Genomic DNA, 273,442 nt, shown 5'->3' with positions numbered 1-273,442 from the left:
TTAGACGGGATCGATGGAAACGCTTGAAAAGAAAGATTTAGCTACATACCAGAATAATGTACTATTACCGTCAATATTTCCATAGCAGTATCTTACAATTTTCCAAGTTTCAAAATTTTTGTCCCAGAATGTTGGACCTACTCGGAGAAACCCATCCATACAACTGGTACAGTACAACTGCCGAAGAAGTGCACGGGAATTAATAAATTGTGACCCAAGTTAACGCGCTGGGAAAAACGCGGCTACGCTGAAAACTGCAAGAGCGCAGACGCAGTTGTTTCCCAACACATCTGTCCTAGCTGCCCTCGTCTGTAAAGACAGAAGGACAAGGCTTAGATGGGCCCGACGGACGGACGCAATAAGCTAATGCGCTGCTCTCTCCAAGTACACGTCTCGGGAACCGAGTGCTCTTTCAATATTAAAATCACGTGCCGTGCTGTCTCTGCCAATGAATCTGCAGCGCATGCTGCATTTAGGAAATGCGGATATATAACCTTTGTTTAAAAGAATTCTTGCCTTCCACGTGCGCATCTTTGACCCCTGCTCTTTAGGCATAATTAGAGCCTTTCTAATGCCCTTCGGTTTGTCCTCTATTTTTTTTTTCATTTAAAACCTCGAATTACACTCTATATAAGCATTTCAGCGTCTGCACGCTACCGTCATTAAATTCGTCTAACAAATACAGCCGTAAAGCACTGTAGTGACGCGAAACAGTCATCACCATCATCATCAGAGCAAAGGTCTCTCCCATATCTCTTCAATCAACTCGAAATCTTGTGTTAGCCAAGGCCAAGTTATCAACGCAAACTTCCTAAACTCATCTGCCCACCTAACTACCTGACGCCCCGTGCTATGCTTGCCTTCTGCGAGAAAGTACAGTAATAAGCTTAATAGGGTAGAACGTTGGGCCAGTTGGTGTAGCGACGTAATTAAAACTTTGCGCAGAATCACACAAGACGGGAGGGAGAAACACGCACACACGCGTTCGTGTGTGGGTGTGTGCGTGCTTCTCCCTCTCGTCCTGTGGTATTCTAAGCAAAGTTTTTAATTACAGTAATAAGGAATTTAAAATGGCACTAACATTAGCCTCTTTATGCTGTGCGCAAACCTACTTACCTCCCTTTTGGTTTTCGTTCAAACTAATGCGCCGCCGATGTGTCACTGATAATGTATTTATGATACCTAAATCTAATCATATCTGAAGTGCACCCGATTAGAGCTCCTACAGAAAGAAATACATTACTGATCACGCTTATCCGTTTTCCTTCACGATTTAGGGATCTTCTCTTTAACATTAATCACTTATTCAGAAACCAGGATCTAGAGGCGGTCTGGGTATGAAAAGAAAAAGTTTTATAAATCTGAACGAAGCTAATCGCAAAATTTTCCCTACGTAGTCGTATTGCCGGTTTTTATAGCCTCAGTGATTTTTGAAAATGAATCAGTAATCTAAAGTAGATCTCCGAGTTGGAGGTCGCTACCCGGATCTTCGCACTTGCTCCTGAGAAAAGCAAGCGCGTTTTCGAGGCGCGCACATAAATATTACATCTCCGCTGACCAGTGGCCGGGCTTCATGTAAGAGTCTTAAAAACCGAGTTTGAGAAACCTCGTAAAAGACTTCGGAGTTTATGGCGGGTGCTGTGTGCAATTCTCACTTTATGAATTAGGAATGCGGCTCGCCCCTACAGAAAGCCTCTCACCAAAACAAAAAAAAAACAATCAAACATAAAACAAAAAATGATGATGGCTAGGATACAGAAATAAACATAAAGAAATTCCGCCCCGCTATCAAAAATTCGGTGTTAAACAGCGCTGTTCTGTTCCGGAGCATTCAGTGAACTTAGAAAGTCTTCCATGATGGAGAGCATTGGGATAAAAAAGAAATGAAGAAACCGAAGCAGTTTTTTTTATTGTTTCTAGAATGGTGATGCTTCTCGAGCCGTCTCGGTGTCTAAGTGGAGAACGAAATTGTAGATTAATGATACGTATACATAAACAGCACGTCTATTGGTTGCTTCCGCAGAGAAGTACTTTTACGGTCGCATATTTCTTGCATGGGTTCTACGTCCATACAAATTTGCTATTAGATTAAACAAGAGCCTTGTAATGTAGTCTAGTTATTACAAGGAAACAAGCTAGTTCTGTACTGTGCTAAATGACGATTAGTTGCACTTGGAAATCAGGTTGAAGTTTAATGTGTAAGTGTCATCAATGAGACAGAATCGTGGAGGATAAAGAATAGGGTTCAGCTTAAGTTAAGGATGACCAAGTGAGTTATGGAAAGGAAAGTTATATTAGTAATATTAAGAGACAGGAGCAGGGCAGAGTGGGTCAGGGTTAAAATGAGGGTTAATAGCATCATAGTCCAAATCAAGAGAAAGAAATGGGCTTGGACAGAGCATGTAATGTGAAGGCAAGATAAGCGATGGTCCTTAAGGGTAATGGAGTGGATTTCAAGAGACGGCAAGCGTAGCAGGGGCTGCAGAAGGTTAGGTGTGCGGATGAGATTGAGAAGTTTGCAGGCAAAAGGGTGGGCGCAGCTGGCAAAGGACAGGGTTGATTCGAGAGACATGGGAGAGGCCTTTGCCCTGCAATAGACGCAGTCAGGCTAATGATGATGAAGTTTCCGAAGTGTTAATTTGAATGCATCTGCCTGAATATCCCGTCAGATATCTCACGTGCAGCACACAGGGTCCCTTGTGATAGTTCCCTCCAAACGTCGTGATAAAAACAATATCATCAATCTAATGTTTTTCAGATAGATCCAACCCCTGGAATCTTTAGAATTCACTATTTACATCACAATGATCCGATTCAAGAAGAACCCATAGCTGAATTATTACAAGCTTCATGCTTTGGTCTTTGACTAGACTGACGAACACTGCAAGGGAAATTTTTTAGCAGTTGCAAAAAAAATTTACTACGTTCATTTTTAGGACTAAATCTACATTTGGGAAAAAATACATTGAAAGCTCTCCTGCATTTCTATGCGAGCGGCAGCGGAGAGCAGCAGTTGGATAAAGAGCCCAGGAGATTGAGGAAAAATTAATAAAAATAAAAAGGAAGAAAAGAATTCAATTTCTCTAGAGAAAGCCTGCCGACAGGAAACAAGCTTCTGTTTCGCATGAGATTTTTCCTGAATTCGACTACCTTAGTTCCGCGGAGCACGCATATAAGGCTTTCATTCCAGTAAAAGGGCCAAAATATGGGGCGTGTTTTTCCATTGGAAGATAACCCCCCACGCGTCCAAATTGTTCGCCCAAGAGACCACGCAGACTTCCCCTTTCATTTCCAAGAGCAACCCCCACTGATTTCGCGTCCTTTGTGCCAATAGTAAGAAAACGCCAACGCCACGCTACCACACGGAACGACCTTGCGCATGATCCGCAAGCACGACCTTTGTCTGGGGCGTTCCAGCACTGGCGTTAGGAACCGAGAGGGCAGGGGCTGGGGGGGGGGGGGGGGGGAGAGAAGCGAGAAACACGCAGGAACGCATACGAACCGCGCTCTCTACCTCTGCCTCATCTGTCATCGGCCTTGACGACGGAAGGAGGCTTACGTGCCTTCGGCGACCACGGCAGAGAGCTTACCGCGATGCCTTCATCTTTCCAGGCACGGTTCTTTACTCTCGTTACCTTCCCCGCAACCTTAGCCGAGAGCCTGTGTGCGCAAGATCCCCGGGGAAACAGTGCGACACCGGGAACGAGTGCCGACGAAGAGGGTGCTTCCCCGCGGGAGACGCTCCGGAATTTATGAATTCTGAGCAGGCTTCCTTTCTCCTTGGCTTCCGGCTTTGCGCCTCCCTTTTCTTCTGCTTATCCTAGCGACCTTCCGAGATGCCCCTAGTCTCGGAGTCGCTTCGTACCCGAAGAGGGTATGGACAACTTCGTTGGAATTCGACTCGAACGCAGTCGCTCACCTGACAACGAAATGTATGAGGTGACTTTGGAGAAGACACCTGCCACCGAATGGGTTATTGGATTTACTGAATTTTTACCTGTCGTGGGAACTCTGAGCAGAAGGCACAGAGGTCGGGATTCACCTCGGCCACCTGGTGTCCTTTATAAAGGGCAGCGAAAACTAACTCAGAGCAGGGGTGTTTTTACATTTTGTCTTATCACGATACACCTAGTCAGGATCAAACCGGCGAATTCGGCCTCAGTAGCCAAATGTCAGAGCCAATGAATCACATATGTGTTAATACGGGCTAGCTGGTTCGACATGATAGAAATGAACACCGCGGACAGAGGACATTTCTTATGAATTAATATCAAGATTCACACTTGGTTCATATCTTTTACATCTGTTAAAATTGAAAATTAAGTTCTTGAGGAAAGGAACAGGAGCAGTATCTGCCTCACTTCTCAGCGGACACCTGAAACGCGCCGCAGGCGAAGGGTTAATGGAGGACGTTAAAAAGAAAGGAAGAAAGAGATGCCACGGGGTTACATAAGTTACTCATTCCACAGTTTCAAGCCATCGCATTTTATTGAATTTGATCGCTTTTACGGGGACCTATATATCCCCTTTGAGGTTGAGTCAGCTATAAGTTCTCTCAAGACTACGGATAGCGTGTGAATCTTCGGATAAACTTCAGACGGTGAAAGCCGCCGTGCGCATGTCTAATCGGCTTATCGACGCCTGATCTAGCCTACCCAGTTAAAGCACTGCACTGTACGCCATGATGGCGCTCGTCACTTATCGTGCAAGCATGCCATAAAAAAAAAAAAACGGGTCTTCAGATTCATTCTCATCAGCCTAACCACGCCCACAGCAGCACAAAGGTATCGCCCATATTCCTTCATTTAACCATGTCCTATGCCAGCTGCAAATTTCCTAATCTCATCCTACCACCTAACTTTATGACTCCCACTGCTACGCTTGCCCTCTCTTAGAATCCGCTTCGTTACCTTAAAGGAACATCAGCTATTTTCGCTTCGCATCAGATGCCCTGCCCATGCCCATTTCTTCTTTATTTCGCACCCAAAAAGATAAGAGGCTGTTAGTGGTAGCTCTTCTTGTCAGACTGCTACTGCTAACGTCCGTGTGAAGAGTTCACCGTCTTAAACAATGGCGAATGACTCTCCGCCTCGGTTGTCTGCAAAGAGCAGCCGAGCTCAAGCTTGAAGTCTTTGACCAGGAGATGAATACACCTCACCTGTGGGCTCCCGGGCACTGCTACCCCCTCCGGCTCAAAAGGCCTGGGGTTCGACAGGTGGATACCCTGGTGTCGTGAACCGGCGCCTCAAAAAGAAACTCCGCAGGATTTCTGCCGCGCGCAGGCCTGAAGTCACCGACCATCCCAGCACAACCAGTTGCAGTGGGCAAGTAATGTCCTCCGCGATAAACTACGTGCCTCTCAAGGCCGCAAAACGTTTGATTTCTCTAAACAGGCAACTTCTTACAGAATCTCCTGAACAGCTACGTATTTACTCGAATCTAGGCCGGACACAATTCTTAGCCGACACCGAAAGTTGGAGGCCAAATAAAAAAAAAAACTTTCCACGAATGTAGCCGGTCGGAAAACAAATTACGAATGAGAGCAGGGACAGTACGCAAAAGGAATCAGTTTCCACGAACCTGCTCCCGCTCACTCGTCCTCACCATCGCTGACCTCCTTATCACTATCACTCTCGAACCTGAAAAACTTGCACACCATGAAGGGAGTGTCGAATTTCAGCTGTTCTCTGGTGTGCTCATTTTTTGCCTACGGCATTACAAGAGCAGGCATGATTTCTCACGTTGACGAGCACGCTAAAAACGTCGACTTACCAAAGCTGCTGTCATCCGGTATTTGTATCATTGACATTCGGCGCTGTTGACGATCGATGTGTGCCATGGTAGTGTTTTGAAGGGGAAGACTGCCGTCGCGTGTAAACCTAGGCTCTGTCAGGCACTCAGTTCACCCATACGTGCCATGGCTTTTGCAGTACCGCAAACGTCGGCAGCTTGACCATGTCAGCGCTGCTTGCAAAAACAGAGCAACATGTCTGCGTTACGCCGGCACCCACGACGGACGCGTGTGCATAGTGTACAATCCCAAGTGCGCTAACTGTGATGGAGCTCATGAAGCAACCTCAAGGGAATGTCCCAGACTGCGGACCGAAATAGTGAGGGATCGCTCCATGCACAAGAAGGCTGCTGAGGCTGTCCGCCGCGTGCAACACGTGCAGAGGAACTGGTTCGATACTCGGCTCTATAGAAGCCGTCACCTGTGCCTCAAAAGAAGTAGTGTCTGGCATGCACTCAGATGGCATCTGCGGCGTGGTGGCGTATTGTTTACCGTTCTGCAGACATACGAGTTGTATCCGAGGAATACCGAGTGCAAAACCCGTCGAGTACACCTTCCCTACAAAGCCTTGCATGGCACTCAACAATTAACGGCCAGACAGCCAGTGACGTGGCCTTCTTCACCGTTGAGTTCTGTTTATCCTGGTGAGCGTCGGCTAGAAAAGTTAACAAGAGGAAACGATGTTCAAAACAGATGGTTGGTTCCTATCCGTGACTGCTGCTGGAGAAGATGCGGCGGTTTCCAGGGCAGCTATCCTAATTTTAGACGTGGGTGAATCTTTTCTTGTTGCTCTTACGTAGCGACCGCATGCTATTGCTCTCCGGCCAGTGTGACTAAAAGAGGTCAGACCACGTGCGCCACGGCCGACCTCTCCATCCTTCCGCATATTAAAGATGCCCCTGTCTTTTGATTTCGCTTAATATATCATAGCAGCATAATGACTAAGAAAGAGGAAATATTTCTAGACCGCTGGGCCGAGTTTCAAGTAAACATCGTAACTATACTAGCATGACGATACCGCAAAACACTGCATAGTGGATGGAAAAATCGGACTGCTTGGGGATCTTTAATGCACTCTGTCACGCGCACACCTATTTTTAAATAAGTAGTGATTGAAAAAAACTCTGGTCGTTAATGAGCGAGATGCAATCCCGTTTAAGAAATGGCAAAGGAAAATATCAATCTGCAACAACGGGAAAACCGTGACTCATTATCTGCTATTAACGTCCTCCTAATACTTTTGAATAGAACCTCATACAAAATGGAAGCCTCGAAACCGTCAACTATAAATACGGGAGTCGGCAAACCATTTTCATGGCCAGCGTGTCTGTGTAACTCAAGGTTTCAAATAATGTTTTTTTTTTACTTTGTTGAGTGATCTGCACTACTTCTTACTCAAAATGCCATACGAAAGCACTTCGTTAAATACTTCCTTCTTCTGCCACCAGGTGACACGACTGCGAGGGCCTCGCAGCCCCTTTTTCCCTTCTGCGACGTTTTACGAACATTTGTTCGCGGTCTCGCCAATAGGGAAGCTTCCTCAACCGCACGCCTTTCCCCTTCGCATACGGTGGGATGAGGCCGCGGAAGCGTATGCCATGCCGCACACGCGCGCCAGTCGATACACAAACCCACGGTCCGCCGTCCACTGTTGACTCTGCTGACCGGGGAGACTCCATTCGGTCGCGTGCGCTTTGTCTGTTTAGCAACTAGGGATGCACAGGCTCCTTCCTTGTTTTTATGTTTCGTCAGAGCCGCTCTTGCCTCACCACTGCAGGAGGGTCGCGTGGTAGGAAACGCCGCTCGAGTAAACACTCCGCCCCCGCAACCTATCCACCGCGCCGTTGACCTGCGCCCTCTGGTTGCCGTTTCTTCGAACCCGACCACGTGGCTTTGATTGGTTTTGCTTTATTCCACTATAGCCTATGTTTGTGTGTTTGAGGAAGCCTGTGTAAGTGTGTCTGCACGCGTGTCTCTGTGTGTTCTGGTGGGTGTGGAAGCACTGCAAGCAGTCGCTGATACGCACAATGGGTCAGAAAGGGAGAGATTTTGTGCATCGTTTCTGTTTTTTTTTCGCTGTTCACTTGTTCGTGGCGCTGATTATGTATATCCGGCCGGTGGACACTCGATGACGTCGATGCCTCCCACGCCGATTACTGGGTGCTTTCGAGATGTGTGTGTTGTACGAACGTAGAGAGAAAACGAAATGCGGGCAGTGTACCAGAATCTCCGGGTCGTGAAAGGACCCTGATCTTTGCAGCAATGTGGGGTGAGCGCAAGCGGTTGCGGCAGTGTGCTGAAATTTCAACATGTGAAGACAGGAGGCAAAAAAAAATATTTGTATGCAGAATTAAATAAATTATTATTTTTTTGTGTGTTTCTACTGATTTTACGCTTTCAGGACCGTAAACATCCGGTTGAGGGCGCAAAAAGTAACACAAGTGTACTAAGTGAAAAAAATGTATATATGTTTGGGATAAGCGTAGGCAGTAATTGCACATCTAGCTCCAAAAGCGCTCGAAACTGCCAAGACTAACCTGCCTGGGAAAGAGTCAGGGAGGGAGATTGTGGCGAAGGGATGGCGTGGAGGCTAACCGGAACAAAGTTCCGGTTCGATAGACGACATCATAGGAAATGGAAGAGGCAATGTCAGTATGAGTGACAACTTGCCATTGGGGTGGTATTCATTTCGGTTTGTTCACAAAGTACGCTTGCCAAGATTAAGAAATTAGAAAGTATATTTCTATTCAATTATTTTCTTTTTTTATTCCAGCCACACACCCTGCCGCGTGGTCTATCGGAACGTATTGAGTGCATAATTATGCTGGAGTCAAGAAGAAAATAAACGGGAATTGGGATCGACTTGTAAATTTAGCGCCATTCTAATACAGCAGTCAAGGCTTGTTCTCGTACGATCATCGCTAGTATTACGATTTTAAATCCACAGAGAAGTAAATAGAGCCCAGAAACATTGTCATGAATCAGATTAAGACTGATTTGGGTGGGTGTTTAACTGATTTTCGGGTCCGTGTAATGCAAAAATGCATAATCACTGTACAAACAAAAAAGAAAATATGGAAGCCAAACACAATAATAGAAAAAAGCCTGCTCTAACTGGTGGCAGAAAACATTACGTTATACAAACAGAATTGACATCTGAGCTAGTTGGTTGTTCATTTTCAAAAATTATATAAAGCGCACTTAGGACAACAGACAAGGGAGACCAAACAACACAAGCGCTTACTCGCAACTGCGCGTTTATTCGAGAAACACACAAAAGGAAGAACAATCACAAACAAAACAAAAGCCATCGCGCAGGCGTGAATCACAAGAACCGCTATGTCAGATGTTCAAAAGGAGTGGTGTATCACATTCCCTTTTCTTGTGGCCGGACCTATATCGGTCAAACGGGCCGCTGCCTTAATGTGCGCTTGCAAGAGCATTTTTTGTCACTAAATAAGTCGCCTTCATCTAATCTCGCTAAGCACTGTTCAAAAATGCAGCGGCTGCAAGCCTTTGCTTGACCAAACTAAAATCTTGTTCCGACACCCTAATCAGCTAACCAGAGAGATTTCAGAGGCCTATCACATCCGTAAGAATCAGCACACGTGTGTTGCCGACCCTATGGTGGTTTTGCATGAAAGAGAGTTTTGTTATCTTGACGCACCTGTATGAGCACTTTTACTGTCACGCCTGCGCGATGGCTTTTGTTTTGTTTGTGATTGTTCTTCCTTTTGTGTGTTTCTCGAATAAACGCGCAGTTGCGAGTAAGCGCTTGTGTTGTTTGGTCTCCCTTGTCTGTTGCCCTAAGTGCGCTTTATATAAAATTTGGTTATACAAACATATTACATAAAGTAGGCATATTACAATGTTTACTTTAAGCCGCATGTTTATTTTTCGTGGCGTTTCTTGCCGCCAGTTTGGGTGAATTTTTCCAGTGCTGTGTTTCACTTGCACATTTCGCAACAAAAAGTAAAAAAAAAATTCATCGAAAAACTCTGCCTGTTCAGTGCCAGAATAATACAGAATATTTGCATTTAATGGATCAGATTGTACCTCACTAAAGATGCAGGGCCGAAGCACAAAACCCCAAACCCTAGCTGCACTCGGAAATATATAACATGTCGCGCCGTAAATTATCATGAAATTCTTAAGCGCAAGCTTCGCAGCTCAATTTTATGCCTTTTTTGACGCTCGCTCGCTCGTATGGTTCCCTGCCTATTTTGTGGAATGACTGCGAACGCTTTCGAGTAAAGTGAGCAAAGTAACTTTTTTTTATATCTGTGATTGCTTACCGGCCGATCAGTTCTAATCAAAACACACGCAGGCTATTATACGTTTTACTATAATATTAACTGGCTCCTATCCGGCATAGACCTCACTAAACTCACTAATTTAACTAAAAATCTAGACTGGTCGCAACACCTTCACCATGTAAGTAATTCAGCTAATCAAGTTTTAGGGTACCTTTCTTCCTTTCTTTCTTTCTTTCTTTCTTTCTTTCTTTCTTCCTTTCTTTCTTTCTTTCTTTCTTTCTTTCTTTCTTTCTTTCTTTCTTTCTTTCTTTCTTTCTTTCTTTCTTTCTTTCTTTCCTTCTTTCTTTCTTTCTTTCTTTCCTTCTTTCTTTCTTTCTTTCTTCCTTCCTTCATTCTTTTCCTTCCTTCCTTCCTTCCTTCCTTCATTCTTTTCCTTCCTTCCTTCCTTCCTTCCTTCCTTCCTTCCTTCCTTCCTTCCTTCCTTCCTTCCTTCCTTCCTTCCTTCCTTCCTTCCTTCCTTCCTTCCTTTCTTTCTTTCTTTCTTTATTTCTTTCTTCCTTCCTTCCTTTCTTTCTTCCTTTTTTTATTGTTTCCTTAGACACAGTCTAAGAGGGGGTCGAGGCTAAAGGCGTCCACGCACCTGACAAAGGCCTCGGCCCCCTTACCTTAGCACCGCGTTCCATAAAATTGCTTGCTTACTTAACATTTGTACGGTCGAAATTGGAGTTTGCATGTGCCGCCTATGGTCCTAACTTTGCTAACCTCATTGACACGCTCAAATACGTCCAGAATCTCGCTGGAAGATTCAATTGTTCTAATTTTTCATACCACACTGGAGTTTCCGCACTAAAAAGTTTCCACACTGAATATCCCCACAATGGCCTGTCGTCGCAAGATCGCCCGTCTTTCCTTATATCATAAATTTTTCCATACTTTTAATCAAGAAGTTATTCCTATCGCACGCGCTCATCATATTTCTCGTAATTGTCACCCTAATGCTGTCTACCCTGCGAAAGCCTCATCGAAACATATCACCAGTCTTTTTTTCCTGAAAACAGCCCGAGATTGGAATGACCTTCCATCCGAAGTGGCAACCATCATCGACTACAGTAGATTCAAAACCGCCCTCGAACATCATATGTATTCATGCTAATTGTCTTGTAAGCCCACCCCTCATGTAATGTACCTCATGGACCTTTGAGAAACAAATAAATATAATTAAATGAGCATCAATAAACTCACATGTTTTATTTTAGTAAGTCCTACTCCAACGCATTTACTGATGTACATATAAGCGAGGAGTACCGCGAGGAACCTCCTACATATCACTCGGGAGGACAAACGTGAGTTAGAGTTGTCAGTAATTATTCAGTAAAAATGGCGTGGTGGAACTTAAGTACAAACTGGAAAGGACGTATAAAGACCGCGTTCAGAGCAGGAATGCATGTGTATCATTAGCGAGCTAAAGAGTATAGGTTACAGCCTTTGCTAAGCTTCCAGCACATCTGCCTATAGAAGGCACAGGTAAGACATCAAGATTGCGAAACATTGTTCTGTTGTGTTGGGCACGCAATGTGACCTTTAAAGTAGGGCTGTGCCGAAAATCGAGAGCAAACCAAAATAATAGAGGCTGTGTCATTGGTTCTGTCCCGGCATTGTTGCATGGCCATGAAAAATAAGTAAAGAAAAAATTGTTGAACACACTGCATTTGCGTAAAATTTACGTGCGTTCAAAAGGAACCGCAGAATGCAAAAAATGTATGTGTATGTTATACACTAAAATTCAGTCTAGTCTAGGGCAGTTTTCAAAAGCCATGTTTCCTTTTCCGCACGGAGATTTAATTCACGTGAAGGCTTATATATAAAGGTATACCGAAAATTTTATCCCAAGCAAGTGGGACAAGTTACGATAATGAGAACAAAAGCTAAAGTAAAGAGATGGCTGTTCTTGCATGCGAAATTTGCACTTAATGCATACTTTACAACCACAAATCAAGTGAATAAAGACAGAGAAAAAGAGGAAGCATTCCATCCTCAAGGCACTTATTAGGGTCGCTTGTTGCGTACGCGTAGGCACCAAGATTGCATTGAGATCCGAGACCCTAATACAACTAGGAACTGAAAATAGTAAATGAGGTGAAGAGCATTATGCAAAACGAACGCAGCCGGGCGACACAGCAAAAGGGGAAAAAGAAAGTGCGAGAAACCGTCATTTTTTTTTTTTGCACTTCCACGCAAAACTTGCGGTGGATGTGCACGAAAGTCGTTGCAAACTAGAGCTCAGGCCATGTATTATTGAAAACGCAACGTGGATAGCGTCTCTACTATCTCGACATTATTAGCAAGTTATATTTAGGGCTCTCTTGCCAGGGGCCGTACTCTAGCAAGTGTTGTGGCAGACTGAGCTCAGCTGAGCTCGCTGTAGTTCATGAGACACGACTACGTGCTTTATTAAGCAACCTGCTGCTATTTCAAGGATAGTACCTCGTTTCCAAGACAAGCTTTTCTAGCGTGTAAGCCACTGCATACTCGTATTTCCGTGCAATCATGTCGCTGTGTTCCTTCATTTCATACGCTTCCCTCAGGCAAAGTAGACCAAACGACGCGCTAACAACCATGCAAGTAGATTGGGTGAATAGGAGCTCGTATTCAGGAAAAATAACATGGCCGTGATCTTCGCATCGCAGGAGGCAAGCGCACTTTGTGTTGATAAAATGACAAAAAAGAGAGAAAAATGCCATGAAAAAGCCGTCTCTTCCTAGGGTCGTTATCGCTCCGAAACTCTTTGTGCTAAGTTCGGGTTTGTTAGCCCACCTTTGTGCCCGGTCCAGGTTCGTTACGAAGCCCGCCTTTTTGTCTTGGTCCGAGAATACTTCGAGCGGCGAAACAAGGTCTCATTCTTTCTTGGGACGCCTTTCGTCTTTATGCTACTCAGGCGCAAGCTCGGTAGTATGGAGACCTCGTTTCGTTAGTGAAACGAATCAGGGGCATGCCGGGTAATCTGAGACGAACTCAGAGTGAGCAGTGCTAGAGAACCAAGAGAGGAGGTCATACCCCTAGCTCTTAAAGGAGTTTCTATTACTCATAACGAAATGAAAGTGTTAAAACTATGCTACTTATGTTTTCTATTGCGTTTGCTACTTATCGAGGATTCGCGAAAATAACGACACCAAGATGTCCTTACTACGCGGTGAGGTATTAAATTGATGCTTGATATCATTTTTTAAAACTTGCTTTCCTTGCGCATGTATGTCAGGTTTATATTTGATTACAATGGTGACGAAAACAAATAAGCGAGAGTGGGGTCAGACGCAACTATTTGTATTTAACTGCTCCTAAGTTTTAAATGCACCGTTGTATTAACTTGATAATAATTTGATGCGACTTGGAACATATGCACAACAGAGAATATGTGCACTGCAGAGAAAAAAATGGTTACGTGAGCCTTGATCACCAAGAAAGCGGTAGATAAGGCACGTAATTCTGCGGGCCCGATTTTTCAATACTGGGCAGCTCAGTCAGCCTGGCACCCTATATTAACTTTAGTGTTTAGTTATAAATAATGGGTATTAATCTTATCGTAGCAAAGTACAAAAATTTTTACTGCTTTGCTCGAACGTGCAAAAGTGAATAAATGGTTTATGGTTTGTGGGGGTATAACGTCCCAAAGCGACTCAAGCTATGACAGACGCCGCAGTGAAGGGCTTTGGAAATTTCGGCCACCTGGGGTTCTTTAACGTGCACTGACACCGCACTGTACACGGGCCTCTAGAATGTCGCCTCCATCGAAATTCGACCGCCGCGGCCGAAAGTAAATAAATGAATGCTGACTAAGGCGCAGGATACACAAAAGAAGCCCTTGATATAGCTCTGGAAGATGATGGATACGACGACATGCAATTCACGGCGCGAAAAAGTGGCGTTTAAACGCGATGGGTGATCCGTTGCGGTGATAGCATAGCGCGACCGCCGCGGTGGCTGAGTGGTTACAGCGTTCGGCTGCTGACCCGAAATACGCGGGCTCGATCCCGGCCTCGGCGGTCGAATTTAGATGGAGGCGAAATTCTAGAGGCCCGTGTGCTGTGCGATGTGAGTGCACGTTAAAGAGCCCCAGGTGGTCGAAATTTCCGGAGCCCTCCACTACGGCGTCCCTCATAGCCTGAGTCGCTTTGGGACGCTAAACTCTATAAAATATACAAACAAAACACAGTGCTCTCGTGCAGTGGCCAGCGAAGGTGATCAGTTCGCGCCGCCGCGAGTTCGAAACCCATGCGCGGCCGTGTTTATTTTATTTCGGCAAGTCTAGCTGGCTTCAGACAAACAGACAAGTCTCTGCGAAATTGGAAGCCTTAGTACAAGCGCACTAAAACATCGCGTAGCGAATCTACACGCAGATCCCGGCTGCATAACTACGAAGACTCTAGTAGGACATGGAACAAAACATTGTGTGTCAGTCGAATAGGCCCGAAGAGACAGTCCAGATTTTCATAAAGAAAAGTTCCTGTGCATTCACTTGAAGAACGATCAATAGCTTTGTTCTTGAAGGCCGTTTCATTATCTTTCGTGCCCTTTCTCATTTTGGCCCACGGGGCAAAATTTGGAAATTTTAAATATCAGGAAACTTTTACGCGTGTCTCTTCATTCGGCCTTTTAACATTTGGGGGCCGTGAGGGCAGAACGGTGGGAAATAATTAGGAGATATTTTATTTTTGATATCTATGAATAATAATAACAAAACCATGATTTGCGAGTTCGTGTCGCGCTTTGCGCCACTCCCTATTATGTTGTGGGGGGATGGACAAACCCAGACCTGAATACGTTGTGTTTTGTGGGTTGTCCAACTAAGCCATACCTTACCCTTATAGCTCCACAGCTTGCGATGCCCGCGTACTTCCTGGACGATACCATACCGTTATACAGTTCGTTAACAGTACAGCGCTAAGCCTTACAATAAGTTTTTTTACAGAGTCTACTGACTGTCAACACACTTTTCTCTATAAACTCTACATAAATAATCTAGACAGCAGTCTATACGCAATGAAAATCCCATAACCAGTCTATAGACAATATATAGATTTATGGCCATACACTTCTAGTAGACGTCTATAGACAGTCTATGTACTATGAATAGACAGAATGCAATACGTATAGGAAGGCGAAAGAGTCTGTAATAAGTCTATAGGATGTCTATAGACGACTTTCAGAGTAACCGAATGGATGGAGAACAAAAGTTGGGCGCCGCCTTGTTTCCAATATTCCTTCTAGCTGCGTTCATTTTATTTGCTTGGAAAGCGGCGAACGACTGAATTACAGCCACCTCGGGTGAATAAAGCGAGACTTGAGAATTGAAGGACAAGTCTGGGATAGCAGAGTGGGCGAGCTGACATTTATCTATGCAAAAACAGAACCAAGGGTACGAGAGCAGCAAAGAAGAGAGAAATAACTTTTGGCCACAAATCGGACTATTTTTCCGCATAAATTGGTTGCGTGCTTGCTTAGCAAGGTGTTCAGCAGGGTTAGAGTATTGAAAGAACAAAATGACCATCTTTCCGGGAATATAAGCCACTTCCAAGCTGAATAGGAAAATTGAAGCCTGGCTGGCCCATATCTTTTGGTAATGTGCAATCGAACGCGGGGACCTGGAGATTCTGATGGTGGAGACAAAATATTTGCTGAGGCAGAAACTTGGGTAAAGAGCAGGCGTATGTTGTGCTTTGTTTTCTGTTATCAAATATTTGTGCTTTCAAAACTCGGAGTTTAACCACAGTTGCGACATAAGCTGTCATGCGGGTGGAGTGTGTCATCGAGGGAGCGCATGATTCTGCTTTCCAGCAGTGGAGTGCTTTATAATGAGGTTAGGTAAAGCGGGCTATCTTTATGAGCCTGTGGTGTGTCTGCCTTGCTGAGCATGTAGGCATATGCGCCAGGGTCGCTGTGCGGGTATATAAGCATTCTCTTGAACTAGAAGTACCGTTGATAGAAGGCACTATATTGTCTTAGTATTTTTATATTTGCATGCCGCTGCTGCTGCCTTGTTAATAGGTGAGCCGGATGAAATTGGCCAGTTTATATATTCGGGTAATAGTTTCACTAAAATGCAGACGCTTGTTTCATGGTGCTCTCTCTACTGGACGTCATAAAACCGTTCAACGTACCTGCCATGCCCACTAATCACTGTCTTTTTCTTAGGCCTAAAATAAGTTTCAATTAGTATTCATCATCGAAAGCGCTGTGTGTCCTCTAGCACTTCGACAAAATCCGGTAGGCAAACTGTCAAGTGTATTTTTTATGGGTGAACTGCTCGAGATAAAATAGAGATTTTTGCTACATGGCCCTCATGGCTGCATTTAGGCTTACTGTTTCACTCGCCTATGCTTTTATGTGAATTGTTTTTGATACATACCCACCCACGGTGAACTGTCCTAAATTACGAGGGTTCAGTATACCTCGGTTAGCAAACAATACAGACTGGATTCATAAAACCAGCCCTTACGGTGCTAAGGCGGTATACAAAAACATATATATCTAGTCCAGCTTGTTATGGTTTAGTCTTGATAATGTATTTGTTTGCATTGGCATATTTCTACCTCATATCGCACCAGTGGACAAATAAACTTTGTTGGCCGCAATAGATATTTCATGTTAGGATTGCCAGCTACACAATTTCTCGCAGCTAGCAAGAAATTGAATAGTATTAAAATTTACATACTGAATCAAGTCGAGTATGCTCTAAAGTGTACGATGAATATAGTCTAGAATCGCGTCCTTGGTGTTAAAATGCAGCATGCCAATTAGTTCGTCTCATTATAGTTTTATTTCTGCCCCAGACACCACTTGAAAAGAAGCAAAGTTCTCTTCAGCACACATGTTGACGAGGTACAGTCGAGGCTTCTGAATTTACGCGAGTACAACTTAAGGTTACTTGCGCGCACAAACGCACGCATGCAGACACACACGCGCTCTGCGGGTTCTTTGGTCTTTCGAGAGTTTAAAAATAAAGGCCACCTGCTTCTCTAAACTTCGTGTTTACCACCATAGCAGAACTGCATCACTCTGAATTCCATAGCTCATACACTGCGCTGGCCCCGACAGCCATGAGGTCATCTTCAACCTCCGGACTGCCTTTAGTTCAGGTTTTGACTCCTGCGACTCAAAACTCTACTAAACCTTCGATTCAGCGAGTCTCAGGCTCGCTCTCCTAACCATTGAGAGCCCCTAGTGTTTTGCGTTGCGCTTTCCAGCACACCCCCTTTGATCCCCCAATGGTAACGTGAAGTAACTCTTAGCGACCTCAGCTTGCACTGAGTACTCATCGGCATAAATGTTCGGCTGAGCTTCCCTTTTACTCTGCCTTCCTACAAGACTGCTGCTGGAGGTACACACATGATCGGGCGAGTAACTTTGCAAGCGCATAAATGGAACATTACATGGCTCTCAGTATCAAATACCCTCCCTCGTATCGTAGTAAGCGCAAAGATGGCTGTTGAAGATATGAATTCTCCAAAGAAATCAGTTCAATCGAACTTGTTTGATGACGGGTTATTCACTCCACAAAGACATTCATGCGGCGCACATCGAAAGTAGTTAGGTAGGTGCTAACGTGTGCGCTCAATGGATCTTTCAATAATTTAGGTGAAAAGTGCCCGAAAATAGATCCCTCTTAGAAAACGCAGCATGAGTTTAAGTTTCCTAGACAGGGCATATTTACCGTCTTTAATCTCACACTTTAGACATGGCGCCAAAAGGGAGAGAGGTACGAACATAAAAGCAAGCAAATAAAGTGGTACGAAGCTTTCCAAGGTAGGTATGGCATTTTTTGCACGAAGGTACTTGTCTGGGCTAGTTGGTACATTTCACATGAAAAGGTACAGCGCAAAATAGACAGGACTAAAGCAGCGCACAGACACAAGCGCTTGCGTCTCTCCGTTCCTGTATTCCTGCCTATTTTGCGCTGTACCTTTTCCTGTGGCATTTCTTTTTTTGCACTGTTTAACCTAAACAGCGCCGACTCAACCATCCCTGTTCTTGCGCATTATATACGGGTCGTATATTGTGCGTGGCATCTCTTTTACAGTGACATGCTATCACCGCGCTCGCTGCCTTTTATCACTGCCAAAGTCGAAGCCCAGATGCAGGATAAAAATGCGAATGGCACTTAACTAAGGGTACTTCGTTCCACTAAGGCCCGACCATCAATTTCCTCCACCTGCACATTATTGCCCCTTAAGTTAACTACGCTTCTCTGCTATAAAGACCGGACCACCGAGAAGGCCCTTTCATCTCAACATGGCCAAAGGAACCGATCCCCTATTGCATCGCTGCTCTAACATTACTATCCATCTCTGTTAGAAACAACGGAGATCAAGGACGTTAGTCAATTATTCCCTATAAGCCTGAGGTAAGAGAGCATATGAAAGCAGCTCTCTTTGTACTGCTATAGATAACCTGGAGATCGGCGAATATCAAGTAGATTATGTAAGTAGTATGCGCATGACTGCCGACGGTATTTCAAAATCATGGGGTTCAGGAACAGCTGCCGTAGTCGCTCTAAGGAACAGAGTAAGTTAAGTGCTTTATGTTCGACCTTTTGCGAGCTACACAGGCGTAGTTCGTCGCTGGTCGAACGTGCTCTTCTTGCAGTGTTGGGCGTCGTGACGCAGATTTTGCAAGCACTGTGACCTTTAGTACTTGAAGACACCAGCTGCAACAAGGGATTTCGTCAAGCGCCGCCTGACGGGCTAACAATGCGGTCTATGCAGTGGCTCTCTGACAATCCACGCTATGTTCTGACAAGCTCTATGAACTAGCCACGTCTCATATAACTTGAAATGTACATGAAAGCATTTTTCCGGCGAGCAGTCCGTTGCAATAAACATTAGGATGATAGAACTGCTACGGAGCTTACCAGTACAGACGAGTGAAGACTTCTTTACCTACGGCTGAAAGTTCGTTATCTGACTTTTGCTCCTCTCTTGCGGTGGTGGGGAGATAGCCAACTTCTTTGTGAATACCTCGCTTTCAAAGACAAATGTTGTGCGTTGTTCTTGATTACCTGGACCGTTGTCTGATTATTGAGAGTGACATCCGCAGACAGTTACCCCACCGACGGTAAGCCCTGTATTTATAGTTACTGAGACTGTAATTTCGATTTCTCAGTTTCAGCAGAGAAAAAAAGAAAGATAAATTCGGGAAGATAACGGCAAGAAGTAAAAATAATGCATAGAAAGTAAATACACAAACCCAGGATGCATGCCACGTGGTGTTCTGGTTCCTGAGGAGGCTGTGCTTTCAGGCAAGTTATGACTATGCCGCGGGCGCCACTTAAGCTGATGACCCGGATCTTTACGTCATACACTTCTTGCTCCCTTCCCACATCCAGGGCAGCTAACTATAACAGTCCTCTTCTTAATCTTCTCCCCTTTTTTCCTCCTTTCTCTATCACTAACTTTGAATAAGTGGCACACCAAAAGCAATAGGACTGCCACAGATGCGCTGTTGAACGAGTTGTGACCTCACAGTGAGCACCAGCCACCGCCAAAACACGCTTTGAAACAATTTTTTAATAAAAATTTTCCAGTAAAGAAAATCAGAAGCTCACTCGAAAAGTTTGCGTCATGTTTCATGACTAGCAACAATATCTATTCTACACTGAAGAAAATTGAGCCAAAGCTGGAATACTGATATCTTTACTTTCAAACCCTAGTGGAAATGGACTCTCGTCATATCACCTCTTTCGCTATTTAGAAAGACAAGAGAGCGGGTGATTTTCCCGAACCTCTGTACTCACATCAAATACCGAAGGAGCGAGGCGCAATCATTCATTCCATTTTCTCTGCTACATTTTGAATTGCAAAAAAAACACACAAAACTTTCTTTCGACAAGCGTAGTCATGACACAGTGACTGGAAAAAAGCGAGAGTACTTGTGAACATTCAGGAGAAAAAACAGGTACGTCTGCCATCTTCAGCAGCATATCTACGCAAAACGTTTGCAGTATGTGCCTTTTCGTAGCGAATCTGGAAACGAAACCGCCCTCATTTCGGAGTACGGCTACATAATTCATGATTGCCGAGATGTCACGCATACCCTGCGCCGTCTGCTCGGTCGCGGACGAATGCCCTGAAAAAAAAAGTGTATGAGGAATGATACTTTGTGTCCTAGAATGTTTTCCATACTTCTGTACGCGTTCCATCGGTTCTTGTTGTATCCGCGATTACGAACGCGAACGCTAGGGAGGTCGTTTCTGTTGCCGTTGAGACCTTGCTCGCGCATTGTCATTTTCTCTTTTTCTCCGACAGATGGCGCTTCCGGTCGTCCTTGACGCAGACGCCGTTCTCCTTGTATTCGGCCACGGATAAAGACGATGTTTCATCGTTGCATAAAAAACAAAAGGTGGACTCTATAAAGTGCCCCAAGAAGCAGGCCTCGGCCAGTCCTAAATAAATGGAAATCAGAATCATGCACTTATTGCTGGAATAACGCCAGAAATGCAAATAAATATTAAACAGGGTCTGCTGTTTTTGACCACTTTAAGCCCGTTTTACCCAGTGGCATGGCCAGGGACTCTTTTTTTCTTAAAGGTTTTTTTTCTTAGTCCCAAAATAATTTATTTTTAATATTGACCCACAAAAAAACCTTTTCTTTTTTGCTAGAGCACTCTTGTTCTTTAAAGCATGGACACATCTATGGTCCGCGATGTTATCCTTTGCACCTGTTTAGATCGAACACTCCCCTTTGAAGTTGATAAGTGGTTTGGCGCGTAAAAATATTCAGTTTTCTTTATCCCTCAAAACACGACATTCTCCAGAAGCCATGAAAGAACCAACACGCGCGGTTTCCTCCGTACAAGTAGTAAGTAAAAACAGGGAATATCAAAGCGCGCCTCCATGAAATCGCTCTTTATTTTACTCCTGCTGGAGGGTCGACCATCAAATTGATTATCTATCTTGTAGTTCGATTTTTTTTCCTTCTAACTCCTGTTGTGTTCGGCGCTCTATGTGAAAAGCCAAGTGGTCGCTGCCAGCGCCACTGGAGTGGATTAACTTCTTTGCGCAAACGCTGCGGCACTTCCATTAACACAGATTGGCCGGTCTTTTTCATTTTGTCAAGACAGACTTGTTGGGTCTATTTTACGTTTGCTGTTCCACTTTATTTCTGTTATCTCTTTTTCACTTACAGAGACAACGTCTTAGCCGAACAGGCGAGGATAAAAATAAAAAAGGAGAAATTAAAATATTTGACAAACTACATTTCTCAACAGTCTTCCACTTAACAGCCATTGGCGGTGCTCTAGTGTTCTCATCTTGGATTGCTTTGAGCACTGAGTTAGTTTTAGGACCAGCAAAATGGACGAGCAACCATAAATCACAGAGGCGTAAAAAAAAAAAGAAACCATGTAGCGTTAATGCGTTTTACCATGTTCAAGGCTTGAGTAATGTGCGAAACATTTATGCGCCACCTTAGTTGGCCGGGATAAAAAAAACAAAACAAATTTTTTTGCAATTTTTACAAAAAATAATGAAACAAATGCACTTAAAAATCGCCGCACAGAAGCCAAGGTGTGAGACTGTATACGTTGTAGTTGGAATATTTCCAGACGGGCTGGAGGCTGGGTGAGCATTTTCGAGAAGAGTCTTTTCGAGAAGTGCACTGGGATATTTCAGAAGCAATTAAGGAAATAAATTCCTGTACTACTTGTCGTGACGTAATGAACGTTCTGTCCAATCGACTCCAAGACTGACATGCCCAGGACATTGTTCTCAGATTGTCTTTCTTGCCTGTTTTTCGGCCAGGACGTCATATCTACAAGGGCAATCTAATTTAATGTAACGCAATGTTCCCTTATGTAGTGTCCCTAACGGGACCTTTAAGGGAACATTAAGTGATTAATATTATGTTGATGATGATCAACAGTTCGTTTTTAAACCTTATTCACCACTACGCGAACTGTATTCGTCCGATTTCTGCTAGCGGGCTTAGCAATTAATGATGCAGAGGCCATTTCTCAATAACCAATTTGACTTGTTCCGCGCACTTTAAGAGCACTTCTCAAATAATAGTTGTCCAGTGACTGCGCGTCAAAATCACAGCTTTTGCGGCAACACATTATAGACTACGTGCTGGCGAAATGTTATTCCATCATCATCATCATCATCATCATCATCATCATCATCATCATCATCATCATCACCATCTTCATCATCAGCCTGACTACACCCACTGCCGGGCAAAGGCCTCTCCTATGTCTCTCCAATTAACCCTGTCCTTTGCCAGCTGCATCCACCCTATGCCTGCAAACTTCTTAATCTCATCCGCCCACGTAACCATCTACCGCTCCCTGCTACGCTTACTTTCTCTGGCACTAATTATTTGCGGGGTGTAGCCATTTGCTTCCCGGTTTCATTTCTTGCTTTAGGAGTACTATAAATTTTTGTTCATGCGCGGAAACCAACGTCGTTTCTCAATGAACGACATCGAATGCTTGCTTTCAGTATAAAGCTCGGCGTACAATTTTGAGGCTCGCAAACACTGTTTCCCGCACAAGATACTTCTCGGGAATAAAGCTCACCGTAGCGTCTAATTCCCTCTGCTTACGGAAAACATGTATTAGATGGGCAACCACATTTATCTACTCCGCACTCACCGCATTATGCACTGCACCAGCACAACAATACATACGGCAGATAGCCGCCTTCGGTACGAATGCTGCGGAGAGTGCCCAGATATAACTACCACATTCTAAAGCTATACAAACGTGCAAACCACCATGATTTAGCCTCAACCCCAAATTCAAGCTTAAGACCACCCTATCTCGTTGGCGCACGGCCTTCCATCACCACCACTTCCTTCAAATTATCCCTACACACTAGGAAGCGCGTATCTGGAATAGCATATCTCAACTAGTTTGGGCGTCTTACCCGCACTCGCTGTTGCATTAAAAAATATATTTTTGTGCCAGTCTCTCGAAAAAGTAAGCTGCATTAACCCTGTCACACCGTAATTCACGGGACCGTTTTCAATGTCGACCCGTTTTTCCGAGGATTAAAGAAAAACCGATTTGTGGGCACCGCGTCCAAAAAAAAATCGCGATTAGACGCCCATAGCAGTTTGAAAGCAACTGAGAAAAGCCCGTTCCCGAATCACTGCTACTTCACGAGAGGTTATAGAAGCTACAGAACCTTGTCCGGACGACCTAGCATATAATCTACCAGTCACAGTTTAGGATGGGTTGTGCTTCAATATGAATGCCTATAATCGCTCGCAAAAAAAAAAAAAACCAGCAAACTTGGCTGCTCCGCGATTTAGTGTAGAAGGACTCTAGCGAAGGCTACTCGTGTTTAGACGGGCGACTAGAGATACTCAGTGTCTAAATCCACTGAAGTTATCAGATTCGCAAAAGAAGGTTATTTCTACGTATGCAATTGTAGAAGCACCTCTCGCAGGAGCATGGAAATAAGAAAGTGAAAAGTTTGGTACGCTCTAAAATATTGGGTGTATCAACCCGTAATTCACCGAGCCGAACGCTCTACTCGGGTTTTACCAGAAAGAGCTAACATACAACGTCATGTTTTGTGTGTATTCGGGAGAACCCGTCCACATTTCAACTCTGCCTATCCAGATTGTTGACACTTATTTTCCTATACTACCTCACTGCCTCCGTATATATACTTCTTTCGTATGAAGAAGGCGGCGCTCTATGCACGCTTCAAGAAATTTTACCCGACATTCCAGGCAATGCGCGTTTCCATGTTTCCTACTTTTCGCTGTTTTTAATTTTTTAGTTTTGCGTATTAGGCACCAAAATCTCGCTGTTTGCTTCTGTTTCGGTGGATTAGTAGGAAAATCCGCGGTGAAAGGCGGTCACGTGTGCGATGCAAAAAACATGGCGCAGCGCTGCAACTTCCTGTTCGAAAAAAGCAGACTCGAGTTTTGCATTGAATTGGATTACGCTGCCCCGCGTCTAGGGGATTAGCGGCCGGATTATCCAACCCTCCTTCCCCAGCCTTCGGGATTTTTGTGCGTCATAAATTACGTCCAGGATGGGGCATGTTCTGTGTGGTTTGCTTGAAAACATATTTTTTTTTGTTTTCCATCGTGGGAAGGTGAGAACATTCTTGAATACACGAACGTTCGAATGGTGCTCGAACCAATCGAATGTCAAATTTGCTGACAAGGTAGGTTTATGGCTCAAAACTTCGCCCACGAGGTTTCAGTTTTCGTACGGCGTAGCAGAAAATGTAGAACTGGAGTCAGGTACAGCTTTAGTGCAGTCCAGAAAGACTTGAGTTGGCTTTTGCGCGACAGACACTAGCAGTTCTTTTCTTTTCCTGAAAGGGGGCTATCGAAGTCGGAACAGTCGCGGGTATGCTGAGTTGGTTTGTATTTGCTAAATCTCACGTATCGCGCAGGCTGAGAATTCAAGTTAGGCCATGCGTTTGTCAGCGATGACCGCCGTGCGCGAAGCAGCAGTTCGTAAGCTTGTAATCGGCTTTGCGTCGAAGCTTGTGTTAGCGATGGCGGGTGTGAACTTTTCTGCTCTTTTAAACAGAAGTGTGGAATCACAATTTAGAGATCATGTTCTTTGCTCATTATGGAGAGAACAAAGTTAAGACCGGATATTCGCGCTGAAAAAAAAAAGTAAGGGATATTTTTCATTTATTGGTTTCTACTGGTTGCAATGCCTACATCCAAAAAGCAATATGTTATTGATCTGTGTTCATGACGACGACGAAACAGTTAGTGGATTATAAATTTTCTTTGATAAGTGGATTATTTTGCAATGGTATGAAGCTAGTGTTCATGCCATACAGAAAAGCGAAAAGAAATCATGACCACATTTGGCTCCAACTATATGTTTCATTATGAACATTTTCTAAATAATGTACTCAATAATCCTCATACCGAAGCCCAACTTTCTTCACAAATGTGCCTGTTCAGCTAACGATAGGCGCTTTGTTGAAGCCGTCATCATCAGTAGCACCAACTTAACTACTTCTGCTGCGGAACAACTGCTTCTTCAGCTGGTAGCAAATGAACTTTGTGCTACACTAGCGATGACCGCCTTATCACCGCAAACCACATAATCTCCTCCGGCAACCTCACAATCATCATCATCATCATCATCATCATCATCATTTATTAACCCGTAAGGGTCCCGTAGGGACATTACATAAGGGGGGGGGGGATACATAGTGTCCGACGGTCATACATATGAAAAGGCGAACAAAATTGAGAAAACTAGGCAAAGTAAAAGAGAAACAAATTAATATATTCAATCAAAGAAAATGTGAAGAAGCACACAGAAATACACACTACACTAATAGAACGTGTCCAACAAAGTGTTTGGTCGTTTTACAGTGCATCGTAGCTGACACCGGGTATAGGAAAGTTTTATTATTCTTGAAAATGTCCGATGAGTAGCTGTCTAAAGTTGGAAGGATTAGTCTCAACAACAATGTTTTCGGGTAGGTTATTCCAGAATTCAATCGCACAAAGAAGAAACGATTTGCTGAATGCATTGGTGGAGCATGCAAGCGTTGTATGCTAGAGGAATTAAATAAGCGGCGAGATGATCGTACCGGAGTGCGCAGGAGGTTTTTCCCGAAGTGCTGGAAAGTTAAAGTACAGTTTGTAGAAGAGGCAGAGAATTGAAATTTTGCGGCGAAGCGCTAAATATTTCAGACCGAGAGATGATTTCATGACCGTAACACTGAGCCGAGGTTTGTACTGCGAGGTGATGAAACGTGCTGCCCGGTTTTGGATGGCATCTAGTGAGTCAATCAGGTAGGCCTGGTGAGGGTTCCATATTGTTGAGCCGTATTCTAGTTTGCTGCGAATATATGTTACATATGCTAGTTCTCTGATCGCTGGGGGGGGGGGGGGGGGGGGGGCAGGGCAAGTGATCTCCTGGCGCATCTGACGCAAGCTTGCTCAATTTCCTTAATCTTTTGCAGTCCACTTTGTTACCCTAAGGCACATCGGTGGTCGTCTCTTCGCACTGCATGGCAATGTACATGCTGAAAAGCAAGAAAAGCTCATATGGGCACCAGCGCTTCAGTCCGCAGTGGGGAACGAAGGCGCAGACGCCGCAGCCCGAGCACTCTTACCACATGCACCCCAACACATGAATGAGCACTGCTACTGAAACATGCTGACCGCATACTCAGAAATATTACAGCACTATAGGCTATTCAGCAGACAAGAGAATGGAAAGAGATGAGGTGCACGTTATGACATACATGACGGAATATCACGTTATGACATACATGACTCACGGCTTCCGTCGCGTGTAGCACTGTAGGCTAGACAGAAGAGAATATGCGCCATCGGGTGAAGAACTAGACAAAGAACAGGAAGTAATACTGAGAAGAAACGAACACGTAAGCACGCCAAAAAAAAAAAAAACTTCACGTAATCTACGCAGAAGACTATAAGCCACAGATAGATAGATAGAGATAGATAAAGAGGAGGAGGGAAAGGCAGGGATGTTAACCAGAGAGGTGTTCCGGTTGGCTACCCTGCACTGGGGAAGAGGGATTAGGGGACTAAAAGGAGGAAGAGAGAAGGGAAAAAAGGCATAACCCACACACACGCACAACGCTGTCACAATTTGACACTCAATCCAGTCGCTCTCAAGTAGGCAAAGAGTGCCTTGTATGCCTTGAGGGCAGTCAACTGCTGTGGCCACGGACCGAGGATCTTTTCCTCTGTTAATGGGCGAGGATCGAGGCGGTCCAGGGTACAATGCGCACAATATGACATAGAGGCGGGCCTATACCACATGTATGGGCCTGACAAAACAACAGAGGATTAGAGAGGATAAAAGAACCGACGATTAAGCGGCGGGAGGAAATGCTATTCAACTCTGACCGGAATGTTCAGCAGGAGCTGACCGAAAGGGCAAGAGCAGCTGCAAGGTCCAACGGACTCTCGGAATAGGGGGACCGACTATCAGTTTTAGTTCCAATTAAAATATTTTCATAATCATCAAAGCCCGTGCTCATTTCTTTTTATTCTAAGCAAAGATGTCATTAAGTCACTTTCGTCCTCTAACCTGCGTTCAACACTTCACGTCTCGTAGACCATGCTAAGTAATCATGAGCCTCTGCTAACATGTCCAGTTTATTAGTACTGCGCATGCTGCCATAAACATAGCCCACCACTACGGAAACTGCAACCTCTCACGCCACATCGCCCTCGCACCACTCTCCTCTCTTTCCTGAAACAATCCACACTGGGTCCAATGTCAACATCATTAGCTTTTCCTATCTGGGATTACCAAAATTCTGATGATGGCAGTCTCTCATCCTGGCACACTAGCTGTACGGGTTACTGACTAATGAGATTAATGGTTCAGTGTAGACATCAGTCTATTTTTATTAATGTTACAAGCAACTGCAATGTTACTGACATCAGTTAGTGGCGTTTCAGACGTTTGTCAACAAACGTCTGTGGCGCACAACTACTGTTGACGCATACTCTGAGTAACCTCTTCGGTATATCTACCGTTCAAAACATTACTCAACTGACAACCATTCAGCGATTGATCAAAACGTATCGTGTTTTTGTGGTAATGGCGTTACCTTGAGTTGCTGGTCCTTAAGGGTAAGGGAGTGGTTTCCAAGAAAAGGCAAGGGTAGCAGGGGGCGGAAGAAAGTTAGGTGGGCGGATGAGATTAATAAGTTTCCGGGGACAGGGTAGCCGCAGCTGGCACTGGACGCGGTCATTTGGAGAGACATGGGAGAGGCATTTGCCCTGCAACGAGCGTAGTCAGGCTAATGATGATGATGGGTCGCTTCGATATAGAGGAGCTGTTCATCTGTCTGTTTCACGACTTTATTCAAGTAAGTTTCGTCCAATGTCATCCTGAGAGCCGTGGAAAAAAGCTTAACACGCGTCTAATGGGCAATGCTGCTCTGACACCAAGCGTTATAAGGTGAATATGCTGGTATCTAGTCGGACAGGAGGAATGTTTCTAATCAAATCATACCAATGTTTAATGGTTTAACAATTACTACAACACGTGAAGTATAAGGCAAGATTCCAAACAGAGGGGGGACAAAAATTTATACCGGCGTAATAAGACATTAATTCATGCATCCCTCTGACTTCCTCTCTTCCATTACGTTATAAGAACGCAACAATTTCTCAAGATAGCTTGTTGTAGGAAGTATCAAATATAGCGAATTGCTTTGAGCATCCATTAATGCTCGCATACAAGAACATATTGGAAGTATATCTTTTGTTGTTTAGATGTCGGCAAAGCGTCTTAACTTTTAAACAAACCTAGTAGCATGAAAACTTCGCATCGGTGTTTCCGAACATTTTTACTCAAGTTTGAACCTTAACAGCACAGATAACTGCTTTTGTTCGGAGAAAGCCGTGCTTAGAATATTTTTCACATGAAAAGGAAACAGCTGTGTAGTGATAACCAAAGACAGTTACCGAACAAAAGAACCCATATTCGACTCTTTCTAACGTTATCCCCTTTTACTGTTATCCCCAAGGATTTCGAAACACGGTTTCTGATGCATGCCGCTTGAATCACACATCGAAGCGAACAAAGCCAATAAATGTCGAGGCGTAATCAAAAGAGTCATTTACTTTGCTACCCCTGATGATAGTGCTTCGGCATTGTGAACAGAGAACAAAAGATAGCCACGGCATTAGCTTCCCGGAAAATGTCGCGGCACAGAAAAGGAGCCGTGATAAGGAATGATAGCGGTCTTGTTATCTTTTCCTCGAAGGATAAAACCGCGTCTCCTTTTCAAATCTCGGGCAGCTAATTTATCTTCAAGAAAAAGAGAAATGAAAAGAGCAACAAGTTCATCGGCACCGTGGAGCCTCGTTTTCTCGCTTTGAAAAAAAAATGAAAAGCAAAGGCATCTCCCCGCCCAAAGAAGCCGATCAGAAGCGTAGCGCGGTTCAGCGCTTAATGTTGCTGCTTTGCAGCCGCTGTTGGAGCCTTTGAAATAACTAAATAGTTTCTCCTTGCTTGTTGCAGTTCCCCTCAATAATTAAAGAAAGCTTGCATCCACACTTTGATTTTCGGTTCCAGCATGTGAGGTTTCTTTTGTTTTTGCCTCCGCCGGATTTGTTCGCCTTGGGAAATTCACGATTAAAGGAGGCTCCTTTTGTGAGCGAGCAAGAAACGCAGCGGCGAGCGTCTTAATCACGATTGCGATTCAGAACAAGTGGCGGTGTATCGCTGTGGCTAGACAAAAAGACTTGCAGCTTTTCTTGTCGTTGTCCACGGCTGTGCGGCAACTAAGGAGATATTTTTTCTAAGTGTTGTGAAACCTCGAAAGATGCAGCCGCAGACGCTCTCACAGTTCACGGCTTATTACGAAGAACGACGCTCGCTTACATCTTTTTGAAAGTGGTGTGTGTTTTTTTTTAATGCAACAACGCATTCTTCGTCTAAGCTCATGTCAATAATAATGAAAAATGTACGCTGTTTGAGGTTGCCGCTGAAATAACAAAATTCAGCGGCACCTAATAAACCGCTCTCTGTTGTTTTCTAAAATTTCTGGGCCCTTCGTTTCTTTCGCAATTTCCTACGAAACTGGCAGAGTGCTACGGACACGGACACACTGCTAGCCATGAGAGTACGCGACAAACTTCAAGACGTCATCCAAGCTCCTCTCGCCAGCCAATAAGAACGCTTTGCCTTTACTCCCACTGGACGAACAGTACTAACTAACCGGACCTCCAAATACTTACTACAAACCAAGGAATTCCCAAAGTGCTCTAAATCCTTCTAGAGTGAATCCAAGTCATCCACATTCCACGCAATACGCAACCAGGCACCCAAAAAGGCCGCCGAGTCATTCCTGGGGCCTGCGGTCCTGCCTGCGACGATGAAGGGGCGTCTCGTCTGCGCTGTGCTTTGACTATAATCCTTTCCTAACTTTATTTCTACCCCTCTCTCTACCAGTCGGTCAGTACACTACCAAGCGGCTTAGGTAAGTGGGGGATTTATTTCAGTTTCCTCACAGAGCGGCACGTGTGGCATACACAAAGCAGGCGCATGCTAACATAGCCACTGTGTAGGCGTATTCACTGCGACGCGGCAACGCTCACAAATGGGCAAAAGTGGACTAACATTCGTGGCAAAGGCGGATGACGATGATGACGGCTTTGACGCAATGCAGGGATTTCGGAGCGTGAAAAAAGGTGGTGTTGTGATGTATGGACTCTTCAGGACTTGCTTAGACGGCGGAAATAAGTTGCGCTCGATCAGCGTGGGAGCCGCAGGTGGGAGCCCCCCTGTTTTGAGATGGAACCAGTGCTAGTGATTCTGCGTGGGACTGCGTGTGGTTGCTGCTTTGAGGCAGAGGGTTCCGGTCATTACATCAGAGCAGGAGCAGCGGCCACTGTGGCCATCTGGTACGGTTATAGACTTATGGCGTAGGAAGAAGGCTTTCATGTTTCTTCCGGTGGGAGTTGTCAGCTTGGTCTTCGTCTTTGTTCTTTCCGTCCGGCGGTTTTTTGTTTTGTTGGATATATGACACCGACAGGAGTCGTGGGAAGGGGGATTACGACAGGAGCAGGGGTGACAGAAGGAGCAGCAGTAGTCGCAGTAGTCGTAGTAATAGTTTAGTTTAGTTTAGGGGGTTTAACATCCCGAAGCGACTCAGGCTATGAGAGACGCCGTAGTGAAGGGCTCCGGAAATTTCGACCACCTGGGGTTCTTTAACGTGCACTGACATCGCACAGCACACGGGCCTCTAGAATTTCGCCTCCATCGAAATTCGACAGCCGCGGCCGGGATCTAACCCGCGTCTTTCGGGACAGCAGCCGAGCGCCGTAACCACTCAGCCACCGCGGCGGCTAGTCGTAGTAATAGTAGTAATAATAATTGTAGTAATAGTAATAGTAACAGTAGTAGTAGTAGTATCAGTAGCAGTAGCAGTAATTGTAGTAGTAGTAGTAGTAGTAATAGTAGTAGTAGTAGTAGTCGTGGCAGTAGTAGTAGTAAAACAGTAAGATCGTATGGTGAGCAGGGGTTTAACCTTGGAAAGGACACATGGGCTATGAAGGATAGTTTGGTGAAGGGTTCCGGATAACTTTAGACCACCAGTTGTTCTTCTGGTGTGCGTTGACATCGCGCAGCACAAGAATGTGTTTGCATACCGCCCCGATCGAAATGATGCCGCCGTGGCCGGAAATCGGTCCTGTGGCCTTGGAAACAGCAGCCGAACGCCAAAGTAATAACCGCGGCGATTACAGTAGTTGCAGTTATGGCGGTAGTAGTAGTACTTCTACTAGCAGTACTTAGTAGTGATAATGGTAGTGGTAGTGACAATGGCAGTGGTGGTAGTAGTAATAGTAGTATTTGTATTTGTAATTGCAATAGATGCAGTAGTTTGAAAGTTTGAAAGTTTATTGAAAAAGATCCATAGGTAAGATGTACATAAATTGATTATTACAGAAGGAGGTCCCAAAGTGGAAACTGTCAGGGGGACCTCCTGTAATTAATTGCATTTTTGAAGTAGGATAAATATATGGCAGATAGCAATTACATAGAGGAACACAGGCGCAATGAAAAGTAAGATCTGAAATAACAGTTTAGTCATGCTAAATTTTAAAAACACATTTTGCAAACACAAAAAGAGAACATAGAACAAGCACTCAGGCAATAGAAGTCGTACACAGTACTAAGAGGTTTCACTGGCGTGGCAATTGAAGGCAATTATGCAGTACATAGTTTTTCAAGTTTTTATGGAATTGTGCTTCGGTGCGGAATGATTTGATGGTTGCGGGTAGCGAGTTCCAGACAGTGATTGCTGAAAATAAAGCGGACTGTTTGCCATAATTAGTTTTGACATTCGGAAGCAAAAGATTATGTTGTTCAGCGAATCTAGTATTATTAACGTTACACAAACAGGAACCTGTAAATATAGGGAGAGTAGTGCTATTGTGACGGGCGCGATAAATTAATAAACCTAGTTTCAGTTGGAGTGAACAAAGGAGAGGTAAGATATTGAGCCGGCGGTAAGTTACTGTAGCATTATTAGCAGTAGGGGGCAGTAGTAGTGGCAGTGGTAATAGTTGCGGTGGTATTACTTGTGATCATAGCAGTAATAGTTGTAGTTGCAGTAGGGCTAGTTGTAGTAGTAGAGGTTAGTGATAGTTATAGTGGTAGTGGTCGTAGTACTATTTGTGACTGTAGTAATAATAGTTGCAGTCATAGTGGCAAAGCTGGGGTTGTAGGTGGAGTAGCTGTAAAGACTATAAAGGCCCAGACGCACACTACTCGTTGTAGTACTGCTGCTGTCCGTGATGACACCCTAATACTAGGAGCAGCACCAATACGTGTAGAACAGCTATACAGTCAGTAAGCCGTACAATTAGTTCTGGTATTAATACGAGAAGCAGAAGAGTGCAAGCAAATCATTGCCTCTCATCCCCTTAGCAACGGGTATACTGCATTCGGGATCAACTGAATAACAGTAGCAATACCTGTCTTGTTCCTTCTATCCCTCCACCCTCTCCTGGACTGCCTAGCTGTCGTCCGCGCCGCTTGACGAGCAGCTCATCCTGGTTAATGAGGCGCGGGGTATACTTACTGGCTCTTTAATAAAGTGGCACACTCTTTCCATCTCATTCTGGCAGAGAATACGACTCAGTGACGGCTCCCGCTTTCGCGTTTGTGCCAACGTAGCTTTTGGTCGTCAAGCGACGCATAAGAGAGACATGCATGGGCAAATAAACGAAACGCTCGGTTGGTTGGCTGCGACAGGGATGCCGTCCGCAGGGCATTGCTGTCAACCGGTAAATGGTATACGCTGCTCTGTCTGACAGTACGATGCTCGAATGACAACTTTCTGGGGCGTGCATACGGCAAGGATGTGTCTCTGGGGCAATAGAGGGTGGCGCCTGAGTGATGGTGCAAGGGGCACTTAGCCGATCAGAGTCGCGGCTCTCTGGCGCGAAGCACTATGCTCGTACGGATGGTTGCGGGCTGAATATCAACCTCGGAACTCGGCCAGGCAGTGGAACGTGTGACTTGTCCGTTAAGAAGTTTATTTCCTTCGCCCAAAGACATGGCGGCAGTGAGGCGAGTGACAAGAGTAGAAAACACACTCACACCATATCAAGCGGCGGTGTGTACGCTTCTTCTTCTTCCTATTTGTTTTTTTTTGTCTTATACCTCTCCTTGGTGGTGGTTCCTTCACTGCCAGCTCCTGAGAATGTGACACTCGAGGTCACGTGGTTTAGGCCGACCTGAGAGGAAACACAAATAGGAAGTACGTACGGAGGGTGGAAGTCTATGGACAGTTCATAGACTTCTGTCTATAAAGTATATAGACTTTCTATAGACAAACACCGTAGATAGTCTAAATACACTCTATAGATTTATGGCCATATACTTTGACTGCACTTTTTTCTATAGACAGTCTATGGACTGGATAGGTGAAAGAAAATATCTATAGGAAAGCAATAGAGTCCGTAAGAAGCCTATAGAGAGTCTGTAGAGAAATTCATAAGGGTGCGGAGGAAGGGTAAAACTTTCTCTGTTGTGCATAGCGTGCTAAAGGAAACAAGTCGGGAATTTTTTTTTGTTTCCGCCTTGTCCTTCTTCGCTGATATTTTTATTCCGCGTTCCCTGATTACACAATACTCAAGAGTAGCTGACTGCTTTTCGTTGCATCCATGCCCGAGCCATGACTGCAGCAGCATACTCAAGGAAGATTCGTTAAAGTTATAACGGTATGCCTCTGCAGACCCAAAATCCTAAAATAATTTTTACTTCTCCTTTCTTCGTTAGCGTAATTCGGTGGTGGACACAAAAGCAGATGCAGTCGGATACATCTCAAGAACGAAGCGGCTGGTGCCCCTCAACGCAGGCGCTCCAGCTAAAAGCGGCGACCGATTTTCATGACGTTACGGCTAATCCGAGTAATCCGTGGTTTTTCCCGTTTCATCTGCAGCCCCCTTCGACTTCACGCTAGCAGGTCCAAGGGAATCGGTGAAGAAAGAGAATCGGTAGACGCCATTGACTGGAAGGACTCCTTGGGGGTCATTCGCCGCTTCGATCTTGAGTTGTATTTGGCTATAGCTTCTTCCCGTACGGTGCTAAATAAAATTATGATGTAATAACCTGCAGCGCTGCAGAGAATACAAATTGACCTATATAAAATTTGTGACAGATGTGCAGGCAAGAATCGCACGCAAAACTGGAAAATTAGCGACCCAATAAGTGCTACGGCTAGATTACCTCACTGCAGGGATGCATCCGCGCTTTTTAGAGTTTCAGCATACTATATATAGACGCTTTATACACGCGACCAACCAACCATACACACCAAACGTATGACACTCGAACAGAAAACCGCCAACACAAGCACAGGCGAGTGCGGACAAGAGCACGTGCGAGGGAAGTTACAAACTTGTTCTCGAACACAACCGAGAACGCATGACAAAGAAATAAACACTACGCGTTCCAATAGAATAAAAAGCTGCAATGTGTTCAAGGTGGCTCTCTTTTGTCACCTCGTGAGCATATTGTTCTTTCATAAGCGCGCACTATTTACCTCGTCCGGTGTCTTTTATATGAATCTCTGCTTCCCTCCGCGTTATTCCTTTGCCCGAGATTAGAGCCAGTTTTTAGCAACTTTGTTGCGGTTTTTGTCGCATTTCTGCCAGGCTAACGAGTGCTTGAAAAGTGCCCTTTAAATAAGCTTCTATTACTTGCATGAAGCGACCTCGGAATAGGGGGAAAGGAGGGTGGCGAACCCCCCCCCCTCCCCCCCAATACTTTTCTGCGGAGGGGGCAGACACTCCCCAGACACCAAATGTTGGTGCTCAGATCATATTTCTGAAATATGCTTGAATTCTAGGACGTTAGTAATCTAAAGAACATTTGGGCAGAGCCAGTTGGCTTCGTGGCCAATTGTAGAACAGTTCGTCTTATTAAACCAAACCAATCATGTCCTAAAAAAAGTCTTTGATTGTCAGATCCCTGTTCATGAACATGATTAGAAGAATTGATGAGAGACTATGCGCAAACTTTTTCAATGCAGAGTCGGTCACTCCTTGTTTGGTCATATTTATAAAGCTGCCCACTTTAAATTCATATGCATTTAAGAATCCATCCTTCAACAGTTAAAAATAAAAAAAATATAATCAAGGAATATATAATTTAGTCTGTAAATAAAACACTGAATAAATAATTACGTAGTAAAACAAACTCAAAGTCTTGTTCCCCAGTAAAAAAAAACAATTCCGGAGTCCTTGCGTACATGTGAGATGACAGCGAGTTATAGCGGGTATCTATTGCTGTAGCAATTGGTTGGGCGGACGTGGTTACAGCGACTCACCTCTTTAATTTTTTTTTTTGGTTGGAGCAGGGGGAATGGGGAGCTATTTAAGGGTATCTGTTGCTGCAGAATTCACCTAGGTGGCTGCTGCAACGCGAATATTTATTGCACCTTCCTGTTAGAAATCTATTCCTATCAACTCTTTATCTATCAACCCTATCAACGGCCGGTGATTGGGGTGCAGTTGGAGACCCACATTTTCTATAAATGTGCACAGACACCGGAAGCACGGACAAAATTCGGCGGACAAGCAGATGCGAAAATGCAACCGTGAAATGCATTTCTTAATTACAACATCTGCCCGTAGGCAAAGTGGTGTGGTTTACAGTGTTAACTGCTCACTAGTTACGGCTCTTGGCGATCCCGGGGTCTCTAGCCAGCCGTATGAGCATTCAGCAAAAATAAGTAGAAGTGAGCCCAACACTCGCTTTTATAACCACACCATTCCTGTTAGTCATGCTGCGCTTAAACTTCCTGCGTGATTGCGTTCTCCATGGCCACGTCAGCCTGGAAGGGGAAAGGCCTTGAGAGGGGAATCGCACTGTCTTGCGCAAAGGCGCCCGGCGGTTTGTAGCAGTTTCTACATTTCTACGGCGCCGTCGAAGTTTCCACGATAGAGAGAAGTTGGGGGGGGGGGGGGGGGGGGGATAAAGCGTCACTTTAGCCTTCGCAGGGCAGCGGCCATCTGGTAGCGTATCCCAGTTCTTTTCAGAATCATTTTTTTCTTCAAAGAGCTTGTCGAAAACGCGATATATTGAGTTGAGCGATCTAACAAACCGCGCGATGTAAAGGTTTTATTGATTATATTGAGAATATTCTGAGAGAAAGGAGGATATTGTAAAATACTAAAAAGGTTTTCTCCTTTAGAACAAATAGCGTGTTCGGTATCTTTTTTTTTTTTTTTTGGGATGCTCAAGGCCTCCTAGGCGGTGCCGGAATGCAATTGAGTCGTACAGTCGTATATAAGTGAAAGTTCCGCTCAAATATTTATTCACGAACTCAAAAAACCACATCCTGCAAAAAGAAAACTGCGGTTTTTACATGAGCAATCGAAGCTCTGAAAGGCTTGGACAGGGTTGAATAAAGGTTTTCGGCACTTGTGCCAATCACTTTTTTTATGCACTCATTGAGAGCGCTTTCATTTCTTTAGTGGACCCGCCAGAAAATGTTCTGCCGCATCGAGTTCTTGCCTTCAAAGTCCTTGCGCCACCTAAATCATTTGGCAGTACCATCTTACTTCTGTCAGGTCAAAGCCTACTGTTCCTGCCTTGTGCCTGTATCTGTGTATGCGGCTGTAAAGAATTTAACGTTGATTGCGCTGTAAAGATCGAGCCGAAACTGTTCGCACCTGAATATATGAAAGCGTAAAATGAACGCTAGGAAACGGGAAGTAACAGAACACGATAACAATGGCAGCACGTGCAGAATAGCAATCTCTCACCGCTGACTAGCTTGTAGACCAACTGATCTTTGTGGCTAAGGCACCAAATCTATATACTCGACGCCTAACGCTGCGTTTGTTTAAAAAAAAATGTTATCTGAAACTCTCAATATCTCTTGCTAATCATCCACAAGGGGCCATATGTGTCGGAAACAAGAGAAAAATTGACGACTGGACGACTGGCCAGCGGTGATGGCCTTATACGACTCCCAGTCCAGACGACCTTCCTTTTTTATGTCTTGCACCGTCAAGAAACCGCAAGCACAGACAAAAATTTCAGAGATACCTAATTACATTATCTGTTGGTAATGTCATAGCATTAGCAGCTGTTGGTGCCTCTAGTGGAAGTGACGTCACATCCAGTCTGGTGACGTAACTCTCATCCAGCCAATAAAAATTCTGCGACTGACGCACGGCGCTTTTTTCCCCGATGGGGCTTCTAATGCTACCGCATTTTTAGTGTACTTTATAATATGTAATATAATAATATTAATTATAATATGTAAAATTTTAATGAAGTTTATGAAAATTTATTTCTAATGCCACCGAATTTGTATAGTACCAGGCTCACTCACACAATTTTACCGCCTACGGAGGGAAAGTATTCTGGCTAAAAAGGGGGAAAAAAAAAGCTCTACACAGAAAATGCAGGGTAATCCCTTCAACCTCACTGTCCTGAGCTGTGTGCTGTTCGTGGAGCAAGAATACTTGTTCTAACCATGTTTCCACAATCTCAACCCGGTAACCTCTTCCTGCTATAACATGTGAAGACGGCGAGAATAAACACAATTTTTCTATTTTCTCGCGTAGCAGTCGGCTTCTATTTGAGAACAACCACGCGATCTTGTATAAGGCAAGTGAGCCCGCTCTACGAAAATAGGATTCCCTTCGTCGCTTCCTTTGATGTCGACGTGAGAAGGTGCCAAGTGGAATCCAAGATGGAAGCCGCATTCTTGTAAAGGAAGGAATTTCCGGAGAACGGGACCAGGAACGCCGATTTGAACGCAGAATGGATGGGTGTGACGATGGATGGCCAGTTGGGCTACTAGAATCGATGGCACCTTCTTTTTCTGAGTTTGCTTTGTAGATATTTCGCTGCGGTAAAACTGAAGCCAGTATCGCTACGTAGGAGTTTCGTCTGTTCAACGAGAAACGAGTTGTATCCCATGTATTTGCGCTATTTGTGTCCGGTGAAGCCCCTCTCTGCTTCAAGCATTTTCTTAGAATGCCATCTTTTTCCCTGCTCGTTTTTCAAGTGAATTTAAATGTTACCACAGAGCAAAGTAACCTCCTGGTTTCAGACCAACTCTATGCTGATGCGAAATTTAACGTGAAAATTAGTTTGTAATAGCTTAAAGGAGTATAGCCGCCTAACTTTTGGTGCGTGTTTTTTTGTTTGTAATGATGCGTAAGGCATTACTATACATGGATTACCACCTGGTATTCTCCTCCAAAATAATTTTCTAAATAATTCTCGTAAAGTAATTTAAAATCGCATTTCGTTCTCTTGCTGTTGCGGTTTCGGTTTCAACAGCCGAATGAGAACTCTGACGTCAACGTGGGCTTACAGGTCACGTGAGACATGAAAAAGCTGCAATATAATCGCTGCTTCCACATTCGTTGTCATTCCGGCTTTTGAGAAAGACTGGCTTCGGCACTGCAGTAAATTATAACGATGAAGCAGCGATTATAAGGATGTTTTCTCATGCCTCACATGACACAGAAGTACTCTTTAACGTCACAACCATCGTTCGGCTGTTGAAACCGAAACCGAAACATTGTGACAGAAAAAAATTCGATTATAAATTATTAAGCGGTCGTAGACGAATATCACATGGTGATTCATGCGTTGTAGAGTCCTCCCCATCATTGTAGAGAAAAAAAACATGTCACCAAAATTAGGAGTCTACACTCCTTTAACACCACCTTCTCATCCCTGTAATGCTGCCAATCTGGGGCATTGGGTATCGTAATGTTTAAATCAATGCACAGGGTATTTGACCTAAGACTTTACACAATCTTTAAAACTAGGCTTTTTGAGCTAGAAGTGCGGTTTTCCCGGCATATAATCGTTACAGGTGTAATACATCAGAATAAAGTTAAGACGTGTAACTAGCAGCATAGTTAACTAATATTGATTACTTAAGTTTCTAACTACAACTGTTAGGTTTCTTACTGAAACGCGTGTGGCCCACCGTAAGTCACGCTCATATCAATGTTTAGAATTATGAAAAACCGGTCACCCCCAGCGCTGTGACCCAAAAAATATCAGCTTCTTCGACGAGTTTCGTGAACTGGAGAGATTGCTTTGCCTGCAAGCTTCTCTAAACCGCATGTAATGCATAGTTTGGCAAGATGTAGCCAAAATTTGTTGGGCCAAAACGCTGAGGGTAAGCGCGTTTTCAAGGTTCAAAAAACTGATATGGATATGACTTACGGTGGGCTACAGGCCTTCCAATAATTAAGGCGCCTAACAGTAATAGTTACAAAGTTAACAATTCAATATTAGTTGATCAGCCCGCTAGTTAGCAAATCTTAGCTGCATTCTGGTGGACTACACCGCTGACAATGCTATGCCGAAAAAAGCGTTCTAACTCAAAAAGCCTATTTCTAATGCTATGTAATGTCTTAGTTGAAACACCCTGTATAATAGGCACAAGTATGTGGGAGATTCGGAAGAAAAAGTCAGCAAATTGCTGGGGGAAGAAAAAAATTAAGGCCCAGGAAACAAAATAGCTTTGCACAAGACGTAATTACTGCGCACTTAGGGGGCCAGCGAGAAAAAGGTGAACTTCGCATTAATGTGAAGTTCCACGCCATTGATCGCGCAGATATATACAACAGACACGGTTTGAAGTGACTTGAAATTATGTGCCACATTTCTTGCATTGGCAGTGTTCATATTCCAAAATTTTTCTATCTTCAACACAATTAGATAGCTTTCTGAAACTTCGTTCGCTTTGTTCATGAATTTTTCCTCACAAACATCTCTCTTTTAACCTTTTGAAGTGCAATTTACTAATGTGCTTGTTGTAATCATTTTTGTTTAACTCACTCCCCCTCTATGTAAAGACCGAAAGGGCCCGTTGAGCACAGAAGTAAATAAATACTCACCCGCCTGTACCATCCGCAGTAATGAGCAGTGTGCCAGCAACTATCTATCGAGAAACTAACCAAACATTATAAAATTATAGACGATCAAGTGATTGGTGCGGCATAGTATGCGTTAGCACTAGAGTGCATCCCGGACTGAACAGCAGTGGCATTTGACGGGTTCCGACAGTGCGAGCGGGTGGCGTGATCTAGTCCGTCAATTAACATATGACACGCCGCACCACCGCTTCACTCTCCCCATACAGTCCAGCAATCACACGACGACAAGTCATGCCTATAACCCTCTCCCACCCTCTCTTCATCTGTCCTCTCTTACTTTCTCTCTCCCTACTCTCCCCTGAAAGAAAAGAGGGGATTTCATCTCTCCACTTTGTATTCTCTAACGGAGGCAGGCCTCTGACGGACAGACGGACGGACGAACAGATTTTCAAAGATAGGAGTTCTAATGCTAACGCATTGAAGTAAGCTCCTCTGTTTTCTCGATAACGCAAGCGATGCCACGCTTACACACGGTTCCCTGCACATTTTATGTCTTTGCCGCCTCGACGATTTCTTGAAATTTCCGGAGTTTCTCATAACATGAAAAGAATAACAAACTGGACGGATGTTCGCACTCATACCAGGTTCGTAGTATGTCAAGGTAAGTTTTTGGGCTAGTTGGTGACGATATTACATGTCTATAGCGCGACGAACGAGACATAGAAGGAGGAAGAAGGTTGTGTCCGTGCGTGTTTCTTCTATGGCGCGTTCGTCGCACTGTAGGCATGGAATAATATTAAGTGGTGATAAAAGAACGGTACTTCGCGTCGCTGGAGTGATTGCACACTGGTAGAGTATAGTATTTGTTCCGGTGTCAAATAACATCCTTACTGACAGCATAGCTTGCATTCTTGTGCTCTTACCGTCGTGGGGTAGATATGTAACATGTGTATGAGAAAGACCTATAAGGCCTTCAATATGACTATTTATTCTAAAAAATGTGGTCCCAAAAGAATGCGCTGCAGTTGTATGTCAGATGGACTTCTAGAGAAGCAATATTTATAAGAAATATTATAAGTAATCTGAGTAGAAACACGATGTACTGTAGCATTGAATGTGTCTAAAAAAGAAACCTTTATCATTGCTGAGGTTTATGTATTCTCTCGAATGCTACTCATGATAAAAGGGAGAGTATTGGGAAGTTGATGCTTAGCACGGTGAAAGCATATCTGGCTAATTTTAGTTTGATTAAACACAACCGTGATCGAACTTCCTTCGGTACCAGAATTTCGCTCAGATTTATCGGTGACATATAAGTTCATGGCATTTACCTTAACCCCAAATACTCGCACGTAGTCTTCTGACATGGATAGCAAAAGAGCACTTGGTCCTCGACCTCCGGATACGTATAATCAGGATTACCTGCTTATTCAAGTTCCTTTCGGCTTTGCTTCACCCACTCGTCAGATGCGTACTCGAAAATGCGCATGACTCGTAAGCCTATCCCATCGTCGCACGTTGTTGTGTCGCGCCTTCTTAAAGGAGGTTAGCGTTGGACGGAAGACAACGCCCAAGGCGCTGCCTGATTTCCAGACGCTGCCTTGACGCCAGAAATGGCAACACTGGCACCAAAACATCAACCGGAACAAGGCTGGAAGGAAGGTCTCTACATCTCGCCGCCTTCAGCTTTTCGCAGGACACGTGTGATCAGTCTTCATTTTCAGCCCATATACTCGACGATGTCTACGCCTCTGCAAGAGCAAAACAAAGGCGTGCTCGAGAGAGCTCCGAAAAAAAAAACACACTCTCCGTATCCATGCTCTCCACGTCGGATGTGCCAAACTTCTCCGTCTCACGCCAGTTTTTTTTTTCTTCCCCAGTCCCGAGGGTGACGTCACGGTCTGGAAAGCGTCACCCAAAAACGTCACACCTACACTCCCACACACACACTAGAGCGCATGTGTGTTGTTTCAGGCCCTCTGCTACACGAAACTGTCGTGGGAAAGAAGTAGATCCACTGCGCCGAATGCAAACCCGCGGCTCGGCCGAAGGCTGGAATAGAGAGGGAGAGGGTGAGGACAACAGGTTACAACCCGTTCCGGCGACGGCCAGTGAGAGGGAAGAGATCGTTCAGAGCTAGACAGGGACGCACAAGAAACAACGCAACAAGAGGCTCCCGCCCCGCTTCGGAAAGGCCCGGTATCGAACAGACTTTTCGCGCTCGTTTCATGCATGCGGCGCCAGTTGCAGCTCTCCCCCACCCCCCTCTCCACCGCTCAAACCGGCGCGCCGCCATGTTGCGCCTTCGCGCCATGCAGCGAGCGCGCTGATTGGTCGCCTCGGAGCACCGCGCATGCGCGCCTCCTCTAGGCGCGGGCGTTTTCCTCGCCCAAAAAGCGCCCGCGCGAACGCGTGCGTCAGCGAGACCCGTCCCGGGGAGTTGGACTCTGCCGCAGACCGCCGACGCACCGCAGAGAAGCGCGCCCTCTTTCCCGGCGATCGAAAAGCAGCGCGGGCTGTCCCGACCGCCACTTTCTCCGCGAAGGTCTCTCTCCGTGGCTCGTCGAAGCATCCGCGCGCGGGCAGCACAAAAAAAAGGCGCAGAGAAGCTGGCTAGGAGAAGCGCAAGCGGCTGTAATAAAAGCTTGACGTCCGCAACAGCATCGGTGTCGTCTTCTACAGGTAACGGACAAACAGGAAGCCCCGACTACGCAACTTAGCCTGTAGAGTCCCATAGGACTGGCCGTCATCTCCTGCGTAGTGGTGCATACAGCGCTCCGGACTTTCCACTACTTGTTGAAGTCGCGGTCTCGCTGTTACTGAGTGCGCCAGTCTCGAGGTGAAGGTATTCTCTTGTGGAAGAGAGACAGTCGTCTTCGAGAGAGCCGGCTCTTCCAACAAGGTCGGGTATCCAAGGTGATGATGCTGATGAGGGCGACGCAGCATTTCATCCTGTGGGGAGTGGTTCTTGTCGGACTGGCGCAGGGAGCCTACTTGATCAACTTTTCACACGTGCTCAACAGGAACCTCGGAAACGTCAAGCGGGAAGGTAAGGGTAAAGGAAAATTAAATGTACTGCATGCACCATCATAACTTGTAACTTTTGTGGCGGCTTACAGGCAAGCGAACCGACTGTTGCCTAATTATTGAAAATCTGTGCTTGCCTACCTGCCTTTTCCTGGCGACATAGAAGTTGGTAGGGCATCGTTACTCATTTGTACGGTGTATTTCAGCGTTTCAAGATGTTCATCGTCATGGATTGGGTGCTCGCGGCTAGAGTTTCAATGCATGTTGACCGCATTGCGGTAACGGCCCGTACGTTCAAGAGCGACTCTGATAGGGTTTCATTGTGCAATGCAAGGTATTTGTTAACTTGTGCGTGGTGAGGAGCAAGGCTTTTGCCGGAGAGATAGACAATTTGATCATTTAATTCTAAAATAGTTATAACAATAACTTAGTTCGTTTCTACTATAACGCGACCTGCTTCGGTACGCATGCACCATGGTTGCTTCTGATTAGGTAGTTGTTAGCTACTCTCTGGGCAAGATTTGCATTGTCTATCTGAGAACTGCTCTGGAGTAGCGACACTTATGACAAAAAATGCAGTCAGACCTGCCACTCGTGGGAAAGTTCTGTGTCTTAGAATAAATTAAAGCAGCGACGTAGAAAAAAAGCTTGAAAACTGATTTGTGGTACCCGGTCTGAGTGTTAACAGTGCCACCTAGGGCATTCTACTGCTGCAGAGTTATCAGATGCAGCAATAGTGATCGTGTTAAAAATAATTCGCAAAATTCACCGGTGAAGACGTGGCTTCCACTTAATTATATTCTATTTGTGAAAAAAAAAACGCATGTGGCTGTTCGATAAACGGTCGTTTGCGACACATGAGTGAACGCATGTTGTTCATTCATATGAATATTCAAAGAAAATAGAACAAACGGAACTCCTACTCGGTTTTTCCTCTTGCAGTTGAAGAAATTCCATCTTTGCGCAACGCCCTAAGAGGATTATTCAATCAGCTTGCTCACTGATTGCTGCTTTGGAATACTCCAATTTGATTCCTTCCCTGCGTCTCGAGGCTGGTGTGTAAATTCCCATTCATCGCCAACAAATACAACGTTATCCCCACTGTTCATCTGCTAAGGGATGCAAAATAGACAGGAGCACTGTCATTTCGGATGTAACCTAGGCGCATTATTCACCGGAAAGCCTCCGGATATCGCACGGAGAAGATCCCAGAACTATCACGCATGGCGCATACGCTCCGTTGTGTTCCTATTTAACCATCTGTGGGCCAGCGTGAACTTTGGGACTCAGCGACGTAGAGAGGCACATTGAAACACGCAACGCAACTCAATGTGCCTCTCGACGTCCCTGCGTCCCAAAGTTCACGCTGGCCCTCAGAGGGAATCATAGCAACTAGCCCAGAAGAATGTCATTTTCCTATTTAAATGTGCGTGGTAGTAAATGTTGACATATCTAAGCGGTTCAACAAGTTGCTTCACTGGCATCAGCTCTGTGAACACAAGGAACAAACAGGTCTTACGTGCCACACTCTTGTGGAGAGATTACAGTTGAATTGTACCACTGAGCGGCCGGGTGAACATCGAATTGCTATTTCTCGCTAATGTTGGAGCTTGAAGACAGGCTTCCGTAATGAGAGAAGGTTGATGTGCTGGTGTTATCGCGAAAGAATGCATGAATCACAAATCGTCAAGAGATATATTTTCGACAAGAAGCACCGAAAAAAAATATCTACTCACGGTATGTTGGCTTCAAGCATCTATTTTCTTATTCGTGCAGCTTACGTGAGTGGCCCTTATCGCATAAATGGCTACATGTTATGATTCTGTTTCTGTGTCTTTTAGTAACCATTACCAGTAGAAAGGTAGAAATATGCGAAACCTGCACTAAAAAAAAAGAGAATTTGTCATGCGAGGAATCGGCCAGATAAGGTGCTACACAGGCACGGAGGCAACATATAATCAGTTGTTTTCAGTTATTGTGGAGAATCGGGCAGATAAGGTGCTACACAAGCACGGAGGCAACATTTAATCAGTTATTTTCAGTTATTGTAAATTCCTTTAATACCGGAATCTTGACAAACGTAATTTTAGGCTGTATAGTTTACGCGGAATATATGTACTCTTATGTTCCATAACAGGAATTTTTAGCATGAAGCTTCGTTGAAGACGCACTAGTCTGGAGATAACAATAGCAGATTATTAGGGAAATAGTTGTAAAACTTATCATCACAGGTATCATTGGACATGGATTTCCAGGCCAATTATTTAGAGGCCTCAAACTTGCATTTGCAGATTCTTTTCAGGCATCGAATGTTGGTGACCAGCGCTACAGGCACGAAGCTTGTGCAGCAGAATTTACTAGGAGTGTATCGTACAAAAAAAAATTCTCTTACGAGGAGTCTTTTAAATCACACTATACGGGTGTCCAACTGCAATTGATAAAAAAAAAGAGATGTTCTTCTGTGGAGATATGCCTCAATGAGGCATCCATAGTACTTATTATCCAGACAGATTGTGAGATCTGAAAGGTATTTTTCTTGTTATTTTTGTGACGGCGCACTTCGTTGTAAATTCTGTTAGTACCTCTCAGCTTTTGTCACAACAAATCCACTATGGTGCAAATGGTCGTCATTCACAAAAGCAGCAGGACGGATTTTCTGCACCGTCAAGAGAAATGTTCGCACAGACAACCTGGCCCAGCTGGTTGCCTGCCGAAAGACCATTACGCATTTCAGAAGATTCTATTCAGGATGCGTACAGTAAACGTTGTGCAGAACGAAAATAGAGTTCCCAGTATAGTACAAAATTGAAAGCAGCGTCGTAACGTCACTCTTGCTAAATTTTACGTCGCAAAAAAAAAATTGTTAAGAAACACTGCAAAAGTAGTGGCATTATGGAAAGGAAGCCGAATGAACACAAGAAATATCGGTGGTAATATTATTAAGAAATAAATTAAGTTTCCGCGTCTTGGGTGAAAGGCCACATAACAAAATGAGAACGCCACGCATGCTTGGTCACATGCTGCTTTAAAAAAAAAGACCGGGAGAACATCGCACAACAGACGATGGCCCAGTGATGCTATTCTTTAGGTGCGAACGCGATGAAGCTCGAATTGTCCCCTACTTTCTGTCGGTTACAAACGCAAAGGGTAGACGCGAAGAGCGTAAATTTCGAAGAACAAAACTGACTCGGAATCGTTCTTTTGCTGCGGTGGTTGTCTTTCACACTTCGCGTCAAGAAATCCCAGCTATAAAGAACAGCACAATTGTGGACGTTTGAAGAAAAGCTCGGAATTAGACAGATGCCACATTTCCTTTCACCACGCGGAAGCAGTTTACTGGATAACATCAGATGCATTAAACTTGTCTAATGTTTTGACCTGACGTTTCAACGGCCTATCTGCTTCTGACAAACTGTACAGTGCTTTGTTTGTAGCCATTAGTAGTGTACACTGTGACATTGCCAGCACTATCGGTGACAGTATGTCCCGCAGTGGCTATCCTAAGGCGGTATATTTTGCATCTTTTTCATATGTCTAACATTCTCGGAGAAAAATTTTGAAAATTAGAAAATTGTAAGGTACTCTTGTCGAAATATTGAAGGTGATGGTCCATTGTTCCCATATATAGCGAAATCTTCCTTTCAAAGTGTTCCCACCGATTACATCGAACAGTTAAGACTGCCCTTAAAACCAATGGGGAAGGCTTTGAACGATAGAAAAAATTTGAATAGAAAAAAATCAAGACTGCCGTCCAGTGATCTGCGGATATATTGATTGTTATAGTGAATTCTCACATTATATGAAAAAATTGCTTTCATAAACATTTTCACGTTCAAAAATGACTTCGTCCAGAATTGGCGGGTGCGTAAAATCGGCTACAAGCATTTGCAATTCACCTCCAGGGATTCCCCTGTCCCCTCTCCCTGAGCTTTTTTTTAAAGATTGTAGCCCCTTTTTAAGAAGCTAAAGGCTCATTTTCTCTCTGGAACTTTTGCCGTCCATGAGTGCACATAACGGCGCTGCACATGGTCGACAGTGGCGCGTGGTATTCAGGATTGTTGTTGCAATAGGAAGAAAAAAGAAACAAAACAGGATGGTTTGATCATGTAGATACAAACAGGGATGTTTTAGGGACGAGTTTATTGCTTATGACGTAACAGGTGCATAGTATCTTACTGTGCTGCTACTCACTTCACAGCGATTTTAATAGTAAAAAAAGGGGGAATAAATGATAGAAGATTGAAGACCTGCAAAAAGGATTTGCCATCTATTTATTTATAGCATGCAGTACCATGAGACAAGGTCATAAGCCAATGTGGACATAATCATCAGCCCGACTGCACCCACTGCAGGACAAAGGCATCTCCCATATTTCTCCAATATAACCTGTCCTGTGAGAGGTGCGGCCACCATATCCCCGCAAACTTTTTAATCTCATCCGCCGACACCACAGGAAGAGAAATGTACTAAAGAATTACAGAGGTCCCCGTGGAGTGCGGGAGACTTGAGATTTTAATTGATTATTCACCTCAGGCTGGTGCAAGACACACGTAATTTGATATCACTACTGGAAAGGCCTTTTTAGTGCTTTAGGACCGAGCTCTCTCTTGAAGAACATCATGAGGCGAGATTACTCATACCGTGATTAATGGTTTGTTTAGTTTGGTCTACGGGGTTTAACGTCCCAATGCAACTCAGGCTATGAGGAACACCGTAGTGAAGTGCTTCAGAAAATTTCGACTACTTACGATTCTTTAACGTGCACTGACGTCACACAGTGCACGGGGCCTCTAAAATTTCGCCTCCATCGAAAATGCGACCCTCGCGACCGGCATTGAACCCGCGTCATTTGGGTCAGCTGCCGAGCTCCATAGCCAATGAGCCACCGCCGCGGTTTGTGATTAATGAAATACCGGTTAATTGATATATAAAAAGTCTTCATTGCATTTTTAGTCGATTCCTGCAGTGAGTCATGCTATTAATTAATTAATGAAAGCGAGGCATATTTGCCGCTTCTTGCATACGTTTTGAGTAAGTGGCCGACACCGTAGGTAGCCCTTTGTTTAAGTGGCGCGGCTGATATGGGACCCAAATTCGCCGGCCTCTTGATAACTGCGACCTTCTCATCTGGTAGAAAAGTTCAAAATTTTTTTTCTTCTAAGGCGAGCCCAAAGTATCCAATCCACTCTATATGCTGCTCTTGCGCTAACCTTCGAGGAAAATATCACTTGTGCTTCACACATCAGCTCAGAAACATACTTAGAAACATATGGTTTACTCAGCTGATAACGCGACGGCCCTACTATGACTGCTGTAAGTGTTTAGAGCAATGACCAGATCGTGTCATTTCTAAACTACGAAGACTAGAGAACACTGTACACATCTCTTCTTTATGGTGATACTGCCACGTTATTACGCGAGCACGTCTTAAAATATTCCCTTCTGAGGACAGTCTGTGCTTGCACCAGACTCTGTACAGGTTACGCTTACTAGTTTTACCATCATCTGACGCTCCCAGTGCCTTGCGTACTGTGTGCAGTCAGTGTTTTCTTCGACAATGCGCGCTAATAATTCCTTCTAAAGAACAAAGCGGATTTTTACGGCTACGCGGCTCGAGGTTCAGAAAGCTAGCCATTCCCGAGCCGAAGTAACCTGAAGCAGCGTATATTATTCACCATAATCCGAAACAGCACGGAACATCTAAGTGCGCTGGCTCTGTCGCATGTTTCGAAGCCGTTTTTGGCAGCGGATTAGGGCAGCGCGGCGGATTTTCGCCACCTTGTTAAGCCCATTGTTCGAGGAGACGAACTTCATAGGACCGGTGTTAAGTGGCGCCTGTTCAGGAGGCTTCTTTAGTTGAAAGGCGTAGATGTGGGAAAACCATTCGGCGAAAGAAAGATGAAAAGAAGCTTTCAAAATCTGTGTAGATCTTTGCAGCACCCTGCTCCGTATTATCAAAAAGGAATACTCAACCATCCGTGTACACATTCATGCTGGCTATTTCTACCGAGGTTAGTTGTCATTGCGGTAAATGAAAACATTTGGGCTGGCAGCCTCATATTGGCGACTGCTGACAACAGAGACAGTATGTGCGTTTAAGGATGAGTCGTGTATAACTACAGCTCTAAAGGAAGAAGTAACGGTTAAATTAATGAATAAGCAACGAGCAAAATTATGGAATAAAGAAAAATACGGCAGTAAATTCTCAGTGCCTTCACCACTTCCCGAGAAAATTGCTAACGGTAACTTGGATCGACTTCTGTTTGGCGTATAATATCATCAGTTGCGCAGCACCTCTGAACAATAATGAATACAAGTCGTAGTCAATGACCGCAGTGACTACTGCAAATGCTACTGCTATTACTATTACTAATACTATCGCCCGTGAGAGTGACAGGTGTATAGCAGTCCTTACGACAGCTACAACCCCACAATCACACGAAAATAGGTGGCATATATTGCAGAGTACACTCTCCTAAAAAAAAAAAACAGATGCCTGTAATGGCTGAGGCCACCACTGATAACGCTTCATCACATCCATAGGTGAATGCTTGAATTTTGAGCTACGACAGCCACATGCTGATTCCGCCCTTTAAAAAATCGTCTATAGAGAGCCTATATACTTCTTATAGACTATATTGCCTTCCTGTATATATTTCTTTTTGTCTACTCATAGCTGATAGACTGTCTATCGACAAAAGTCTACTAAAAGATTATGGCCAGAAATCAATATATTCTCTGGACTGTCTATAGGATTTGTATTGCCTCTAGAGTGTTCTATAGGGTTCGTCTATAGAGAGTCTATAGACTTTATCAACAGAAGTGTATGGACAGTCTACAGGCTGTCTAAAGAAATTTTTGTAGGGGCGTATGCACCATAAAAAAACTCAGGGGGGCACTTTGTTGACGTAAAGTGCGGTGAGGCGAAAGCCTTTAACGCGATGTTGCTTCTTGGGTCACTGATGTGTGGTTAAGGTGTTAAGTACAAACTGTTTGTGAATCTTGAATGCTGCAGCCACTGGAGGGCGTTTAGGAGGCACCCGTCTGATTCGACACCTTTCCGCAAACACTCTCCTGCGTCCTAGCCAAGGAGAACTACATATGCGTTGGCAGGAAGTAGCGTAGTCGTTAGCAGGCTCGGCAGCGGAACGTAAGGATGACAATTCGAATCCAAGTGTGCTCAAAGATTGTTTCTTATCGAGTTGCTGGATCTAACGGACGCCGGACAGATCCATGGCCGTGAGTATGAGCCATTACAGGCTTTCGCCTTGAAATCTCTTTTGTGGCTGCTAACTTTAAAAACGAGAACGGCACAATGAAAGCTCCTTTCTAGCCGGTTATTCAGCTGAAGCGCCACAGCAGAGGCCAGTGCTCGGCGTGTGTATACCGTGTTCGAAAGAAACGAGCGTCTAGAATTACCTCCGCCAGTGCAGCAGGTTAGCAACACGACACGCGTGCTGCAGCAGGCGCTCTTATGGCGCAGGGCTAAAGGGACATGGCGGCGTAATTTGTAGCCGGGTACGCCATGCAGCGGCAGCCCGTTAGGCAAAGTAGCGCCGCCTTTGAACGAACGCCGGAACGATGGGCGGGTTTTGCCGCCTCCTCTTCTCCATTCACCTGGCACGGTCGTAAACGAGGCGCCCAGACAATGAAGATAAGTGACCGGCGGCTGCCGCGGCGGGAAAAGGCGCGCAATAAGAGGCAATACGCGGAGGACAGCTAAACGAACGATGCGCACTTGTTCGAGGGCGTTCCGAACACACTTTGTGCATCGAGCAGTTATGGACACATGTCGGTGCCGGTATACATCCGGCGGGTTCAGAGAGGTTAACTAAAACTACAACGACCTCTCAGTGGCTAACGTGTATGTGAAGGTGGAGAAGGCATTCGGTGCGAAAGCAGCATAGCGCTCTTTCGTGGACATGTCCGACATTCTCCAAAAAAAATTTTGAAAGTTGCGAAATTTTAATATAAGATAATATAAATATTGACGGTAATGGTCCATTTTTCTTATATGTAGCTAAATCTTTCTCTTAAAGCGTTTCGATCGATCGCATTGAACAGTCAAGACTACCAGAGGAAACCAGTGGGGAACTCCTTTGGCGGTAGCAAAAACGTTAATAGAAAAAAATGCATTACGGCCGTTGGGTGACCTGCGGATATATCGATAGTTGTAGCGAAATCTTACACTGGATGAAAAAAACTGCGTTCATAAAGGTTTCCCGCTCAAAAATGCCTTTTTCCAGAATGGTTGGGTATGGGACAAATTTTAGTGTTTATTCGTGTCTTTACAACTAAGGAGTATGAGGAGGAGTAAAAATAAACGGATGACGTAATTTTTACTTCTTTCCGTCTTCTTCTTTTCTGACAAGGATTTCATGTGACTAGATCCCTTTCACTCTAAAAAAAAAAATGGCGTGCGCGCATAAGAGCAACGCGCTTGAGCAACCCAAAGTGAGTTGAACATTTCCACTGTTACGTCATACTGAAGAACGCGAAGCTCCGTGAAGGAACCACGAATGTTTCCCCTTGCTGAGACCGCGCAACTAAAGGCAGTGTGGAGAAACTCCTAAAACATTTGAATACATAAGACGCCATTGTATTGTATTTTTCAAGCTTTGAATGCTATGGCCTGGTTAAACCCACGGTAGAGAGAGGGCAAGGGAACCAGTTCTTCCACTATGCTTTGCGTGAGCGAGGGAATGTTTCCACAAGAGGGATTGCTCATATCAAGACGAGGTCTAATGTTGTAACGTTGTCTTGCGGCCTCTTTAAACTGACAAAGCAAGACTTTCATATGACTCTTATGGTCGTTTTAGACGTTATGGTTAAAACGTTTCTTTACACCTTGAGAAAACAATTACAGTGAATGCAGCTCGTCTCCTTGTGCAATGCACCTGAATCGATTCCCGTGGTCCAAATGTTAGCTACAGCCCATGCTTTCGTCATGTCTGGCTATGAAATATTTCGACATCAGTTGTTTGCATAGCTTCTACCTCCGAAAAATTTACAGGATGCAAGAACTGCGTCGCAATTTTCGCTGGAATTGTTGCTTCACGTCAATGTCTGGCCGTTTTCTAGTCTTTTCTCACACTCTTCCCCATTACACTCCCTACAGAGGTGTAGCTGCCAGGTCTTTGAATTTTCACATAGAATACCTTTAATTCCAGCTGCCGCGGAGGCTGAGTGGTTATGGCGCTCGGCTGCTGGCCCGAAAGACGCGGGTTCGATCCCGGTCGCGGTGTTCTAATTTCGATAGAGGCGAATTTCTAGATGCCCGTGTGCTGTGCGATGTCAGTGCACGTTAAAGAACCCCAGGTGGTAGAAATTTCTGGAGCCCTCTATTACGGCGTCCCTCATAGCCTGAGTCGCTTTGGGACGTTAAACCCCCATAAACCAAACCAAACCACACCAAACCAAACCAAACCAAACTTTTAATTCAAGCTGTTTTCTGCATATGTCGCTTCAGTTTTAAGCGCAATATTTAAAGAGCTCCTACAATCTTCCAGCAAATCTAGCGGGTTGCCAAAGCGCCTATTCTCAGTATTTCACTGTGCCTAGCGACATGGTTTTCAAAATTGCCAACAATTCTGGACAAAAGCGTTTTTGAACGGGAAAAAATTTGTGAGCGCAATTCCTTCATACACTGTAAGATTGCACTGTAACACTCAATATATCCGAAGATATCCCGTCGGCAGGCTTGAATTTTTTTTGCTATTAACATTTTTGTTATCATCAAAAGCGTTCCCCATTGGTTTTCTGTGACAGTCTTAACTACTCGATGCGAGGGATGGAGACACTATAAGAGACAGATTTCGCTACAAATCAGAAGGATAGAGCATTAATTACACTCTATATGTTAATACCAGTACCTTACGGTTTCCAATATTAAAATTTTTGCCCAAGAATGTTGGGCATGCTAGTATTGCGTTTTTTGCAGCATTTGTGCCCTATTTTTATTTAAAGCAAAAATTTGATTAACAAAATTTTAGACCTCGATATTTGACGGATTGACGAGCACTTGCACTGCTGCAACGCTCAACCCGTGATCAAATGAACTTCTGAGGGTAAACTGCGGAAGAATATTTACATTCATTTTCAATTTTCAGTACAAAACACACATAACGCCAATCCTACTGATCCAGCTAGTCAGAGTCGCAACTTCACTCTCAAGTATAGGCTCTATTTTTGGCTCAGAAATGAATCATTGGCTCCTAATTGTCCTTCCTAATAAAATGCTGAGGTATATTTTCAAGTAACGCAAGTGGCTAAGCCCGAGAACACAGTGAATAAATTTTTTGTGCCCGAAATTTACATTAAAACCAGACCAAACAGTGAGTGATATGCATACGACAGCCAGACATGAGTGGAACTCCTTTTTTGGGGCGCAGTGATCTGTAGGCTGCAAGGATTGAATTAGACATTTTTTCTATTGATGGCCTCTGTACTTGCAAAACAAAGAAAATCAAGATGATGAAGACCTTTGTAAACATGAAAATTGCATATTTCTGTTCGCAGGCATATGCTCCATCACTGCACGGATAAGCCCTCTGGGCACTCGTTTTCTTGCATTGAACATAAATCGTATAAATTTAGAACTTCGGCATTCAGGCACCATCAGTCGTGCCATGTGCCTCCAGCGAATAATTCTTGCGTGGTAGCATAAGAATTCTCACAGGCATCCACACGAACTCGGCTTGGTGTGCACGCCTAATAAGTTGCGCTGACACTGAGCTACGGATCCACCAAGCAAATAGGACCTGAAATTTGCGTCGAGAAACACATCGCGCATATTTCGCAATCCACAGTCTGTACATGTGCAAATACCTTGCAAGCAGCCAAGCCAAGCCAGTCTCAAAGTTGCCAACGCAATGCGTAGAGTGCTCTCTGCAAAAGTCTTGCCCGTGAAGGCGCGCGTTGCGTGAGGGCAATGTTAAGCCTATCAGCGAAGCTCCGAGTATACGCCTGACGCGACGTGATGCGGTGTCTAACAACGTTAGAGCGCCGCGTTCAGATAAGCCAACTTACGCGGGGAGCTTTCGCTGTACATGTACCTACTGATACTGCCCGGGACGCTGAGATCTGGGCCGGTGTTTACAGAGTCCATTTAGCACAACACGATTAGCATTGGAGAACAGTAGCGTCAAACATTGCCGTGGGCTTCGGTGAAAGCTCAGTGCTCGGGCGGCAACTTTGACGCCGTGCGCAACGTCCGAAGATCTGGTGGACAATGAGATTATAGCGCCAATGAAGTGCAGAAAAAAACTGTCAACTCAACGGGGTAGGCATTAGCTGACACAGCACTTACTTTATTAAATAGATGATAAGTTCGCAACGCCTTGACAGGGTACTTATAAATTACTGGTTATGACCCGAGGGAAGCAGGCAATAGTTAAGTGATTCTATAGTAACTGGAATCAGCCGCAGCTTGAACGTTCGCCAGCAGAGCTATGCATAATTTGTCGAAAAAAGCTGCGCAAGGTGTAAAAAAAGAAACGGAAAACTTGGGTGACACCTAAGGTCACCTTAAGAGTATGACGCGATAGCTTTAAAAGGTTCTTACGGCCGCTTGGGCGTCCCCTGGATCACTCTTTTGCATACATCGACACCACTGTGGCCATCACACACTTCATTACAACACATCACTGTACATATTTTTGGTGCCGCTAATTGTCTACCCTAATTAACTCAGCATTTGTGTAATGTAATTAGGCTATTGTGCGGTGGGAGATGATCCTAAAAGGCCTCCGTTTAATCCACGGAACAAGCGCTCCTCAGCGGATTATAGGTAGCGTCCCTGGTTCCCGACGCTAAAGGATCGCGGTTCGATTACACTTTTCTAATAATAATTATTAATAATTGGTTTTGGGGGAAAGGAAATGGCGCAGTATCTGTCTCATATTGTTGGACACCTGAACCGCGCCGCAAGGTAAGGGATAAAGGAGGGAGTGAAAGAAGAAAGGAAGAAGAGGTGCCGTAGTGGAGGGCTCCGGAATAATTTCGACCACCTGGGGATCTTTAACGTGCACTGACATCGCACAGCACACGGGCGCCTTAGCGTTTTTCCTCCATAAAAACGCAGCCGCCGCGGTCGGGTTCGAACCCGGGAACTCCGGATCAGTAGCCGAGCGCCCTAACCACTGAGCCACCGCGGCGGGTTCACTTTTCTACCGTGTCTGTCTTCAGCGGAACTGCTTTTCTACGTCACTACTCTTTCGACCAATCAAGATTTCCCGGTTACAGTGACGCCGATGCAGATGCCGGGGTTTCCCGCTTAATGAGACATTTAGCTCTATCGCGTTAAAGTCCTTGAGGAAGATAGAGTTTAGATGCGTGTAAACTTTGCCGCCAGGGTTTGTAATGTTTGTTCGTGCTCAAAACCTCCGGCACGCGGATTTATGACTAGGTGATTGTTTGTGAGACATTGCGGTCAAAGCGAACATCTTCGCCAGATGAACGCAGCTTATGCTCAGCAGTGGGAAGCATCCACACCAGCCGAGCCTGTGGCCGTACCTGGCCGTGCTAGGCATGCGCTAACGGAGGACCAGCATGCCCACAGGCAACTTTTCCCTGAATACTCGTGTTAAGTGTTAGTATAGCCAACGGTAAGTTTTTAGTGCACTAGAGCTACGGCTTCCAATCTTTAAAAAAACCTTTGTCTCTTTGTCTGAAGCCAGCCAGACCTGCAGAAACAATATATAGTCGCGGTAAATAATGATAGCTTCGCTGGCCACTGCACGAGAGAGCTATGCTATCACAGCAGCTAACCGCAGTTTGTGTTGTTGTTGTTGTTGTTGTTGCCTCAACCGCGACAGCACCTACCCACGGTGAGGGACTGGCCAGGGTATGGTGCAGATCCAAACAGGAGAAAACTCATCCGGATTTATCTAAAGCAGCTTATAAAAATAAATATGAATCTGTGAAAAAAAATCCCAAATTTTGAGAGAGCTTGACAAAATCGGAATGAAAACCGAGGAAACAAGTGTTGAGGCTCAAATAAGCAATTTTTAATGCAGTGATAAGTAATAAAATAATTTTGAGAGAAAAGTAAAGGCAAACAGAAGTTAACACAAAAATCTGCAGGTTTCGATGATATACCCGTGAATAAGCTCACACACTTGCTTAAGGGCATGCCCTTTGACGGTTGCATCGAAGGAGAGGAGGGCGGGAAGAGGAAACTGCAGCCCTAATTGAGTGAGAGGAATTTGTAAAACTGGATGCTCTTTCGTGCTGGCGTTTTTAAGTATGCATACTTAGAGACGCCAAGTTCTTACTGCCCCCAGTCGCTCCTGAAGAAGGATCCAAGCCGGCTCCGAAACGTTGGGTTTTAAAAATTAAATTTTTCGGTTGGAGATGTGTCAGAGTGTATTATAGGATTGTGAAGATGGGCTGTTTTTATATTTTATTTCAATATTTCATGATATACTGTCTGCAAACGACAGTGTCCATGGTCTTCAATCATACTGTCTCAAATTTCATGTAAACCAGCCACTTCCAGCTGTCCGCGGATCCATTAGGAAATTTACGCAGTTTCATTAAAAACATGGACCTCAGCGAAGGAAGGTGAGATGTTTGTCGTGTTGTCATTAACTGTTTGAGGATGATACCTAAGCAAAAAAAAATAACTTAAATCATGCCAACTCGAAGAGAGCGATATCAATAATGCAACATGGAATTAGAAGACACTAGTTAAAAATAAAACAAGAGTAAATTATGGTAGTTTCTCCACTTTACCAATGCCGAGGCAAGCATACAAGGGGGTTGCCAACAATTTTTTTATCTTTGTGATCTTCGCTTTGTAAGCGGAGAACCAGCGAAACACTAGGCTGATATTACACTCACGACTGACGCCACTTTTTCGCTGATACCAGTCAACAGGCAGTGCGGCATGGTCAATAGCACATGGCTGAAATTTACTGCCACCCTGAACATTGTGTCCGCTTGAGACTGTTTACGTGACCTGAATTGTAAAAACACAACCAAGCTTGCCCAAGGCAGACATCCCTTCAGTGAGTGTCCAGCATTGGCGCAACACCAGCTCTTCCAGTTTACAACATCCGACGTGTCTGAACGTGGGTCTCTGCATAAGTGCTCTTTTTTTTTTCACTTTTCTCCTGAAGATGTTTCACTGGCATTGGCTATGAAATCCGCCTCCTCATCAGCCTCCTGTATACAAAGTTCAGCGTCAAGAGTAGTTGGCACATACGAGGCTTCTGGTGACGCAGACCCTATAGCTTGCTTATTGCGACAGTTGGAAGCCATTCAAGGCTCTTGAGACCTGGTACGAGAGGTATTTTTTTTTTGAAGAGACGAAAGCAACTCTAGTGTCAACCACAGGGCTTACTGCAACGGCCGCGATGGCAACAGCTCCGTAAAACGAAATCCCTGTCTTCTATACAAAGAAAGGCTTTTCAACCAGAAGTCGAGGGAGTTGTCTCCGAGAACATGGCGCCATAGACTTGAAGTTTGAAGAATCATTCATAGGAGAAAAGCTCGAAATCGCAGTAAGATCAGAAGAAATCAGCAGGGAAGGGGTGAGAAAGACCGGGAAACTTTTCGCACTGCTTTTTGGCAAACCGCTCCACTTCATCTACTTTTGCTACTTTGTGGTTCTCACTGTCTTCTATGCGAACGAGTGTTGCTCCTCCTCACCATTATAACACTAAGATTAAAAGCAGTCCCGTTGCATGTGAACCGGCGAAGCCGCGCATCAGATATACGCAGTCTGTTTTGTTTGCGTTTTGTTTTCTTGTTGTTTTTTCCTTCAGGAATACATGCACGGGACTTCAGAGAGGGAACCTTCTCGTCTATAGGCTTCCGAGAAGACACGAGACGCGCCGTTAGAGGAAGACATCTAGACTCTTTTTTTTCTTTACCTAATTATGCCAGAAGCCATGTTTTTAACAAGACCAGGTTTCTAGTAAGGACCGAGTATTGCTGCGGAATTATTTCACGCAAAGATGTTGTTGCTTTTCGAGCAATGCCGGTGGATCAGTCAGTAAAACAATAAATCAATCCTTAACGTTTCGTGAAATACTGATTTGTCACCTTAGTCGGCCTCGCCAGTGGTCGGCTTCTTCGCATGTTGCCAGCGCATGTTCACATTATTCGACATCATACCGCCATAAATTATGTGGCCTTAAACCTTAAATTTCTGGTCAACGAATTTGAATAAGAAAGCGCTAAATGTGAGGAAATAACCAGGAACGCAACATTTAAAAAAGCACTCGAATCTCCCACCGTCATTGTTTCCATGATATCTATTAACAAATTGTGTTGTATTATCGGCAAAAATCAACTATTCATAACTTTATGCTGCCGACCTTCACAGAACATCGAATGAATGTTACATTCGTTTTATAATGTCAATTACCTTACCGAAGCATATTTTTGACCAAAGAGTGCCATATCGGGCGGCAGGCAAGTTTTGAGCAGCTTGCCGAGGAAGAAGCACGCCAACCTTCACAGAATATCAAATGAATGTTGCATTCACTTTGGAAATATACCTAAGCATATTTTTGATCAAATATTGCAACAGCGAACGGCCATTCAGCAGACAAGTTTTGAGCAGCGTGCCGAGTGAGCACCGTGCCGATGCAAGGCCTCCTAGAAGACTTGCCGGTTTTATTTCATTTTTTTCCTACTGCCACCACGTCTTGCGTTCAAGGGCGCGTTTCCTGCAAATGATGGGTTGGCGGTCAGTTGCAGGAACCCCCCAACCAACTACGTTCACGTACACAAAGCGAAGAGTGTCCGGGTATGCAGAGCCTCTGCGTAAATGAAATATAAACACGGGGCACTGAGGGCACTAGTACTCGCCTCAGCCACCTAATGTGATGGCGTTAGCGTCATAACCACCGCTACCGTGCTTTGCCTAGTTCGGGAGGGCGCTGGCTGAAACAACCGAAAAAACAACGGCGACAACACTCCCTCGTGCACCAAAAGCCCCCCTTGCGCACGCCAAAATATCCGAGAGAGCGTTCCAGCGTAAACAACTTGGGGACTATAACGACCCACTTTTGCCGTAGGCATAGATTTTTTCTTTTGCTATTTGCTGTTGGACACATCGCGTTTAGGAGCTTTTCTTGCATCGATAGTGTAGTTACAGAGTTATACATGCATTAGCATCTGGTGGAGGGTAAGGCATGCAGGAGTTATACCTGTCAGTTCGTCCCAAAGTAAACATCAATTAGCGGAACTGTATGCAGCGAACAGGGACTGGTACTTGGGCAGGTACACACACTGGTGCGGTCGTTTGTTGTTTAAGCCTAATAACGGGCCTTACTTCTCTGTCGCCTTCTTCGTTGTTTCGTTTCCCGTTCCCTCTGGCATATGGTATGTGATGATTATATGTACACCTTTCATTAAGGGTGTTCAGGCCACGTATGACGTGCGTTTCAGACGTGTTGTGGAGATTTTGTCGCACCCGTGAGAGTCCAGATCATTACCATGGCGACGTGATCCTTGTAATGCCTTTTAGTGTTTACGTGTCGTAAATGGATCAACAGGAAGCATGTGACCGAAACACTTTTGACCAAAGCGCCTTTCTCTGCATGGTTGCGACACACGACAACGTCGGCGTTGTCTTCCTGGTATGCATTGTATATTGCTGGCTTTTGCGCCGTCAGGTGGTCGGCAGAGGCTAATTTTCTTGGGAATCGTGCCGTGCGTTGAAGCCATGTGACTTCATTAGACCGCTGGGTCCTTTGCAGACACACACTTCGTTAGACCGCTGGGTCTTTTGCAGACACCCCTCATGTAAAACCCCTGTCCGAGGGGCATTTGAGTACTAAATAAATAAATAAACATGCTGCTTGCAAGCCTACAAAAAGGTATGGTATGGTATGCTATGGTATGGTACGGTACTGGTATGGTACGGTATGGTATGGTATGGTACGGTACTGGTATGCTATGGTATGGTACGGTATGGTATGGTATGGTACGGCACGAGTATGCTATGGTATGGTACGGTACGGTACGGTATGGTATGGTATGGTACGGCACGATACGGTATGGTATGGTATGGTACGGTACAGGTATGCTATGGTATGGTACGGTACGGTATGGTACGGTACTGGTATGCTATGGTATGGTACGGTATGGTACGGTATGGTATGGTACGGTACGGGAATGCTATGGTATGATACGGTACGGTACGATACGGTATGGTATGGTACGGTACGGGTATGCTATGGTATGGTACGGTACGGTATGTTATGGTATGGTACGGCACGAGTATGCTATGGTATGGTACGGTACGGGTATGCTATGGTATGGTACGGTACGGTACGGTATGGTATGGTACGGTACAGGTATGCTATGGTATGGTACGGTACGGTATGGTATCGCATGGTATGGTAACGCAGGAACTCCGGAATTTAATGTCCCCCGCACTGAGAGGCACCATAGTGGAGGGTCCTGGACTAACTATGACGACCTGGCAGAAAAAAAAAGTGAATAAGTCAGGGGGAAGTCTCAGGTTGGTTACCGAACGTTTCGACAAGAGGATGTCTTCGTCTGGGCAAAGCGTTCATCACTGAAGGGGTTTAAACTTGACATTCGCTTCGAAGATGTATCACCGTTGAGTTCGAGGAGAGTGTGATGTGGAGTTCTTAAGCCACACTGAACCTGCGTTGGTTAACACAGTATGTGTGCCGTGCAAACATTCTTAGAGTACGTGGGGTCACAATCGTCTAGCACGCACAGCGAGTATGAGCACAGTTGCTGTACAGTTGAACTCTCACGCACAGAAGAAGTGACACAGACAACCTGGAAGTCTACGTACGCTATAGAATTCTATATTCGTCTTCCCCACCGGCCAGCACTAAAGCAAACGTAGTAATTTCTTATTCGGTTCATCGCGGTCCCCTCTTTTAGCTGGCGACTTTAAACCGGATGTCGTGGCCGACTTCTCAGCCGGGACTGAGTGAGATCGATGTAAAGTGAACAACCCCCCACTTCCTTCCCGAAAGGGGCAGACAGAAAGAAAACAAGAAAACAGTAACTAAACCAAACAAGGGTAAAAGAAGCACTATGTTAGGCCTAACACACCAATCAAAACGAGCGTGTCAGAGAGCACCTTCGTGAGAGTGGCTCAACATCAACGCCCACCTTGTTTTTTTACCCCACCCTGCACGCCATGCGAATTTAATATTTCATTGCCCTGGCAACAACTAAGCGTGTGTTCTTGCGCAAGAAACAGCATCGAGCTGTTCCTGTTTTCCATCATGTGTGTGTGTGCGCGTGTTTTATTTTCGAGACGTGACCTATATGACAGCTTCGATCAAACCTCGGCTTCTTTTTTGTCTATTTGCGAATCGATACAAGGAATTATATGACGAGTGCCGTGCTATAGAAAGCGCGCCGACGTACTCCAACATCGATCACTTTTAGTGGTCGGTGGAAGTGCGGCAGGAAGTTCGGAGCATATGCATGAAGGGTGATCAACAAGTTCGACCTTCGAAGTACTAGACATTTTATTTTGTTGAGTGATGGGAAAGAAAGAAGTAATACTCAAGCGCAAGATTGCATTTTCGTCTTTTTCAAGCGCTCACCATTAATCGTCGAAGAGGTCAAGAACGTTGATGCACTTTTGCTGCGGTTTCGCTAGTCTCAGCGAGTCCTCGCAGAAGAATAGGAGTGGATGTCGACAACGCTAAAAGCGCTCTACGCAGATGAGCTTTCGTCGGACGCGAGTCGAATGCCCTCTATATGTTTCTTCAAGTTGGCAAACGGCCAGAACCACTATTTTTAGTGGTGCAGTCAACGGGGGCACTGTACCGATGTCGCAATGAACAGTTGACTGGACTCTGCTGCAAAAAAGTTAGAATTTTTGTGCCGACGAATGAAGTGCATCGCCGCCTGGCGGAGACTGGTACCAAATTTCAAAGGGCACTCGCTTAATGTAACATGAGGTTTACCGTCATGGGTATGTCCAAGAAGAACGTAAAAAAATGAGGCAGAATAATGTGTACCGAGTTCAATCAGATCACCCAGAACATGTGACACATGTTTATGTGAGCAAATGTCTCTGGTCATGTGGCGACATGATTAAGATATGTATGTATGCTATAGTGTCACTAGTGACGACGTCATTTCATGCTGATGACGACAACGATATTTGGGGGCTGTGGCTTATTAGCTCACGCTCTAAATGAGACGTGGTACTGGTGGGGAGTAAATTGCGCATTCATACCCAGCTTTCCAGAACATCACCTACTGGAGCCATCTTTCGACTACTTAAAGCGAACAAAGCGTTACTGTATCAGAATATATTCTTTTGTAATTTAGCGAAAACCAAAACCTCCCGCAAAATATTGCGTTTAGATGTTGATACTAATGGTCTCCTCTTCCTGCGTGCTGCAGAACCTTATTTATAAAATGCTAGTAGTGCTGGCATCAAAAGTTTTGACGGCCAAAGGAAATCAGTAGAGTGTACCGATTATTCCAAATTCGAGTGGCAGTTTTTGATGCTCAACTACTAGAGAGCACCTGGTAGCATCTGCACAAACCACAATCAGTTACTCCAATTTCATGTGCCTGTATATTTATGTATTTTTAAATTCCACAAACTACAACGCAAGAAAAGTTGTTGATTGGGCTCCTTCTTCCCTAATAAGCTTCGCGGATTTCTTGACGTAATTAGCTTTAAGCTAACTGTCGAGCGCAGAAGATTCGTGCTGCGGTGAAGTCCCTGTGACTTCTTCAAATGGACATTGAAAGTAGTGAGGATATCGACAGAGAAAAGGAAGCTAAGCAGAGATAAGGAATTTTATTTACTGCAGCTTTCATCAGTTATTATACACTGTAATGGGGGCAAAGGAGATGTAGAGGATGAAAGAAATTGAAAAAAATGAATATAAATATACGTGATTAAAGGCGAGCATTCGTGTACTGTAGGCCTAAGTACAAACCCAACATGTTCACAGTGCGTAGCACTGTATTTACAGCAGTCCGCGCTGATGTCGCTCACTGACTAGTATTCTGGGGCGCCTTCCGTTCTGAAGTGGAAAAAGCAGAAATTTCACTGTTCAGCTTGGGTGGCCAAAAAAAATCTTCGAAGCGTGATATGTCGAAATGATAATATGCGACCAGCAACAGTGAAAATAAAAAACTGTGCAATTTCTGCAGTTTATCATTGAGCCCAACTCCTCTGTGTTCAAGGTGAAGGATCGACAGTTGATATTGATGCAGGCCTTGCATCAAGACGACAGAAAAAAAGAAGCATCGAAATAAACGGAATCAAGGGACGGGAGAGAGAAGACGTAGCCATCGGTTTTGGGAGAAGTTAGAAGACTGCAAACGGGGGGAAGGGGGGGTGGGGTCTTCTTTAAATCGACCTGGCGCTGCTATCGAGCGGAGAATCACTAACATTTTGTCCATTTCGGGCAGTTTCGGGTCACGGCGCCGTATAGGCCAAACGGCGAGCTTACACGCGACGTCGTACATTTGACCGACCACACTTTCGGGAAAAGCGCTTGCGAACTATACGGCGGAGATAAAGTTTTTCGGAAATGGAGTTAGGTACCAAGGGTGGAAAAAGGGCCTGGAGATATATTAAAGATATCAGATTTTTGTTTGTACATTGTTCAAAATGTTCCCATGGTTTATCCGTGCACCGCGGTTTGCTGGTAACTATTCGAGGCGGAGTTTTTAGTTTAGAGAGCGCCTGAAAAAAAAAAAGAAAAATCTCGGATTGTTTTTTTTTTTTGAAGTCATTAGAAGGAGGCTTCACATTGTCGGAGAAAACCCTATATTTTGTTCATTTAACCGCGGGTACACAAAATGCATGCGGTCTTGTCTTTGATAGCCCCTTTGTAAGGAAGCGCTCAGACATGGTATATGATGAAGTTAAGAACACTAAATAACCCCGAAATCCGCAAATACAATATCCGATGCATGCCATTGGTGCGTACGCAGTCTTAAGAAAATAGTCCCCCACTCCACAGCAGCTAACGGGGCCTGGTATCCACCAGATGTCAAGAAATATAGACCAGGTGCTTACGAGAAATCGTTTCAAAGAGGCTGACCCAAGGACGCAAGAACCAAAGTGCCGTCCATTATCGAGAGTGGACAGTGCTTTCGAAAGTAGTTGACCTTACGTAACTGAAGGGTGCGCCGCACAACGCTCTTACGGAAGATCATCTGGTGCGCCATTCTTTTAAACGTCCTTTCTTAAAAGGAACCTTTATCCCCAACTGCATAAATTACGAACGGCGGCACGCAGGCCCAGGAAATTCCCTCTTGGCGAAAGTACACTTCGATGGCGTGCGGCCAGCAGAACTCCGAAACAGGAAACGTCCGCTCCAATGAGGCCCGAGGTCTTGAGCAGGCATGTAGAAGGGCCTGTTCGGAGATGACGGGGCAGCTGTTTAAGTCTTCGACAAGACCGATGTTGTCGTTCGTCTTTTCATGTGAACCAGGAACGCTATGTGCGAAGAATGTTCATTTCGGTCCAGCTGAGTGGTCGTGTGAAGAATCCGGGATGCAGGAAGAGGCCTGGTGACTCCTCAAGACGTCTTGACTCTTTCGGACGGAAGGCAGCCAGTGCGGTAAATTAAATGTCCGCTTCGGTCATGGGGTAGGCTAGCCGTGCAGGTTTACAGTTCCATTGAGATGCTCTAAGAGCGAGTTTTCGTAACTGCCTAGAGAACCTTAGAATGGGAGGCCACAGCACTCAGTGCAGACCAGTCATTACGTCATGAGAACAAAGGGTAACCAAGGCGGCCCCGAAGTGTGAGCTGTTAATTTAAAGACGGGGCTTCAAAAGTCGAGACAGAGCCATTTCAAGACGAATTCTTCGAGGACTTATTTAGCAGCCGTGCACGCAACGCTGAGGGGACTATGTCTTGTAACGGCCTATGATGTCACTCTCTTAAGCTAAGGATGGTCCGAAGTCAAAGCAATTTATTCGCATTGGAGCACTCTTCTGAACTCGACGTTAAAGGTAGGTCTCGTCTCTTGAGCATGTCTGCCTTCCTCTAAATGAGGCTTCTTTCAAAGGCATTGCTATTTCGCGACGGAGCATTATATGAATGTTCCTGTGCTTCTCGCCCGCTTAGCTTCACCAGCAGCCTATGACTTTGAGTGCCCCATTCCTGTAACCAAATGTGCAAAAAGAAAAGACAGTATCCCATTTATCTAACGTTATTGAGCTTCTGACGTAAAGACCCCACGTAAGCTGGCTCGCTCCATTTTTTTATCGCCTCTGTCTCGAAGTGGGGCGAAAACGGTAGGGAATAAATAGGCATTTGGGAAGGCACCTTTGAGGACTTACGAAATCCTTGAGGATGTTGTGAGTTATATATATCTTTGCTCGTACAGCGCTTCGATCACCTTATTGCGTTCTTGTTTTTTTTTAAGTTTTTTGTGACACCAACAGACAAACGAGGAATGCAGTGGTGCGCACGGTAATTAATGGAGAAGATAACTAATCAAGAGAATAAAACGAGAGATTAAACACAAATGGCCTGGAAAACTGTCAAGCAACGACTACCGGTGAGCTCTGCGCGACTAGCTTCAAAGCCGCTGAGTTTCGATTAAATATATCATAATCAGATGCCTTCACGGACTAAAAAGACGCCAGTCGTACAAAGGGCTCAGGTTGCACTGAGAGAAGTCAAACACACAGCTTTGTCATAGATTGCCGCCAAACGTATGCATTTTAACCATCGATGCTACATGCATACAGTATGTCCATGAATGCGTTTGTACAGAGAAACAAGGTCCCACGACTGCCGTCTACACTAAAACTCGTTCAGACCCGGGGCACTGAAGTATGTACTGTAACCGCCTTTGGAAAAGTGCATGTCTCTGCCGCTTTTGAAGTAGCAACCACTCACCCGACCGACCTGTAAAAACAAGCAGACCTTAAATCGCAGGTCCTCAATCCTGTGCCGCCGAAGGGCTCGGCACATCAGCCCAAGCCCGTGGGTGCTTTGACCTCTCAGAGCCCAGGTCGCGTCAGAAAGAGTAAGTGCGATTGATTGACCGCACCGAACTACTAAATCTAGAAACGTGCACGACAGACTGATCGAGTCCGTTTGCCCTTTTCGCACTATGCCCCAGCCCGTGGCGGCGATTTCAGCTGCCTACGGAAAAAAGAAAGGCACCAATATAGGCGCGGGAGTTCAAAGACGAGGCGATGAGGCTCGCGGCTCGGGTCATCACGTAGTCTGCTCCGATCGTTTCGAAGCGTTTACAACTGTAGTAGACACGTTCCGGTTCACAATCGCAAGCGAGGCGTTTGTGTGCGGGTTTGTTGGTTGGCGCAACCTTGACATTCAGCGCAAAAACAGCAGGAGTCGCACCAAACTGCTGGACCACCTCACTCTTGCTCCAGAACGCAGCGCCGTCTAGCGGAGTAAACACGCTTCGCCTAGCGCGTCGCGACGACACTGGCAACTACGGCAGCCGTTTCGAGTCCCACCGGCCACACTGAGGCGGAGGCGGGCGCTTTTAATGACTCTGCAGCGATGTGGCCGATCACTCCCGAGGGAGAACGACCCCTCCCCTTAGTTTCCTTTTTTTTCCTGCCCATTGGCTTCGCCATCGCCGACGTTGCTCGCCGGACTGCGGACGTGTGGCCGCAGTTACACCGGAAACTGGGTTAATTGGTTAATTGCGCTTGATGGCCTCTCGGTTGAAAAGGAAATGCTACATAAGGGAATAGGGTCAGATGTTTTCGGCCGATTTCATGGGGTGGCTCCGTGCTCGGGTTAGGGGTTAAAACTGTTACTCTTTGGACGCTTTGTGGAAGCATTTGGTAAGGTTGTTGCCGTTATCGCTATGTATATAGCTGCGATTAAGAGTAATCTACTGATACTTCCTGACCAGGAGGGGGGAAAATCACGGACGAAGTTATCTTTACAGCTTGTGTTCATGATACGGCAAATGGCAATCGCGCTTGGAGTCGGCCCCACCGAGCTACATTCAGAGTAGAGCATTAAAGGCAAGGAATTGCTTGCTCTAGCGCGGAGCAGAACAGGTGTTAGTTGATTGTATTACAACGCGAGCACTGTAGTATCGCCGCGGAAATCGTTTTGTTAAGCATTAGTTGGTAAACAAAACAGTGATGGGCAAATTAAATGCTCTGGTCTACATGCAGCAGTCTATCCTGGCGCTAGCTGATAAAGAAATAAATATCGCGCAGAAGATTACCGAAAATTACCTTCACGTCCACTGCTGGTGTCGGAAGTGGCGCACGCTACAGTGTTGGTTCATTTATGCAGAAACATAGCAGTCTTTTTTTTCTGTTCACACGAGCTTTGTCCACATTGGTCGGTACATTCTGCGGGCTTTAAGGCAATGCAAAGCACGCTGATTGAGTAAAGCATGCGCTCACGCATTTTCGCGTTTCGGCATTTTCTGCAGTTAAATTAATGTGTGCTGGTGCTCTTCACCTTATTAGTGTGAGCTCGTTTATCCAATTCCTCTAATGCTCTTCTTGAATCTAATGTTCTTGAGCAGACCAGCAACTATTGCAGTTATCATCGAAGTGACAACTTTTAGTTTCACTGTAGCCAGCGTATCCCAAACTCCTAGCTTCACACATTAGCGCCGCCGGGGTTAGGTTAATGCTCGCTATGGTCCCATGGCTGTGTCTGTAGACGTCGCATTTAGAATTGGCTTAAAACTTTACGCGTTTTTGTCTTCCTCATGCCAACAACTCGCTTGACCATGTCTACTGCCTTTATCACGGCGCTGTGTCCAGAAGTGTGCATTGTATTTGCTTCAATGTACCGCATATGTAGCAGAGTCAATTGGAGGTCTCGAGAGTGTGGCCATGAGCAGCAAAGACAAGAACGGGAGCTTAAGGGGAAAATGTCGCAGCATCAAGTGACTATGACAGTAGGGGAGCACACACACACACACAAAAATGCCACAAGTACTCTCCTGTTGTACTAGTCACTTTATGCTGCGCCATTATTCCCTTCAGCATGTCTGACCAACTTGCCCTATCCTATACGCTTCCTAAGAACAGGAGAACACTTGATTTCAAGCAATATTCCTGAAATAATAATTATAACCACATGTTCTGCTTCACTGGCCTCTGCTAGCCCCGTAGTACAAAGGCGTTGAATCTCTATACATACGAATTATATTCTTCAAACCCATGAATCTTGAGCATAATTGGTCGGGATTTCATTTTAATGAGGAATCAAAAGCCAGACCTCAGTGGTTTAGTCTCTGTTTCTCTGTTATCTCTACACAAGCGTGGCAGCGAGGAACCTCAATGTCCCTGCCGTGCTGAGATGAACTGAAAGCGCGAAAAATTGAGATATGCAGCATTTTTGCGATAAAATGCTGTTCCTTACTGGAATGAAGAAGTGCTGACCTAATCAACTTCCCCAGGAAGTGTTCTTCATGAATGCTCCAGTTTCTGCTTCCCACATTCAATTCTGTACGTGCGCAAAACATGACCCAAGTCACGTTCAGTGTAACAGTAGACAAGATGCAGCTCGTTCAAGCAGGTACGGTTGCCGTCGGCCAGTCTTTTTTTATATATTCTTTTTCGGGTTGAGGCGGAATATGCACAGCCACGCTACCTCAAGGGGCCCACGGTCTCTATAGCAAAGTTAATTCAATTTATTACTGTATATATTACCGTAGAAAGCAACAGCGAACCGCTGACGATATAACTTTTCACCTTTTGTTACACTCCGTGCATATTTAACAAGAGACCGCGCCGATCACACCGAAGTGCAGCGCTCTGAACAAAAATTCGCGACCAGCCCAGGAGGCACCGCATCACCTAAGCAAGCCTGAAATTTTAGTCATTCCTCTTGTTTTCGGCAGAAAAAAGAAGATCTTGCCTTTCCTTTTTTTTCAATTTAATTTCGTGTGTGTGAATGCAAACTAGAGTGCAGGAAAAGGCTTAGGAAGAGTTTCTCCTGTCAAATTTCGGAATGTGAAAAATACGAAAGGCGTACTTGCAAGGATATGAGGTCAAAAAGCGAGGTATAGTTCGACTTGAATAATGAGCTCCGCTTCGGATCCACGGGAACGGTTGTGGTCCCCGTATAATCTAGACCTAGCAAAGAGCTTTTCGATGTTCGCGAGGGTTGCATATTTTGTTTTCTTGTCAGAAAAAAAAAGCTGCTGCGGTGTTGCTCAGAAAATCATTAAAAATGCGGGTCGCGTCTCCCGAGTATCACGCGTGAGGAACAAAGAAAAGGAGTAGGTGAGAAACTCTGGTGTTGTTCGTTTTACTAGAATATTAAATATTCAAGAAGATCTCCCCGCCCACGCATGCTTAAAAAACACACTCGTTGCCGGTGGCAACAAGACGCGGTTTCTGTTTTTCAGATGACACCTGCTACAACTTCTTTGCGGATATTCTTTTTGCATCTATTAATGAAGATATTTTCTTGGCGACGTTGAATAACGCGGACATCAACATTCACCTCTGTTTCCAATGTCAGTGAGTGTTTCACTGCACCAAAAGGGGCTAAATGCAAATAAAGGACTCAGTAGAACCATCGCATTTCCCTTGAAAGGATTGCCCCTACAAAACTATCTTTAGACAGGCCATAGACTGTAAGACCTTTGCCTAGAAAGTCTACACACTTTCTATAGAAAAACTATAGAAATATAGGCAATACAAACCCTAAAGACAGCCTCTGGATTTATAGCCATACACATTTAGTGCACTTTAATTCATCTTTTATTGTAGATCTTGAATAGAGAAAAGAAAATATTTATAGGAAGTCAATATAGTTTATAATAAGTCTATAGAATGCCTACAGACTTTTTTCATAAGGGATGGGTGCGAAGCTTGCCAAGGTACGCTCTTTTCAGCGTATGAGAAAAGTAACAAAGTACGCCATGATGGCAGTATAAGCCTCAGACTATTCTCAAGCATAACTTCTTCCAAGACAAAAAAGTTTACTGGTGTTACGTTTCGCCTACGACGCGCGGTATAGCCGGCGCGGATGCAACGGACGCCGCGGCTTCGTTCAAAGTGGCGGTCATTTTGGGCCCGTTCAGTGCTGCCGTAACGCCTCTCGCCAAGCGCGTCCAGGCAGGTTTCAATGCCACGTGTCGTCGTGTGTGCGTGTGTGTGTGTGCATGTTGGTGCCCACGCTTGTCAAAGCGCGGCAGCCGGGGAGAGGAGCTCCCCAACTGGGAGGCGAGGAGGTCTGACCGGCGCCGGCCCGGCGGACGCGCACGTCACGTCTGAACATGTCTGAGCGTCGCCGTATCGGGCGCCTCATCCCAAGCCGTTCCTTCTTGCCCTCGACTCCGAGGGTATAAAAAGCCGCTGCCCCGGACGCCAAAGAGACTTCGATTTCTTCCTTCGAGTAACGTGGTCGCCCTGACCGGCTGCTCTTTTGCGATGCCAGAATAAACAAGTTGTTCTGTTGCCAGTCGACTCATCCTTGCCGGGACCTTCGGATGTTTCCAGCTGTGCCCCAGGCCGCCAGGCCAACGCTACCCTTGGGGCTTGCAACCCATTTGCAACACTGGCATTCTAACATAGAGAGGAAGAGCAGAACTGCAAGGGAATCGTCAGAAAAGTATTATTGAGTCGAAGGGGACCGAAGACATTGTAAAGCTTGGTGAATTCGAAGCAGCCACCAATTGTAGACGTTACGGAGGCGTTAGACTTTAAAAAGGAAGAAGGAAAGATGAAAACATAAAACTTAAGGTTAAACCTAATAATAAAATAGGGATAGAGACATGGGTGAAGAGTTACTAAACTGTTACCTTAAACGCGCCAGAAATCACTTAAGAAAAAGCTGAATACATGAATGGCCGAGTTAGTAGTCAAAACGCTGAGTGCAAGCTAAAAAAATTACTAAAAATGGGTGTGGAATAGAAGCAAACAGAGCCCCCATCTAGCCAAACAAATAAGTCTTTATGATCTCAGTGAATGATTAATTTACGCTAAAATACACGATCTTAAATCTTCGTGAACAAGTAGACTAGCGGTAGCATATTGTTCTACGACGCAGGGAACGGGAATGCAGTTATCAGATTTATATCCTCAACGATACCTAAAGAAACCAGCAAAGCTAAAGCTAGGCCACTTGAGACACGGCCGCCTCAGGAGGCAGTGTCCCCACGGCGACATCCATGAGATATTCAGGTTCGATACCTGGGTCAACTTGTAGAGAGTAGGTAAAGTAAATGCAGGAATGCTAACAAGGCGCTTGCTGGCTTTGCTTGTGAACATGCTGCTGAAAAGAATAAAAAGAAGAGAGGATATGTATGATCGCAAGAAATACGTAGAATACAAAAATATGCATACAGAAAAAGTGTTAGCTCAGATTGTAACCGTACTGTACACTCGAGGACAGAACCGCTTACTGTTTTCATTTAATAATTAAAAAAATACATAAAGTCGGGGAAGAGCCGCGACTTTCCCTGAAGTACCCGAGAAAACGGACTTAAATGTCAAGAGAACTTTTGACTCCTTTATGGTCTTGCTTACTAAAATATCAAACATGCGATGAAAGGTCATAAGGAACGTTAACTTCATATATTTGTGAGAACCGAACATGTATGCATAAGAAGTCCGTCTCGAAAACTCGTTTAACTTTTAAAATAGGTGCGTCGAAAATCTTCTGAACGTTTCGAAACGTTGCTGTCGTTTCTGCACTCTTCGTGTTTAATGCATCACAAGAATCATCAAGAAGAATAACTGCCGTTGGTCATAAAAATTCGCCCATTGGCTGGAAGCAAGTGGCGTCACCAGACCAGATAATCCCCATTGGCCGGAGGAAAGTGACGTCACCAGACCTGAAGTGCAATCAGCAGGCCTCAAGTGAGGTCCCTTCCGGTGAAGACATCAACAGCTTCTAATGCAATCGCACTGCCGACATGTACACTCCAAACACTAATACGCCTAAAGAGGAGTAAAGTGGGCGTAAGTTGTCCTTTAGCGCACACCCGTTCTATAAAAGGGAGTGAGCTAGTGGACAGCTTACGTCTTTCTTAATCATTTTTGTTTAGAGTGTAGCTAACCAGCCACAGTGGCTCAGTGATTATGGCGCTCAGATACTGTGCCGGAGTACTCGAGTTCCAACCCGGCCGAAGCGGTGCGTTTTCATGCAGGTGAAATGCTAAAGGTGCCCGAAATGCAAAACGATTCCCAGGTGGTGGAAATTATTCCGGAGCCTTCCACTAGAGCACCTTTCTCTCTTCTTCTTTCAATCCCTCTTTCTTCACTTCTCTCTCGGCTAGACAGTTACTGTGCCCTTTCATTCGAGAAAAAAAATCGGAGGGATACTTCAGCTTTGCTTTGAGAGGTAGGACTCGATAGCGTTAAATTGTTCATCTTCTGGTTAGCAGCTCGTGACTCGCTTCTGGTTCCTAGCGTGGTCCGCCATCAATAGGTGGCACTGCTACAGCAGTTGCACATAATGAAGAGCAATTTTGCACTGGTAGTTCTCGCAATTATGTGCACTGTTCACAGCTTTGTTCCGCCGTTCGCCACACTATCCGAGACATCAGTCTTCCCGAAGGACATGACGGATTGTGTGAGGCCTAGCAGAATCTTGAGGCTAAGGTTATCAACTGCCATCTGCGATAGGGTGGCTACCTGGACCTGCCAACCCGGGTCCATTCTTTGACCATGGCATGTCGCACAAGGCCAAGCAGACTCTTATGGACCATGCTGGCCACAGGGTGGCTTCCCTGGATGTATAGGGTGGTCACTTGACCCACCTCACCCCGGTCAATTTTTGAGCTCACAACGCCTATGACGACAATGCCTGATTTTGGGCGTAACGGGAGCCTTTACGCTATCGCGCTAAAACACATAGGTTATTAGGTGTCAACGTGAATTTTCGCCTGCCGTCTTGAACGCACAGGCCGCTGTTGTGGGCTTACTTTAAGCACATGCAGTCTAATAACATCAACTCCATTGAGCTTACTGGAGTAACCTTTTTAATTAAGTGGTCCCCGCGAGGGTTAGGAATTATCAGCTTAGCACTGCAACTCGTTATGACTCAGTGTGAAAAGAGCCAAGCCTCACCTTCGTTCTGATAGACACCGTCTGCAACCACCTGTACATTCGTAAGATACACGAGTAATATACCGTTGAAACACGTATTACTTCAAGATGCACGCCCAAGCCATTGCATCCAGTGTACAAGCATGAGAGTTATCGTACTGCTTCGCTTCTGCCATCGTACTAGCTGATTAGGTTGCATTCATGTCCTCGTTGCCACGATTAAAATGAGGCATCAGGACGAACACACGTCACACGGCAACATAAAAAGCTATTTCGTATTTACTTATGGCAAGTTCCAAAACAGAATTGCACGAAAATATTCCTGTATTTAATGTCGCTTACATCCCATGTGTAAATTATATCACTGTGCATGCTTATACTGCGGAGTGTGCGGGTAAAGTATACATTCTTTTGTTTATGTTTGGCAGCGCATTTGTGCGACTTCAAGCTGTAAATAATAGATACACACGCAGCCTAGAAAAAATATTATGTAGTGTCGTGTGCACACTCTATACGCGCTTGTAGCTTGACGTGCAAATATATTTCTTTATTAAGAGTGTTACCGTCAGTGGAAAGCCTGTGTTAGCCGTCCAGACCACCGAATCATCGCAGGTGGATTCTTACTGCTCGCGTAGGCCAGGAGTCTGACACAATGAATACAAACGCTAGTGGGGTACCGGCAATGCAAGTTCCAGCCCGCGGCGTACCTATATTTTTTACCTATCATGCCACCCTTTTTTATGAACCGTTTTGCCACATAATCTCCGTTTGGCGCCCCTAGACACAACGAAGACAAACAGCGTTTTTTTTCACTCAGCCCACCTCCAGCGGTCGTTTACTCCACACCTAGTACAACATGCAGAGTTAGCCTCAGACAACAAAGAAAGGAAAGTCAGAATGCTAGCGGCGGGCGAAGCACGCTAAAGCCCTTGGCGTCGTCAGGGATCCCAACAGCGATGGAACACAGGGAACGCGGTGACGACGGGCTCCGAAATAATTGATGGCACCGACTCTTGAATAAGAAACGACGCAGCCGCCACGTCGCCCGATTTCCTCTGGGACCACGAGCTCAGGCTCGACGGGTAGGTAGGCCGCACGGTGTACAGCCTTTCCCTGCAGGCTACGAGCATCCGACGTCCTCGGCTCACCGACGGTCGGCTTTGCGCCGTCAGGCGCTGCGTCCGTGCACGACCAACTCATCGCGCTAAGCAGGCTGGACAACCTCCTCCGGACTGTTTCTGGAGGGAGCTAGAGATTAAGAGAGGAGGACAGGTCCTGGAGCATGGTCCAGGACTTGAATGTACCAGGGACGGAGTTTCCTGGCTCCTGACGACGTTACTGGAACGTCTGTAAGGTATGCCAGCCGTACCGTCCTTTGCCCTGCAGTGGGTGTAGTAAGGCTGATGATGATGATGATGATGATGATGATGAAGTACAGGCTCGTCAAATTATTCTTCTCAGTAAAAAATGTGTGGCTCTGTTTGTGTGCGACGACGTTTGCATGGCAGCAAAAAAAACCATTCACGACTTAGGGAACGTACGCACGAGAAAGATTGGTTTCGGCCGCTTTGGATTGAATGGCGCTGTCTCATCGCGTCCGGGATCAGCGCAAAAAAGTTAGGTGTCGACGCACCCATTTAGCTTGCGAAATCGCCCGATGATTGCGACATATATTATGTTTTTGCTTTTGTCAAGCTCATAACTGCTTTCTTTGCGCTGAGAGTGAGTGTTTCTTTTTCGCATTCACAATGCTGCATTCCATCCAAACAGACCATATTCAGTTTGCCCTCAGGTTCCTTTTATGGTATGTCATTTTCTCCATCCTGAAGACTTTTCCTTAATCATGGGCAGCCAATGGTACTCCGCAAGCTTTCTTTGCGAACAGTTTATCACATGCTTTTTGCAGACAGCATGTTGTTGATCCCCGTCACAATCACCTGACTCACTGAGGATCAGGAGGGGGCGCCTGTGTCCAGCAGCAGATGTAATGGGCTGGTGATGAGTGAAGGATTACCATAAAAAACACATTCATGCATAAAGGTAGCGTTTCTTGCTTCAGTGTTCACTTCATGTTGTAAGTGCATGATTACATGACATACGTGAGGGACACTTCGGTCAAGTCTCGACTGGTCTTCTGCGGACCCCACACTAAGGGCGATATCACACCTATACTTCTGGTTATCCTTGGTACATATTCTTGCTAGACATATGCCCCTGTAGTATTAAGGACTCTGCTGCTTTTATGATCACTATTTCCTTTTTCTGCCGAGTAAAGAGAATAATCGTTAGCTGTTTGCTTAGGCAATAAGAACAATTCGGCACTGAAATTGTTGAAAACCAGTAGGAATTTTATAAAACATAAAACCGGTTTGCATAGACGTTAAGATGATGATAATTTAGCGAAAGATTCTTCACGATTATACAGCACAGGCAAGAAAGCAAGAAAGGAAGTCAAACATTACAGTGGGAAACGGTGAATTTATATTTAATTAGAATTCTCAACAGGCCGAGCGTTTATTTTTTTACTATAAGGACTATATCATTACATGCAATGTAATCAAGATTAGGAGGAAGGTATTCCTCCTTCCATGCATTTGAACTCACAGGTCCTCTAAAAGACACAAAGAAGACAGCACATCACGGAAGCAAACAAACGTGTGCAGTTTCTATTCGTATTATACAAAGTCTTGCAACCTTTGTCCTGTGGACACCAGGCTAGCCGAGGTACTTCCTGTACGCCGTTAACCAACAGAAGGGCATACTTATACGCGGAGGCGTAGGTAATGAATAAGACCAGGGAAAGTTTGAAAGGTCCAGCACGGAGACAAAACTAGGTTCACTAAAGGCTCCGGAGTGAAAGGTAGGAAGCTTGAGAAGCACCATACACAGGCACGGTTAAAGCGCAAATATATCATCGTATCTTTCTTCGGCATTCGCTGCACTTGAGAAAAACAGAGCCATGTTTCCCCAGTCGGGTTCTTTCATAAAAAGCGACGACGAGTCGATGCGCCGCCACGTGTACTTGAAAAAACAGAACGTCACCAGCACAACGGCCGCAGCGGGTCATTCTGGTAGCTAGCGTAATGGAGCCAACGATTGTCCTCTTGTCTTTCGCTTATTTTTGACAGAAAAAGCTCGTTAATGAAGCTCTCGTCTCTGTTGTTCCAGTCCCGAAAAAGCACACCTGTCCGTAGGCCTTTCCTGCCCATTGTTTCAAGCCAAATACACGAAGCCCCTGTGTTCATTCTACACAGCACGTCGCACTCGCTGCTCGGCTTGCTTTCATTCCTCTTTGGTGTTCGTGTAAGAGTAATGAAAGTTCGGATGATAAAGTGAACCTCATGCCTCATTCGCAGCATGCACACAATAGTGCCAGCTTGACTGACTATTCGATTCATATTTTCGAGAGCTGTAAGCACAAATGCTTATTCTGCAAAAAAGGAATACATAAAAGCTGGACCAGGAGAGCGGTATATTATTTAATTTGTTTTTCCACCCCAGTTTTTAGGATACGAGTGGAATAGATGTTGTACTGTGACCTGAATTGAATGGTTTGGTTCGTTGATATAGCACCCTGTCCGGGTTTGTGTGGTTTGTGTTAACTTAGCGCTGCTATATATTATTGGTAAAGAAACCTAGATAACCGTACCAGTTGTGGCCTTCTGATTCTGCAAGTCTACAGTGCCCCATTGCGCAACGAAGACTGCTTCTATATATATAAGAAAAAGTCACCGGAAATTGAAAAATATAAGAGGATAACAAGATAATCAGCTGCCAAAACATCACTGTCAATATATAAAGAGAGTGAGATATTAGGCGCCACATATAACACCGTGAAATACTGCTTTAAACGAACTAAACAGAACAAAGCAGCTAAGAAACATGTTTCGTGCGATGTTCAAAGCCCTGAACAACTATAACATGTTACGAAATGAATATAAATGAGCATAAGACTACGGCTTGAAGCCTGAAATGTTCATTTTATGAACATCAAACAATTGTAGATAGGAACACTACTTGTAGAAAACGTTTCCCATTTCTATGAGTGTGTAATCGACGATAGTGTCACAAGCTTCACATGCATGCTTTTCTCCAATAATGGTGAGGAATATGTAATGCTTTATAAATGGTGCGGAAGAGCCCTTATACAGCATGATCAGCATAAGTGTGGGAACTGCTTGCACAGACGATGCTTTTACCGTAGCGATTATCTTAGTAATCGTACCAGTAGGCCACGAATAATGTCCATCATATTCTCTGATTACTGACCTACGCTGTGCAAAACAGAAGGTTTAAGTCCTTTATCCACGCGGGATTTCTCGGATACCATTAACGTTGACTCGGCAAATGCATTTCGCTTACATAAGTAACGTAAGCAAACGCTGATACCGTGAGACCTCGCATCGCGCTCTATGAGTCAACTACCGCTTAGGCTATGGTACTAATTGCACAATTGGCCATGTTGTCTCCGAACAAACACTAAGTCGATCTGGTAACTCCCAGATATATGCAGCCGAATTTCGTAGGCAAGCTTTTCCAACACATATTCTGGTGGCCGTGCTTTCAGCGGAGAGCCCATTCAGGTTCTTTCCAAGGGAGTTTTCATATGTCTAGACGCATAGTCCACGAAAGTTACGAAATGGACCTCATTTACTTTCTTCCATGGCATAAAAGCGCTCAGGACGAAATTCTCCATCGGCTAATGTTGCATCATTGTTTGCAAGAGCTCCGCATTAGTATAAATGAAGTTTCGAAGCGCTTCTTAGATTACTTTAGGGCCAAAAACTATGTCTCGCTTAATCTGGGTGCATTTATACATCTGGTTCATTCGAAAGCAGGGGCTCTCTATGGCTTGTTCTGAGTCAGCTTAATTATGCACGATGGAGAGTACCCAGCATGCGTATTGCTCTCTTCGGTCCAGTGTATGGTGCACAATAAATGTTCCGAAGCCTTTTAGTAGACGGGATCAAGTTTTTCGTTTCTTGGTTGAAGTTAGGGACTCTCAAACTTTAACGTTTGACAGCGGTAGATGGAGACTTGTCACACAAACATGCAAATCATGGGTCTCAAAAGGGCCATAAAAGCGAATGTGACCGTTTATGGCAGAAGGAAGCCAAAGAAGATTTTAAACAAACTAAAATTAAAAGAGACTTTGAACTGCTTATATCTGTTGTGCCCCTACGTCGTTTGCCTTGCAGCAAAGTAATTAAAGGCTGAATGAATACGACCGGAAATTGCGCGTTTTTCGTTTTCTGCTTTCGAGTGAAGCCACATTCGATACAGGAAGAGTGTTCGCAGTGCGACTCTCTACAGTTAAATAATATGAAGTTGAGGTCTAGCGGCTGAGGTCTGCCTGTTATTGGCCGACCAAAACCTAGCGTTGTGAGGTTCGTTTGTCGAAGCTATCTGCCGCATCACGTCCAAGAGAAAAGGGCGCTTTTAAGAGCGTTAGCTCTTATTCATTATGTATGGAGATTTTGTGGGGTCTGCTACCACCCTGAGATCACAGCACCGCCTGTGGCAGCAACTAGAAAAGAGCGTATCACGCATAAAGACTTGTAGCGCCATCTACAATGGCATTGTAGAAAAACCCCCCTGCCGCGTGCCAATGATGGCGCCTCGGCGCAGTATGGTGGATAGGGGTGGAACTATGTGAGAATGACGTCAGGGGACGAAATGGCATAGTTTCGGTGTCTCAAATCCCAGATGGCGGCCAATAAAATTGGTTGTGCCCTTCCATTCCTTTCCCCCTTACCACCAAAAAATATCCTACAACTAGAGGAAAACTGTCCCGTTACCTGATCGCTATATGTATATACATTCGTTCCGCTATTTATACTCGGACAAGGGGCACCCATCCGGGGACAGTTGTGTATCGAATTTGGTAGGCAAATAAAACCCTTTGGGTTGTGGTATAGAAATAAAACCACAATTAAATAATAGGTAAACATTGTATGCATGCAATAACTAATTTAAGCGTTATCATATCGCGCCACAAGCCGAATTCTAGGGCCACCTTGACCCCCCAACTAAGCACGTTCCGTTTGGGACGTCTCTTGAGGGGTGTAACTGGACAACGGGCGCGCCCTTCTTCGATTTCTTCGTCTAGTAAACCAAACTGCTAACGCTCGTTACTTCAACGTGTTCCAGACGGTGATGGGCTTTTGTAGTCCCCTTCATAGAATAAAAAAAAAAACTATTACTTGATATATTCAAACCACTTTAACTTACCTGCTGCCAAAAAACACACATATGGAGTACTTCAGACCCCACATTGTGTGTTCTTAAAAGAGCTGTTATTGAGCCTTGTCTCAATGCTCTTATAATGACCACAGTTTCCCGAGCTGCTAGAAAAAAAGATTCGTTCTTCGAACCAGTGCTGTCATTAAGAGCCTGTCTCCAGACATCTACATGACATCTGCTTAAGAGTCACAAAAAGTTACGAAAGCCTATTCCTTGCATCTTTACATGATATTCGCTTAGTTATGTTTATGTGACAAAATATTTGGTTTTATCTAGACTCCTGGCTATTCAAAGGTCCTCTTAACAGCGGGCGCATAAAGCAAAAAACAGGTGGAGACATTTCAGATATCGCTAAACTTGAATAAACTCTTAAAAGCAGCTGTGTACAACGATCATTGCAGGCGGAGGAACCCTCAAGCAACATATTAACCTCGACAATTAAATAGTAATAAAGGCACAGATGTATATTTGCTTTAGGAGCTGTTTACTTCAAATATTCTCTCTATGATAGGAAGGAGGCAACAGAATAAACGCTGTTGGATGCTTGGCACATGCGGTTGTTCATACTGGAGCTGTTCACTGTGTTCTGCTCCCGATTGTGCTTTTTCGCTTGCTATTAAAAGGAGACGAAAATCTAAAACTACGTTAGTGTAAAGATTAAGTACAGAAAAAATACAAAGTAAAGCTAAGCATTGGTGTCCATATTACCCAAATCGAAAAAAAAAACACGACAAGGTAGGCTGTTGTAAAGACAATTTGGTCGGTAGTATTGTAGTACTTTTCTCTAGTACTGTAGCTTTAGCTGCCGTACTATTTTGGACTTAAGTCGCTACGGCAAGGAACAGCGGATTACTACAGAAAGTTCTGTTGTTACTCCAGAATATACGTGGCTCCTACAAGTTCGCGGCCAAAAATACTACAAAAAGTCTGTTGTAAAGACGGAAACATTTCTGCTGGGTTTTTCGACTGTGAGGTTAACCGGGCATGCTACAAACTAGCGGGACAAAAATATGCGGACAAAAAACCTCGAGAAAGCAAGACGCCTGAAAACTAAGGCTTGAAAACATCGAGGCTAGATAATGACGGTTTCTACCACGGGTAGAAAGTGCCGAAGTATTTCAAAAGTGCTGTTCAAAAACTTACAAACATGAATGCTTGTACATTCTTTGTATGAAGAGTCGAAAGAGTAGTTGAGAAAACTGCACAGGGAATTCCCTGGATATTTCCAGCACTCTCTTCCAACGAACAGCGGACGTTGCACAGCAGAAGTGCAATGCATGAATTCGAGACCTGGGATACGACATTCGGTAACATGCGAATGTTACGGTAAACTTGTTCCTTAGATATGAAGAGCATCGTAGCCAAATCTCCCCGGGGACTTTCCTTTAGCGCTTCGATTCACTCGCTCTGTCGCCACTGGTGCAACTTACATGCGCAAAAATATCTCGTGGAAGTCGTGATTTTTGCGCGTGGCACTTTATTGCTCTACTTTTTGTACCTTTCCACAGTCTGCAACGCGAATATCTCGAGAGTGTTGCAAAGCATCTTAACATAAAAACGAAGTCCCGAAAGGCGAGCGTGCGGAGACAGCAACTTCGCCAATTCCAGGCTCCATTTTTCGCCCGGAGAACCGGGTTGTGTTTTATGGAACATAGGCAGCTAAGGCCATCATTCCCGTAGAATCGCGTTTACTGACTTACCGGGGCTGTTTCCGCAGAGACGCTCTCAAATGTTCTCGTATTGCATCAGCGCTTTTCGCCACGGACACCCTGATGTTATTTTGACGATTTTTTTCTTTTGTTTTGTTATTGTTTTTCTGTTGAGTTTTTTACTCGTCGAGCATAGCGCTTCCGACGGCTGAGCTCTAGCGTGAACGCCAGAGCTCAACGCTGTATGAATGCAGAAGTCAAACGCTGGCGTGCTGAGGCTTTCTGACAACGCGGGATAGCGGGAACAGGCTCATTCGGCTGTGCAATTTGGACCAGGCAGAAACGGGGAGGGGAACATGCCTATCTGAGAATGGAGTGTTTGCCTTGTCGGCGCTAAACACACGTTAAGTTCTTACTATTGGTAATGCGTTCCTTGCAACCGCAATGCTGCTGTTTCATTCAGGACAACTGAAATATTTTTCATCCGGTAAACAGAGCAGGTGTCAAGGAAAGCAACCCCTGCAGCCTTCAAGAGATGACACCGACCGCTCTAGTACACGGAGGCAGGGTTGGCAGCGGCTGTTTTAACGACGCAAATAATATCGCGAAACATTTATGTTTGGCTTACTAGGGCGCGCAATAAGCAGCGGCTACAATGCGTCGGATGCAGTGTCAAAACATTTTTTTACTTTTTAGAGAGTGCTCAAGGTATCAGAAACGTTGTAGTTTGAACTAGTGCTTTAGTTTTAGCTATCTAGTTCATATTCGAAGACAGCACAGCGCGACTCAGCATAGGGACACAGAAAAGCACAGGAAAGAGCACCGGTCGTAATTTTTCTGTGCCTTGCTGTGCTTCCCTCCCCCGTTGAGTCTGGTGCTGCTTAAATATCATAGTTATGGTATTACAAATGGAATATTCGTTAAAAAGTAACTACATTATACTTTTATAGGATTGCATGAAATAAGGCCATAATTATAGCATGTGCATAAAACAAGGCCATAAGGATAATTTGAGCTTAGTATAACTACTTACTGTTCTATAAATGCGATATTTGGTGTTAAATATGCATGTATAGTATAACTGTATAATAGTATAACTAAATTGAGTATCATATCAAACGTAGGCATCTTGTAAATCTTGTAAACAAATGGAGAGATAAGCCGTTCTGAGCTATATATATATATATATATATATATATATATATATATATATATATATATATATATATATATATATATATATATAGAGAGAGAGAGAGAGAGAGAGAGAGAGAGAAAGAGAGAGAGAGAGAGACAGAGAGACTTTTTATGCACTCTATTGCCTTCCTATAGATATTTCTTTTTGTCTATTCACAGTCTATAGACTGCGTATAGCATTTGTATTGCCTATAGACTTTTCTCTGAGGTTTGTCTATACAGAGTCTATAAACTTTATATACAGTAGTCTATGGACAGTCTATACACTGTCTAAAAAATTTTTGTAAGGGCTCACTGCCACGAAGGCAAGGCAGGGGCTTTAGGGCTTTTTGGAACTGCTTTACGACTTTAACTTACGTAACCACGGGCAGTCATGAATCATCCATTTTAAAAACGTCGTCAAATGTTAACCATTAATCTATCCCATCCATACCAGTGCAAGCGCCATTATTGAAAGGCAGCGGTAAGTGCGCACCACTAAGCTTTCTTGCTTATAAATAGCCGGATTACCGGGCCGTTGCCGGAGCCTGAACAAAGGACGCATTAGTTTGGCGTAAATATTCACGCTGTTGACGTCGGCTTAACGGCGACTCTACAAGTACGTGAGCTGCGGTGCTCTGTTTGCGCCTGAGCGGAGAAAAGCCCGCAGCCAACTACTACTGCGGAAATAGATTTTCGTTTAGTTTGGTAAGTCTTTTTCGTTGTTGCTTCGTTAAAATGACTTATACTTTACACACTGGACAACTACTTCTAGAAAGAGGTTCTGAGTTGTTGACAACGACCACCTTGCAGTCTAGACACCGGATGAAGTGTCCATGCGCTTAGCATTGCTATGAAGGATGCTGAGAAATATCGAAGAGCACCAAGTGACAAAGTAGTGCAATGCAGACTTACAAAGCTGCTTGCATTGCATAGCTTTAAGAGAAATTCGGCGCTGCGAGGCTTGCAATTTAGGAATCGAAACCTTTTCGGTTGATACGAAACCTTCTGGTTAGCTGCAGTCAAATATATATTTAAATAGGATGCGAAAGTTGAAATAAAAGTAAAATAAGAGTTCAAAAACGTTCTGCGTGGTCACCATTCGGCAAATATTCAAAGAACTTACAAAAACCTAATGTGGATATCAAAGCCCAGGTAAGGTGAGTTATTCATTCTAACGCAGGTTTCCGCGCCGCAAGGCTATATGTTAGTGGACATCAGGGCGTGAAAATAAAAAAAGTACTAAACCATTTAATTCCGGCAGATTGAAACAGCATATTTGTCTCCATAACGCGGTCATTCTACCATTCTTATGAATAATTCATAAGTACCTTTAGCATTTCCTATCGGGTTTATAGGGTAGTGCTGAAAACTGCTGCGATAAAAAAATGAGATTGCTCCGTCGGGCATCGCATCTATTTTTCATTTTTGAAGCTGCTAGGAAATGGTCGTTCGAGCACCTCTGGTTATCAGTATCTATTCGGATGTCTCAAGACGTCATTCGCCATATTTGAAAAAAAAAAATTTACTCGATCGCGCCGTGCTGAAAAAGCTGTATGATGCAATAACCTCATACAGGCTTCGTCATACAAATGTCATACAATTTTATGATAAGTTAAGACATCTGTACGACAAATGTATGAGTTTGAAAAAATGAATGACATTTGTATGATAATTTTGTAAGATTGGTATTATAACTGCGTCACATTTTTATGACAAACTGTATGAGTTTACCGCATCATAGCACTTTTTTCAGCACTATTTTGAGGGGAGTGTATGGTACTGTAAAGATATACGGCGCCAAATATGAATTTCATGAACCCACTGAGCAGACCGAGGACAGAGCTTCATAAACGTACAGCTACGTCCTTATTTTGTGTGAAATAAAAGTTTTCTACTGTTTCCGAAGATGCCGCTTGCCGTTCAAGTGAACGCCCCTGATCGTTTTCACTTTCACATATTCGTCATAAATTTTTCATTGACTGTCCTGGTTAGCAATCTTGATCAGTGTAACCGACACAGAGCAAAAAAAGGAAAACAGCACACACAGAGAAAAAGATTAATTTTAAGGATACCACATCATTGTTATCTTGCTACACTGCGTGATCAATGCGGCGGGGACTGCACTGGTTAAAACACTAAGAACTTTTGCTCAAAAACCAAAAGCATATTAGCTGCGCCCGACCACGGCGGCCGCATTTCGATAGAGGCGTAACGCTAAGGCGCCCGTGTGCTGTGCGATGTCAGTGCACGTTAAAGATCCCCAGGTGGTCAAAATTATTCCGGAGCCCTCCACTACGGCACCTCTTTCTTCCTTTCTTCTTTGACTTCCTCCTCTATCCCTTCCCTTACGGCGCGGTTCAGGTGTCCGCCGATATGTGAGACAGATACTGAGCCATTTCCTCTCCCCAAAACCAATATTTAATTTTTCATTTATTAGCTGCGCTGGTATTCCTAGGACTCAAAATCTTGCGATCTTTGACTGCGCGAATGAAGAGTTAAAGTGCCGTTGAAAGTGCTCGTGCAGATTCTCAATTTCCTAGCAGAAGGTGTTACTGCGACCGTTCCTAAACTGGCCACAGTTTCTGTACGCACTGTTACTAGCACAGGTTTCTTAAGAATGTGCCAAGCTCCTGATGCAGTGAAAACGGGGACCTTTTTAAGCACTGTCTGCGTCCATCACGGTCCTGTTAGAGATATTCACCTTCCTGTAGTCTACTGCTATAATTCAGTACAGGATCCTGTAATGGGAGCTGGCGAGCATCAGACACTGGGAATTGCACATTCACAGGTCGAGCTTGCTGATACAAAGGCTTGAGAGCAGTTTCCTCTGCAGTGACGCTGTAAACATAGTATATTACCTGACTGCGCAGCGTAGTGCATTAGTGAGCGCGAAAGATGGGTCATATTGGGTGAAAGGTTCCAAAGATTCGAAGGCAGTGATACTACAGCAAATTAGTTTGCGTTAAAAGAGACTGAACTTTTTAATTGACGGCATTTAGGGTCATCCTTTTGAAAAATTTCTATTGACAGTCTATAGACTGTTCATAGACCTGTTTATAAAGCCGATAGACTCTCTGTAGACAAACTTAAGAGAATAGTCTATAGACAATACAAATTCTATAGACAGTCTATAGGCAATCGATATATTTGTGCCCATACAGTTTTTTTTTACTTTTGTCTATAGACAGTCTAGAGACTATGAATAGACAAAAAGGAGAGAGTGTGTTCATAGACGGGAAAGGCACAGAGGTCGGCCCAAAAATAAATATCTGTCCTGGTGCTCTGCACTGGGGAACGGGAAGGGGAAAAAAAGCGTCACGATGGGGGACGATGATGATGAGAGGACTCATATAAAAAAAAAGAACGCTTTCTTGCATCACAAACGCGCCGCAAGGCCCGTGGCGCTTATAAAGTGTGAGAGCGCTCGCGATGCCTGTACAGTTTTTGAACTATCTGGCCAAGCCCCGAGGATCAAATCCTCCGAGAGCGGCCTGCTGTTAAAAGACTTTAAAGCAGATGTTAGCATGAGTTTTTCTCGTGCATATGCTGGGTATGCCACTAAAACATGTTCGACAGTCTCTAGCACGCCACATGTGGTACAGTCTGGGGAGTCTGCTTGTCCAATTAAGTGCATAGATTGTCTATGGATCATTTTAAAAGAGATCAGCGCGTGCATACAACGCTTTTGAAGTAGGCCTGTTTTAGGCACTAATGAGAATTAGATTATATGAAAGAGTCCTTAAGTACAATGCAAAGCTACCGCATAGAAAAGTTTCACAAGGATGAACTGCAAACAGTAGAATATCTATCATTTATCACAGCTCCTGTTTCCGGAAGGCTCTTAAGGGGACTAGTCAAAGCGTTTGCTCCGCCTTTTCTTAGAAACCTATGGCGGTCACTGGCGTCGCGGACCTAGTGGGATGCAGCAAGCTCATAGTAGCGCCTGTAGGGCAAGCACTCTCTTTATGCAACGTTTGGAGCGACCCGACACTTCGCAAGGAAACCACGCGGCTCCAGGGCGGTGATCCCCGCCTTGACGTCACAGCTCCGCGGTGTTAGTGTACAGTGGAGCTGACGTTCAAGGCAGCGCTTTTACAGCTTTGCACCTGTCCTAAAGAGGAGCGAGTACCTTGACCTGTCTAGAGCTTTTGATGTCAGTGCCTATAACCGCCTGGCGAGAAGACTGCGGTCGTGAGCTTCGAAAATCGGCGCTAGGGGGCTGAGAGGTATTCCCTAATGAGAATGCGCATTTAAAGCCTAAATTGACTGATTTTTTTTTCACTTCTACGTGGCACGGTTCTTGAATGTCCTCGGTTAGTCATGACCAATTTGTAGGTGTTTATTTTTTAGCTATGTTGGTAACTTTGAAACTGAACGAAATTCGAACTGATCACGCCTAGGGTACAAAGACTCTTCGGTGAACTTATGCAGTCAAAGTAACATTCGAAGTCGTTGCGATTCTCACATGCATTGCTAGCCTGTACGGTAGGTTGATGAGCATGTACATGGGTACGCCTAGTTTTTTATTTCTGCGAAATAGCTCACAGGGACACGTAGCCGATCGATCAGAGGCGGCTGCAGGTAGAAACTATTTTCACGTTTTTTCATTCCAAATCATGTCCAACATTACTTCACAAAAATCTTGAATTCTGATATATTGTAAACTACCGAAATATTGAAAGTAATGGTTTATTTCTTCCGATGCATAGCAAAATCTATCATTTAGAGTTTTTCCGCCTATCTCATTGAGCAGTTAAGACTGGCATAGAAAACCAAGGGGAAACGTTTTTGGCTATAGCAAAAGCGTTAATAGAAAAAAAATGCAAGGATGCCGTCGGCAGATCTGCGAATACATTGACTGCTATAAAGAAGATTTTATAAGATAAGAAAAAAAATTGCGTTCATAAAATTTTTGCCGTTGAAAAATGGTTTTGTCCGTAATTGTTGGGTACGGCACTACACTGTGTGAGTAGAGAATTGCAGCTTCGGGGTCGACCGAAGTGGCGTGGCCCAGGTATACATGCAGAAGCATAAAAAGATGTGATGCACGCAAAGACAAGTGGCTATAATCACACGAGTTGCTCCTGTATGAAAGGAAACAGCGTGTTTGCACACAAGAATGAATTCTGTCGATATTTCTAGTTTAAGGTTGAATATCTCTTCTCATTATTACACGCCCAGAGAAAAGCTAGTCTTAGAGCGAGAAATACTGTGTTTTCCAATCATGCGTATGCAGTAAACAATTGGTCGAATTCTGTGCTTTCTTTGACATCGCCGCTACGTGTAGAACATTAATAAGGTGGGGGGGGGGGGGGAAGCCGTAGCTGTATCGGCGAGATAAAAAATCAATTTTAGATTGCTTTGGCATTGTTTTCTATTCCTAGAAAATAAATACAAATAAAAAAGTGAACGGGAGAACTAACCTCACAATTACGGTTCATTGTGAAAAAAAAATGAAGCCCACCAACAAAATTACTTGCACATGTGGGTCTTAAGAAATGAAGGAAATAAATGTAACAATATCACACATTTTGCTATGGTCTAGCATTGAAAGACACTGAGAAGCATAAACACTATGATACTCTCAAGTAGAATGTATAGTGGGGCGAAAAAATGACCAACAATACTTTGATAGTCTCCATTTTCAATCGGCTCTCGAGATAATTCGATATGCACGAGACATGCGGCGCATAGCCCGAATAAAAGCATCCCTCGTTGAATCTAACATATACAGTAACAATACGCAGAGGCTATCTATAGCTGAAACGTTCCAGGCAGAAAGACGTATCGCTGTAGCGCGTACAGGCATTCCCTTGTCGACGCCGTCGCACCGGCTGAGCTTGTACCTAACTCCCAAGACACAAACGGCAAGAGTTGTTTTCGCTTTAGACAAGCCTCGGCGAGCGGTGAAACAATAAAATCAGGCTTAGGCACTGGAGCGCTCTCGAAACGAATCTGCGGTGGCGTACGTAAAGCGAACGCCTAGGACTGAAGAGAAACAGGGTAGTGCCTTCTTGCGCTGGTATCTCGTTGCTATGGTCTGCCTAAGGCTCCTCCCTTGGGCCATCGTGTTAGAATGCAGGAGCATGCTCCTCAAGTATTTGTAGGCTCCGTTTCGTCGTGATATCTTGTGCCTGTTTGTGTTTTATGTGTTTGTGCGAGCGCGATGCGATGTTTACTCAGTTCAGGAGAAACAGACGAAATTACAAATTAATGCATGACAGATGAGATGACTATGCAGCACGCGAATGGGAAATGAAAGAAGATATAGAGAATGAAGAAAAGGTCACGAGAGACACCGAATGAATGAAAAACAACGTGAAAGTCAGAGATGGAAGGAGATGAAGGGAACCGTAAAGCCGTACGAGACATTACAATGATGCTAATGCATGAATGCCGTGCATGGCGAGCCCTGGAAGCAAACAATAAAGAAAACACGTAAAACCGCAAGGAGTGAGAAAGGAATGAAGAGAACAAAATTAGAGAAAAAATAAGCTCAGTACCTTAAAGAGGAGCAGAATAAAAAAGTAAAAGAGAAATGGAGACAGAGAGCAACAGATGAATGAAGGAAGATGCACGAGGGAAAGTCTCGGAGAGGGAGTCTAGGGAGGAAGGTATAAACGAAGGGATTTGCGAATAATTTTTATATATTTATTTCTGTGTACTGCACCTTCCCTATGCTATTACAGGCGTTGGTGTGAAATGTACCACGTCGAAAGACAGCGCTGCAGTCTGAAACTAAATATGCAGGAATCAAATATATCAAAAACAAAATGAACAATAAAAATAAGAGAAAGAAATGGAATGTAAAAAGCAGCATTTGAGGAAAGAAGAAAATATCAACAGGAATGGCGAGGAGGCAAATGGGGACGCAAAAGGAAAAGGGGAAAAGGAAGAGCAAGACAGAGAAGGAGAGCACGAAATTAGGAAAAAAATTTATGCGAAACAATATGATGAAGTGAATAAAAGTGCTGCATACTAAGGCTGTAAAAACTAGATACATATCTCCTTCATCATCGTTCGAAAGGGTAGAGAGCAACTGAAAACGCCCACGGCTGGATGAAGTATGCTGGTTGTCATTGAAGTCCGACCATGTTGTTCAGAAACGCCCTATCCTCGTTGCTGCGTCGTTTTCTGCGGTACAAAAACAAGGAATATGAAGTGGTATGAGGCCGAGGCCTACGACCTTTCGTTGCGAGCTGTCGTGCGAACGTTTCACCCTCGCAGAGGCCGCCACAAGACACTGGGCTTCGTGCTGTTGTTGAGCGAACACGATGGATGCAGCTGCTTTGCACCTCGTTCGTTCCCAGAGGTATAACGGGCAAGGAAACAGAACTCGCACCAGCTCAAGCTGGTTTTATTCGTAGGAAACGCTGCCGTCTACGTTGTTGTATTTCTCTAGAGTGTACACGAACACAATCGTTTTTGGGAGGCAGTGGAAGTTTCCGAAAATGGCTGGCTTCGCCAAATGCTGTCTTATAATTGTGAATTTTTTATTGCCTGCATAAAAACGAGAGTGCTATTTTTTTGCAGCAAATACAGAGCTCAAGGCACCGGAGGCATGTTTTTCGCTGGCATTTATTTCGTTCAGCACCGAAGCTGCCGTAGGTTAAGACACTCTCTAGTAGAAGACCTCCTGGTCCAAGTCTGTAGAAGGTTATTGGCATGGAGTAAAAAGCAATGCTGTGAATTTAAAGCAGCGTTTGCAGCCCGAGAAATGGAGTTCTTATCTTACAAGTGCAAGTATACGGTGCATTACTTTCGCAGCTCGATGTTACCGGTCGCAGGAGGCTCGCTTGGTAGCTGCCTGATAGCTTATAGCCACCACGGAAACAAAAACGGCAAATATCATGTGAAACTAACACTTTTTTTTTCTCGTTTCCTTTGGACTTTTCTCGTCTAGCCGTCAAGAAAGGGCGGTTTGCTTTCTAAGTTCTGCAGTACCACGGAAATGAACTTAGTTACATGTAAGGACGAATACAATCACCTGAAATGGCCTTAGTTCATTACGGTGTTGATAGATGGTACTAAGAGTTAGCAACACGATGGCTTGGCTGAAATACGTTGTTGCTTCTTTAATGAAGAAGTTGACAACTGAAAGAAAAAATCCCAGATGAGAAGTTCCACTTTTCTGGATACACTGCATGGAATAGTGACCTTATGTTGCGGAGCTACCTCTACAGTAATGTGAGCGGCTGTGTACTTTGTAAGGATACTTTAGGTATGTCTCTGTAGCTTTCACTTTCAAGTGTAATAATGCAAAACAAGGGAATGAAAGAAAATTTTCATAAGCTGACAATTACACTACAGACCGACAGAGCCACGGCCTTATTTCGTGATTATTATTTCGTTCGGTTCATTCAGCTGGCTTATTGCAATCGGACATCTCCGCCATTCATACAAGAACGTGGTACTGAAATGCTTGCTAGCTATGACCCCTGGAATCTCCTGTACAGCAAAATTAATCGCCAACAACTGCCGCCCCTTCTGCGCTTTCAGAATCACTCATCTATTTTCTGCTTCTGACCTGTTCAATAATCTGATTTTACCGGCTTCTTCACTGCCCGTCTGTTGCGACGCCTGAGACAAAAAGGAACTGCACATTTTTTTATATATTCTGCTGTTTATATTATTTATTTTGGCATTATTTTATCAGGAGAACCATCGCAATAAAATATGGTTTTGATAGCCTCAGTAAAACACTCAGTGGGGCAAGTTGGTGCACAGTTTCTGCAATTATAGAGCAACAAAGACCGCACACTGAATAGGAGAGCACTGAATAAGACATGCGCTCAAGTCCCGTCGTTCTCGTATTCTGTGTGCTGCCTTTGTTGCGCTACATATCTAGAGGTTTCATAACCTCCTGAGTATATTACTGCGCACTTACTTATCCCTCTTAATTCCAATAAAACTTTATCTGATTAGTAAAGAGCTTGACTGGTACGCAGCCTAAGAAGCTCTAGAACATGGTCATTTCTTCGCTGCTATGAGCAGCTCAAAGTGTTCCGTCTGTCCTTTCATGTCATCTCTGGGTCACGAACCCGATTCTCCACCCTATGTCGTCAGTGTCGCCGAGTTCGCTTACACACTCACAGAGTTCTTCACAGTCACCTGCACATCCACGTGGACCAGCGCGTGCGAATGGGCTAGTGCACTGTCCACCAATTAACCCGGTTGAAACGTATCGGGCCACTAACCTGCTTTCGCATACAAGGCCGGGGCCTCGAATACTGTGCAGTGCTGGCGAGATCAACGCACCGGAGGCAGACCGTTACGTCACCACGGCGATGTCGCCGACCGCAGGCTACCGGGCATCAAGCGTTGCGTCCGCTTCTTACTTTGTTCGCAGTGGAAACGCCTAGCTGGAAATAAGATCACACCTCAGCATCAAGGTGCTCTGCTTGGTCCGACTAATACTGTGCAGTGTTGATAAAGAACGAGGCGGCGTCAGCCTACAAGGGATTCAATTCGCAATTGTGTTAGTACGTAATAACATTTTCATGCAGGACTGTTTTGTATCATAGTTAATGGTAGTCAGCTGGGTTTAATTGTTAACTCAGTACTTAAATGATTGCGCTGCAATGACGCAGCCTTTGCCCTCAGATGTCATGTTTTTCCGTTACCTTTAGTTTTCTCTCCTTTAAGGTTTGCTTTTTTAGTAGATATTTATTTGAAAGAATGAAATAGCTCGTAAAGAACGTCCGCTTGCTCGTACCGCCTCTATGTCATTTGCATCTATTGCAAAACCACCTAGGGTCTGCCATAAATCGCTGGCCTTTACCACTGGTTAAGCTACGGACGCTTACCATTCAACCAAGACGACTTCTCAAGCGTGCAAAGATTGTGCAGTCTGACGCTGTCTCTGCCTTCTGAAAAGCTGCACGGTTTTAGCAGGAGAACACAGGTGCCGTACTGACCTCCTTCTAGCCGCCCAGGTGAGACCTAGAAGCAGGCTGGGGTTCAGTAGCCTGGCTGTCTCGTAATGAGGTTCCGGTGAATAGCGAGGTTGACCCGCAAAGTCTTACGTGTGCGGTTGACCGCGTTAACGCTAGCATGCATGGTCAATGTACTCTGTTCTTTGAAAGTGAATGACCCGCACGGTAGATCTGGAGCATTCACCTGCATATAACCATGGGCACTATTCGCGGCACTTATGAAATGAAATCATCGCTCGCCCTGTCCGGTTGTCCGACCTCATGTCGTAATAGAAACCTGCTAGACGGGAAATTTATATTCGCTGCTGTGGTTTGCCGGGGAGAAGTGGATGCGGGGCTAATATGTGACATCTATATTGTTTGCCTTCACTATTTCTACGTGGTCTTACACTTGACTCTTTTTATGATTACTTGCTATTTTCGCAAGCTTTCTCGAGAAAGCGGCAAAAAGTTAAAAATGTCATCTTCGGGGCAAGCTTCCAGACCCGTGCTCAATATTCATCAGGCCGGAAAACGTATCCACTGCTGGGCTTAGTTTTGTCTAATGTACTAATAATCCTCCTCAATGTTGCCCTCACAATGGTTAAGCTGCTATGATGAGTCAGCAACACTGAACGCGAATATAGAGCGATACGGGCAAATGCCTGTCTATATGTTGTGATGGGAAATGATTTCACAAATGCATAGTGAGTTTTTCTTAAAGGAAGACGCAAATTTGAACATTCTAAAATAAATTTGATGCGTTTGCATGAAATATATTTCGCAAGATTAGCAATAGGTTGATGACCACTGTTAGCGAATTTTACTTTTAAATCCACAGAAAATTGTTTCCAATACTTATATTTATCTCTGAATATTTCTAGAAGGCCGCAGAGATTGGAAAATGCGTCAGAAAACTAGTTATAAACATTAATTGCGTTAGTACTGGCGTGCTGCAGGTTGAGCCAGTCTTAGATTTTTTTTTTTTTTTCGGAAGGCACAAATTTTGGCTTTGAATTTTTCCGCTGCATTCTCTGTTAACTTATCTAGAGCGAGAAAAAAGTTCCACACACGAGCCTTAAAATTCACAAATTCGAAAACCAAAGATGATCTTTACCTATACTATGGTCCTATAAGTGCGACAAGAGAAAGGGGTCAAAATAGATAAAATATTCGCGAATAAATTTGCTCAGCAAGGTTAGTATCCAGGTAGAAAACTGTAAAGAAGAAAAACGCTCATTTCTTCCAACGTTCCCCCTAAATGCACAGCCGCCACGGTTCACTAAACATTTTTTTTTTTGAAAACTTCTCGGTCAATTTTCGCGATTAAAGTTCGGTACAGCATGAAAAACGGAGCATACGATCAGATACAGCAGTTATTAAAAATGAATTTTTGACCATTTTTTAGAATTTTCAAGCTGCGTCTGCCTTTAAACAAACACAATATGACTGCTGCCAGCCATGTGTTTCGCTCTGAGAGCAATAATTACTGCATTGACTACTTATTAAGCTCCTTTGTGCGAAGCTTCAAGTAACATCGCAAACTCTCTAATAAAAACTACCAGCGCAACACGCTGATTGAATATTCCGCTATGTGTTGTACCGGAGCGGAAGAAATATTACGCGCCACAGATCGTAAGAGATATAATTCAGTGCAAAAACTAACGTTCGGTTCCCAGTATGTTGTGACAGATGCGGCCTATGTGTACATTAATGTCAGTCCTACTCCATACGCCGCCTTTCTAAAGTTCTCTAGTGTAAGCTACCACATGGGAAAAGGTTCCGACCTTCTTCAGCTTACTCCATCCTCTGTGCATTCGCGTTTGTCGCAGCCCATCAGGCATACATATTTCAAGGTGAGTCGGCTTTAATTTCGAGATTACGGAACACGCTGGTTTTAAGAGGCCAGAGAACAATGTTCAAGCTACATGCGGCTTTCACACAAAAGGACTCATCAGGAAAAAAAAACACTTGCGTTGTTTTACATTAATTCCCCACTCCTTGAGACTCATTTCGAGAACGTCTTTTCTTTCTTATTTTTTAGAAGTTTTCTTTAGAAAACTTTGAAAGGATAGCAGCTACCGTATGGAAAGCTTTGAGCACTATACCCGAAAACTAACCTTTTATAGGCTTCTGCTGATCCGCATTAAGTTAAGGTCAAGGTGCGACTTTTCCGAGTAAAGTATTGCACACAGTTAACAAACAAAAGGCAGCTTCCTAACGCTGGTGTATATCGTGTTAAATGTCAATAGTGATCATTGCCTTTCAAGGCCGTTTTCTCCAGGGCAAGATTCCGAAGCTTGGAAATAAATGACATCGCAAAATTAAAAAGAACAGCTTCTGTGGAAACTTGGTAATCGGTAGTTTAAAGGGCAGTTTATGCAGTGTTCAATGCCACAACTTTTTCTGCTGCCGTGGCGCGGGTTTCTCTTTGCTGCTGAGGTCAGGTATTTTAAAGCCTTCTGTTGCGCAAACGACGAGTGCAGACAAACGGTGTTTCATCACTGAAAATAAAAAAAAACATCGACCAGATGGAGCCTGGTGAAGCCAAAAGATAATCTGCAAAGACAAAGTTTCTCCGATCTTGTGAAAACATCTTTGATAATGCAGGTTCATGCTTGCAAGAAACTTTTCGCCTTGGGAAGGTTTTAAAAGTGAAAACTTTACCTCTGAGTCGAAGCATATATTCTGGCTTTCCTAACCCTCAAGACTCAGTACTTGCATGGGCGTATGCAGGCATGAAATTTTCAAAAGAACTAGAGTACACCTAAATGTGAATGAAATAACCTCTAGGTTTCCCGTGATTTTAATCAATTCATTGACCAACCCAGATATCCTGCAATAAGCGAGGAATACTTACGTGAAGGCGGAGGCAAAGGTTATCGCCAGTGTGAAGCCTTTCCATCCATGCAGTTATGCTGCGTGTTAAGAAGTCCGCGTAGTGAAAAGGTAGTGGTCAGCAAGATGCACGCATTTACGCGTAGGAAGAACCCTAACATTAATCAATACAAGGTTACTGCAGGTCAGAGGGCAGTTTCTACGAGAAGAAATTGACTACGCAGAACCTCTTTGCCGCTTTCCAGAACAAAACTGTGACAGAAAAGCGCATTTCACAATTGCGTCTGCGGATTTCGCTCACATATCTGCGTGAATTGAAAGCCCGGCTGGTGCTCAATGTGAGCTCCCGGGGGGGGGGGGGGGGGGGGGGGGGGGCTCTTTTATTGCAGGCTTCAATGGTGTCGGGTTTCCACACACGTTTCTCTGCAGACCTTATCCAATGTCCTTAAACTCTTCATCGGTGGCCAGTAAAATAATTTCGTAGTCAACGTGGATTCAATACATACGCTGCAGTAATAAGAAGGTGATCTGAAGATTACTTTATATTCAAAATTTGTTTTTTTTTTAATCCCGGTGTACTGCTCCCGGATCAAAAGTGCGTGGAGCATTCAAAGCTGGGGATGGAGGTTGTCGCAAACCTGGTGTTCACCGCGATATATCATAGTCTTCTTTTTGGACTCAGCTAGAAATAAGCAGAAAACTTTTTCGATTGTATTCGGCGAAATAATGACCGTGCGAAACGAACGCTGTAGAAATAACTTAAGTCTTGATAAGTTCATGTTTTCTTTATACGAGCATGCAGAAATTGCCGCTAGGAGAAGTCATTGGTTCCGGGAATCTGAATAACTTTCGCATTAAGCCTGCTTGTTTCCTTTCTCTAAGCGTCCAAAGCTCTCTGCTAGACTTATCACTAATCTGTTTTTCTGTTGGAACTGAGCGTGCTACGAGTTGGAAAACTACCCTTAGCAGCATCAGTGCTTGTGCGCAAAAAGGTTCTCGGTTGTTTCATATGCGCATTCATTAACTTTCTCATTAAGAATGTCAGTAAGGCGTCAAAGTTAGCAGCTTGGAACTGCAGGTCACAATCAGCAATTTGCCTGTTTGTGCGCGCCTCCGGCTCGTCACAAAGTCATTATTAGGCTCGATGAACTTTACCGCCATCTATTTTAAATCAAACATGAACAAAAAGTACCCTAGCTAAGCAAGAGTCGTGTGCCCTAAGCCGCTTAATGGCCGTAACCTGTCGCCACTTTCGAAATCAACGTGACCTTTTCTTGGAATTCTTTTCCTCCTAACTGCTATCGCGTGCCCTTTACATCGCTCTCAATGCAGCCTCCAACGCCTAATCAAAAGCGAAGCAGATGTCGGGGAGGCAGACGCTTTCTGCATTTGCCGCTAGGGCGCACTTTGCACGCTAGGTTAATCTCGAAATAAACTATGACGTAGCGCTCATCAAGGCAAAGGAAAGAAAAAACAGAACACAACTTATATCGTAAACGAAAGAGTAGTTTGGCTGCGTCTTGACAGTGAAGATGCCCAGTAATATGCAAAGGTAACACCAGTTTTGACTGAAACCACCCCTTCTTTCTGGTTTGTTCATGCTGTTGAAACGCATTTAAATATTAAGGCCTTCAATTCCAGCACCAAAATATCCTTTTTATCGCAAATTAATTTCTCATGACTTGATATTTTTAATTTCCTTCTGCTCTTTATATAATGAAACAACAAACTGCAGTTTCTAATCATTGATAACAAATTACGCGCCACGGAGTGAAAAGCTGCGGGCAGATCTTTTCTAGGCGTGAAAAGTTGCAGGAATATATTTTCTCAATGCCAGTCTGTCCGGGAATGGCGCACCCACGTGCTGATGCAACCACCCAGGGACCACGTAATTGAGTTGGTAAAGCAAAAGGAGCCAACGACAAGAAAAAGAAAGCAGAATAAAATGCAGTAGTGGCAGACTTTCACAATAATCAGACCAAATTGCATTAGGGCTCACGACCTACACAGGTTCACAGTAACGGCCGAGATAACGATTGAAGGAAAAAAAAAACGCAGCATGCTAGGAGAGACAAAGGCATTCTACATGCTTAGCTATTCACGATTACAAGTGACTGAGTCTTCACGGGTTCGCCCCTAACGCAATCGAGCTATTTTGCCCTAAATGCTGATTAGGCGTTCAGAGCGATTGAGCTGTCTTGTGGCGCAGTGATTGCGCGCTCTGTCTTGCATTTCTTTTCTCTTTGTTCAGTAATCGCCTTTCGACCTATCCCGAGAACATAGAGGGGGTTGAATTTAGCGAACTCAGTTAGCTTCTGCAGTTAAGTGGCCCCAAATCACTTGCCTTTACAATGCATTTTGCTTTAACCTTAACCTTGGCCTTGTAGCTACGTAAATGACCCAATTTCGGTCCCTGAAAAGTTAGCACGGCATTTTTTGTCGAATAGTAACTGCACTCGCAGTGCCAGTTTGCGATGTTGAAAACAACATCCTGCCAGGTATCAAAACATGTGACATTCTTATTTTCCCTGTTTTTTGTTGAATCTACTGATTAAGGAAAGAAAATAAAATGAAGCAATCACTATGAAGTTATTAGCGCCTTCATGTCTATCCTGGTCATAACTATATTCAGCTTTCGATCAAAGTATAACTTAATCTCTCCATTCCAAATTTAAACTCTCATTCATTTGGTTCCGAATCTTGAGCATCTAAGTGGCAGTGAAAGGCGTTGTGTGTACCGAGCTCCGGAATTCACTGTTGATATAATACGCGCCAAAATATGTCCCTTATTATGTAACTTCCGAGTATTTTAGCCTTTGCGAAACACTTTAGAACCTGCGTCTCCCAATGTGCATTCACTCTAACATTTAAAACACGTGTCCCCTGGCTTTCTTGACCCCCAGTGTTCAATTTATTGCCTTTGACATACAACAGGGTGCTGCACATCTAATTATTAATATTTCCAGCTCTTGCAAACGTGGTCCGCGCGTTGTATTGTTGTGCATTTATTCCAAGGCCTCACCTTCCCAGCATAAGTCCTGCGTCGATAAGCGTTAGTATTAGGCACTGAAATTTAGGATACACGCTTTGGACATGTCCATGGCTTTCTTCGCCTACTAACTTTAATAAAAGTGACAAGCCTGGTCAATTGAGGTTTCCCTGGCTCTTTGATAACTGTCGCAAATGTACTGCGCCTCTCCAGTCGTTTCAACAACCAGACAGAGGTGTTTACTGAAATTACTTGAATGTCGACATACGTTAAAGAAGCAATGGCAGAGATTAGGCTGGGCAGGAAAAGTAAAAGAAAATAAAGTACCTGGCCCCCACCGCCAGAAGACACAAAGAGTTTAAGGAGCAAATACAGTGTTAATTAAAAGGCGGATTAAATTATTGTTATCCACACAAATGTGATACTGTGGCACCAATAAAAATGGTGAATTAAATCATCTCAGCTCATGTCTTACAGTTTAAAGAGCTGAAAGCAACACTCAAGACAAATTATAGTCGGTCTGTATATCCAGAGAACGAACTTATAACAACAAAGTTACCACTCCCACAGAAAACGGAGATTTTATATATTAGAAAAGGCCAGGAAACTAAATACAGGTGTCGCCATCCGCGGCACATTTCGCAAGTCTCGATGCGGTGCGTCAAGAAAGATTTTAGGTGCGGATCCCAGAGGCCAGCTAACACCGATGCTTACTTCGAAAACGGAAATCACGGAGTCCTTTTCATTGCAGACGTCCCCAGTGCTAATCGAGAGGCAGCAAAATATTTCAGTTTATTTTCTCAGCCAAGAATTGCGTTTATTATTTGTTGCTGCCGAACAAAGGCTAACATAGTCGGGAAGAGCAAGTGAATAAATGTTGGCAATAAAATTTCGAATAATTTCAAGGAAATAATTGAAGGAGTTTCCCTAGTGTCCCATTATGCCAATGGCGATTATAAACGAATGCAGCAAAACCAGGGCAAGCGATAATACGGTGCACTCGAAGCTGAAAAATAAAATTTGAGCAAGGAAGATGCGATTCCCCCAATATGAAAGCCACCAAAGTGTAATGCTGATGCAGTTTACAACTCCCAGTGACTATTTACATTCAAAACACACAAGTACTCAATTCACGCTAGTGAGCTGGACTGGATTTTTTTTTATTATGTACACCACATCAAACCATAAAAGCAGTGTATCTTGATTTGCTTGAAGTTCCAACTCCACAAAATGAACTAGGCGTATTACAACAGGAAAAAGCAGCATTAAATCACAGAATGAATTCTAGAAGCCAACAATTAAGTTGTGCAGTGTAAAAGAAGTCTTCATCATTATCAGCCTCACTACGCCCACTGCAGGACAAAGGTATCTCCCATATCTTTCCAATACACTGCGCCCTGGAAGTGAAGTGCTCCGTATTAAAAAATACGAACTAGATGATCTAATGCTTGCACCAAATTAACACAGAATCCCAGACGCCAGACGCTAAGAAAGAGAATACGAACGAGTGGGCCTAAGTGGTCTAGTAGCTTCACTACTCAAGCGCGAGGAAGAAATAAATACCTTTTCCCTAGTAGCACATGACAACGACCCAACTTTCGGAATATATTGGCAAATGGTGGTCGTTTGTAGGACCGGTCTTTTTCAGTACATATCCAACACTGGGCCGACGCTCTGTGCTGGTTGGGTTGCTGCCCCGTTACTGAAAGCAAGACAAACAACTTTGTCTTCTAACCCAGTAAAAGATGCCTCCTCAGTGCATCACACGAAGTCGTGAAAGAGAAGATTTATCAGCGCACATACACTCTCTGATGGCTTCATCTGAACGCCATACCCGCGACCCCAGAGCTCTTGCACAGGCAGCGCGAAAGCTCGAGTCGCGTTGCCTAATAAATATGGATGGTTTGTTGCGAAGGCAGAGGCGGGCTCACCTCCTTGATGGGGCGAGCAGGCTTTGTGTTTTTACACGCGTTCTTCAACGTCTAGTGGTTCCTCGTCTTCTTCTGAGGCCGTGGAGAATAGCTCTCGCTTTTTGCCTGTCTTGCTAGAGAGTAGCGCGACCCAGCTTCGTAGAAGCTCCACTGTTGGCTGTCGACGTTCGCTGAAGTGGGCTATTTCATCACGAGTAGACAGACATGGCAAACGTAGCGTGGCGCAACAAGTAAACAAAACGTTAGGGAGCCCAAAACGTGGCTCTTTTTCAGGTGCGATGCATCGATGACGGTGAGAGAAAACAAACTGTGAGAAGGATTTAAAGTGCTACGCTGCCGCGACATTTTAGCCTGCTGATCATTTCTAGTTGGCTTCAGTGTGAGTTTCTTTTTTTATTGTCCTTACTGAGACAACAACAAAAGCAGAACCGATAATCAACCCAATATTGGATCTATATTGGCAAAAGTTTGTCCTATAGAGGACCAGGGTGGTACCATTAATTTCTAATATTGGGCCAATTTATCGTGCTGCTTCAGAAGGCCAGACAAGTAGCTGTGTGGGATGAGCTTTTTGTTACAGTGGTATGGGCGTACGTTCCCCTGACTCGAATGACTTCATGCAGCTGCACCAACGAACTGACTACAACACTGATCGGTCAATTTTGTTTCGATCTTCGCAGCGCGCACATGTGGCATGGTACAAGTGTCCAAGAAACAAGTGTCGCAAGAATTTTGTATATTTTACAGGCATACACACCAATGTAATATCGCTAAGTGTCACAAATGCCCCAAGAGAAAACCTAAAACTCCAATGTCGAGACGATTTGTATATTTGACTGACATATCTGACAATGACATTGTTAAGATGAATGAGCAGAGTGTGATCAGCGTTTGGTTGAAGTGGTTTTGATGTTCCTTTTTCACGTCAAGCTTTAACTAAACCATTAAGCTGACTAACGCCTTAACGTGACACTATTGTTTAGATTCCTTTAATGCGTATACATGCGTATACGTGCACTTTGAGAATCAAATGTTTCAAGAAATATGTATTTGTGCCTCAAGTCAAGAACGCCCCGAAGGGCATTTTTTTTTTTCAATGATGCCAAAGCCACAAGCGTTCCTCGGGTATCTGTGCATTTTGCTACATTTGCGACTTTCGGTACATGCTTAGTTGAATAGGCTGCCTTCCTCAAAGGGACTTTCTTGCTCGAGCAGACTGGTCGCCGTACTTGCGCAAAAACGCGTTTCACCAAACTTCTTAGGACAGCGGCGGTCTCTGGACAAGCCATGAGCACTTGAGAAAGTTGACACTCACTACAGCGCCATGCATTGATCGTAACCGCTACCGTTTTAAGAAACGCTCTCTGCCGATTGTTCATCTTCTCCGACATCTGTTTTTTTATTATGTCAAATACCTGCAATCTTATCACCATGTTTACCGTTAAATCCTGCAATCAGGTTTTGCTTTATGCGTGAACCTTCGCTCGGGATCATTACTATTTTTTATATTAAACCGACTTGATTCATTAGCGCACTTGTTTCTTTCTCGTTTGCTTATTTTTTCTTTAAAGCAAAAGAAATCTCATTGAGGAGCGCAAGGAGAGAATAAAATTAGGTAGCCAAGTATATTTTCTACCAACCTAAACGTTTTTATCTAACCTAATTGAAGAGTTGAACCTAACAAACATACTTAGCATCGTATACTAATAAAAAATTTCAAGACCCACTAGTAAAGCAAATATATTCAAGTCCCAGGCCGTACCACGCACCTCATATGTACAGTCTTTGCCAAACGTAACCAGGCTGCATGGTTTGCGTCTCCCCCTGATAGTAGAGCTTATACGGCTTCCCTTAAAACCAAAAGGAAAAAGAAGATGAGGAAAAGGGTTCTGCTTACGTCACAGTGATTTATAGTTTGATGCGTGCATTAACTGTCCCGCTGTACAACTGAGAAGCCAACCGGGCAGCCTGTGTTATCTTTGGTAAAGGCGGTACCTTGTGCGGCCACATAATGCAAGCAGGAGGCAACACTGTCAGGACGATTAGACACGTACATAGAACGCTGTCATAGTTGCCATACTGTAAAAAGAAAACACTGAAGGTAATTATGTCGGCGACACGTGGCAGACAATTTTAACATGCGCTTGCGCCAGCACAGAAGAAAAAAACAACTGATTTGAAGAAAATGCTGATGATAATAATCAATCGATTGCATGCTGCACATCTCACACGCTTCCAGCTCCAACAAGTACAGCTTCTTGAGACTAGGCAAACTCGATTTTTTTCGTGAAGCTCAAGAGATAAAAAACTACGATGTTATTTGAACACAGCCCTGGGATACCTGGGATACAAACTTTTCGTTCCTGGCAGTGCTTTCCTTCAGCAAATATGAGCTTAGACGCAAACCTTAGGTCGTGTACTTTTAGGGAGTCTCGAAAAAGAGTCTACGCCTCAGGCGTTTGTTTCGAAACCTCTCCAATATACCTCTCATATGAGAGTGCGCTTTCTTTAGAAAATAAAAAAAAGAAGAACAACAAGTTTGTCCCACACCGATGAAGTAAGAGAGCTCTGACTGTACAACGCATTTCACGACACAATAGTACGGTCCCAGTCAAGTACGGTCCCAGTCTTTCCTCGATTCAAAACTGGCACCGAAATTGGGTAGTGACTTCATCACGTCTCCATCCTCAACCCTTTCCCGAGAACCTTGCAACACGGTTTGCTATTGTAGCCTAAAGACGACTACATCTATTAATGGGCCTCGACAGAGCCAGTGAGAGACATTCGCTTCGAGCACGTTGCAAACATTTTTGCACGACGAAGCGGGACCGAACATGGTTGTTCCACAAATACCCATTGCCGGCACCTACCACTTTTCTCCGATGAGGAAAAGAATGAAAAAAAGAAAAAAGAAATGCCGAGTTAGCTTCAGGGCCTTGTACGTTTCTTCGCAGGTTACTTGTTTTTGTTCTTTCTTGGCTAGGCTTGGCTTGGATTTTGTCGTTCTTAGCAGAAACATGGCGTGGACAAAAAAAAAAGAATGTGGGAAAGAAGAAATACGCTCAAGTGGCAGCGATAATCCAGCCTCTTACGATGTCACGTCCTCGAAAGAAAACCTGGACTCTTGAGCCGCGGGCGCTACTACGTAGACATCAAGAGAAGCCCGGCTACGAATAGCGGTGTGGGCAGTGAAAGCTTTCAGCAAACAAAAAATTAAAGCAAAGAGGGAGAGAGAAAACATTAAACGCCTCTCGAGATCAGTGGGGAGAACAGCATTGAAGCGAGTGTGCGGAGAGAGACTGAAGGGTAGAAAAAATGACGTAAAAAAGTAATCGAGAGCCCGATTTATGTTCAGAAAATAAAGCGGCGTAGGTTCAAAGCTGGGGGCTTCGTCCGGTCACGTATTCGGTTGTCATATCCTGCTTACTTCGCAGGAATGGACGTAGCTCATAAGAATTCTGTCCGGTTCTCCAAAACTCATCTCGAAGCTCGTGGGTGTGTCTTTTGCTGCGACGATTTTGCTGACTTTTTTTATTTACCTTTTGATCTGCAAGAAACCTACCAACGTCCTCTTCGCTTTAAAAAAATATTTTGTAGCTAGTAATATTTCAAGTTTCTTTGTATTCTTTTACTTTCACCAAAGCCAATTGGTCGGTACCTTAGTCATCTAGGTACTTATCCAGATTTTCGAGAAATTTGTGGACAGTGCGATGAAAATATACACTGACAACTTGCATTTTCTGTAAAATTTCGCGAAAGGCTGTTTCGAAAAGCTCAATAGCTCAATAAGGTTTTGGCAGTGCTACGGTGAGCACAATCCATGCAGTCATTAAATAAATCTCCTACGTCATCAATTGGACTACCCTTGGGACCGATATAATAATTGGAAGAAGGATTCCTTATGTTTTCACCACTTTATGTTATGGCCTGAAAAAAAAAGCGCAATGCATTCACGTCCTACTTAACACTATCCAATAACCTATCCAGCTTCTTACGTCTGAATTTGAAGATTTAATTTCTGTGTTAACAAAATGCACGCCGATATCCTTGATTTTCAGCCGACTGGGCGTTGGCGCTACTATAGGTCCTGATTCAGATTTGGGTATTTTTCAATTAACGTGACACCTTCACGCATAAAATCTAGTAACGAAATTGACCTGTTTTATTACCCCGTTGCACTCCGCCGAAGACCACAGTTAATAGGTGTCCTTCAGTGCTAAGAAAAAATTCCTTGTTCATTTCTTGAAACGGCAGCCAGCGCATTAAACACCATGTGTACTGAGAGGAATGAAAAAGTTTCCCCTCATCTGAAGCGAGGTCATTTTCCGCATGGTTAACAGAAGGCTATGTTTCAATTCATAACCCTGCTTTTAACTATCCATCGATTTTGTCGTTGACGTGCGAAGCACTACCGTTGCGGGTGCCTTGGTCAACCGTAGTGACTTTCACAATTCCCGTCACGTATGTTTTCTCTTCGAACAGTGATAAATGTTGACTTTGCGATCACGCACAAACGACTACTGGCAGCCGTTATTATTTTGTTTCGCTGCACTTATATAGAAACCATACCGAACGGCATACCTTCATTGTTTCCTCTGGAAAATAAAATAAAACGATGCACTACATGCCTAAAGTTATTTCCAAGAAAGCTCTACCTCAGTCAGGAAACTGAAAGTTGGTTTGGGATAGCTGGCTAGGACAGTTAACCAAAAGCGATGCAACATGCCAGACACGAAAGCGCCCTTCGCGGGAACAAAGCCTCGCAGGCCTGAAGGCTTTCAGGATCGATGCTAACCTGGTTTTGGTGGTAGTGGGTAGAGGATGTGCGCTCCCATGAGGTGCACCTTTGACAAATGCTTGCGTTGGTAATTCACAAGGAGAAGCCGCGTGCATTTCATTTCGTTTTCCTTTTGGCGCCTTTGCTATGCTCCAGTTTTAATGAGATAGCGTTAGAGTTGTCGGCACAGCAAAATCCCACCGATGACCGAGAAGAAATTCGCTGATTAGTCCAGAGAGCTCGCGTGATCTTGTAACGTCATCAAATATGCCTTGATGAGCCATCCTGACTGGTAGAGACGGGCCATGTGACCATGTAACGCCATGACAACCTGCCCATTATGGTAGGTGGCAATTAAAGTGATCGTGCGCGAGAGGTCACGTGACCTTCTGTTGTCCTAACCTGCCCAGTTTCTACACAACAACCAAGATAGAGAATTGTAATCAAACATAAGAAGAATGTGATACCACGGCAGGTTGATAAGCAACAAACAATACTATATGCAAATTTCGGCACCATCATAGCATAGCGAATACCTCGTACCGCAGTTTGCAGTCCGAATATGCCGGCTGATGGACCGATAATTGCAAAAAAACTTAGGCAAACACCCACAAAAGTTTCAACAGCAATTGCAACAGTTCGGCAATTTAACGCTACCGCATTCCTCTCATAAGGCGGCTTTAGCGTCCCCGTAGATTGTTCATAGCGCCTTCCTGCAGCAGTCTCAGAACTGTTGCTACCCGATAAAGCTTTAAATAAGAACGTTGTGGTTCTCCTGCATTTTCATTCAGTCGTGTGTTTGTGTTCGTAGCGTTCCGAAGAAAAAAACGTTATCAGGCGAGATACATTCGACGTAGTTGGTAATTAATTGAAAGTAGAAATGAGGGGTTTTCTTTCACTGCCTCTCGGCAAACTGCTTTGAAACCAAATACAACCTTTGTCCGTACGACTGAGTCCATTAAAAAAAATGAGTTTAACGTTGGAATCATTTGTGCAGCACCCCTTTGAAATAATCTCCCTTGCAGCTTATGCACAGCTTCCAACGCTTCTTAAAGTCTTGTAAACAGTTGGAAAACGCTTCTTTTGGCAGGGCTGTCAGCTCCTTTGTCGTGGCGTCTTGAATGGCCTCCACGCTCCCCATCCAGCGACCCTTTAGGACCCTCTTCACACGAAGAAACAGGAAAAAATCGCTTGGCGAGAGGTCAGGCCAGTAAGGCGGATGGGGAAGTACAGTAATGCTGTGCTTGGCGAGAAATTTTGTCACGCTGAGAACAGAGTGCGGCCTAGCGTTATCGTGGAGAAGGCTCCATTTTTCAGATTACAGAAAGTCAGGGCGACGGCGTCGCAGTGCATCACGCATGTGTTGGAGCACGCGAATATAAAACTCCTGATTCACCGTCTGCCCTTCTGGGGCAAACTCGCGAACTCGTGGTGTATGACACCACTGGTATCGAAAAAGCTATCAGCATCGTCTTTGTTTTGGTCTTCTGTCGCCGCACCTTTCTCGACGCCAGGGAGCTTGTGGACCGCTATTCGGCGCTCTGCCTCTTTGTTTGAGGATCGTATTGAAAACACCAAGTTTCGTCTTCAATGATGCTGTCGGCGAATGCAGTATCCTTCTCTGCCTCGGAGAGCAAATAAGCGCTCACTGATGCCCGCGTGTCTTTCTGGTCCTGTGTGAGGGAGTGCGTCACAAGTCCGGCATTCAGCTTTCGTTTTCGCAAGTTCTCGCGCAAAATTTCGTGGCATGTTGTCTTACTAATGTCGAGAGCATCTGAAAGCATGCGGACTGCAATGGTGTGGTCTTTGCTGTAAGATTTCTTGGATACGAGCCACGTTGTTTTCATTCCGTGAGGTTGAAGGGCGCCCCTGCCATATGTCGTCTTCCACCGACGTTCTCCCCGAAACGAACCTCTTGTGCCACTCTAAAACTCGCGCCCGCGATATGGACTCGCTGCCGTAAGCGTCACGAAGGAGCTCATACGTCTGTGTGGCTGTCTTGCCAAGCTTCACACAGAATTTTATGTTTACACGCTGTTCGAAGAGGACGTCCATCTCTCCAGGTTCACTCACAGTAGAATGCGCAGACCACTAGTGACAACGTATTTTTCTACATGTAGTTGCATCTAGTGGCTGCCACAGCAATTAACATAAATTGCTCAGGTTAGCCCGAAAAGATGCCGCTATACATAGGCACCAACATTTGCTTTGGAGAATCATTTCTAGAGAAGAAAATAAATCAGTCTCGAAAACTTACGGACAAATTTGTATGTTGCTCACCTATATTAGCCATACTAGACATTTTGATGGGAAGTAACTGCAATATTATAAAGCAAATCCGAACAACTCATTTTGAAGGCTAATTGCACACTTTTGTCATAACTGCAGAGAAAAAACACGTTCACACACAGCAGAAACACTAAACACCCGGACGAATGCTACTCACCACTGGATTTGTTGGTAACAGAACATGCTGATTATAAAGTTTTCTTTGTGCCTGCATGCCACAGAAACATACAACCACATGCTAAAGTGAAGCCGGAAGCGTCTTTTCACCGAGAAAGGACCAAGTCCGATGCTTAAAGAAAAATTTACGCATCGCTAAGGCAGCTATTCCTTCTTTTTTTATGTGATGGGCCTACAAGATAAGATGTTTCTTACTTCACTTTGGCACTTGGGTGTACGGGCGGGCAAAGAAGTTACTGTGGGCCACGTGTTCCTGAAATGAAGCCGATAGCTCTCGTATTAACTGTAGCGTCGAGACCGCACTTGTGGCGATGAAAATAAACATTTTGTTCTTTGATCTCCAGAAGTGTGGTCTCCAGCCGCCTTCTAATAATAGAACTATCGGCTTCGTTTGCGGAACACGTGGTCCACAGACTTTTGTCCAAGACTGTATGTTTCTTTCTGTGGCGCGCAGGCGCAAAACATCTTTGTATTCAGCATGTTCTGTTACCAATAAAGCCAGTTTTGAGCGCAGAGTTCATCCGCGTGTTTTGTGTTTCTGCTCTATGTGGAAATGCATCTTCACTGCAGTTATGACAGAAGAATGCGACCAACTAGCCCGAAAGCTCGTTTTACTCAGTGATGCACTAGCAGTTTGATGTAAAATCTTTATGAACAAAAGCGTGTGAATAGACTGCGAATAAGACAGAACAGACAACAGTGGACATAAAAACGAAAACGACGTTTCTATGTCTCCAGTCCTGTCTCCTTCGCGCAGTCCTGCCTTTCTACTGAAATGAACCAACTAGCCCGCTAGAGCGTTCTACAGAAGCATTCGCAGTGAGGATATTAGAGGAGCAATTTTGTACAAGCTCGTGTTTCTGCCGTTTTTATATGCATACCAACTAAATGCGTGTTAACTGAATGGCATATGCGGCGACGTAGACGTAGCCGGGACACATTTCACCATAGCTTGCATTTAGTTCGCACATGTTCACACCGCTTTATAAAACAATGCTTTGGGTTGTCTTAAACCATTAAAGTTGGCAAAAATGCAACAAGTTCTGAAGAATCAAAGCAAACGCCGCTGGTTATAAGAGGCTTCTTTATTAATTGCCATCCGTTGAGTGGATTCAACGTGCATTAAAACATAAGCACACGAAACTGATTTCGCCTATTTTAAGACAGGCTGTCGTCAACGCTGTTAAGTATGCGCCTAATCCCAGCCTTAGACACATCCCATGGAGCGGTGCAGAACAGCCATGGGTGCTCAGCCATTAACAGAGTGACTGAAAGTTGATTTCAGTGATTTAATTTTAAATTAGAGAGTGGCCTTCGAGGCACAAGACTAACCGTAAAAATGAGGGAACAGAGGTATACTTAAATAGGAAGGAAAAAACTGCTGACTCGGCGTCTTGGCTTATGGGATACGGCATTCGGCTGCTGGACCCTGGGATGCAGAATGAAATTCCCTGCCGTAGCGACCGCATTTCGATGTAGGGTATATGACAAACATGTTCGTACAGTACGATGTTAGTGCACTGTAAAGATGCTCAGGTGATAAAAATATATTTAGAGCCCCCACTATACGGCCATGGAAACCGATGACATGACCAAACTTTTTTTCTCGAAAGATACAACAATTAAATCAAGGCAATTGTTAAATTCAAGAAGTAATAGCGAGATATGAGGCAACAGTTTCCGGCGGTCACGTCGTTACACGCTCCGCCACTAGGCGGCGTACGTACCTGGAGACACATCGTTTTTCAAACAACGGATGCAGTGGACAGCCGCGAAGTTTGCGAGGCTTGAACGATCTTTGCGCGACACAGTGCCACGCATCGCAGGCAGAGCGTTGCATGGCGCTGAACCGCATCGGAAACTAGGCATCACAGCCCAGGTCCGTACGAAGTGAAAATGCGAGCGTGCATGAAGTGCTTACAGTGGTTGTTGTTTCTGTGACGTCAATGCCATACTCGTGACGCATTCTTGCTGGACGATGTGGAACGCTCTAATTGCTCTTGTGTGCAACACTATCGCTGTGTGAAAAAAAGAAAGAATAAGAGCAAAGTGTACAAAAATAAGCAATCGGATGAAAATCGCCGAAACAAGAAAGAAATATGCTTTATGCGGCATGCGGTGGTTGCGCAATTCCTGAGCTGCAGTGCTTTCGCATTTACGTCGACATTACCCATGACCTTGCGCCGCTCCTCGTAGGTTGATAATTACGCAATCATTGTAATTAAGCGCCTCAGTTGCTATCTCGAGACAGGCATAGCCGACCTGTCTGTGTTCTTATTTATTTCTCTTTAATTTATACTCCCATTCCTTCGATATAGAAATATATTTACTGCACACAAAGTGGCTAATTAGCCTAATTGGTGGTGTAGGTAGCTCTTAGAGTACGGGGAAAATGGAGGCTGATAACAGTATATTTCTGAACACCTTATACGTCGTTGAATGCTATTGACTAGCAGAGTACAAGTATAACGGCGTCGGAATACAATGCTTTTCTTTTTTTCGTGAGGGGATTTAGAATCAGCGTCAAATCTGAACTAAATCTATTATTTAGTTTTGGTGTACTTTCATCTTGTGTTTACCATCCACCACGTTCACGGGTCATGAAACCAACAATAGCACAGCGGCGCTGGAGTCAGCGTAGGAGGGTGAACAAAAATAAAATGGATGCTATTAGTGCGACAATTTCAGAGACCGACCTAGTAAAGATAAAGCCAACTAGTTGTGTTAGATAATGAACTTAGCCTTAGTTAGGGCATAAGTTATATCCTATAACTCAATTGTATTTGTGCACGGTAATTATAGTCTGAACGCAAGTGCCCTTGGAGAGAAAGCTCTTGCAATGCAACCTCCATGCCTGCGTGGGTTTCACTGCCACCTTTCCCGCTTATCAAGTTAGCTTTTGCAACGAGTGCCAAGAAAATTTAATTGGTCACTTTGTCTTACGGGCGTACTATGATCTAGAGATCTAGTACAAACTATGACGTCACAAGCCGCATGTTTGCAAACTGACAGTAAGAAATGACAAAGTATACATCTCAACACTCAAAGACAGTTCCTAGTCCCCACTTTTTGTGCTTCTTTTTCTTGTCTGTCGTTCATTTCACGCTGCTCACATGAAAGTAGTGGAAGTTCAAAGTCCATGCGTAGGGAGGCCTGTGCGTGGTAACACCCAACTCTCTTCACTGTACAAACTGCGAGGAGTTTCCCGCTATTGGTATACATCGTTGCTGGTGTGGGGCTATGATGTTCTCGTGCTATGCTTTTACGGATTCGACTCTAGGGGATAAATTCATGACGAGGAAGAAATTCACAGGCACCTAGGTTCTGTGACCTCGATTCATAGCCTAGAAGGAAACATGACCATATGCTCCGAGACAACTGCGTGCGTCGTGGCAAATAGCGTTTTTTTTTTCGGGGGGGGGGGGCGGGGGGGGGGACTGATAACGAGCGAAAGTGATGACCCAACATCTTTTAGTGTTCACGGGACAAATGGGCGTTAGCACTATCAACTACAATTTTCATGTCTTTGCAAGCTTATCCTAGGTAGCATAATTAAGTTTATTTTCTGCTGGCGGGTGACTTCATCTGAATGCGGGTAAGTCCTAACTTTGAATTCTTTCATGCACCTTAAGGATATAAGGATAGAAAGTATCCTACCTGCTTTCTTCGTGTATCGTATGCCTTTTCTGCAAAGAAATTCTCCTTTATCACACATGTGACCATCGTGCTATTTTCGGGGCATATTTTGGATAGCTATTTTAAGCATCCTTTTTTCAGCACCCAAAAGCTAACTACACTAAGCACTATGAAATACTAACTCACACACCAACCAAAATACTCGACAATAAATCGAAGCAACAACCAAAAGTCAGATGGCGACAGCATGCCTACAAAATTCAATAAACGCGAAAAATTTTCTGTCCCCTCGTGGAAGTATTCTGAATACAAAACAGCTGCAGCACAATGGGTATGATCAAAGATTGGACAGGTAATCAACGCTGGCGTATTTTCGCGCCATGCATACATTTACAGATAGAAAGGTCTACTACAGAGCGATGGCATTAAAATTCGGCGCAAAGCCTCATCTACTTCTTTCAAATGCTAAACACCTCGTTGTAAGTTTACCTGAAGCACAAAGATTCCATTTTTAAGCACTAGTTAGAAGCAGACCGTATGCTTTTCCTCAGTATTTGCATGGGAATTAGAAGTGAGCCAAATATGACACTGGCAAGGTGGCGCTGCTTAGGCACCACGTTATATGTATTTTGGGTTGCTTTTACTGAGGTGAGATAAATGAAAAACTTAGCATGTAGTACATATAACGGGAACGTATAAGGCCATTGATAAAGCTAAAACATTATTTATCACGCGCTCTCAAGTTCCTCACTGACCCCATGAACATTGTTAACAAGGAACATAAGACTAGCAACCCGACGAGAAGTAGGCGGAGCTGTACGAAAAAGAAAGGCATATTTTGCCCCGCACACTATTCTATTCAAGCGAATTTGTAATGAGGCGGCGTCTCAAGCGAAAAGATGCCTTTAAATCTTGAAATGACATCTTTGCATTTCTGAGAAGTCATGTGAGTGGTTTCATAAAAGGGTATGCCTGACACACGCGCAAGCAAGATGACACGGCACGAATTTGCAACAAGAAGAAAGAAGACGCTCTCAGTACCTGATTATCACGGCGTCGATATTGCCATGCACGCGGGGATTGTTATCCTTTGTTGAAATGCTTACAATTGCATGGAAGCGCATGAGCGCGCACTAAATAAACAATTTGAATTTGTTATGATTTGTTAATGTGTTTTTAAGGCGCAGTTATGATGGGGACAAAATTAGGTATGGCAGACACCCGCTGCTCTGAATTCGTTTTTTTTAGAAAAGGTTCACGTATTGCAAAGTCGTAAACACTTACACATTTAGGGACATATTCAAAGACTAATGAGTGAGAAGTCAAATGTCTAAAGTAGATTTTAAAAGTACTCATGAAGCTAAAGACACTGTGTCAAAAATAATGAAGAAAATACTAGATAAATGAAAGAAAATTGTAATAAACGCGTCGGGTGAGCATCGATGGTTAGAGTTAACGCGTTGAGGCTTAAGTTCAGCTTTGATGCTTTTTTGAGCTTTTGATGATAGCTGCCGATTCGTGAATGTCGTAAACAAGCTCCAACTTAGGTGGCAGCTGCATTTTAGTTCATGGATATTATTCTTTAGATGAATAACATAAACAATGGACGCTTTCTTCCTTGCTACAAGGCAATACTAAAGAACGCGGATTCCTTCGAGTTTTGGTTTGACTTAGCGATTTTCTACCGTTAGTTGTGGCATTTTTGAAAAAGACAGGATGTTGAATTTTTAGGCCCTCATTTTTTTTCGTTACATCAGAAAGCTGGTTGGTTAAGGGGCTCAAATCCTCAACCGTTGTTATAAACATTGTACAAGATATTAGCGAAAATTGTCTGATCAGCGCATGCGCTCGTTTTAATGTATCGCGATTCTGGAAACCATGTTCAGCTAGCGCGATGGCGACGGCATGCCGGTGAAAGTGATGTACCAAAAATTACTATTAATCTTACCAGCTAGAGGGATAGACATTTTTAGTATAGAGTAGCGAACATTATAGTTTCCACACCAAAAACTTTTACGGAAAACTGATGTAGACTTCGTCGACAAGAGTTCTTACCATAGTCACGTGGTAGAATGCACTGATAACGGCGGGGTTTCACCGCAAGATGGCACTTCAGTTCATTTTCTTCGATTTTTAAAGCCAAACTTAAATTATAAATCATCGTATCTTCGATACTGCAGCCCTCAGCTCTTACAGTACGAGACACGATTTTTTAATTTCTTCCATAATTTCATGACACGTTTTGTTCAGTGGTCGGTCCCTTCAATGTTTTTGTCTTACACAAATATTAAATTTTCTCTCGCGCTGCTGTTAACAACCAACGATTATTCACAATCTAAGTGATTACAATAAAATCAAGGTCACCGCTAGTTTTCTTTTAGTCGGCAGTAGTAATCATGAATACTCAATCGCGGGTAGTACCAATGATTCTGACTCAATGGTCCAGCGGTATTGCGTGCTGTCAACGTTGGAGTAAATTGCTAAGCACTGAGACATCGTTTAATGCCGGATTAAATATTTTTGTTCCAATAATGAGCCACAGACATCAAGAAATAGTCAGGACTTAATAAACGTTTAACTCTATCCTTGTAACATGCAGTTTGATGTGGTGCACTTAGCTAGTTACAAGGCCCGCAACATGGTTCAATGGTATCGCGGAGGTTCTTACAAAACTCGATCTCTGTATCAAGTGATAGTCACCACCGGTGTCGCTCGTGTTTGTAAGAAGACGAAAAGTCGCGTCGTCACACTTCTATCTTTTGCAAGATCTCAATGTCCGCCCCCGTAATGCGATTTTAATGTGCCCAAATGCGCACCGCTTCATCTGTGACATTTGGATGGCGTTTGTTCATGGCTATCTACTCTTCAGTAGCCGCGAAATGCTTCCGCTCCTTTGGAATAGAAATTTCGCCTCAACCCACGGGCAGAATCTTTTGAGCTTCGCAGCAACTTTCAAGCAAGGCTGCAACCGACTTTTTTTTCCAAGTCGCTCTCGCGCAAGGACGAGCTGGTTACGGAGTGGCAGGTTTTCGAAGCTACATTGTTGTTGTAAGTGGCACAGGTTTTGAGTCGGAGGCATTGCTTTGGCGAAAGCACACGTTTCCCTCTAGTATCTTTCCTCATCAGAGCCATAAACTGTGCCCCACCCTCCTTCAGCTCTTATTGCATGCACTCTACACTGCAAACATGAATTACCCTCTAGGGTGGTAAAAATGGAGTAAACGGGCCCATAGCGCACTCTCATTTAGCGGCAGGGTTTGCTGCCTAAGCTATTGGGGTAGAATTCAATCACTAAATATACGAAACCCTTACTGCTGACAACGGAGGATTTTTACACCTCAAAACATGGTAACTTAATTGAAACAGGTTGCAGTGAAAGCAGACTTTTAAATTCGGCACCGGAGACCAAGGGGCTAGTAAAAGAGAACATCAAAATCACGGCTGAAATCTTCGTAAATGAAATAACTTCGCATTTTTTTAAGAGGGAATCTGTTTCCGTTGTCGATTGCAGGTATTTCATATTTTTACTGAGGAAAATAACCGCAGGCCATGGGCGTCATACACAGCAGCTATTACGGAATGTGCTAGAAGACTGCTTACTCCTGTTTAATTTCATTTTAGGGTAATTCACGTTTAGAGTGTAGGGCTGCCTGTACCATAAGATTCTTGATGGCACATACTGGCAAACCCGGTTCTGGGATAGAAAGGCGACTTGGCTGGCACATGCACCGATAATTTCAACAAAAAACTGAAGTTTTGCAAGAGGGAAGAGCGAATAGGCTCAACTGTTTAAATATTTTGCACTATTGGCTACTTTCTGAACCAAAATTATACGCCTTATCAGTGTAATTGCAAGGCTCGGGATTTTTCTCTCCAAATATAAGCAAACAGCCTTGATTCACAATGAGGTGACAATGCACATTTAGGGGCTTACACAAGATTATGGTTGAGCTTGTCCACGCCATCTGCGTTCTTCTGCGCCCTGCGTAACTGCACATTACTAACTGCACTCTTCCCAGCGGAGTGAAGCGCTAGAGAGCTCGTAGGAGCATACAACAAACAACACACAGATTATATTGGGACCAGAAAAAGAAATAAAATAAATGTGTCCCCATCCGCACCAAACAAACAACCCAGTCTTATAAACATGAAACTTGATGGGAACCAAACATCTCTTTTAGTAGCTTAATTTCTCGAACAGAAATTCTTTTATGGAGGCAAAACGCTAAGGCGCCCGTGTGCTGTGCGATGTCAGTGCACGTTAAAGATCCCCACGTGGTCGAAAATATTCCGGAGCCTTCCACTACGGCACCTCTCTCTTCCATTCTTCTTTCACTCCCTCCTTTATCCCTTTCCTTACGGCGTGATTCAGGTGTCCAACGATATCTGAAACAGATACTGCGCCATTTCCATCCCCCAAAAACCAATTAATTAATAAACTCTTCCAGCGTGATCGGCCTCCCCAGTGGTGCCATTACGTCTTCAGCAACATTTTCTGTTGCATATAGTACACAAATTTTAGCTGCTGCCTTCTTTGTACAGCACTTGTGACTTGGTCACGTAGGACGGCGCCTAAAACGCCAAGCACAGAAAACCGTAAACCGGTGCTATGCGTAGTGGCACAAGGAACCATACTAGTACACGCAGCTATACAAAGCACAGAGGAGCTACAAGCAAGAACGGACATGCCATATAGACGAAACCATCGCCATGCAAGATGCCCACTAAGTTCTCAGTCTTTCTTCATCCTTATCTTTCGCCACGCAATCATCCAACTATCGACCACACTTCGCCGAGGCCGCAAGGCTGACTTCCAAGCCTGCCGCCTTACCCACCCAATATAGAGACCGGGTAACCTAGATACCATCGGAAGTATCCACTCAGCCCAGAGGATCTAGAACGTGGTTGCGCATCAGTCTCAATCTAGACAGACAGGGTATCGAGTCGTCTTTTGTCTTCGGAGCTCCTCTTATCGATTGTCCGTAGCACCATTTGACCGTAAAAACCCTCTGGAGCAGGCTATACCTGAGTGCGAAACAGAGTGACCACCACCGGGCAACGGGTTGGGGCGCATTTGCGTGCGCGCATGCACTGTTCGCAGGAGAGACACATCACGGATTCGATTAGCGGGGCGCGTAGCATCGATCGGCGCTGCGAATGCGAAAAAAGTCTCGGTACGTGAGCTGGGAGCTCGCCCGAGACTGCTCGCACATGTTAACGATGTTAGAGGACCTTTCAGCAGGTCTCCAGTTCATCTGGACTTGCCCTGTGCTGTTGGTGGTTCGTTGAGAGAGCATTGGCCTTGCCTCTACCCTTTTTTCCGAGGGGCAAAACTTTGTGCGTGTTAGCAAAGAAAGAGCGTGTTGAGGCGATGCGTTGTTTCGGATTTAGTGAACGTGCTTTACAATCGCTAAGCACGCAATACTAGCCGCTCTTGAAAGGGTATTTACAACTTTTTTTTAATGCTGTTTCGTGAAATGTTTTAAAATACAAACTTTAATAATGGTTTTTTCATGGGTAAACGGTGATGTCATCAGTGTTGTAGTATGTCGAAACAAGAAACTGCAGCTTTCACCGGCCCCCTCCCCCTGCCCCCGAAAAAAATATAAGATGCTGAAGGTTGTGGCTAAGATTACACCGCGGTAGCATCAAAGGTCCTTCCCACGCCTATACTTTCGCTTGGGTACGCACCCAAATGGGTGGTGTTGCTTATTCTTAACCTTTAAATTTTAGTTTGTTTACTGTCTGCTTTAATTGTTGGTGATGCTAATTGTCGACATTATTGATGGCGGTATTAGCGGTTCCAATGAATGAGGTGGTACTGTATTGTAATTAACTTAATGTGCGGTGTGACGTGCTCGTACAAGGCCCTCACTTATCCCACTTGAAGAACATTTTCCAGTGGTGCAAAGGTAGAGTGCCCGGCTATCGACCCCTAGAACAGCGGCCCGATACCGCCTGACCTCATTTTCTTTTCTTTTCAGTGAAAATGCTTTTCTACGTCACTGCCCTTTCTACCAATACGGATTTTCCAGTCACGCTGACGCCAGTTCTTCCGCCGAACAAGATCTTTGACGCTGTAACCTAAAACAATGTTGCCCTGGGAGTGTATTTTACTTGGTTTCAATTCGTTTCATGTGGTCTTCTGCGTTTTTTCACTGCTTCCAGGTTACGTAGGCCATGGCGGGTGACTTCACGCTGGTCGTGGCACAAACGCGACCATGATTGATGGTTGGGTGCATGAACGCGCCTCGCGTTCATGCCACACAGGCGGACAGGCACTGGCGATTGGCAACTACAGACCACAATGACGCGCTTGACATGTCTGACGAGCTTTAACGTAGCTTATACCGTCAAAGCAAAGAAACTGTGCGATGCTTGTGCGAAGATTTGGCGGAACGTGGTACCTGCGACAAGGTCAGACTGAACGTAGCTGGTGTAGGGTGGCCAGCGCCGCGTCTAGACCGGCCGTGCCTATGATGGCTCGTTCGGTTCCCCACCTCCTGGTAGCCACTGACGCCATGACCATCTGAAACGAACATGACAGGAAACGTTACAGTATACGGCCAGAGGCCAACTTCAGCCAGAACAAGCACAAAGTCATAATAATTTACGCGTCTGGAACTTCCTCGATCGAATGCACGACCAGGGGTCACAAGGTGCAGATGGGCCTGCAATAGTATACAGTCATGGGGCAATGAAAAGGGAAATGAAAATTAAAATTGGTTTCTGGCGAAAGGAAATGGTGCAGTATCTGTCTCAGATATCGGCGGACACCTGAGCCGCGCCGTAAGGGAAGAGATAAAGGAGGGAGTGAAAGAAGAAAGGAAGAAGTGCCGTAGTGGAGGTCTGCGGTATAATTTTGACCACCTGGGGATCCAGAACCACCCTTTCTTTGTCGTAGGACAAGATAAACTAGTTTTATGGTTTATGGCTTACGGGGATTTAACGTCCCAAAGCGATTCAGGCTATGAAAGACGCCGTAGTGAAAGCCTCCGGAAATTTCGACCACCTGGGGTTCTCTAACGTGCACTGACATCGCACAGTACACGGGCCTCTAGAATTTCGCCTCCATCGAAATTCGACCGCCGCGGCCGGGATCGAGCCCGCGTCTTTCGGGCCAGCAGCCGAGCGCCGTGACCACTAAGCCACCGCGGCAGCTTCAAGATAAAACTATTCAAGATAAAACTATTTTTAGGATACCAGCTCTTCTGAGCTATACTTTTCTTTGTTTATAGTAATACCATATTAAACTTTTTTCTTTACAACGAAAGCTCCTATAGCTTTGGTTTAGCCATATATATATCCTTGAATTCTAATTGGAATCTACCGCTTCAGCCGTGAGACGCTAAATGGTCAGTGAAATAAAGTAAGTTAACTCGGCAATTAAACTGAAGTTAATTAAGGTTGAATTTACCGAATTTATTTCATTTAAATGTAATTAAATTTGCGACCTCTTCTCAACCGTGGCATGTAGCCGCCTAGCAATGTGGAGAGAGATTAATGCCAGTGGACGGAGAGAGAGAGTGAAAGGTGACGGGTGGCCTAATGGCTTGCGAAGTTATCACGAAAGCGAATAAATGCGCAACCGAGAAGTGGCCGCACGAGAGGAACCCAGAGGGTGGCTATCGTGCAAGAAGAAGGTTATGACGCGGGTGGCGGAAATCACAACCTGAGGGTGGTTCCAGCGCACAATGTGGCCCTGCATGGCTGAACCAAAGGTGGAACAGCATTCGCTGACTCATGAGCTAAGCCGGTAAGCCTAGCTCTAGAATTTTGTTAATAAAAGCCAGCAGTAACCAAGGAAACACAAAAGATTCCTTGGCTCCCGTTGACAATGCTTGCTTTGTTCTCCTATTGTTTGCGAAACACCTATTGCGCTAAATGATTTCGCAACGCTACCGAGAACACCTACAAGTTCTGAAACCAAACTCCCCCAAGTCGAGAAATCGGTAGCCGGAGCACGTAAATAATGGAAAAATGGTACAGCGTCCAGCGTGTCCCTGTGCTGGCTAAGAACGGCACTAACTTTCATAAAGAAGATGGATGGCTCAGTTTTCTCGACACTGCTTTTACACAACTCGCCGGGTTGTTTTTTTTTTTTTCATCTTTCCTCCAGGGCCAAACACAGCCGTTCCTTCAAGAGAAGCCTATTGTAATTCAAAGCAAGAATCCGTGTGAACAATGTGAAGCATTACGCGAAAACTTCATATGGGGTACAATGAGCCGTAACGGCTGTAGAGCATGAGAGCCTTACTGATCTCGCGCTCGTATTAAACCATAGAAGTGAAGCTTTTCTTTCACCGTGTAATACATCATTATCTTCGAGAACATGGACTTCCGAGCCAGGTCACGTCTTTCGCACCACCACTGCCTGGATACTTATTAAGACATTATTTGACGTCGTGTATTTCCGCCAGGTTTGACACTACTATCCTACAGTAGCAGCTAAGGGTAGATGATGAAATGTTCTTGCTGGAGATATTTGAAGCATGTCACGTGATCAAACACCACCGTCAAAAACAAATTCATTATTGCTGTTGTGTACACCGGAGAATAACTATTCATCAGTCTAGACGCTAGAAAGTTCAATCACGAAGACGTGAGAGGTTAACACACAGTGCCGGGTGGATTAGATGCTTCTTTTCGAAGCCGAAAATTTTACTTCTTTAGCAGTTTACAAACTGGGCAAGCTTGAGGCAGGCCATATATTTTCCCGTGCGATAAACCAAACCGAACCAAGAGATATCGCGTAAAGGCGTATACACAAAGGAGCTGAAAATCAAGTTTCCCTGGTTTGGGCCGAAATGGCCAGCACGCGGCTAAGTAAACATTACTGTAGTTATGGATTTTAATTGCAGCGATGATGGCTAACAATGTTTATAACGATCCATCATTTCAGAGCGAATAATGGTACCTCCCATGGCTACACTGTCGCCTCTCGGAAATTGCAGGCACGCCAGGAAATTAACGTGCACAACAATGCCTGTAGTGTTTTGTATATATAGTATTAGCTTTGATCAAAATCATGGCTGCAAGGGAAGATAATAAGCAGTCTCGAATCTAAGATCGCAACCAAAAGCTAAGTGCCTCGTTGAAAACCTTGCCATAGCAAACAAAAAAAACGAAAAAATTGTCAGAATGAAGGTATTCCCGCCGTAGTTTGTGACTGTTGTCAGGCACATTATAAGTAATAATACTTAATTGCCTAGAATACTGCACCGTGAGCACAGTGGACTATCGAAGACCTTTTTTCCGGTCGGTGACATTAGAAAAAAACCACGAAAGCAAAATTTACAGAAAAATAAGATACATTTAAAAGGGGATAGGAGACAATAAATGAAGACAGCGGTTTAAACAAACAAGACGTAAATTTACCTAGGCGAGACAAAACACATGAAACGTAAGTAATGTAAAAAGGGAAGGACAAAACCGCAATACCCACAAATTAGTTTTGCTCTGCCACTGGCAGCAAACCTTTTTTATTTGTGCGAGGTCTAACCGGCTCACTGAGTTTGTGTGAAGCTTGACCTTGAAGGTGACCTTGGCAAAACCTAGCATACCAACAGCCAATGCCGAAATAAAATAACTATTGTCGCGACTGGGTTTCGAACCTGCGGCAGCGCGAACAGGTCAATTTCGCTGACCACTGCATGAGAGCACTATGCTATCGCCGCAGCAGTTAAAACTTCGCGCTGAACTTCAAAATGATGATGATGATGATTATGATTATTATGATAATGATGATGATGATGATGATGATATCCTCGCGCAAACTTCAAAATCGCTGTGCACTGCACATCATCTTCTTCATCAAATTCCATCAGCGGCGCAAACAGATGAGATAAGCTTTACCCGTAAAAGCAAAAGCGTGAGCCAACCTGGCTAAACACATGCTTTCGGACATGTACTCCGTTTAGGTACGTTAAAACCCTAACACTTTTTTGATCTTCCAGTGGCTGTCTAATTATGCAGCCTAATTTTTCTCCACTCAAATCAGGCACACCTTTTAAACGCAACGTTGAAAGTACGAGAGCAGGAGCTCAGTATTTTCTTACGTCTCACAGTACTGTACTTCCAAGCATATTTATTTATTGTGGGCAAACCCACACTAATGAACTGGGCGCTTGATTAGACCGTGAACGCGTTAACACAAACCGAGAAAAGCTTTTTCGAAATACTCCTCTCCCCTTCAGTCTACAGAGAGAAACACTTTCACGAACGTACAGGCACTCCAAATTCGCTCGTCATCCGCTAGAGGCGTCACCAGCGCACGGCGCTGCGAGTTCGCCTACTTTGAGCGTGCTTGGGCGAGCGCCGAGTTCCGAGACGCGTTCGTTCCTAGTCAGACCCCGAAAACAACTAAAATACTAGAGAAAAAATGGCGATAGAAACTTCGACGTCACAAGCAGTAAACCACGGTCCCGGATCTCAACCCCACTTTTTTCTTGCTCGCTAGTGCAAACACTTCGAAGCTCGTGCGGCGGGCTCTTTGATCCCTGGAGGGACCTTGTCTGCGTTCTCCCGAAGCCCAGGACCTGGTCCCTTTATCGCCAAGCCCATTAATTCTAGGTGCCGCCGGCGTTGATGACGGGCAAAGAAACAAACAGCCCTCTCTCTTTTTTACCAGCGATGCCGGTCGTGAAATGAATCAACAACAACAAGAAGATAAACAGGCCGCGTAATTAACTCGACCTGTTTGTGTGTTATCTCCGAAAAGGTTTGAAAGCTCACCTAGTGCATGCCCGTATGTAGATGCGCGCTCTTAATGAAAGTGGAGTCCTCTAGTGGCAGGCCCTGCTTGAAGAAGTCTCGGATGTTTGGAGACTGGTGGATCGTTTTGTGCCGTCACTGATATGTCCAAACTTCTGCCAGTTTGGGCTTTTTATTATCCTTTTACGGTTAGTTGTTCGTTGTCAGTCGTCTTGTTAATCAGCACGGGAAAACTTGATGGTTTTACTGTTAATACTGATTTAAAAATCGCCGCTCGACGCAGAGCATACCATAAACAAAACATCCACAAACATTTTTTTTCCTCATGCGATATTAGGCTTGCATTTGTGTCATAGGCATGTTGCTTTCATCGTCGGTACTGATGCAAATTGGAAGATGGTTTTTGCAAATCAACCTTGAAGTATTGTTCCAATGTGAAAATAACAAAAAATTAAATTGTCCACCAACCCACCACCGTCCGAGTCATAGAAAATAATCTATAACACCGGTTCTGCCGTTGACTACGCGTAGCAGTGCTGATGACAACACACGTCATTAAATTTGTAGTTTCACAAGTCAAGAGTGCAAAATTCCGTCCCTTTTTCGTAACAGATAGCCTCTAACTATATTTATAGTATTTATTCTTGAAATTGCTTTACGAGTTCGAAGTTTCATGAGTGGAAGATTCTAGGCTATGCGTGATTAAAAATGGAAGTTAAAAGCTGTTTCATGCTACGTATGATCTTAGTTGCCAGTCTTAGAAGGCAATAATCGACAAACTCAGTCACTTTAACTCCATGAATGAAAGATAACCATTTCATCTCCATGTTTCTCGGCCATATCCATGCACTGCAGATCTGCAAAATATCGGCTAGCCTATCGGTAGTTTTAGCTTGAATCTTATGCCCTGCGGTAACTAGTGAGAGTGCCCTAAATTGCAACTTCGTGCTAGCTCAGAAACGCTGAAACTTGGATCAGTTCGTTTCTGCCTATAGACTAAGCTTTTCAATGGTCATCGAGATGCAGATCGTTAGTGTCCACTCGATCAAAAATGGGTTTTTCTGTCAGCACCTTGGAAGCATGAGATGGGGGCTTAGCGTCCCAAATTGAACGTAGCTCATTGTAACTTATACAACAAACATTACATAAAAAGCAAAAAAAGAAATCTTTCACGATGGTTGATATCGATACTGATCTGCATCAATATGTCTTCTGCGTATGCTGCGAATAAATACGAAAGCCTCATTTCGGCACATCTCCCGAATTTAGAATAAACCAAGTAGCTTGGGTTCCATGAAATAAGATCAATGAATGGGGCGCAAGTGCTCCGCTTTTTCTAGCAATATTATAAATACTGAAAAAGAATCCCAATGTTTATATTTATAAAGCAGGCTTCATTATATTGCAATAAAATATGCAGTCAAAACACTTTTGTGATTGATATCTGGGTAGGCCTTACTTAGCGGTTTAAACTCAACATTTTTTTCGCATTTTTTGCCTGTGTCGGACGCTGTGCTTCCTGCTTTAAAACTTTATTCAAAATATGAGTAAACGGTATTTACAGTTTTTTTTTTTTTTTGCGGAAAGGAGTCTCACCGTAGCTCCGCAGCCTGCAGCCATCAATTTTGCGTGGCATATAGTTGTGGTGCATCATTCCAGGAAAAGAGAGAGCTATTTTTTTTACCCTTGGCTGCAAACTTTTTTTCCAGCCATAAATAATTCTTTACAGCACTTCCTTCTACCGGCTAGCAATGATGGATCGTGCCGCAGTACGCGCCTTTTCTGGCGCGTAAGGCGTTATTTTGAAAGATATTGTCCGTCTCCTAAGAGAGGGAAAATGCTTGTAAGTTTCCTGCTTAAAAATGTTAATGAGGACAGCGTGCGAAGATGTACAGTGACCAATCTCTCCACACATAAACCCAGAAGCACAAATTTTATTTCCGGTTGTTTAGTTCTGTACATTGCCCTCTTTGTTTTTATATGCTGTCGAGATGGAAAAAGTTGAATGGAATGTAATAATAATTATTTTCCGTCATGGTAATTATGCGAGCATTTGAATGAACGGATTCACCCGCTCTTTACATAGACGCTCTTAACGCTGCTCTCGAAATATCTGATGCACTTTCCACAAATGCTATATAATGTAGTTATATACAAAGTTAAACCGCTATTAAAAAAAACAACCACGTAACTGGGTATAAAAAGTAAATAGAGTAAAAAAAATTCCGTCGTATCCAAAAAAACTGACCGCATGGATTACCTGCGCATCAACCGTTGCCACAGTCCCTACCTTTAAAAATGTATATATGCATGTAAATATTGCCCAACCTTTCGTACCCCACCAAAGCGGATTCATGAGAACGATAACCTCAGTTACGACGATAGCTGCATTGCCGCCTCTCTCCGACACTAGCGAAGGTGACCAGTTAAGTTTCGCAGAAAATACATTTGGGCCACATTACTATAATTGGCTCGTTTTCGTCTCAGATATAATGAATGCAATGGTCATTTTCATTGTTTAGGAGACGATCAGGTAAGCTCGTGGGGACGACGTCACCAAGCTGCGCAGTACGACACATGCACGCAACTAGAACGACGGTTCCATGAAACCCTCAAACGAGATATCCACTTGAGCTGTGGAAAATGTTGGCTTCGTGACAGTTGATTGGAACATGTCATCAACTCGCTGAAAGACGCCTAGTTATGTACCGAGGAGAATATCTGAATCCTAAAACTCTTCTGATAAGAGTAATCAAAGAAAAAGAAGGATATGAGGATGAAAGGATGAACATCGGCCCAACGTAAGAGTGAGTAATCCAGACAAAGCACCAGAGGCCATTCGTTTTCAATCTTATGATAGTCTACACTGCGTCAGTTAGGGCATGTCACAGCGCACGAGCTGTGAAGAGATAAAAAGAAATGACACGTGACCCTTTTCTACACTTTCACACGTATTTAATACAGATGACCTGTAGTCCAAGCCATCCCGTTTATGTAATGCAAGTTGTCATGCCCACTTCATTACTCATGTAGGCACCACCTCTATTGCGAAAGTGCTAGCGTTAATCGAACAAAAGTGTTTAAAACTACAAGTTTTGAGAGGCCAAAATTTTTGTTCATCTTTTATTATGCCTTAGAAACTTTTGCCACCAAATAAAAATCAAGCCTTAATGAAAACAAAGACAAAGTATTCTGAGCAAAGTGGTACCATCTCTTTCCCACCGTCCGAGTTTCCATGTTGCGACTTGCATCAAAATCTGTTTTGTTTGTTGATGTCGACCTGACGCCGTTCACGACGCAGATGCCAGTAGAGCGGTGCGCAAGGAGTGCCACCTAGTTGTTTTTTTCTTGGGCGTTTCGCCGAATGCCGACGGGTGTCACCGCTAGGGCGGCGTCCTTGTCGCCGGTGAAGAATGGCCTGTTAATCAGCTTAATGGAAAAGCCCGTCCGGAGCCTCATAGTGGGCACGCTTCCGCCTGGAGCCTGGCCACGTTTTCCCCCTTCCTGCCTCGATCGAAGCAGGAGCGTCGCTAGCGCCTCCAACGGAGTGTGGAGGCGTAAGGAAAATGATGCAAATAAATAACAAAGATGCTGTTCCAGCTGTCTTGCCGTTGAGTCCTGTTTTTTGTAGTGCTGTTGTTGGCCCATTTTTTTCGTGTTTTTCGTTCAGCTGACGTAAGAGATTGGCTTGTAGATGCGGACCGTATTTTCTTTTTGTCTTTTTTTTCGTTTTGCCGCACATAGGTCCCCATTACAGCCATCAAGAAAGCTGCAACGTGGGCACGACCCACTCAATCGCGACAGGTTAGGTGACAGCCGGCAACAGGAACTCTGATAGACATTTGCCGCGTGCAGGCTTGTTGACGCTGGCCTTGTTCTTTATTCGGGATAACCCCGGAAAAACTTAGCTCCTTCGGCTTAACGGCCCAGTTCTCAGAACCGACTAGCAATGCTGGCTGTATCGCGTAGCTCCGGCAACCATAACAAATGAATGGCGCTGGCCAATGATCTAATTTGTCGTTTCTGTTTAGCAAATAGATCAGGCCGGAAACGATGCTTGGTTTGGTTTGGTTTATTGGGGTTTAAGGTCCCAAAGTGACTCAGGCTATGAAAGAAGCCGTAGTGAAAGGCTCCGGAAATTTAGACCACCTGGGGTTGTTTAACGTGCACTGACATCGCACAGCACACGGGCCTCTAGAATTTCGCCTCCATCGAAATTCGACCACTACACCCGGGATCGAACCCGCGTCTTTCGAGCCAGCAGCCGAGCACCATAACCACTGAGTCACCGCGGTGGTGGAAACGACGCTCTTCGATGTTGTGAGCTATGTACGTCTCGACTTCATCAAGATATCAATTGGTCTTCTTTTGCCTCAATACTCTTATTCGTCATTTATGAAAGTTTTGCTGGTTTAAATATTTCACGGATGGATTATAACGGTGGAATGGAGGGGAAGATAGACAATGTGGCCACGAACGCAGATAACGCCATTCCTTTTTTTTTTAGAATTTCAGGAGAAACAGTGACAGCACTTTTATGTCCACAAGTCGTCCCGAATTTCCTATATTTGCGTCCGCCTCCATCTAGCATTCTTCTGTGTAGTTCATGGCTCGATATCTAAATGTTGGCATCTCACCGCACACTGTCATTATATTCGTTCTACGGCATTCGGAAACGCCTGTAAGAACGAAACTTAAGAAATGTTTTTCAAATGCAGTTCATTATTCAATGGTATACTTCAATGGTGCGTACACAACTACCCTCAAGGGAGACGGCATAAACTCAGCTTACACTCGCAACTGCTCAGAGGGAGTTTAACATCATTGCCCACGTTTCCGTGGCGTAGCTTCACTAGTAAACTGCATAACAGTGGAAAATTTGCGTTTGCGTCTTCTGTATTTCCCTTTTTCCTCAGTTTCCTAGCGCAGTTCTATTGTCAGTATGTCATTAACCAAGTAGTCCACAAACATGTTGAGCTCGTCGTTTTTGTGTGTTTACGTCCTTATAGTGTCCCTTCCACCGCTATTCAAAACAGGCTCGATCCCACTAACCAGCCAACACATTTGCTTTGATAGTTGTTATAATTAATGAAAAAAATATATGCCATTTCCCACAGAATCATCGCATGGAGCTGTTGACATGTCACGTTGGTTATTTCCCAGAACGCAGCTAAGGCCCGCACATAAAAATCACACAGCGTGTCCGAGAGTCCTCTCCTGAGCACACTGTGCCGTTGAGGGGCGCTGGCCCCAAGCGCCGTCTGGTGCCATCCGCCCCGTCACACACGGTTACAGCCGCCCGGTAGTATCGTATTCACGGTGCTTTATTATGCCGCACGTGGCGCCCTCTATCTCGCTCGCAGGTGGAAACACGGTCGTTGTAGCGTTGGTGTTTTTTTTTCTCCTCCCGCCACTTTTTTTCTTCTTCTTCTAGGGAAAGAATAATCAGGCGCTGGTTTCAACCTCACTAGCTCGTCGGATTTCTTCGTGGTCTTTTTCTTGATAATGACTGTACATGTTCGACAGATAATTTATTCATATCTTGAGTTCACGGTCACAAATGTAGAGCCTATAATGTGACTGAGAGCAATAGGCTATCAGCCATTGCTAGATCTGCACAGAGCACTGGGATAAACTGTGCTGCATAGAACTCACTCTGTATGAGCTCAGTCATTACGAGGTAGCAGTAGTAACCAGTACAGGTACTAAACTTAACGATTTGTGGGGTTGGACGATTTACAAACAATTTTATCGCAGCTATTGTTCTGATTCGACATTATATTTCCTAAATCACTGCTGTCTGATTTCGGGGCTTTCCCGGCATGAATTTGAGCTCAGTGATTTTACCTCCTGACAAAATGCGTTAAAACTGAATAGGAAATGAAAGTGCGTTTCATGTGATCGCGTTTAAACGTGAATCATCCTTGTAGGCTGTCATGCTGTGGCCTTGCACGTGAAAACATGCAAATCAGTAAAAGAGCAAAATTAAAGGCAAGTAAAATGAACGTGAGAAATGTATTTACAAGCGTTGTTAGTGAATATTAAGGCTTGGTAGTTTGTAGAATTCGTACTTGTAGCTCATCCTACTTGAAGCTCATGAACTTCGTGCTATCTGAACCATGAATAAGCGTTATTACCTTAGGCGTCTAAATTAAAGGTAGTTACGTACACACGAGCTTTTAGATCAGTACCTTAACAGTTAAAAGAAAAAAAAAGTCTAGAAAAAACATTTAGCTCGCACTCCTAACTGTTAACGGCGCATTTATTTAATCCATCATATTTTCGGACACATCACTTCAAATACATGAGGACACCATTTTAAGTGATGAAGACGTAACTTTGTGGAGTTTTCTGAAAAGCTGCTTTGTTAGCTTTGGTACGTGGCTGCATACATTTACTTCGACATGTGCAGGTCCGTACCTGTATGCCTCTAAATTCGCCATTGTACATAAAGTGCCCTCTTATAACGTCTACGCGGCTTCGTTGTTCAAGGCAATTGCAGCTACTGTAAAATGCGCCTTTGTGAGCACGTTCAGAACTCTGGGCGTCTGAAGGCTCGCGCACAGCTGAAAAAATGTTCTGACGAAATTTATATTCGTTTGTTTCTTAGAACATCGCTGGAGAAAAAATCTGCATTCCTTTGCGACGAACAAAACATTAAACGAGCACATGTGTTCACCAAGCCTTTTAGAATCCTGATGCGCTCATGATGTTCTGGAAAACACAGACCATATAAAATAGTCTCCATGACGACTGAGACTCAACCACATATCCTTTCGTTACAAGTGATGCGTTGCGGGAGTTTTTTTTAAAATAATTTTGTTCCAGAGCTGCTGGACTCAGTGCGGTAGCGGTGGAAAATATGTACGCCCTGAAAGGAGAATTCACACTTCGAAGAACACATCACCGTTGGCGGCGTTCGCATTTCGCCAGGAACGCATCAGACGAGTTCTCCTCCTTGGCGACGCCCGCGACAGACTTTACCAAATCTTGTTTGTCGCGTGCGTTTTTGAGTGCGCTCCGACAAGCACGAGTCGCGGCTGCCTCAGTCGGGCTTTCAACACCTGCGTTTGCATACGTCGTCTAGATTCTCTGTTTTTTTTTTCCTTCATCCGGCGTACTTCGAGAAACGTTCACTCGCCAACTAGATTCGTTCATTCTAGTTTTTTTTGTACTAAAAATCTTCTTTCATCCATATTATAGGAGAGCGCTTGACTTCAGGACAGACGATACGACACGATACAGACAACGAGCGCAGACTATCAACTGAGTTTATCTTCGAAGGGGCTCGTATTTAAACACCTAATCAGGGGGAAAAAGAGTTGAAAACATACACAAAAAGCAAAAAGCAGCACAAAAGCCAAGCAAGCATAGTGCCATCGGGAAGTGGCTCGACTTTCTTGCACAAGTCATGCTTAACCATCTTAAGCTGTCAAAAACAGTTTTTTTTTGTTTGGAGCCACAGACGGGTCGCTTATGTATGTCTGTGCCTTTTTTCTCTCGATTAGGAGTGTTTAAACATGAGCCTCGTCGCAAACAAAACTCAGTTGATAGTTTGCGCTCGGTGTCTCGTGTTCTACCGTCCGTTCTGAAGTTGTGTGTTCCGCTAAAGTAATGAACGATCGACTAGCCCCTTTTAAAACACTGCGGATGTTTCTTTCAGCCGAAGAGCCGCTGTTGACTAGGACGATCAAAAAATTAACGCTGTGGGAATGGCCTTCAATCGAAGAAGCTTTTAACGTGATAGCGTTTGATTTCCCGCGATACGTGTCTCGTGATCGCCGTGTCTGCTCGAGCATGGTGGTTACAATGGCCGACTGCTCCTCATCGATGCAAAACCTAATCGATTAATTGCTTCCAACGATCACATCGACTGGTTCGCTAGCTCACACCGACGGCCACAGAAAAGACACAGGATGTATTGAACATTACAAATTCCGGCGACCAATTTGGATTTTCGCCGAGAAGACTTAAGCTTAAGTGTTCTCGGCGAAAATCCAACCTTCTCAGCTCGGCTGCATGTCTGTCACCTCTGTATTTTAACTATCTTTTTTTAACTTGTTTCACATCCATTCTCCTTTCCGTTTAGTGGACGCCGACAGAGAGAGAGAAAGTACCTCCTATCTCTCTGCATTTAGGACCGTAAGTGCGCACATCTGTGTATTCATATTCGACTTAACCCTGATGATGGACGGTCCACCGTCTGAAACCGTTGGTGAATAAACCTAGATAATCGAAGCAGTTGTGACCTTTTCACTGTGCAAGTTTTCACTGGCCCGTTGAGCAACGCTGACTGCTTCCACTATATATATATATATATATATATATATATATATATATATATATATATACACGCTTACACGCAGTAAACAGAAATACCCACGAAAGCAGCAGATTGGACAGCCGTCACCGTTGCTCAGTTGGTAAGAGCACCGGACGCGATATTCGGAGGTCGTGGGTTCGGATCCCACCGGCGGCATGGTTGTTTTTTCTTCTGCTTTATAAGTAATTTTCTTTAGACCGATTGATTGGCACTACAAATAAAAAAAGATTAAAAACATTCACCTATGCCCCTTGGTTTCCGTGACTGTTGGCTTCCTTAATGTTTGTCAAACGAGCCCCTCATTTCCTTTGCCTTGTCTGCTAATAGCTTAACGGGTGTCTCGTCTCTGGCAGTCTTGTTGCCATAGGTATCATAAGAGGGCTCCCGCACAGTTTCCGCCCTCGCCGTTAGATGACGTTCTACGTCACACTCGCGATATAACAGGACGTGCTACGTCCACCGCTATGGTCGAGGGTGGCGCTGGTGAACACTCTCAAGGTTCGCTTACACGCAGTAAACATAAATACCCACGAAAACAGCAGATTGGACAGCCGTCGCCGTAGCTCAGTTGGTAAGAGCACCGGACGCGATATTCGGAGGTCGTGGGTTCGGATCCCACCGGCGGCATGGTTGTTTTTTCTTCTGCTTTATAAGTAAATTTCTTTAAACCGATTGATTGGCACTACAAATAAAAAAAGATTAAAAACATTCCCCTATGCCCCTTCGTTTCCGTGACTGTTGGATTCCTTTATATATATATATATATATATATATATATATATATATATATATATATATATATATATATATATATATATATATATATATATATATATATATATATATATATATGTTACACCTAGAAAATATGAATCATGAGCATTTTTACGTTTTAGGTTTAATTTCCTAAAGAATACAAGAAAGCAGAGCAGAACTTCACGGCACTCAAGCTGAACATGTCGTTTCCGGTTCCTTGAAGACCCAATACAGCAACTAAAGTTATCAGGCTAATTTTCGTCCACTTAGACAGAACCGGAAGTGTATGAGCATATCCAACACATTTCTCTTATTTTGCTGGTACATTTCTGCACGCAACTCCAGCTGGCACTTTCCAGTAACTTGGAAAGCGTGACGCAGCCCCAGAGATTTCGTACTCATTGTTATTCGTCTATTCAATGAATCCTTCCCAAAGCAGTAAGAAAAGCTGCAGGAATGCCGGAAATTGTGACTTAGTCCAATATAGATGCTTGAAAGAAACTTGGTTAACGCTCTATCGCTATTTATTAAGTCCCATCCGGTAGTACTATTGCAAAATAAAACAATGAACACCAATATGCCCTCTACTAGTTCAAGACATTTTGTGAACATATTTTCATTGCAATATTTTCATTCAAAGTCATTTTTTAATTACCTCATGAATTCGACTCAAGGTAGGCAAGCTCAGCTAGATGGTACGCAATGACCATAGAGAAAGTAACTAAAACTAAAGTAAATACAAAAAACGACTTAGAAAGACCAACTCGACGTATTGGCGAGCACGTCACCTCTATAATGAGCGTAGTTCTAGGCTCAGGATTAAAGGGCGCTTCGGTACAAACACACGTTCACAGGTTTGCGCATGCTACGCACATTTCGTTCGCCAGGAGATTTTTCGGCCTCTGAATTAATTAATTGGGGCTAGCTGCGCAAAGTATTAAAGATTAGGAGCGTCCTATCCCTACAACACATTGCCTAAGGGAGGGTCTAGCTCTGAGCGTATTGGGACAAAGCCGAGGGATTTCGTCAACGTGCCGTCTGGCAAAGTGTAATTCTCATCTCATATGTACCGTTCCATACAAGGCGTCATCACAATACGGATTTCCTTTGGGAATACTATTTTGGATACGAAATCCGCCGCTTTACTATTAGGGCATGCATGCATGACACCACACAATCGGACATAATACCCAGGAAATTGTCGGCATCTAAATGAATTGTTATCGCAACGTAGCATATGCAGCAACATTGCAATATCTTTGTGCGTCGCGAACTTGCGAGCATTCTTTCAAACAAAATTTCGCCTTGCATAATAGGACAACAGGCAGATGCTTTGACCTGCAAGTATGCGCGGTTTACGAATATATTCTGTTTAACTATAATCATGTAATTAGAATATGCTAAATGTTTGAGGCGCAGTGCATGGGTTCATCTCATATTCAGGTCACAATGACTACTAGATGCTGTTCAGCATATAACATTCTAAACATAACGTAACGTAATGTTGCGTGGTAAGGCTTTATCACAAATACAGCAAATGTGGGAACACGCGGCTGAGAACGCTTAAATTCTTAGCTATTTTTTGCGTAAAACTAATCCTACTTTTTGCTTGCGTATGAAAGATTTTAGGCCCATTTTGTGGCAGGAAATTCTTACGCTGATGGCAGGCTTTAGCAGTGACTTGAATAAATGTATGCGGCAAGCAGCAGGGAACTATTGTCACATTCCAAACGTTGACGCCTGGTCTGCTCTTAACCGACATTTTTCGCTAAGCCTTAACTAGGTGAAGTTTTTAACTACCACTGGTTCCAGGGCAGGCGTACATATTTTCTCGTCCGCCAAATGCATTACTAATTCTAGTGCTTAATGTGCTCCCAATACCATACCTGCACTAATATGAGCAACTTCTCACTATTTTGAGGGACCCAGAAAACCCAAGAAGAGGTTTTCAAAACAAGCAAATTTTTGAATTTAAAATTTTCAATTGAGCACTGCTGCTTGGCGCGCTAAATAAAGGGCAGGATTAACTGTGCTGCTGCCTTTGTTTTCCTAGTGTCTTTGCGGCTTTGTCGCAAGCCGGACTACCACAGCGATAGCAACGCGCCTAGCGCTGGCCATGTGACAGGATGTCGACAGTCTGCGCCACCGAAGCCACCACCGAATGCTCAGTGCAACAGATTTCACTGTTTTAAGAAAATGAAATTTCACATAGTGTCCTACGGCCAAATACCGCAGTCAATGTTTTTGCGTCGGCCTTATTATTTTTATTTTGTCGCTATATCATCTGTCAGATCAGGTAAAGATATTATCAAACAAACGACCAGGGACTCAGACTGTGCAATATTATATTTGACCTTCAAAGCACTGCGCCACAATTCTACCCACAATACGGCTTAAACTAGAATTCCAGCCACCGAATTGGCTCAGTTGTTATGGCGCTCGGGAACTGACCCGAAAGACGCGGGTTTGATCCCGGCTGCGGCATTCTCATTTCGTAGATACCTGTGTACTGTGCGATGTTAGTGCAAGTTAAAGAACCCCAGGTGGTCGAAATTTTCCGCAGACCTCCATTGCGGCGTCCATCACAGCCTGAGTCGCTTAGGAACGCTAAACCCCATAAACTATATACGAAACCAAAGACTAGAATTCACAACAAGGCCCAAGGTGTAGCAAGAAAGTCAGTGAAACAGAACCTAACAGTGAGCCTTCTTCTCATCACCATGTTCAACCTGATAGATTTGCCAGGAGCTAGCTTTCAATCTAGAGGGGCAACTTCCGAGCAAGCCACCATGACTGACTCAGCTTGCAGTCTACGACAGCCTCAGAACAACACGGTGTGGAAACTACGGTCATTCCCTCTTTCGCGCTTTTCAGTAGACGTATTTGAATCTGCTTTGCATCTCAAGCACTCAGCGTTGTACTCCGGATCCTTCATTCAAGATGTCCCTAAGATCTTTCATCACGGTCTACCTAGAAGCGAAAAACACACCGGGCCTCTTGTAAATCTCTCCCGATACGCCCATGTCTTCAGGCTTCAGGGAATGTTCTGGCTGCCTGCTTTCCACGTCTCTCGCTGCATTTTCAAGTGAGGTTCCAATTTTTACGTCGCCATTCATAGTTCCCTTATTCTGCTGTATCTGAATAGAGGGGCATCCTATTCAGTGACTCCGGAGACGGGAAAACACGGGGGAATGAGGGAAGAAGCAATGCTTTCCTCGGGAGTTGGAGGAGGAGCCAAATTGAGAGCCCGGAGCCTTTCAAAGTCACTGAAAGAGAGGACGCGTTGATTACAAACTGGGAGTTTTCCACTCGGAGCAGATGTTGACGTCGTCTCGAGGATGCTTTCAAAACGAGGCGCTGCCTCCCATTCATCAAATGAGCTTCGGATTCTGGAGCTTTCTTCACTTCTTCCGTACCCGTCTTTAGCCTTCTTTAGCCTATCTCCAGAACTCAGAAAAAGGTGTGATCTTGAGAATGCACAAGTAGGCAAGCTGGGGGCATGCTTGTTTACTGCGAGTGTATCCGTAGCCTTTATTTTCACAGCAGTGCTGCGTGAGGGGCAAATGGTGTTCACATTTCGTAGAGTGACGTCACCGGATGCACAACCGCCCATTTGCTGTCCTTAGACAATGTTGTCCTGGTGACCCTACAGCCCAAGGAATGTCTAGGCCGATGCGTAGACTCTATTGGGAATGTGCTGCCATCTGTCATTATATAAACGAGATGCACCTGGGGTGCCCTAATCAAAAACACGAAAAAAAATTTTCTGTCGTCACAAGCGATTTTCTCTGTTTCAGACGAAAACTTAAATTAACACCACATTTTTTGTTGTAACAACAGAATTTCTTGCAGTTGCTACAAAAAAGTACCACAAAACTACAGAATCTGAAGAATAGTGCTACATAACAAGAGTACCGCAGAAAAACACTACAAAGCAACAGAAACATCATCTGCGAATACGACAAAGCTGCAAAACATTTTGTAGTACATCTGACACTGATGAACGATGTGCGCAAAACATTCGGCGAAACACATACACAGAAACACAAGGACTGCCGCCGGTCGTTGTGTTTCGCCCGTGTATGTTTTTCGTCGAATGTTTAGCGCACATCGTTCATCTGTTTCACCATGCACCAACTCGGCCTAACGGAAGTGTTATTGATATGTGACACTGTTTTGTCATTTTAGCCAAATGGGGGGGGGGGGGGGGGTATAATGATGAGGCCGCTGGGTGATGTGCAGTACAATTATAGCTCTATCACTGACACTGGTGTGCGCGTGGAGGCGTCTTATCGTTTTCTACTGTCTCTTTAAGGTACGCAACAATCGAGGAGCAATAGTAGCGCCATCAAAAACGCACTCAGAAGTTTGTGTGAATGCAGTGAATTGCGTGTGTATGATATAGGCCTTAAGGGGAACGTGAAATGATATTTATTAATGTTAGGAGAAGTGCCCGAGCAATCGATATTCCACCAATAGTCCACGCACGGCAAAAATTCTTAAGCTAGATTCATGAGCACCGAATCAGCGATTAAAAAAGAGGCTCCTGCTCTCTTCCAACAACTCACACATGCCGACTCGACAGAAAAAAAATAAACAAGTCGACACTACGAACGACTCCGCCCCGTCCCTCCCACGTCAAATTGGCGGGCCCAATGAGAAGGCTCGCTGTGATTCTTCGCGGCTAAGAACGGATGGTTAGTTTTCGCCCTAATCGAGTGAGAGCCGATATTCAAAACGTTTACCTATTTATTAAACTACAGGGCTCAAGGAGAACGTTTAAATTTAACCGAGGCCATATCCGAACCCGGATATTTTTAGCCAGTGGTACCCGGGACAATCCTCAGATATACGCTGGCTATCTGAGGGTAGGGCAGATTTCCTACACATTATGTGGAGCGGTCCTGAAACATACAGCCCGCACACTGAAACTAAGACAGATGAACTTTGGGACACTCTAATGCGGAGCTCAGACTCTGAGACAGCTTACTCGTAGTACGGAATTATGGCATACTCTGCATTTCCACACAGTGTACAAATTTCAGTCATTGCAGCACAACCTCCCACAAATACTCATTCAACATCAAAATGCCAAGATAATTTCATTTAAACAGCCTCAAGAATCCTTTTCCAAACTATAAGTAGTCGCGTTTCTGATATATGTTTGCTTCACTGACCTATTATTTCTCGTACCTGTATGCTATCTTGATTTCAGTTATGATTGTACAAATCTGCAGTTTTATTCAAATATGTATGTATGATGTATTCTTGGGTTATTTTTGATAATATTTGGAAACTAAGCTTGTTTGTGTTTTGACTGCTACTCAAAGTTATTATTGTATAGTATCTGTTATTGTGGATCTATCCATTGTTTCTCTTAACTATTGTTAATAACTATGTCGGCACTGTTTTGTAGAGGTTTTCTGGACCATATCAAGCTGTGATTCACAGCTTTTAGCCTAGATATCCTTTCAAACTTCTGGTCAAATAAAATTAATTGAATTGAATTGAATTGAACCATCCGGCTGGCCGAACACGCCGCCCGGGTCCACGGATTCCAGGCCGTCGTCTAGGCGGTTGGGCTCAAGCCCATCCTATATCCGTCGGTGAATAAAGTTGTATACTTCTACTCTACTAGGATACTCACAAGGACCACTATGCAGGTTTGTTGCGTTAGAATATTATCTTCAAAATAATTTCAGAGCGCCTTTAAAGCGCAGTCACATACTTGCTTATTGACGATAAGTTACTTCTAGTTGGATGAAAGTCAAGGCCGTCAGTGTGTTCGCAAACTGATACCGCCGCCAGGTGGAAGCACTCTTTCTTGGTGTTCGAAACGTCGCTGAAAGCCCTAATAGCTACGTTGGCTTGTGTATACTTGTTTCTTAATTAATTAATTAACTTATTTATTTATTTACGGACATACTGCGGACTATGGTTAGGTCCAAAAAGGCAGGGCAGTTGACACAGCAATAAAAAAGCAAATGAATTTGTACAAAATATAGAGTAAGATTTGGTTGGTAAAAGATACCAAAGGCATAGGCTTAGCGACTGGCTGACTTTCAAGGCATTGCATATTGTTAATAATGAACGCCGCATTCAAAAAAGCCCCTTTCTGACTCTTCAGAAACTGACGCATATCTTTTGGCACCTGGTACCTTACCAGCGAGGTGAGAAGGCATGCTCTGGTACCCATTATTTTTTTTCATACCTATGAGACTTGTAGTGTGGTAACTTAATGGTATGTGTTCTGATAACACGAGGATTCTCTCAGGAAACCATATGACCTTTAGTCTGAGCAGCGCTGATGTCTCACCGTTGAAAGGTTTGAAAACATTAATTAGTCCAACGGAAGAACCAGGATATAGGCTTAGTGCAGGGTTAAGTGTCCCAAGAGGTGGCGTTAAACGACTGTAGAAATAAATTACAGGTTGGAGGTCTCCACGAGCAGTAACTGCTTCAAACATTTGTGTCTTGGTTCACGTGATGTGTTGTTAAGAGTAGTTATTAAGCCCAAATTAGAATGAATCCTAATAAGCTAAGCTTGTAGTATCCCCTGAGTTTTTAAAGGTAATCATGCTTGCCAATGCTCCATAGAAAGTAGAGAACTGTTGAACCACTACCTAAAAGCGTGGCGAATAGGAGATGAAACACTATATTAGAATGTGTTTATGTCCGCGCACATTTATAGCATAGTCAGCCACAATATCCGAAACAATTTGACATAGTAATAATAGTAAAGGCTAGCAAGAGTATCTCTGTGGTCTAGGGTGTTCTGTGAATGAAAGCTCTTCTTTTATGTTCTTAAAAATTTAAAGCGGAAACAACTGTTTCGTTCGCGCCAGCTCTCTGATGAAGGTTTTAACACTGGAAAGAATTGCGGGAAGGAAAAGAATTACTGCGTCTTACGTTGGTTTAATGTTCGAAGCTGCAAAGCATAAGCGCCCTTTCTCGTGGCAGACACCGAACTTCACTTGACGCATCAAGGTCGCGTCGTTCCGGATATACGCTTTTTTTAATACTTGATTTCTGTGTAGAATGGCAACTCTCGCTAGGAAGCAGTCGGTGTTGTAGTGAGAGGAGCCAGACGAATTTTAATAACGGCCGAGACTTGCAAGGGACTTCGTTGCTTCTTCTGCTGTGAAAGGCCGGAGATGAAATGTGACGTCATCCGCCACAGCGACGCAGGACCATCGTCTGTGTAAAGGTCGCGGGACATTTCTCCCCTGCCTCTATGCTAAAGAAATTGAAAAACAAAAAATGTTCTACAGTGCACTTTTTATTATTGCAGTTAATTTTTTTTCTTCATGTTTCACCGCGTTTTGAGCCCCGTTCATATGTGCCAGCATTCTGGAGTTACGTAACAGCCCGCGGAAAACTTCGTTCTGCCTTACGCAACTTGTCGCACAGTCTCTTAAAATGTGAGTGATGGCGCATTGAAGTTTAGCGCTGCAATGACTCATTTTTTGCTTGCCTGCCATCACGAGAGAAATGCCAGAATTTACCTGTTATAAATGCCAGAATATAAAAAAGCCAAGGCAGATTACGCTCTTCCACAAGCAGGTTAGTTTTGCAGAAAAAAAAAAACTGGAAGCTGGTTGCGTCATTATTCCTCTCCTTTCATCTTTTAACCCCCTAGAACATTTATGACTTACGTAAAAATGCAAGGTAAGAAAATAGAGAAAGCGTTGCACTGGCGTAAATTAGACTGCATTCTGCAAATAATGAGACTGCATAAAAATTTGGAAGAAAAAAAAGACGTGTGCTGGGGTAAAGGCTGCGTCACCTTATTTTCCTGTATTCTCATATTGGGCGGTGAGCTTTCGCTGTGGGTCGCCTGCACATTGAATAATAATAATTGGTTTTTTGGGGGGGAAAGGAAATGGCGCAGTATCTGTCTCATGTATCGTTGGACACCTGAACCGCGCCGTAAGGGAAGGGATAAAGGAGGGAGTGAAAGAAGAAAGGAAGAAGGAGGTGCCGTAGTGGAGGGCTTCGGAATAATTTCGACCACCTGGGGATCTTTAACGTGCACTGACATCGCACAGCACACGGGCGCATTAGCGTTTTTCCTCCATAAAAACGCAGCCGCCGCGGTCGGGTTCGAACCCGGGGCCTGCACATTGATGGGTTGCCTTTTACGGATGTATAGAGATGTTGAATTTTTTTTTTACCGCATAGCTTCCCCTTTTGACGGGAAGTGTGTGTGTGTGTGGGGGGGGGGGGGGGGGAGTTGTCGCAGGTTTTACTTTGAAGTTTTGCTTTTGAAATCGCGTACGTCGCCGCATTGCACGACAAAACCGCTTTGTTTCAAAAGTTTTGGGTTGGGGGTTGCGTTATTTTCGACACTGCTATGAATAATCAAGAAGATAACAGGATGGCAATCCAGCTTTCGTCAATAGCTTTATGCTGAAGGCTGATTGTTGCAGAGATATATTAATAATCAAATTTCTACTTTCCTTTTAACTTAGCACATCACGAAAGAGACGCTTCGGTCTCTCAATAGAGAACCTCTAGCTCGTGAGTCTTCCGTGGTCTAAAACAACAGAGTTAATGTAATTTATTACTTCATATAAGTAAGCTATGTAGCAGAAAGCACTTTTTAGAAAGCTTCATACTTAAAAATGTCGCCACTTGTCACTTCCATCTGATAAATAGTGCGCCCTACTGGTAAACAACTTCCTGTTTCTGCTTTTATTAGCAGCGGCTACGATATTTAAGCACGTCGTTGTGTAATCCAGTAATCCGTTATTTTAATAAACAAAATAATGCCTTTAGTTCCAGCCGGATCTCTGCTATAAGCGCAATATTATGTCCGGCGAGACTCACCAATTTAAGCAACACGTCCCTAGCTTCAGAGCCTCCTTTTTGGTTTCTGAATAGTATGTGAACAGAACTCTACAATAATTTCCTCGAGAACGATTGCTCTGATAGTATTCGAAGTCCACAATGCCTCGCCTCACCATACTGCTCATTAAGTGACCTGGTAATCAGCAGGATATTTATTCCAATGCAAGTCACGCTCAGCTACCTTCTCCTTTCCCCTCTAGGAAAGAACACAATCCGTTGTCCCGTTTGCACAACGCAAGCTCGATTTCCGCGCCAGTGTTTGCCCTAGCCTGCATTCAACGCACGTCGCACACCTCGCAGAGAACCGCCTGTGACAGTAGGGCCCCTCAGCGAGCCAGCGGCACTGCAATCTCTTCCCCAGTTAATATCCCCACCTCGGGAAGTCTTCCTGAGCGATGGTACGCACTCTCATTATAAGTGGACGGACCGCTCCATTAATCCCTCCCGTGCTTACCTGCAAGAAAGCGCGCGTTGTCCCGACCGTAAACAATGCGCTCCATTATTTCCACCCCATCACCTGCCATCCTACGTCCTTGCACACGTATCCCTAGTGTCTACGCGCTCCGTTGATATATAAGGATAGTAACGAAAGTTGTACAAGCAGTCAATGGTCAAGACATTTCTAACAACGTCCTAGACAGGTCGCAAAATGCAACACGCGATCACCCACGAGTACGGTCTTGACAGAAGGAACCCGATGTGTTTTCCACCTGTCAAAACAGAGCACTCAGCAAATACAGTCAGGAGGAATAAATAAAAGAAAGCAGAGAAGGATGGAGAGTGATGGAAGGCACAGAGCAACTTCAATAGTGCAGGATGACGGTATGATGTAGGATGTTGGAAGCCTTCCGCATTGTCAGGATGTGTCCAACGTTGTTTGTCAGCGCTGGACATGTCTTGCGCTTCTCTTCTCCAGCAGTGGATGAGAGCGTCTGCATTCCCCGTTTCGGCGAAAACGCTACTACATGAGAGCGGGTTCAGCCGTGACAGTTCCCAATGGAGGTGAAAGGATCGCTTCACTCTGCGATTGGGTTCGAAGGAGCGAAAAAGTAGCAAGTACATATTTTCAACACCATCAAAAAAAGGGGGGGGACAGACAAGGCCGGAGGCGAAACCTTTCTCAGGGAACTATGTAAAGGGGTAAAGTTTGACCCCAGCTTTTCATAACGAAAACACAGTGCTGTTACGAGGATATCAGACCGAGAGACTAACACAAGTTGAAACTACGAGTTATTGTCTTGTTTATAACAAAAGTGCTTAAATGTCGGCTAAGGTTCGAAGGTGAAAGTAGAAGAATGAAAAGTAGCAAAAAAGAAAAGATCTGCAAGTATCTTTCCGCGCTGCCTCTGAAATAAGAATGGATAAAAATATGGGTTCTTTGATTCACCTGCATTTTTTTTTGTTATGGCAGGTACTGAAATCATTCTGTGAATATTAAAATTACAGTTACTTTTGCTTTTCTTTACAGCGTAAGCGCAATCCACTTTTCCTCAAATTCATAAAGTACTGAAGTTTTCCTACGACGGCATGAAGCTGCTTAAAGAAATGGGTCTACCTTTTTTGCGTGTTCTACGTGGGTATTAATAAATACCACAACTTATGTCCAATAGGACTTCATAAAAAGTGCGCATAAAGACTAGGCCTGGGTCTGACTGACCACAGTGGTTAGGTGGAAGCACATAGTTCTCACTAGTTCCACAGCGGCATATTATTTCATGCAGGGTTAGGATACGCGTAGCGGACGTTTTCTGCACGTGTTATCTGCGCTGAAAACATAAGTTATGATTGGTGACTGTTAATATACGGCAGCGCAGTCAAAATGAGACAAATGACTATTTTAAAAGATGCTCTTTTCTGCCGCTGAACCGCCGAAATAAATGATCGGTTGGCTGAAAAGTTCATTTCTCATTCAGCCTCAAAGCGGGGGACACTGCTTTAATCATTTCGATTCCACAGGGATCTATATTCGGGGCTGGCGAACACCTCGACTAAAAATCAACTGTATTCGGCCTGCAGCCCGGATTTGAACGCATTACGTCGCTCTTATAGGAGACGAATGATCTATAGCACTAGGCCATCACTGCAGACCCAATACGTGTATATATTTTCGAGCGCAACAACTCGTTCGGGAGTTTCCAATGTCCCGCGGACTGTGGAAACTCGACTCTTTTTGATAGTTGCACGTCATTCCGTTCAGTGCCGCACAGTCTGAAAGAACTGGGGATTCGGCTGAAATGGCACCTGGATGATTTCAATAATGTGCGTCACTAAACAATACCGAGGTACATAGTTTATACCCCGCAGTTCAGCAACACAATAACGCCGTGTCAGTTCTTTGCCCACATTAGTGTGCGTTTTAGTTTCGGCGGCAGCAAATGCAAGAAACGCACTCTACGGATACAGTCACCGCTTTACAAAAACCTCAAGCTTCGCGGCCTTTCAATGACGCAGAAAGCTCTTTATTCAACTTTGCGTCATGTACGAAAACCGCAGCCTAGGAGCGTATAAGCCGGTCGGGATTAAGCACAACCGCTTCCCTTTTTAGAACAGCACCCGCACAATGAACACTTGTCTTATTTTCGGCCCTTTCTGACTGACCACGAGCGCAACGGTTTGCGCAACTAGCGACAGTTTGGAAATCCTCGAAGTTAGGCGGAGCATCACCAGCCAGTGACGTCATCCGCCGATGCCGGACAAGTTGCGAGCTGCGAAAAAAGCCGAACAATTTATGGATGACGGCACAGAGCCGCGCATTTAGGGCTGCGTCCCATTCAACTTTAGTCTGCTTTGAAAGTCAATTGCTTTATGGGGAAAGCTTAAATAGAGACCGTCGCGGCCGCTTCGCATGAAGAACACTGGTTCGGACAAAGTCACAGAGAGGAAACCTTCTTGCACCAACATGTACGTCATGGTTTTAAAAAAAGTTTGAAATGAGTAACGGTCACCGCCCGGCCCTCTTTGTCGTGAATATTTTTTTTTTACTATTTTAATGGTCTCGGACATGGGCGCTTTACCCAACGTATCTAACTTTTAAACAGGGATTTCTTCACGTCGATCGGCGTGATCCTCCTGTCGCGTGTGATTTCATTAATGATTGGGTGTTTCGAAAGTAAAGTGTTTGTGCACGCAGTTGAGCATAACATTTCTCGCATATAATAATACCGGAATATTCACTCTGTACTATCTCAATTAACTTTTTCTTATGATGCTAGAAACTACTGTTGCGACTAATACTCTCCCTATGAGCCATTTTATAAACTCTTGTTACTTCTCAGTACGGTGTTCCTTGACGTATTTCGACGAGCCAAGCTTTAATAATATATGGTGCAAAAATTCCATAGCTACATGCAGACAAATCTGAGCCACGTAACGCATAGGACATCCCGGTGACGCTAACGATCAGGCCATGCTTTTACCGAAGAGCGCCAGTATGACTTTACGACACAACACACATCTCAACATTTCGTTTAGGCGCGCCAAACACGGGACTAAGGGTACAGCGCAGGGTGCGTCTGCCTCAGGGGCCACGTGTCATCGCAGAGCCTTGGAACAAAACTGGCGACTCCGTAGCCACGATAGTTGCGTGACACGGACAGCAGCAGCGAAACGACTAAATATAACTCACGCGTGAGTTCCTTCCATCGGCGGCGAACAAGCACACCAAGGACTTCGGCACTCTTCAGGAGACGATCGGAGAAACTACGGAAGGAAAGCTGCTCCGCTTTGTTCGAGCCAAAGTCGTTTTGTCGGCAAATTTCCGCGCGCATTCAAAGCCGCCATTGTGCGAACTAACCATTCCCCGACTTCCCCATTTCGGTGTGTTTCACCATTGTGTTTGTGTGTGTGTGTGTGTCCCTGCGACAATGACTTCCCCTGAAGGCCTTTCATGTATTAGGCTTAGTTTGTCCCAGCTCACTTCAATGACTCTGGGGGACAAAAAAGCTGGTTGCTTTTTGTGGTACCACGCTGAAGCCCCTTTTAGCTCCACAGTAACACCTACACAGCAACTTGTACACTAGACTTTCTGTTACATTGCCAGCCAACACAAGTACTTCGCAGAATTAGCTTCCCCTATGTGGGAAGTAATAAGAAAGTTTATTCATTGAGAACTGCCTATTGTTCGCTGCTAAGCTAGTTGCGAATCGAGGAACAGCGCAGAAGCATTTGGTGGTTTTCTTCTTTTGCACGATCCAGTTCACTTCGTTCTAGGCAGAGTATGTTTCGGCGTGTCGAAATCTTCCTGTAGACGCTGTCAATGCTGCAGAAAGAGCGACCAAAAGCCCTATTGAAAAGAGCACTTTGCGCGACACGCCGTCAGACACAAAGATCAACGTATCTGCACGTCGCACACGGTTGCTGTCATGTTATTTTTATTTTTCTGACGGCATAAGCGGACCAAAAAGATACGCTTTCGAGAATAAGCAAGGCTTCGGCAGAAGTGAAAGCCTGGTCGTTCAGAGAATCAACGTACCGAAATCACCGTGGTTATTTCGCAAATGTTGGTTCTCTAGAGGCCGCGATGCCATCGGTCTTTTGGCCGCGCCGTTAGAGCAAAAGGAAATGGCGAGGTTTTTGCTTTTTCTCAGGGTGGAAATGTGACCCGTACCACAGAGTCATAAATAAATATAATAGTTATGATATTTGTAATGACTGCGATTTGATTTTAATGGTGAAAGCCAAGCTTCATCGACAGCCTTAAGGTAAAAACGTTTTTCTGGTCTGTACAAGGCGGGGTAAGTTATCTTTTTTTTTTCAAGCATTTTATGTCCGAAAATCCGAGCAGTACCCAGAGGAAAGCTTCTACCTAATGAAAAACCAGCGAGTCTCTGGAGGCCCTGCTGGAGGAACCTCACGCTTTCCGAATGTGACATGAATGCTGAAACTACTAAGCCACTGTTGCGGTCAGAAACGTGTAACACACGGCGCACAAATTATACATGAGACAGAAACAAACTACTCGCTTTATTCGCACGCGGAAAATATAGCTCAGACAATTACACAATTTTTTTCTCAGTCAATTTTTCTTCGTTCCCTTTATATCTGAATATCTATGTCAAACATTTTTAGGCAAACATTTCGAATATTGAAAAACTGTAAGGTAATGGTATTGAAGTATTGACGGTAATGATCCATCCTTCCGATGTGCAGGAAAATCTTTCTTTTGTACTGTTTCCATTGCTCGCGCCGTGCAGCTAAGTGTGCCATAGAAAACCAACAGAGAGCGATTTAGACGATAGTAATAACCTTATTAGCAAACAAATTCTAGCATGCCGGTGGGAGGTCTGCGGATATATTGATTGAAAAAATTGTATTCATAAATTTTTTCGCCCTTCAAACACGTTTTGTTCAGAATTGCTAGAATATGTCTTCTCCCAACGCGATGTAGAAACCGTTAAGCTTCCTTGGTTAACGTTCCCATCTTTTCTTCCCCGCATCCCCTCCTTCCACCCCTCTCTTTCTACAGCCCTTAATCTACATTTTTCTGGCTCTCTTCAGATCACGAATTCTGCGCGCCTTTCTATAACTATCCTCATTACTAAAGACAATCGCACAGAATGTCCAGGAAAAGCCCGTTCTTCACAACGTTCTAATTTTCCTCGAGCCTCTCTGGTTGCATACGAGTTTCGTCGGTCGAGAGAACAATCTAGAGAACTACCGACGGAGCAAGCGCTGAAGCACAATACTGAAGCACGAACGACTCCTTGTTTGCCAATGGCTACCGGAAGCTAATATGGGACCTGAAGCTCCTACCGTGCCCACTCTTTGAAAAGCGCAACCGACTTGCCTCTCTTATTGCAGCAACTTGCAAATGTCCCTCGCAGGCATACTTAATCCTCGCGGGCGTTCAGCTCCAGCGTTGCAGAAGACGCAGCGCAGAAGAAAACAAATCACGCAGACGCTAAAAATAATGGGACAAGCTGCCCTACGTGTACTAGTTGTAGCTTTCTATTCCGTTTATTTTTCGTTGTTGACGTCTGTATTAGATTGATCTTTGCCCTCTTGCAGTTACATCTGAATACCAATCACGTGGCTGGCGCTCTGGTTGTAACTGGCGGGAACAGGCGCTGCATGTTAGGCGTAGACCTCTCTTCTGTCTTCTACACAGGTGGCAGGGTCATAATGGATCACTCTAATGCTTGTGCACGATGCCTCAGTCGGTAATGCTTTTGGTCAGTTAAGTAGATCCAAATATGCTTCCTCTATTGCGAGAAATATTTAGGCGACTTCATATGCATCTACCATGCGCCAAAAGATGAAGTTTGGTCTAAGTAGATAAGCTCAGCTACCTGCAGCTGATTTTAGTAACAAATTATATCGCCGGTAATTTGCATCGATGAATTTTTTTCTCGCATCGTTTGGAAGAGTAATAAGGAAAGAACTGCACGATAATAGAATGTTAGCCATTGAAGTGAGCATTCCAAATGTCTTAAGTTACAGAATACAAGGCGACATAATGCTTTGGTTTTAAATATATGAACCAGCTTGTTTAAACGCGGAAACCATTCACTTAAAATCAACAGTTAACTATAAATGGTACGGCGTGTACACTCAGGTTGAGTTGAAAAAAATGAAAGTCCTCTAAAGCTAAACGTTTTTTATGGAGATCGCTGCGCTCATATGTAAATATCTGATATCAGCATGTTCGTACACATATCCAAATAGTTTATTGTGTTTACGTGTTTATAGTGTTTGTTGTGTATGCACTACCTCAAGGTAAATTTAATATGCATGCGGCACAAAAGCAAAAATTGCAAACGAAGGACGCCTTATACTTGTTCTGTAAGAAGACGAGGCTTTCTGGGGTTAACAGCTTTTCTTTCCGATGTGCTGCATGTGTTTAGCACCCACATTTTCGGCACAAAATTATAGCCAGTATTTTCTGCCTAATGTCATAAGAACGATGTTTCTCAGAATGAACGACCATCGTCAGGTAGAAGCGTGGCATCTCTTTTGTCGCATTTTTTGTGATAAAAAAAAAACTTTTGTAACGGCTCTACAGTGTCGGGCAGACAGAAATAAGGATTAGAGGAAGAGTGAGGGGAGACTTCCTGGAAAAGCGGCCACATTCGATCAAAAATGCAACCTATTCCATCTCAACATCGAAGACACCCAGCAGTACTTCAACATTTCTACGAAAAAGAGGCATTGAAAACGTGACTGATAACGTCGTCATCATCATTATTGTCATCATGAGCCTTGCTACACCTACTGCAGGGCAAGGGCCTCTCCCACGTCTCTCCAATTAAGATTGTCCTTTGCCAGCTGCGCCCACCTTATGCCTGCAAACTTCCTAATCTGATCCGCCCACCTGACCTTCTGCCGCCTCCTGCTACGCTTGCCTTCTCTTGGAATCCACTCCGTTACCCTTAAGGACCAGCGGTTATCTTGCCTTCGTATTACATGCCCTGCCCAAGCCCAATTCTTCCTTTTGATTTCGATAAGGATGTCATTAACACGTGTTCGTTCCCTCACCCACTTTGCCCGCTTCCGATTTCTTGACGTTACACCTTTCATTTTTCTTTCCATGGGTCGCTGGGTTGTCCTTAACTTAAGCTGAAGCCGTTTCGTTAGCCTCCACGTTTTTGCTCTGTAGGTGAGTACCGGTAATATACAGCTGTTGTACACTTTTCTCTTGACGGATATTTGCAACCTGCTATTCATGATCTCAGACAGCCTGCCATATGCGCTCCACCTCATTCGTATCCTTCTAGTTATTTCCCTCTCATGATCCGAATGAGCCGTCACTACCTGCCTTAAGTAGATGTATTGCTTTACCACTTCCAGCACCTCGCTGCCAATTGCGAATTGCTGTTCCCTTGCTAGAGTATTGAGCATTACTTTGGTTTTCTGCGTGTTAATTTTTACACCCACCGTTCTGCTCTGTCTGTTTAACTCACTGATCATGATTTGCAGTTTATCTCCTGAGTGACTCAGCAAGGCAAAGTCATCAGCGAATGGCAGATTATTTAGGTAATCTCCATTAACCCCTATCCCAAACGGTTCCCAATTCTGGCCTCAGAATACCTCCTGTAAAAAGGCGGTGAATAGCATTGGCGCGATCGTGTCTCCTTGCCTGACGCCCTTCCTTATTGGAATTTTAGATCTGACTTTATGGATGACTAAGGTAGCTGTACCGTTCCTATATATCTTACAGTATTTTTACATAAGGCTCATCTACACCCTGATTCCGCAATGCCTGTATGACTGCTGAGGTTTCCACTGAGTCAAATGCTTTCTCATAATCAATGAAGGCTGAATATAGGAGTTGGTTATATTCTGCGCATTTATCTATCATCTGATTGACAGTATGAATATGACGCATTGTGGAATATCCTTTACGAAAGCCTGCCTGATCATTTGATTGATTGAAGTCTAAGGTTGCCTTGACTCTATCAGCGATTACCTTAGCAAATATCTTGCAGGCACGGACAGTAAGCTGATTGGTCTGTAATTTTTCAGGTCTTTAGCGTCTTCTTTCTTATGAATTAAGATTTTATTAGCGTTCTTCCAAGCTTCTGGCACGGTAGATGTGATAAGGCATAGCGTATACAGGGTGGCTTGTCTTTCTAGCAGAATATTCCCTCCGTCTTTCAGCAGCTCTGCTGTTACCTGATCCTCACCAGCTGCTTTTCTCTCCTTCGCATTGCTCCTAAGACTTTCTTTATTTCCTCTTTCGTTACTGGCGAGATGACGCTTCGCTGTGCGCTACTGTCTCTATCATTAACGTTCTGATTGCATTGGCTACTGTATAGATCTGAGTAGAACTCTTCGGCTACTTACGCTATCTTATCCACATTGCTAATGGCATTGCCCTCCTTGTCTCTTAACGCATACATCTGGTCTTAAGCTATTCCTAGTTTCCTCTTCACCGCTTTTAGGCTACCTCCGTTCTTTAGAGCATGCTTGATTCTCTTCATATAAAACTGCCTTATGTCGGCTACCTTTCGCTTATTTATTAACCTCGATAGCTCTGCTAGTTTTATTCTGTCTGTAGGGTTAGACGTCCTCATGCTTTGACGTTTCTTAATCAGATCTTTCGTCTCCTGAAATAGCTTTCCGGTATTCTGTCGAACCGTCCTACCACCTACTTCTACTGCAACCTCAGATTATCGTTAATTGTATAAACATTAATACCGTCTTCCTCATTTAAGGCTGAATATCTGCTCTGCAGCGATATCCTGAATTCCTCTATTTTACCTCTTACCGCTAGCTCGTTAATGGACTTCCTATTCACGACCTTCTTCCGTTCTCTCTTCAAATCTCAGCTAATTTGAGACCTTACCTTTCTGTGGTCGCTACAACGCACCTTTCCGAGCACCTCCCCATCCTGCACGATACCAGGATGAACGCAGAATATGAAGACAATTTTATTTTTAGCCTCATCATAAGGGCTCTTCCAGGTCCACTTCCTGATCTCTCGTTTGCGGAAAAAGTTATTCATGATGCGTAAACTATTTTTATCTGCGAACTCTACTAATAGCTCTGCCCTGCTATTCCTAGAACCTTTCCCATAGTTGCCTACCGCCTTGTCGCAAGCCTGCTTCTTGCCCACTTTCGCATTGAAGTCGCCCATCAGTACAGTGTACTGTATTTTTACTTTGTTCATTGCCGATTCCACGTCTTCATAGAAGCTTTCAGCAGTCTGTTCATCATGACTAGATGTAGGCGCGTAGTCCTGCACCACCTTCAGCTTGTACCTCTTATTAAGCCTAATTACGATAGCTGTGACCCTCTCATTAACACTATAGAACTCATCTACGTTGCCAGCTATGCTGGTTAATGAGGAATGCCAAACCCAGTTCTCGCCTATCCGCTAATCTGCGATAGCACAGTATGTGCCAGTCCTTTAGGTCTGTATACGCCTCAGCTGTCCTCCTAACCTAACTAAGCCCTATGACATCCCATTTTATTCCCGCTAGTTCCTCAAACAGCACTGCTAGACTAGCCTCACTAGATTAAGTTCTAGCGTTAAACGTTGCGCAGTTCAGATTCCAATGGCGGCCTGTCCGCAGCCAGAGATTCTTAGCACCCTCCACTGCGTCACATGTCTGACCGCCGCCGTGGTCAGTTGCTTCGCAGCCGCTGTGGACTAAGGGCCGAAGATTAATTGGTTTGTTCATGGAAGGTTGTGGCCAAGTACTGCAACAGGAAGGCCAAATCTTGTTCTGGTCAGGGAGTGCGTTGTCGGTTCTGGTCACCGAGCTCAGGCCGCACCCCAGGCGTGCTTATGCAATTCCATCGACACGCGGACTTCTTTTTTTTTTTTGTACATAGCCGGTGGAGAATTGCGCGGCTCCGGGATTCGAGCCCCGGTCCTCTTGCACGCGAGGCGGACGCGGTACCTCTACGCAGTCGCTGCTCTTCCGACTGATAACGTATCGAATGACAAAGAAAACCTGACGGAAAAAATTCTAAGTGCTTCTGTGACAACTGCAAGAGCTTATTCGGAAAAGCCGGTTCGCAATTAAAACTTCCTCGCCAAACAGCGTGCTTAAACAACATTTCACGTAAGGGATGTGGACATACTATAGCTGTTACAAAACTCTCAGAACAATGTGCCCGCAGCTGAGTGAAATCGCAGATTCATTTTAGGAAAATGGGTCTGCCAACATGCCGTGAGTTCGTGATCGATAGCGCACCTCTGCGTTCAAATTTTTAGCACTAAAACTAACGTACTGTCAAGATCGCTGCACTGTCGTAAGGCTGCACTCCACTACAGCAACGCCGTCTTTGATGTAAGGATTTATGCAAAACAAAGCTGCAGTATTTTCTTTTCTTTATTGAAGGCTCGGTAACTAAAACCAATCATCGGGTGCACTACTAGTTATCGAGATCTGTATTATGCTACGTTTCTTTTAAAATTCACCGGTTATTGAAGAGATTTAGCCGAGCCGTTTGGCAAAAACGCTTTCTGCGGCAACTACCAAAGTATAGAAGGAACTAGACAAGGGCGGAAACTGTCGCAGCGGCAACGCGTGACCGTACCAGCTGCACGGATTTCCGGCTGTACTAAAACTGCCGAGAACGCCATTTCAGTATAGTGTTCATGCTTTGCCGGTATCGCTTCTGTGACGACGCCCGTGCCACATTTACCACTTTTGGATCACTGGAAAAATTTTCTAAGTTAAAAAACAGCTATCTGTAGATTGATTACTGGCAATGGCAGTGCGAACTTGAGCATTTAACATGTGGTTATAACATGCACAGCTGAGAAGAGAAGACTAGTGAGAACATTTATTCGCCAACGCTCTGTTCGGCACCAGTAAAAGTTCTGCACTGTACAACAGCTCACGCAGTACTATACTGATTCACCAAACACAGGAGGCTGCGGTGCCTTCAGGGTCAATGTTATCAGGAATGGAAGAGGGCTATATGTCACTCCGCTGTCTACTTGTATTCGGCCCTTCTTGACTGACTATTGTCTTATCTGCAGCGAGAAATAGGTCATAGTAGGGAAACACATTGAGCAAACATTAAGCCAGCTACGACCCACAAAACCAAGACTGAGGATCCCACCACTCTTTTTTTCTTCGAAACTCTCCACTGCTTATCTCGGCCTACATCAGTATTGAATCTATTAAAAATTTCTTGAAACTTAAAGCTAAAGGCAATGCAAATGCTGGCCATATTCTATCAGTAATGCCGCTTCACCTTTTTATCGGCTACGAGAGAATCTGGTGGCGTAACTGCGTGCGATATCGTCCAGGCACTGCACTGTTTTGACAGCGACGTTGAAAAGGTCGGAGCAGAAACCGCACGCACACACACAAAAAAAATTGAGTAAAAAAACAACGTCGCTGCTGTTTGGAAACGGGTAACTGCCATCGAAAGGCGTCCCAAGTGTGCAATTCGGGGCATACGATGCACTTCGAGTTAGCGGCTTGAAGCGTATCGTCTCGACACTGCATCTGCCCTTTTCTTGGTGCGCCGTCTTCGCTTACACTTATCTTTACTGCCGAGATCTTAAGGCAAAGAAAAGCCAACCCGGACGACATTTTCGCCGGTGACTCATTCGTCACAATTACGGAATTCGAAGATGCTCTGCATGCCGCACAGATTTCGCTTGGCATGCTTTCCGCCTAAGTGCCCGGGCGGAAGAAAATAAGTGGACGCCCAAGGGTGTACTCGCTCACGGTTATTATAACGGGCTGAGAAGGCGTAATGGTCTTTACGCATTTCTCTGTGAGTCCTTCGGTCATCGCGTGGGCGAAATGGTGTCATTTGCGGTAAGAAATTAATACCAAAACAAAACAAAACACAATGGTTTGAGAGCCAGAAATAATATCCCTACCTAATGTCATTTTTCACTGAAAGCCGCCTGTGGGTCTCATCGTTATAGCTTCACTCACAGCAAAATGCTTCCTTTTCGCATGACTGACTTATGTTCACAACGCAGTTTCACAAAAGAGATCAGTGGAATGCGGTAGGATGAGACGGGGTTGCCATATACGGGTCGTAGTTTTCCATTACCCGATATATGTCTATACTTGGTGCTTGACCAAGAATAGTGCGGCTTATGTGGTCTCCTCAACTAGTTTTGGTCTGGGGTTTCGGTTGAAGCGCACTTGGGCAATATTTATTCATTACGCCGTAGGTTTTTTGAGGTCTGTTTCTTGTTTATGAGAATGACGGTGCTCTGAACGGTGGGTAGCATCTTGCACTTAAGTTCAGATGAATTCAGAAATCACTGACAGCCTGCTTTGTATTTATGTTCAAAGTTATTACGTTCTTATGGCTTCTTTCTTTGTGAAGAATGGCCCAGAACCTAAACGTTATCTTAAAAACCCTTCTATTTAAAGACAATGCATTTTTATCTTACATCCTCACCAAAAAAGTTTATGAAGGGTTCCACAGTCTTATGATTACTGCCTTGCCCTAGTAGTGTCAGCCATATGGCCTCCAATAGGCGATTTCATTCTGAACTTTAAATCTACTGGCCTGCTCTTTTCGATTTTGGGAAAATTACTTAAAGAAGTTTCGTTGTACCTTAACGTGTGTCCTGTCCTTGTCCAAAATGGGCCAGACGTATTTTTTTGAAAAACCGCGTTATGTTCTTGAACAGGGATGGTCGAGCGAGCCAGCATTCAAAGCATTACGGCCCTGCTGCGGGGGCTCAGTGGATTGGGCATTCGTCTCTTTATCCCAACGTCGCGGGTTCGAACCCAGCCGCGGCGGTTGTACTTCGTTGAGGACGACATCAAAAACTTCCGTGCATTGCGTGACGTCAGCGCACCTTAATTAGACTCAGGAGGTCTAAATTAACACTACGAGTCCTCCAATGTGATCTGATAGTCCATATGTCGCTTCGGGGCGTTAAACCCCACCATTTATCATCTACAACGTTACTGATTAGCCAACAATCACTGGCAAAAAAACTTTGCAAAACTGCTGGCATTTCTAGTTCGCGTCCTCACGAGACCAGCCACCGGCAGTTAGTAATGAGTAGGCCCGAAGGAGGTTAAGCCGGCACAGTGACCCCAGAACTAACCAAGCAGAATCCCGCGCTGTCCACGATGACCAAGTTGAGCTCGTCCACTAAAAGAGCGGAACAAAATGCCCGCGCAGTGCATTCGTTAGCGCATTTCTCAACCCTCTGATTTACGCCATGCCTCCAGGTCCTGAGCCGGTGCTTCTTCTCCGCCAGCGGCGCACACATGTGTTAGGAAAAAAGCAATAAACCAAGCAGCATGTCCGCTCGAGGGCCTTCAGGCCATCTATGAGACTTTTGGCCAAGCGATGCATCTACGCCAGGGAAAAAAAAGGCTCCCTTGAGGCCGCAGCACTGGTCATCGCAGGCCGGAAGCAGAGTGGCGGGCCCGTTCATCATAGGGGCTTTCGGTAATTGCTCAGGAGCCCGGTTGATGTAGTACGCTCCGGCGATGCCGCGCCTGGGACAGCTATTCCTATACTGCAATCTTCTAGCGGCCAATCGCTGTGGTGGGACGCGTCTTATTTGCAGCGCCGTAGGTGTTGTTGCCCAATGCAGTGTTGTTTACCGCCCGTTTCCACATACCTGTACTACGCAGGTTCATTGCCTAAACATTGTAGGAGGTACGATCCCTTCGCTTTTGTGAGGGGAGGTTTTTACGGCGCCTGGCTTTCTTCAGGCGTTTTGATCAGAATTTCATGTACCAATTTGTATCGTTATGTAAAGAATTTTGTTCCTTTTTTCCCGAATTTCCGTTGTATTTTTTCATTGATCCGCTCTGCACTGAATTATGTCATCATGAATGCTGCTCATTTTTAGTGCCTTTTTGCCCTTTATTCCCACCAAAGCATTGTGTTCGTTCGTCAGTGTTCTTGCACTCTTTCTGCCGTAATGCAATCAGCAAGAAGGAGACCTTTTGCGGAAAAGAAAAGAAAGAACGTTTTTGATATTAGTTAAAAAAGGAAATTCAAGGTGTTTGCTCATTTTAAGGCTAGATGCCAACCAGGGACGTGACCTTAAAGTAGAGGGTATATTGCGTTTTTATGGCGGCATGCAAGGTAGAAAATAAAGGGAAAGGCAGGTATTTATCTGACAAAATTCGAAGATTCACTGGAAGAACGGGGGAAACAAAAAGCGAAGGGTTAAAGGACAGTGAAGAAAAGACGCCCAGAAATTTCTCATTTACAGTTTATTGAGGTTTTTGCTATTCCTCCTGCGGCAAGAAGTAGCGAATTTTAGCTATTGGCAGTTATTACTTAGTCTCGGTCGTCGCCAGTAACATTGTTCGCGTTGTTTCTTTCCCTTAGCTTAAAACTTGTTTTATTCCACTGCCTGACGACATTATTGGGCAGGTAGGCTTAAGCCATAATGGAGACGCGGCCCAGCAATTCGGTGTTGCTGACAATGTCCCAGGCATCGATATGCTGACAAAGATAACCACATTACCTACGCAGAAGAGACACGTTGTTATACTATTATGCCTGCAACAACAAAATAGAAACTCTGAAAAGTTCTTGTGCAAGCTTTTATAACAATGGATTGTGGGAACGAAAATTATCCAGCGAACAATGTGACTCATGGGGAGGAAACTTCGATTTCGTGAGCGCACTGATTCGTGGCGACCTCTTTATGCAGTGACACAAACTAGCGCGTGCGCAGTGGGCGCTTGGCGCCCTCTGCACGCTGCTGCACAAGCTAGTGTGACAGTGTGAGAGGATGGCAGTTTAATACGCGCGGAGAAAGGCGGCTGGCCATGTTTTTCGATTCTTTCAATTTATTTGGAATATTTTCCAGTTTGTTCAAATGAGATGCCCCGTTGGATCAAGCGCTTTATCAGATACCATCGAGGGTAGGTCTTTAAACCGGCCACGCGTTCGAAATCGGGCTGGATGTGCAATGCCCGCGTGCTCTTGCGTTTGGACTGAATCGAGCTCGGTTGAAAGGTGATGAAGACATTTACCTCAGCACAGCGCGAAAGACTGGTAATAAGGAGAGCAAGGCTGCGACGATGTTCGAGTTCACTGCATCACTGTAGTAAATATCATGCAGAAAAAGAAATGGCCGACGGGCCTATAGTATCAGAAAGCGAATGTGGTCTGTTAGCTCGCCCGCGGGTCAGAATCGCGCTCAAAGTCATAAGTATGTTAAGTTTTTCTTCTTTCTTTTAGGCAGTACGCACGGCCTTTACGCACCCGGCAATTCTGGACAAAGGCATTTTTGAGCGGGAGACCATTTTTGAACGGAATTTCTTCATACAATGTAAGATCTCACCATAACAATCAATATATCCCCAGACCACCTGACGGCAGTCTTGATGTTTTTTTCTATTCATGTTTTTTCTGTCGTCCAAAGCGTTCCTCACCGGTTTTCTTTGAGAGCCTTAACTGCTCGATGTGTCCGATGGAAGCACTAAAAGAAACATTTTGCTACATATCTGCAGAATAAACCATTACCTTTAATATTAGCGGAAAAGTATCTTGCAATATTGAAATTCTTTAAATTTTTTCTCCGAAATTGCTGGACTTGTGCTGTTCGCGTGGCCGTTGTATTGCCAGCGCTTTGAAACCGTCTGGTTATTTTTTACTCCACAGGTGAACGTTGCTTTGATCACCTGGCAGCCCGTTCAGTTCAGACTACCTGCTGCAAGAGTGTTTCCGTGTTCCGTCTTACTAACCGCGGTGGATTCACCGATTCACTACCATTCGGGGGGACGATCTTAGCCGCCGGTGAGAAAGTGGTCGGCAACCCGCTCGTACATTTTACCGAAAGGTCGACGCGGAGGCGTTGCATCAGGCTAATTCGGTTAGCCGCACTGACTGCTGGGAACTGCAGCACGGTGATCTTGTCGAAGAACCGATGGAGGAACGAGCTCTACCCCGAGCATTAGCTCCGCTTAGGGGAAAGGGCTGCCCACGAAAAATTGATGAAGAGATTACTCCTGCTATCGTCGCTGCCAAGACCGCGTTGGCGTAATGCGCTGCATAATGTGCCTGGCCACGTGATCTCTAAGTCTTATACTTTGAAACGCCTAAACCTAGGTAGTAGGCTGAAACGTCAGGCGTTTTTGGCTTCCCCAATGACCTTTCCAAGCCACTGATTGAAGTTGTAGTAAATATTACATTACCTTATTCACTTCTTTATCACGCTCAGCGCATTAGGTGCCAGTAGCTTCCAATATAATCAAAGCCCCATTTTTCCGAATTTTTCAAATGTTCTTTCGCTGCACCAATGTTTCTATGTTGCATTATTTATATTCATTGAATGCCTTTTTCTAAGTTTCGTTGCTGTACTGTGTTCCTAGAAGTTTACCATGGAGAAAATAACATTTACTTTTCTCTTCTCTTGTGTCCTCCATAAGCTTGCCATCCCAACTTCCCCATTCGCTTTCTAGTGCGCAATAACAGCTCCCTTCTCTCTCTCTACTGCAGTGCCGCGAATGAATGTATGGGTGTATATAGCCTGATGAATAAAGCAATACATCAAATAATTCGCATGTTTGTCGTCATCGCGATCGTCTGGCGGCGGTAACGTAAGCACATCCACACATAGTCTACGATGTATTCAAGCCTATGACCACCTCTTTCCACTTTTTTCTCTGTCAAAGCATTTGTTGTATCAGAAACATGCCGTCTAACGTAACAAGTTAGATTCTAGAAAAGTATTTCAGTTTTTAACGAATGTTGCCCGTTAAATTTACTTTTAGAATTTTTTGTATAAAGCGATCTCGTAGAAATCACGAAATAAGAGCAGGTGTCTATTCTACCTTTGCTGATATGGTGTGCAATGCGTGTCGTGTGGCAGGAGCCTGAACCTCGCGGTGGAAGGGCTTCAGTTTTGATTTACGGGTAATAATTTGTTGATGCCTACCTTTCGTAGTTGCCACCATTTTTTTTCTTTAAATATGAACTCCTTGAACGTCTCTAGTAGCAGTTTAAGGCTTCGTTTTAACTCTACTATGCGGAACAAATATCGCAGGAGTCAGCCTTAAATTACGCTACAGCGCTTTGCCTAGAAATGGCCTTTCGGCTGCCACTGCTGCCGTGAAGAAAAAATTGGCTGCAGGGTTTCAGGGCCTCGTGTTATGAACAAGCCTTTGCAATGACAGCTGGGCCTATTCGGTGCAATCTGGAACACTTTTTACGCCTTTTGTCACATGATGAATGTTCATTAAGCATAGGTGTCCTGTTTATTAAACTATTCGCTCCCGTTCTGCATTCCATTATTTGCTGGCACGACCTAATCTTAACAATAGCCGAAACTTTTTTATATATTCAGCAGGTGCCATCTTAAATAACTTTCAGCGGAAGAAATCTAAGAATTTATCATCAATGGGAATGCGGGCGGATGCACTGGTCAATAAAATGGCGTTCCCGGTTTCGAAATTTTGTGCCCGTTTGACAGCTTTTCCAGAAGCGTGTATCAAAAAAGCACAAACAAAGAGATATTCAAGCATACATCTGGGCAGCGCATTTAGTGCTATTAAGTGACTACGAAGTGAAGACGTGAAAAGAAAATAATTTATTAAAAAAGAATGACCGCTGCAAAATTAGTTCATGAGCGAACGCACACTTCTCTTTGTTCCTTTCTGTTTAGATTTTTTTAACAGACGAAACTTTTCAACAAGGGAGAAATGCGGAAGTCTATGGCATAAAGCAAAAGTACCCTAATCGCAACTATTAACGGTTGCAAAAGGCAGTCTAGCCTCCCTCAATTAGACGACCGTGCTGGCTGAAGACTAGCAGGCCTTTTCTCACCGCTCGCCCAGTCTCGCAAAACCATGGCCCTGCAGAAAAAAGGCGCGAACTAATCCTTCTCCACGTGTCGTCATCCCAATAACCAGATACACGACAGCACCCTATTGCCGTCACCCTCTCCCTCCAACCTATTCCCTCTCCCTCGCCACTGCACAGCGGATTTGGTAATGAAGAAGGCAACCGACCCGAAAGGCGAGCCGACTAATCGGGTAAAAGTATCCCAGGCGCAAACCTCTACATACGAACAAGGTCGTCGAAAGAGTGTCCAGGACCAATTGGACACGACATTGCGCACTTCACACAAGCTCGCTGAATCCAATCTGGATAACGGACCAGCCAGAGCTGGTTCGGACACAAAGCAGAGGCCCACCGCCGCTAGTGTAATCCGACTTACGGTCATTGGGAAAAGTTGGGTGCATTGGCGTGTTAGCTCGCGAACAGTGTGGCCACGGTTCTGGAGTTCGCGGGGCAGCAGCATAAAGAATGAAACGCTTTAGTTTTGTCATACGTAGTACTGTAAGACACTTTCAACAATCCTGTTCAAGAGCATTTTTGTACCGCAAAGAATTTATGAACGCAATTTTATTTTCACATATTGTAAGATTTCACTATAACAGCCAATATATCCGCAGATCTCTCTTCCACAGGCTTGCATTTTGTTTTTGCTATTAACATTTTTGCGATCGTCAGAAACATTGACCATTGGTTTTCTAACGGCTCAATGCGAATGATGGAAAACTTAAAAAAAAAAGATTTTGCAAGGCATTGAAAAAGTGTACCATTACCTTCAGTATTTACATAACAATACCTTACAACTTTTCAATAGTCAAAAGTTTTCCGAAAAAAGGCTGGGCATGTGTCGACCTGTAGATGGTGCAATACGCGGGGTGTAAATATCTTGGCTTCTAGTTGCGCTCTCTCTCCGTGCACTAAGAAAATGCTTCGAACTATCCCAGCTCTGTTCTACCGAAGTGTCGTAGAGGGCATCAAAACGTTATTAACGATCCTCGGTTTCCTTTTCAAATATACAAAGTCGATCATGGAATAATATCTATAAAACACAAAACCTTTTCTCTTCAGTATTACTTTGGGAGTGATCGTCGACTGTACGATTTAAATATATGGTGCTTAAAATTGCCTCGATCGTCTCATTTAGAATACGGACAGATCAGCCAAAGTCTTTTTCTAAAGGCAGTACGGCTAAGGTTGGTGCAAGGGACTGGAGTTTTACAAGAGCTGCGGACATCATACTCAAACCGACTTTCATTATTAAATGTGGTAAAGTGGGGAGGATTAAGGTTGTAAGCTATATCAAAAATGTTTTACCTTGAAAAAACGGAAAAGTCAGTCGGACATGTGGGATTTCAGTGGTGCAATTAGCTGCGAGGTATCAGACATCCTAAAGAACAATGACAGAGTCATCATAAAACCTGATGCATCAAAGTTACGATGGCAATTAGATGGGCCCTCAAGGATTACTTCGACGCCTTTATTCGAAGCTGAGGCTCTACATACGCCACATCATTTACCAGCAGGTTGAATGTGGGCGGAGGTGGATGAGTGGGGAGTCAGTGGCGCTGGGGCACTAAGAAACATCACGCGACAAAACCGCATACTTCAAAACAGTGCATCAAAAACAGCACAGCGACAAAACAGCACCGCAAAAAAACAGCACAAAAAAGCAGCACGCATTATAACAGCATGCCGAAAAAGCAGCACAGTGACAAAACGACACACGGGAAAAACAGCACGACGACTAAGGGGCTCAGGAAGAAAACAGCACCCTTTGCTTCTCAGGGAACAGCCCAGAGCAAAGCACCTTGTGCTTTGTGCTGTTTTGTCGACACGTCGTTTTTCCCTGTGCTGTTTTTTGTGCACTATTTTGACGCATGGTGTTCTGTCGTGTGCTGTTCTTTCATGACGCCGGTGGCGCTTCCGGAGAGGGAAGATGGGTGAAGGGTTAGGTGAGTGGGCGGTTGGGAAGCCACCTTGCTGGGTATTGGGGTCATGAGGTGACTGGTGGCGAGGGCTTCCGGAAGGCAGCTGGTTTTCCCGCAGCTTCTTTGAATTCGATTTTGCCGCCGATTTTTCGTTCCGCTCCTGTCTGGGCTTCTGTTAGGCGGTGTCCTTGTGAAAGGTTGAGGTTGGGGGCATGGTGAATCTTGTCGAGGGCGGAGGCTTCATACTTATGATGCTGACATTTACGCTAAGTACCACCGGTAGTGCTATCGCTGTAAAACTACTATTCCGCGTCAATGATATCCTAGGAAATGAAGAAATCCTTAAGGTTAGAAGCTCTCCAAAGCTCACGTTCATACGTCTAACAAGTCGATACAGTCTGTTTGGGAATTATGTTTTTTCAGCCGTTTCTATTTTATTCTTCAGGAGGCCAAGCTAGGCTACCCTGCTCCAGGCGGGTATTAAGCGACAGAAATGAGAACAATGCAAATAGATAAGCCTTGACATGGAAGCAAGAATGTAAAAGGACATTATTTTTGCAACATAACTCTTCGGCATTACCTCTGCATGTGCTAGCTTGCACTGATATTACCACGACACTGATCTTTGAACGCAGGGACTGTAATCCTGCAGAGCGTAAGTATGAAATTAATAAAAGGTCAGCACCATGCAGTGGTTAATATTTTATAGCAAGAAAACGGCATTGCTAAATGCAGCGAATGTCATCTTTGATAATGAGGGAATTCAGCGCTATTGCTTGCAAACGGCTTACACAACCAGGTTATAATGACGGGCGCAAAAAATCGCCTCTTTGCAAGAAAAGAATGAAACCAGGAAGAATAATCCTGTTTTATTCCTTAAGCCCCCGCCCCCGCGCGCTGATATTTTTCTGGTATTTTTGCAGTAGTTACAGAACATGTAAGAGCACCCCAGAAGATCAGGGAACCGTGTGGATCAGATCATGGTACTGTCCACTGATAAGTCCTGAAATGGATTACGCAGCTAATTGTAGTCGCGATTAGCCCTCGACGAGATCGGGATGGAATGAGAATGTTACAGAAATAATGAGCCCAGGCTCAATTTTTTCACCTGGGCTTTATAGAGAAAGATTTGCCGAACGAGATAAAACGGAACAGCGATAAAAAGTAAAGAACAGCCTTCACTGTCTCGGATGCGAACGACAAGAACAAAAAAGCTGTCGAGGAAAGAGCTAAACTAAAAGGGCTCCTCTTGAGTACAAATTAACAGGGATCAGTGCTGATTCACTGAGCTTTTATCACAATCTTGCTGAATTCATTTCATCTTTGAGAGGCGCGTACGATTCACCGTTGTAAGGCATATTCATGAAAGCCTTCGAGGGTAGAAAAAGCACCGAAAAAGGAGGCATAGATTACAATAGAACACGCGCAATCTTCTAATCCCTGCTAATAATTCTTCTACGTCGAGTTTGGCTTAATGAGCAGTCTGTGATTCCCTTAATTTTGATGTGTTATGGTACCTGCTGTGTAAGCAGTATGAAGCGGCTAGTAATCAAAAATTTAGCCTTGTAAACCGATTATAGAGTATGAATTATGCTGCATTTGAAGGCTCGGAAATAATTGGTAGGATGCAGTCGTACATTGTAATGCTCGAAGCTCCCATCGGTAATCCATTTCTTCTTCTACACTAAAGACGGCATCATATAAAGAAAAAAATCGAAACAATAACGTGGTCAAAAGGAGCTTTAGGATTGCTAAACTTAATATCGGTACTCAGGGGAAAGTCAAAAACATGAAGAAAGAAATAAACAAAAAGTATTTATTCAGGAAAAGCTGGAGAGGCCGGATCATGGACGAGGAAATAAAAAAAAACAACAGAATGAAAAACTAGTGTACAAGGCACAGTCGAGTCCTGCTACGGAACATGTTGCAATCTTTAGAATAGAGGGAGGAAGGCAAAGGATATGCAGTGACTAAAAATAAGCGTATGCAATTACAACTATACAGGTAGTGCGTATTTTAGCCTCCCTAGAACACTAACGTCTACGTAATGCGTTCGTATCGAAGTGTACAGAGGCCAGGAACGTACGAAGCACCAGCAGCCTTGTGCACTTTTCTTTGCCGTGTAAAAATAACCCCACAGTCCCCCACGGCAATTCCGATGTCTCAAGAAAGCGTGAAATCACTGCGTAGGAAGTGGGCGAAGAATTAAGTTGCAGATGGCTGTTGCCTCGTTCATTTTTTGCCGTTTCCACTGAATAACTTTTGATCATCTTATCTGTCCAAGTTTACAGAAAAAAATGCGCGTTCCTAAGGTATTAGGAATGGTGAGTAGCCTTTCTGCAAACACCTTTATTATTAAGTATGAAGGAAATTAAACATGATGATGATAGATATTTATGGCGCAAGGGCATCTGAAGCCAAAGAGCGCTATGGCACAAGATATTTTCGATTCCTCAAAGACTAATTTCCCAAGAATTCCACCCTTAATAAGCCGATCACCAGTCCAGGAGAAAGCTTGCACCCATTGTATCACCGGTGGGTACCCGGCGGCACTGGGGATCGAACCCCGCACCTCCCGCATGCGAGGCGGATGCTCAACCACTCGGCCACCGCTGCGGTTGGGAAGAAATTAAAGAGAAATGAAGATGTAGTCACGTAATGTGAGAGGAGTTTTAACTCGGCTACATGAGTGTCACATGACCCAGCGCTCACGTCGCCATTGGAAAGATGCTTCTAGCATAGCGCGTACCGCGAGCCACCACTGCGCATGCGTAGGCCGCTCTGAGGACGCTTGCTGGCGCCACGCTCCCGTCAACATCGTGCTAACCTGCCGCGTCAGGACCAATCAGCGCGTGCGCTGGGCCGGACGTGGTCGGCGGTAAGCTGTAGCGGTAGCTCTACGCGCTATGGTAAAAGGATGTAATGAGTCATGCGATGCTGCTCTCTAATGACGTCATTTCATGCGTACGAACAACGACTACAAGATTTCGTAGGGAGGAGAGGAGGGCTCTGGCTGTCGTAAGTGACGCAGTAAAAAAAAAAAAACTGCAAGCCTTTTTTCCCAATTCTGAACCGAGAAAATGACAAAAAAGATCGTTGCATCGTACTTCACCCCACCATATAAGCCCACCTTCTCGCAGTCCTACCACGGCCATATGACCAGCTTCCAGGACCGCTCAATCCACAGCCCACACGCCGCTGATGGCTCACGCATGTTTGGGGAGCATTTTCTGTGGCAAGCAGAGGTAAGCTAGATTTTGTGGCGACAGGTGTTCGCGACGTTTTTTTTCTCGACAGCAGTGGCGTTACAGAATGCATTTGCGTTGCGGTCGCCGCTGCGAGCTTGCTGCGACAAAAAACTACCTTGTTCACCTCTTGCCCGCCAACAGTGCTTAGCATTTAGCCTGAAGTCGTATGAAACTTATGTGCCGGTTAATGGGCACTCTAGAGGATTTAATCTTTATTTCTATAATGGAGGTAAGCAGAGAGCTGGTGCACTCATCAGGGCCGAGGGCGAGGCGCAGTAGTGTTAACGCTAGGGCTGCTTTATTTTGAGGAAGGGGAGATAGTCTGACAACTTTTTGGTTATGAAACATTACGGCAATGAGGCCGCTTATGTAAGAGAAGGTACCTGACGGAGCTAGCGCTGTCACAAAAGGTAGGCACAACATCGTTCATCAAAGGAAACATTCACCTGTTTCCTCCAGCGTTTGCTTAATATAAGGTAATGTGCATACTTGACCACCTGATCTCCCTCTTGGCTTGAATGTCTCAATGTTATGACCAATTACGCCGTGTTCTTTACATACACTTGCCTGCAAGGGCACGTCTGGCGACTAACAGCTCTGACCATACATATGATCATCTATATAAATTGTGACATGGTTCCTGCGCGATCCTCATCTATTTTTCGAAGACATCCCAATTTTCTCCGCCAACTGTGTGGATTATGTTACAAGGTACATCAATCAATAATTCACAAAACAACGAATAGAGACTAACAAGCAGACTCATAGGAACGCCCTTGCCTTGCGAGACTCATTGGCCGAAAATACCTGCATTCCAACCAAAAGAATCGAGGCTAGTTCTCGTTTCATCTCATGAGCTTCTGTCTGGTTTGGTAGGCTTCTGCTTCTTGACCAATCCATATATACGTACAGCCAACCATTACATTATCTAAAAGCGAGCTTTCACTTACCAAGACGTCCATGAAAGTATTACCTATAATTTCTAACTGTTTTAACCTTGACTCAATATCATCGGCGCTTTATTCCTATCAGAGGAGTCCCGACTGTTCCCCACTAGGCCTACCAGGGACAATGCAACATTTTCTCTGCCCAAGCGCTCCTTTGGATAGCAGCTTCAGCTGCTAAGGTTTGTCCCGAAGCACCTGGACGAAAGGTATCTGTGAGAAAAGGTTGCGATTGACCCGCGTCCAAACCCATGGTGGGCTTGCAGGCTAGGCTATCATGGCCATTGCGGACTTCCCGCTAATGAGCAGTCTACGCTTGAGGTGCTCCGAAAAGCTTTTTTGTTAGACCAGCTCGCTGGTAGTCGAAATGTGGTCACAAGTGGAGGATGTTAGTGAAACGAGCCCATTAATTTGCTCCCCGGAGCTCGAGGGCGGTAGCAAAATTCTGCTTTGACATCCTCGATCGGAAAACCAGCCATCGATTGCTGCGCCTCCTATTCGAATGGTCACGGCGCCTCGCCCTGGGGAACCTTTGCGACAGTCTGTTCATCAGCTATATATCGACTTCGTCTCTTGTCCCCGCTATCTTGATCTTATATTTTATGACGTTCTTCTTCCTTTCTATAAGTGCTTACTAGCAACATTGCCCCTTATCGACTGTAACATCTAGACACGACATGCTTGACTTTTTCTCTCACCTGCTTCGCTTCATACACACAAAAACGTCCTATGGGCGTCTATGGAAAAAGCTATGTCCGTCAATGGCCTTTTATGAACGTCTATAAGCACACACAGAGGTGCTTATTGCCAGCTGTTCAAAAATCTATGCCACTAAAGCTATAGCTTTGGAACCATACAACTGTCTTAAGCTCTCTATAGAAAAATATATCATCCTGTATCTACAGCTATAGACAGAAATAGGAAATAGGAAAGGTTTATAGCTATTTGGGCGAAATGTCTATAGCCGGCCATAGGACATTTTTGTATATATTTCTGCCTCTTCAAGTGTAGGGCCGGGTAGGTCAGGTAATTCGTGAATAGGTCTGTGACCACTTGGATTAGCTGAGCTACCCTGGCTTATACTTGAAAACGCGGATAAATGAAACGAAACAGACGAGAGAAAAAGTAAATCACTTCGTGACTAACCATTACTCAGGAGGTACATGCTTCAATATGAAAATAAATAAACGCATTCAGATATATTGGACTCACGAAGATAATCAGAACGTTCACCAAAGGAACAAAAGAAACACAGACGACCTTACACCCCAAACCCCAAATACGAATTCCTCGCTCACTGGCCTCCCTTGTGACCTCCGCTCCACTCTTCCCATATTGACGTCCTCTATAAGGATAAGTACACGTCATTTGATTCCTCCGTGCTCCTACCACCTCCCTCATCCCTTAGGGAGGAGGTATCCCTTAGAAAGACAAGGGCTGGGGCGGCCTTTACCCCGTCGTTGACGTGCCGTTGGGGCTCTCAAGAAGATACAGTGCTCAGCGCATGTCTCAAGTGTTCCCCGCCGGCCGTTGAGGTTGATCTTCGGCATATTTTGTGGACCTGCCCAGGAACGCAGGACTCAAGATCAAGACGATTGCTAGAAGTTGGGTTTAGGGCTGCAAGAGAGGAACACTTGCCCTTGAGGTTAGCGGGCAATGCTAAGTGCAGCAGCCTGTTAAGGTTTCTTGAAGAGAATAGGCTCCACGACCTTACTTTAGCTTATCGTCAGCCTCTTGCTAAGCCGCACGGAAAATGTCCGAAGCGAAAAAAAAATCTAAGCTAATCCGTCTTCCATTCTTCGCATTTCACACAGCTTATTACTGATCGATCGAGTGAATTATAAACATTCTTTTTTCTGTGTCCATTAACGTTGAGCATTTGAACATTTATTTATTTATTCCACACAAAAAGTGAAAAGGAAGGGTGGAGAAAAAGCTGTTTTAACACAATTTGACAGCGCTCCATCCCCCCAAAAGCAACAGTAACAGCTTTCATATATCCCGTTACAAGATTACAGAAACAAGAAGATTAAATACTGCATACAAGACTACAGGTTTCGAACCCTAGAAGTTTACAAAAGCACCAGGCAAAGAACAATCGTTGTTTACAGAGAAAAAAAAAGAAATATAAAAATAAAAGATTGGGACAAATATACGTGGAAGAGAGACATACATACGCAACGCATCTCTCTAATGCGAGGACAATAATAATTTCCATGAAATGAAAAACTTATCCACATTGATTATTTCACTTCACATCACAAATGTTCGCTATGACATGACAATATAAGTAAAATGCGATTGTTTTTAAGCCTTTCCACATTCACGTCTTCCGAGTGGAAGCGGTTAAGAATGCTTGGCAGCGTGTGCGCTCCATCACTCTCTGCAGCGTCCTAACATCGAATGGCACCATGACCTACCGGGTAACTCTTGAGCCGTGCAGCTTCTGCACGAAAGCAAACCACACATAGCTAGAAGGAAGGAGACGTTTTACGAGGAAACAAAAAGCGCACTAACTCTCAGTGCGGATGCCCGAATCACGCCGTTAGTTGAGGGACGAAGGCAGCAGTGAAAGAAGCTAGGAAAAGGAACTGTAGAGTTCCCGAAATATTTCGACCGCATTGGGTTTTTTTTTCGTTGACGTGCACTGACATCGCACAGGGTACGGGCGTTTTGCATTCTCCTCCATCAGAATGTCAGCGGGATTCTCTGCCGGAACCTCTTTCCCAGCAGTCGCGGTATTTGACCACTGAGCCACCGCGGCGGGTAACCTCGCATATAGGATTTACTTCTAAACTCACGGTCTACTCCTGTTCCTCAAGTCGCCGCATTGTTTTACCATTGCGGCCGCGCAGCGGAGGGATGCACGGTAGACGCTTTTTCCCTCATGGCGCATAAAGCGTTGCATTTATGTATGGCTGTTGCCATGGTTTCGGCTGAAGACGATCGATGGCTTTTATCTAGTTGGCGGCTTCCCCGCGAACACGGCGCCCGGTGTTCCAGCGCGTAGCACGTTCGCACGCTCGAGTAGCCCACTTTCCACCTAAGTGAGACGGGGAGAAAACATCAATTCCCTGACTCTGCTGTGGCGAACAGGTGGCTGTTGGCGCAAGGGATCTCTTGAGAGAGACTCCGGCCTGAGACCTCTGCAGCCGGATTGCCGAGAGCGCTTGCAAAAGAGGACTGGATCGTTGGAAGCTCACGACTGAGGTCGTGAAGGCAAGAGTACTTCTTTAAAAATTGTAAGAACGATTAGGATTCTTAATTAATTGGTTGTTCACGAAAGAAAATGGCGCAATATCTAGCGGTATCACATCTCGGCGGACACCTCAACCGCGCCGTAAGGGAAGGAATAAAGGAGAGACTGAAAGAAGAAAGGAAGAAGGAGGCGCCGTAGTTGAGGGCTCTGGAATAATTTCGACCACCTGGGGATCTTTAACGTGCACTGACATTGCGCAGCACACGGGCGCCTTTGCTTTTCGCTTCCATCAATACGCTGCCGCCGCGGTCGGGTTCGAACCCGGGTGCCCCGGATCAGTAGCCAGGCGCTCTAACCACTGAGCCACCGCGGCGGGTATTCTCCCTAATGCAAAATTTTAGCCCAGCTCCGTCAGTGTAGTGTGGCGGTTTGGGGCAAGGGCTGTGTCCTTGGGAAATATAAAGGGGTGTTGGGAAAGGGCATATCTCCATGCCCAGCGGGCATTGGTCCAGAGGGCGCGGACGGTGCCTTCTTCCAAAGGGGTCCCGGACTTGGGACTCCCCCTAGTATGTAACGAGACTTCCCTCTAGGGAAGCCCCCGAACTCTTCTCTGCACATTTATCCAATAAATACTTTTCACCACCGCGACCACCGTCGGTGTCTCAGGCTCTGTAGGCTCATTGTTTTGCTTGGCTGGGTCTTCGGCACGTCTGGCGACGGTATTAGTTCGATAGTTGTATTAGTTGAAGGTGAGGACGACGTGCAATCCACAGCGCGAGAGAATGTTGCAGCTTAATACCGGGCTACATCGGCTGCGGCGACACCATAGTGATCTCGTGCGGTGGCCAGTGGAGCTCATCTGTTCGCGGCGCCGCGGGTGTGACTCCAAGGAGCGGCATTGTTTACAGTTATTCATTTATTAATGGTGTGGCTTAATTACACCAACGGTGATGCGGCTCCACCCACGAACGGGTGCTTAAGGGTTGCACTCCAAAAATCATTGTACCCAAGTAAATCAAGTGGGTTTTGGGAAATAAACCCACCGTTTTGAACACAACGTATACTTGGGGTTTTTACGTGAGGACGAAAGCACGCAAGTGCTCTATACTGGGGAGGTTGAGCTTAAACTTCTGCAGACCAGGCGGTCGTTTATTGACTGACTGAAGGATCTTTCGCGTGACGAATCTGCAGTGTCAGCTAAGAGGCATTCCGGAGAACGTATATGGTTTCGGATATGTTTCGACCACCTGTATATAGCTGCATAATTTGCAGTGACGTCACTATTTCAACCGGTACTCTTTGTATTCTGCGTGTTCTTCGTCTATTTTATGCCGCTGCGGATATGTAGGATGAGCGTAAGTGGTCAAATAGTATAGCTTTGAAGAGGGCATTACTTTCGTTGAGTAGTCCTCGTACAAATGACAGCGCATTCTCATCTCTTTGACGCCGTACCAACAAGACGAATTGTCTTACTGTGTTAGAGGAAAAACTTTTGTTCAAGTGCTACATGCTTTTTTACTGATCATACTGCTGACATCGCTCGGTGGCGGAAATAAGGTTTTGCAAACCATTTCATTCTTTTGAGAGGTTTAGCTCTACCAACGACGTCTTTTTTTGGCACCACACCCATAATCGCTATACTGGAAATCCCTGCGAGAAATACTTGAAGCAAAAGAACATTCTTTCCCTTGAAATGCACAATGATTCCCGAGCTCACCTCTAACGAATGATGGCATGTCCACTGTCGTGAAAAAGCTGGACGGGCATCTAAAATGAGAACCGTTTCTTTTCGGTGTTCGGAACCTCGTTATTGCGAGGAGTGCTGTAGTAGTGACGCGAGATGATGTTTGAAAAACAAAAAAAGCATAGTAGAGTCTGCTTACGCAGCAAAGTTTCCCCCAGACGTGCGGTCGCAAAATTAGATTGTACTAATGCTGACGCAAGCCAAGCGTAGCAATATCCCAGATTACACAAGCGACACGTGACCTGAATGTAGCAGCCCTTATTCGACGGGAGCCGGTTTCATTTAGCTGACGGGTAAAAAGAAATAAAAACGGCTTGGCTCAAATAGGGCTCGGTCACGAAGCAACAGTTTTTCAGCCGCGAAGCCAAGCCGCAAGATTTAGGAAGGACCAAAACCAGCGGCTGGTGGACGTAAATTTTTAAGCGCAACCGCCGCAACCGTCCCGGAAGATGAAGTGCCCCTGTCGAACAAAGGACGCCGCGCATGCGACAGCGAAGTTAGACGGGCTTGTTGACGATGCTAAATGACACACACTCAGGGGTTCATAAATGTTTCGACGCAAGGGAGTGTAATTACTTTCGCTTTCGCAATTTTCTTTATTTTCTTTGGTGGCAAAATGAGTCGGCTATTTCGAACGGCGACCCACTTTCTGATAACTAAGTTATAGAGAACGACAAAGAATCTACGTGACGCGTCCGCGTCGAGAACGGCGTAGGACTCTAGACGAATGAGGATTTCTTGAAGCAAACGCTGCCTCCCTTTGGCGTATTCATGTGCATGCCGCTTTGCCTTCAAACGACTAAACCGCGATGCAGTCTTTCACACAATTAAGTTTCCCAGGCCTAATGACTGCACGAATACGAGTGATGTTTATCAATGTTAGTTCAATTGCAACGAGATATTTTTTGTTTGCTTGCTACAGTTTGTAATTCATTTGCCGGAACTGGGTCGTTGGTGTCTGTCTTGTCTGCGGAATTTGTTTTATTTTATTCGTAAGGCGAAAGTTCTCAGGCCTAATAACTAGAGCTTCGGTACGGACACAACTGATGATCATCAAGGTTAGTGCATTGGCAATGAGAGATGCTTACTTTTTTTGTTACAGTTTGTATTTCATTTGCCGAAACTCGGTCGGTGGTGTCTGTCTAGATGAAGGATTTTGTCTTATTGCATTCGTGGAGCAAAAGAGTATAAATTTTCACACCTGCGGTTTAATGAATCAATCGCAAGTTGCCTGTTTCTCGTCCGTCATAATTCTGGTCCTTTTATGGTGTCCATGACTGTTCGAAGGAGTTAACTCTTGGCCTAGTTGGTATAACTATTTCTGGTATCAATATGTCTTTCACGGTCTTGGACAGGTAGCCATTATAGATATTCAAATAGTACGCACCGTCCCTACGCGTGCGTAGTAGGTCTCGCCGTGGCGGGTCGATTCGCAATTTGCAGATTTTTTAATAATAATAATAATTGGTTTTGTGGGAAAGAAAATGACACAGTATCTGTCTAATATATCGTTGGACACCTGAACCCCGACCACCTAGGGAACTATAACGTTCCCTGACGTTAAAGATTCCCAGGTGGTAGAAATTATTCCGGAGCCCTCCACTACAGCACCTCTTTCTTTATTTCTTCTTTCACTCCCATTTTTGCTGTCTTAGTCTCTTGACAAATCATAAAACAGCATGCAAACAACAATGTGATCATTGAAGGGCATTTGGAACCCACTTAATTGATTGTTACGTCACAAGATATTTTCGCTTCAGTTAAATAACATGTATAAGTGTACTCTCTTTTCTCACTGAAAACACTGCCGCTCACCGCACACGAAGAAACGTCAGTATCGATTTCACGTCATTAAGATGAATTGTTGTTCTAACAGAGTTACTCAATATAGAAATACAAAAAGCAATTAAACGTCGGTTTTGTTATGATTAAACGATAATGGTGCTCATCACTTAGGAATACAGGCTTTCATTTTAAACTGCACGTCTATTCACAGTCCTCGGGTGCTTCCTATTTTAAGGCTTACTTTTTATCCCGTTAATCGATACTTTTGAGTGGGTTTTTATGTTTCCTGGAGACAAAGAAACAAAACCGTTCGAGTAGTGCTTTCTTTCTTCGAAGAGTTTTCTCAGAGTAAAACTATTTTCATTTCGATAGAAAAAAACCTATTTTCAAACACAGTGCCACACAAGAGCGATATCGCGTTCTCAAAATGTTCTTGTATTTTATATGTTTTATTCCAGGAATAACTCCCCTTGATGTTATTTGCGTGGTTGAATTCAGCACTTTTTGTTTATGGCGGAGTTCTTGACGTATATGGTGCGTAGCATAGTCTTAGTTGAGCTCTTTGGGAGCGTCAACAAAAAGTTTGTCAAATTGTCTTTAACCAAATTCAGGGAAATTTTGTGCGCCTTTTTCAAATCCTCACCATTTGCTATCAAAATAGCATGCGGGCCTGTTGCGCCGGAAGCATTGTGGACATAATATGCCATCACTGGTCATAACCTTGCCCGACTGAAAAGAAGGACACGTCTACAAGTGCGTCGTACTGAGTGGTAGACGCGACGTTCTACATTGCGGTCACACCGGCACCAGGCGTTCGTCGCTCTTGCTATAATAACAATGGGAGGATGCTCAACAGTTGCCATTCTTTGGTAGCTTACAGCATGCAAACTAGGGTCAGAAACACACGCAAAAAAATCTGTGTAATTCACAAGCTAATTGAACAAACATTTCACGGGAACATAATGATAAAGTTCACATAGTCAATGTACACGCTATATAACTACTGATTTAGTCGGCAAGTTTTAAGCGACTACCCTGTCGTAGACATTGCCAGAACCACCTTTCTTCGGACGAGTAACAAACAATTTTATCTAAGATGCACGTCGGCTACCTAAAAGCGTACTGCTTTGAGAACGGTTCATAGACTTGCTACTTGCTACACGTGGGCAGTTTTGCACTGCTGGGATGAAGCTTATAGACTTGCATGACTTGTGATCAGCACGTATAGGTGTGTAAAGAAACTTTCGCAACGCGGAAACCACGAAAAAGCTTGTGTTTCAATACACACTAAGCATGCTGCCACGGACCAGATGGCGCGCTGTGCACTTCCCTGAGTGACTTGAACAGTTCATTCCTCGATGATTAGCACTGCCTAAAAGCAGTAAGGAAAGTTAGTTTTTGACAGGTTCTATGCTCCACAAGTTTTAAAAGGCACAAGCACCACAGGCACTGTTACAAATTCTGACAGCGCCCAGTGCTCGGTCTTTATGCACTCGCCGAATTGTATGCACTACTGCTGTCGGAAGCTAAGACATAAACATAATACGGCACTGCATCACAGCTTTCATCGCACTGTGTCAGAACTTCCGGTTTGGCAACGTAATGCAACTGTACGCCTGATTCACTATTGTTGTATCGCGGGTCTTAAAGCCACATATATTCTTTGGCGGCTTTTTAAACCCATGGCCGCCTAAATTATTTTACATTTGCACCACATAATGCTGCTAGCATATCGCCGCAGACACCATACCTAGAACCACCCACAAAATATGACGTGGTTTGCAGCGCCTACAAAAAAATTTGCTGATAATAAGGTAATCACTGACAACATCATTCATCAATTCAACACTGCCTCGTGATATAGAGTGTGAAGTGATAATAAACGTGCGTAGCATTTAATCAGTATGAATTAGCACAGTGGCTTAGTTCAGCCGCATTAGTACTCGCATTCAGTAAACTTATGCGGCAGTCTCTGTGTTGGATAATTCAGGTGCGGCTAAACCCATCACCAAGTTCCAGTGCTGCGTTTCTGCCTAGGCGCTCCGCTTTATAGAGATATAATACATGGTTCTTAACGCATAAAAAGGTAGATATAATATTTTTATATTAGACATCACAACTGCATAGTTTTTAACAAAATGAGCTCAGACTTTAAAAAATGATGCATTTCAAGAAAACATGCCTACTTTTGTTTACAGCATTGCACTCAATGCGTAATACCTTCCTCACATTTTCCCATCCGTGAAACAAAAAAGTGAGAACCATGGTCCCATACTCCAACCCAAAATTGTTCTTGCCCCAGAATGTACTTTGAACACTTTAATGGAAACTGGCGAATTCTTGAGAAAGCGTTTTTCAAAACGCACTCCAATTTTATAGTTCATCTATATTTGGATAACTTTCTAATTGCCTAGTGCTTAAAGGTCGGAGTTCTGAGCTACGGCATGGTACAGCAGATGCACCTCATTTAGGGGACTACCCCTAAACAGCTATCTTTAGGGACATAAGCAACTTCTCGAGGGCGGTAAACTGCGCCAACTAAATCGAAATTCACGGTTTTGGATTGGTTTTCTTGTTCCTGCGTAACACATATCTCCGGATGTTACTTCGCCCACGAACAACGGCGAACTTAATATGGTTTCCCGTGTATTAAAAGGAAGAAAAATGAACTAAGGTGCAGGCACTCTTTGAAACACAAGAAAGAAAATGAGCAACACCGGCAAACAATCACTCCGCTTGTCAGCGGCTTGACTTAAAGGTTTGCCTTTGCCAAGACAAAAAGAAGTCCTCTAGTCGGCGCCTCGGCTAACAGCTAGCGTACCGTTGTTCATTTTGTTAAGTGCTGTACTAAAACATTCATAGAGACACTAAATTATGTGTTGCCATTGCGATAACATTAGAAGCTGTGTATTCCTTTGCCGGAAGTGAATCCACTTCCGGTCCGCTAACGTCACAAGGGCTCCTCTTCACCAGGCCACTATCGACATGCGGCCGAAGTCATGAAGTCCTGCGACTTCGCGGTCAGCACCCGAAACTCGTGATAAATGAGCCAACGTGTCTAGTATTCACATTGTTGCAGAAAGTCTTCTCATACCAGGTGCACTGTGCAAGGAGGGGGGGGGGGGGGGGGGGGGGCTTTCATCACTCCATCGTGTCTGGTGTTGATCGTGTACGTCCACGTTAATCAAGCGCAACAATTTTCTAGGCTAGTCAATGTCGTTTTGCAGCCTTCACCTGAGCTATGCGGTGGGTAATACTCCACATAATCATGAAGGCGATACGGCGTAGACACTGCCTTCATCGGCAGCCTTCGATGGAAGAGAAGCCTGATTGCCCACACGGGCTCGAAACTTAGACATTAAGGTAATATAAGGTCTGGAACAAACACGCATATAGAAAAGAACGCGCTTCTTTTCAGCACGCCTCCGCGGCTCATCGGATTAAGACGATTAAGGATAAACTGGCGTTACTTCGAAAACGCCGCCATACATATAAACACACTGAGCGGCCGTTTTTGTTGGAAGCTTCTGCATTCTGTTCCTATGCGTGCTCTGGAATAGAGCGTTTAGCTCTAGTCCCTGGCGCGTTGGTGTTCAGTTAAAGTAATGAGTTCATTTCGCTGGGGAGAGGGGGGGGGGGGGGGGTCTCGCGTGGGAAGAGCTGGATGGAGAACAGCAGCGATGAACTGAGCCAGCACGATTCAAAAAGAACAAAAAAGAGCGGGGGGGGGGGCAAAAACAGCGGGAGAGAAATGAACCAGCAAATGAAGGCACTTAATCCGCACTCGATTTCTTCTAATGGCCTCTCCTGTAATGTGGCTCGAGCGCGCTAGCTAGAAGACAGTGTTTTCGTTCAACGTCCAGATAGCGGGATTCACAAATGAAATCTGAAACGCAGAAAAAATAAACGTGATAACAGACACAGAAAGTAGGGGCTGTGAGCTTGAATGACGATGGCCATTCTTGAAATGGAGTACAGTGTGCGCGGGAGTGCGCTGTTTTGTGCGTCCAATGAAAAATAGCTGGCCTGCTTTTACGCTTTGCAATTAGCATTAAAATGAGGAATATCGAGACGCACTGATAGAGAGCAGGTGAAAGTAAGAATTTTCAGACATTCTCGAAAAAGTAGGCATTGCTCACGTTTCCGTTATGCAGGCGTTAAGTTATAGTTGCCGCTATAGCTTCAAGTGATATTAGCTTACTTCGATATTTTAGAAAGCCTTAGTTTGGAAGACTCATAGTTAGAGAAAAGAGAATCGGAGATAGAGGCGACGATGTCTGCATGCAAATACTGATGCTAAATACATGCGCAAGAGAAAAAAATCACAGGGACACCGAATTACCTTAAGTGTTGGCAACGCGATGGAATTAGAAGCTCTTGATGCCTTTACTTTAAAGCGACGTAACCTCCAATCTGGTGACGTCACCAGACAAAAAGTTACATCGCTTCCATCCAGCCAATGGGAATCATCCGCTGTGGCGACGTAACTTCCTCCAGCCAATGGGCATAATCAGCTCTAGGGGCGTCACTCCCTCCAGCCAATGGGAAATCTCCTGTCTGGTGACTTCACTTCCATCCGGCCAATGGGCAAATTTTATGACCGAGGATACATTTTATTTCCCTGATGAGGCTTTTAAATCTATTGCAACTAAAGGAAGTACCACTTACTTAATCGGTTCAAATAGCCCTAGTTTTATTAGTCAAAATAATAGTTTGGTAGTTGAGTGTGCTCGAAACAATCAACTAAGCGAGCAGCCATTGCAAATTCACTGAAATGTTACTAGAATCCCGGGTATGAATAAAGCAAGAGCCCTTTAATTTCAAAGAGCTCTTCCCAAATACGCCTCTTCATGTTCTGCACTCATATGAGCCACCGCAAATAAGACGCTTGAATGAAGGGAAAGGGCGTAAAAGGAAGGTTGTGCGGCTCTGAAGCTGGTAACGATTATTGCGTTGGTACTCAGAACTCCTGCCTCGCTTCCTGCCTCGCTAACTACCTTGACTGGGCCGACGTAAACATAGACTCTGCGCTCACTCCTTCCGTACGTTCAACCTAAGCTAATGCGTTTCATGCAGTTTATGCCACATTAACATAAGTACAAGCACTTTGTATACGCAAGGGAATGCAGGTTTCAGTGATGTCGTTTCAGGGTAAATTGAGCACCGCTTTGTCCTCTTTAAAACTATGGAGGTAGTTTGGTTTTTGCACCGACAGTTGAAGCAAATGGGGCATACATTAAGTTTATATTACAAAAGAGCAAGAAATGCTGCCGACGAAACAAACGCCGTATGCATCAATAAGGTATGGTAATGAAGATAGAAAATTTTTATACGCGACAACTTCCGGCAACAAGAATTCCCAGTAGTTGAACAGTTTCACGAAGACTACTTAAAATCGATTTCCGGCGGGGAGGGGGGGGGGGGGGGGTAATTTGCAGTATGACGGGAGAAAGCTATTTCTTCAATAACTAAAACTCTAATGCCTGTTGAGCAAACTCGGTAACCGTTTGTCACCGTGTTCAAGTTACTGTCGTTTACTTCGTTTGGGTAGCAAGCTCATTTATTTTGGGGCAAACTAGAGCTTCTAAATGGGTTTTGAAATAAGCAAAACGGAACTAAGAAGCTAAGATTAACCAAACATTGTAAGGTCACTTTTGCCTACCGTTTGGAAATCTGAAAATTCGGTTCCGCTCTAAGTGCAATAAAACATTCGTGGCAACCAAAAATCGTTATTCCGCTGAGCCGTGCTCAACAAAAAACCTGAGGCTACTGGTCGCGATACCGGTGATGAATAAAAAGGTTTCTTTTAAAAATACACATTTTAGCTCGCTGTAAACACGAAAGGTTTGTCGGCTAAGCCTATTTCGCAAGGTATGTTATCATTCCAGCCTACACAATAATTTCTTTCATAGACCCTATTACATATCGCGTCGCAATGACCATCCCCACAATGTTGCCATTCTCTTATGCAAAACAGTTTCTTTCTTACACTTAATTGTTCCTCGTACTTCTAAAGAATGGAACAATCTTCCCAATAAAATTGTATCTGTTACTGACATGATTAACTTCCGTAAAGCTTTACCTAGCGTTGTGTAAACTCTGAGTTTTGTTCAGCACTAATGTATTTATTGCCTTAGCTAACAGTGTATATACAGAATTAATCTTTTGTGTACCAGTTCTTTGTTCTAACATTGTTTTCCCTAAATTTTCCTGCCCCCTCCCCTCTGCAATGCCTGTACAGGCCCTGAGAGTAAAAATAAATAAATATGTAAGTAGTATATACGTAGTAAACAGTTCGTTCTAACAAGCAAGGACAGCTGCGTTATGCGACATTCGGGCTGCTCACTGGCGACTTCTTCACTGGCTGCTCTTGGCTCAAAGCATGACGAGCACGAACGCGAGCTTTCTGGAAAACCATTCCACCAAGGTTTATCCGGAAAAGAACATTCTCGAGAAAAGCGGGTACTGTTAACCGCGGCCATAGCAAGAGTATAAGAAAGAAAATTCAAGAGAAGTAGCTGCAACGTAGGAATAAATCCAGAAAAAAAAACACCGCCGCTAGGAAACACGCGCTTTTGTCATGCGCTGCTGTTGAACATTTTGTATTTCCCGCGCGAAACCAATTCCGGGAAACGCACTCTCTAATCTCGAGATGCTTTGGCAAAGGCTACAGACAAAGTTTCCCTTGGTTCCTAGGCCGTACTTTGCTACTTTGGGGTCTGACATTCAACCTCGCGGCTTCGGAGCTACGCAGAGCTCCGGCCAAGCAAGCCTCGCAGAGAATGCGGACAACCTGTTTTTGTTCACGGCGAAAAATGTGCAGCCTTTTCTTACTCTGATGGCAGGAAACTTGGGCGCTCACGGAAGAGAGCCTTATCTGGCAGAAACGCGCGGGCGAAGCGGCTATCACGATGCTGGAGAACGTTGATGGCGCGTTAAGATAAACCCGGAACTCCTCACAATACCCAAGCGTTATCGCATCCGCCGTGTTTGTCTTCAAGATTTTTACAGGTTTTTTTTGCGTATCCAAGCTAATAACCTAACAACGTGTGCCTGACAACCATTTGTAATGCTGTTATCTTTGGCGCTCTTGCTGCCTCCCCCCCCCCTCCCGAAATGAATCAAAAAGGCTCAGTCAGGGCACGTTCTCATTCATACAAAATCTAATGCGAAGAACAATGTAAGCCGATGAATTTATCGAGGGTTTCGTGAAATTCTTGAGCACGCTCGAGGTGTGTCGTATCTCAAATTATCATCTTCATATCAGTAACCAGTGCATGTATTCAAGGACGTTGATATTAGTCGTCTAGTTGGAGGACTTAATTAATGAAAACAAGAATGAGCCTCCGGAGTCAACTCATATGTGAGGAGCTGTGCCTGAAACTACTGGAAAGTTCTTAATTGAAGCCCTTCGTGTCTGCCACAGCCAAAACGTGGGGGGCTATATATATGAGATGTATTAAATTAAAAACAAGATGAACTGGAAGGAGTGTCCATAATGTTCACATGATATATTTTGTCAAGTAATCGAGGGCAGCACAACTTGTTAACTACAGATCCGAAGCGAATGCCTCCGCCTCGATCTATTTTTAATAAAGCTATACCTTGAATTCATCCTATGATTTGAAACAATCAACAGCTCATGCCCTGTATATCTACAACTCATATTTTACTCCATTATATCAAGGCTCTACGAAATTTAGTGAAACATGTTTCATGCGGCACAGTGAGGAACAACACGCACTAGAAAATAAGGCTCTGTAAATTAGTTTACGACTTAATAAAAACATTTGGTGAGAGGTTTGATGTGCATCCATTCTCTCCCCTCTTTTGTAGTTGTTGTTTGCCTCACAACATGTTTTTTGTTCTCTTCTTCTCATTCTCTCACTTCTTTGCTTCTTCCTCTTCGTTCTCTGCTTCTTCTTCCTGCCCAACCTCCTCTTCTCGTTTTTCTCTCTTTTGGCTTGGCATGGCTTTGCTTCTGTATATTTCTTTTCTGCTATTGTTCTCCTTCTGCTTTCTCTTTTCTTCTTTTCCTTCTCTATCCTTGCTTTACTTGTGTCTTCTTTTTCTCTTCTTATTTCTTCACCTTCTTTATTTCGTTTCTTTTCTTCTTCACTTTTCCTTTATCGTCTTTCCTTTCTGCTTCACCTTTCTCTTTCTTCTTTTCCTCATGGCTAGGGTTGGCTTAACTTGCGGATTTATTGAACTAGAACAGACTTTAGTTATACCACCCTCTTCTTTGTCTTCTTATTTATCTTGCCTTTTCTTCTTCTGTCTCTTGGCTTAGCTTCTGTCTTCTTTCATCTCTTCTCCGGAACTGTACGAGGCACATCTAATTGACGGCTCGCCACCACACATACGGGATGCAAGATCCTGGCCAACCTGGGACTACGTGATAGAATCCCGAAAAAAAAAACGTGCAGGCAAACTTACCGAATGAAGTGAGGGACTCACTCACTATTAAACCGCTTCAAAAAAACATGCACCCTGCTTTTCACGAAGGCAGGAGGCGAGCAAGAAAGAGCAAAGGCCCTTGAAGCCAAGTAAGAAGGCTCAGAATACCCTGCCTACGTAGACGCGGCGGAATACGAGGAAGGCGACTCCTTTGTGGTCGTGGGCGTGAACGACTCGGGTGAAACATTTATGGCCGGTTCGGCTAAAACAAAGAACTCGGGGACAGCGGAGGAGGTGGCTATCGTCATGGCAATGGTCAACACCAAAGCAGTCACCATAATTAGCGACTCCAAAGTCGCTATAAACAATTTAGCGAGGGATATGATCTCCAAGGAGACAGAACGAATCCTAAGGCATAAAGACTGGAACCAAAGAGAGGTGGAACTAATATGCGTGCCGGCAGACTCGGGAATAGGGGAAATGAGTTGGCTCACAGTATAGCTCGAGGTTATGTCAGCCGAGCAGTGAGCCAGGTTGAGTCCCCCAATTTCACGAGAGATGCATTCATATCCTTTCACGACTACATTAATCACTTTAAACTGGAAAGGAGGATATATCCGTCACCAGACAAGAAGCTCGACAAAAGGCAGGAGGTAACGTGGAGTCGGCTCCAGACGCGAGCCTTTTTTAGCCCGTCAAAACTAGCTCACGTGTACCCAACACAATACAATCCAACTTGCAAAGAATGCGGCGAGATAGCCGGATACGATCACAATCTATGGGGCTGCAAAAAGACGCCGCCACCGGCGGACCTACTACCAGTCCCTTCTCTAGAACGGTGGGAGGCAATACTGGCCAGCTCAGACCCGTTGACACAAGTCCGGGCCACTGAGTGGGCTCACAAGATCGCCGAGAACTATGGGCTCGAGGCAATCTAGTATAGCGCCCGCATAGGGATCAAAGCTGACAATAAATGTTTTCTACTCCAAATCTTCTCCTCCCTCTGGTCTTCGCTTAGTTCTTGGATTGGCTTCTGATGGCTACGGATTTCTACGACAGCTGCTATAACCAAACTTTCCGCTGTCCAAGAAAAAAAGAATTGGTTTTTTTTTAAATATTTTCCTCGTCTTGATTGCTTCGCGTCTCATATAATCTTCTAGAGTTCTTCAAGTGTTCTTTCATATCTATTCTTTTTTAGGAAGTTGCAGCATATTGCGGCAACGCTGTGCATTGAGTACCAAAGAACTCAGTAGCCGCTCAAAGCATACGTCGTCCCAGTGAAGAATATGGATCGCGCAGTGCTTCCCTAATGAACATACTACTCTCCCATATGCGTCTTCTATAGAAGGGAGCCAATGACGTAATGAATTCTGGGTGAACGAAGGGGATACCTTCGGGCCGCCTAATGGAGCTTCCCTATTAACCGCCGACCCAGCATTCCATTCTCGTCTTTTCCGCCACCACAGACGCCTGTAATCTTTCTTCGCGAGAAGACAGGCCCCAATACAATGGCAACCCCTGCGCTGAATAATAGATTTCTAATCACACCGAAACGGCCCAGCCATTTCTCGCGCAAAAGTGGCCCCGCTTCCCCAACCCTTTCGGCTCGGCTGCTGGTCGAAGCAGGGCCTGTCTGTTCGGGCGGGATTTTCACCTTTCGCGTGACGGAGACCATCCAGGCGGGCTTCGGACAGGGCGGAGATTAAAGGATTTCCTTTGTTCAACAACGCTGAACATAATGGGAGGGACTTGAGCAAGATCCGGTTCTCAAAGCGTTTCCTCCTTTCGGCCTTCCGATCTCCTTCTAGATCAATCTCTCAGTCGATATTGTTGGGTAGAGCAATCATGGAGTGGTCGCGTTTGAGCTCAAATGTTTGATGGGCATGCAGGCTGGACGTATTTAATAGCGGATTCTTCAGCCCACTTTACGTGTACTTTGCGCTGTAAACACTGGTTAATGTAACGTCTGCGCTCAATTCCGAGTATTCGTCCAATTTTCAAGGCAGGAAATGCGTGTCTTGCTATCAGAGGTATATCAACCGACTCTGAAAGAGCCGTACAATGAAATTTTACATCTAGAAAAAAAAATTTGATGGAGCAGTGTTCACTGTCGCTATGGGCTAGTGAAATTTGTTTTGTGATTTGAAGTTTGAGGGAGCCCGATTACTCAACGTTGAGAACCAGGCTCCTGTATTTTTTTTATAAAATTCAATGGATATTTTTTAATGGAATTCAATGGAATTCAAATTTAAGTCCGCGTGCCCTACAGCAGCACAGTTTTTTCATGACGCAGAAGTGAATTTTATTTCTTAAGCTGGGGTATTTTTTATGCTACTGAACTTGAAAACCGAAAAACCATGCCGCTCTGATAACATTCCGAACACTTTTCTGTGACGATATGCCGAAACAATTGCAAAGCTCTTGTATGTAATGTTTCAAGCATCCTTGAATCATTACATACCAAACTGCCAGGTGACCGGAAGACCACCCGAATCGTCTCTGTACCTAAGAAAGGCGATCGCTTAATGCTATCAAACTACCGCCCAATATCCATCATTTCATCTTGGTATAAATAATTGAACATCTTTTTGCTAATGAGATAAATTATTTCCAAAAACGACACTGCCGATTGCATGTGTATTACTTCTATTTTGTGTTACTTAAACCGGATTTCAGTAACATGCTGTGTGCGCTTATTAGTAAGAGCCCTGCTCTCTAACGGGCGCTGCTGTGCAGAATGCTAGTTAGTGACTGCTCTGAAAGAACAGAGATGGCGTCCGCAAGATCGCCTAAACGAATGAAGCACTTAATTCACTTAGCCAAATTCTGCGTTAAATTATAAAGCTAGAAAATATCCAACGTCAACCGAGGTCACTGGTCTAAACCCAAATTAGCCGTCTACTATTCTGTGACCCGAATATTTGAAAAGTAAGTAATGAGCGGACTTGTATCGTGACGCATGGTGAATGAAGGAACAGAAAAACCGACACGTTCTCCAAACTTAATTAGCTCTCTGGTTTTGCACAAAAACTAACAACTTCCCTCCTTAATTAGAACTTCCGGCTTATTATCAAAGAGGCGAGCCGCCCCTTCCGTTCTTCTTTAAACATATCCCCGCCTTTTTTTTATTTTGATTAGACAGTTTTATTCGATGAAATTTTAACATGCGTGAAGGTTCAACAAAACTGCACAAAAATCCTGTAAGACATAAAGTTATATTCCCCATAGCATACTGCACAGCCTTTGTAAAAAGTTTAGATCCCAGCAGGTGTTCCTCTACGCCGTGCAGTGAGGTTTTTGTAAGATTCTAGCTTAATTTGTTGCTTAATTATCTCGCTTAATTCTCGCAGAGGATAATAATAATAATTGGTTTTTTGGTCAAAGGAAATGGCGCAGTATCTGCCAAATATATCATTGGACACCTGAACCACGCCATAAGGGAAGGGGAAATGAGGGAGTGAAAGAAGAAAGGAAGAAAGAGGTGCCGTAGTGGAGGGCTCCGCAATAATTTCGACCACCTGGGGATCTTTAACGTGCACTGACATCGCACAGCACACGGGCGCCTTAGCGTTTATCCTCCATAAAAACGCAGCCGCCGCGGTCGGGTTCGAACCCGGGAACTCCGGATCAGTAGTCGAGCGCCCTAACCACTGAGCCACCGCGGCGGGTCGCAGAGGATAGAACTAGAGTTTCTCTTACCTTCAAGAAGTTTGGAACGCTTGCGAGGCACAGCGAGAAAGTCGGCATAGCCAAGAAGGAAACCCCGCTGTTCTCCATAAACTTTTGACACAAACTGTACAGGTCGTTTCAGGCTTAGAGTGAACATGGGAGGGCGTGGTTGCGCTCTCATGAGCCCAAATATGTCTGTCGGGATCGCAGTGGCCTGAAACGTGGCAGGAAACGTGGTTGACTACGCGAAACATCACTCCCATGTTCCTCTCCAACTACTTCAGTTTTCTTCGATGCGCGGTGGTGTCGGACACAGTGGCGCTCAGGAGAACGCGGCCAAGACCTCCCTTGTCCCATCTAATTGTGAAGCAATCTGTACGTCAAACTCAAACATTCCGAACATTTTTTGCTCGGGTGTTTACACAGCTGCTACATCTCGGCGGCATCTGTGCGCAACGGAATGTATTAGCTGGCAAAAAATGACCCCCCAAACAAGTGTGTTTTATTTTTGTGATGACTCCTGAACAACTTGCGGAGAGCGGAGGTTTGCTGAAAGCCCGTAAGAGCAGGCGTGTGTTGGTCAGCGGAAAATGCACCAGAGTAAGACGCACTTTCTTGGTAGAATGTTTAGGGAATTCTTGGTAGAATGTTTAGGGGAATCCCCTAAGGTGGCGTAAATTTGGAATAAGGGAGCAAATTACTCATTGGCATCCACCCAAGCGCAGCCATACGGCCGCAAAAAAAAAACGCTATACAGCTTCCACATAAATTTCGTATCTAAAGAAAAATTTATTCTGGTCCAGGGTTCGGACCCGGGATCACCTCTTCACTAGAGCACTAGCTCTACCAGCTGAACAAACCAGGACGGCTAGCATACAGTAGGGCGAGAGTGAATTGACCAATAACTCGAAGTGGGAACAGTGGGGAGCACTTTCCGCGTAGAATAAACAGCACTGTGCTCTTACTTGATTTAAAGCAATCACAACGTTCTACGGAAGTGGTAGCCGTTTTCCCGCATCGAATCCGCTGACCTGTTTGCGAAGCTACTGGAAAATGAGGAAAAGGAAAAGAAAATTATATGCGCCGAACATAAATTTTTAATGCTTGTCCGATATTCGTTAAGCAACTTCTTGCGAGGCCCTAATTTGACGCATATCCAGTTTGAACGGGCTAGAGCTAACATTTGCGTTTCCCTGATCCTACTTCTCTGATAAGGGTATAGAACCTATGTCTACTGCAAGGACGCAAATTAAAAGACGCATAGACTTTCCTTCGAGCCCAGAGCTTTTGTGAAGCGTCTACACGTGGCTACGCCGGTTTGCAAAAAGTAGAATTTCAGTTTGCCTTGTCACAACATTGTGCTAAGGAATACGCTTTTTTTTACTCTCTTATGATATTTACTACATCTTCAACCTATGGCCTAATTAGAAAATTCAACGCAGCCGCCCGCCTACGCGTTTTATGATAATTTTATCGACTCTCACATCGGGTTTTTTACATCTCGAAGGCATCGCATGAATATTGCGGGAGCCTTAAAAACGCGACAAGAAGTAAATCCGGGTACATAGAGCGCATAAATGTCTGCGCATGTAAAAGAACGCGTGCTGGAGAGAAGCCATCGTTTGTAATTTCGCGCGAATAATTTATCGCTTCGCCAGTCCGAATGGGGAAAGACATTTCGCTCTTTGACTCAAATATGAGCCTTCGATGTGGGTCAGTTTTTGGGAGCACTGAGAATAATTGGTGCGTGAGAGACGTCGGGAGATGCGTCGCGGAATTCTGCCGGAGTTATTCAAGGAAACATAGCGATGGGTTTGAGCGAATTTTACATGCATTTTTAGAAAAACTGCTTTGCTAAAGCAGCTTTGTATTGCCCAAGGGCCCTTTTAAAGAAGTATTATAAAACATGCGCGCAATAATTTTCTCTGTTCTCGCTGTGATATTCCAGCAAAAAAAAATTGTGAGGGTACGATCTTAGATGAGCGGATGAATCTTGGAATACGAATACAAAGTCTAAATAGGTTATGCTTGTGCCCGGCTGACATGAACGCAGAAGTGAAGGTTCAATGCAAGTTTGAAACAATAAGTACCGTTCCTTGGGGCAGCAGTCTGAAGAATCATTCGTCCTGGAAAGAGTCTTGTCGACTTACAATAATATATGTACCGACATGCGAAAGGTGTAAAAAAATACCGAAACAAAGTGAACGGCTAACATGCTGGTGCAGAACCCATAAAGCCGGATACAACTTAAGTCTGCACTGAAGCTCCGCCCACATTCAGGACCGCCGCACAATATTCTTCCACGACAGAAAAGTAGTCCGTAGTAAAAACTTCTCCCGTTACATAAACACAAAACTAATCACTAGAAAAAATTACAAGCTCTCAAATTTTGATGCTTGGCTCGTTTAATGAAGTTCAACTGTTGTGACTGTTGTGCTTGACTGGCGTGGTAATACATCACGCCGCAGGCAGTTACCCGGTGTAAGCAAATGCTGTTTTTTAATTTTTAAAAATTGTATCCTATTAAAGTGTGTAGCTGAACACTGATGCCAAACCGGTTGACCAACATGCACATGGGAAAAATCGTTTTTACAGAGCAATAAATCACATAATTTTCACAAAGAAGTATAGCTGATAGACTGTTCATCTGTTAGGCCGCGTTCCTGTTGTATTTCTGGCTCATGTCACACTGATTTATGTGGTGATCATGACTTCATTACAATTTTAGTTATGATAATGAAGACTACACTCACATTCGGCAAATAAAATCCTACATAGTTGAAAGAAAGACTATTTTAATGCCAACATGTTTTTTTGGGAGGCGCCGCCTGATACTAATAGACGCATGCGTATATGTAGGCAGTGGACAGCAATACCAAGGCGTAAAACGCGTTCCCACCTTTAACAACTCAGGCCTCAATTATTAGAGCTAAGAGCAGCTACATTTAAGAACACCGTATATGCAGTACCAATGTAGCCATGTAGACAGGGAAATGACAAGATTCTGGTTGAACAGGTGAAGAAAATTATTCCGCATTAAGAATGAGTAAAACATTTAAATCATGCAGAACACTCGCAAAATTTTAAAGAAGATGATGACTAACATTCTAGTTCATCATCAAAGATGCCAAACATATTCACAAAGACACCTAATTCCATTTATGTGTGAACAATGCGACAGCATTAGTACTTGCTGATGCCGTTGCCGGAAATGACGTCGCTTACGCTGTGGCGACGTCGCTTGCCTTCAGCCAAAGAGAATTGTCTGCTTCTGGTGACTGAACTTCTCTCAACCCAATGGGAATTCTCTGATCTGGTTATGCCACTGCCTTCCAGCCGATGGGCGAATTTTATTACAGGCGACAGGTTTTTTTCTCCGACGAGGGTCTAAATGCTCTTGCATTAAAAGGAATGCAAACAGGATTGCATGATGAAAAGTAACAATACGGAAAGGAAGCCAAGGGCGTAGGAGGTCATTAAGCAGCCTAGATTGTTACTTCCTCTCGGAGAACAAGCAAACAAATATAAGTCCGATTTGTGGGTACAATGGAAGGCTTTTACATACCACTGAATACGATAAACTTTGTCATTGAAAGTCGTGTTTCAGAAGAAAGCACTCCGCCTTTTCCTGCTCATTTCTGAGGGCTATTTCGGTAACAACAATGATTCAGATGAGAGAACCTTTGAAGACCTTCGCTGCGACCTTGTCATGTTTGCTGGAAGTTTTTCGCGCCATAATTTTTCTTTGTCCAATCCTGGTACGGTAATTCTGTAACATTCATATGCAAAAGTTTCACATTTATAGTGCCTGCACTTAACTACAGGAGGCACCCCAGACAGCTTCTCCATTGGGACCGGCTTCTGCACTAATCTTTCAGATATTCTATAGGTGCGCATTTCTTCTCCTTCAATAAACCAGCAAACTGAAGTTACGTCGCATCACGTTTGCTGAAATGCACAGAGTAAATCGCTACTACAACTTAAGTCTGAAAATTTTTCAACACGAATGTTTTACCTGCCTTTACTTCACTCATTAGTGGTTGATGGTACTGTGTCAGAAATGAGCCATTATACCACCTCTCTTGCCTTATAAATTCCACTACTACTACTTTCTATTGTCTTGCACAAAGAGCCAGCCACAAAAATACACCGCTACGCCAGGATGCCAGCATATATTTTACGCTCTGAAAGAATAGCGCATTCATGATCGGTCATGTAATACGCACCCACGCCAAAAAGTACTGTTCTGCTATAAGCCAGATGTTTTTTTTTCTGCCTCCCAAAAACACGTCACGGTGAGCTGCTTCCCCGGCAGGCTTCTGTGTGGCGTTAGCATAAAGTAAGAAGCTAATGAACGGGCGTGCTGTGCGTACAAGTTCCCCAGAGCCGCCCTAGATTCCTAATACGCGCCGTTCGGCGAAAAAGCTAGCGATAGCGAAGCCGGACTTAGGTGGGCATATAGCAAGCCTACCGACTTCATTCCCTATTCCTCCCTTACCCCCCCCCCCCCCCCCCCCCCTGCTTTCCCCCGGTCGCGCGTGGAAAAGTGGACGCGGTCACGCGTCTTGGGAGCTTTGCGTGAATCCTCGCTTTGCATGCACAGTCTGTGTACTAGGGGTACAGAACGCGTGCTTTGTGTACGAAGGCCGGGCACGAATACGGTTAGCGTTGCACAACGGAGCGGTTTTGTGAGCGCAGTGGTTGTTTTCTCTCGGTCGCACTTCGCTGATGCGCGCAGGTAGAGAGGAAACGACTGCGCAGCAAAAAGCTCGTTCACTTCTGCCGCCGAACTTTTCCTGTGTTTTTATCGCCCGTGAGAAGAAATCTCAATAGCTTTCCAGCTTACGAAGCGTAGAAAGTGCCTTACAGTGATGACGTCTAAAACAGAAAAGGGGAGTCGGTTTTAAAATCCTGAGCGTGCTTGGGAGCCCGAAATTAACTAATGAATTGCTTGGTTAATCACGTGTGTTGATTTCCTTTAGTTACACTAGAATGCATAGAACGTACATGCACTTAGTTTAGATTAGATAGTTGCTTATGTTTTCCAGGCCCTCGACACTGTTTTGTTGAAATCGTTCAGGCGGGTGCTTTTAAGTAAGCTAAAGGTTCGAGGTCAGAACAGTTGGTTTTTAAGTTCCGGCAAGAAAAAGTTTGTTTTCTAGATAGCATTCGTTGCAGCTCCAGATATTTTAAACGTGACTGGTACAACCAATAGGCTAAGTGGGGCCAGATAGCATCACTTCTGCGTACACACTATTTTTGAGCACAGGCAAGGGGAACTTTAAAAGCACTCGTTTGAGGTAGTTCGCTAACCTAACTTGTTAAACCGATTAGCTGTTCCATTTAAGTGCTGTTTGCAAATAGACGATTATTTTCTTTGAAGAATGACTTTTAAACGAACGGCGCATTACCAGGCGATATCTACTTAGCGTAAAAACCATTTTAACATCATTTAGTGAAAGCTGGGCTCGAATCTTAAAGCTGCCGCATAAAGTGATGGTGTGGTTGCACTCGAACTTTTGTTCAGAAATTAGTTTCTAAACATACAGCTCTATATCTTTTCCCTAATGTCGAAAGCTTCTTTTCATTTTTTTTTATTGAAACACGCGTTCTAATGTAATCCGTTTCCCCGCGTCCCGTCTTAACCACAAGTTTAGAACATCAATAGGAAAGTACCGAGAAAGGAGATAAAAAAAATAGATATATGTGTATTCATGAACAGACGTGCTGCAAAACACATTAACAATTTTATGAATGCCATTATTCCACGTTCGTTTGTGCGGTTGCAAAATGCATTCGGTATCGAACAAGCGGTTCCTAGTACGGGTGGCGCCTAATGTGTAAATAGCAGTGCGTCCACTCCGTGGCTGCATATACACTAATGCAGCGCGTCTGCGTTTTATATCTCGTCCGCGTTTATTGCACCGCGAGCGGTAGCGAGCTGTTTTTGAGACTGTGGCGCAACGCGGACTGTGCTTTCACGTAAGCAGTGTCGCCAGAAAAGCATGGAGCACAACAGCCACGCACTCGCGCGTGACGTCATTAACCAGCTCTTTCCTCGCTTGCAAAGCCTAAGGAAAAAAAATAAAAGTCATTTTGTCAGGGGAGGAGTTATAATAAAAGGCAAAGTGCATGGCACACATTTTGTTATGACAGCGAGGGAGCACTGCAAACATGCACGCCGCCTTTCGGCGGTGATTACAAAATGTGGGCGGTATATTTATGAGAGCCCTGCTAGCGTGATTCATCTATATAGCTAGTATAAACCGAGCTTTGGCGTAGACTGATGTTAATAGTCCTCCTCAGGCGGCGTGACTAGGAATGACCTCAGTAGTAGTTGCAATATGCTCCCAAAATGTGCAGTAAATTTTGCCTTCCCAGCAATACTGAGAAACGCATTTCAGTACCTCATATTCGGTATATTCGAAACACACGGGAAATTTTGGGCAGATCACTTATTCCAGTAACTGAGATGGATCCAGCTCCAGATCTGTTGAACGTGGTTACTTACACCTGTGCCTAGAGCTTCTTATGAAACCGTCAGAATATGGAGGTTCTTACGAAATGGTCAGCCAATACAGGAGTTACAAGATGTGTGTACGTTCAGAACTCTGTTACGTTGTTCAAAGAAAGTAAAGCCATACACGAAAAATTTTGGAATCCAGTGCTGTGCTTCACATCGTATATGCCCGCAGGGTGCATAGTTTAATTTCTTAATAAAGCTTGAGTTCGCACAGAGGAGCAATACATCCGTATTCAACGTACGCGGGGGCGAAATATTCTAAGTGGCGCAAAAACTACACAACATGCAAAGAATATATCATACCTTTTAGCGAGTAATTTGAGAATACATTTTCAAAAGTGACAATTTCCGAGTTGTTAACAACATACTTTGGCAACTTGTTCCAGTATCCTAATAACCTATCTGAAAAAGTACACTTAAAACATTCAGTTCTGTACTTCAATATCATTTTATACTTCTGTTCTGTTCATGAACTTCATTTTATGGACGTAGAGACCGGGTGTCCCAACTTACGGTCACCAAGTTTCCACAAAAGACAATGTCCAAACCCAGCCAAACCATCTGAGGGCTGTTGGTAGTTGAAAACACTAGTCTGTAGTAGTTTTGTTCTTCAAAGATTATTAATTAGTATAAAATATTTAGAAGTTTTTTTTTATTCTTGGCCTCAGAAATAATCTGTCTCCTCACAAGTTGTACAATTCTCTTGAAAAACAGCTGACGGAAACGTTTAAACAAGGTACCGTTTACGAAAAGTAGTTTTTTCTTTTACAGCCCTTAAAATATAAATCGCTCATTAAAGTAGCTGCCACGTCACAGCGGTGCCGTTTCATCGCTCCGAGATGAGTCTCAGAGATCATAACATGCTTTACCTTGAAAACATGCTATATACACTCCAAAAAAGGAGTAAAAAGGGAATAAAACTGTCCTCTAGTGCACACCCTTTTATATCGTGTAAAAAGGAGTAAACTGCTCTCAAGGGTGTAAAAGGAAGTAATCTGCCCTAAAAGGTGTAAAAAGGGAGTGAAAATGTTCTCTATTTCACACCCTTTTTACAAGGGTGTGTGCTAGAGGACAGTTTTACTCCCATTTTATTCCCATATAGGTGTATTTGTGTTTAGAGTGTATATGCATGCCAGTAGCCGCTCAAAATTACGAAAAATGTTTGATGTCAAATAATTAAACGTGGATATAGTTAGGCGCCAAATTCAAACTCTCTTTTCCCTCTGCGTTTGTGCAGTGGACACTGACCGCTGCCACCCGACACAGCCGTTCCGGTGTCCGGCGTCCACCACGGTGTGCATCTCCATCCAGTACCTGTGCGACGGGGCGCCCGACTGCCCCGATGGCTACGACGAAGACCCTCGGCTTTGCACCGCAGGTACGTACGCCCGAAACTGAAAAATTCGCCCAACTGGTGTAGCAAGAAGGTTTTGCACGAACCAACCAAATACGATCAGAACCCGGTGGTGCAACGCGGAAATGACGCATGTGCGTAAGGATTCGATTTCCCACGGCACATGAATTGTACTCAAGTAACACTTGTTGCGGGGCTAGTTGGTGCATAGTTCTATTTACAAATGTTAGCTCAAAAATAAGAGACAATCACAAGAAAGGTGGACAAGACAACGCGCTTCTTGACAAGACAACGCGTGGAGAATGAAATGGACAAGACAACGCAGCGCGTTGTCTTGTCCACCTTTCTTGTGATTGTCTCTTATTTTTTCGCTAACATTTGTACATAGCACATGAATTGCACTGCCTTCCTGGTGCAATCAAGGACTTTCCGAGAAATCAGTTGCATTGCCATTGATATCAAGGTGACATAGAGTCAACACATCCTGGAGCCCGCGAAATCCTATCCGAAGCATGTCCGTTCTTGTGGAAGCTGCGTTCTTATGGAAGCATGTCTGTTCTTATGGAAGCTGCGTTCTTATAGAGGCAAAACGCTAAGGCGCCTGTGTGCTGTGCGATGTATGTGCACGTTAAAGATCCCCAGGTGGTCGAAATTATTCCGGAGCCCTCCACTACGGCACCTCTTCCTACCTTTCTTCTTCCACTGCCTCCTTTATCCCTTCCCTTATGGCGCGGTTCAGGTGTCCGGCGATATGTCAGACAGATACTGCGCCATTTCCTTTCCCCAAAAAACGAATTATTATTATTAAGCACGTCGAGTTGAACTACTATCGAGGGAAGGGGGCTTTCTTTATCGCCTGTCAAGTTATACTGAGATAAAATCCATGAAGAAGTTATCACGCTCTCATATTAGCCAAGCATTATCGTACAAAAATTTTGAATGCTGGAAAACTAATGTGCGGCATGGTATAGAAATATTCAGGGTAATGGTCCATTCTTCCGATATGTAGCGAAATCTTTCATTTATAATGTTTCCGTCACTCGCATCCAGCAGTAAGACTGCCATACAAAACAAATTGGGAACGTTTTTGACGACAGCAAAATCGCTAATAGCAAAAATGCAAGCCTACCGACGGGATATCTGCGAATATATTGATTGTTATAGCGATATCTTAAAATATACGAAAACGTTGCGCTCATAAACAATTTCCCATTCAAATTGCTTTTGTTCAGAGTTGCTTGGTATGAGGGCAGCCTATGATTTGCTCGGAGTTAGGTAGCCTTCTGTGGCAATCGACTGGCACACGGACCAGTCCTGACACCTCAACTCTATTCTCGAGCTGATATTCAGGAAGCAATCACAGGTTTGAACACGCATCACGTCAGCAGTCAATCTGGCCCTGGCGATCAGTCTTATGGTGCATTCCATTCGTCTATCCCGGACGTGTTTTCTAGTTCTGTGACCAGAAAAGCGTGTTCCAATGGGCGATTTGGATTCACGTCCTCATTTCCAACCTCTATTCGGGAGCAACTCGCTACGCGCCCGATCGCCCTTAATCGCCCCGCGCATCCCACAGCGCATCTCGTGTTCCAATCAACGACTTCGATCTTCGGTGCCGCGATGAATTTTTTGCTTTTTCGGCGATTCAGGGCGATACCTTGGGTTGCCTTTGGAATACGCCAATTAAGTAAACTGGAGTTCATTATTAGTGAAAAGCCTGAATCATCAAAAATCTGGTATTGTGAATCATGATGAATGATCGCTGTACGCCGGTGGGTGTCAAGACAACTTTAAGGGGAGCTTGCTGTGTGATTATTCAGTTACATAGTATTAAGAATGCGGTGTTGCCTTTAACCGAGGTCTTCACCGTATGCCCCGATAGTAAACATTGACTCCTTTATGAAAACTACAGTGCTGCTGTTAAACGATGTGTTCACCGTATGCCCAGAAACCACTGCTAGCCAATGATGAACTCACCGACAAACATTGATGGTCATTTGTTTGGCCATCAAATGACGTCATTCGATTTCAGAGGGCGAGCTTTTGAACTAAGTTAAACAGCCTTGCTAGAATCGCGAAAGTACCCCGCCTAATTAACCGAGGGTAGCCGCGGAAGTGAACAAAACCTCGTTGATCCTCGGCAAATCGCATTACTGCGGGAAAATAGGAAAGCCCTAATGGTAAAAACACCGGATTACGGGGAATGTGCCTGCAAGCAAACTCCGTAGTCTTCCCGGGGAGGCCACACGTGGTGTGGATACGACAGGAGAGAGCCAATGTCATTGCCCCGCGAGCATAAAAATATATATACAAACAACGCCAGTGTCTAACTCAAGCCGTGCTTGCTTCCGTGAATGGTACAACGCTGCCCAGCGAACGGATTGATTTAAAACTTTGCTGTTCTCGCCTCCGGCACCAGCCAACGGTTTTCTTTTTTTTTTGCCACAGAGTTAGGAGACAGAGATATAAACGAAGTTAAGAGGAAGAAAACGAAAGAAAGCGGGGGGGGGGGGGGGGGGGGGGGGCGGTGTTAACCCATCATCTCTTTGTTAAAGAACTTAAGATAAAAAAAAGCCACACAGAATGCAGGAAGAACGAGTGTAACAGAGTTTCCGCCGGTGCTCTCTCAAACAGCTCGCAAACTTATCTCCGCTCCTCGCCACACACGAGACAGGTCCAGCATGTGCACTCGTTTCAATCCTTTTATCCGGTCGACGGCTCGAGAACGGCAAATAGAATGAGATGAAAGAAAAAAAACTAAAAGAAAAACTAATAGGAATCCTCTGGCCGCGTGATTCGCAGATCCTGCGGCTAACCTTGCGGCGGATGGTCGGAAAACAAGTTACCGCGGCATTTTGGGATTCGCTTTCGGAGCGGTACTCCGCAGCTGCCGGTGCTTTGCTGCTTTGTTGTATTCGGGCCGCGCTCTTAGAGGAATAGGGAAGTGGTTGGGAACGTAGGGAATCTAGAGGAGAAGGGAACAAGAAGGGCGATGTGTGGGATCCCGTTAATCCCGTTTACCGCTTCAGGGTACCAAGAAACCGATGCGCTCCGCATGAGGTCGCTCGCGCTCTGTCAGAGTTGCCGGAACAGGCGGCGGCGTCGCTATTCTATACTTCTTTGTTCTGCATTTCATGCAGCGTCACGTAGGCGACGGGGCAAGTGGAAGCTCCACGCGAGGCGCGCGTCAAGAACAGCGTCTCGAGTTCGGGCTAAACTGGGACGCGGACAAGCTTCATATAGAGCGCTCGGGTGGCATCGAGTCAGCCTGTCTCTACTATTTAATTATGCCGCTTCGTTCGGGGAACATGTGGGACCAACAAGAGGAAAGACGCTCCTGCAAGTGCTCTGAGCACGTACCAGTACGCTGTGCAGGCGGCTATGAATCGATGGGCCGCAGGTGTTGTTTAGAGCGTCGACGCGTAGGCGCGTAGTTTCTTTATTTTCATCTTCTACGGCGGAAACTTTGTGCCTTGCATACGGCGTCGCCTCGCGTGTGGTAAGTTGTAAGTAAAAGATCTGTATTCACCTGCAGCCAGTGCGATGCTGGCGGGCATGAGCAACACTGCACGACATTCAAGCGGGGATGGCCTGGAAAGCGAGTGATATTTGGAAGAGCGCAATGGATTGAGAATGAACTGTCTTTGGGCCTAGTATTCCGGCACACCTATCCCAGAACAAAGAGTGCGTAATTCGTAGAAACAAAAGCGTTCAGGATATTCAGTGCACAGTAATGTCGTAATAACGATAATGATTAAGCTATTGCTGTACTATCATCGCTTCCCTTTTTATCGAACCTCCACCGATTCTAGTCGTTAGATATCTATCTCTTGGAATCTAGACTCTGTGCGCAATGAATTTGGCTCCACGTCATTGAAGACACAACATTCTTCGCATTCCTTGCGAGTGGAATGATTTCATCCAAACAGAGAAAGTTTCAGACCAGTTGGTCCCCACTGAACCGATCTGCTGCGGGATGCAGAGCGTCCGGCCGAAAATGGACAAGTTCGCACACAAAGCACCTTATGCAAGGTACAAGAGTTACTTTTTCTTCTGCCTACGGAGTTCCAGTTGGGAGCCTATGCAATTAGTCAATGTAGTGTATGCCCGTAGTGTCCTCCAGTGGTAGTGGCGTTAACAACACAATGAGGAGAGATGGAAAGAAGGACAGAAGAGGAGGAGTGAGAGGAGGAGAAAGCAAGCACGCTGAGACTAGGGCGCCTGTACCTCAACGTTCCGCGCTGCTGGGAGGCGTATTCTTGGCCAACTGTACGTCGATGATGATGATGATGATGATAATGACGGTCTTGGTGCTGGTGATAATCAGTTATGCTGATGTTCTGGCGCGACGATGGATAAGCCGGGTTCTAAAGCTCTGAAAATGCGCATTTTCTTCTCGAGATTCTTTGTATCTGTCACACTGATCGATGGACGCCATTGTCCTCTGCGGACATCCAATGAGTGCATATGCCCTAGACGCTGGATGAGCTACTCTCGAAAACACAAACTAGCATTTTCCCTGTAGCCGCTTTGTTCTAAATAGCCAGGCAAAGTCATCCGAGTGTAATTAGCGATTTACAAGTTGCATCTTCAGAAAGTGATATTGTTACGTGGCGGCCAGCCGAAGAAAGAGACACGATGATCGATGGCAATGAGATGATTTAATGGCTGCTGGCCTAGCGTGAGCGCTCCTGCCCGCCACTGCACAGTTCGTCGTCTTCTTCGTCACACTACCCGGGGCCACCGAACGATCGTCCCGATCGGTGACAAAGAGACGCGCGAAGTAGTTACGTGCTTCAGAGGATGGTTGGACAGAAACGAGAAAGAGATGAGGTGCTGGCCGCCACGATGAAAGAGATGACTGAATGATTCCTGGTGTTGAAGCTTCCGGGCCGCAAGTCACCAAGAGCCGATGGTCGAGGCCCCAGGACGCGCCGAACGGCCTGGGCAGGGGAACGGTGTCTTCAGATGTAAGCGGCGTCTCGGGTCGGTGGGGTCGATAGGTCAGGTCCTTGCGTCGGGTTCAGTTCGTCGTGTTGAGTGGTCTGGGCGGGAGACGCGGCGGGGGGGGGGGGGGGGGGGGGGAACAACGGCGAGGCCGGTTCGGGTCTTAAAGGCTGGGGCACGGCCGAGCGACGCAGGCCAAGAACTCACGGCCGATGGCCGCGTCTGACGCAGGACGCCGAAGCTCCCCGGACCAGGATGTCGATGGTACCCTGCAAGCTCCACCAAATGTTACGTGGCGGCCAGCCGGAGAAAGAGACACGGTGATCGATGGCAATGAGATGATTTAATGGATGCTCACAACAGATCTTCTTCAGACGCCTCCAGACCCGCTCTCTGTCATCCCCTCAGCTTTTATCCCACTATTGCGGAACATCCCCTGCATGCTCCCTATGCGGTGACCCCCAAGCCACACTCTCCCATATCCTTTTCGGCTGCCCTGCTGACCCTCCCCCGCGGGGACATCACGCCATCTCGAGCTCCCAGGACTGGGAGGTCCTGCTCATGTATGCAGACCCAATATCGCAGCTTGTGACTCGGGCTGCCGACGTCATGTCCCGGCATGACGTACTTGATGCAGTGCGGGACCTCGCAGTGGCCCAGGCACCCAGCTGGTTCTAAAACTCACTTGCTCAATAAAGTTTTTCTGTCTGTCTGTTAATGGCTGCTGGCCTAGCGCGAGCGCTCCTGCCCGCGTCACTGCACAGTTCGTCGTCTTCTTCGTCACAATATACTGTCAGTGTCAAACAAAACGACAGTAACAAAAACGCAACGGTTACGGCTATGTAACGCGAGACTCAGGATAGCTGGTGTAGTCGTCAAGTGATGCACCCCTGCATTGGCAGGTGACTGTTTTAAACTGAGCAACCCGTCCGCTTATGAGACCCAGGTTGACCGTGATAGGAGGTAAGTGCATTAATCACCAGCGTTCCATTAACGGTGGGTGCGTTCATGACATTAACGCACCCACCGTTGACGGCGACGCGCAAGCCAGGGACGGGCGCCTAACGGCTAACGTTGTGTAGCGGCGCTGGCATCGCCATCGGCGCTGATGTCGAAGACGATGCTCGGAGCGCGAGCTTGCTTCGGGCTGATGAGAACGTTTTGGGGCAACTGGCCTGGCCAGCAACGTCAACAGCCCGCTCCGCCGGCTCACCAGCCGCGGCTACCGGGATTCCAATAAACGTGGTTCACCTTCCACACATGTAAATTGGTATCGGGAAGGGCGTAAGACCCGCCGCGGTGGCTCAGTGGTTAGGGCGCTCGACTACTGATCCGGAGTTCCCGGGTGCGAACCCGACCGCGGCGGCTGCGTTTTTATGGAGGAAAAACGCTAAGGCGCCCGTGTGCTGTGCGATGTCAGTGCACGTTAAAGATCCCCAGGTGGTCAAAATTATTCCGGAGCCCTCCACTACGGCACCTCTTTCTTCCTTTCTTCTGTCACTCCCTCCTTTATTCCTTGCCTTACGGCGCGGTTCAGATGTCCAACGATATATGAAACAGATACTGCGCCATTTCCTCCCCCCCCCCCCCAAAAAAAGAACAATTTTTAAGAGCGTAAGTAGGAGGCTTTACATTTAGCAAACTTCTCACACTAAGGCAATCGATTTTCATATCTATGACGCAAAAATCGTGGTTGGGTGCGTAAATCAACCTCGTCGATGTTCCTTGCTCAGCAGGCACTATTTTTGCTTTGGGGTGTTTGCGTTGCAGTTATACTGTTCGCGTCTAATTTCACGCTGACTGTATCAGTTAAGACAAACCCAGGCGCGTTTCTTGCATTTGTGATTGTGCATATTACACAGATTTGTTTGCTTTTTCTGAGATTTTCGCTCAAATTCAACTGACCGGAAACCTCAAGGAGTAAGCCTTAAATTTCATTGTGCAATAATAAAGACTTCAGTGTCGAAGACAAGCATCGTTGAAGACAAGCATCGTTAAATGCTGAATACGTTCGCTGTGAAAAGTAGCAAAAAGGTGCCCCTCATAGTCACACTATTCAAGAACCATTTTCTTGAGGCTTTCGCTATAGTTATGCAATGCTTTTCACTATAGCATATTCGTATTTCGGGCACAACGCCACATGAGAACAAGCGTTCGCGATGCTCTAAATCTTCAACTTAAAGATAATTTACGACTCTTCAAGAGAAACCATCACGTGACTGAGGCTTTGGACATTACGCTTTCCGTGGCAGGAAAAATAAATAAAAAATATGCTCTAGGACATCACTGCTCGCTCCTGAGGAACCCCCTCCCTTAAATGTCAATATTTGCGCAAGCCTTTCATCCCGAGTGAATGCTTCCGCAAATGTCTCCTCAAATACGGTTCGCAAACACTGACGGCTACGTTCGAAAAGGAAGGTTTCATCCTCTAGGGAAGTGCTTGGTCTATTTTATATTTTTCTTCCGGTTGTGTAAATTTAAACGTGCAGTTAGTTAGATGATGCTGAGTGAGAATGTTGTTTAGACACGCCCTGAATGTTTTACGTCACATGCCATGGCTGTAATGGTTGTCGGAGCTTAGAGAACAATCTGTTTCTTCTTTTTTTATTCTTTGTCCATTTTATTTTGGTGCTACTGATTATTGGTACTTATGTTGTTATTTATGTAGTTATTTATCAAGCATTCACTCTTTATTTGTAAATTTTTCTTCCAAATTGTCTTGTTCTCAAGAAAGTGCAGACAAGGTGGTCTAAATCTTTTTGTACTAAGTGGGCAAAGTTTTGTCTACAGAATGCATAAGTTAATTGTCACTCAGAGTAAGCGCATGAGCTTTATTGACCAGTTAAGGCTCTTGGTCATGCAGTCTTGCAATTATAAGACTATAATAGTCATTAAAGAATTCAAGTATACCTGCAGCCTCGTTCTAAGCCTGTTCTGTAAGTGAGGCTGTCTTGTCTAAAGCCATCCGACGCTAGATATTTGCTTATGCTTTTATCGTTACTTTTTCTTCGTGACAAAATAATTTACAAATATCTTAAATAATCTGTGTACAAAGTCGATTCAAGGTCGCAGCCATCTTTCTTAACTTTTTTAAAACACTCAAAGGAGGCTTGGACCAAGCCCATGTAAGCAAGTGCCTAGCGACCGACTTGCGCTGACATGCACAAAGCACCAGTAATAATAATAATAATTGGTTTTGGGGGAAAGGAAATGGCGCGGTATCTGTTTCATATATCGTTGGACACCTGAACCGCGCCGTAAGGTAAGAGAGAAAGGAGGGAGTGAAAGAAGAAAGGAAGAAAGAGGTGCCGTAGTGGAGGGCCCCGGAATAATTTGGACCACCTGAGAATCTTTAACGTGCACTTGCATCGCACAGCACACGGGCGCCTTGGCGCTTTGCCTCCATAAAAACCCAGCCGCCGCGATCGGATTCGAACCCGGGAACTCCGGATCCGTAGTCGAGCGCCGTGACCACTGAGCCACCGCGGCGAGTGAACCCCGTCATCATCAGGGCACGAGTTAAGTTGAGGTTTTTCGGGCTGAAACTACATGCAGCAAAAGTTTATGCACTCGACCATGTCCCATGAAATTCTACTGGTTACGAACGCAGTAATAACCACGATGTACCGAAAAGAACCGCGCCTGTTATCCTCTTCACCTGACCCTCCTTTCCAACCACCGTTCCATTAAACTGTCGAAACTTCGATGGCTGGCGGTCGATAACGCTTTCAGGATATGCCTCGAAGTCATAAAAAATGTAAGAAACCGGACGCGGTAGCATCATTTCCCTTTGTTTTTCTCCCTCGGTTTCCTTCCCAGTACGGTCATGTATTGGTCAGCGCCAAAAATAGCGTTTGGATGCGGGGGTTTCGTCTGCAGCTGCCCACGATTTCTGATTTTATTTTAGCCAGCGCTCCTTGTGCTTGTTAGGTTATCACGTTTAAGGAAGAACATGCGGTTCCCAGAAAAAGAGTTTGTGCCAGCCGGATCTGCACTGGCTCTGCACTGCAAGAAACCATCCAACCGAACCCATTCCCACTCCCCCCCTTTTCCCCGGAAATCTGTATTCCGGCCGCACTTGTAACCCGGAGCAAGACGGTAATAGAGTTTCGATCAGGAAGATGGTTCTCAGGGATTGCCTGGGGTCGGTTTAGTTCTCAATCTTTGTCTCACACCCCACGAGACCGAAGCTGCAATCCAGTTTGATAGTGGCGTCCCGAACTTTCCTGAGCTAGCTGTAATAAAAAATTGAACTTCTACCTCGGCATTTTTTGTTTTCTTTCTGCACGAAACACGCTCTTAGTAACAGACCTCGTGGCTTTATTCTGCAAAGTAAACTGGAACCATAAAAGGAAGAAAATGGCGAAAACGATGCCCTTTAAACCAGAGAAGATTTGTGGCTTACTCTGGACCCAGTGGTTCTTTAACAAGGGTAAAACATACTAATATACCAGAAAGCTAATATACCAGAAAAATCACAGCTGCCATGGTAATGGTAAAGATTTTGCTGCCACTTTCTCTTATTTTCAGTTTCTGAACTAACTATATTTTCCATTAACGAATTTGCTCGTCATTTAGTGATGGACTTCTAATTCTCTTTCATTCTCACCTAATTCTCACACGTGTTACCCCCTCCGGTAGCATGCGTGACTTCGCTAATTTGTATGTACAGTCTTGGTAAAAAATCTTAAAGCCACAGCGCTCAGCTTCACCGAAATGAATGTTCCTAGAATGCCCTTTGACACACGGGGGTGGCAGGGAACCAAGATGCCTATAAGATAGCTCGAGGATACAATACACTTTCCGAGCATCCGTTGAGACCGCTGAACTCGGGCCAGCACCCAAGGAATACTCGGCCGTACTACAAAACTATAGAGGCAAAAGAATCTGGTATCACCCGCCGCACGAACCTCTCTACAGAGAGGAAGCTGTCACTTGGAGACAATTGCAGACAGGTTCTTACCCAAACCTACACATGCTAAACAAAATGCACCCTACGATATACGGCGACAAATGCCCCTGGTACGACTAAAAACCCATGCCATACCACATCACACGGACCTGCCAAAACTTTGACGTGGTCCTCAAAACACAAAACCCGAGTGAGGAACAACGGGAGACTCTGCTGTCCAGCAACCGCTGCGAATACCAACGAAGTCTGGCACAGTGAGCTCAACGGGCGGCAGTGGCCAGCGTTGCCCTGGACTGAGGGCAACCGACCATTGATTAAAAATGGACGAGCTACACACTCCTGGAGATACAACCAAGGAGAGAACATCTCTGAAATGCCCCAAAGCCGCAGAGTAGAATAAAGTTTCCTCCTCCTCCGTGTAGCGGATAATTCAAAAGACAAGTCAAGCAGGAAACTTCTCCACCGCAAGAAGAAACCTTAAGCTGGTATTTTATGGTCATTCGGTCTTTAAGAAAGCAGTAAGGGCTCTGTTATGCGGCTGAAGCGAATACCCTTTGGCCTTAAGACTTCTGACCAAGACTGTGTTATCAGCAAGAACAGAAACGCGATCAAGACAAGTGAACCTCGAACAGAAAAAATAAGAAGCTCTTAGCCAGTGCAAGCGCCTTGCAAAGAGAGGGCAATTTCGTTTCAAAAGCATGAAGACTCTTCTTCAGAAGTGCTAATCTAGCTTGTTTGTATTTGCTCTCCAGGAGCTAATATGTTGATGTTGATGCGTTGCCACCTCAGTTTTCTTGTTAGCGCTTTATTCGTTGCTGATAGCAGCTTTAGTTTGGCGCTTGATGGCCCTAGTTGCCGATGTGCCACGAAACCCAACAGAACACACATTGTTGGTGAAATGTTTTAGGGGAATCTCTCAAGCTGGAGTAAATTTGTAATAAGGAAGTAATTACTCATAACATCCGCCCAAGCGCAGCCATACGGCTACAAAAATAGACTGTATTGTTTTCCTTTATAACCGTCAATGAGTAATTAATCCCTTATAACAAATTTACTCCACCATGGGGGATTCCCCTGAAACATATGACGAGCCCTGTTCGCACTTCGAGTTACTGATAAATTCTTCCTCGCCCTAACATAAGCTTACCGTCCCGGTCAGCTCATTTGGTAGAGCGACTTCTGCGGTGAGGCGGGGGTCTCGCGTTTGAACCTCGCACCAAGACGAATTTTTATTTAACTCCTAAGTTTCCTAGAAAGCCGTATAGCTTTCCTTTGTAGCCGTATGGCTGCGCTTGGGTGGATGCCAGTGAGTAATTACTCCCTTATTACAACGCACTTCGTATGTACCAATCTGCTCTGTAAAACTCCCCGCACCTTGTAATAGTTGCAAACAAACAATATATGCTTATAATAGGTGCTAAAGATTGTTAAAGATATGTTACCAGCAAGCCCACTCTTCAGTCCTCACGAAGGCTGTTGTTTTTTTGTGCGCAGCGAAGCGGCCCCCAGTGGAGGAGACCGCCAACTTCCTTCAGACGCTGCTGAGCAACCACGGACCAAATTACCTGGAGAAGCTGTTCGGAGCCAAGGCACGGGACGCTCTGGCGCCCCTAGGTGGCGTGCAGAAAGTAGCCGTGGCACTCTCAGGTAAGTGGGAGCAAGATTTCAATGTGGATGAATCGGTACCGGTTCCTCATGCTGGTTCATCGTGCTAACCTAAGCTAACCTAATCTAACCTAGCCTAGCCTAACGCAACCCAACGGAACCTAACCAAGCCTAACGCGACCCAACCTGACCTAACCTAACGCAACCCAGCCTTATTCAACCCAACCTAACCCAGTCCTACCTAACCTAACATAACCTAACCCAACCCAACCCAACCTAACCTAGCCTAACCTAACCAGCGCTTGTCCCCCTGATTCCGTCGTATACCCCACCGTCATTTTGCGCTGCTATTTTCTAGGGAAGGTATAGTGAGCTAATGTTCCAATGCCGCTGTTAAGTATTGAACTGAGCCGAATGGTACTTTCGATCAACGAATTCAGTGTTGACTTTAAAAATTGCTTTAAAACTATCCAGGTATAGATTTTCGAGACCAGAACAGCGCAAATATTGAACCAGTAAGCGCGTAATGACTACTTGGCAAGCCAAGACGCAAATTTTGCTAAGAAACTTCCCTTCACAGGCGTTGTCGCTATTCCAACAAGAGGTAAGATTTACTATAGCATAACTGCATGAGGAGCAACACACGTGCTGTTAACTGATCTCGGTGTAGAGAAAAAAAAAGTTTATTGCCGCACTAATGTTTTATTGCTGTTGCCTCATGATTCGGCTCGGTAGATTAATTCTGCAGATCCATGAAAGGTGATTATATCTCCGCTTGTTTCGTCATCTATAGCTTGAATAATTCCTTCATTCGCGAAGCATGCAGATACCAAAAGAAAGACTGGTGCATTTAGAAATACGAAGCTCTTGTTACCATTAATGAAAGGGTACCAAGGCAGCCTTCTATGAGCAATCACTCGTGATGACGACGACGACGATGAGAGGATGATTGTATTTTAATAATGCATGTGGTGCGCAAAATGAATTTGTGTGGTACCATGTCCACAGAGCGTCATTAAACGAACTAGGAATAGCACTTTTTCGAAGCCAAACCCAATACAAATACCCTGGGTATGGGTGACAAATTAAATGCAAATACAAGCGTGTTTAAAATCCTAATCGAATACGAATCGAATATGAATAAAATATCCGTATGATTATTCGCCATTTGTGCGAGTGTTCGTACACTATGAATATTTATACTAAAAGGCCGCTATAATGAAGGACGTAAAGCTCCAGTGGTCGTATACGCAACACTGGTCCTCACTAAGGGAACGCAACATGAAGTCAGTTTAATAACTCTGTGACCGTTGTGAAAGGCGCCTAAGAAAACTACCTTTCGCTAATTACAACGACAGCGCGGACACTGGCCACATCATAGCTAATGAGCCGAATCAAAGATATGAGCCGCGGCTTCCGATGTTGGGCAAGATCGCTGAGTTTCCTGAACCTGGCTTAAGCGTGCCGCGTCTTCCAGTCTTAAAAGCCGTATGTATGAGCATCATGAATGCCGCCACATGAATGGACCGTTTTTGAGATGCGGAACGCGCTCACCAATCGCGACAGCATGCTGTCCGGCGTCTGAGTTTGACCCTGTTTTTGAAACAGCCGTCGAAGAAACCTACGACAAGGCCTATGCGAACTTGGTGCCTATTATTCGAAAAGTATTCAGTGCCAGCACTGGGTGTACAGTCTTTGCCAAAAGTAACCAAGCTGGGGGGTTTGCTTCTCAGTGGAATATTGAAGCTATCATGCCAGCCCTCAAGCTTTAAATCTCTGTATGGTAAGGAGAACCCTCGTCCTTACCTTCCGAGAACTTTTTTCCTTTAGGGAAGCTGTAAGGGCTCTCCTATTCGAAACCATGCAGCCTGGTGACTTTTAGCAAAGGCTATACCATCTAACACCGCTGTTTGGGTTTCCGTAGTCTATGAGCTCACCAAGTTCAGCTTTAGTCTTGCATTGCCCAGCATAACTAGGTCCTGATGTTTTTTTTTTGTAACTCCTGCGAATCAACGTCTGTTCTACAGCCTTTGATAAGAAACGCAGAAGATACTTCGTGACTGGCCAAAAAGATCCCGTGCCTTGTTTTCACTATCTTGTGATATCCATGCCGCACCTATAGGTTCGAATAAATAAGCATGTTTGTTTTCCCAATCAATTAGGCTCTGGAATAATTTTGAGCGTAAGCGATTTCACTCGTTCAGCGAATTGAATACGTAGATATTCGTTTTGTTATTCGAAAATTTCGAATATTCGCAGAGCCTTGGAAACAATTTCAAAATTTTGAGCGCATTTTCGTTCCTACCATTTTCTGCGAAGAGTGGAATACCAAGCGGCAGACTTTGCACGAGTGTGGACCCAACGCATGATCACGTTTCCTTGGTTTTGTTATCGGCTATTTCATGTGCCATTTCTGCTTGCGTTGCAAACAATACCGCCAACGAATTCTCACAGGTTTTAATTTAATTGTTGGCAATATAGCGCAACGCTTCTTTAATATTAGCAACAAAGAAATGAAGACAAAAACTTCAAAAAAATTTATTATTGCTGTTTTAATGCTGTTCACTGAGGATTTCGCAGTCGTTATACTCCTTCAAGCCTTAAAATTTTTTGCCAAGCTCATCAATGATAACAACAGGGTTTCTTTCTTCCTCTTGAAACTCCGCGCGGTTTTCACAATCAGCCTGCAAGGTCCCCGCTCTGCAGGCCGCCAAGCTTATATACCACAATCTGGCGGACATCAACCTCGCAACAAAGGAAATAGGAAGAATAAAAGGTAGCCTCGCTTGGCTCTAAGGGAAGGAAAGGAAGGGTTGGAGAAGTAAGGGAGAGTCTGCGAGTCGTTGCCGACAAGGCCAGATCGAGCAAGCGCCCACGCGTCGCCGACGGACATGATATGGAAAAATAAGTTCTGACGGGAGATTCCCTAAGTGGCGGGGAGCTGGAAATCTCGTTAATCTTAATTCAGCGCTTGTCGCCGGTCGCAATATGGGATCGCAGGCTCGAGCGTGTTATGTCCTCGCCGCAGAAAATTCCGACTCGCCAAGAAATTCTTCTCCTTTCGTTTTCCTGTCGAGCTCAAATAAATAAGGCGAGGATATAGCAGTATCTTTTATGTGTGTTTAAAGAGTGTGGGATCGGAGATAACCACAGTCGGTGGCAAGATACGCGTACTGAGTTTTTCAAAGCAGTCCTCTGTCTGGGAAGTGAAGTTTTCGGTTCTATCGTGTCTCTCTTTAATTTCGCCACGAAATAAAATGGCGGAGACGCTCATTCGCGAGACAGCGCGGAGCGCACAAAGGCACAGTTTTAGCGCTGGTCATAAATAAGATAAAAGTGAAATCGAAAAAACGCCTTCAAGTTTGTAAATACTTCAATGCTCAAAAGAGTCTGAGTGGAATATAGCACTATAAGAAATGATCGAAGTATCTGTTCGTTCTTCGCGGCTTTTATTTTTAGCGGCGATACAAATTAATAATAATAATAATTGGTTTTTCGGGAAAGGAAATGGCGCAGTATCTGTCTCATATATCTTTGGACACCTGAACCGCGCCGTAAGGGAAGGGATAAGGGAGGGAGTGAAAGAAGAAAGGAAGAAGAGGTGCCGTAGTGGAGGGCTCCGGAATAATTTCGACCACCTGGGGATCTTTAACGTGCACTGACATCGCACAGCACACGGGCGCCTTAGCGTTTCGCCTCCATCGAAACGCAGCCGCCGCGGTCGGGTTCGCACCCGGGAACTCCGGATCAGTAGTCGAGCGCCCTAACCACTGAGCCACCGCGGCGGGGCCACATCGCCGGTATGTGTGTCTTAGATATTCGTGGAGCCCTTATGAACAGCATATAAATGGGGAGTTTTCAGATGATTAAACAGCGAACAAGAGTCGCGAGTAACGCAGTTCATAAAATCCTAGTGATCGGTGTTTATTGTTGAAGCAGAGCAGCTCTGATCGCATTACATTACTGCTAATCTTAAAATGCGCCACGCTCCGGGGCCTAGAGCGAAGGATAATTGCTACATATAAACGAGCCACCAGTCCTCACTTCATCATGGCATTGTCAGAACAAGAGGTTGATGTGAACTTTCTTGTACGCCTTGTATATGAAGAAACCGGAAATCAGCATCTTACAGTGTTTTCAGCGCGTCCTTAACTAAAGTCAATCCAGAAGGTAGACAGTTAATTACCCCTCGTTGCGTAAAACACAGACAGCAGTTTGATATCGCGTTCAAGATAGAGGGAAACTTTATCTTGCTTGAGCACCCTTCTTCACCAACAAAGCGTTTTCGTGCCGCAAGCTTAATAAGATGACCGTAAAAGCGAGAAGACTGCATCAAGATACGCACAGTGTAGAACGTTGTGCGAAAGCGCAACGTAGGGTGTGGCACTCACCGCCGCACTAGAAGCTGTTCATCATTCACATCAAAAGACCATATTACGCGGAGGAACCAGCCAGCGCTGAATGTTTGGCGGTTTTGTTTGTTACAGGCAAAAACAATTGCAAAAATTTTTTCAAAGAGTCTGTAGACTGTCTATTGATTTTTGTCAGTACGGTCCATAGACAATCTATACATCTATAGCCGTACCTTTTCGGTAGACTTTTGTACATAGATTTCTATAGGAAGTTTTTTACACAATCTTTTGATTCATGGCCATACGCTTTTAGTACACTTTTATCTACAAACAGTCTATATTCTATGAATAGACAAAAGAAAATACCTATGGAAGGTAATAGGGTCTGTAATAAACCAATAGAAAGTCTATAGACCATTTTTATAGTGCGAAATAGAATCAAGACATACAGGAATATGGAAGATGGACAGGTAGATGTTTTTTCTTCCTGCTTATGTCTACTTCATTGTCTTTGTGGCATTGAGCTTCAATTCTTTAGCACGTAAACACCGACCATCCACCACAAAATGGCTTGTTAGTACTGCGTCGCAGAGAGAATTTGCCAAGCCAAGTAAACCTTTTGGCTGCAAGTCGATCAAACGAAGAATTCGCCTAGCTTCTACGCACCAGAAAAAGAAAAACCATGTGATTTTTTTTTGCTCCATATTTATTGGCTCCTGGACAAATCCCTGGGGAGCTTAAAAGAGTTATTGCTTCTCAGGAAGTCACGAGCTTATTTTCTTGACTTTTTTTGTGCCGACGTAAAAAACAAAAAAATGCTATCCAGCGCATACGACACCATCGGCATGCCAAATTCTCAAAACCAGTCTGGACATCGATGCCTGTTACACACATTCCATTGCAAGAAACGGGTGTCTTTTGCACAATAGGGAGGCAGAATTCCTCCTGAAAATACGTTTGAGTGACATTTAGGTTACCCGAGAAAAAAAAGCCACGGGAAGAGCCACTCTCAGAACATAGAATGGAGAAGTACAACTCTGAAACATGCCGTACTATCAGGACGTCGCCATGAGGGTTCAGTCCTTTGGGAATGAAATAAACTAGAAACTAAGTCCTCTGGTTTGCAGTCGTGTTCTTTCAACTGCATCAGACAATCGAGGCTCTATTTTTATCAATCTCAAATATAAACAAACAAGAAGCAATCTTTCCTTCTGTCCTGTGGCTCCCAACTCCTATTTTCTTTTTGTCTTCGACTCCCTGAGATTCTTTGCAGCCTTGCACATCGTCCTTGCCAGCCCGGATAAGGAAAACTAAAGGTAGTCCACAAAAGTCTATTGAATCTTGTATCGGCAACCCTATTGGCACAAAAGAGACTTGTATTGGCGGCTGAAAGCTGAAATTGAAGCCTTGTGGCCGGTCTTAGCAAGGATACCGCGTTTTGAGATCAAACTAGATTCGCTTCACTTTGATATGGTGGCCTTTCAAAGAAAATTCCAAGCGCCCATGTACCGATTTTTCAAAAAAAAAAGGAGTTCCGATTCTCGAACGCCATAAATAGCAGGAGCACTTCAGCAAATATCGGACTGCAAGCTTTATACCGAGCTACATATACCTGATACAATTTTATGTTTTGTTTCACCGCTCGAGGCACAGGTGCCTTCTTCCCCAAGGCGGTCTTCGAAGGCTTCTGCGGTCAGTCTCGCGAAGGCTTCGAAAAATGATTGAACTTTCCGAAACATAATCTTTACTCCAATCTTCGACAAATATCTCCGATAGGGTGAGCGGAGGGCAGTGATTGAAAAAAAGAGAATAACTTACGGCTATGACAAGCAATGCACCGATCGTTTTCGTTTATATTTATGCCCCTTCCAGCACCGTGGTTTTGTTGTGTCAATACCGGCGTCTGAAAGCCTTTGACGTCATTGGGATGAAAAAAAATACAGGACGATCAGATTGTGTAATGCGACAATTGTGTGAAAGCATTTGGATTTACCTTCGATGATTAGTTTGCTGTTTTTGCTTTAATGAATGCGTTTACTCAAAGACAAAGCTTCACACACACGATATACCTTTTATGGAAGGTGAGGGTGGTCGGAGTTGGGTGGTCAGGAGGTGGGTAGCGCTTCTGGAGCGTCGAGGTAGGTCGAGGGTGGTCAAGTGGTGTGGGGCGCTTCTAGACATTTGAGGTAGTCGAAGGTGAGTGGGTGGGTGGACAGCCCCCTATTTTGAGGGTGGACTGGGGAAGTAGCTGGTGGGTGGTGCTTCTCGAGCTCAGCTGGCTTTCGCAGCTGCGTCTTCGAATTCGATTTAGCCGTCGCGTTTTCAGTCCGCTGCTGCGTAGGCGTCGATTGGGCGGAGGCATTGTGGAGGACGGAGGTAGGTGAGTAGGTGGTGGGCGGAGCTTCGGGCTTACAGTTTGTTGGATGACGCCTCTGGAGGATGTAGGTGGGAAGGGTGAGGAGGTTAGTTGAGAGTGCTGGTTGGGGGGGGTTCGAGGTAGATAGGTGGCTCGTGGTTGGGGCTTCTTGAGAGTGGAGGCCTTATTCTCCAAAGCTGCAAACAGAAAGACGCTGGCATTTATTCATTATGACACTTCTACTACTTTTCCTGTAAAAATGAGCAGAGTTTAGTGTTTTTACTGCAAAAGCAGTACAAGAATCTCAATGCGAAAATGCCGGTGTCCTTTTGTTTATCAGTTTGTCTCTAGGCTCGGAGATTGAAACCCCCACGGTCCAGAAGCAGCTCCTACGAACCAGCTTTAATTGCTGAAAAAATGCGTAGGCATGAGTTTTTTCTTGCACACTGCAGCCTTACAAGCCACGGTGGCTTGGGGCATGAAGGCGGGGTTCAATGTACACGCACACAATCTGTCGGCCCTCTTGAGTTTCACATCGGCGCTACAACGTTCAAAGAGGTGCCAGTTTCTCCAAAGTTTTGCAGTGATTAAAGGCAAAATTTTGTTTGTTGCTAGCCATGAGACTGTTGTACTATACAGTTCCGTCCTCCAGGCCGTTTACAATCACCAGCGCTCGCTGCATTGTGCGTAGGTAAAAGCGCGCCTCCTTTAATTGTGCTGTTGCGTAGAGCTCATTTCCCGCCACAGTTGCCGGAAAACCAGTTTTCGTGGCGAAAACAATGTTGGGAATAAAGCGATGGAATAAGAAAATGCTCCAGGAGTACCAGCCAGGTATCAGCTGATATGGCATGTGAAGCTTTTCTGGTTGGTATTCAGGTGCATTAATCATCAAGGCTCGAAACTTATCTCAGGAAGCGAAAAATAAGTCTACACTTTGGTGCTCGATCTTTTGAGTTTTCTTAATTATGATGGTGAATGACACTGAGCTTGTTTCTACTGTAGATTGTAGTCAACGTGGTGACGTAACATTCGCGACATGGTTTTCGTGACAAATGCAGAGATTACGTTCTTCCCTAAATATGCAACGGTACAGTCGGTAATGGAAATAAACAATTATTATAAGAATTAATATGAGGTCTGCTTCTCGAGCATGGTAATCATCAAAGCAGATAGTTTGCCACCATTATCATCATTCATAATAGCCGCCGCGGTGGCTGAGTGGTTATGGCGCTCGGCTGCTGGCCCGAAAGACGCGGGTTCGATCCCGGCCGCGGCGGTCGAATTTCGATGGAGGCGAAATTCTAGAGGCCCGTGTACTGTGCGATGTCAATGCACGTTAAAGAACCCCAGATGGTCGAAATTTCCGGAGCCCTTCACTACGGCGTCTCTCATAGCCTGAGTCGCTTTGGGACGTTAAACCCCCATAAACCATAAACCAAACCATCATTCATAATATCATTTCGCTGCCCTTCTCAAAAACTGCAAGAAAAAATTCAGCCTCCTAAAAAGATAAAAGGAATGATTTAGTATGGCAAAGCACGGAACATAGTGCGGTAGCACTAGTTGATACCGCGCTAGCAGTAGCAAGGCCTTTACTTGCTAAAGCGATTTGTCCAAAAGGTCATTACTATAAAGACCTTTCGGCCTGAAGGCAATTTAACTAAATGCTTTAACCGCAAAGGCTTCAGACTTAAAGGTTTTGCCCGGAAAGCATTTACCTTTAAGGCCTTCACCCAGATATACCCTCCACCGAGGCCTTCAGCAAGGCGAAGGCCTGCCAGGTGTACACCCCTGGCATGTGCCCACAACCCAGTGGGCAGGATGGCCGCCTGCCACAATGCTGGCTTCAGAGACGTACTGCCATTGCAATCAGGGGGAAAAGCAACAGACACCTCCCCCCCCCCTCCCCATCCAAGTTCCAGCCCGTGCCACTTTACGTAGGGGCGCCACCTGACAAAGCATTTCTGGTGTTGAAACGGGCCCATTGCCCCGGTCTCAACACCAGGAGTGTTTTGTCAGGTGGCGCCCCCACGCAGAGTGGCACGGGCCGGAGCTTGGAGGGGGGGGGGGGGGGGATGGTGTCTGTTACTTCCGACCTCGAGGATACGTACGTACGTATGCCAGAAAATGCGCCTAATAGTGCTACCGCAGTAAAAAGTTTATTACTCTTGGTTTTCTCCCAATCTTCATGTCTGAGTGCGGCTCCTGATTGTAATGCCCGTTAAATTGATGATGATGATCATGGATTTTTATGGTGCAAGGGTATCTATGGCCAAAGAGCGCCATGGCACAAGGTATATTCGAAGTCACAAGGTGGGGTCAAAGACCCATTTCCCAAGAATTTCACCCCAAATAAGACAAGCACCAGATCAGGGAAAAGCTTGTACTCATTGTATCACCGTTGGGTACCCTGCGGGACTGGGAATCGAACCCCGCACCTCCCGCATACGTGGCGGATGCTCAATCACTTGGCCACCGCTGCGATTGCCCGTTAAATTAGTTGTATTACTGTGTCTTATTGGAAACAGAATTTTCGCGGTGCACACAAGCACTGTCAATTATATTCTGCATGAATGGCAAGGGCCTAGCGTTCCCTCTTGCTAACTTTCTCTTCTCATGCACTGAAGCGTTTGGGAGTGCTGTGCTGGAAGGGATTCAGCTTCTGGCATTCCTTCTCTTGGTAATGTTATAGTTGTGGTCGAACATTTTATCATGTCAGTGATGATAATAGCCACAAACAACAACGTCACTCTTTTTGTCCACCGCCTTTGCTTTCTCGCAGAGGGTGAGACACTGGAAGACTTCGGCAAGGCGTTGCACCTGATGCGTTCAGACCTGGAGCACCTCCGCAGCGTCTTCATGGCGGTCGAGAGCGGGGACATCAGTCTGCTACGCTCGCTGGGAATCCGGGACTCGGAGCTGGCCGACGTCAAGTTTTTCCTCGACAAGCTGGTTGCCACCGGATTTATGGATTAACGCCCCCGGCTGCCACATACATCCTCACTCCTTCCTCCATCTTGTCCGGCCTTGCGAGGCACATCGAGGCGGCTCCAACCCATCTATTTGTTTCATTCTTTTGTTTCTTGCTTCTCTCTCTCTCTTTCGTAATCCGTCGACTCCTCTTGTCTGCAGCGGCAGCAGACAAAAAATAGTGTCTTGCCCATCATGGACTTGGTCTCTTGTCCCTGTTTCAGCAAAGAAAAAAGCTTTTTTTGTTCTCGAACGTTCTCGCTGATGACTCATTCCTAAGTGGGAAGGCACTGTGCCGGCAAAAGTAGAATCTGTGTGGCCTGTCCTGTCGTCGTCGTCGTAAGAGCATCCACAGTGCAAGTTCCGCATTTTGTTTTCTCTCTCTATTGAGATCCAATTAGCACTATTAGCCCTTCTGAACGCGATGTCCGGCAGCTCTGATGACCATGCAGAAGGCAAGTTGGTAATTCCTATTGCGGGCTTGATTGGGTAGTAATATAATAAATAATCATTTTTATGTTGAGGATGAGATGCTGCATCGAATTAGCGAGAACCGAAAGAAAAACGCAGAAGGAACGCTGACTGCGACTCCTGGTCTTTTTGACTGTTTCCATTTAGTCTTCCGTATGTGTTGTCATTGGTAATTTCCCCAGTCAAGAGTGACTTATGAGGGTCCCTGTTTTATGTATTTCCCGAATCACCCTGTTTCTTGCTTGCATCATTGGGCGAAGCATGACTTTACTGTTATTAAGTCTCTTACTTGTGAAGAACTGTGTGTGGTTGCCTCTATCGCTTCCACCGACGGGACAGGCAGCGATAATATACTTTTTGCACAGCGCGTTCCGCAAGTCACCACTTTGCATGAGCAAATCGCTCTGAGGAAGCTAGATGGCGCCACGTTCCCATCAACGTCGTGCTAGCCACGCGTGTCGGGACCAATCAGCGCGTGCGCAGTGTGGGGTGGGGTAGGCGGTAAGCGGTACGCGTTGTGCTAAAAGTATCTAAAGTCCAGGCACGGCATTTAGTTTTGCAAAAATACTTCAGTAGCTGTCCTTGCTATCATATGCTCCTTTCTGTACCTATCTTTACAGAATGGGTTGTTGCCTACTCAAAAATTTTTTTATGCCTGGCATTTGACGACGTTACTCTTCTACGAGGAATGAAAAAGATTCACCTGCACGATGCGTGTTCTGGACCTGTCTCTTAAGGACCGGTATCAAAGGTCCTGTAGATGAATAGCAGCGACAAAATTCCAACAGCGGAAGCTGACAGCCGTATGTCGGATACCGATCGGCAGCTCACTTGTGAATCAATGAACTTTTTTTTCTGCATTATAATTTTTGCGTGCTTCTCGTTTTTTCTCTTGTTCCAATTTTTGCTTTGTGTGCGGCTGAATAAACTTGCTTGTACAAATGCATGGCCGTCAAATTTGAACGCGCAAGATACCCTTGCTGTAAACATGAATGGGAATTGCTGTCTTCTTAAAAAAAGTTGAGTACCTATGTTTTCAGGCGTAGCATTGTTTATGTCATCCAGTACGGAAGCTTCATGCTTTGACGTGGTGAAAACGTCTCTGAACGGTATTTATGTTTACAACTTTTAAGGCAGCAAATAACTGTCAGAACTAGTGATCCGCAAGAAAACCTGTAGGCTCTGCTGGGTATTCGCTTTGATACGTGATAGGAATTTTACGTAGTCTGTTTTGTTTTTTTAACCGCAGTATCAACTATGTGTATACAGCTCTGGCGAATTTCTAACACATCGTTGAAGATACCGTTTTGTAAATGCCGTTTCCCGGTATATAAGAATTTCTGCAAACACCGTCTCCTGCTTATATAAAGTGTAATTTTTTTAACGTTTAAACATTTTGTTTTAAAAACTGTGAGTGATACGTCCGGTGCGGTTCTGGCAGGTGAATTATGCAGCTAAGTGGAGTATATCTACCTTACTAGTGTCAATCGTTAGGCGAATAATTCACTGAAATTGACTAAAAAACATGAATATTTTCGATTTCAGGCCGCAAAGTGAATTGCGAAAATAAAGGCGTTCAACACCGAAGATGTGCCCTTTTTTAAGTTTTTTGATCGGCATTGTGGTTCGAAATATCGAGAATCAGAAATACGCGTTTCAAGTGCGTTGAATAGGCATTGCCGCCTTGCATCTTTATAAAATGATGTCGCTAGTGTTTCTTATGCATGTAGATGATGTAGATTTAGTTAGCTACATTTAGACAACGATACCAAGCTCGGCGGGTCATTTTATGAACATGTGAGGCGAGAAAGCCAACTTAGCGAACTTTCAAATGCCGATTTTCGACATTAGTTATATCGAACAACATTGCCGATTAAGAAAATTTACAAACTGGGTTCACTTTTGGTGCAGTCGACCTTGAATTTCGCAGTATAACCTTGCCCTCTAAATTCTAATATATAAAGGTTGTTTACTTAATTAATCATCTTATTTTTGAGCGTAGATCTATCGATGAGGTCCACAAGCAGCATCGAAGTATCTCTCGCAGTTTAGAAATAAAAATGTTAAAATGTCCAAAAATCACCTGGTATAAATAGAATTGTATACCTACTCGAAATGAGAATTGCTCGAAGTGACAAGAGTCCCTACGGATACATTCTTAACGGGGCAGCGGTTACGAGAAAAAACCTAACTCTCTGCGAAATTTCAATTGGTGAAATATCTTGTGATTTGCTAAGAGCACGGTGACAGTAACCCTAAATGTAAACAAACACGGTAACCACTTTTTCTCATTTCCGTAGTACACAGTAGTACTAGAAGAGTAAACTTATATTTTTGGTGCCATAGTTCCATATTAAGCCATTAGTGCTAAGTTATGCGTGACACATAGAAAGCTTTTTGCACCGTTGTAAGGATGAATACTTGCATATTTTACCTTAGCAGTATTTTACATTGGGCTGTTTTACATTGAGGTAATTTCCGCTCACATCACCTATTAGAGTCTTTGCAATACAAGCCATAAGAATTCTTTTATTTAGTGACCTCAAATTTAAGTTGGCAGCAGACATACCTGATTAGGAAACAGAATTTGGCTGTTGATGATCGAAAGCAGCAGATATATCTTCATTAGGCATCAGAACTTGCCTGTTGATGATCGGAAGGAACACGTATATGCGAGAAAATTTGTGTGAATTTTACATCCTGATTGACGGTCTTCAGGCGGCATTGCTTTATGTATTTTTGTACAGGAAAGGCAGCCAACATGTGCAGGCCTCCTGCACTAAATTTCAGCTACCATGTGATATTGTGGAAGGTGCAAGCGCAGTTTATAAAAGATGATATTTATGCTTCAATGTTAAACGTTTTGCCAGTTGCTTCAAATGACTAAAAAGGTTATCAAGTATCGGGTGATAGCATGCCATACTGACGCATCACAACGGATAATATTTTCCTAAATAATCTGTATTTCCTTGTGAATAGAGTGATTAAGATGTGTATTTGAATAGCTGGATGTCTTCTATGCTGTGGTAAAGAAAACAAGCTAATCTGAAATGAACTTTTTCATGATAAAAATTTTGTTTACAAAGCTCGCTCCTTTTTTTTCCCCGACACGATTGCTGCCTTCTTAACACTCGCAACTGTGTAATTTTCTCCAGGTCAGGTCAGCATGAGTGCTTATTTCAACAATTGTTGTTGTTTCAATAATTTGGCTTGAGAAACCTAAAAATGCAATATGTCACGTTTGTTTACATTTTTCTGACGTTGTATCCGGAGGCATGGAAGTTTTTGTTTCTTAAAGTAGTTTATTTTTTTACTTGTTTAGACCTGAAAAGCACTTTCAATGGAAAATGGTGTTTTCTTGTCTACAGGACACAAACAATTCGCGTCTCGAATTCATTACTTCTATGATTATTTTTCTGGTCCCATTTTATTTGCACTTATATCCCAGATAAATGAGGACAATCAGCCCGGAAATCTTTCCAGTGTTACGTAGTCTTTCAGAGCATAATACTTTTGAGAACATATACTCCCGTCTTGCAGGACTGCGCTGTTTTCTGTTAACAGCGGGTAATTTACAATTTACTACGCTCCATACAATCTAAACTAGACTATCAGCGTGCATATAGTAAAGAAATCAAGACATGTTTCATGTAAGTCTGGAAACAATGCTTAATTGTCGTTGTTGGGCGTTCCACACGGAAAAGTTATAGGGATTGTACGGACGTCTTCAAAACGTGCTCTTGCCGCTATAAAGGTCATAGTCAAACAAATTAGCACGTTTTCAGCTGCTGTAGTCTACTCAGAATAGTTCTTTAGTTTTGCTATAATAGACTACGTGACTGAGTACTGACAACTGTTCACCTACTAAAACTTCACCAGTGAGCCATTGTAGTTTGTAACTTACACCTAAGTTTGTCAGCTATTGAAATTCACGAGAAAAAGTTTGTTTACTGGCGTGTCTGACTATTATGCAAGCCTCGCCGCATTCGATGCACATACATCGCAGTCGATCTGCAAGAACTGTTATTTATACAGACAAATGAGTATTACGGAATGGTTCATCTGTCTCAAAGACATTATCTTTAATGAAAATAAGAAATAATTATTATGCAAAATTGTGCGAGAACTGCTTGATCTGATATTGATAGCAATATTGGTAACGTGAGGCGACATCACACTGACGGCGTGTTTTAGATTCTTTGCAGGTAGCTCTTTTTACGCTTGTTTATGTTTCAGTTTGAAAGGTCCCAGTCCTCGCTCACCTACAGGCGTCGCGAATTATTTCTAGTGGACCACACGTAGCGCCACCTTCGTAACCTCTCCCGCCACCCGCGTTCTTCTGCTGGCATTGCCGCCTCTGTACGCTACTGTCACGGACAATCACTATCGCCCAATCAAAAGGGGCAAGCAAAGGTGTCGTCACCCGTAAACGCAACAGGGGACACCTCCCTTTCGGTGTTTGTTTATGTGTGTGTGTATGTGGTGACGTTTGGATTTTGTCTAATTCCTTCCTAACCCATGCTTCCGGATATGACGTCAACGCAGGTGGCAGTTGTCCATTTTGCAATGTGACAACAAACAGAAAGAAAGCGGATTGTTGTGCCAGACTTCCAATATGGTGCGGGCGACTAGCGAAGATTATTCGGAAAGAGGTGTGCTATTTATGGCTGCACCCTCTGCCTCTTGTATGTACATATAATCCATTTGTGTTTATGTCTTCGATTTCCGCATGCCCGGAGCACCCTGAAAGTAGCTACTCTAACTGAAATTGTAAAGCTGTTACTAGTAGAACCTAATGCTGAGGAAGGGTGCGGTGATAGCAACAAAAGATGTGTTCAGTTAAAGGCTTATTCAGAGGGTTAAGTAGATGATGTCTTGGTTGCTTTAGCGAATTGTGTTGCTCACTAGGAATTTTGTATAGCCAGTGCTCCCTGATTAGTCACCAGCTGTGTTATATGAAATGTCTCTTGTGTGCTGTTCCTGTGCCCACTGCAGTACTGGACTTCACTGTTTATCTCTGTAACGAAAGGACACCTCGAGCCACGTACTTCGAAGATAGGCATAACGTTTACGTCATGGCAAACTATCTAATATTTGTGCTCCTAAAAACACTCATTTGTAATCAAGAGAATTTGCTAGCTGTCGTGAACCAAATTGTCATTTACATTGACGGTTTACAGACACACATTGTAAGAAAAATTAAAGAAAATTTCTTTGACTACGTCCTCAGTGCAATGAACATACAACATTTGTAGTTTTATTGTTTGCTTTATGTTCTCGCTGTTGAAACAGCTCAAATATACGTAGTCCACGTGCACAAGAAGGAATTAAGGATTTATTTTATAAATTACTCATGCGCTGCAGCTGCGGTCGCAACACTGGCAGGGTCGAAGGTTATAAAACCAAGGTCACTTTATAGGTTACCTTGCCATTCAATGTGTCCAGTCATCCAGAACACTGAGGATCTAACACACTAATGGTACCGCTTAGAAAAGAAGTATGCGTTCTCCTGGCATGTCATGCTTAAAGCAACAAGCGGTCCACCCGAAACTGTGGAAACTGAACTTAGTGTGGACTAGAGATTCAAAACAATGCTATCGAAAACATGTGATGCATGCATATGTACGTAGTTGTCAAGCGCTTACGTTGTTTGTTTACGGACAAATGTGTTTAAATGCTTCTCAAACATCGCGTATGTGATGCTGGGGCAAATAAACTGAAATAAAGTGTTTCACCATGTGCCGACTGGTTTCTTTCCTTTTGTACGTGGACTCTACGAAGCCAGCTACTACAATGAACAAAGAGTAGCAAGAAAAAATAAAACAAGCCAAAGTTTCTTATTTAGGCCTAAATTGTCAGTGGAAAGCTCTGATACTTTCCGGCTTATTTTAAGCCTCTGCAGACATCGTTAACACAGGAGTTCACATCAAGAAGTGAGGCTATACAATGAAAAGTTCTGTTGTTCTGCTCATAACACTCAATTGTTAAATGCTCTGAACCTGAATCACGTTCACGTATTGTTTACTATATATTCTCCCCAGGTGAGAACTCCAAACTTCGCATCCATTTTTTCTGAATATTTTTGTTTTACATTTCCCGCAGTGAAAGTATAGACGCAGAAGATGGGAATTCGTTAAAGCAGAAGCAAACGAAAAAGTCAATATAGAAATGTTCGCAGCAATATATTTGCCAGAACAACAAACAAATGGAGTAAGTGTTTGCATTATAAGAATTCCTCTCATTAGGCAATACTAGCTAACACATTACAAAAAGGTGAATGGGAACAATAATCTCAGAAAGGTGGTTCCACTCTGTAGATAATCGAGTCAGATATGACTGCCGGTAAGCGTATGTATTAGACCTATTGATACCAAACTTACGATGACTTATGAATGTCATGAGCGGGACTGTACATACCTGCACTTTGTCCTGGCTGCGTTTTGTTACAAAATACCACACGGATAGCAGAAGCCTGAATGGAGAATAATGTGCCCGACGGAGCTTGACTTTAGCACTGATCATTAAAAGTGATCAATATCAAAAATATTTGTTTCAGGCTTCAGTAAATTGAGCCCTCAATTACGGTTAAGACACACTTGGTAAAGTTTGTTCACTTACCGCCAGAGATTCAACTAACATTTATGTGCTGGTACTGCCTTCTCCACATTATTTAGCACAGCAGGCACACTTTCCTTTGCAAACGTCCGTCACGTTGAAGCCATCTTTACACCTAAAGAAACCGTGCAAACAAATTCAAGTTCGCCTATATCGATTCACTGACGCGTCCTAACGGCAAAAAAGATTAATTTTCTCAAAATATGACCTCTTACATGCTCATCATCATCATCAGCCTGACTACACCCACTGCAGGACAAAGGCCTCTCCCATGTCTCTCCAATTAACCCTGTCCTAAAAAAAGAACGCGTGTCAATGGAATTGTATAACCAGGCCTGGAATGTGGCCTGATCTCGGTGACCAGAACCAGCAACGCACTCCCTCATCAGAAAAGAATTTTGCCACCCTGGTGTAGTACTTGGCCACAACCTTCTAGGAACATACCAATTACATGCTAGAAAATAAAAAAAGAAAGGCACGTATCGTTGCGACACGAGTTTCAATGCTTCCCGCGCGGAAAAGTACTCTAACTTTTACTGAAGAATTGTCAGCAAGAAATGCGCTTTTTTTCTGCTTAACAAACAAGTCAAGAAAATCCAAACTATCGCATTTGTGCAAAAACAAAATTTTCGGCGGATTTTTTCTCAGGGTACCTTTAATTGTCCCGGAAAAAGATCACGCCTCCCGCCTTAAGTAAGAGTTGTGTGTGCCTAAAAAAAGATTATTTTTGTCGCTATTTTAATTTTTTAGTTTTTAATGTTAATACAACAATAATTGAATTAAATAAATATATGAAATTTTCGTTGAGTACTTCAAAACGAAGCATTTATTGAGAACATGTTGATATCCACTTGTGAAAGCAGTGATGGAGCTAAGCCTCCCTTAGGTAAAATAGGCCTAATTTATATGCACCTCATGTACCCCTTTCTTGCCACATGCTTTATGCTCAAATTAAGCAAAACGGATAAGTTATTCCTCAGGAACACTACCGTTGTTTTTTTTTCTATGCGAATAGCTGGCTTCGTTGCTGAGATAACTCCAAATTAAAATCCCGAAACCCTTCCACACTCAAAGCACCTGCGAAAAATCAACTGCGGCAACATTCTACGACACTTTTGCAATCCGACCAATCATATGCGACACTTCCAAGGGCCAGAAACCCGGCCGGAAACCGCAGGCCGAAAATGAACAGATTAGTGGTCATGGAGACAAGGTGCAAGTGCAGGCCGCCTCTGTCCTCCCCCCATCCCCCCCCCCCCCCCCCCACTATTTTCGCAGGGGCTCTTAGCTACTTCGCGTTTGTTTGTTGCAACGTACGCGTATTCTAGGAATGGGCTCCGTAGGTGCGAAAGAAACTAGGTGAAGCTACCGAAGGAAGGCACAGACAGCACAGCAAACAGCTGATCGCGCTCACGCATGCATACATCGGCGGCGACAGTGCGAGCATTTGTCCTTCGGTTCGTCGAGCGCTGTCGGGAAGTGTGCACGTAAGTTTCGAGGGATCCTCAAAAGCACGCGAGCAGCAGTGGCGCTCTAAACGTTTTTCAACACCACATCCAGGTGAAAAATTGCACGTGCATTTCTCATTAAGTCGCCCACTGTGCGGTAGTCTACTGCGAGTTAGCTGACTAACAACGCTGTAAATATGATCGCAGACGACCCTTGTGAAAGAATCTGCTGTGTTTTTTTGCGATTTATACTTTCGAGAATTGTTTCCTGCGGTTTGTAAACGGAGACAGAGCAACTGCCCAACTGCCGTTTCCCACCTGCCAGCTATACATAATCTAGACGAATGCGCATCAGAAAGTTTAGTGTTTTTCTAGTGGAAAACCCTGTCTTACCTACCGGCAGCTCACGTACTGCGTGCATAATAGCCCACGCCGGGAAACATTCCTCCTTAATGAGCCAAATTAGAGGTGATGGTGCATGCACGTGGTGTTACTCAGATTTATTTCAGCGCATCTGAGAGCATATTTGTCTTTACACTGCGCAGAAAACATGGAAGATCGCGTGCTCGCATGCTCTTGACACGTTGACGATGCGCAAGCATACTCGTGTCGGCGCGCACTAAAAGAAACAAAAGCGTTGCACCTTCATAACTCCCGCAGCCTGCGCAAAGCATGTGATTAGAAGCTCAAGTGAGAGCAAAACTGTTTCACCAGCCACGTAGCGAGCGCAAAAGAGCGTGCATGTTGGTGAGAGCTTGCGCTTCTGAACGCGGGACTGGGTGCACAGAATGCGAGGCGAAAGACTCAGAGCTCGTGTTTCCGGCTAAACTTTCTCTCCGTTGTCTGTTTTTCGCTGTTTTAATTGTGAGACTCATAGCACTGCCCGCTTTGGTCGCTGCGCTGTTTTGCTCGTATTTCGACGGAAATTTCTCGTCGAGATAGCGAAATAGTGTTCCTCCAGAAAGCTCGCGAATACGGCACTAATCTTCATGTGCCGGCGGCACAAATGCCTCAATTTTAAGCAGTTTTCTGGCTGATAAAAGCATTGTTTTAGGTAACAATGGCTTATTTATCCCAGACCAAGACAAGTCCTTTTGTCGAAACTTTGATTAGCACGCAGAGTCTCCACCCTCCCTTGTTCACTTTGTGTTGTCAAGAAATCCATGTAACTGTCCTCTCTTTCTCACATATTTGCTATCACGTGACCTTAACCTTCAGTCTAGCCTGAATTAGTATTGCCCTTTAGTGCCCATTTATGGAAAAAAAAACTGACATCGAAAACTTTGTGTCCGCACTCCTTTAAGGTTAGTGAGCAAAGAGCAAGTATTGTATTGGTTGTCATAGTTGCTAACTGAGCCTGCTTTCTTTAATTTGTTTCACCCAAAACTTCATCGCAAATGTTATAAATTGACTTCCACCCCGTGTGGGAACTTTCCGCCCGACTTTCAGACGCACCACTTTTCTTGGGGGGAGGGAAGCACAAAAGCACCAACTGCCGCTAAGTGCAAAAGCCAGATGTATGATTAAGGTAGGTTGTACTACAGCAGAACCTCGTTATATCGAAACGGTTAATAACGCAATAGCGGATATAACGAAGCAGTGACATTAAGGGCTGTAACGAAGCCACAGCTATATCGATGTAATCGCCGGGCCCCTTCAACTTCGTTATAACGAGATTTAACTGTACGCCTTTAACTCTTAGAATATCAAACTAAAACGCTTGCTGTAGGCAGAGTTTGTCTTAAACATCAGAGATGTTTAAGCAGCTTCAGCAACCTTTTGGACCAAGGCGAATTAAGCATAATATCAGTGCTAACATTGCTACACGGACCACATTGTGGAGACGATGAACGTCGCTGTTTGCACCTCAAAATCTGCAGTGCACCATTCGGAGTGCCCTCAGTGCGTCATGCAGACATCAAAGTTCTCAGTTGTCCTGAGCCACTCAACTTCACTCCGAGTTTATAAAACAACCGTACACGAAATCGAAGTTTACTGAAACGAATTGAGACAACTAGGAGGTAGCAAGGATAGAAAACATTAGGATGATTTCTTGGTGCCAAATAATCCTGATTTACTATAATAAGACAACTTTGACTCGTTGCTTCTTTATAAATAACTTCACCCATCTACACCTTAACAAAACTAAAGGTAGAAATTACATACACCTAATACACATCGTTTCAACTGAAAAATTCATTATCAACGTCCCAAATCAGAATAAAAATATTAGAATAAAATCTCCTAAAGATGACAGCATGGTGCATCGTCCTGAATTGTTCAGTAGCTGTCGTAAGCACCATTTAGCGTAATTAGACAGTGGCAATGTACCTTCTGATTATTAGATGTCAAGCGTTACTGAATGTTAAGGGGAACTTCAACAAGTTTACAACACGCGAAATTCTGCACTCCAAACAGAAAAGAGTAAAAAGAGAGTAAGTTGTCCTCTAGCGCACTCTCTTTTATAAAAGAGAGCGCACTACCCTTACAAAAATAATGTGTAGACAGTCTACAGACTGTCCGTAGACTTCTGTCTATAAAGTCTATAAACTATAGACAAACCCAAAGAACAGCCTATATAGACAATACAAATCCTATAGACAGTCTATCGACAATCTATAGATTTATGGCCATACACTTTCAGTAGAGCTTTGTGTATAGACAGTCTATAGACTATGAAGAGACAAAAAGAAATATCTATAGGAAGGCAATATAGTCTATAAGAAGTCTATAGACTGCGTATAGACAATTTTTGTAAGGGTATACAGGACAGCTTACAACCTTTTTACTCCCATATAGGCGTGTTCGTGTTTAGAGTATACGTGAGAGCCAACGCCTGAGCACACAATTGCGAACATTTGCGAACAAGCGCTTATGAATGTCAGTACCGACGAATCACACGATCTCAAATCCAATGCACTCAAAACCCCGCTTAGAACACCTCCAAAGCCACCGATCCGCGAAGTCAAGCACAGGTTGTCCAAGCAATGACTAAAGTCAGTGCGAACACCAGAAGGGGCAGGGAAGAAGGAGAGACAGCGCTCAAGGCTGCTAGCGATCGATGGACGGGCGACATATTGCCGAGAGTCCTTCCATAGATCAGAATCAGCGGGTAAACATTAGCCGAGCGAGACGCGGACGCAGACAGCGTTTTCTTCCCGACGTGTACCTGGTCCTCCACGCTCACCGAGAAACGAAAGATAGACGGGGTTCCGTGTAACTGTCGAAAGTAGAGCAAGACGAAGGCATAGACAAAGACGACGCTGGGTGGTTTGTTGTGTGCACTGTAAGCGACACTAGGCAATTCACATGTTTTCAGAACGAGTACGAAGCCTTTCGGGAGCGTTTATATGACTGAGGCATACCGAGCAATTCTGCACAAAAGCATTTTTGAACGGTAGGGAGTTTATGAAGGTATTTTTTTTTTCATTTATTGTAAGATTTCACCATGACAATATATTCGTAGATCTCCCGCCGGCAGGCTTCGATTTTTTTTGTATTGACGTTTTCGCTATCGTATATAGCGTTCCCCATTGGTTTTCTATGGTAGTCTTAACTGCTCTATACGAACGATGGGAAAACTTTAAAAGAAATATTTTACTACACATCGAAAAAATGAAGCATTACGTTCAAAATGTCTATTACAATAGCTTACAATGTTTCAATATTCAAAATTTTTGTCCGAGAATGTTGGACATGTGCTAAAAAGGGGCGGTAAGGAAAACGCTTCAAATCAGGTGCAGGTCACAGCAGATAGCAATGACAAAGAAAATAATATTCACAACACTAAGCAACAGAAAAGGCACCGTGCATGACAGAATCCAACACAAAACAAAATGTGGAGGAAAAAGCGGGGGGAGGGAGGGGGGAAGGCGGGTTGCAGAGTGTTCTCGCTGAAGCATTCGCATTTTTGTTCATGACCTTGCAACCTTGTAAGAGGGACGCAGTGAAACATATACTACGGTTTCACACTTTGACATACATTACAAAAAAGTTGCAGAACTCTTGGCTCGAGAAACCAGAACTAACTAGACTTCAGCTGCCCACTTGTCAACATTGTTTGTTCGGTCAAGTTTTCGTCAATACCTCTTAATCACTCCCATAAAAAAAAGGAGTTATGATTTGGCAGAGGTGGCGGGTGCACCTCGCTAGTTTTTCCAGCTGATATCGGACGCAGTCCTACAAAAAGCTAGCGTTCGAATGAAGACCAAGAATCAGAATCCTTTTATTTTCCGCTCAATTCGTGCTGAAATGCTTCGAGATCGTCTCTTCCCTGACTGTGCACTTTGCTATGTAATTATTGGATCGGTGCGGATGGCGCATTTCTCATCAGGTCGGAATAATGTCTTCAAGCTCTTCTAAGTTCGAGACTTGCTAACACCTCGAGGTTTCCCCATATGCAGCGAGCTCAATTTCTAAGGTGTGCAATTTCTGAAGAAGGAATTCTTTTTAGCTCATTTTAAACTTCTTTAACTCCTATTAGTTAATGTCCCCGTATCTGCTCATACTGTGTAGGGCGTCGAATCCGGTTTCTGCAGCGGCGAAATGAGCAGCGAATAACAGGTGCTTACATTTAGAGCCCTTTACGGCAAGCCATGCAGAACTATATCAATTCAGGCACGTGAAATGAAGTAAGTTTTTGATTTTTAAGAACCCTCTGGTATGGCTCCCTTGGTTTTTTTCGTTTTGCTTGTTTTTCTACTCAGAGTCTTTAAAAGGCCGAAAATGTGCTCATCTCTTTACTTGACGACTTCACGCGGCCGGAATATGTAAAAAAAAAGATCATTTGATGCTCTGAAAGTTGTGCTAGGCAAAACTTTTGATATATAAGGAGCCGACCAAATTGCGTACTGAATCCTCTTCGAGGCTAGAAACTTCTTCTGTGTAAAATTATGGAATCTAAATTTCATAGCTATGAAATTTTGAATGTTTCCCAGCAACTAATACTTCTTCTGACTGAATGGGTCATTATCAGGGCTGCTTACCATGATACACACTGTCCCGCCTTGAAATTTCTGAGGAACCAATAGGCTTTCGTCTTTTTAAACGAATGTGGCATCAAAGTGTATACATTTAAACTCACTACAGCATGATGATGCAGCTTTAAGTGTTTCTCGCCTTCACCACCGAAGTGTGCAAATTTGAACGCCGCAGAACTAACAGCACCATTTAAATCCCTCCCTTGGACCATATTTTCCCCCTATCCGCAGCAACAAGGACCTCATAATTTGGTTCTTGCAACATCCATTTCCTAACTCGTTCGGCAACCATAAATCGACTCCCATTCATCACTGACAGGGTCTCTGTCTTTCGCTGACAAAACTAATTTCCTGAACTGCACACTTTATCATCACCATCAGTCATCTTATGTCAGCTGCGCAGTTATCTTCTGCCAGACAATTTCCAAGTATGATCTACCCTCACCCACGTTTTCCATAGCGTGAAACCTAGATATTACTCCAACAGAGAATTGATTATCGTTTTTTGAGCTTGTATCTCTTGCCCATATCCATTTCCTCTAATTTAAGCTACAATACCTTTAGCCCTCGTTTGCTCTACAATACACTCTGCTTTTCTGCATTTTGGCATCCCCTATAATATTTTTCCCTTCAATTCTCTTTCTGAACCTTACCTCAAGCTATTTCATTATTTTCTAAGTTTAGTTCAATTTGATGACTTCTATGTAAATATTTAAAAGCGCCTTAGAACACACATGCACAAGAGAGCACAATTGGATAGAGTGCCAAAACTAGTCTTGGGACGAGCTACCATCTCGCCCAACAAGAAGTTCTCCTAAGGGTAACTTCAAACAGGATAGATTGGACATATGCTTATGTTCTGTACACAGCTTAAGAATGCCTGCTGAATGCACTCCCGCCTATACTTATTCCCGTACTAATTTCATTATGATGGTCCCTTTATTTACGGTGCTTGGATCGACGAGCGAAAGACAGAGAAAAATCTAACATGCTATACACCTTTAACAAAAGAAGCAAGCTGCTCTGCCAACTCGGCCAAGTTTCCCAATTGCTTAACCTAGTTTAACAAGCAGGTTGTCTGTATTCATGACTCGTGCATCTGAAATGCACGTAACTTTGGAACAGCGGGCGAGGCTAATGCATTTCGCATGCTGCGACACAGCGCAAGAGATATGGAGCAACACGAACGCCGGAAGTCCGTCCGCTCCGGCAACTTCCGGTGTTTCGTCATAAGCTTGTCTCGACTGGCGGCCGACAAGGAAGGGAGGCGATCAGGAAGAGAACGAATAGTCTCATCGCAAAGATAGCACTTGTTCGCAAAGGCCATCCTGATTCCAGATAATATGGAGGCATCTTTGTCTAGTTTGTTTCCATCTTTCTTTTTTTATTTCCTTGTCTAACCGTAGACACACGGTCCCAGTTTCTCATTACAGCATTGCAGCCATGGTTTTCTTTATGCTGGCAAAGTATTTGTTGGCGAAAGCAGCACGATAGCGTTATTCGGACGACAAAGTCTATCCTGGATCTGTTCCTCATCGAGAAACTTCCGTGCAGCACAGCCTAAGTTAACGAAAAGGGAAGTGCCCGTAGCTCCACGCAGATGTCTTTTAGTTAGGCTTGGCCCTTGACAACAGCGTTCTTTTTTCCATAAGACTTATCAGGAACTTCGTCCTCCCTTTTCCTAAGAAAAAACATAAGCAATATACTGGAGGTTTCACCTATGACTTAACAAAATTTTTAAATATAGGTTTTTTGAGTTAGAAGAGCGTTCAATTCAGCGCATCATTGTCAGCGGTGTAGCACATAAAAATATAGATAAGATGTCCCAACTAGAAGGATACTTAACTAATATGGTTTAGTTAACTTTTTAATGATTACTGCTAAACTATTTAATTATTGAGAGGCGTGTAGCCCGTCGTAAGATATATCCATATCAGTTTTTAGAATTTCAAAAACACGGTTGCCCTCGGAGCTGTGACCCAACAAATTTTGGCAATGTCAGGCCAAAATACATCCGTTAACGAGAACCTTTCAGGCAAAGCAACCTCTACAGTGCACATAACTCGTCGAAATAGCCTAAATTTATTGGCCCACAGGGCCTAGGGTAACCGCGTTTTCAAAAGTCCAGAATGTGATATGGATATTACGTACGCTAGGTTACACGTCTCACAATAATTAAGGAGCGCAACAGTAATAGTTAAAAAGTTAACTTTTCAATATTGGTTAAGTATCCTTCTAGTCAGCATGTCTTAGCTGTATTCTGATGCCCTACACTACTGACAATGCTAAAAAAACACCCTTAAAACTCAAAAAGCCTTGATTTAGAAATTTCTTAAACTCTTAGCTGAAACACCCTGTATAATAAAAGCAACGGAATATAAAACAGCGTTGTTTATTTCTAGCGTTCAGTATTAATGGCTCCACTCCAGTGCCGTATCCGGTTTAACTACCAATGACAGAAATAGAACAGCATTCCTGTTACGCTTCGATTTAGTTGGTCAAGACTAAAACAGCTTTTTGTCTCTGAATATGCAGCTTATTTCGTCACGTTAAAATTACAAACTATCTCTTCATTTTCGTAATCATCTCTCTCACCTTGCTGCCTCTCTCCAGCTAAACACGGCTCACATAGTTTTGTGTTCATGTATGTTTTGATAAGATTTGGTTTGGTTTATAGGGGTTTAACGTCCCAAAGCAACTCAGGCTGAAAGACGCCGTAGTGAAGGGCTCCGGAAATTTAGACCACCTGCGGTTCTTTAACGTGCACTAACATCGCACAGCCCACGGGCCTCTAGAATTTCGCCTCCATCGAAATTCGACCGCCGCGGCCGGGATCGAACCCGCGTCTTTCGGTCCAGCAGCCGAGCGCCATAACCACTCAGCCACCGCAGCGGCTCGTATGTTTTGGTAAGGTTCAACGATCACTTGATTTTAAACTTGCAGCTACCATTAGTGCGTGATGAGATTTCGCACACCATGCGCCTCCTAATATGCAATGACTTGATCGGCTTTCAATCTTTATCATGATCATCATCCTAACCCCAGTTACACACAATGATATTTGGTTGGCTGTGTTCATGCGCCAGCTACGGTCTCCGAGAAAATAAAAATTAATGAGTTAACCCAGCTGCTAGCCTATCTATGCGCCGAGCCCGGGAAAGGTTACGAAACAAAAGGCGGTCTCCTCATGCAGTTATAAGGTATTGCAGGTCCAAGCCCAGCTACAGTCGACCTTTAAAGGAGCCTCACCCTACTTTTCTCGAGTAACGTTTCTGGGAAAGCCGATATTTTGAGCACGTTAGGAGCCTTTGCGTAGTGGGCAGGAAGAGCTTTCTTAAAGCAGCGTAATTAATTGAGTACGTCCTGTCGCCCACTGTGTTGAAATCTTATGGCCGACCCGTCGCGTTTATGCCGAACATGCCAAAGAATAAATATTTTAGTCCAGAGATGTGGGCGGAGCCTTTTCTTTTTGTTTTGTCAGACCTCTTAAAGTAATCAAAAGCTCTTTCCTTAATCTTAGTGACTATGTGGCACAGGGGTCCGCAGTAATTTAAAAGAAAACTCAATTATATTTTGTTCCGCTTGGTTAAATATGCACGCGACGTGGCACTTTGGGGCCCCTGCTTTGTTCATGCGTCAATGTCTTTCAATTTAATTCACACAAAAAAAAACTATCCAACGGTAAAGTGCGACATTAAGTTTCAGCAGTTACAGCAAAAAAAAAACATTGCCATAAAGGCAAGGTTTTTTTTTTTTGCATCCCAATCACCTTCATAAAGCTCACCAGACTAGAAGTCACCTTCGAGTGTTTTTTTCTGCGGCCTACCAGTTCTCGACAATGTACTTTTAATTGGTATGTGAGTAAGAGCCGGCTAATGGATTCTAGAATCAACAAATTGGCCGCCATATTAGAACATTTAGTTCACCCAATCTGCATGTAAGGAGAGAAGAAACCTGGACGAAAGAAAGCATTTGCATTTATTACACGAGACATGCAGAGCAAAAATATTCATCCTTTTTCAATGTTCGACTTCAAGCCAGGAGGGCTGCCTGGCGAAGCTATCGACAACGACTCAGCTTCGAAGTCTTGCTTTTGAGATTGATCGAAGGATGTCACTTACATGCCACGTGAATATCCGCTCATGATTAATTACGTTATTCAGGTAAAACGTAATAAATGCGACAATGACTGCTTCTTTACCATTGTTTTAAGGCGTTGACCTGGTGCCATATTTCGCAATGTTTCATTTATTTTTGTTTTTTTTTTCATTTAACCTGCCATAATGGCTCAGTGGCTAGAGCGTTCGGCTGTTGGGCCCGAGAAGCGACATCTAATCATGGCTACGGCGGCCGCATTTCGACAGAAGCGAAATGCAAAAGAAATCTGTGAGCTGTGCGATGCCAGTAGACGTTAAATATCATCACGTGCTCTAAATTAACCGTGCACCCTCCAATACGGCGTCCCTCATAGAATATGTCTAGCATTGAGAAGTTGAACCTAAAACACTAGAGCAGCTTTTTTCATTTTATCTGGCCGTGACGTCAGTCCTGACGAAACAGCAGTCGATGGGGAAGCAAGTGGCCAATCACAGGCATGACCGGTCTGTTCACAGCATGGCCGCTTGCCACCACACCTAGACTGACCGAGTCACAGGGAGCGCGCTCTGCCCGTTCGTAGCACAACCAGGGGCCACATTACATAAGCTGTCCATTTCAATTTGGCCATTGAACGTCCATTCGGTCCTGTGCCAGTGGTCACTCGGATATGGCCGCGGCTTTCAAGCGTCTGTGGCAAGCGACCCGATCATTGGGTGGTCAGTGGCCGGATTTCACCATTGGCTGAAACTGAATGCAATATGCAGCCAATGGTGAGGTGCATGGCAGCGCTCTTTCGACAGCAGGTTACCGGACCTGACCATTGGCTGCCATTGGCTGCGATATGCAGGCAGTGGTTAGGTCCGGTCTCTAAACGCAAAATGGCCTGGTTGCTTGCCACATACGCTTGAAAGCCGAGGGTATAGCTGAATGACCAGTGACAGAGGTCCGAGTGGACTCGATATGGACAACGGAAAAAAGAGAGCATACAGAATACGGCCCCAGGGCATTTTTTTTTTTTGTTGAAAGATGAGATTCGCGCCTATAAAGTTCGTCAGACGAGTCATACCCGCCATCCTGGTCCGTTACTCGTCGGTCGATCAGTGCAGCATCTGCATGGTCTGCATTTATGGAAGTAAGTGGCATCAGGGCTGTCTTTCTGCCACGACTAACATGACATCATGAACTCCGACCAACATCACCAGGAGCAGTAACGAGAGGCAAAGTATTAGATGAACTAAAACAAATTTTATAACAAAAAATGGACCCCAGTATGGCACAAAACCATAAAGTTGAGCGCGAAGAACGCAATGATAAAGCTCGCCGCATTTCGCTTTCTTTTTCATTTCAACAAATCTTGGTCTTTTGTTTGTTTTAGGATTTAAAAACATTCGGATGTTCTTTCTTAAAGTGCTAGCTTTTTAAAATTATTTTTGTTCTGTGAAGCTCTCTGCAGGGGCTCGATTGGATTGGCCATGTTGAAAAGCAAGGTGAGCGTCACACAACGAATTAGTAGCGCGGTCTAGGCCTGGTTGCTGCTGCCATGGGCACGAAACTTGTTTTTCGACTTCAGTTGCAAGGCGTCCTCAGGAAAAAGGAAAGCTCTGAGAAAAAACAGACATCTAACTAACCCGACTCCGAATAGAATACCGTTCGATCTACCAGCATCTTTCATGGTATACCGTGTGGGTATAGTCACGATGCCTCACGGTGCATATTACAGCTCTAAAAAACAATTAATTGACACGCTGAGACTATCGCCAATAGCTTTGGTTCAGTCGTTCTCCAAATTAGTGACTGATTCGTCTTACCGCTTTAAGGGCATGCGCATGGCTCCAGGACATTTCTAAGCATTGTTTCTTTATACGCACCAGCAAAGAATGGAATTCATAGCCACAGGATTTGAATCGAGAATACAGGGATCTGTTTCTATAAAGCTTTGCATCTTAGACAATATTGCCATATGGGCGCTGTGCGCTTTCTTTGTAGAAAGAACGAAGAATTCGAGCGCTGCAGTCCAGTCGCGATGGCTGGATAAACGCGATGGCGGCTAACTGATCCACGATTGCTATACCTTTTTCTAAAACACTATTTCACTTCACTTAATAATAATAATAATTGGTATTAGGGGGAAAGTAAATGGCACAGTATCTGTCTCATACATCTTTGGACACCTGAACCGCGCCGTAAGGGAAGGGGTAAAGGAGGGAGTAAAGAAGAAAGGAATAAAGAGGTGCCGTAGTGGATGGCTCCGGAATAATTTCGACCACCTGGGGATCTTTAACGTGCACTGACATCGCACAGCACACGGGCGCCTTAGCGTTTTTCCTCCATAAAAACGCAGCCGCCACTTGACTTATGCCGATGCTATTTCCGGCTCAAAAGTTCACCGCACAGCTTTTTTTGTTAGTTTTAATCCACACTAGTCCCCTTCTCATTTCTTTTTTCTTTCATTATTTCTTCTTATACAACTCACCTTCATGTGTGAACCAATTGACGCCAGGCAAATTATATTTTCACCAACGTAACTCGGTCTAATTTGCTTCATTAACGTTCACACGCCGCGGAGGCATCCCACCAGCGTTACAACCCCAAAGCAGCAAAATAATGAAATGGACCACATAGTCGACACAGACCGTAACTAGTAGTCGCCTTAGAATCGTCACACATCGGCGTAACAAGGTTGCGAACACTTTCCCGAGGCCCAAAGTTCGACGGTGCGGACCACTGCGCCTGTCGCTGAGTCGTGAAGGAAGGGAGGGGAACGCAAGGGAGGCGAGCAGAGCCGAAGGTTAGCTCTCAGGGAAACTAGCCTTCACTATTTGTGGATGAGGAGCGGTGGAGGGCGGGGGTTGTGCTTTCCTCGTCCGCATATATACAAGTGCATTTGCATAAATTAAGTTGACGGAGTCAGTCGTCGCGTGTCTGTGACCTGTCGGTGCTTGCGCGCGGACTACAACGTGTGTCCGGGACGTGTTGCGTTGGACCCGCGCAGAAACTGTTCTTCCTTCTAACGTCGATCTAGACCGCCGCTTAATGTAGTGCAACTCGATTAATTCTGTCCCTAGCGTCTTCGTAGCATGAGCATTGACACATGGTATAACAGTTAGGCAGTGAGAACTTTTGCGCTCGCCGTATACTACTGACAACCGTCACTGAAGTAAAACTTTTCTGTAGATTTTCTCATCAGCGATCACTACACCCTCTACACAGACACACACACACCATTTTCCAGCCCCACACAGCAAAATGATAGACAAAGCTGCCGGCTCGGGAGCATGGCCACTCTACCATGCTTGCCACTCTCCAGCGGAGGCAAGCTTGGGCAAGTGAATTGGAACCGGAGGTCTTAAGTATAAACCACGATATCACAGTAAATTATTCGCCTTCTCCCCAAATCCGCCCATCATTTATAGGCTATACTGCGGCTATGTTTAACGTCATTACTGAGTTAATCATTTCATCAACCAGCTATAGCTCAACCCTCACCTTGCCCTGGGGTAAGCGGCAGTAATGGTGTTTGTACAGTGCAGAAAACCTCTTACGATCTAAACGACGTTGCCGTCTTAGTCGCACTTCGTAACTACCGTATTTAATAGAATTTAAGCTTACATGACTATTTTAAATCCGCCATTTGTGCAAACGCCGTCGGCTTATATTCAAGTAAACACGGTAAAAGCACCTATTGTCGCGGGATGGGACATTAAGCTAATTTCAAGGTGGTCTGGGGAGTGAGCGAATGAGCATTGTGGAGGTCACATGACTAACAGGTTCTGCTTTTAAGGTGTGAATAGCTTTAATGGTGAAAATCCAAGGGAATAACAACATTCGTCATTATACAATCCGTTGGGGTTTCTTTTCCCGGCATATATTTTACAATTTCGCTTAGCAGAATGAGATGTGTCCTTTTCCAAAGACAAGCGGACCAAAACTCTGATCTAACTTCTAACCTTCTGGGAGTTGTGATATTCGACCAGAAAACCTGGCAGCAAGTGCGAATATATGAGCCCAGCTGCACACGCTGGGGCTACTTGGTAATTCGTGGTAAAGTTAACCAGCTCAATGATTGCGAGGAAGTACGCCGTATTAAACTGCTTCATTCGCGCTTTATGCTTGTGACGTTGTGAGGTTAAGAAGCACAGGCGTTTGTTCGAGTTGGCGCTGCATTTTAGAGTGTGTTCCGGCACAAGCAGACGAGGGCTGAAACAATTAGAGGCAACACATAGTGCCGCATTCCAGCTGTTTCTTTAAGAGCGGAAAGATTGAACGGCTGGATGCATTTAACTGGATTAGTGAATTGAAAAAAGAGAAATAGTTCCTGCATTACCTAACGACACTAATTTATAAAAGCGATGAGCAACGCTGGCAACTCCTTCCGTCCACGCTCAGCAGTACAGATTACACTTAATACCGTTTACCGTTGGAAAAGTAGTAGTAGTAAGTGGTTTTATTAAAATAATAATAAAAAGGAAGGAAAAAAATTTCCTAGCCCCGGCATCTGCCATCGATACTGAAGCACCTGATCTGGGGCAGCGGAAATAAAGGATAGCAGGCAGAATGGAGAAATGAAATGAAAGAGGTGAGGGGACTGGAAAAGAGGATAGGGGGAGAAGCCATTGAAAAATTGGAAAATTCGTTTTTGGGGAGGGAAATGGCGCAGTATCTGTCTCATATATCGTTGGACACCTGAACCTCGCCGTAATGAAAGGGGTAAAGGAGGGAGTGAAAGAAGGAAGAAGGAGGTGCCGTAGTGGAGGGCTCCGGAATAATTTCGACCACCTGGGGAACTTTGGCGCGCACTGACATCGCACAGCACATGGGCGCCTTAGCGTTTCGCCTCCATCGAAACGCTGCCGCCTCGGTCGGGTTCGAACCCGGGAACTCCGGATCAGTAGCCGAGCGCACTAACCACTGAGCCACCGCCGCGGGTTACCGTTTTGAGGCGAAAAGTTTCATTACGCAAGGTAAAGCAGTCGTCGCGTAGGCCGTAGATTTATCTTGAACGTCCTTCAGCCCAACCACGTTAGCCGTGTAAGCCAATATGTTGTACAGTTATGGTGTCGCACCGTTAACCTCTGACCTTTACTCATGCCCTTTCGTTAACTTTGACCTCTGACCTTTGATATTGGGTGACCTTTGGGTTGACCTTTCACCTTAAGAACATCCGATGGGGAGATGTGAAGCCACGTGATGACATCCGATGGGGATGTCGTAAGACCATGATATCACGTCATAGCCACGTGGTCGTGTGGGCATATACATGAAACGGCTGTCGCGAGCGTGTAGCGAAGCAGCCATGGGCGAGTCTCAGACGCTTAGCAAGCGACCTTGCTTTTCGCTGAATTCTAGGGTTAGCCAAGTTAAGCCACTGCAAATTTTTTTTAATATTCACCGCTATTTTTTTGGCAAGTGTGAAGCTCCAAAACAGACTGCATTGTGTGTGCCGTTATGGCCGTTAGCACGTATGGTTCCGGGTTCCCTTTCATTGACGCTGTAAACATTGATTTTACGCGCAGTGGTAGGAAAGAGATCCAGGATACGCACAATTATACAACCACCAACAAAATACAAGACGATCAGTATTGCAATATTACATTTTAAAGTCAAACAGGAACGCGAACCTCTGTAAACACCGCCCACGCGTTCACCGATTCGCTCCGTTGTCCAAAATAAATACAAAAGCCTTGCAGTTTGACTTGCATTCGCGAGCGACGTGCATTGAGTTTTGTGCCCAGAAAATGGAAGCCATTGCAGTTTCCGTGCATCAGGAATGTATGCGAGTTCCGGCAGGGCGCATCTCGCAGTCTTCCAATACCAGACCGAGAACGAAAGAGACACGAAGTTAAAAAATCGGTCTAAGGTGGAAGTCGTTTTCTTCGCGGCAATATTGTGAAGTGTTATGCACAATTTAAGCACCATATTCTGGATGCGCTTTGAATGCGGTCGTTTTGACGTGACATTTACGATTCGCGCGTGGGCACAACCCACTTCAACCATCTTAGACAACACGAATGGTCAGAGATCATTGCGGATGAGCCTAGGAAACAGCGAATGCAGACCTTACGAAAAGAAATATTTGCGAAGGGAAATAAGGGCCAGTACAAAGGAAGCCAATAGTAACCGAAACCAAGGAACATAGCAGAATGCTTCTATAATTTTCTTATTTATGGCGTTGGTCGATGCGAAATAAATGATCTAATTATTTTACCGCTGAAAGGTAATTTATTAGAAACTAGGATAAACAACCACGTGCCGCCGGGGACATGAAGTTGATTTTGTTCTTTTTCTAATCAGTTCTAATTCTAATCAAGCCATTGATCCTGCTTTGCAATTCATCTCTTGAGTGACTCAGCGAGGCAATGTCATCAGCGAATCTTAGGTTACTGAGAATTCTTCATTCAGTTTTATCTCCAACAGTTCCCAATCGAGGCTTCTAAATACTTTCTGTGAACAGATGTTCAACTGCATTAGCGAGATCGTGTCTCTCTGCGTGACACTTTTCCATATTGAAATTTTAATCTTATCTCAACGGAGGACTATGGTGGCTGTGCAGCCGTTATAGACATATTCCAGTGCTTGCTCAACATTGCTCTTCTGTGCCCCGACTCCACAATGCCTGCATGAATGCTGAGGTTTCGACTGAGTAAAATTCTTTCGCGTAATCTATGAAGGATATAATGTAGGGTTGGTTATATTCTCCGCATTTTCTCTATCATCTCATTGATAGTGTGAATATGTTCTACTCTCGAGTGGAGTTTATGAAACCCTACCTGGTCAACTGGTTCATTGAAGTTTAAGGTTGTCCTGAATTTTCGGCGATTGTCTCAGTAAACAATTTGTAGGCAACGAACAGTAAGCTAATCGGCCTGTAATTTTTAAAGCCCCTCACGCCCCCTTTAATTCCTACGGAAGAAGATAATGTTCGCGTTCTTCTAAGATTCCGGTACCCTCACGGGCATAAGGCTTTGCGTATACAGCGCGGCTAGTTTTTCTAACACAATCCCCCCACCGTCCTTCAATAGATCTGCTGTTGCCAATCCTCAGAAGCTGTTTTCCCCCTTTGCATTGCTCCTAAGGCTTTGTTTACTTCCTTTTTCGTTACTAGGGGGACGTCAATGTTCGCGTTCTTCTAAGATTCCGGTACCCTCACGGGCATAAGGCTTTGCGTATACAGCGCGGCTAGTTTTTCTAACACAATCCCCCCACCGTCCTTCAATAGATCTGCTGTTGCCTGATCCTCAGAAGCTGTTTTCCCTCTTTGCATTGCTCCTAAGGCTTTGTTTACTTCCTTTTTTGTTACTAGGGGGACGTCTGTACAGTACTCTCTTTCTCATTAAAGTTCTGATTACACTGGCTACTGTATAAATTTGTGTACAGCTTTGCGAATACTTTAACTATCTCATACTGATTGCTAATGACATTGCCCTCTTTGTCTGTTAACGCATGTATCTGGTTTTTATCTATTCCTAGTTTTCTCTGGGCTGGTTTTAGGTTACCACCGTTCTGTAGAGCATTCTCGATTCTCTTCATATTACACCTCCTTATGTCTTTTAACTTACGCGTAATGATTAGCTTTGATACCTCTGCCAGCAATATTCTCTCTGTTGGGTTAGAGACTTTTATGTTTTGTCATTTCTTAATCAGTTCTTTCGTCTTCTGAGAGAACCTACCTGTATCCTAACTATCCCGGCGACAACTTCTACTGCACACTCCGTAATAACAGCTGTGAAATTATAGATCGTTGCTTCTACACTAAGGGCACCCTTCCTTAGTTAAAGCCGAATATCCGCTCCGCAGCGATATCCTGAATGCCGCTACTTTACCTCTTAACACTAACTCTGTAAATGAGTTTTCACCTCACTGGTTTCTTCCGCTCCCTCTTCAAGTTTAAGGCAATCCGAGACCTTACAATTCTGTGGTCGCCACAACACACCTTACCGCGGATTTCCACATTCTGTACGATGCCAGGGTGAGCACATAGTATGAAGAGTATTTCATTTTTCAGCCTCCTCATTGGGCCTCTTTCACGCCAAGTTCGCGTTCTCCCGTTTGGGGAAGAAGGTGTTCGCTATCCACATAATATTTCTGCCTGCGAACTCTACTGATAGCTTCCCCTTGCTATTCCTTGAGTCTATGCCATGGTGGCCAGCCTGTCTGTTGCCCACCTTCTCACTGAAGTCGCCCATCAGTACAGCGAACGGTGATTTTATTTTGTTCAATGCCGATTCCACGTCTTCATAGAAGCTTTCAACGACCTGGTCTTTATGGCAGGATATAGGCGCATAGGACTGCACCACCTCCTGCTTGTACCTCCTATTGATCCTAATTAGGATAGCTGCCACACTCTCATTAATGCTATAGAGCTCTTCTGTGTTGTCAGCTATATCCTGATTAATGAGGAATCCCAAAACTAGTTTTCGTAATAATAATAATATTAATAATAATAATAATTGGTTTGGAGAAAAGGTAATGGCGCAGTATGTCTCATATAACGTTGGACTCCTGAACCGCGCCGTAAGGGAAGAGATAAAGGAGGGAGTGAAAGAAGAAAAGAAGAAAGAGGTGTAGTGGAGGGCTCCGGAATAATTTCGACCACCTGCGGATCCTTAACGTGCACTGACATCGCACAGCACACGGGCGCCTTAGCGTTTTTACTCCATAAAAACGCAACCGCCGCGGTCGGGTTCGAACCCGGGAACTCAACTATCCGCTAATTCGCGATAGCGCAGTATGTGCCCGCCCGTTAGTACTATATACGCTTCACCTGTCCTCCTAACTTCAATAGCCCTATGACATCCCATTTAATACCCGCTAATTCCTCGAGCAGCACTGCTAGGCTAGCCTCACTGGATAAGGTTCTAGCGTTAAAGTTGCAAGGTTCAGATTCCAATGGCGGCCTGTCCGCAGCCAGAGATTCTTAGCACCCTCCGAGGTATCGCAAGTCTGACCGCCACCTTGGTCAGTTGCTCGACAGTCGTTGGGGACTGAGGGTCGAAGGTGAACTGGTATGATCATATCGGCGGTTGGGGCTGTTGTGGATGCAGGGGCTATCTTGAACCCGGCCTCCGTTGGGTAGCGTGTCCGAGCCTTCGGGTTGAGGGAAGATGGAACTTAGTGTTTGGAAAAACGAAAACAAGCGGGTTTAATGGCCCTTTGGGGAACTTATTTACATATTTAGGAAAGAGCAAACAGTGAAAAATTACAAGTTGAGGCGTCGAGCGACTGTATGAGCCTTGTCGCCAGGGTCCAGAGCGTTCGTTCTCACTGAGCACGCTCCTTAAATCCCCTGAGGTTCCGCCCCTTCATCAGGAGGTGACCAATCCAACAGAAGGCACATTTCTCCAATACGGAACACGTTTCACAGCACGTAGCAAGCGGAGTCACCCGTAGGAATGGCCGAGGAGAAATCACAAATCCGTTTCTATTTCCTACAGAGGTGCAAGCATTGGGCAAGCAGCTCCCTGTCTCCGCAGACCACAGGTGATGCGTGCGGTGCTGCAGGTCTCAACTGCAGCGAGCTATGACGAGGCCGCCTCTTCCCGAACACGGCTAATCACTTGAAGGCACCGTTCCCCTATTGCCCAGTCGTCTGTTTATGGTCGATCGCGACCCCAGGCGTCCTTCTTGCTGGGAACCAGTCAAAGGGAAGGCCACTCCCCCTGAGCCAAGCATGAGAAAAACTCCGCACGTACTTTCCCGGCCAGGCATGCTTTTCTTTTGTGGGGTCAGCAGATGGTCAAACGTCGTATCACCAGCAGGGTCGTAACAGGGCTAAGTACTGCATCAAGGTGGCCAGATCATGCTCTGGGGGGTGTGCGTTGTCGTCTTTGGTGACCGAGATCAGTCAGCATCCCAGGCCTGGTTATGCAATTCCATCGACACGCAGATTTCCTTTTTTGTTAACCGATGAAGAATTGCGCAGCTCCGGCATTCACACTGCAGTCGTCTTGCACGTAAGGTGGGTGCTCTACATCTGCGGCATCCCTTCTCGCATTTATCGATCCATTAGTACCCTGTTTTTTTTAACTGAAAAACTTTAAAGCGAGACTTTCGAGACACGTGAATCAACGGTAGTGCGGGTGCATTTTACGCTTCAAAACTGTGTGCACAGATTCCACGAATCATACCATACGATATCACGATTTTTCAGAGGGAGATTAAAATCCCAGGAACGCACAATCTCGAATTCCAAGCGCAGTAACCCTTTGAAGCTTAAGCAGTGCGAATCTCTTTAATCCCAGACAGGGCATCAACTTTTCACCACGTAATTTTTTGTGTGTTTCCTTTATTTGCCTTCCACAGAAGTCATAAGATTGTGATATATTGTGCCTGACCAAAGTTCGGTTAAACTGAGTAAACTTTGCTGTTTACACAGCCTTTACCTCGTTCCAGTAAAGGAGCATTCCGCATTTTCGTTCAGCATATTGCCTTGAGCAAAGAATATGCTTCTGTATGCAGGAGAACCCTAGAGAGTAGCGTTAAAAGAATGCAACCTCATTAAAAAAACAAACCTCACGGGCATACGAAAGTGGGCTGTAGCGCCTTGCGAAGAATTCTTATCCAATGAAATCACAGATGGATCACTAAGAGAAGGTGAAGTATCCAGTGGACGTGCTATGCCGAAGCAGTATATTATTATTATATCAGAATAAACAAGAATTAACGATATATCACCAAGAAAATGCAGTACTATAACGTTCCAAGCAGAGGCCTGAAATTTTGATGCAATGTGCCAATGTTCGTAGTTCATATTTCTTCGAACTATACAACCATCGCTCGTTAAATGGCGGCTGCAATGACTGCTCTGTTCAATGTTCACAGCGTTTGCTGAAAGCTTTGGCAATGTATTTACACTTGCCTGCTGGCCGAGCCACACGTTCATATTTCTTCGCTGGTGTAGTTGGAGATGATCATACATGTTTACTGTCGTGTTGTTGTCAAGCCACCCGATCTCCTTCTGCGTGACTTACTATCACGTTTCTTAGAATTGTCCTGGAACATGATATTTTTTCTATAGTTCTGTTGCTTCGATGCTGCTCACGATAAAATCTCTGCATTAAACTCCTTCTTACCCATCCGTTTACCAGTTAATTGAGGACAAACTGAATGTCTTTCTACTGACATTACCCGTTTTCTACTAATTAATAACCTACTAACATTACCCGTTTTCAGTTCTGATGAGTCCAACATTAATCTAATAACAATAATTAGTTTTTGGGGAAAGGAAATGGCGCAGTATCTGTCTCATATATCGTTGGACACCTGAACCGCGCCGTAAGGAAGGGGACAAAGGAGGGAGTGAAAGAAGAAAAAGGTCCGTAGTGAAGGGCTCCGGAATAATTTCGACCACCTGGGGATCTTTAACGTGCACTGACATCGCACAGCACACGGGCCCCTTAGCGTTTTTCCTCCATAAAAACGCAGCCGCCGCGGTCGGGTTCGATCCCGAGAGCTCCGGATCAGTAGCCGAGCGCCCTAACCACTGAGCCACTGCGGCGGGTAAACATTAATCTGCACTTAATTTGCACTTAATAAAAATCATCTCGTTGCAATGCTCTACTTGTGGCGCTTTCACAAGTTTCTTCGAATGTGTTGTTTTCATTCGCTTTAATCGGTAGGTAATACTGGCGGTTGGCCTTTTCATTTTGTTCGGTGAACCAAGCCTTTCATCTTCTTAATTCCCTTGAGCCGATACCACGATATACGTCCCTCGGTACCCTATTCCACATATTGTGTTCTGGGAATCCCCGAAGGCAGAATAAATTTGAAATTAAGAATTAATTACTCATTATCGTCCACCCCTTCGTAGCCACAGGGCAAATAAGGGAAGCTGTACAGCTTTCACAAAAACTTCGTAGTTGAAGAAAAATTCGCCCTGATCCGGACGAGCATTGTGTCTGCTCCCTGTCCTGACAGCGTATCACGAGCATCTGGTGGTCGCGTGCGATGTTTCACGGATGACGCACGGGCTGGAATTTTGCCCGGTCAATACCCTAAGATTTAATAATACTCAGCAATCATTCTTTAGCATGGTTGGCTTCAGTGGCTGTTGACCCCTTTCGTTCGCACACTTTACGGTCGGGCTTATATGTGTGCGTGGCCTTGCATAATATAACATCTTTTCGGTTACATTTCTGTTTTCGTTGTTTCGCTTTTTGGGATTCCCTCAATAGACGCACGTCATCGGTATCTGTAGGAGGTTAGCCAACCATTAAGAACGAGAAACACCATCGCAAAATACCAGTCGCATTATACGGACACTGGAATCCTCACCTCATAACGACTACGGGACCGTGGGTATGTCCTAAGCATAACTACATAGTTGGCCTGTATGCAAGTAATCTTAACCGAGCACATAATGTCAACGTGGGCATTTTTTTGAAATTCAACTTAGAGATGAGGAATGTTTCTGAACAGGCTTGATTCATCGAATATACATTGTTCCAAAGCCTGCCCACCTGACATCTTTCAAAGGCCGGAGAAAAAGAAGTACACTTATTTGACACTCGGATTCCTAGACCAACAGCCCAGCATTCTTTTGCAATGAAGCGATTCTCACAGTTGCATGTTGTTTCTCAGCATGTTTGTGCCACAGGTGGTAGTGAATGTGCAATAAGACCTCGTTACTCTTTCTTAGAGCAACAAAGAAATGCGGAAAAACGAAATAAGTAATGACACCACTGACGTAAGATCGTCGGTAACGCGCTAATAATTGTAACACGGGTAGACATCATGCGTGTACAGCACCGAGAGGAAGAAAAGCGAAGACTTATTTGAACCATTACTGTCCTTCTGAACGAGCTCCCGAGAGACATTTATAGACGTATAATACTTTCGGGGACAAAGTAATACACTTGAGCACTTAGGCCTCTAATTATTCCACGTGCCTAAACTGTAACGTAGGGAATGTAGATATCTCTAATAAAAGTAGTACCATAATTTCTGCTTACATAAAACAGTTACGTTCCATGCCGTAACCTTAAACTCCCCATTTAGGCACATTAATCCGCTGTTTCGGGCACTTTTTCTCTGCAGCGGTTTCGAAATTCCGTTAACTTTTTGCGGTCTTATTTCACGGCACTTTCTTTATTCGTTGCTGTTCCTCATTACTGATGACGGCCAAAGGCCGGGATATTCGCAAGTACAACATTTTCAGTGTGTTTCTCATTTTTTTCTCTTTGTGCACTCTACTACTTAATTCGAGCAGGTATGACTCGAGAGAATAGCTGATCCCGTCGCCATCTAACGCAACCTGTTGAAGAAAAGTTATGAAGAATCCAGTTTCAAGATTGATATTTCCGTAAAACGCCTCGCAACGCAAGCAAACAAAATAAGAACGCGACTGGCTGCAGGAGTATACAACTCAAGAACGCAGAGGCGAATTCCCTTCAGAGATTTCACACCGATCACACACTCGTTCCAATCAGCAGCCAGCTCAGCGGCAGCCTTCTCAAGGCATTCCGGTTCGATGCAATCAATTTTCTCGCGCTCGAGGTCCTGCCTTTTAACGCGATAGCGTTAAAGGGCCTGTTCTCCGGAAAATCTGGTGGCGACGTCGGCGTTGTGAGCGAAGCATCACGAGCAAGGCTCCGGCAGGCGGTCCCCAGAGAGCAGCCAAGAAGGCAGGTGTGCCGCCTAGATCACGTGACCTTGCGGCGTCAGCACAACCTGCCCACAGTGTAGTGAGCGAACTGCCCAGCGTGGCACGCGGCAGTTAAATTAATGATTTGCCGCTCGAAAAGAGCAACTTGAGTCGCACAAGTCCCACCGCTCGAAGCACCTGCCATGGCAGGGTAGTTGCGCATCGCTTAACTGCTACACCACTGAGCTAGAAGAGGTATGACTAGTCCCTAAATCTATGAGCATAAAGTAAAGAATGCCTTTCGGCATATATGAGAATAAAACAATTTGGCTTTAGCGTCATACCCTTAAGACGGAGCTTAAGTGTTTCCTCCATTTTTTGTATTAGTCAGTGTAAATTGATGGAGAAAATAAAGGCACTGTACCGATTAAGAATCATAGGCACAACAGGCTAACATCGCACGGCTCAGGGTGAGGAAAAAACAATCACGTGTACAACAATTATTGAACCTCGCACGTAGTAGACAATTCGTAGCCAAGGAGGCACGTAATAGCACGCTGCGCGTCTTCTACAGCATTCGCATGGAGAGAGATGCTTCTTCTTTCCGTAGCCACCTTGCCGCGCTCACATGGGAATCCTCCTCACAGGATTGATGCTGACCCCACGATTACCCGGCATGCTAGCGTTGGATCGAAGCTCCAGCAGTTCGTGTTTTCTTAGCATGTATTCTGGTGAAAACAGGCATTGAGAGAGAGAGAGAGAGAGAGAACAACTTTATTGAAAATGCCTGCAGAATCGGTTAAGCTCCCTACACGCAGGGAGGACGAGCTTTTACCGCGACGCGGCCACAACGTCAATCTCGTGCGTTGTGCTCCTCGAGGTCCTGGTCCCTCGCTACTTCCGCGGGCCCGCCTTATGGGTATGGCGCGATAGCGTTAATGGGTTAATGCACATATGTGTGGAACTGGTCTTTCTCCACTTTACATTTATAGATCCCTGGGTGTCGTCATACCACTGCGGGTGCAGTTGTGCCGCGGCTGACCGATGTGCCACTGCCCTGCGATGGCAGGTTCTGCGATCGGTGGAGCTTCTGAGGTCCAGGTTGCTCTCCCCGATCAACCCCTCGCGGCCAATCATTAATTTAACTGCCACTTGCCGCAGCGGGCAGTTTGCTCAAAGTCCGGCGGGCAGGTCATGATGACGACACAAGGCCACGCGACCTAGAATGACGTGACAAGGTTACATGACCGGCCCATTCTTCGACCATGACAGGACGCGCGAGGCCAAGAGGAATCATGTTCCCCAGGTTGGCTATAGAGCTTTAACCCATGGTGGATAGGGTGGCCGCCTGGGCCACCCTACCCCGGCCAATTTTTCGCTCCCAACGCCTATGACGACGATGCCGCATTTTCTGCACAACGGGAACCTTAACGCAATCGCGTTAAATGACAAATTTAGTGTGGTTTGATCGAAAGTCAACTGGGTGGTCTCGCACTTCGGTTTTCTATTCGGTTTCGGTTTGGGTTCAAGGGTTGGTTTAAAAGGGCACTGTGATAGCGGTGTGCTCTGGACCCATTGCACTCGGATGGAGTTGATGAAGACGATGACATCCAAACCCAGTGCGAGAGACTGGCAGGTCACCACGCGAGATGCTCGGCTGCGGTGATTATATAGTGGCCTAATGCGGTGGCAAGCAAAAATTCTCTCTTAGCGCCGCCATGAGTTCGAAACCCACTTGCTGCCATAGCGTGTTTTGCCACAGTGTTTTGCATAGTTGTCCATAAAGCCTGTGGGCATGTTTCGCACAACACGGTGGGCAGGCTGCCACCTGCCCTCCCCTGCAGGTACACCACCTGCCAGACGCTTCAAAAGGACAAACATCAGAGTAATATGAGATTGGGGGTATTAGTGCTAGTGCTCTAAAACACGAAAGAGTTTCGCTGTTTGCTTAAAGGAGGGTAATAATAATAATAATTGGTTTTTTGGGGAAAGGAAATGGCGCAGTATCTGTCTCATATATCGTTGGACACATGAACCGCGCCGTAAGGGAAGGAATAAAGGAGGGACTGAAAGAAGAAAGGAAGAATAGGTGCCGTAGTGGAGGGCTCCGGAATAATTTCGACCACCTGGGGATCTTTAACGTGCACTGACATCGCACAGCACACGGGCGGCTTAGCGTTTTTCCTCCATAAAAACGCAGCCGCCGCGGTCGGGTTCGAACCGGGGAACTCCGGATCAGTAGTCGAGCGCCCTAACCACTGAGCCACCGCGGCGGGTTTAAAGGAAGGTAAAAGTTGGCATTTTTGTCGTCGGCGTGATGGAGCGGAGAGGATATGAGTTGCCGGCAGACATGGCGGGCTAGAGCGGGGAAGTTCAGAACGCTGACGGCCAGTATTTGCTGCGCTTGAGCTATTTGTCAAGATGATGTCGATCGAAAAAACTGCTTACAGGAAAGGCGTGCTGATGAAGGCGTTGGAAAAAATATATACGCTATCAAAGTTGATACCGAAGCATTAGGAACGATTGGGGAATATTGTTTGGGGCAGCCATAGCTCATTTTCCAATTGCCACTTCCGGAAACCTCGGTTTTCGAGTTACATGAAGGAAACTGTGACGTATTCGGTTTTATGTATAAATCGGCATGGTATGCTGGTACGGCAGTGAGGCAATACCAAAAATTTTAGACAAAAAGCATTTTTGGAAGGGAAAGAGTCTATGAAGGCAATTTTTTCACATATAGTAAGATTTCCCTATAATAATTAATATATCCGCAAATCTCCCATCCACAGACTTGCATTTTTTTTGCTATTAACGTTTTTGCGATTTTCAAAAGCCTCCCCCAATATATTTCTATAGCACTCTTAACTGCTCCATGCGAACGATGGAAATAACTTAAAAGCAAGATTTTGCTACACATAGGAAGAATAGACCACAACCTTCAATATTTAATATTTTTTAACACAACGGTACCTTACAATTTTCCAAAATATAAAATTTTTGTCAAGAAATATTTGACATGGGGGCCTGCCTATCATTTAGAACGCTTGAGGCTCATTAACATGCTCTGACGTCGCACAGTTGACGGGCGCTTGTGCATTTAGCCTCAATTGAAATGCAGCCCGCTGCCGGGATTTGTTCTTGCGACCTTTGGATCAGTAGCATAACGTCATATCTGCTGAGCCACAGAGAAGGGTTGGGCAGCTTTTAATATTGTCTTTCAGAAGTGAATGTGTGCGCTCAGTAGCTGAATCTATTATCCGGGTCACTGACTGAAACTGACTGAAACCGACCGATCGACCAACCGACCGAGACTGACTGACTGACTGACTGAATGGACTGACTGCCTGACTGAATGGACTGACTGACTGACTGAATGGACTGACTGACTGAATGGACTGACTGACTGACTGAATGGACTGACTGACCGACTGACCGACTGACTGACTGACTGACTGACTGACTGACTGACTGACCGACTGACCGACTGACCGACTGACCGACTGACCGACCGACTGACCGACCAACCGACCGACCGACCGACCGACCGACAGACCGACCGACTAAATGGACTGACTGACTGACTGACTGAATGGACTGACTGACCGACTGACTGACTGACTGACCAACTGACCGACTGACCGACTGACCGACCGACCGACCGACCGACCGACTGACCGACCGACCGACCGACCGACCGACCGACCGACCGACCGACCGACTGACTGACTGACTGACTGACTGACTGACTGACTGACCGACCGACCGACCGACCTACCGACCGATACTGATTGACTGACCGACTTACGGATGATGAACCGATCAACTGAATGACGGGCCGACTGACGGACCAACTGACGGACCGACCGACCGACCGACCAACTGATTCATTCATACACTTTTTTGTTACGACATAGACAGGCAAGAAGACCTTGAGTAAACTAGAGCAACAAAAGAACTGGTTTAGCTTCAAGGATGCCCTCCAAGCAACCAATTCAACCCCCCGCGTTGTCGACCTACTTTCATTCATACAAGTGATTAATGGAATTTTCGTGCTCGTGAAAAAAACAATGTAGTGTGTCTTTGCTCCGAAGACGAAAACGAAAATTTTTAGCTTTTCTCTATTTCAGCTGGCTCATGTTTCGTTCTTTTTTATCACGAAAAGAATGGCTCGGGGCTCACGCATTATCGGTAAGCGCTCTTTAGGCGGATTACATTTTAAAGCAAACTTGAAGAGTGATTAAAGAAAGATGTCATTCGAATAATTCATGAATTGGGTAACTTCTTTGCCTGCTTGGAATGTAGAAAGAAAAACGCAGTCTCGAAAAAGCACTCTCAGAGAGGCTCTGCATAGGCCAGAGGAATATAGGCCACAGAACTATACGGCGACGATCGCAGAAACTCAAGCCAGCCCGAGACCAGCCAACCAGGGTGTATAGCAAAGTCCAAACACATGCTCGAAAGCAACACTAAGCTTCATTCTCCTGCACACTCAGCAATTCGCTTCCCACATTTCTTCGGAACATGAAAGCTTAATCTCTCCACCTGCTCCCCATCTAAAAAACGCGCGAGCAGCTTCTCGGGCGTGAAGTGGAATGCGGCATCCGCGCGTTGTTTACTACGGCTCTACCAACTCGGCGCTGAATTATTGAAAGTCACTCGCGAGGAACGCTGAGTTCTCCACTTCTGGAACACAGCGAAGATAGCGAGCTGGTAAATAGAGAGGTCCGGGGGGAAAGGAGAGGTAGGGAGGGGGTACAAAACGATCCTGACGTGAATTTTGTATGAACGAGGAGGCGTTTGAAACGACGCCCTCAGGCATATCTGGAGCCCGCAAAAGTTTTGGGGCAGGTACAAATCTCGCGGTAACGGAAATAAAGTAGAAAAAGCAAAGCTGTGGTCCACGGATCCAGCGCTTTTATCTGAGTATAGCTCATCGGTTCTTGCTCGCTTTGTTCAAAATTAGTACGTCGGCAGTTGTTCACCGGCGGTGCGGAATTTTGTCGGGTTATCTCGGGCGAACCACCAGGACTGCAGCTGGTTTGCTAAATGCACGGAACGAGTTCGCAGTATTCCGGCCAGTTAACTTAAAGGCTGCGCGCAAAGCTTTCTAGACGAAGACTGTAGATACGACTCTTTAGTCTGCAAGCCTAAGGGAATTCTTCACGCGACGTTGCACTAGCCTGCTGACAGTTGTGCTGATTATCAGAAACGCAAGGATATTCCTAGTAGGCGATTCCTTACGAAGCGACAGAATTGCGGACAAAAATACGAGAACTGGTGGATGATACGCCTACAGAGTGGCGTTTCCATCGACAGCCTATAGCAGAAACTAAGGGTATCCTGTTCTTAAACGTTTATTATACCTTTTCTCCTTATTTGAAGCGTACCTAATGAAGCTGCTGCTGACCCAAAAGACTCGGGTTCGATCCCGGCCGTGGCAGTCACACTTCGATGGAGACGAAATGCTAGAAACCCGTGTACTGTGCGATGTTGGTGCACGTTAAAGAACCCCATGGGGTTGAAATTATCTTGAGCCCTCCACTACAGAGCCCCTCATAGCCTGAATCGCTTTGGGGTGTTGAACCCCATAAACGAACCAAACAACCAGCATGTAAATGACATGAATAATACAACCCTCCTACCTGCACGCACGTCAGCGCTGTACATGATTATGCCGTTGTGTATCCGTCGCTCCGTCCGTCCGTCCGTCTCCGTCTCTGTCGCTCCGTCCGTCCGTCCGTCTCCGTCTCTGTCGCTCCGTCCGTCCGTCCGTCTCCGTCTCTGTCGCTCCGTCCGTCCGTCCGTCTCCGTCTCTGTCGCTCCGTCCGTCCGTCCGTCTCCGTCTCTGTCGCTCCGTCCGTCCGTCCGTCTCCGTCTCTGTCTCTCCGTCCGTCCGTCCGTCTCTCCGTCCGTCCGTCTGTCTCTCCATCCGTCCGTCTCCTCGTCCGTCCGTCCGTCCGTCTGTCTCCTCGTCCGTCCGTCCGTCCGTCTGGCTCTCTGTCTGCGTCTGTCTGGCTCTCTGTCCGTCTGTCCGTCTGTCTGTCTGTCTGTCTGTCTGTCTGTCTGTCTGTCTGTCTGTCTGTCTGTCTGTCTGTCTGTCTGTCTGTCTGTCTGTCTGTCTGTCTGTCTGTCTGTCTGTCTGTCTGTCTGTCTGTGTCTGTCTGTCTGTCTGTCTGTCTGTCTGTCTGTCTGTCTGTCTGTCTGTCTGTCTGTGTCTGTCTGTCTGTGTCTGTCTGTCTGTGTCTGTCTGTCTGTGTCTATCTGTGTCTGTCTGTGTCTGTCTTTCTGTGTCTGTCTGTCTGTGTCTGTCTGTCTGTGTCTATCTGTGTCTGTCTGTCTGTCTCTCCGTCCGTCGGCCGTCAGTCTAGCAACGCAGCAAACACGGAAGGCTCTGTGGCGGTTTCTTTGGAGTACTGAAAACAGTTTTTTTTTTCTCCTTGCTTCTACGCCACGCTACACCAACTCAAGCTCTCGCAGTACGGTCTTCCATTTTCTTGACGTCATAGAAGAGTTGTGGACAACAGGCGCTGAAGTAACATCTCCAACGTAAAGCTTTTGGGAATTCACGTCCCTCGCGGTTCCACACTGAACAGGAGGGTTCCTTTCAATGCATAGACACCGATGAGATACAAGCTACATGAAAGTGCCTACAGGCATAAAGAAAATACACGAAGACAAATGCGGACAGAGCGAAGTACCCGAAAGGCTCCCTTTCTTTACGACTGCTGCAGAAGCATAGAACGATAGGATCACTCAGCGCGGTGGCATTTTAGCACTCAGACATTTCAGTCGAAGTGAAAGGGATGATATGCAGATATACACATACACAGAAGCATCCACAAACAGGCAAGTGCTTGCACGTGAGGCGCGAGCATTAGGACGCGAAAGCAACAATGGGCAACGACGCCTACAGCGCCACTTATGGGCACTTATTGTAGGCAAACGCTGCTCTCGGCCTTTCGATAGGAGTGAACCCCCTAAACGCCAGCAACGCAATAGAAACAGGACCCCCGAGAAAAAATCGCCAAAGGACCGTGACCCGCTCCTCGATGTCACAAAGGTGTCACAACAAAGACGCCGGAAATTAGTCGATCGAGGGGACAGAAATAAAACTCTCTTTGTTCTGTTTGCCTACAGACGAGGTCACGCTCAAGACGAAGAACCGGGCCAGTACTGTGGCAGAGTGGCTACGTATACTTGTATGTCTTTTTTGTATTTCTTGTTTTGCCCAGATGTACAGGGTAGTGGAAAGGAAGCTAGGGAAGAAAGCAGGCGAGTGGGTGTGGGGTACTTGCTTGCGAGGAAAAATTTCCGGGACCTTGGCTCCTTCGAGTCCTTCAAATGGCGGCCGATGCTAAGTCGCTTTTAGGGAGTGCTTCCATTGGAAAAATACGGGAAACTCTGGCCACTCTCTGTTATCAAAAAGCAAAAGGAGAGAAAAGAGCAGAGAAGCATTTAGCACGAAGGAATGACATGCGAAAAAAAAGAGAAGGAAAAACGCGATCAGGCGAAAGGGGGAAACAGGCATAAAAAAGAAGACAAGAAAACCGCCTAGAACGTCTAGAAAGGTATTAAGGATGGCGGAAAGCAGAAGAGAAATGGAATGCAGGCGAGAATGGGTAAATATATTACAAAAGCGTCATTAAAATTTTCGGAAGAACTGTTTGAGACGATACCACACGAGGAAGCACACTTTGCTGATAGACAATCAATTTTTGCTTTTTTGTTTATAATTGCTCTTTTCACGCAATGCATTACGCGGCAGCAACTCTAGGCACGACGTAGTACGTTGTCGTAGTATTTCAGTTCATGACAGCCTTATTTTGAAAGGCAGTACAAAGCAATTAAACCGCCACTGTTATCTAATTCTTTTCCACTCACTGTTACATCATTACCCTCGTTAAAGATGGCGACAGGTTGAACTGTCTCTGAAAGAAGCGCCGTATTACCGTTGCTGAATTTGTTCGCGAAGACTGCATCAATGCAATAACCTATCCTGGCCCAAAAATTCGAAAAATCCGCATGTTGGAGGAATTTTGTGCCAAAGGTGTAACTGCTGATACTCATCACCCTAACTAAGTCATGCTGCTGCCAACAAAAAAATATTTCCCGAGTTTCTGAAAAGCTAGCGAGCTTTTTTTGTATTCACGTGGCGGCGCTCACGAGGGGCTAATCTGTATTTACTGCCTTATCGTAAGTCCATGAAAGATTATATATTTCCTTATTACCGCCATGTGTACGTGTTAGGAGTAGCTAAACGCGAAAGAAAAGACCCACAGCAAAATAAAACATTACCCTCTCTTTTGTGGCTGTATTTACGAGCAACTAAAGCAAGAGCTCTCAAAGGTTATAGCGCTTTGCAGCTTACTCTGTATAGTTTGTTTCCTGCATGACTGGTAACAACCCCAATTACGCGCTTCGACGGTCACTGATACTAAACTAATTAGGGCCTGCTCTACTAACGTGTATTGCATTTCATTAACCGAAGCTATAAATGTCATAGCTTATACATGTAAACAATAATTATTATTCACTGAATAATTTACTGCTTTCTCTGGGATGTGCTGTGCTGCTGTCATTCTCGCGCTCAGCAAAAGAGCACGTGTTGTCTATATCTTTCCTGTATTGTAAGGAAAAACTAAGTGCATTCCTCCTATAGTTAAACCTGGCTACAGTTTTATCAGAACGCACTGGAAATAACGCCTTTGCTTCTCTTTTAACTTCTTTTAGTGAATGTCTGTAGAGTCAGCGGAAACGAACAGGGTGAAGGTGGTCTACTCAAACACAAGACCGAACGAGCCCTAAATTTCCCAGAAACCAGAACGAAAAAGTCCTGATTGACTGGCGGACGGCGACGTCATCGGGGGATCACCAGAGCTCCAGCACACCACCATCCATTTGGCGGAAGAGGCTGCTACCAGTCAAGGATTGCCAGCCAGCCTCTAACCGCGGACGCGCAACTCCCCGTCCTCCAGGCCTACGTGCCAGGGGCGAGGACAAATGTCTTTTCTGATGGCAATAAAAGTTGCTCAATCAACCAGAGCGTATAAATCCCATCGGTTGGCGGGTCTGTACGTCACCAGGCCAGAGAATGGCCACTGGCAGGACAATAGGCGTTCTCTGGTCTGGGTAGTAATGTCACCAGATTAGGGACAGTCACAAATTTTGACTGGGTGCCGCAGTAATGGACTCCAGCTAGCGTCCCGTTGATGCGGAAAAGAATGTCCCTGTGAAAACTGAAGGCGGTGCACTACAGTCCAGTCATGTGAACACAAAAGTATCTTCACTTTTTACGTCTCACGACGTGCTGACTCCATTTAGGTTTCTTTCAGATCAAGTGCAACCGGAAACAAAATGCACATTTTCCTCACACAGAAATACAAGCCGCACACTGTCGGAGACAGCAGAGTTGGAAACAGACATCAAAATACGCGAGAACTCAATCTCGTGCATTTTGTCTTCATCTAGGGCAAGACAGCAGTCAGCTTCACTGTCGTTGTTGACTCTTATTTATTTATTTATTTATTTATTTATTTATTTATTTTAGTATAAAAGCCGCAGTAAACTGCAGTATGAGCTCAAGGGAGGCGCTTTTAGAGTAACATAAGAAACGCGAAATGGGATAGGCGTCTTTTCCGTACAGTCCTAACCGCGCTTTCTCGTCTGACTTGGCGTTTTCCGGTCCATGACATTAGAGAACGCCGGAAACCACAAGGAGACTAGCGCTGAATTGTTAATGCAACGCTGCTCCTCCAACAAACGCAGCGGTCTCAGCTCGCAAAGTAAAAACCAATAGAAAAGCGGAAGCGGTAATTCTCAACGGGCGTCGCTTTAATAATGCTCTGTTTACAGGACGCATTAAGTTCCGATGTTCCTGGCTCTGTGGGTTGTCTTCGCTGCAAGCACGGCGGCACTGATTTCTTTTTGTTGGATTGTCCGTTTTTCCTTGTGTGGTCTCAGCCCTCGCGTGGCGCAGGCCATAGCGTCGAGGTTTCGGGCCTTAACCAAAGCCTCGGTCATTAAATGATGCTGTGGATGTAGTAAAAGATGAATCACAGTTGTGGTATAGCAGGGAACACTACGAGACCGAAACAACCATTAGATCAAGTTGACGCCAAGTAAAACAGTAACACAGCAAGCGGTAATAACGAGGTCCCTTAACAGCGATAGTTGTAAAGAAGCAGGATTATTAGCTGTTTGCGATTTATTACAAACGTGATTATATTTGTCTGTGTGTTTCCGTATACACGCAAAAAAAAAGTTACAACTGCTGGTCCAGCTGTTCTTCTTGGGTTTACACGTCAAACTGGGCCAAGAGACCATAAATACACGCCTAATAAAGGATTGGTTCGTCGGTTTTTTGGGGAAAGGAAAGGGCGCAGTATCTGTCTCATGTATCGTTGGACACCTGAACACGCCGTAAGGGAAGGGATAAACGAGGGAGTGAAAGAAGGAAGGAATAAAGAGGTGCCCTAATGGAGGGCTTCGGAATAATTTCGACCACCTGGTGATCTTTAACGTGCACTGACATCGCACAGCACACGGGCGCCTTAGCGTTTTGCCTCCATAAAAACGCAGCCGCCGCGGTCCTAATAAAGGTTTCAGTCACCCCGGCAGTTCTTCCTCAATTACTTTTCCCCGCGTTTTCTACAACGGGTTTTACGTCTTCAGAAACATCCAGCAACGTCTTAATGCGCATGTTTATGAAAACACGTACATTGGCAAATACATATTTTAGTGAAAATTACAAATAATCTCCTAGCGAAGCCGTAGAAATTTGGAAGTTATTGGCCACTGAGAGCAGGAAGCTGATTTATAAAAAAGAAAAAAAACCACCTTGCACAGCTGCTTAGAGGTTCTTCATTGCCTCCGATTTCTTGATTTATTTCCTACATACTAGCACAGTAGCTACCGACAGTTGGGCTGTCGGGCAGAGGCGTCTTGTTTTAACGCCGCCTTAGACAGATATAATCATCACAAATGCGGCTTGTGTCGAGGATATCGGAGCTACTTTTAGAGCTGTACATGGGAACTGCGTTTAGGAGCTATATCTATATGGGAATGGAGCAGTACACGCAACATGTTGCTACGGCAAGCGTTTTCTCCAAGGCCGTCCTAGTTTGGCTTAACCTAACGCTTCTTCGTTAGCTAGGTGAGCAATAAGAATGCTATCTAGTACAGTTGAGTCCCGTAATAGTTACATGAGCACCGGAGGGGATGTTATCTCGGTCCGCATCATCCGGGCTTACTGACCAGGGTGTGCTTGGGAGACGGCGTTTTCATGGAGGCTGCAGTATAGCGGTTGCTATCAGTTATTCGGCGTGGCGAGTGACGAAAGTGAAAATATTTTTATTTTATCACTAATTTATTCAGTGGCGGAGGGGATTCAAAGGCCGGAGAGAGACACAAAATAAACATCCTGTTTACGAAGAGAGATGACAGGATTGCACACAACTAGTAAGCAAACATCAAGCTCTGAAATAATGCTCAGGACGCAGAAAAAAAGGTGGTCCGGAAAGAACTGCCATCAGGTGAACAAGCTGCACTGAATGAACAAATAAAAAGCGATGTACAACAAACTATGGTCATTAAACTAAATCTACGGGCTGGTGTATATTTTTGCGCTCTGCAAGTGATCTTGCAGTTAGTTTATCTTTAATATTTTACTGACCCGTTCCGTTACCTTGCGAAGTAAAGCTTTAGCTACTGGCTTACGGAAAACAAGCAGCAGTGACAAACTGCTTCTTCTTATAATCAAGACTCCATCAAGGGGAGCCATCGCGACTGTGTAAAGATGTAAACAACTGCCACGCTGGGATGTCATATTCGTAATCCAGAAATGAGCTTGTTCTAGAAGCGCTAGCTTCTTCAGTAAGCAAGTTGCAGTGACCGAACATATTACGGTAATGAAATGGAAGAGTCTTTTTATTTGGTGCTCTTTATTGTTTGCTCACCTCTCAGTCTCTCGGGTTAAAGTATAACTGCAATTAGTGGGCAAAAAGAACCTTCAGCAGGAAATGCTTCCTCCTGCCTATAGTCGCAGCTCTACCTGAAGTCTAAATTGAAAAAATAAAAAACACGCCAAAACAGAAAAAGAAATGTTTTTTTTTCTTTTCACGTGTATTTTCTGTTCTTTGGGTCGTCAGTTAGTAAGAACACGTGTCTAGACCCTTGCAAACATTTCTTTACACTGTCCATTGATTTCTGTCTATGAGGGCTATAGACTCTCTATAGAAAAACCCCAGAGAACAGTCTATATGGGCAATACAAATCCTATACACAGTCTATAGATTATCCATAGATTAATGGCCATACACTTTTCGTAGACTGCTTTCTATAGACAGTCTGTAGACTTTGAATAGACAAGAAGAAATATCTATAGGAAGGCAATAGAGACTATAAGAAGTCTGTAGACTGTCTTAGACCATTTTTATAAACCTGCCACTTTCGAGAAAATGGACTAAATAGAAAAGCATAACCGCGTGAAGTAGTTAGTAGGAATTAGGTTATTATATGTTGGCTGCACCCTTGGTCACAGTGATGAACACTGTGCTTCGATATATTCAGTGGCCAACAGGAAGTGACACGTGGCAGAAGGAAATAAAAGAACCGACAACGAAGAAAAAGCAAAGGCAAGGCCTACTGCATTGCGCACTTATTCATAACGTGATTCCAGGAAGCACTAATGACCTGACAAATTACGTTCATTGCACGGGCCGGTAACATAACCAGAGTCGGCATAAGCAAACCACAAAAAGGGCACTTTATTACGCCATTTTATTACCCCCCTCATTCGGCGCAACAGAAAAACTTTCCCGCTTTTCATGCTCAAAGCCTAAGTCGAAACAAGGCAACAGTGGCACAGCAGCGGAAACAAGCCCTACGCAAAAGCATACGTGCTTTCGAGAAAAAGAAAATGGCGCACTGCAGAGGTAACGCCACTCATCCAATCAAGTGTTCCTCCCCATTTGTTTCCATCATTAGTAAATGGTTGCCATCGTAGCCAGCGCCAGAGACGACTGAGCTCTAGTCAGGGATGTCAGCTCATAACGCTAGAGGGCTCTTTCGTCGTCGTAATGAAAAGATGGCGGATGACTGCACGGGAAGAGTGGAGCTGGGGTGATGTGCGCGAGTTCAAAGAACGAAAGGTCAGAGCTAACTTTAAGTTCATTAGAAGAACGGGCCCAGCTGTTAACTTAAGTGCCACATCCAAAGCCGTTGTTCCCATTGACCCTGAATCACAGACTGAAAACCTGCGGCGATATATATATATATATATATATATATATATATATATATATATATATATATATATATATATATATATATATATATATATATATATATATATATATATATATATATATATATATATAAATTGGTTTTGGGGGAAAGGAAATGGCGCAGTATCTGTCTCATATATCGTTGGACACCTGAACCGCGCCGCCAGGGTAGGAATAAAGGAGGGAGTGAAAGAAGAAAGGAAGAGAGAAGTGGCGTAGTGGAGGGCTCCGGAATAATTTCGACCGCCTCTTTACGAAGCACGTTTTAGTATAAACGGCCTTCGCCATTAGGGGATGCCTTTGGATCAGTTATAGGGATTGGCTTGCACTTAGCGTTGTTTTGCTAGAGGCATGTTTCGAACATGCTTGCTACGTCGAACTAAAGTTCATTATTCAGAAGTCTTGCTCCTGCACATATGCCATGACAATTGGCCTCATAGGCTGCAGTACAAGGGTGAATTAACTGGGCGCGCCGACACTAAAAATGCAAAACTTCATTTAGAATTACTACGCTTTAAAACTGGGCTAGTTTGCAAATTTGCTGCATGGTGGACTAAAGCGCTCAACCCGAAGACACCAGGCGAAGTAACGGAGAAAAGTAGAGATGGTCCAGCCAAAAACCAACACCTGGTCTATGCGCTGTTCACTTGTGTCGGGTGTCCTCAGTTTAGGTGTTTTTCTAGATAACACAACTGATTGTATACTGTGGGAATATCCACATTTATTTCTTTATTTCAGCTTGCATTGGCACAGGGAGCGCGTGTAATGGCAATAAGATAAATGTTTGTATGTTGATAGCGCTCATCCAAGGAACAAAACCTTGCAGTCTAATGATAAGGGCTGATAATAAATTGAGGACAGCGCAGAAAGCTAAGAGAGGAATAGGATTGGTGCAACGTCTAAACACCACAGAAGACCAGAGAGGTTCGAGGTAAAAAGCTGAGTTAATGATATCTTAGCTTAAACGAAGAAGACAAAAAGGGCACGTGCAGAGCAGGTGTAGGGAAGAAAAGATAACAGATGTTATCTGAAACGAACACAAGGAGGACTAAATCCGACTATTGTAAGAATAATTAATTCTCGATCTCTTTCTTCCAATGTATATGGTTTTCCTGCAGGATAATACGCATTTGTCGCCAAGAAAAGTTTGATTTTAGAATATTCCCGTCATTTGATTCAAACTCATGACATCTACAAAAAAAAAAACGTCATCGCCGTCTGCGAGTGAATAACTGTGTTGCCTAACAACGGTAAACCGTCTTTCGGTTTCAGTTTTCTGGTTTACACTGTTTTATAATGGTTTTTATCATTTTCAAATCTATGGACTATAAATATATAATTTCAATGTCATCATAGGCTCCCCTGAAAGCCGCGTCTGATATGAGTCTATTCATAAAGAAACAAGGCCGCGCTAATGAGCTGGCACAAGTTTTGAGGCGACAACGCCTTGCATACCTTGCTGCACTTAAAAACAAAGGTGATGTGGACTCCATGAACGTTTATTCGCAGCTTGCCTGCGTCACAGCCTACTTCCAGACACCCACTGGACATGTTTGCGAGCATATTGACGCTAGTTTTTGTTTGCTTGTTTTGCCTCTAAAATTGTGCGCCTTCTTATTCGTTCTTGAGAAATGAGTAGCAGTGATAACCAGACATGTTTTTACGCGTGTAGTGTCGCAAGCAAAACCGTTAACAACAAGCAAACGATGCCGGCACCAGTCGATGCAAATTAGTTGCCCGCGACTAATGCGCTAATTAAGCGCGTCCACGGCATCCGCTTCTATGCGGCGAGAATGCCCGCACAGACCGCAAGTTATTCGTGGAGTGGCTGTGTACACGAGCTCCGCGCCTGTCTTGAACATTCGGTTAGTACGACTCTACCAGCGAGGTCCCAACGTGTGGCTACGCAAGTGCGGGCTAAGCCTTAAGTTTACTGCTGGTTTACAATGTTCCAATCTCTAACGAGTTTCTGCGCGGGGCTGATTTAAGAATCCCCGGTTTTACAAGTTATGATGCAGTGCAACCTTTAACTGTATACAATATCAACGCCAGTCTAGACCCGTGAGGTCTATGACCGGCAATCAACTATCATAACTCTTCTTGTGTAGATTTACACGCTTCAATGCGTTTTGTTAAAGATTAAAAATACAATACAATACAAGGCACTCTTTGCCTACTTGAGAGCGCCTGGATTGAGTGACAAATTGTGACAGCGTTGTGCGTGTGTGTCTGTGTTATGCCTTTTTCCCCTGCTCTCTTCCTACTTTTAGTCCCTTAATTCCTCTTCCTCAGTGCAGGGTAGCCAACCGGAACCCTTTTCTGGTTAACATCCCTGCCTTTCCCTCCTCCTCTTCATCTATCTATCTAACAATCTGCGAGAACTTCTAGACCGTGAAGGGCGTCTCGCCGGCGTCAATGAAGTACGCTATAACTGAAAATAACTTCATTAGCTTGATGGCCCCTAACATGGCTACTCAGGTGAACTCGGCCCTTTTTTCGAAGGGAGACTCTGAAGGCCAGCTGTTTATTCTCATCTTGATCACTACATCACCTGTAAAGAAATAGCATGTGATAACTTCTTTATTTTTATTCACATGTTGATCACTGCGTCCTCTCTAAAGAAATATGCTAACTTCTTGATTCTCCGAAGTTCACTATACAGGGTGATCGAAATTAAATTTTACACATTTCTTAAAATTAGGTGCTGAGAACTATTTGAAATCCACCTCTGCACATAAGTTACGTTGCCAGAGGGACGAAAAATTCAATGATAATTGTCACCGTCAGGCACGTCCTCAAGTAAAATATGTTTATTACATTTTTCCCCAGCGCGGCTCCCACGAATGTTTAAATTGGTAATATAGCGGTGGTCGAATTTATAAACTGCTTCATTTGAAAGAATTCTTCAAGAGCATGCGGGTTTCGAGATGTTCACTACCACAGTTTCTACTGATTTTGCATAATTAAGCATGCAAGGCGGCAACACCAGACCGAGACTCCTTCATTGTGTGACGCACGGTTCCGTCGGGCATTCCTTCGTTTTGGTAGCAGAAAGTGAAAGGGATACAGTTATCAGATTGACCGGACGATCTACGTCACTAACAGCCTAAAGGCCGCGATCACACCGGTAGGAGCTTTGCATGCACAATTATGCTGGTGAAGCTGAATGTTTCGAAGCGAATATCTCTCATCACACCTGTGCTAGTGCCATCCTACCAAGTGAAATTGTGTACGAATACGACTTATCACCCGTGATACGTCATTAGTATCACACTGTATACTAACGAATGGGAGACACACTTGGTAATAAATGACAGTTTCGTTGAGACAGAGATTTCTAATATTTTTATATAACACTGAACCCTTAATTATGACATCCCGCCAAGGATGGAAAACGATTCAGACATATGCAGAGCTATTCACAAGAAAAATTTGGTACTCGCACGATCTGAGTCATTGAATTGCGTGTGCGCAATGCGCTTTAGGAAGATTATTTTCGCCCCCCCCCCCCCCCTTGACGCTTTTTTTTCCTTGTTCCTGATCACATTACCTGAATACTGTACTAGTCAATTTAACGTTACTTTGGTTGGCTTTTATGGCTTCATTTTACGCTTTACTTTTGCTGCTTTTACACTTCGTTTTACTTCGTCTTGCTTTGTGTCTTGGTAATTATTTTTTATGCTTGTACATATGTTGGACATAGAAATTTCACTTGGCGTATCTCGTTGGTTGAGCCGATGACGCACGATCACTTTGGGCGCAGCTTTCTCCCTCTTCCCACTCGTCGCTCGCTTGGGGGCGGCACTGCGCCCTCCTCTCCGCCTGCGCTGATGCAGATTCTCCCGCCCGCCTACCGTCGAGAAGCGATTCTGGCGTCCGGTCCGCTGTCGGCGCCGGTGGCTTCACTGCTTGGCCACGCAGAGACACACGCCGGAATTTTCGCTTAATGGCTCTCAGCATGAAAAAAAAATACATTGTGGTATTTCGTCTTTGCTTTCGAAGTGTATACAAGAAGTTGCAAAGTCAGGGGCTTCGAGAGAGCACTGTAACCTATCCTTCCGAACAAATAACAGCAACTTGGTCAGACATGTTTACTAGCGCATATACACAGGCACGTACAAAGAGAGGGAGCATGCGCTAGAGAGGTATATGCGCTAGTAAACATGTGTGATTACGACAACCAACTAACCCAATTGAGAGCTTTAACACAGCACCTAGGGTTGAGAAATACCTAGAGGAGCCCGGAGGTATGCCATCTAATTCGTATCAAGGAAACTCAGCACCAATGAAACGGGCGGCCAACTTTTTTAACACCTCCATTTGCTGTTTTCTAAAAGGGTGGGGGGGGAGGGGGGTGAGGGGAAGTGAACACAGTTTTCATCGCTTTCAACTTCCTCTCCAAACGTGGCCTTGGCATTTGTTTTAGGTCAAGAACAAATCTGAGGTGACAGGAATAGTGTGCGTCTCGAGTTTGAAGGATCTAAAAAAAAGAGAAAAACATCTCAAGACGATCCTCTCTTCTCCCAGACAGGCGAAGCACGTATTTCTAAAGCATACCTGTCGACAGAAGTTATCCTGAGTTTACGTTCAGGTGCCTCAGAGCGAAATCGTCCAAAAGGCCTTCCTTTTTTCTTCTCAACAAAAGCGAAAATACGAAGACGGGGAAAGCTTGTCCTTTGGAGAGCACGGCCTTAAAAAGAACAGCAAACCTCTTTCGTTGTGATCAGTAAGAGTTGGAGGAGGTTGAAGAAGAGCTGACGGAAGTACCCCTTGGAATCCGAAGTGACCGCTCTAAAAGGGTATCTGGTTTCTTTTTTTGTTATTAAAATCCTCGCTTCTTTTACCGCTCATTGTGCACTTAGAAGCGCGCCGTGTCGACATCAATCTTCATTTTCTGGTAAGGTCCCTTCTTCACCTGAACGCATTGGTTTCTACGAAAGGTCTAACAAAACAAAGCAAACCGTGGGATCTGTCTGCGTTTTTCAAGCTCCTACTAATATCTGGTTGTGTGTGTAGTTCATAATTTTATTTCAAAGAGGGCAACTTTATCATTCATCTACGTAACGATCACCCACGTATTTAAGGCGTCTTTTTTTTTTGTCGTAAATCGAAAAATCTGTCATTATGGCTCGGTTCATTGCTGGTTTGAGAAAGCAGAGAAATGCAAAGAAATGTACCGTACTTTTATTGTAGGCACGAAATATCAAACGACGATGATGATCATTGCATTCGAACAGGGCAACCGAACGCCATCTACGGCGGAAAAGCTAGCAAAATTTTGCGCACGCAGATACAAGGAACGTCGCTGTCTGCGCAGGTCTGTCGTTCACTACGTCTTGGTTTGGGCAATTCCACCTTACAGTCTTCCCAGTTTTCCAAAGTTTTTTTTACTGCATAAAAGGCAAGAAAAATTTTGAATTAATTGTATTGGAATCAGAAAACGTTATGCGGGCAGGCAGCTTCATTTTCGCTCTTTCCGGACACGAAGAAAAACCAGAAACGAAAAACTACGCGAACAGCCCTGGCTCTCAGCGTTTATACTGACTGGTCCGCCAAGATGGTACTTTTCTTTCTGATTACACAGATTCGGCCTCTTGATTTTGAGCGTATAATTTCCCAGACTCTTCGTCCGTAAATGCTGGTACTGCGACTGTTTCGCCGCCATACGAATGACAGTAAGGCTGAAGTTCGTATTTGCCTTCGTTAGTGGCTGTATCAACATGCGGGCTCGAGAGCAGATCTCCGGCCTCCTTCTTGAGATAAGCTGAAAGGCGAAAAATGTTTTGTACATTTGCGAACGCGCCTGCTGCAAGAAATTCGCTTGCATAAAATGTGCAAATTTAGTACAGAAAGAGGCAACGTTTTTTATCAACTACAGTTAGGTATGGAAAGAAAAATGATAGGTGTAACGTTAAGAGACCGGAAGTGGGCAGAGTGGGTGAGGGAACTAACGTGGGTTAACGACACCCTAGTCAAAAACAAGAGAAAGAAATGGACTTGGGCAGGGCATTTAATGCAAAGGCAAGATAACCGCAGGTTCTTTAGGGTAACAGAGTAGATTCCAAGAGAAGGCAAGCGTAACAAGGGGCGGCAGAAAGTTAGGTGGACGGATGAGATTAAGAAGTTTGCCGGGATACAGTGGCCGCAGCTGGCAAAGGACTGGGTTAATTGGAGATACATGGAGAGGCCCTTTCCCTGCAGTGGGTGTAGTCAGGCTTTTGATTCTGATCATGATGATGATGAGATGTGGACTAGAGTAATGATCATCCGCCTTGTATGCGGGAGGTGTGGAGTTCGACTCCTTGTGCCGCAGGACCCCTAACGGTGATATAATTGCTACAGGATTTTTCTTGGTCGTGTTCTCGGCTAATTTCGGGGGAAGTGCTTGGAAAATGGGTATTTAACCCACCTTGAGTTGACGAATACACCTTGTGTCATGGCGCTCTTTGGCCACAGATGCCCTTGCGCCATAAAAATTCATCATCATCAATTTTGTAAATCATGGAACAAATTTGGCGCACTGTTTCAACAGACGTATTCTCCATTTGGTCAAATTCTGAAACCAGCAGCAGTATTTTGAAGTCTGCGGGTAACAGACAGAAGTAATTTAATAGCTGCATCTCAGTCGGTATTCCTTACGAACCATATAGTTTAAATTGTTTCGAAAAGTTTTCTTAGCCATGATACAATATCTGCACTCAGGTTATTCGATATTGCGCTTCTGCATTATATTTGCCAGCACAGAGGAGTTAATTATATATACTAGCCTGCTCGAGGTTATTACTTTTTTCGCTGTTATCCAGGGAAGCAGATATGTTTCTGAAACTCGACTGATGCTCTTCGAAGGACATAAGCCAAGCCAAATATCCCCGGTAGATGACTTTAAGGCGCTTTATTCATCACCATCATCATCAGCCTTACTACACCCACTGCACGGCAAAGGCCTCTCCCATGTCTCCCCAATTAACCCGGTCCTTTGCCAGCTGCATCCACCCTTTGCCTGCAAACTTCTTAATCTCATCCACCCACCTAACCTTCTGCCACCCCCTGCTACACTTGCCTTCTCGTGGAATCCATTCCGTTACCCTTAAGAACCAGTGGTTACCTTTCCTTCGCATTACATGCCCTGCCCAAGACAATTTCTTCCTCTTGATTTCGACTAGGATGTCATTAACCTGCGTTTGTCCCCTCACCCACCCTGCCCGCTTCCGGTCTCTTTACGTTGTACCTATCATTTTTCTTTCCATGGCTCGCTGCGTTGTCCTTAACTTAAGCTGAACTCTTTTCGTTAGCCTCCACGTTATTATTTTCCGTTTTATTAATTTCCAGAAAAGTATGGTCGTTCAACTTCGAAGCCGTCCCGACTCCAACAATCCTTGACAACAGTATTTTTGAGCGGGGAACCTTCTATGAACGCCATTTTGTCATATAATGTACGATTTCACTATACCAATCAATATATCCGCAGATAATCCTATGGCAGGCTTGAATTTTTTTTCTATTGTCGTTTTAGCTATCGTCAAATGTGTTACTCATTGGTTTTCTATTGCAGTCAACTTTGCGATGCGATCGATGGAAACTCTTTAAAAGTAAGATTTTGCCACATATCAGAAGAATAGACCGTTACCATCAATATTTTTATAACAGTATCTTACAATTTTTCAATTTTCAAAATTTTTTAGCGAAAATGTTGGACATGGTCCATCAAGTCTCGCAAAGTGTCATTCATCTCTCGGAGAGCATTGCATAAGCACTCACTGATCAGTCATCGGGTGACAAAGCTAGGCAAATCACACATCTGGTGCAGGCAGCAATCTAATCTAAATGTGAACCTTTCTGCTTGGAAGTGTCCTCTGCCCACTGCGTCATTAAACCCTTCTCTTCAGCCTATGACGCCTAAATGCAGGAAGTTGTCTAAAAAATTACTACAAAATAAATAATTACTATAACTTTTCCCTTGTTTCAGTTAAAAGTAGGGTCCTTAAAAGTATGCGCATTACTCCATAGTTGTCACAGCTTACCTGGGAAACAACTCCGCCCTGTCCTTGAACCATTGGTGTTGATTGCGTTGCAAGAAGCATTGACGTGCTAATCGAGGGTTTCTATTTTTTGCTTAAAGATTTAAAAGAAAGGTTTTATAAACTGTTTGAAATATCTACCCGCAGACTTCTAAGTTTTTGCGTTTATGTTATCTTAAATCAAACCAAGAGCACGTGTTCGAAATAGACAAGCAGGTTCCACTAATCCTGCTCCTACGGCGGGCAGTGCTTACTAAGGGCCGTTCGAAAGGCTCAGACTTAGTTCCGAGTGCCACGATTGTGATGACAATGAAACAAATAAATGAAAGAGCCATGAGGACGCATTGAAGACGCTTGCTTCAGCATGCTCTTGTTTGCGCTAGATATATTGGGCTCCATTTTCCTTGAGAATAATGTAGTGAGGAACCGCTTTTTTTTTTCCTGCCAGTGATCTTGAAAGACGCTTGCAGCCCCGTGAGTCGTCCATCTCTGTGTGCTCAATGAACTGCACTCTGTGGAACCAGTGAGTGTCGGCGCACACTGCGGCAAGAATCATGGCCCGTCACTTCAGGCGAGAATTAATGGATTCTATGATCATACGTGAAAGTACAATGAAGCGTGTGTGCGTCTCCAAGCTAGCAATCGATTCTAGACGCTATGCCCATGTCATATTGAAAGATCGTCATACGTTCAATTACTTCACTCGCTTTCTCTTCATACAAAAAAGATAAGTTTGTTGAGCGAGTCGTGATGGACGACAGCACAGTGTGATGAAATGTGCACACTAAGAGGAGCCGTCTACAAGCATCTTTTATCTCAGCACCCTCACTAGATCGCATCACGAAGCGCTGAAAGAATCCAGATGGGCCGGTCAATACTGATAGCAACTGATTATCCGATAAAAACGCGTGAAGTCCTTCATACTTTGCATGTATTCACAATTTACAACGTAACGAGGCCTTATATATTCTCTTAATGCCCATGATTGTTAGATTCGCAATTTCATTAAAATACTTCTTTGTGCCTGTTTCATCATGTGTACCGACGTAAATTTTTGCAAACTGTATTTCTCTTCGACACCTATACGTCACCGTCCATGGATTCAGCGCAACTAAGTTCCCTTAACTCTGACAAAACAAAGCCTTATTGCAATCTTTCTTACCGCATGCGTTCAAATTGACACCAAGTTGACGTTGCTTACATCCCATGCCTCTGTGGTTCTTTTCATTTCCTCACGTAACTAAAGCTTAGAACTGAATAGCTTTCCTTTGAAGTACACGCTAAGAATTTAGTTGCTATTTTTCGTTTTGTGGATGGCTTATTTCATCGCTTATAAAGTTCCGCATTTACTTATCTATCTACCTTCGTTACAATTTGTTAATATTGTGTGACCTACTATATTGCATATTTCATTTTTTTCTGTAGCAGTGTTCTTGACAATGCTTCGGAGATCGCAGTTACGTCAAAAAGGAGCAAGGTGAGAAACACATGAAGTTAGAAAAGATACAATATCTTTCGGGAATTGATGTCATGTTCATGCATGTCGCATAAAAGAGGGCATTTAAACTATCTTCGCTTCTGGACAGCAAAAAAAGCAAATAATCAAGAAACAGCGTAAAATTTTGAATGCTGCTTGACTATGAAAGATTGAAAATTGGTTTTTGAGGAAAGGAATAATAATAATAATAATAATAATAATAATATTAATAATAATAATTGGTTTTGGGGGAAAGGAGATGGCGCAGTATCTGTCTCATATACCGTTGGACACCTGAACCGCGCAGTATTGGAAGGGTTTAGGGGGGAGTGAAAGAAGAAAGGAAGAAAGAGGTGTCGCAGTGGAGGGATCCGGAATAATTTCGACCACCTGGGGATCTTTAACATGCATTGACATCGCACAGCACATGGGCGTCTTAGCGTTTTACCTCCATGAAAACGCAACCGCCGCGGTCGGGTTCGAACCCAGGAACTCCGGATCAGTAGCTGAGCGCCCTAACCACTGACCCACCGCAGCGGGTGGGGAAAGGAAATGGTGCAGTATCTGTCTCACATACCAGCCGACACTTGAACCGCGTCATAAGGAAAGGGATAAAGGAGGGGCTATAAGAAGACAGGAAGAAATAGGGGCTGCAGTGGAGGGCTCCGGAATAATTTCGACCATCTGGGAATCATTAACGTGCACTGACATCGCAAAGCTCACGGGCGCCTTAGCGTTTCGCCTGCATCGAAACGCGGCCGCCGCGGTTGAGTTCGACCCTGGGTACTCTGGATCAGTAGCCCAGCGCACTAACCACTGAGCCAAGGCGGTGGGTTATCGTGACTATACCACGAATTACAGACTCAAGGAAGTTTTTGTGTATACCAGCACAAACAATCGTTGCCGAGTTCCTGGGGAAACCTTTCCCTGGAAAATTTATTGGGGCCAGACAACTCTGGCGTCCAAGTAACTTGCACTGATGCCTGGGAGCATGCAGGTGCAAAAAATTAGCCTTTGAAATCAGAATATTGTGAAGTTCACCGCTACCTTAGAAGTTCCGCATGATGAAAGTGACGCCCTTAAAGATTTCTAGACAACAGTTTGTCATGCAGTGGATGCGATTGATATCCAGAAGCGGTTTGGTTCCTCGTCAAAGTTCTTCAGGTGACATCAGAACATACAAGAATCTCGTAATGCCTCTTAAGTAAAAACAATACAAAAATCCACATTTTCCACAAATTATCTTTTTTCAATAATTTACTTATTTATATTTATTTACTTGATTACCGGCAGCGCCAAAAGGCATTACAGTGGAGGATGGTATGAAAAAACAATAAAAAAGTGGTGTCAACTGCCTAAATAATCAACATCATAGCAAGATTTTATGCGTTAGATCCGCGTAGACGTCCAGAGATAATACCCGTTAACTTGACACATTAGTTTGCTGCGCGATATTGCGAAATTTTTGATTTTAAGCAAGTTTTCTATTTTTACCGAGGACGTCGAATAACAGGAATAAGCTACCGACATGTGCACACTCTTAAAATTAGCTCTTTGGACAACCACCTAATTAATCTTTTTTCGTACCATTCACCCAATATACCATGCAGTGCGCATTTTTCTGATGATTCGATTGTCGATTTTCTGCGCATTTCATCAACGGGGAACAAGGGCTCCATAAACTTTTATAATCGTACTTTATTTTAAGTGAAGTGAGGACAGGTCTAGCCAATGTTTGTTAAAATGGAACCGGGCAGTTTGAGTTTCCAATTTTTTTTACACAGATTTGGGTGAAAAAATTTATTACTCCTTTGAAATTCTTCCTTAGAATTCTGTACTTCATAATCGCTTACTGGAAGTGGCTGGTGGTGTGTGCTGGGTTCAGAGATCCGCAAACAGAAAAAAAAACATGCTTGATGTCATCAGTTTTTTTTCTTAAACAGCCTATGACGGCGATAATAATCATAATTGGTTTTGGGGGGAATTAAATGGCGCAGTATCTGTCTCATATATCGTTGGACACCTGAACCGCGCCGTAAGAGAAAGGATAAAGGAGGGAGTGAAAGAAAAAAGGAAGAAAGAGGTGCCGTAGGGGAGGGCTCCGGAATAATTTCGACCACCTGGGGATCTTTAGTGCACTGACATCGCACAGCACACGTGCGCCTTAGCGTTTTGCCTTCATAAAAACGCAGCCGCCGCTGTCGGGTTCCAACTCGGAATCAGTAGCCGAGCGGCCCACTAACCGCTGAGCCACCGCGGCGGGTCAGTGGACGCCTCAATCGCGCTTTAAAGTACATGGCGGTGGTGAGAGAGAGATGTGGGCTGCGTGTATTAGCGCTGACAACGTTGTGGCAGACACGCGGCACTCACTACAGGAAGCAGCGTTCATTGGGTGGTGTTCATTGGGTGTAAATGGCGCCGAATGCCCCTAATTCCTATGGACCTTGCAAACATTTAAGCCTCAGTTAACCTAAACTACCAACCAGCCCATGATTGCGTCACATAGCCGCAACGTTGTGGGATGGCAGGCGGTGTGTTCCAACCTGGGTGTCTTCACATGACATTCGCGAGCACGACAGTGTTCAAGTGCGAAGTGAGAAGCACCCACCGGTTTCGAGCACGGGCCGATTGGACTGCGTGGCGGCCCAGGTTTGCCTGACGGCAAGGGCCGGACTCGGCCTTTGTACGCCGTTTCCTCACTGTCTAGGCTTGTGCGACGTCTATGCAGTGGCGGTTGGGAGGAGATTTCTCCGTCCCCTTTCACTGATCAGGCTTCTAGCACAAGTTCAGCCAAGCGGGGATCGGCGTCGGGGCCCGCCTGTCATGGATGCATCCATGAACTTCGCCATGGCCTTGCCTTTGGCTGACAAAAGAGTTTGATAGACGTTTGTCCAGACCAAAGGCGCACACCATGCGAAGTGGAGCCTTGAGGTGCTTCGGGTGGACCTCTTTCAGGTCAGTCGGGGGGGTTGGAAATGGGGCTCAGTTGGCAACTGTAAATGCCAGAAACCTGGGAGGGCGAGTTCAGCGCATTCCTTTTTCGTGACAGCTGTGATTTGAGATCGTCGGCGGTGAAGGCCTCCAAGGCACTGCTCCGCTTTTTGAGGACTTCTGGTTTGCACGATAGGCTGTGACTTCACTGAACGCTGTGACTTTGCATAGTGACTTTATTTCCTGCAACTGTCTTTTCTCCTTCATCTTTTTCTCCCCTCACGCTTTCCCTAGTGCAGGGTAGCAAACCGGCTATTCGTCTGGGTTAACCTTCCTGCCTTTCCTCCTCCTCCTCCTCCTCCTCCTTCTCCTCCTCCTCCTCCACTGATTGCAGCAGTGAAATAAAGGAAAATGCTTACTGACGGAAAATCTTTTTTTTTTTACCCGCCGCGCTGGCTCACTGTTTAGGGCGCTCGGCTACTGAGCCGGAGTTCCCGGGTTCGAACCCGACCACGGCGGCTGCGCTTTTATGGAGGAAAAACGCTAAGGTGCCCGTGTGCTGTCCGATGTCAGTGCACGTTAAATATCCCCATGTGGTCGAAATTATTCCAGAGCCCCCCACTACAGCACCTCTTTCTTCCTTTCTTCTTTCATTCCCTCCTTTATCCCTCCCCTTACGGCGCAGTTCAGGTGTCCAACGATAGATGAGACAGATACTGCGCCATTTCCTTTCCCCAAAAACCAATTATTATTGTTATGAACAATTTTTTTCAAAATGTTCTTGAAAATATTTTGGAGCCTTGTGTTTAGTTGAGTTGAATGGTTGTAAACTACCGGTGGGATTAGCCTTGCAGTTGCTGCCGGCATTTGCTCCACCGTAGCGGCACTTGAACAGAAATCACAGAAACACTGTCTGCAAAAACCCAAATAGACACTCCTGAGGTCACCATGTGGAGGCCAAATCCGTTTTCTGCAGGTAAAGTAGAAGAAGGCGAGAAGCATCCCTTCTACTCGACTGGCTCCCGCGCGGGAAAACAATGTCCTGAAGAGAACTGTGAGGAACTCCTGCCTTCTTGAGGGATCCGAATAACACAGCCCGTTCCGCGTTGTACAAAGTACAGCACAAGAGGTAATGTTCTATGTCACCACACACACCACACGTTGAGCCTTAGCGCGGCGGCTGGGGCGGCGATAACAGTTTCATTTTCTGGGCCTTTTCCAGCTTAGAAAATATTGGTTTTTAGAGGAATTAACCATTTTGTCATTTGAAGACGGTAATCAATCTATATAGCTCAACCTCTTTTTTTGTCCTCTGTGATCATTTAAAGGGACCCTGTTGACAGTGTTCGGTGTCGTTCATCTTCACCGTCCTGTATACGCGGTCTTCCCGTCTCTGATGTCAAACCAACTATCCCGTAACGGTACCCTTACGTACAATTTGAAGTGCGCCTATATCGATTGGGCACCTCGTCGTAATCACCAATATACTACTGTCACTGGAAACAGAGCTTTCATATGCTAACCAAGTCCCAAAACTAAATATAGGTGTCAAGAATAACTCATGATTTCGCAACCGAACTGTATGCGTAGGGCGCTCGATTACTGATCCGGAGTTCCCGGGTACGAACCTGACCGCGGCGGCTGCGTTTTTATGGTGGAAAAACGCTAAGGAGCCCGTGTGCTGTGCGATGTCAGTGCACGTTAAAGATCCCCAGGTGGTCGAAATTATTCCAGAGCCCTCCACTACGCCACCTCTTCTTCCTTTCTTCTTTCACTCCCTCCATTATCCCTTCCCTTGCGGCGCGGTTCAGGTGTCCAACGATATATGAGACATATAGTGCCCCATTTCGTTTCCCTCAAAAACTAATTATTATTATTATTAACTGTATGCGTAGACCCAAATTTTTGGCCTCGGATACCATTCAGTTCAAAACTGTGGAAACCTGTCGTTTAGGGTAAGCACGTCGTGAGTTTGCTAGCAAAAAATAAAATCATTGTTTTGCTGCCCAGCAAACGCCGACATATCCCGAAAGAAGCATAGAATAGCTTTTTGAAGCGAAAACCTTCACTACGCTAGGTAAAGCAGTCTTCGGGTAGGCAGCACAACGACCTTGAACGACCTTAAGCCCAACCAAGGATAGCCGTGTATGACCATACGTGGTACAGTTATGGTGTCAAACCCTTCACCTCTAACCTTGACCCATGACCTTTAGTTACTCTTTGACGTCTGACCTTTGGCCTTTGACATTGGGTGATTTATAGGTTGACATTTGACCTTTGAGCTGAAGAACATACGATGGAGTGATGTGAAGCCACGTGGTGAGTAAGCATGAGTGCAGAAGCTTTTCGCTGAATTCCAGGGTCAGCCAAGTTTAAGCCACCGCCAATTTTTTACTGACAACATAATTTGAACGCAGATTTCTTCACTCTCCCTTAAGGAACAGCAGTGCTCAAGCGAACAAGACTTTCGAACGGTCACTGCATTTGTACCCTTGGTTATGAATTTTAAAGTGATACTTTCCAGAAAAAAAGTCCAGGCATATCTCGGCCTTCTACTGTTTGAGGAACACTCCGCCGACTAATCGAACGCGAACGATGCCGTCAGACGCACGGCTAGGTAGAAAATAGAGCTCCAAATGTCATGCTTTTAAAACGGCACTCTACAGCCTCTTGGCAATCAGTAGTGAACGAACATTTATTCTATATCCACGACGCTACATTTACTTTGCAAAGGTATTAGCAGAAAGGTATCAAAATGTTCAGAAAAGGCATAGATTTCGACGACAAAGCGGTGGCGTAAGCAGACGTTATCTAACAACTTGTCGTTTTGTTAAGAAAGTTAGCTTACGTCACTATATTTGTGTTTTTGCTAATACTTAGCTTGTTTTGCATCTCTTCTTACTTATTTTACAAGCTGATTATTACATCAGCAAGTGCCCTTTGCATAAATTCTATAACCTGCATATAACCGGATATAAGGAAAGAAAAAAAAGGCTTTCCACCTTGAAAGGACCCTTTCCATCAAATGGCATCGGCAGGCTCTCGCTAGCCTGAGCGTGACAAAGCAGGGAGTGGCGTGACGAAGCAGAAAGGCTACTATCCCGTTCATTGCAGGGAGGGGACTATCCCCTCTCATCTGCCACACTCTGTATTGTCCCGCTAGCAGGGTCATGAGAATCGGCTGACGCCATTGGCTGGAAGAGGTCCTTTGACGGGTAGAAGCCGCTTTTGTCTTGGGTTCTATCCGAATTAAGCAGTTGAACTGGATTGCAGTGTGGGTACCTGCTCCTGCAGCAATCGGATGGATGGATGTATGTATGTATGTATGTATGTATGTATGTATGTATGTATGTATGTATGTATGTATGTATGTATGTATGTATGTATGTATGTATGTATGTATGTATGTATGTATGTATGGAGGAATGGATGGATGGATGTATGAATGTAGGTATGTATGTATGTATGGATGTATGTATGGATGTATGTATGTACGTATGGATGTACGTATGTATGTATGTATGTATGGATGGATGGATGGATGGATGGATGGATGGATGGATGGATGGATGGATGGATGGATGGATGGATGGATGGATGGATGGATGGATGGATGGATGGATGGATGGATGGATGGATGGATCGAAACAACGTTTATCAGAAAAAAAAGAAAACAAAAAATCTTCCTGGGTGGTCTCCTACTGGTCCAGGAGTCCACGGGCTTGCGCCCCACATCAAGCCCGATCCACCAGCCATTTCTGGCCGGCGGGTTGAACGGTCCGTAAAGCTGCCTCCCAGGAAGAACGAGTGGGATTGGAGATAGGGGGGGGGGGGGTACTGCCTGTGGGGAAGGCCATTCCCAAAGGTAGTGGAAAAGTGGGGATCTGGGCACGCCATGAGAAACAGTAGGGTGAAATAAAGCATCCCGTCTGTAATTGTCGCCATGTGGCGCTGGATAAGGGCTACAAAGTACTGTGGAGTGGTGGTAATGTCATGCGGCTGAGTTTGTAGAATACGGTGATTTGATTATATGTATTAAGGACCGATGGGGCCTCTTGCGCAGGGTTGGGTGTTTGATCGTCCGGGATCCGGGAGGAGAGCTCTCAGGCCCGCACACGAACGCGCTCATTACCGGGGATCGAGACATGCCCAGGGATCCACGACAGAGTAACCGTTCGGTCGAGAGAGGTGGCTGTGGCAAGAATACGGTGTGTGGCCGGCGTCGCAATGGCCTCTAGGTAGTGGCGGTATGCGGCCTGAGAATCTGTGCAAATTTCAGTTATGTTTTCGTCAATGGTGGACTGGGTCAGCGCAAGTGCGATGGCGGCTCCTTCCGCCTATGCAAGAGTAGTTCGGATAGCGGCGGCGGCCCCCACAGAGCCGTCCTCATAGGCTGCGACTGCCGTCACGAATCCTACTTCGGAATTTTCTGCCACGTGGACATAAAGGATATCGGAGTGGTTGCTGTATGTTTTGGTGTAATAGCTCGCTCAAGCCTGCCGCCTACCCTGATGGAGGCTAGCGCTCATGTTTCGCGGTAGGGGCTTCTGATATATGTGCTCCTTCGTGCGCAGAGAAATTATGTAAGGTGTAGGACTTGTTGGGTTGGGAATGGGTGGATTGAGACGGAGCTGTCGCAGTAGGCATTGTCCTGTTTCCGTGTGACTCAGGCGGACTAATTGGTTGGTGCGTTGAGCCTCTATTAATTAGATCACGGTATTGTGGGTACCTGTGGCCAGGAGGTGTTTCGTGCTAACCGTCCGTGGAAGACGTAGGGCGGAGGTGACAGCCGTGCATATTAGGATGTCTGCCTGTTGCGTCGTTTGGCGCTGAGTGAGTATGTGGTATGGGAGGTGGTATGTAATGCGGCTGATGATTAATGCATTTTTCATATTGAGGTTCTCGCGTTCAGACAGCCCAACCCGCTTGATTAGTGCAGCCACCCGTTTGACCTGTCTTTGCAAAAGCTGAAGGGTGGGGGTAGCATCGAGTGTGTTGTTAATGAGAAGGCCGAGAATCTTCACCTGAGACACAATGGGCACTGGATTCCCGTACATGTGTAGTTCAATGGGGGGGGGGGGGGGGGGAGGGTCACTGGTCATAGGTTTCAGCTGCAAGAGTTCCGATTTATTTGCAGAGCAACGGAGGCCTGTATTTGCTAACTGGGTGGTGGTAATGTCTATGGTAAATTGCAGGATATCCTGGGCTGTTCCAATGGATCCTCCCGTTGTCCAGAGGGTTATATCACCTGCGTATATG

At 44.7% G+C, this 273,442-nt stretch overlaps 1 protein-coding gene across 1 annotated transcript; it reads left to right on the top strand.

Annotated features, from left to right (window-relative positions):
• Nucleotides 1–42,325: 42,325 nt before the first annotated feature.
• Nucleotides 42,326–217,497, top strand: LOC144104225 (IDLSRF-like peptide). Its single transcript, XM_077637102.1, has 4 exons — nt 42,326–42,955; nt 190,026–190,166; nt 201,496–201,648; nt 211,097–217,497. Exons 1-4 carry the CDS (start codon nt 42,826–42,828, stop codon nt 211,288–211,290), a joined length of 618 nt encoding a protein of 205 aa, XP_077493228.1. The 5' UTR covers nt 42,326–42,825; the 3' UTR covers nt 211,291–217,497.
• The last annotated feature ends 55,945 nt before the right edge of the window (nt 217,498–273,442 follow it).

Source organism: Amblyomma americanum, chromosome 9 (genome assembly GCF_052857255.1).
Source record: "Amblyomma americanum isolate KBUSLIRL-KWMA chromosome 9, ASM5285725v1, whole genome shotgun sequence".
NCBI lineage: Eukaryota > Metazoa > Arthropoda > Arachnida > Ixodida > Ixodidae > Amblyomma > Amblyomma americanum.
Note: the sequence above shows the minus strand (reverse complement) of the source record. Positions and strands in the feature narration are given on the sequence as shown.

Coding starts and splice junctions, on each gene's coding strand:
- LOC144104225 (XM_077637102.1), top strand. CDS start 42,826: ATGATGCTGATGAGGGCGACGCAGCATTTCATCCTGTGGGGAGTGGTT. Junction 42,956..190,025: donor CGGAAACGTCAAGCGGGAAG/GTAAGGGTAAAG, acceptor GCGTTTGTGCAG/TGGACACTGACCGCTGCCAC. Junction 190,167..201,495: donor CCCTCGGCTTTGCACCGCAG/GTACGTACGCCC, acceptor TTTTGTGCGCAG/CGAAGCGGCCCCCAGTGGAG.